The sequence below is a fragment of the Dipteris shenzhenensis genome, chromosome 20, assembly GCF_047967505.1.
Source record: "Dipteris shenzhenensis isolate YYH24624 ecotype China chromosome 20, Dip_SZ_1.0, whole genome shotgun sequence".
Taxonomy (NCBI): Eukaryota; Viridiplantae; Streptophyta; class Polypodiopsida; order Gleicheniales; family Dipteridaceae; genus Dipteris; species Dipteris shenzhenensis.
This window is the reverse complement of record NC_141615.1, coordinates 25,005,265-25,293,622: the sequence shown is the minus strand read 5'-3', so window position 1 is coordinate 25,293,622 and position 288,358 is coordinate 25,005,265. Positions and strand designations below refer to the sequence as shown.

General features: G+C 43.2%; 3 protein-coding genes across 3 annotated transcripts; 1 reads left to right on the top strand and 2 right to left on the bottom strand.

Annotated features, from left to right (window-relative positions):
- Window positions 1–57,165: 57,165 nt before the first annotated feature.
- On the bottom strand, window positions 57,166–192,492 carry PFT1 (phytochrome and flowering time regulatory protein (PFT1)). Its single transcript, XM_087391566.1, has 15 exons — window positions 192,188–192,492; window positions 191,614–191,644; window positions 159,222–159,285; window positions 158,821–158,951; window positions 143,107–143,322; window positions 142,935–143,000; window positions 117,549–117,780; window positions 117,365–117,426; window positions 108,078–108,962; window positions 107,912–107,965; window positions 107,569–107,597; window positions 96,452–96,520; window positions 62,025–62,109; window positions 58,083–58,169; window positions 57,166–57,976 (listed from the first exon to the last, which is right to left on the bottom strand). Exons 1-15 carry the CDS (start codon window positions 192,292–192,294, stop codon window positions 57,791–57,793), a joined length of 2,304 nt encoding a protein of 767 aa, XP_087247692.1. The 5' UTR covers window positions 192,295–192,492; the 3' UTR covers window positions 57,166–57,790.
- LOC147889452 (uncharacterized) lies at window positions 132,446–133,603 on the top strand. Its single transcript, XM_087391972.1, has one exon. It carries the CDS (start codon window positions 132,446–132,448, stop codon window positions 133,601–133,603), a length of 1,158 nt encoding a protein of 385 aa, XP_087248098.1.
- A 39,121-nt stretch (window positions 192,493–231,613) lies between the features above and the next one.
- LOC147889450 (protein neprosin-like) lies at window positions 231,614–234,176 on the bottom strand. Its single transcript, XM_087391256.1, has 7 exons — window positions 233,979–234,176; window positions 233,799–233,885; window positions 233,448–233,675; window positions 233,041–233,208; window positions 232,879–232,932; window positions 232,075–232,221; window positions 231,614–231,988 (listed from the first exon to the last, which is right to left on the bottom strand). The coding sequence occupies exons 1-7, from the start codon at window positions 234,174–234,176 to the stop codon at window positions 231,614–231,616; spliced, it is 1,257 nt and encodes a 418-aa protein (XP_087247382.1).
- Between the last annotated feature and the right edge of the window lie 54,182 nt (window positions 234,177–288,358).

The following is a 288,358-nucleotide window of genomic DNA, read 5'->3' as shown; positions in this document are numbered from 1 at the left end:
CAAGGAACTTTTGACAAATCTCTTTATAGTCAATTGCGCCTACCAAACTAAGAAATTCTAGCATATTTACTAGATAAAAATAACCATTTTTTCCTCTTTTAATTATCTAGAGAATTGTATTTCCTATGTAGCTATCTAGGAAATGTAAGTCTTTATATGGAGACCTAACTCGATTTGGTACTTCTTATCTTGGGAATTTGATTACCTATATAGTGCTATCTAAGAAATGTGAACTTTTATATGGAGAATGAAGTGGATTTCACTTTTGCTATACGGGAATTTTATTTTCTATATAGCCCACATATATTACTATCTAGGAAATGCAAGCTTTTATATAGAGAATGAAGTGGATTCCACATTTGCAAAGTAGGGAATTGTATTTCCTATATAGCCCACTGACATTGCTATCTAGGAAATGTGAGTTTTGATATGGAGAATGAAGTGGGTTCTACAATTCCTGTATAGGAAATGAGGCTTTATCTAGCAAATTAGCAATAATGTATCTTTTTATATGTAGTAATTGTAAGTGTCTACATAGAGAGTGACTTGTTTATCTAAGAAATAAGCAAGTATAGTGAAGGGCATTAGGAAGCGAGAAATAGGTGACAATTCATAGCATAGGCTTGAGACGATTATTAGCATGTAGGAAAACATTAGGGATTTTTTTGTTAAAAAATGAGCATTAAAAGAAAGCAATATATTTAGCATAAATAACAAAATTGTATAAAGAAATAACAAGCAATATATTTAGCATAAATAACAAGCTTGTATATTTATACTATAAGGCAATCATCTTGTGTCTATACATAAAACACTACACTACAAGTGTTTAAGTCATTTTCAATGCTTTTTTTAATGAAAAATACATTGGAATTTTTTGTCCAACCCAGGAAAGTGTCACATGTAGCATGGATATTAGCATCAAAAGCAAAGCGTCGATATTATGGTCGTACAAGATGATGCTATTTTTGTTGATACATGGCATTTTTTATGCTAATAGAAATGGTAATATCGATGGTATTTTTGATGCCTGTTAGTTCCTTCCTAAACCTATTTTTGATGGTAATATCGATGCTATTATCAATAATGGTAAATATTTTTTGATGCAAGAAACTAGTCTACAACGCTACTCCCATCCTCTGATCCATTGCTCTCAGCATCTTCATCAATGCTATTTTCGTCACCATCCGCTCCTTTTCCGGCTCCATTTTCTCCTTCTGCTCGGTGGGCTTCATTTAAATTCTCATCTCCATCCTCCTGTTTAACTGGCCGGCACACGTGTTAGAAGTTAGTATCTTTTAGTTTTTCAATTTGAGCATTTGAAAAAAACATTATAAGAATACATACTAAAAGAGTGCAAAATGACCAAGCATCATGCATGTGTAGGGAAAAAATGACTATGCATCGTGACATATGTGTAGGGCAAAAATGCATTGTTGGCCTTCTAAGCATGCAAATGGGACATGATGGCCATGATACCTTTCATGAGACTTAAAATCACCTAATCTAAGGCTCTTGCAAAGTATCATGCCCATCGGCGGATACCATTTGCATGGTCAAGAGGCCATATTTCCATGTTTTTGACCATGCATCATACATGTGCAGAAAAAAAATGCCTCGGTGGTCCTCTAAGCATGCAAAATCCTTTGATATGCATGTATTACATAAGACACATGCGCTTCTTGCCTTCAAAGAATTTGCCAAGCATGCCAAATGATAGCTATGCTCACATGAAAGTGTGTACCATCTAGTGCTACTATCAAAAGAATCATGGCATATTGGACATATAGGACCATCTGGATCACCAATGCAATTGGTAGAGTTGATGGTCTTCTTACTGCTAGTTTCAAGAGATTGCTCTCAATGGAAGCAGAACGGAAGAGGAAGAGAGAGAAACAAAGAGCCACACAAGTTTTTGGTGGGTGCAGAACACCCTAATCTTCTTTTTCATTCAATTATATATGTGTTTGAGTATTGTACATAACCGGGGTAAAGGCACAGTGACCTTTAACCCCCACAACCTCCCACTTAAAAGACAATGTGCCTTTAAGGGAGAACAACCAATGAGCATACTATCCAATGCCCATCAATACACGACAATACTCAAACCACTGACTAGCTAGGCACTTCGTCAGCATATCTGCAGGGTTATCATCTGTATGAACCTTGACAAGCTTTATCCGCTTGTCCTCAAGTACCTCCCAATATGTCCTACAAGTCCTAAATCCTTCGTATCAAAGGCCTCATGCAACTTGGCCTTTAATGCATCTAGCTCATAAGTATTCTTGCTAGCCAATAGCATATCATCCACATATAGTGCCAGGAGTATCAGGCTATTATCCTTAACTCTTTTAGTGGAGAGGCAGTGATCAATTTCACTCCTTCTAAAACCCTGGGACCGAATGAAAGCATCAAACTTTTGATACCATTCTCTAGGTGCTTGCTTAAGACCATAGAGACTCTTCTTCAGCTTGCACTAAATGCTCTCTACCCTTTTCCTCAAAGCCTTTCGGCTGCACCATGTAAATTTCCTCATGCAGATCCCCATGCAAGAAAGCTGTCTTGACATCCATCTGCATAAGCTCCATATCCTCTGCTACCACTAGTCCAAGCATGCATCTAGGTGTGGTCATATTCACAACCGAAGAGAATATATCATCAAAGTCCACACCCTTCTCTTGCTTGAACCCTTTAGCGACCAAACGAGCCTTGTACCTAGGCACATCATCCCCTGTGACCTTCATCTTTTAGACCCATTTACATGGCAATGCTTTCTTTCGATGTGGCAAAGAAACCAAGTCCCAAGTCTTATTCTTCATAAGTGAACTCATCTCTGATTCCATAGCATACTTCCACTTGCGTTGATCCTCACGCATCATAGCCTCTCTTCTGTAGCAAGAAGGCTCCCCGCAATCAATAAGCATCACATAGTCTACCCCTGGAACAAACCTATCAAGCGGTCTAAACACTCTAGATGATCTTCTCAAGGGCTTTTCAGCTTACTGTCCCACCTGCATATATCAGCCACATTTGGATCATCATTTCCACCAATAGATGATCCATCATCTACCCTTAATTGTATACCTATGGGAGTACTTGGTGGTACCATTTCTTGCACATTTGGTGCATGGACAACTTACTATCTATCAACATATGCAGGTGGATTCACGTCCTGGAAAGTGATTCTCCTCATTTCCACATCCCTCATGGGTGCCTTATGCATCTTCTTCTCATTGAAGGCTACATCATGGTTGTGTATGATCTTCTTTGCTTCTGGATCCCAGAGGCGATAACCCATCTCTCCACTTTCACCATAACCCAGGAAGATGCATTTCCTAAACTTAGGATCTAGCTTCTTTCGAAGCTCTTTCGGCACATGTGCATATGTCTCACACCTAAATATACACAAATAAGAGTAAGAGGGCTTCTTGCAACTCCATGCCTCTTCAGGAATACCACCATCCAAACTCTTACTAGGTGATCTATTAATCACATGCACTACAGTCTTCATTGCCTCAGCCCAAAAACCACCAGAAGACTTGCATTGGAAAGCATGCATTGCAACCTTTCTTGAATGGTACGATTCATCTTTTCTGCAACTAGATTTTGCTCTAGAGTATGAGGGGATGTGATCTCCCTCTTAATCCCATGTGTATCATAGAAATGTTGAAAGTCATGAGAGAGATACTGTCCACCATTGTCAGTCCGTAGGCATTTAAGCGTTCCACATGACCGATCCTCAACCAAGGCAGCCATTTCTGAAATACCTGGAACACATCACTCTTCCGAGCTATAGCATAAGCCCACACTTTTCTAGTTGCATCATCAATGAATGTCACATAGTATTCAGCCCCACCTAATGACCGTGTAGGCATGGGACCACATACGTCTGAATGCACCAAATCAAGCTTTTCAAACTCTTTCTTTCCCCTTCTTTTATGGGCTGATTTAGTCTGCTTCCCATAGAGACAGTGCTCACAAAATTCAAAATCAGAGAAACTTAAATGCGGTACACGAGTTTCATCCCATTTTGACTCATATGGCCCAACCGGCAATGCCATAAAGAAGTGCTTGGCTACTTGGTTATTGCAACAACATGATCAAACACCCTTGATACATGTAAGGGATACAAATTCCCACACTTGGCACCCCTAGCCAAAAGCATAGAGCCCTTTTGAATTTTTCAACTTCCAAAACCAAAGATGGTCCGAAAACCAGCATCATTTAGCTGACCCGTTGAAATGAAACTCTTGGTGAGCTTAGGCACATGTCTCACATTTTTCAAAATAAATGCAGACCCATTTGCAAAAGAAAACTTTATGTCACCTACTCTCACTATGTCACATGCATAGTCATTTCCAAGATGCACACAACCTATCTTTCCACTATCATAAGTGGAGAACCATTCCCTATGGAGAGTAACATGGAATGAAGCACTAGGATCCAAAATCCAATCCTCAGAATATGCATAATCTAAAGTGGTAAGCAACTCTGCAGATAAACTAGACATGAAGAGAATCTCATTGTCACTATCATATGTGACTGCATTGATCTCCTCGATCTGCACTTTTCCTTTACCCTCCCTTGGACTCTCTTCCTTCTTATTTGCACCCCAATTTGCATTCTTTTTCTTATCCTTTTGCTCTCTTTTAAGCTTGTAGCAATCCTTTTTCATGTGGCCCTTCTTACCACAATAGTGACACTCAATGTTTCGTGCCTTGGACTTGCCACGGGACTTCCCTCTTTCTTGAAACTTCCCCCTGGACTATGATCTGCCCCTTTGCACATTTAAGGCTGCATCCTGCTTGTTGCCTTCCATTGACTTCCGTCTAATCTCCTCGGTCAACAAGCTACCAACCACATCATCAAAGTTCAATACTCCACCAGCTGCAAAGTTACTGATAGCAGTATGAAAAGTATCCCATGAGGATGGTAATGAGCATAAGAGAAATATTACCCTCATTTCCGCATCGAAATTCAACTTTTGAGCTTGAAGCTTACTGAAAATGATATTAAATTCATTCAAGTGCAAAGCTATGGATACTCCCTCCTTCATGTGTAGCTCAAACAATCTCTTCATGAGATAGACTTTGTTTGAGGCAGTCTCTTTCTCATATGTAGCACACAGCTTTTTCCATAAAGCTTCCGTAGTCTTTTCAATGATTACTGTGAAATAAACTCTCTCCAAGATGAAGTCTAATGGTAGACTTTGCCAATGCATCCAACTCATTCCATTCATCTGTGGACATAGCTGCAGGCTTAGCTGCAATCCCTTGCAAGGATTTTATCTGCCTCTTTTGAATAAACACATCCCTTATCTGTTCTTTCCACAAAGAAAAGTTTGTCTCATCAAACTTTTTAATGCTGAAAAACTCATTTTCAGACATGGAAGAGGATGCCATGATATAAATCAAGCAAAATCCCAAATGCTAGTGCTTGCAAGAGAGAATCACACCAAATACCAAGTGCACCCAAATGTGTATGCACCAATAGAGTGAAATATCACCAAAACTCAAAGCTCAAAGCATCAAAAGATACAACTGACTCATGTGCATGTACTATGCATCCATATGAGCAAATCTGGCCCAAAAGAAAAAGCCAACTGCAATGGCAATCCAAAATGCCAATATGTGCCAAATGGCTCAAGCATAAACACCGTCCATGGACATATGCATCAACAATATCTCATCCAAACTTAATGCGTACTGCTCACATAAAAATTCATAACTTACAAAGGAAAATAGATATGAGCACCATTCAAAAGCTAATATTTTTTATTGTGTATAAAATTCGTGTGCAAAAAGAACATTTTGCATTAGGTTCCCTTGATTAAGCACACGAGATATGTGTGATGCACATAAAGTTTGATATCACAGTTTGCCCATTATATAGCAACCAAACCGTGCATTCAATCTACATATTTGCATCACATGCGCTAGAAGCACAAGTCCCAAAACACAAGAGACACAATAACATTTCACATGAAAATAACCGAGATACAGACTTGCAAAAGCTGGCATGCCTTAGTGCAAGGCAACCTTGACAAAAAAAAAAACACACACACACAAGTCGAGGAAAAACCACATACTCTACTTGCTCTCTTTAAGCAAAGCCAATTATGGATGTTCTAGTATGTCACAAATCCACACATAGACACAAACAATCAAAGCCAATTATGGACATTCCAAATCACTACCAAAGCTCAAATTGGTGACATATTCATTGCATTGCCACATTCACTGCCAAATCTCAAATCACTACCACAATCGTTGCGCTGCCACACATAATTGCTAGGGAGACATATTCCCTACCAATTACAATTCGCTAACAACAATTGCTCACGTTGCCCAAAAAATCTTAGCAAAGCCAAGCGAGCGACAATCCTGCCCGTCATGGCCCCCCTTCAGCTTTGCATTTTCAAGGCACCCATATGAGATACTAGCTCAAAAGGCATGATTTTTAATTCACATTTCAAGCCGTGTATTGTCAAAGCCATTCGCCAGATACGCATTTTCGTTGCACACCCCCTTCACATATAGTTGACAGATTGTGTACCAATGCTTATCAACAAAACAAAAATGCCTATCTACAAATATATGGGGACTCACTCAATGCCTATCAACCCAACACGTATCAACACAACGGCAACACCTATCAATTGCATACTCACAAGGCCTATCAACTTGTAGCATACAACTCTCTGTTAGAAAAGGTGACCTCTCTTACACAGAGTGTCTCCGCAGTACTGATAGTTAGTGCAACAATCACACGAAAAAGACTGTGTATGTGTAGACTAGCAAATAGACTGTGCTCAGAGACATATAGAAGCAACACTTTATATTTATGTCCGTCCACAAACTGGAGGAGATACAATACCAAAAGGTTCTCCTGCTAAATGCCTAGGACCTCTAGATCTCTGAGCCCGCGTACTACTTTGAGCGTATGTAGACTCTCCATCCAAAGGATCCCTCTATATACCTAGATGAATCCAGGAACATTCCCAAACTCATCTTCTAAAAACACAACATAGTGCAATTTCAATCTCACGATAGTCACTCATAAGATTGAAAACCATAAACTCCATCACGCATAGCAAGGACTAGCTACTATGACATCCCCACTAACGTCATCAGCGCCCAACAGTGGGTGTAGACCATAGTGTAAAAGTATGCTCTCACACATACAAATCCATAGACCCACACATACTTGAGCATCCATTTATACAAAGTCTTCGTACTGAGTTTCTATTGGCACTCCGTAGGTCAAGGGCAAACTCAACCATGACGAAGGCTAGCACTAAAGGAGAAGGCTAATCAAAAAGTAGTCCAAATCTCTTCATTCAAACTACAACTGCTTGTGAAGTCTAAACGATTTCATTTTAGTCTCTCCCAAACGAGCATCTAAATCTAAATCTAGCTGATAGAGCAACGCACCATTTAAGATAGAAAGAATTATCGCAATACCAACAGGCCGCAACTTGGACGAAAACTTCACAAGGTGAAATTTGCATGTCCGCTAATACTGCAGAAGCATATACCTAAATGAATCCAGGAACATTCCCAAACTCATCCTCTAAAAACACAACATAGTGCAGTTTCAATCTCACGATAATCACTCATAAGATTGAAAACCATAAACTCCATCACGCATAAAAAAGACTAGCTACTATGACATCCCCAATGACGTCATCGGCGCCCAACAGTGGGTGTAGACCATAGTATAAAAGTATGCTCTCACATACAAATCCACACACCCACACATACTTGAGCATCCATTTATACAAAGTCTTCGTACTAAGTTTCTGTCGGCACTCCGGAGGTGAAGGGCAAACTTAGCCCTGACGAAGCCTAGCACTAAAGGAGAAGGCGAATCAAAAAGTAGTCCAAATCTCTTCATTCAAGCTACAACTGCTTGTGAAGTCTAAACGATTTCATTTTAGTCTCTCCCAAACGAGCATCTAAATCTAGATCTAGCTGATAGGACAACACACCATTTAAGATAGAAAGAATTATTGCAATACCAGTAGGCCACAACTTGAACGAAAACTTCACAAGGTGAAATTTGCATGTCCGCTAATACGACATAAGCATATACCTAGATGAATCCAAGAACATTCCCAAACTCATCCTCTAAAAACACAACATAGTGCAGTTTCAATCTCACGATAGTCACTCATAAGATTGAAAACCATAAACTCCATCACGCATAGCAGGGACTAGCTACTATGACATCCCCACTGACGTCATCAGCACCCAAAGGATCCCTCTACCTTGCTATCCCGAGGCTCAGCCTAGCTGGGCACCTCCTAGTAAGGTTAGTCCGCAGTTCTCCGACCCTCTTCTCTCCTTCTGGATGAGGCCCAGATGATGCCGATCTGCTGCTCCTTGGAAGGCTGCTCCAGGTGATGTAGAATGAGGCCCAAACCCTCCTCTTATATAGGCCCCAAGGCCCGCCAAAAATACCGACCAGGTAGGGGGATATTGCCCGACCCCCTGCCCCAAAACTGACCCTAGGAGGGCCTGCTTCAGCCAACCTAATGGCCCGACTCTGTTACTCACAAAACTGCCCCCTCTGGGACTCTCAAAACCATGGCCCTTGGCCCACACTTCCATGCTAGGGCCTAGCCCTTTATCTGCCCACATGCTGGCCTGGTTTACTGGCTCCAACCAGACCCACCAGCCCTCTCTAGTGGCCGACTAAGCTCGTGAGCTCCCCCGCCCTGCTGCAGCCCATTGCCAGCACCCTGATCTGCCCGTACATAGGCACCTTAGCTTCGTACTGTCCATAGTAGTGCTGACATCATCGCCTCTTATTCCGAGCCTATCAAGCCTCCACAGCTTGCCTTGTGCTGCCCACATCGCAGCTCATAAGCTACCCATGGGGCAGCCCCATGTTTTCCTTCTCTCTCTGGTCCACCCCCCAAATGCACACCTCATTTGGGGCTCACAGCTGGGAGGTGACCATTTTTCTGAATGCTCACATCTTCTTCTCCTCACCACCATCACCTTTCTCACAGGACACGCCCTTGTCCACGTTTTGGTCTGTGACTTTGTTTGACATCTCCATGGGTGGTCTTCATTCGCATCAGCATCAACAGCTGGCTCTCCATTTGCAGCATCAGCATAAAGGCTGGATCTCCATTTGCAGCATTAGCATCAAGGGCTGGATCTCCACGGCTAGCATCCTCCCCAATGCCTTCGCAAAGATCCATGCTTGGTAAGTCTACAAACCCCAGCCTTTGTCTCACGGACACTCTTCTCTCTTTTGCACACCCTATTCTAGTCTCCCCCTCATCCAGTGTTAGAGGTCAACGTCTCCTGATGTCACCTAAAGAGAGAGGGCCTTGCTTGTGGGTGTGTCTGCCCGGTGAGTGAGGCTAGGGTAGATGAGTCGGGCCAGTGGCCACCCTTTGGGGCAGATAGCCCGACCTGCTGGTCAGCTATCTAGCAGAGGTGGGCTGACCTCTTGGTCGGACACCTAGGCTGGAGTACAGCCCCTTATTGGGCAGGTGGAGACCAGCCCCCAGAGGGCTTGATATAGGGCCAAGAGAAGCAGTCGGCCATGCAGTAGATGGGGGGCTCCCCTAATGCTGGGTCGGTTTCCTAAGGCAGGGGGTCCTACTGGTCGGTTGGTTGAGGCTAGGGCTGACCCTATGTATAGGGCCCCCTCGCCTCATTTGTTTTCATCTTCTCATGTGTTTTTTTGCCCAATAATATAGAAGGCTTTTCCAGGAGATCACTTGTGCCATTTCTCTCCCTCTTTCTCCCTGTGTGCATTTCTTTGTTGTGTGCTCTCTCTCACCCACAGTGTCCATTCCGCTGCGCACTCTCACATGGTATCAAAGCATAGATTGGCTCAGGCTCCTAGAGGGGTGGAGAGGTCGTAGATCCAGCAAGCTGTGCAAAGCTATAGGCTAGGAGTACAAGGCATTTTCAGGGTAGAACCTGCGTGGAGGATTTGCGAGGGAGACACGAGCTGTTTTAGGTTAAAAGGGGGCGGCATACAGAGGCTATTGTTTTCAGCCAGAAACCTCTTCTTTTCCACCCTCCCTCCTTGTATAGATCTATGCACACCAGTAGAGTGTGGTGTTCAAGGCGAGATTGATTGAGCAGTGAACTGTTTGGGAGTGTCAAGAGATTGAAGTGCCTAGTAAATCAGAGGCTCTCAGCCTGAGGAGATCTAGAGGTGGGACAAGAGGGTGGAGTTGCTGCAGATTTCCTTCTCCAATGACCTCGATAGCCCCTTCACTTCTCTTCTTGCCTGTATCTCTTTCTCTCAGTATTCTTCCCATCCACTCTCTGTATTCTCTCTTGTTGGCTACCTTAGAAGGAACAAGATGAGAATTCCAGTGTTGCCCACGTTCCAGGTTGACCAGAAGTTAGATGGGCTCAATTATAATGTTTGGCAAGTGATGATGGAGTCTGTGTTATAGTCATATGATATGGCAGATTTCATCCTGATAGGTGTTGCCCGACCAAATCCCCTTGCAAAGGACCTTGGCATCCTGGAGCAGAAGGAGGCCAAGACCCTGTCTCAGTTCTGGGACCGTGTCAATGCCAAGGTAAGACCATTTATATTTCTTAACTATACTCCTCAGGTGATTAATCACGTGAAGCACATGACAGTGGCCAAAAGTATATGGGAGCATTTGGTGTCCATGTATAATCAAACCTCTCCCATGAAGAGGGTTTCACTGGAGGTCCAGATGAAGTTGTTGGATCCCAAGAAGTCTTCATCGATGCAAGACCACATCAACAACTTACAAGAACTTCAGCAAGAGATCCTCCATGCAGGCAACCAGATTTCATCAAAGGACATGGCCATAACTCTTATGTCCCAAGTATCCTCTCAATACGAGGCCTTCTATTCATCCTTGATCACCAACGCTAGGGTGAATGAGTTGACCTAGGAGGAATTGGTCCCCATGGTGCTTGACCAGGAGGAGCGCTTCATTGATTATACCTATGACATTCATCCTAAGGCTTTGGCACTTGATCGGAAGGTAAAAAATAGTTGACAGCTGGGGAATGAGAAGCTCTCAAGGCATCCCGTACGTGTAACCAATGTGGCCAGAAAGGTCATTATTGGCGACAATGTCCCCAAATGAACATTGAGGGGTCAATTAACCAATTGGCCAGTAGTGTTACTGTTACAACGACGTATACTCCCGCCTTCTAGTAGCACGGGGCAAGCGCTTCCAACAGGCTTTCTAGCTCCAAATGGAGGATTGCTTGCTTGTTTGAACTTTGAGGTTGCATGACCTGCCGAGCAGGTGCAACGGGAGGGGAGTCCTTTATCGAGGCAGGCTTTCAGGTAGGACCTCAAGCCATGTAGAGTTGTTCCCGCTGACTCAGGTGATAGTATGCTATCTGTATGTATTTTGTTTGGACATTGTGACTTGGTAGATCCAGAGGGGTCTCCTAGTGTTCTGATGCAGCTATTGTTTGATGCTGCTAGAGATCCGGATGGATCAGTAGATTACCAGTCCGGGAACCCAGACACAATTGATTGATCCTTGTGATCTATTATATGCCCGTTACCATTGTTATATATCTAAAGGGCTTGATATAGAAGCCAAGAGGAGCAGTCAGCCATGCAGCAGATGGGGGTTAGTCCCCCTACTACTAGGTCGGTTTTCTAGGGTAGGGGGTTGGCTATATGCCCCCCTGCGGGTTGGTTGGTTGAGGCTGGGGCTGACCCTATATATACGGCCCCCTCCCCTCATTTGTTTTCATCTTATCATGTGTGTTTTTACCCAGTGATATAGAGGGCTTTTCTAGGAGATCACTTGTGCAGTTTCTCTCCCTCTTTCTCCCTGTGTGCATTTCTTTGCTGAGTGCTCTCTCACCCATAGTGTGTGTCCATTCCACTGCGCACTCACATCAAGAACCTTGAAGCAAAGTCACGGGACCCTGGCTGCTCCTGCTCCTCCCTTGTGTGCTGACTTTCTGGATGCAAAATTGAGGCTCAATTGCCTCCTTAAATAGGGCCCAAGGCCCCTCAAAATAGCCAACTGACCTGCCTCCTTATGGCCGACTCAGCCTCCATAAAACCCGCTCCCACCAGCCCTTTATGTCACGGGGGCGTGAAATTCTAAGTACTTTAATGTGCTACAAGACCGTGACAACTTTGGTTTTAAAAGTCCAAGCGTGGGCTTAATAATGTGTAATTAAACGCGGCATGGTGCCTAGCACATAAGCATAATTAATCCCTAGGCCCAAAGGCATTCCAAGGAATTAAAAGAGTGGTTGTTGGGAAATGATGATGTGGCATTTTTAATGGACCCCCTGTGGCTGGGCCCTGCAATGATGAAAGGGCCTTGTGCCCTGCTGCATTTTCCTTATGAGCAGCCAGCACAAGACCTTGGTTTGGGTACTTCTCAAAATAATAATGTGCAGTCCATAAATGTGGCTCAGCCACCTCAGCCATATTTGAGGCAGCAACCTGAATATTTTGGTACAGATTCTATCTTTGATGCTATGTTGATTTCACCGCCAACTGGGCATAGAAAGCAAGCCATGTATGACAATGTGGGAATGCAGCCAGGCATGCAAGCCATAGCATATGCTCCCATGCCTAATGTTCAGCCAAGCATGGCTCTCCCTAGTGAAGGGAATGCTGCAAAAATACAGCCATCTTTGGGACAGCCAATATCAAATGTATATAACGAATTTAAGGATGGTGGTTCTCATGTCAAGTTTGAGACATATAATGGAGTACAGGACAAGTACAAAGCCCTCACATTCCTTCAACAGTTTGATGCTGCATTTCTTGGGGGTTTGTTTATAGAAGCATCCAAGATGAGGAAGGTTGCCACATTTTTGAAAGGCAATGCACTTAAGTGGTACACCAATCTTATGCTTCATGGAGATGCACTTGCTACTTGGCTGGAATTTAAGCAAGTGTTCTCTTCTACTTGGCACAAAACCAGGGCACAAGGCCCTTTCATCATTGCAGGGCCCAGCCCCCTTGGTCCTGCCCTGATTCAGACCTGGTAGGCTGGCTCTGACCAGCCCTACCAGTCCACCATCTAGCCAACCATGCTGCAGGCCTCCCCTGCCATAAATGCGCCACAAATAGGCCCTGTTGCAGGCCGCATATCTTCTCACAGATCCTGCCCTGTGCTGCACATCTACCCCCAGGATACCTTGCCATCATTGTGCTCTTGTGAGGTGCTGCCCATGTGGCAACCCCCTCTCTCTCTCTTGGGCATCTTCTACCCTAGGTCTCCCTCCCCCACGCTCTCCTCATTTGGGGGCGGGTACATCTGTTGCCATGAATAGTACAGCCGCCATGCCATCTACCAATGGTAGTCCATTGGAAAAGAATGTAGAAAAGATGATGGCTGAGTTTAATGAATTGAAATTGCATTTAGTGCAGATTCCATTGGCTAGTATGCCCAGAATGGAAACAAGGTTTCCACGTGATCGCAGCAATATCATTTATTTTGAACGCCATGAGAAGGGACATGTGAGACCAGATTGCCCACAATCAAGGGGAAAAGGAAGACAAGTCAGTGGCATTGGCCTGAGTAGAAGACAAGAAGTGTCTGGATGGTTGGAGCATATGGCTTTCCATACAGGTAACTTTGTAAACACACGATCGAAAGAGGACGTGATGTACAGTTAAGGGGATGAATGAAAAGTTTGTTGTTCCTTCTAGATAAGTCTCTCTCTCTCTCTCTCTCTCTCTCTCTCTCTCTCTCTCTCTCTCTCCTTCCTTCACCCCTTCTTGCATCCCGAGCGAAGAGCACGTACAACATACATAAATGATAATTCAGCTATCACTAGCTCTTTCCTTGGCATATCCTACACAGTCCTGTATAGCAGCCATAAAACTAATCCACACACCTTGTGAAGCTCCAGGAAGCACAACCTGAACCTCATGTCCTACATGCTGCTCACAGGTTTGCTTTCTTCTTGAGCTTCTCCACACCTCTAATAGTGGACCATGTGGCAGCCCACATGGCAGCCTGCAATGTTGCTACTCAAAACCACCCAATCCTACAATGGTACCATGTCCCTGTGCTCTCCTGATATGGGGCCTACCGCCCAACCTACAATGGTACCATGTCCCTGTGCTCTCTTGATATGGGGCCTTACATTGCTACTCATCCATTAGAAGGAGTTTGGGACTAATGATATTCCCCCAATTATAATCTACTTGCCTCTTAGCTTCCATGTGCCCCTATCCAAAAAACATTACGACTAATTTAGGGAGCTTGCATTGGCAGACTTTGCTTCTCCTCCATCGACTACATAAGACATTGAGAGAATGCATCACATGTCTCAAAGTTCTTGTGTGGGTGATAGTTCAGTTTGAAATAGGAAATGAGAACCATATGCAGTTGTGTCTCTTGGTAGTGGTTTCCCTATTATATAAGGCTGTACTCTCTTCATTCGTGTCACAAGCTCATGCTCAAAGAGCAACCAGCCTACACACGAGGTGCAACCTGGTTCTATGGTATGCAATCCACTTTCATGCAATGTTGTACTTGGAAGGGGTGGAAGATTTCTTACCTGCCATGATGCCCCTATTCCTAAATTGCATCACTACTAGCCACCTTACATTGAATTGATCAATATTCTTTTATGTAGAGAGAATCACCTTGCTTTGAGGACTACATGGTTTAGTACCAAATCACCAATCTCCCTCCTTCTTGTACCCGTATCTCCAAGAGCTCATGAAGCATCGAATGGGCACAAGAATTCCAAAGATATAAAAGTACAAATGACCCACGCATGAGGTCAAAATTCAACAAGATTTTTGGCTATAAGATTTGGTCCTCGACATATATGAATCTAGACTTATCTCCTGTAAAGCCAACCTCATAGTTGGACTGCACCTTTCCATCTCCAAACTCTACCCAAATGGAATTGTATGCAGTGATCTCAACGCATGGGCCCTTACAACTATTACGGTTGTCCTAAGCTTCATTATTTCTTTCCCCATGACCTAGCTATAGTGGGCACTTATTCAAATGTCCTAAGTCATGGTGGTGTCAACTAGAACCAGCCTCCCAAGCTTAAGAATTGAGGGCTACTAGTTAAAGAGCTCCTTGAGCCACAATGCACATCATTAGCCAAACAAAGAACTTTGCAAGTAGCAATCACTCTAGATAAAAGAGAACATAAGGATTTGTAATTCAAAGACTGAAAGAGGCAAAACCACAAACTAATTCAATTTTTTTGGATTTACCATATCCATGTACATGTGAACCTTTAAAGAAGCAAGCACTTAAGTCATCATAGCCACTGGCCTAAAAATGAATCTTGATTGCTGAAAGGCAGACTGTGGCCCTCTATGTGGTTCTGTAGCTGAATGTTTCTGGTTTAGCAGAATGCACAGGGCATGTACAGCCCCCATGACAATTCCCAAATCCGCATCCCAATGGGCCATCACTAAGGTACACTACCGTTTTCTTTCTCCATCTCCAATGCATTTGTGACTCTGTTTTTCCGGATGTTCCATTGGCATCAAACTCTGAGTTATTGTAGCGCCCAAATAAGAGATGTTCTGCAAGTTAAAGTAGTTGTGAGAAAAACTTTGAAGACATGATTTGATTATGCTTACCAAGTATGGCAGACAAAATGGGATTTCAACAGACCCAGATAGTAGATTTCGGCATGTCCAAGGCACCTGAGCTCTATGTACACGACACAACTTACCGAAACACTTAATTGGAGGGCTCGTGAGGTGTTGAAACTCGAAGAAGGTGTAATCAGTGTGAATATAGCTTTGCTATGGTAAATCGTCACATGAAACATTCCCTGGGATGGTTTCGTCAAGACACGTGAGCTGCAGGGAAAAGTGAAGAAAGGTGTGACTTCAAGTTGCCCGCCAGCTACATTGAGAAGTGTTGGCATGAGACAGCTTCAAGAAGGCTTTCCTTTAAAGAAATCTCAAGGACATCACAACATTCAATGTCCAAGCTCAAGGATATGAGTCTCGATGCCGGAAAGATATCATTGCAATCGATGCAGCAGGGTTGTTTGATGGCTGTTATTTTGGATAAGAATCTCCCGGTGCAAGGTCCTTCCATACGTGCAAGGAATGGGAGAATGAGCATTAGAGGTCTTAGGGAGGGAAAGGGAAGGGATGACAAACTTTTCAGGGGTTTTGGGAGGGAAAGCACCTTCTTCACAGATAATATTTTTTCAAAAGTAAGGTCAATATTTTGCTTAGGCGCAAGACTCCCGAAAACAACGATTGAGGACATACAATAGCTTGGATGCTTACTTAATACATGCTTACAATCCGGACCTCTTCGTTGGTTTGACTAAAGCCTAAACATTCATACTTGCAAGCAAATTCATTATCATCTCTTCTTGTTAGATCTTGTTCTTATGAACACTTGAGCAAGCAATCTAACATATTTATGTGGTGTGCGTATGATTGGCCTACCCATGCTTTGGCCTTGAGAAGATGATTTAGTTTTTTGTACTTTGATGTTGTAATCGTGTTTGTTACTTCATAGCCTGACATTGACGTTGATATTGTAAAATTTTTGAATTTGTTATTGGAGCTAAATTTTAAATTTCAAATATGACATATTGCATACATTAAAGTTTACTCTTTGCACTATACTTCATAAATTTAGGATTTCTTCTCTTTTTATCATCATGGATACCATGAGAGTAGAGATTTACAAGCCATGAAGGTGTATGGTTAGGCTTCTTTTGAAAGGAATTACCTTTGCTCATGAAAAAGGATGTGTTGTAGCAACCAAAGTTAAATTCATTTCTTGTGTCTATCTATGATCCTTCGATTTTCAAAGAAAAAATAGATTTTTGGAGGTGGCTTAGACCTCTATCTTGAAGACCTTGGAAAAAATGGATGGCCTCTGCCTTGAGAAGTCAAGCATAAAGGCCAAGCCATAACATCGCTAAAATATTACATCATCTAAGACAAAGATATTTTAAATACTTGAAGGGATTGAAGCTTAGCCCTGATGCTCTATAACTCATAGCTCAATGTTGAGCCAAAAGTTGAGCATAAAGGCCTAGCCATAATCCTTAGGGAAAACTTGTAGCAAATAGAAGGATTGTAACTTCACCATAATGCCCCACAAATCCTAGCCCATAATCCCTAAGAAAATTACATGTCTCTGGCGATATATGTTGCTTGGTTGCAAGTTTGTAGCTCACAGATAGTATGTTAATCAAAATGACGATGGACTCTTCCTTGCCAATCCTCCACATTTTTGAATGTTGCCTTCCTTGATGCTAGCTTGACCTCCAAGGCTGCAATTGCTAGCATAACTTCCTGCAAACACCCCCGGATAAACATTTGTGCAGTGTCTACCCCTCCACGACCACTAATTCAAACACACAAAAGGGAAAACTTTATAAAAAAATCGATATGCATTACCTTGCAGGTTTGAACCTCAATTATATGTGAAATACCTTGCACATCAGTTTAAGTTGCATGTTTGCATCCCAAACGTCTTCCACCAGGAAGCTTGCAAGGCACAGCAGTAGGGTTGATGAGATCTTCAGGTGAGGGAGATTGATGGGCATGGGAGTAAGGTCGATATACTAAATGGCCCTGAGGATGTAGCAAGATGCTGAGTTTTTGGGGAAATGGGGTCATTTTCAAAGAAATTTCCCCCCAAATTCTATTTTCCCGCCTCTCCCTTCCCTTCCCCCCTAGGTGCAATGTACAATAGATTTATTAACCTCAGCCAAGCTTCACGCTTAGGCACAAAAAGGGGGGCGACTTTAGGGCGGGTCATCTTGATATATTTTATTGCTCAAGTGAAGATTGGTGGATGAAGGTTCCAATGGGGGGGAAAGTTGATTGCCAGCTCGGGGATTTCAAATCATGCCCCTCTAATGTGTTGCAGTCCCTAGATGTTCCATTTAAATTTGTTAATAGTTGGTTATAGAATAAGAAATTTTGCTGGAAGATTAGAGCTGTGTGGAAGGAAAGAACACATAATGTGGTGGACCCATGCATCAGATGTGATGTTGGGATACAAGGCATCCATGGTTTTGCTAAGAGATAAATTTCGTAAGGATAATTTTTTGTTTTTTGTAATTCAAGAAAGTCTAAATATGCCTGTAATGGCCGATCCCAGGGATACATATATTTCTACCCTATTGGTGGAGTGTGAGTTGGCCATTAAGGATTTGGAGTTGGCTAAGGTTGAAAGGTCTAGAATTGTAAGTAGATAGCTTATGGCTGAATGTGGCACACTATCCCTCAAAAATGTTTTTTTAGTCAACTAAAAGAAAGCATATCCGAGAGGAGTCGATTGATAGAGTTCAGAATGGGAATGGAAATTTGGTTATTGGGTTCTAGCAAATTGTTGCTGACAATTGGTGATTGAAGGCCTATCACTATGCTTAATGTCTCCTACAAATTAATTACTAAAGTCTTGGCTATCAAGGTGCACATTGTATGCATGCAATTAATGGATGGAGAGCAAAATGGCTTCATTAAGGGCCATGACATTCTAGAAAATATATGTAATGTGTCTTCAATGCTGGATCTTTCTTTGTCTTCTAGTCACAAATGCATTGGGTTGGGTGTAGACTTTGATAAGGTCTATGATCAAATCTCTCAGGAATTCATCAAGGTGGTTCTTGAGCATTGCCGAGCTGCTTAGAAAAGTGTGTACCCTTTTTGGCAATGCTTCCACCATATTGTGCATCAATAAAGGTGTTGTTAACAATCAAACAAGTCTACAATTTTTACCGATGATTTGATGACCTTCGTGGTGGAGTCAAAATAGAGTGTGGATTGCCTACAGGTGCGTCAATATTTCTTTGTGGCATCAAGGTTGGTTTGTAGTTTGAAGAAGACATATGCCCTGCGGGTGTCTCTTGATCCTATGCCAAACTAGGCTACTTCTCTGTTAGTAAATTGGGTGTCAAAAGGGAAGCGGAATGGCCTTTTTGATAATGGTGCAATAACATAGAGGAACAAGGAGGTGGTGGAAGCGAAAAATGGGGGTTCAGGCCCTAAAGGACAAATATTTGAGCTAAAAAAGAAATTATTGTGAGATGAACAATGAAAAGGTATATGGAGCACATACACTGTTGCTACCTTACAACGGAAGTAGAATACATGAACAATGCATGTAAAAGATAGTAAACACAAAACTTAGCCAAGTAGACACACAACTATTCCATATGGTACAAAGGCATTGGTGTCACCACACCTCGCCTCTTCTCAAAGATCATCTTTTGTTTAGGTCCTAAGAAAGAGGCGTTTCCAATAGCTGACAACAATAGACACACCTTGACATGATTTTTTTGAGCCAGTTTCTCCTTAGAATCCATTGATCCTCCCTCCATGACTTAGTAGGGACTATATTTGAAGGCCATCCCTCAAGCATCCTCTCAAGCACCACGTGCATCATATCCCTTTCCCCAAGGCTAGGCTTCACCTGCCCCTCAATTTGGTCGACAAACAATCAACTAGCCAAAAGATATCCTCCCAGACTCTAATTCCCTTCCTAAACAAATTACAAGCCCTCACTACATCATGCAAGCTGAATGGTTCTTCTTTGAAGGCAGTTACTCCACTAGATGCTCTTCTTAAGACTCACATCACCCCTCAAACCCTGACACCCTTTCCACTCTAGACAACTAGTTCTCTCTTTCTAGTTGAGACTAGACCAGTTGCCAAATCGGAACCATGCACTGAGGCCAAGAATCCTGAGAAGAGGTGACGATGCCATGACATCCCACCTCGCCATCCCTCTACTTATCCCAAGCTTCCTACTCTACCCTAGAAATAGGCAGAATTGCATGGGCTCGCTATCAAATTCACGCTATGAACCATCCTTTTGTGTCACAAGCTAGAATTGTTGACCCACATTTGCCTTTCTGCAGGTAGACATCAAACCCAGATTTCCTATGCTTAAACCACAAGCTCTCATCTTGACCACTTTTTTTATTCTTGGAGGAGTACCACTTGCGGTAGCCTCATCTTGACCACTTTTTTTATTCTTGGAGGTGTACCACTATCGCGGTAGCCTCATCTTGACCACTTTTTTTATTATTGGAGGATTACCACTTACGGGAGCCTCCTCAAGATCACTCTCATGCATGCTTTCTATTTTAGTCTACCACACAACCCCCCTACATTCCAAGAAAGAACATGAATACTTTGACCCCCAACCCCCGACTCAACACCGTTATTACTGGAACAAAACTTGTATGTATCATAGAAAAAGTTGAACCTCTTCTCTCTACTAGACCCTACAATCCTTGTAGCCTCCTTGATCCTTTTAAGAAACCCACTTTGCATGAACTTGTTTGATGTGTTAGTAATTTCCATCTTTGGGCTCTCCTCCGAATTCTTGTCCTCCAGCACACTCTTTCTATGGTTGGCATCCGGGAGCTCCTCTTCCTGTGCTGGCCTTCACCATGTGATATCTTGCTCATCTTCTTGGGGCCTTTTACCTCTTTCTGCCACCTCTGGCACTCTTTGGCCCAAGCTCTTGCTTTTGTTGGAGGCTTTCCTTCAAAGAAATCTCAAGGACATCACAACATTCAATGTCCAAGCTCAAGGATATGGGGAAAGAGGAAAACAAAACATACTAGTCTCGATGCCGGAAAGATATCATTGCAATCGATGCAGTAGGGTTGTTTGATGGCTGTTATTTTGGATAAGAATCTCCCAGTGCAAGGTCCCTCCATGTGTGCAAAGGAATGGGAGAATGAGCATTAGAGGACAAGGTCCTCATATACGTCCAAGACTCCCAAAAACAATGATTGAGGACATACAATAGCTTGGATGCTTACTTAATACATGCTTACAATCCAGACCTCTTCGTTGGTTTGACTAAAGCCTAAACATTCATATTTGCAAGCAAATTCATTATCATCTCTTGTTGTTAGATCTTGTTCTTATGAACACTTCAGCAAGCAATCTAACATATTTATGTGGTGTGTGTATGATTGGCCTACCCATGCTTTGGCCTTGAGAAGATGATTTAGTTTTTTGTACTTTGATGTTGTAATCGTGTTTGTTACTTCATAGCTTGACATTGACGTTGATATTGTAAAAATTTTGAATTTGTTATTGGAGCTAAATTTTAAATTTCAAATATGAATTGCATACATTAAAGTTTACGATTTGCACTATACTTCATAAATTTAGGATTTCTTCCCTTTTTATCATCATGGATACCATGAGAGTAGAGATTAACAAGCCATGAAGGTGTATGGTTAGGCTTCTTTTTAATGTCTACCCCTCCACAACCACTAATTCAAACACACAAAAGGAAAAACTTTATTAAAAAATTGATATGCATTACCTTGCAGGTTTAAACCTCAATTATATGTGAAATACCTTGCATAGCAGCTTAAGTTGCATGTTTGCATCCCAAACATCTTCCACCAGGAAGCTTTCAAGGCACAGTAGTAGGGTTGATGAGATCTTTAGGTGAGGGAGATTGATGGGCATGGGAGTAAGGTCGATATATTGAGTGGCCCTGAGGATGTAGCAAGATGCTGAGTTTTTGGGGAAATGGGGTCATTTTCAAAGAAATTTGGGTTTTTCCCCCAAATTCTATTTTCCCGCCTCTCCCTTCCCTTCCCCCTTAGGCGCAATGTACAATAGATTTATTAACCTCAGCCAAGCTTCCCGCTTAGGCACGAAAATGGGGGCAACTTTAGGGCGGATCATCTTGATAGATTTTACTGCGCTCAAGTGAAGATTGGCGGATGAAGGTTCCAATGGGGGGGAAAGTTGATTGCCAGCTCGGGGATTTCAAATCATGCCCCTCTTATGTGGACCTTTTCCATTCCCTTGCAGGATGTGCCATTTAAATTTGTTAATAGTTGGCTATAGAATAAGAAATTTTGTTGAAATATTAGAGCTGTGTCGAAGGAAAGGACACATAATATGGTGGACCCATGCACCAGATGTGATGTTGGGATACAAGGCATCCATGGTTTTGCTAAGAGATGGGCCAAGCAAGAAAGAGATAAATTTCGTAAGGATAATTTTTTGTTTTCTGTAATTCAAGAAAGTCTAAATACGCCTGAAATGGCTGATCCTAGGGATGTATATATTTCTACCCTGTTGGTGGAGTGTGAGTTAGCCACTAAGGATTTGGAGTTGGCTAAGGTTGAAAGGTCTAGAATTGTAAGTAGATAGCTATGGCTGAATGTGGCACACTATCCCTCAAAAATGTTTTTTTAGGCAACCAAAAGAAAGCATATCCGAGAGGAGTCAATTGATAGAGTTCAGAATGGGAATGGAAATCTAGTTACAAGGTTCTAGCAAATTGTTGCTGAGAATTGGTGATTGAAGGCCTATCACTATGCTTAATGTCTCCTACAAATTAATTGCTAAAGTCTTATCAAGGTGCAAATTGTATGCATGCACTTAATGGATGGAGAGCAAAATGGCTTCATTAAGGGCCCTGACATTCTAGAAAATATATGTAATGTGTCTTCAGTGCTTGATTTTTCTTTGGCTTCTAGTCAGAAATGCATTGTGTTGGGTGTAGATTCGATAAGCTCTATGATCGAATCTCTTGGGAATTCATCAAGGTGGTTCTTGAGCATTGCTGAGCTGCTTAGAAAAGTGTGTACCCTTTTTGGCAATGCTTCCACCATATTGTGCATCAATGGAGGTGTTGTTAACAATCAGACAAGTCTACAATTTTTACCAATGATTTGATGACCTTCATGGTGGAGTCAAAATAGAGTGTGGATTGCCTGCAGGTGCGTCAGTGTTTCTTTGTGGCATCAAGGTTGGTTTGTAGTTTGAAGAAGACATATGCCCTGCAGGTGTCTCTTGATCCTATGCCAAAGTGGGCTACTTCTCTGTCAGTAAATTGGGTGTCAAGAGGGAAGTGGAATGGCCTTTTTGATAATGGTGCAATAACATAGAGGAACAAGGAGGTGTGGGAAGTGGAGAACGCGGGTTCAGGCCCTAGAGGACAAAATTTTGAGCTAAAAAAGAAATTATTGTGAGATGAACAATGAAAAGGTATATGGAGCACATACACTGTTGCTACCTTACAATGGAAGTAGAATACATGAACAATGCAAGTGAAAGATAGTAAACACAAAACATAGCCAAGTAGACACACAGCTATTCCATATGGTACGAAGGCGTTGGTGTCACCACACCTCGCCTCTTCTCAAAGATCATCTTTTGTTCAAGTCCTGAAAAAGAGGCATTTGCAGCAGCAAACAACAATAAACACACCTTGACGTGATTTTTTTGAGCCAGTTTCTACTTAGAATCCATCGATCCTCCCTCCATGACTTAGCAGGGACTGTATTTGAAGGCCACCCCTCAAGCATCCTCTCAAGCACCACATGCATCATATCCCTTTCCCCAAGGCTAGGCTTCACTCGCCCCTCAATTTGGTCAATAGACAACCAGCTAGCCAAAAGATATCCTCCCAGACTCTAATTCCCTTCCTAAACAAATTACAAGCCCTCACTACATCATGCAAGCCGAATGGTGCTTCTTTGAAGGCAGTTACTTCACTAGATGCTCTTCTTAAGACTCGCATCACCCCTTAGACCTTGACACCCTTTCCACTCTAGACAACTAGTTCTCTCTTTCTAGTTGAGACTAGATTAGCTGCCAAATCGGAACCATACACTGAGGCCAAGAATCCTGAGAAGAGGTGATGATGCCATGAATGCCCATCCCACCTCCCCACCCCTCTACTCATCCCAAGCTTCCTTCTCTGCCCCAAAGATAGGCAGAATTGCATGGGCCCGCTATCAAATTCATGCTATGAACCATCCTTCTATGTCATGAGCCAGAATTGCTAACCCACATTTGCCATTCTACAGGCAATTGGCAAAGACATCAAACCCGGATTTCCTATGCTCAAACCACAAGCTCTCATCTTGACCACTTTTTTTATTCTTGGAGGAGTACCACTTGTGGTAGCCTCATCTTGACCACTTTTTTAATTCCTGAAGGAGTACCACTGTTGCAATAGCCTCATCTTGACCACTTTTTTTGTTCTTGGAAAATTACCACTTGTGGGAGCCTCCTCAAGATCACCCTCATGCATGCTTTATATTTTAGTCTACCACACACCCCCCTACATTCCAAGAAAGAACATGAATACTTTAACCCCCACCCCCCGACTCAGCACCATTTCTACTGGAACAAAACTTGTATGTATCATAGAAAAAGTTGAACCTCTTCTCTCTACCCGACCCTACAATCCTTGCAGCCTCCTTGATCCTTTTAAGAAACCTACTTTGCATGAACTTGTTTGACGTGGTACTAATTTCCAGCTTTGGGCTCTCCTCCGAATTCTTGTCCTCTAGCACGCTCTTTCTATGGTTGGCATTCAGGAGCTCCTCTTCCTATGCTGGCCTTCACCATGTGATATGATGATAGGAGCTTGCTCATCTTCTTGGGGCCTTTTACCTCTTTCTACCATCTCTGGCACTCTTTGGCCCAACCTCCTGCTTTTGTTAAAGGTCCTCGAACACGATTCACTATCGGCTTCCACCATCCTAACCTTCCAACACCAAGGAAAAACCTTTTTTGATGAAATTCACTACATAAGCTGACATCGGAACATCGCATTCGAAGACAAAGCATTGCTGCAACTCTTCCATAGAAGGAGTTTAGCCTGTGAAGAAGAAATATATGCTACCCCTAGAAAGTGCTCCAACTCAGGGAGCACATCCTTGATCTGTAAGACACACAGAGCTGCATGCTTTTGGCTAGCCTCAAACCTCATTCTCTAGTTGCACCTCTCTAGCTCTCCTTGCCACCTTCGCTTGTAGAAGTTTGGTCACTTCGTCAATTTCTAGTGGGGTGAACCTTCCCATAGTTTATGGGCTAAGGCCTCAGCATATGATAGTGCATCGGCAATATTGACCTCGAGTTTCTCATCTGCCTCCACTTCATGATTAGTCACCTCCTTCAAGGTTGAAATCTCATCTCGCCTATCTAGGAACTCGTTCCACTTATAATGATATAGTGACAAGTGGTAGCAATTATCTTGGCATTGATTTGTATGATCCATTGGAAGTAAACTTTGTTAAAGAGGTTAACTTAATTTACGTTACTATCATCTTTAGGGGTTTAGGGTTTAGTAGTATCTGATTTTTGTCAAGCATTTGTCTTTATCTCTTGGAATTAAAGAGGTTTAGGTTTTAAAGTTTAACAATAGCTAATTTCTATTTTTTACGGTTAATCATTTTACTTTATTATTGCCATGCTTGATCACATATGATCAATGGCTATCACAAACAATAGATTAAGAAACTATCCCAGATCTAAAACAAATATTTGACATTCAGAGGGAGTGACAAACAATGGAGAGACAAATGACTCGCCACAGTTTGGGGAGAGTTTCGATGACCGCACTAACTATCTAGAAGAGGGGGATAACTTTGCAGTTGTCGCAGCATCTGGTTAGAATGAGAAAGATGACCCATACATTCTATTGCAATGCACAAAACCTAATCACTAGGAAGGTGACCTGGTCTTGTTATACAATGCTAAAGTACACAAGGGAAAACTCAAGTATCTAGGTCAAGGAACCTATCGAGTAAGCAAAATGAATCCCATCGAAGTTGTGCTGCTAGAAACATTGGATGGAGTCCAATTCAACACAACCATAAATGAGAGCCGACTGAAGTGCTACTACTTCAACACGCAAGCCCTGCCTGACAAAAATGAAGATTTGGGAAACCGAAGTCTTCCTTAGTTAGTATTAGATTGTATCACAAGCACTCACTTGCATATGTACATCTTTGCACATATAGGTAGCATCAAGCAATTTCAACCTAGGGCTCAGAAGTGATGCCTGAGTCCTAGCTACCCTATGAAATCCCCTTAAAAAAAAAAAAACATATAGTTAGTCCCTACCTAGCTACTAGGTCACGTGCACTCACACGCTTTTGCTTAGACACATAGTCGATTGCATGAATAATTGTGCCACACACTTTCATTCCTCACTCTCAAAGCATGTGTAAAAATAAGATCTCTCACAATACACACACAAATGTCATACCTACATGCCAACCAATCTAATGATCAATGGTACACCATATGAACATGGAGGAAGGTTCAAAAACAAAGCCACCACCACTAAAGAGGATGCAAAGAAAGAGCCCACCGCCTCAGCCACAACAACCCCTCTAGAGTTCGCAACCATCTACCTCCTCTTAACCATGGCAACCATAGGCATTTGTGATTCAGAGCTAAGTAGAAAATTTTGAATTCATGATTCAAAAAATTCGGATGAATAATTCATTTGGGAAAAAAAACCGAGCAAAAATTTGCTGCTGCATCACGTTTTTTTTCACAATTTGCCACATCATCTATCAATATTCATACAAATAAAAAGTATTCGTGTACGATTAAAAAGTATTCGTACAAATAGGTATTAGTATGAATAACTTATAAGTACAAATAAAGCTAATAGTAGGAATAATTTCTCCTATATAGGCCAACAGTTATTTGTACTTTGCTCATCTTGCGCTTGGTCCTCTAGCTGAGCAATAGAGATGAAAGATGGAAAAGAAAACAAGGAAGGCCTCTTAGATTGCTCAAGCAATCTCTAAGGTCTAAAATAAGATGGAATTTTTATTTTTGTATGTGTGAGTTCTTATGAGCTTTTGTTAAAGCTCTTAAGATCTTTTGTGTGAATTGTTTTTGTGTTTTTGTTTGTTAGAATCTAGTTCATAGGATCTCTTCTATGATATTTTTTTATGTTTTTATTTGTTAGAGTTCTTAGGGTCTCTTTTTTGAGTTCTTAAGATCTCTTGTGTAAATTGTTTTTATGTTTTTGTTTATTAGAGTTCTTAGGATCTCTTGTGTAAATTGTTTTTGTGCTTTTGTTTGTTAGAGTGCTTAGGATCTCTTGTTTTTTATGTCTTAAGGTCTCTTATGTAAATTGCTTTTGTGTTTTTGTTTGTTACAATTTTTAGAACCTATTGTGTAAATTATTTTTGTGTTTTTATTTGTTTGAGATCTTCATCTCTTCTGTAAATTGTAAATTATGTATTTATTTATATTAGTTTCAGTTATTTGTGTGAAATGTGATTGTTTGTGTTCTTTCTTTTGTGAAAAAATATATAAGCAAATTGTTTGGGTTGTAATTGTAATTCTCTTATGTGAATAAATACTTGTTTACTTCTTATGTGAAAAAAGTTTATGTGAATGAATTTTGTGAAATAAAGTTATTCCTTATGTGAGTAAATAAAAATTTATTCTTATGTAAATAATGTTTTTATGAAGAAATTCTATGAAATACTTGGTAGTGCATCATTTGTATAAGTCTATAGTAAATGCCTTAGTAAATATATTACTAAATAAATACCATAGTAATTATAATATAAAATATATTAATATAAATTGAAATATTTTGTTAAAGTTAAATTACTTCATAGAATAGATCATAAAAGGTTACACACTTTTTCCTTTTGCAGCTCCTTGATCCGAGTTGTAGATCACATGTTATGTCCATGGAGATCCCCATGGCCATAACGTGAGATCCGTAGCTCGGATTGAGGAGCTCTAAAAAGGGAAAGTGTGTGGTTTTTTGTTATCTTTTCAATGGCCCAATATATGATTCAAAAAAAAACTTAATGTATTCGTACGAATAAGTTATTTGTAGGAATAAATTAGGAAAAATCATTGGATTTGTTTTAAATCAGGAAATTCGTGATTTTTCATGTTTTTTTTAATCGAAATTTTTTTTCGAGCGAATTAATGCAACTTAGTTCAAAGCGATAGATCTGAGGAGGATTTTGTGCATGACATGGAAACACAAGAAGAAAAAATGCCACCCCAGTCACCATCGACCTACACAACCATTGACGGGGCCCAGTCCTTGGAACTTGTGTGGCCACCTACATCGACTTATGCTATTTCCAATGCAACATCATCTTTCTTAGAGCAAAGGGGTCTGGGAAGTTTGTATGAGAGCCTAAATTCCTTGGACGATAGTCCTACAATGACCACATACATCAGGGACTTTCTCCATTCTTAACACTCCAGTGATGCGCAGGTTGGCAAGTACGGCACCATCACTATACATCAGAGCCCACTCAAATTATTCTCGATAGTACAGTAATTCAAAGGGCCTTCTCACTCCCAAATCAAGGTGCAAAATACCCTACAAAGCCTATCGACGCTACATTTGTCGAAATACAACCTCTCCTCGTGAAGGGCACAAAGTTCCATAGGGATGGGATATTACTTTGCACCATCGTTAACCCTTGCCTCGAGGAAGCAGCACAATTTCTATCCACAATCCGGGGGGGTAAGTGCAATAAGAATCGATCCCTTCCACTCTGCACATTTGTTTTGTTGAGTAGGTATCTAAAGTAAGACCGGATCTAGCACTTAGTCATCAAGCCAAAAAATGTAAAATTCCACATTAATTGGTTGTAATCATCAATAAAGAGCTCTTGGGGCACCAACTCAATATGTATTATGTTACTACCCTCATCCAAAATTTAGGGTATAGGGGGACAAGTTTCATATAAAATATGCATGGATTTCTTACAAAAACTATAAATATGGAAGGGAAAAATATGAAAATATCAAGTGTCCCCTCCCACAGATGATAAGGTATATACCTTGAAAAATATGCAAGATGTTAAGATTTTTAAATATTTTTCATAATTTGTGAGACCCAAGAGGGGGGGATCTTTTGGATGGGGGGGGGGGGGGGAAACAAAAATACACTAAAATATGAAAACCAACCTTCCTTAAAGATCATGTAACTTTTTTATGTGTTACCCAAATTTCAAGGTGTAAAGACATATTTAAAGCTCTTTTAGTGTATAACACAACCATGCTAGTTTTAGTAATTTTTACTCATGGCATATTTTTACATTCATCTCATACTCAAATTTTTTATAGATATTCTTACTAAAGGGAGTTGATGCCCCAGGAAAGAGCTATAGGAACGAGAAATGACTCTGCCCCACCCCACCAGTCACACTAAAACCTATCGAGGAGTTGGACATTCCCTTCTCACCAGCATGGGAGCCGTAACCAATGTCTCCTACTATCACATTGGCAAATGCAGATACCTCAGAAGAAATGCCTATTTTGGAGGTCAGAATTGAGGAATTGCCCCCACGAGATGCTATAACTTAGTGCACAATTGCAACCAATATATCTCCAACAATAGCAGTAGCCAGAGCTTGAGGCTACATCGGCACCAGCACCGCCCATCAACGCCATGCCAGTCAATGAGCCACAAGGAGAGCTAGTGCTAGATCAATGATACGACTACTATACCCAAGTGATTGACTTACCATTGGAACAACCCCCAACAAGTACCACGGACTCATCAATCATCAAGAGGGATACATGGACGCCAATTATATTAGCAGTATCACCAATCCTCATCACCATTTGTCATTCTCCATCACCAAGCTAGCCAAATGCTTCGAATGTCAAAACTATTCACTAGCTTGACCAAGGAGGAACATGCACTAAAATTGGAAAGACATGCTATAGCAGCAATCAAAGACCAATTCCATGGAATCGCCAGAGAGGTCAGGGAACTTCAGGCACAAATAGACCTCCGCACATGCTCAACAAATGGAGGAACTAGCACAACCTCGACTCACTCTAATCCCAAAAGAAGAAAAGCTCTAGGATTGCCAAGAAAAGCTTGAAGACATGCAATAGTCTTTGGCAATACACACATTCAACATTGAAGAGCTTACAAGGGATTGACGAATCTTAAAGGACCAACTTGCTACTGCTAAGAGGCCAGCACTTCTTAAGCATAAGTCCTAGACCAATGGTCCACAACCACTGAAGTCATTCCTCAATAAGTGCAGGTCACCTTGCAAATGAAAAATCTTAAGGAGGCATATACATCCATCTACCATAAGTATAAAGAAAAAATGGATGAGATGCAATCCCAAAAGATAGTCATCCCCAAGCTTGAACTCCAATTGCTAGTGCACACAACAATATGACGCAATGGATGACAACACTAATGAAGTCCCACTACAATGCACAATGGTGGTGTACCAAGAGCTTGTGGCCGCTCTACAAGTGGAAGATCACCTCAAAGCACCAGTGCTTGTCCAATGGAAGCAACTCTAACTCGGGATCATATTCACTCATCCAACAATCAAATGGGAACGTTCCATAGGGGCCAAAACTCTGTGCATAATTTGCCAAGACTTGTTTGAAGATGAAAAAAAAAATCTTATGCATGTCTACACATGCCGGGTTTATAGCACTCAAGATAGATGCCTTCATTGCATATGTATGCCTCATGGGTAGTCCTCCCCTTAGGGTTATTGCTAGTTTTTTGCCATTGCTACAAAGGCCATCACTATTATCTACAAGGCATGACATAACCAACATCCCACCCTTGCAGCTAATGATCCCATCGCACCAACAAAAAGAAGTGTCGAAGGATGAAAGGGCCTATCTCACATCTAGCTTCCCATATCTAACCACCCTCTATACCAACCTCATAACCTCACTTACTCTTGCTACTACCACCCTCTTAACCTTCCTTGAGCTCCAGCCTAACATCTACTCCCTTAATTGTCTCTTTGCCATGCCTCTCACCACTTTCAACTAACGTAACAGTCACAATCTTACGAGCCCCTCACACCTAACTTCTTCCCTTCCCTTGCTAATCCAACCCTCAAGGATTAACAAGCTACTCAATCCATTTGCCCAGTTCTTCCCTCTCTCCCCTCTGATTCCCCTCCCACAATAACACTCTTCCATATTTCTCCCCCATGTCCCCAAATTCTCTCCCTGCCCTACCATCACCTCTAACACTACTTATGCTACCATCAACAAAAAATGACCCAATATTGATTTTGAATATCAGTATCCAGATAATCCAATTCGCACTCCCATGCCAAATTCCAATGGTGGGTATGATTTTGATGTAATACCACTTCCAAGTAACCCCATCAAGGATTTTTGGAGCAAATATCCTGATATGAAAACTCGAGGTAGATGGGGACAGCAGACCCTGGACAACTTCTCTACAAACCTTCATCAACATCAAGTTTGTGAAGCTTGGGTCAGCAAATTGGATCCCCAACCTGATTGCCATAGCCCCAAGCTCTTTGATGTAATCTTCTTGAAAGAGTACCTGTGTGCACCTGTTGGTAAACTGAAAGGAAAGAGTAGAGTGGACACAAATTCAGAATACTTGCATTATGGAATGAAGAAGAGTGAGGTCCTTATGTAGGCAACTCTTACATTCTCACTGACATCACTAATGACTTCATAGCTCCACAATCATCTCCTCAATCTGCTCCTAGATTCTCTCAATCATCCTATGTGGCTTTCCACCACCTAACTGTGCTTATGGGCACCTAACTGTGCCTCTAGCACTCACACATAGAAAGGAAGGTGTGCCTGAGGCATACACCTTGAGATATCCCAACAAACCCCCCCTCAAGGGAATGCCTCAGGCTATGTCAAGGATACAGCTAGCACAAGGTGTCTCATGCCATCTCATGGTGGTCATGGATCTAGTTTGACGTAATACCACTTCCAAGTAACCCCATCAAGGATTTTTGGAGCAAATATCCTGATATGAAAACTCGAGGTAGATGGGGACAGACCCTGGACAACTTCTCTACAAACCTTCATCAACATCAAGTTTGTGAAGCTTGGGTCAGCAAATTGGATCCCCAACCTGATTGGCATAGCCCCAAGCTCTTTGATGTAATCTTCTTGAAAGAGTACCTATGTGAACCTGTTGGTAAACTGAAAGGAAAGAGTAGAGTGGACACAAATTCAGAATACTTGCATTATGGAATGAAGAAGAGTGAGGTCCTTATGTAGGCACCTCTTACATTCTCACTGACATCACTAATGACTTCAGAGCTCCACAATCATCTCCTCAATCTGCTCCTAGATTCTCTCAATCATCCTATGTGGCTTTCCACCACCTAACTGTGCTTATGGGCACCTAACTGTGCCTCTAGTGCTCACACATAGAAAGCAAGGTGTGTCTGAGGCATACACCTTGAGATATCCCAACAAACCCCCACTCAAGGGAATGCCTCAAGCTATGTCAAGGATACAGCTAGCACAAGGTGTCTCATGCCATCTCATGGTGGTCATGGATCTATCAATGGCTAGGATCTCAAGCTAGCAAGGGTTCCCATGTGTGTAAGGTAAACAAAAGGGATACAAAAGACCTTCCAATGGTTATCTCCCCTGCATGTACATGCACACAATGTCTGCAGGAGGTACCATGGAGCAAAACACATACACATGGCCTACATCATCATGTGACCAGAGGTGTTTACAAAACACACAAAACATAATAGTTTATTTCATTCATTTTGGAGGACTATCTAGGCTGAGTACCTTGACTCAACATAAAAAGAGAGATCTGGAGCATACATAGAGATGATTTAAAATGCATAATCTTCAAAGGATGCCTCATCTTGTGGAGGCACATCAACTGAAAGTAGATTGGCATTTTCTGTCTTTGAAGTTGCTTCCTTTTTGGCTCTGCAAAAATTCTCATGATGGTTGTTTTTGCCATAGTGTTTGCATGGATTGATTTTGAAGCAGTCCTTTCAAAGGTGATTTGTCTTCCCACAATGATTGCAAGGTGTAAACTTGCCCTTTTGGATTTTTATTGCATAAGCTGTGTCATTGCCTTTCCTGAGCTCCATGTGCCTTTCTTCTTCTTGGAGAGCATAGATAATACCTTCAAGATTAGGATTAGGAAGATTTTTCAAAGTGGTAACAATATGATCATAATCTTCAGGAATACTCGTAAGCAACACTGCCATAGCATCATCTGTAGTGATAGGAGAGTTGATAGAAGCAAGTTGAGTCATAAGACTCCGCATGTAATTGACATGGGTTGCCAAAAGAGTGCCACTAACCATCTTCAATTCAAAGAAATAGATTTTAAGTGATAATTTAGAGATGTGAGAGCTAGCACCAAAAATCATGTCAAGCTTCTGCTAAGCTTCTGAAGGAGACTCTAAGTCAGAGATGTGATGAATATAATCATCTCCTAAAGCAAGAGCAATGATACCATATGCTTTCTCCTCTCTAGCGGGATCCCTTTCTGGGCATGTCGGAGTTGAGGATTCTCCAGCATTGGAGGTTGTAGAAGAAGAAGTTGAAGTCGGTTTGACAAGTCCCCAGAGGTTTTCCCTCATCAATGCAAATTTCACCTTCATCTGCCATGTGTGGAAGCCCTTTCCATTGAACTTATCTATATTCAATATGGTAGCCATGAGAGGGTCTAACCTAGGTATTGGGCAGTGTCTTCTCTCTTACAAGGCAAGAATAACAACTGAAAGGCTTCCAAATATAAGCATTTAATGTAGCAAAGACTAGTGACCAAAATTCAATCAATGATTCTTTTTCTTACATGCTTCATAGAGGTGGCTAAAATGAAAGCTTTCCAATCAAAACCAGGTAAATCAACTCAAAGCAAAGCTAAAGCCACAGTTGTACTGATGTTATTGAAAACTTCAAAAACTCAAAAATGCTAGAGTAGCATTTTATGTAGCATCATCTTCAAAAACTTGTCAAAACTGTCAAAATCAAAAGACTAAACTTGGAGGGCTTGTATCTCACTCTTCATAGCAAAGGAAAAGGGGGTTTCTGAGGCAAAAGAGAGCTTATATACCACAGAAGGTCCACTAAGGAGAAAGGGTGCAAAAACATGTCAGGGCACCATATCTTGTCTCTCCATTTTTGACTGGTTTTTCTCTATTTTCAGCTTGAATATGCAGCCATTGCTGCTCAGATTCCAGCACAAGATAGCTCTAGGTATGGACAAGCTCCCTTTGAAAGGAATTAGAGAAGCATGGAGCATGCTGAGAGAAAACACAGGAAGAAAGGTCAACAAACTGCGTGAAATGGCGACGAAACAAGGCAGAGATTCTTCAATTCCTTGCAGCCAGGGGTTCGCCCTTAGAGGTGGATCTCCAGCAGGAAGAGCATGGAGAATGGTAGAGAAATGGAGGAGAACAGGCTTAAGCAAATTTTGGGAAGAAGAGGAAGAGATGGTGAAGAAGAAGATGGAGAAGAAGATGATGATGTGGCAGAAATGGATCAAGGGGGATCAAATGGCTCTGATACCATGTTGGTAAACTGAAAGGAAAGAGTAGAGTGGACACAAATTCAGAATACTTGCATTATGGAATAAAGAAGAGTGAGGTCCTTATGTAGGCACCTCTTACATTCTCACTGACATCACTGATGACTTCAGAGCTCCACAATCATCTCCTCAATCTACTCCTAGATTCTCTCAATCATCCTATGTGGCTTTCCACCACCTAACTGTGCTTATGGGCACCTAACTGTGCCTCTAGCACTCACACATAGAAACCAAGGTGTGCTTGAGGCATACACCTTGAGATATCCCAACAGCACCTCCATGTCTCAGAACCCATCTCAAGTTCTATGTAGTTCCATGACATCACAGATGGGAGGCCAACATACATACTTTGGGTAAAGATTGCACCATTAATTGGCCAATGATCGAGCCATACTTTGGTGTAGAATGGAATATCCAGGGCACACTAATCCAAGCACTTTAATAGCATGAGCAAATAATGCACGACAACATTGACCGCATCCTTCACCAAAGGCTATCTTCTACAAAACATTGGAATACATTATGGAGGTCCCTAGCCACATCGACCGCCATTTGCCTCCACTCAGTTTCAATCCCAATGAACGGATCGATGCTCAGATTACAAGACAACTCTATCAAAGAGTCATCTTATTAGAACCACGCCACATATCTCTCTTCGAACAAATGGTGGATACAAGTTACTTGGAAACAGAGCAAAAATTGTATGGTGCCAAGGCTTTACAGCAGAATCGACTGGCACGCTACAAGTTCCACAGCCCCACTAGATTACATGCATGGCATCCCAACTCTGTAATCACAATAAGCCATAACCCGAGGATGGGTAATAAAATGGATCGGGGAGTATGTTGTCTCTGTGCCAACATGGACTTAGGTAGCACAAAATGTGTGTGTAGAGTAGCAGCAAAGCTCCGCTTATACTTGCATAAGTCTAGGAATAATCTCTCTTAGAAATCCTACATGCATGTTCTACATGCAAGTCCTACATGTGATTCCTACATGCATATTCTACATGCAACTCCTACATGCAACACGCAAGTTCTACATGCAACATGCAACTCCTACATGCAACTTGCAACTCCTACATGCAACTTCTATATGCAAGTTCTACATGTAGAGAGATAATGTCTTACAATTCCTACATGTAGAGAGAAGCTCTCTAACTTATATAAATACCCCATAATATAATGAAGCCCACATTCTTTGGGGCATTGTGTTGAGTTCTACTTTGGTATTCCAAGCAATTGTCTCCAAGTGTCAATGCTTCCTTAAACTCCATGTCCAAAAGCATGTCCTAACCTTGCAACTCCTCCTCCCCTCTCCTCCAACCTTGCAACCCATCCTCTCCTCCTCCTCCTCCTCCCCCTCCCTCCTCCCTCCTCCTCCTCCCTCCTCCTCCTCCTGCTCCTCTCTCCTCCCTCCTCCTCCTCCCTTCTCCTCCCTCCTCCTCCCATCTCCTCCCTCCTCCTCCTTCCTTCTCCTCCATTCTCCACCCTCTCCTCCTCCTCCTCCCTCCTCCTTCCCCCTTCTACTCTTACACCTTGTTTTTCTCCCACTCCTATGCTCCTCCTAAACCCTTAGTCCCTCAACACTTGACCTCCATGATCTACAAGGGAGACGAGCTCTCCACCATGTACTCTACCCTGAACCTTGAATCCTCCTTTTGAACCCTAAAACTTTTCTAAACTCTGGAACTCCTTCTAAACCTTGGAATCTCCTTCTAAACCTTGAACCTCCCTCTAACCCTCAAACTCCTCCTAAACCCTTCAACCCCCAATGAAGGCAAAATCCTTAATTACCCCAATCATGATGATGCATGTCCCTTTCACACATGCATGCACTATGTTTTCTTACTACACTTAAGGCCTACATCTCTCATCGGAATACGACCTGAGGTCCTAAGCTACACTTATACTACAAACGACAACACTAAAATATATATAGGTGTTAAAAAGCCTCAGAACCTCGCATATTGAGAATACCCTACTCTTCATATGAAAGCCATGGGAAAGAGCCAACAATTGGGGTATGTGGACCTGAAATCAACTATTGTCCACTAGGTGGTAAAGACTCATTTTTAGTTCATGCCATGCCATGTTAACATGATGCTACTTGGGGAGTTCATTGGCACTTGCAACTCAAATTTGCAAATTTGTGTACTTCGAGATACAACATGGACCCCCCACTTCCACCACCTCAATGTGGATGTAGTGCGCGTTGCCTTCGGCTGACCAATAGTTGCGAAAAAGTATGTGCACAAGAAGAATCTACACAAGTCCCTCGGTAAAATCTACAACTACGATAGAAAGAAAAGTAAGGGCCGCATCCACTTCTCGAAGCTTATAGTGCAAGAACTGGATAACTTGGCAAGAGTGCTCCAGCTATTGACACACGTCAAACATATGGACCACCATCAGTCTATAGTGCCGAACATCCTTGCCAGGTTAGCAAAACCACAAGTCACAAACTGGGATATATATATATATATATCAGATATGAGTTTTGATCAAGGTTGCAAATAAGGAGGTGCAGCCAAGCAGATTGTAGAGGCCGAGGCCATTTTGTCAGAAGGTCTTCGGATTATTGTAGCTGAAACATAAGTTTTGCATCGTATTCCAGGTAGGGAGGAGATGCCTAGGGTTTATGGGCAGCCAGTAGGAGATGAGGTGTTCACTACACCCTCCATGCACCAAGACATTTTATAGCCCGTTCAACCAATTATCTTGACCTACAACAAGGCCATTTGATACTTCAACCATTTTGTGGAAGAGCATGCTAAGCAAAATCACAATATCTTCAAAGTCGAGGGTAGGTTGATTCTCACATAGTTTGGTAGCTACCTAAGCCTACCATGGTCGAGTTACTCATCTACTACTGCAAGTTTTTATGGGAGCTTGAGCACCTAATCAATAACCATGTAATAGAAGCATGGTCCATGCAAGATGACATCCTTGACCTTTGTAAGGAACCGGGATTAAATGGTAGGAATGCGTCAACTAGATGCAGAGGTGTCACACCAATTTTGAAACCCTTGGTATCGACTTCCTGCCTGAGAACCTAATTGTTGTTGCTGAAGCCTGGTTCCTCAATTGGCCAGCTGAACCCAAGCGGCCACTAGAGGACATCTCCAATGTCTATCCTTGGCCACCAAGGGGGTGCCATTGTGAACCAGTGCATTCACATCCTCGACCACCCCCTACAGTTCAAGTCAGGCCTTCTCGACCACCCATCCACCCATGACTGTCCAATCAATGAAGGCATCGCCGAACCCAAGGATTCAATCCATGAGCATCCATATTTGAGCAATGCCTAGGTAGTCCTTGCCACTCCTCAAGGACAAAGGCAAGGATAGACGAGGCAAGATGTTGGCCTTGGGTCGCCAACAACTGATACGTGATCCCTTAGCATCAAGCATGGATAGTAGGAGAAGCAGTTGAGCACCGTTTTACAATAGTGGGTGTCGATGATTCTAGGGTATTGACTTATAGGTAAGTAGCTAAAAGTTCCCAAGCATGTGGTACAATGGAAGGCGATTCTTAGGTAGAAGTTAAGTTGTAACAAGAAGGGAAAGTCCAAGAGAGTAGTGTTCTACGTTTTCTTCCTTCGACCTAAATTGATAGGTTAGGGAGTGTTCATTGCATGCTGAGGTGGCTTGGTTGTTCATGATGATTTTGATTGAATGAATGAGCAATAGTATCTCTTCATAGTTTCCATCTATTTAGCACCCGAGCACCCCTACCTTAGGATTGCAAGAGATCATCTTCATGAGGCACAAAACCAGGTTGGGAACTAACCCAAGCATTTTGAGTTAGCAGGGTGAGTGAACACAAGCATCAGCAGTGTGTTCCCTTGCGAGTAAGAGAGAGAGAGAGAGAGAGAGAGAGAGATAGAGAGAGAGAGAGAGAAAGAGAGCTACTTAAAAGTGAAGAGCAAGATGCACTTGTCAATAAGGCATTTTAAGTTAAATGGGAAGAAATGTACATTTGATTACAAATGAGACAATACATAGATTCATTGATTTTAACAGAATTTTAATTCATTTGCACCTTTAGATACGTGGCTCTCTATGGTCTATGAATGACTTAACAACTTGCTAAATCTTTTTAGTATTGAACTTGTGTGGATGTGAGAGTGTATGTGTTGATGGTCTTTTTCCCTCACCCCTCATTAACCACCAGTGTACCTAGTGCTTAGAAGATAGAGTGCTAGTACTTGGTGAATATTTTCTCTCTTGCACTCATTGGGTTTCCAAGTGTGCATGCCTACTAATCAGTGCAAGGGTCCAATCTCAAGAAGAACTAACATAGGAGGGGGTTTGCTACCGCATCAGTGAAATTATATGAAGATAAGTTAAAGGGAATAACCAAAACAATGACCAAAGCACCATAGAATGAATACAAACCAAGAAAAAATCTTTATTATATTCAGTAAGTGAACTTGGACCGTTACAAAGTAGTAGTAGCTACAAAATAGTGCTTGCCTCAACCTATGATGTAGACCTCTAATAGACCAAAGGACTTAATTTGCAACAACTAAGCAAAAGAGAGAGGAATAGAGTGAGAATATTCCACTTGGACTCATCATTTAAATAATCTAGGACCTCCTATTCAACTCGGTAGTTTGGCGAATTGACCTCCTAAAATCCTGTTGGAATCTATTACCACTACAAGCTTAGATTGGACCACTTGCTAACTTTGCACTATGTGTTTTGGCTACTCAAATATACTCGGCTTGGCCCTCAATGATCTAACCAAAGTGATCGGTCATCAAAGCTCAAGATGTGTACTTGTTGACCCAAAGACAACATTTAGTATTGATCTATCTTCATCTGCATCCATGTGGATGTGGAACCAAAATCATGGGCTTACTTCGACAACTTGCTCTTCAAAACTAGGGGTACCAAATCATTCTCAAATGCCTATGGGATAAAGAAGCTTTGGTAGGCTGAGTGGAAGTTCTCTTTTTTTGATGAATGGGTGGTGGATGAAGTAGAGGAAATGTGGAAGCCCTAGTCTTTGAACCTAGTGAGTATGGAGCCAATGGATCCTTGGCTTAAGATGTGGTACTAGTGGCCAAGATATAAGCCATTGATGCCAACCAATACTCCATCAAGATGTACCTGCCACTCTTATTTTTACTTTTTGATCACCTAAACTACATTGGATAAAAAATACTCGTGTGAAAATTTGTACTTATACCTCTTATGCCACACTTGTGGTTGAGCCCATTTGGTCATTTGGATGTGGCAAACCTCCATGGGGCTAAGCCACATTGTGGTGGCTTCAATGGGTGTGATTGAAAGCAACCATTTGACTGGTTAGAGTGGCTCAAAAAATTGATATGGTAAGGTTAGAGTGGTTGGTTGTGAAAGCTCACAAACTAGTTTCATCCAGGCTCACCGCTTTACCTTGTAGGTTGCCACACTTGTGGTTTGGTCCATTTGGTGATTGGGTTGTGGCATACCTCCATGGGGCTAAGCCACATTGTGGTGGCTTCAGTGGGTGTGATTAAAACAACCATTTGGCTGGTTAGAGTGGCTCAAAAAATTAATATGGTAAGGTCAGAGTGGTTGGTTGTGAAAGCTCACGAACTAGTATCATCAAGGCTCACCGCTTTACCTTGTAGGTTTCTCTTTGGAACACTTCCTTACACTTGATCATGATGTCAAAATTCATGTGCAGCATGGTCCAAGCTCATGTAACTACAAAATATGAGAAAGATTTGAGGGTTGTCAATGACGAGGAGGTAGATAATTGTGAAGAAGAACTCAATGTTGTTGATGGCGAGGAGCTAGAGAGTGACAAAAAAGAACTCACTATTGCCGATGATGAGGATATAGAGAGTGTCAGAATGGACACTGATGGTGTCTCACAGGATGATGATGCATCATAGGGTTACGTAAAAAGACCACACAAATTTCTACAGGTATGAAATTTTAACCTTATCTTTGTTCTTAATAATTTCATAAATTTTATTTAAAGGGAATTAATACCAATATGTAAAGTGTTTTATTTAAAGATAATTAATATAAAAAATGAATTTCATAAGCTTTTCTCTTTGTTTGTAGGTGGAGGAGGAGGAGGGAGTGTCCAAATACATAAGGAGCACTTTCTCATGATGTTTAACGATGAAGCACATGACTCTCGTGCCTCTTAAATAGAGAGTACTAATCGGCATGACTTCCTCTCACTATAATTGTAAGCCTTCTTGTAACCACTAGAAAGTGTTTGTTAAGACCATTACAAAATACTTTAATGTAATGTCATGCTATTCCTAGAGGATAGGAAAGTATTTATAAGATGTTAATGTCTTTAACTTACAAATTTATCTTACTTTTTAGTTTTAATTTGCTTTTTTAAGAGTGGTTTTTTAAAAGAAAATTTATCCAAAAGTACTTATAAAAAAGAATTTGGAGAGTGCACCAGTCCAAAATTAGTGAAATACATTCAACACGACTTTGATAGCTATTAATTCTCTGAAAAATTGGGTGGATACATATGCACATCTTTGTAAATGGACCATTGTATCCTATGAACATAATGGTAGAGTGCACTCTTTGGTCTTGTGGCAACGTGCCCTAGGAAGGAATTATTTCTCTGTGTATTGAGACCTCTTAACATTAAAATATTGAGCTACAGCCATTTGACTGGTGTCATTTAGGCTAGTGAGTTTGGCAACCATTCGACTCATCCATTTGGCAATCATTCAGGCTATGAAACTTGGCAACCATTTGACTCGTCCTAGGCAGGAATTGTTTCTCTATGTATTGAGACCTCTTGACATTACAATATTGAGCTACAACCAAGGTTGCAGCCATTTGATTGGTCTTTAGAATAGCGAACTGTTCAAAATTGCATTCTAGGACCATTCATTTTGAGCTTTGATGAACACACAATGGATGGAAATGTGCAATCAAGTCTATGCCATTAGATATTGGCAACCTTTTTGAGATCTTTCAATGAATTTGTTGCAAGTCTTCATCGGATTTGGTCCCTTTTTTATTATTTAAAGCCTCCAATAACCAATGTCAAGGGTAGACAACTTTGTAGAACTAGTATAAAGGGATGTGACATAGAATGCAGCTAGCCTCGACGAGTCCCAGATATATTTTCTAGCTTCGTCTTTACAACAAATATGTGTTCATGGTTTGGATCAATTACAATGCTTTAAATAAGTTGATTGAATTTTGGATGATGAATAGCATCCTATGGATTCTAGTAACCACCTATTTGGATATGCTAACCAAGTGATTCGGCCTACCTTGTAAGAATCTTGGCTAATACAAGCAAACAACATGGGTAACAACATTGATTTCAATGCATGCATTTCTTTTACCAATCCAAACCTTCATTAATCCCAAGTAGGAGATGATTGCCCGAAGTCCTAAGGAGAGTGCTTTCATAGGCTACTCTTTAGTTTTCCTCTATAATGGAAACTTTTGAACAAGAAGAAGAATGACATACATGACTAGTACAGTACTAGGATGAATGCTTTGCCAATCAATGGAATGGCCAATGTTCAAGATTGCCCTTCGCTTTGAGAATTAATCACTGACATTAAAAATATTCTGTTTGAAAGAAGTCTAAGGAACATTACATAAGAATTCGTTGTTCTACTCAAAGAAGCCTTAAGGAACATTGCATAAGTACATTGAATAGTAATGAGAAGCCAATAAGATGATGGCCCATCATCATGGGCCAATGTTTTGCTTTGCTCTTATAGTGAATGAACTAGATGTCATTTTTCCTTCCATAAGCTCTCTCCCTCTCTCTCTCTTTCTCTCTCTCTCTCACTCTCTCTCTCTCTCTCTCTCTCTCTCTCTCTCTCTCCCCCCCCCCCCCCGTTTGACTTATGTTATGTGGAATTGCCTACTTCACTTTGATAGGTAGCTTCAGCTCACTATTTCTCAATGTTGAGCTTTTTAATTCATCTCTTCAATCAATTGCTGCTTAGGAGATTTTGTATATAGGAAATCCAATCATACATCCAAAGCTTAAGATTGCTTATTCGAGCTGATGATGGATGTTCCTCTTAATGGTCGAGATGGGATGGAAGCTTGATGCATGCAAATGTATGCAGACATTCGTCTAGGTTGTAAGTGGCAAGTCATTAGATACATTGGCATATGAACGATGCCATGTGGCATGTCCACTTGGGCATGTGTGTCTTCATGGTGGCATGTCAAACGTGGCATGCCCACATTGTATCCATGGTGGTTGATGTCATGGCAGGTGATGGAGCATATGTATCCACATAGGCAGTGATGAGACATGTGATTATGCATGTCCACATCGCAATGACACCATGTAAATCATGAGAAATCTCTCTCACTCCAAGATTTTGATGATGACTGCCCATTTTGAAGATCGAGTCCCATGGAAATACGTATGCAACCGAAAAAATCGAGTGATCTAGAACTATCCTGAAACTGAGAGCGAGTTAGGAGAGAAAGGGTATGGGGGAGGGCACTGTGAGAGGCAAGGAGAGGGGGCAGGTTTGAGAAAGGGGGGCAGTGAAGGGAAGGGAAAGTGTACTGAGAGCGGCGAGGTGCAAGGGGAAGAGGGGAAGGGGAGGAGGGAGAAGAGGAGGGGTGGATTGACTTTTATCTTCTTACTATATATAAAGGAGCGTGAGGCACACAGGAGGCTACCACATGGTGACAAATACCAAACCTACGAAGATGGAGGCTCGCGGGAGGACCAAGGTGGAGGTTCAACACCGGTTGGAGGTTTGGGAGTGGATCAGAGGGGATCAAGGGCTACGTGTTATGCGATAAAGGAGATTGTTGTGGGCGGGATGTTCAAATTTGGCCACGTGGTGGTATGCGACTGACCAACAGTCATTACACATAGCAAACAAGCACCAATGTGGCACGCCACTAATTGCACCATGATATTTTTGCATGCCTCTGTTGACACGTGTCAAAGATCTCGAGGTTTAAGTTTCACAAACCAGACAATAGAAGAGTTTCTCTTGATGACGTTGGTTTCATTGAGGGATGCAAACATGTCCATACATGATGCATAGCCCTCTCATGCAGAAGCGTCCACCTCCAAGATAGGTTAGGAGAAAGCTTCCACCTCCCAAATGATCACATAGCACCTGGTTCCATTAACATTGCAAATGGAAAATCACACAGCACCTCGTTCCACCTCCCAAATGGAACATTATACAGCACCTAGTTCCATCAACATTGCAAATGAGTAAGGGATAAAAGCCGACGACATTGTAGTGGTAAGTTTGAACAATATTTTGTACTTTGATGTTCTTTCGATATGATTTGTTTTGTTGGTCTTCTAATGTTTGTTGAAGCCCTCGCCTTTCTTCTATTGTTGGATCCTTAGAGCCGCTTGGGCTCTAATACCATGTTAAATTACACAACAGTGGAACAGAAACTAAACAAAGAATAGAGAGTACACAGCAAACTGGAGAGGAACAAAATTTTCCTTCAATACTAATGTAGTACAGATGATGGCTCCATCCACCCGTGCGCTCCCACAATGGAGCTTAGATGGCAATCTAGACAGATATTAGGTGAAGAGCTACTAGTTGGAAGATCTCTGCTGGAAGATCTGATCTGGTACAATGGACTGGGGAGGTCGCCTCTTTATAGCTATGAGGGCGGTAGTCGAATCAATGTAGTCAGTGGAACCGACTGGTCAACCTAGTCGGTGAAGCCGACCAATCAACCTAGTCGATGGAACCGACTAGTCGTCCCAGGCCCTAGCAAGAATAAGGGGCTCCCACACAATCACCTTTCTACCATCAATCGTCTCATTGATAGACCTCATCTAACATGCAAGTCAGGATCCATCCAGTGTCCCAGGCTCACACATGGCTTCTCCTCATATGGAGGCCTTACAACTTGAGCACCTTGGACCACTGGTGGTTACCAGGAGGGTGGGGCATTGAGCATATCGAACAGAGAGTTCATGCCTGTTCATTCGATTTGTAGTTGCAACATTTCATGGGGTCATCCAATGATCAAATATGGGTTGGACGATTGGGACTTACACTCATATCTCCAAAAAAATCATTGTCGTTACATATTTTGATGTCATCATGGAGTCAAAGCTATGGAGGTGGAGGTGGTTGATGAAGGGGCAACAAAAGAAAAAGATTAAAGAGGAGATGAATTGTAGAGAGCAAGGAATTCCAAGGTGGAGAAATTGTTGCTCCTGAAGAAGAACCCCATTAAGAAAGGTGGTATTGATGTCCATTTGATGCAAAAGAGGACTATGGGTGGCACTGATTGCAATAATGAGTCAAAGAGACTGCATTCAAACAAGTGGTGCATATGCCTTGGTGTAGTCTAGACCATGGATCTATGAAAAAACTTGAGCCACAAGTCGTGCCTTGAATCATGACAAAGGCCTATCAGCATTGAATTTCTTTTCAGGAGGCCACTTGGAGCCGATGATTTTGTGTTGAGGAGGGGCATCAACTAGGACCCAGGCATGATTTTTTTGTAAGGATTCAAACTCCTTATCCATTGCGTCCTCCATTGTGGTGCTTGTTTGGAATGTAAGGCCACTTGCAAGGGGACTTAGTCATCAGTGGGGATGTCTGGACCTTGCTCATGAAATTTTAGACTAGGATGGGGAATTTGCAAGGCTGCAAGGGGGTATTCTGAGTCCTTGAAGTGGGGGCCATACATACCTCAAGTGGCATGATTCAAATGGTGTACCTGTCGTGGCGATGATTGAGGAAAGAAATCATAGACTGGTCCATCGACTACCACGTGTTGGAATTCCACAGCATCACTAAATTAAAAAGTATTTTCCACTGTTGGATCAGTGAATTGAGGTAGATCATGCACGAGCTCAGGTTGAGTAGTAGGGTTAGGAAAAGGGTCAAGGTCAAGATGTTGGTGAATGATGTCTTGGGCTATTGACACCATGGCAAAGTTGGAAGGATTTGGACACCATGTGAATGATGTGGGGAAGACATGGTGTGTGTGGAGGAGCTCGAGGCACGTGGGGATGCTGAGGAGAAATTCACAGTGCTGGAGGACATGGCAAGATTGGCTAAGGTGGAGGACCCATTGAGTCGTCCATGTCAAATGACCAAACCATTTGAGCATCTGAAGATATGTTTATCTCCACGATGTGTTGGGTCCATGGGGCCCTTAGTAGAATACAAAACTCTTGGAGTATATGATTATGTGATGGTGTTCGTCAAAAAGTTGATATGCTTTGGTTCCAAAGGAATAGCCATATCCTATGAGGATGCATTCCTAGGCCTTGTAATCTACTTTTGCACCTATACTTGTCAGGTACATAAGCATAAGCCTTGCACCCAAATGCGTGCAAGTGGGAGAGATCAAGGGTCAAAAACTTGTCAGGTACATGGGGATAAGCCTTGCACCCAAATACGCGCAAGTGGGAGAGATCAAGCCTTTGACCCATCCAAACCTCATGTGGGATAATGAATTTATTACAACTAAAAGTGGAAATATTTTGAAGATAGGTTACTATCATGATTTCTTCACTCTAGAATGTTTTGGAAGGTCTGCATCAGCAAGGAATATATGTCCCCCTTCCATATAGCTGTGCAAACCTTCTTCTCGGCCACACCATTTTGCATTGGAGTGTCAAGTATTGAGGTATGGTGCACAATTCCATTGGATTTCAGAAAGTCTTTAAATTGAGTGGAACTATATGAATGCCTCCACCATTTGTACAAAGAATTTAAATGGGATGGAAGGTTCATGAGCCAAATGCTACACCAATCGGATGTCCTGGGGGAACGGGGAGCAGCGGGGCTTGACACAAAGTTTTTTTATTGGATCCACAACCAAGATGAGGAGAAGATTGGAAATTTCTTCATTGAGGGTGTGTGTTTTTCCTCTAGGTAAAGAGAGCAGTAGTACCTTGCGAAGCTGGGGAGGCATCATTATGCCATTGCATGGTATCCTCTTTAGGATCTTGCCTAATAGAGTAGGCAAAGTGAGATGAGTTAGACTAGCTTGAGTGGTGAAAAACGCCCTCCAAGATGATGGGAGTGTGGAAATGAGCATTTTCACTTATTGAAGAGGTGCAATTGTTGAGGCTGGCATTGACAATCTCATCAAGAGCATTCTACCAACAATCTAGAAACTATAGAAAAGATTTGGACTCAGAGAGTTGGAGATTGAGCTGTCATCAATGAGAATTCACTTGTGTGGCTGTGATCAGAGTGCTTTTTAGCTTGTCCCAGATGGCCTTTGCAAATTTCAAGGAGTACACCAATTGGATTTGCATGTCGCCACAATGCAAGATGATATGGCTTTGAGCTTTGGCATTCGTAAGGGTCCATGCCTGGTGCAATTTCAGGAGGACACTTGAATCCACAAAAGTGCCGCTCACAACATCCCATAATTTGAAGCACACAAGAAGCATATACATTTTAATAAACCAGGGATGATAGTTGGAGGTGGCCATCTTCTCAATCTTGTACACATGGTGATAAGAGCTGCCTAAAGATACCATAATGATGGGAATGCCTCGTGAGGAACGTAGAAGATAGCTATCCGCATTCTAAACCAATACTATGTGGATATGAGAATGAACATGAGAGAATCAGGAGAGAGGAGGAGATGTGTGCACAAGGAAAGTGGAAGAAGATCTGATTGGAGAGATGAGAGACACTGTAGAGCATGGGAAAACAGGATATTGATCGTCCTTTCCTCTTACCCGAGTTTTGATTTTAGCCATGTGCCCAACTCATTCTAGGTAAGTTCTTGACTCAATAGGAAGATTCTACCTCTTGCAATACTAAGCTTCCATACTTCCTACTCTAGATGCCATTAGTAAAGCTAACAGTCTGGGTTTGTGTTGCAGGGCAAACCACATGAAGATAGTGAATAAACACTCTAGTGGAATACAAGTAATGCGTAGAGATAACAATTCAAATATGCAAATACAAACAGCTCATTGCATCCTTTTGTGAAGGCTTCCTGGCTAGGAGGCAAAAATATAAGCTGCCTATATAGTTCGGCACGGTTCAGGAGATAGCTACGACTCTCTACCATCTGGAACTAGTAGATGTGCGATTTTCCATTACGAGTACGTCTATTTTCCTGACTAAACAGATATGTAGTAGCACATTCTAGTTGCTACAACTACACACATTCTAGCTTGCACTCGATCTAACGTTGCCATTGCGCTGTAGCTGCGTTGCCATAGAAGACATTTGGACCTCCAGTCGTCTATATTAGTCATGCCTGTTCATTTCGCCAGAGAAAACATGCAAGATTTACTCACAAGGATTACTGCTGCTTCTGTAGATTGAGCGGATTGCTCTGTTTTTGCTTGCTCTTACGACACTGGCATTGCCAATGAGTGGATCGTTCACTTTGATAGCCCGTCATATGACTCAATCTACAGAGCTTATGGAATAGAGATAAGCTACAACATGGTTGGTCATCTCTGCCTTTTCTCTCTTGCAGCTCGTTCGCTTGCCTGAATTCGCTCATCTCACAAAATCCAAATGATAGAAAAACATATTCAGAGTGTTGCCATGGACGTAGAATCATCTAAACCTCTTCCTGTTACAAGAGAGAACGGTTCTAGACCATATCTTCTATCGCAAGGGATTGCAAAGTTGAGCCGACACTTCTTTTCTACTGCTCCAGGAGCTTAGAGTTTTGATATACAAGAAAAAAGACCATTCGAATACGGGTAGATTAGCAATATTATGGCCTAACAGCTTGATCTCCATTGAGACACTGCCTATATGATGGCAGAATTGGTTTCAAACTTAGCTAGGAGATTTAAAACTTCAAGATTGCCTAGGATGAATTTTTAGATCTCTAATTGTTAAATATTTAATTATGGGGGATTACTTGGAAAAAAAACGACTTGAAGCTTCTAGGATTTGAAATGGAATCTTGAGAAATGGCACCCAAAACGGAGAAATATGGATATATGGCTTTGCTATACAGTTGTCCTAGGTGTTGGCAGCTCACATTTAGTTTTATTTGGGATGTAGAAGGGCCTAGCTTGAGAGCCAGTACATTACTCATGTTCCCTTTTTGAATTAGCTTGTGCCCAACTTGTCTTTACGATGTTACATCCTTGGGGTGCCTTTTAGAGGATATAAGATCTTTTTGGGCACAAACATGGTGCTATTAATAGATGGGAAAATTTTCCCCCTTTGAAGTTGCTTCTTTGACAGATAAGCCCAGCTCTTTAGGGACTCCCCGACAAAAAAGCAAATTGATTTAGTGCATTGGTGAAAATACTTTTTTGGGAGAGAGTAAAAGGGGTTGCTTTGTTAGTTTCATAGACATTTGGAAGAACCTTTTGGAAAAAAGTTAAGGATTGTCCATGATGTCCTTTGAGCATGGTCTTTGGTATATTCCATTTAACACTTTTCGTATGATTATAGCCTATTTTACCATGGAATTTAGGGATTTTTTTGCTATTTACTATTTGAAATTTTATTATTGTATTCTATGATCATTGGATTGGAATAGTCCTTGGCTCGTCCTTGGTCTATTTGAACGTCCCTAAGGCTTGGTTGATTGGTGACTTGATTTTCATTATAGTAGTAGGGTATGGCCCAACCATCTTTATGTACTTAGAGCACCTGGGTAATATTTTACCCTTAGGATAGTATTGGGTTACACTTTACACTTTATACTTTGATATTTTACACTTTATACTTTATACTTTGATAAATGGAAAAGGCCATCATTTGTCATGAGTCGGTAACTTGCAAGCAGTGTTTTTTACATTGTGTTGCATTTCTTGAGAACTCCTCCTAATGTGACTGGGGAGAGAATTACCATCAGAGTCTTGTTTTATCTTATTAGTTATATTATGGAGAGATTTCCTATCTACTGAATTAAGAAATATTCATAGTGTAATTATTAATAGAAGTCAAGAATATAGCATGATTTTAAGTGTGAAATGGTGAAAAGGCCATGTAGCATGGAGTCTGTCCTTCAATTTTGACATTCTCAAGGACCTTATCACACTTTGATGTGTCCATAAATTTAATTGTGATATTGATAATTGGAAAGTGCCAATAGGAGATCGAGGAAAGGTATAAGTATATTGAGGTTATATTTGGATTTTTTGACCTTGGGAATTCCCTTGGACTTGGCTGGAATACCAAAATTAGACTTGACTGGCATACCCAAATTTATGGTTTACTTGAGATTCCCACTTATTACTTGGATTTCACTAACATTTAATATGCATTTCTTCATTTCTTTAATTGCCCACCTCTTATTACTATTGAATAGCAAAATGCCAAGATTTGATTATGCTAATCTAGATCGAGTGACACGGATAACAACTGTGTGCCGGCATTGAAGCCTGGCTTCTGCATCTTCAATGAATTGTTCTAACTTTCATTTGGTTGTGATGCTGCTAGGTGAGTCGGCATACCTCTCCATCAGGTTTGCATTAGAAAATCTAAGGCATGAAGACACGGTGTTGGCAACTTCGAGGAGCACTCTACAACAGATTTTCTCCAAGTACTACTAAATAAAATTGAACTCTCTATTGGAGAATAGTCATCAGTATCGTTGTACTTTCTGCAATGTACTGACATAAATGTGAGTATGATAATTGACTCCCACTTTGACACCTTGTTAAGAGGAATGGTATGATATGGATTATTCTCACTTATTCGGTATTGAGAGGTTGGTTATTAACGGAACTCTCTCACTAGTTGTTTGAAAAGGGCAATAGTCGATTTTTGTAATTGATTTACTTTGACATTGAAAATTGGTCCAGTAGTATAGTAGGATAGATGTTTGATAGGACAAACACATACTAGTATATCCATTGTAAGATAAGAAAAATCTTACGACTGATGGCTATACTTGGATTGACTTGTTTCGGTTGAATGAAGCTTTAGGCCTGATTGTGGCATGAGGACTATGGTACCAACCCCTTTCCTTAGTTGCTACGCCGTGATGCTTGGACCAACATCAAGTTATTGGACACATCCATTGCCCATGATATGGAAGATTTACAAGGAGATGCAATTCCTCATCACATATTCTCCATTGGTAGAGGTAATTTATCTAGAAGCTTGAAGTGTTAGTTATCATTAGAAGCATGCTATTTTGATACTTGGGACTGATACCCTTGACCAACTGGTCGAGTGTCTTTCACTTGATACACTCTATAAATGTCCCCGACCTACTGGTCTAAGGACTATTCCATAACTATGAAAACTTGGTCACCCTCCACTGACTAGTTGGAGAGGATTGATACTTTTATTTACTTTTTACTTATAGATCTAAATCCACTACATAGAGTATTTCATTCTACATCCGGCTTTCTTGTAATTGTACTATTACTTTTTCAGTCATCAAAAGAGACATACATTTCATAGAGTTAATGCTTTACATATTCCTTGCTATTCAAGGCATCTAAAAGATGCAGTTGATATTGTTGTAGGGTCACTGTGATTTTTAGTGCATTGTTCTTGCTTTTTGCTAGAGCCTTTTTTATAAGAATTTATTTGCTGCATTTGTTCTATCATGCTTTTTTTGAGACTTTGAATCTCTATTTGTGCTTCTTGCAATAATGTTTGGAGTCATGGAATCATTTATCTTTCCACTTCACGTTGTTGCTCTTCTGATGCCATACTAGCAAATAATTTTTGACAATGTTGTTGGTAATTCTATGTGAGATGCGACTACCTCTTGTATTTGATCACCAGGGTCAAGCTGTGGTGGCTCTTGGGTTAGTAATTCTGAGTTGAGTTGCATCATTTTTTTGTGTACCTTCTCATTTTCAATCTTAGTAGTTGGTTAGTAATTCTGAGTTGAGTTGCATCATTTTTTTGTGTACCTCCTCATTGTCAATCTTAGTAGTTTGTACCTACTCTGATTGATTACCTTGCTAGTCACTCTAATTGAGAGTGGGTTGGGATTCTGTTTACCATACAAGAGACAATAGAAGAGCATCTAATTCATCTATACCTTGCGACTAATGCAGAGGATTCATTCTATTGAATCTCAAAGTCAATGATGATGGCCAAAAAGTGAAAAAATATAGCTCTTGCCATTGTGGGTGCTGCATGCATGGTTACTTAGCAGCATGGAGATGTGAGTAGCCCAATTCCAATATCTTTTTTTTGCTAAGGAGTGCAAATTTTTTACAAGTATGAATTGTTTTTGTACTCCCTTGTGGTTTAGTATCTCTACAACAAACTTAGCTACTTCTTTGTGTACGAGATCTACAATTGTATCATGTTGCATTCAAAAAATTTGGCCTTTGTGCCAGGTGGGACTCAATGTTAAACTTTAGAGAACCTTGCATTCAAATTTCTCAAAGGATAACTTTTTATCAATCCCTGGTTAACAAGTGACTAGCTCAAATCGAGACCATGCAGGTAATCAATCAAAGTAGGTACAAAATATCAGTCGACTCAGATTGCACTAGCTTAAATTGAGGCCATGCAAGCAAGCGGTGATAGGATTTGACCAATACCAATGGGTAAGTGCTGCAACTCCAAGCTTCACAAAAAGTTTGAAGGTTAGGATCATCAATAGACCAATCAGTAACAAGAGACATTTAGTGGATTTACAGTGGATGAGATTAGAAGGTGTTTAGCTCAACCACCTCAATCCAAGTATATAGGAGTTGAATGCGAGTTGTAACGGGCTCTTCCCTTGGATAGGTATAGTGTTGAATCCACGTGAAGTGTCATCACATGTGCATCTGGTAGTCATGAATAGTTCTCAATAAAATCTCTATTGTAGGAGTCAATCTCCACTTTTACCACCGTGCTCAGTACACAGTAAAAGCTCCAACTCAGGAGAAAACTCGACCAGGGTTCTTGACATCTCGCATGTAACTTGGACCTACAGATGAAGTCGTAGTCTGATAGTGTTCCTGGGGTATGGGACTATGACAATTGTAGGTGATGTGTGGGCAGTAAAGTTTTCTGAGAGATCAAGCGGATCTCTGGAGTGTATATGGTGAAGTTTCTCGGGCTATAACGTAGCAGAGTTTGCATGAATCCGGCGATTACCCTATGATTGTAACATTGTAAATTGGCCAATTGTAAATCTGGTGATTACCCTATGATTGTAACATTGTAAATTGGCCAATTGAATATATAAAATATGCACGTATGCATTAGGTCCTAAGATGGTTAGGAAAGGGTAGCACTGTGCATGGGTATTGCATTAATCAATGGTAGGCATAAAGAGTCATAGGCTAAGCATAGAATAATGGGGTATGCCCAAGGGATGTGATCCCAAGAGGCATGAGGTTTGCACCCTCTCGTGTCATTCATGGTGTGTGAGTATGGGCATTTGCTTGCATATGGATTGTGGATTGTGTGGAGCATGTAGAGAAGAGGATGCAAGGAAAATGGTCATTCTTTCATCGTGAACAGTGGTGGTCAGGATTTTCGTGACTCCGTCTAGTAGATAGGACTATCCACTTGCCAGCATTCGATTGTGGTACCACCTGTCTGTCGCATGAACGCTGGTAACCAGAAGCTACCAAAAAATCTCCCATGCAACATGCTATAGTTACTTTCATCGTGAACAGTGGTGGTCAGGATTTTCGTGACTCCGTCTAGTAGATAGGACTATCCATTGGCCAGCATTCGACTCTGTGCGTGTGTGTGAGAGAGAGTGTGAATAAATGAAAAAAGATTCTTACAAAAAAAATTTTGTATAAATATAATTTTTTTTAATGCTTTTTCTCCCACTCGCTTATTTTATTTTCTATTGGTATTTTAAAGCTAAAATATACAAATTAAAAACCAACTAATTACAAAAATCTACATCAATGCTTGAGTATGTAGGAAATGGTCAGGTTCATGTACTTAGCTAGTTCAAACAACTAAAACGAGTCGATGACATGCATGACTATCTAAAGCATACAAATTTTGAAATGCATGGAGAGTTACAAAGTTACTTAAGATTGACAAGCACAACAATTAAGGCTTTAACTAACATGTACGTAGATTTTTTCCCTATATATTCTGAGTGACTTGAAAGTTTTAAAGAATTGCGTGGAGTATTTGTAAAGTTTGCATTTAAACCATGAGAAATAAGTGTAAAGACTATAGATATATTTATAAACTTGCCTTGAAGGGTGAATCTCAGAGAAATAAGTTTCTTTCGTCTTGTATCAGAGTACGTTTGATTTATTCAGTCAATTAAAGTAGATGCATTGCTAAATGTAATGGGAGCATAGAAGTACTTCTCAAACTATCATTTGAGTAAAAACACACTTGAGTGCCAAATCTCAAGAGAAGAAAGTTAAAAGAAGTTGCATATAAAAACTATATTAGATCTCTCAAGGTCATTGAGTGCAAATGACCTATTGTGTACATGTAACACAACAAGCATAGGTAGAGGAAAATATAAATCAACATCTTGACCCTTAAGAGATCTTAGTAAAAAAATACTTTTGATAGCTCCCACCTTATCCTCAAAGGCTGAAGAAGAGACCAATGGATTCTTTCTAACTTTTTTATCTTTGATACGCACATCTATTCAAACATGAGTTCACAAACAAGAAGGAATTGAAACAATTATTCAATCTCCATCAAAAACTAGAATTATAAAGATTTTAGATAGTAACAGTTAGGTTTTATAAGATGACATGAGAGTTACATTAGAAGCCATGACATTTACAAAACACACAATTTTCTTTTTGGTTTTGAACATGAAAAAAAGATTGAAAGACTAACCAATGTTATTATGCACAAGGCTATTTATTTTGATGTTTAATGAGAAACAAATAGCTTATAATTAGAGTATATACTTGGTGGCCTATAGCCTTCCAAATTATGAAAGAAGATCGCAAGATCCTTGGGTCTCTCTCAAAGTGCAACATATGAATAATTATCAAGGATTGAAACCAAAGAGAAGAATTCTTTATATCCAAAAAATGATAAGACCTATTGAATGGAGCTTTGCATGAGACTTAAAGACTCAAAGTCCAAAATTTGTGGTAGCATGGTCTAAATGCCCAAGAGCAGTGCCCATTTTTCTTGGTTGAGAAGGAGCAGATAGTGTAGACAAATGTTATAGAGGTAAACAACCCTAGACATCTAACAAAGAAAGGATAGGAGCTCCTACTCGTTCCTTTGTTGCTCCTATTTTGTTGAAGGATTATTGGTCATACCGCAGTTTGAAAGGTAAGCAAGATTGGAGTACAATTTTCTTCTACACTCAAAGAGGAGTTTAAAAACCTTATAGCAGGTATAACTCCCACCAAATCATTCAAAATCCAACTTAAATCTACTAGAACATCAACTTCTCTCAATAAGTTTGTCCAAAGTTCATCAACATTTGGTAAAATGGCCCTGAAGCAATAACTCAACCACTTTGAGACATCCGCTAGAGAAGTCTTACATGCAACCATAATGTATCTAAGTTTCTTAGGATTTTTGCTGGAAACTACCGGGCTGTACAAAGATAAGGAAGACTTGGGTTGCAAATGAACCCAAAAAACTCTCAAAATTTTTTATGTTTCAAAATTGAGGTATCAAGCAACTAGAATACGTCTTTGATGCTACCTTTTTCTTAGGAATATGCTTATCAAGAAAGATATAGGGAAGAATGCAACTGGGTATCGGAAATATGGAAGTACTCATTTATTACCACTTGTGCATATCGAGGTTTCATGCTATCTAAAGGAGTTTGTCCTTTCCCTTGTTCTTTCCTTTACGGATCCTTGTTCCTAGACCAATGATACTTGCTATAAAGGCAATTTTCAGTATCTCGATTGCTTATGATTGTGCTATCAAAGTTGTGATTTTTATGTTTGTCATACTCTAGGCAAAATGGACATGTAGGAAGAATTGAGAACAACACAATTATCATATGCATCAAATTTTTAAAAATGAAAGGTACTCAATAGTCCAAGATACCCAAATTGTCAAATATTATAATGTGCCATGCTTTGCTTCAAGAAGATGTACTTATGTCATGGCTCCACATACAGTGGAGTGTCATCACACCCATAATGTTTTGCCTCAACTCTATCCTACGCTAAAGTACCTTTATTCCAATTAGGGGGGTTATAATGTATCCCTCTAAAATGACAATGTAAAACACATCCAGGAAAAAAGTTAGTTTGCTAGAGATGAACTTTGCTTCTTGCAAGAAACAAAACTCCTAACTAAGTAATTCCACAATGATATTGAAAAGCACATTATCCCAAATAATAAAACCAATCTAATCTTAGACAAACAATTGCAAGCCACAATACTCATACCACATACAAGGTGACTCCAAACCCCATCAAGACCACACATTCCCAAGATCTCTACTACGATGAGCCCTTGAATATAATAAGTTTATCCCTACTACATATTGCCTCCAACCTTTGTTGTCCCAAATACCCTACTTTCCTAAGAAATAAAATACCTCCCAAGGAAAATAATATGGACACTCGCACTCCTCTCAACTCCTAGGTTGTTGCCAACTCCTCCATCAATCAACTTGCATCCTAATTCCATTCAACGTCACCCTATCCTACGGTTAAACCACGATGAGTCCCATCGAGGATGTAACTTTATATACCTTCATAAGACTAGAATATATCGAATCGTACAAATTTTTTTTTAAAAATTATACAACCCTAGCTCACAAAACCTCTCATAATCTCACCTCAAGACCTAATTGAGGATTCAAACTATAAGAAGTGGATAAGATATCCCTCACACTCACTACGACCTTGTAGATAACCATCTACATGATTTGTACATGCAATGCATGGAAGAGGACTAGGTCTTGCACCAAATACTTGATGCCGCAAGAGTCTCATCTCCACTCAATAATGAAGTATAATAACATAAATATCACATGTAAGCATAGTAAGACATTTGTGCAATCAAACCGTGAGTGGTGAAGAAATTTTGATAATATATATTTGTACCAAAACAAAAAGGGGAGCTTAGCATTCAACCACCACCTTTTCACCATAACCATCACCATCTTTACCCACAAATGCAATTTACAAGTTGCATCATATAATCTATGTTAAACCCATGCCACCCCTCAACTTCAATCACAACCTGGATATTTATGTGTCAAGTATGCCTCTCCCAACATATAGGCTTCAATAAGCTAAGATAAAAGGTTTCAAAGGTTTAAATAAGATCAATGAGTTAATCTCACATAGTATGTGGCATAAAATGCATGGATTCAAAAAAATTCAAGCCCCAAAGCCAATTTCGCACAGCTTTATTCCACTGAATTTGTTCATTTGGTGTATCATCTCATGGGCCCATGCTCAGGAGCATCCTCATATTTCTATGCATCTCAACACTTCAAGTGAAGCAATTCTAATTATTTAAATCCAAGCTGTCGGCATTTTATATATCATCTTCATCATGGTTTCCCCTTGTACTTCCTTTGAAATGCAACTTTTAAAAACATTTTATATTTGAGGGAACCAAGGCTTTGTAGAATCCGTTAAGTGATGGCCTCGTCATGCTTTCTTATCAAACATAAAAATTTTAATACAAGGGTTTTGACAATAGCTTTTCTTTCAGTTGTAATGGCTTTAAGGCATTGCAATGCCAATTTCAACAAAAACAATTCAGACAATGCTTTTCATGGTTGTAATGTGCACAGTGCAACTATAGTAGTAGCCAAATGCCAAAACACTATCGTGTTCCACATCTCCAAAAAGCATCTAACTGGGTACTCCATAGACAACCTGAACAAGTTGTCCAATCTTTCGCATTCAAAACCTAGCCATACGCCAGCTTAACCTCTATAAACATGAATATGAGTTTGTATTAAGATTTGGTTGCTATCTTCAGGCTCAAGAATGAGACATTTCAGATCATAATGAGCATTGCAACTTCCATTCACGTGGAACATGTCCAAATTAAAGACCTTCAATTTTTGCATGGAACATGTTAATGTTCACTTTCAGAAACCAAGAGAGAGATTCAACTTCACACTGCAGAATTTCAATATTTGCTTGCATCACCACTGATTCTAAAAGGAAGTAGGTGTGCACTCTATTAGCATATGAATGGAATTCCAAAGCAAGGAACACTTTTACTGCAACTTTTACAGTGACAGACAGTAAAGCAATATATGGATGGACCCTAATAGTCCACAACTTCATAATGTTCACATGAATCCACCATGAGAACAGCAATTTAGGTTTTCTAATGTATATAAAAGTCAATTACCAAAGTAAAGCAAGATGGACCAATAACTCACCTTATGCACAATGACTTGAAAAGCACAAGTGTGCATATGGAAAGCTCAGCACTGGCCTCAAATTACAGGATTGTGCTAGAAGGGAACTGGCTTTGATAAATTACAAAATCGTGAATTTCATGTAACAAAATGAAAATCACTAAGCCTGAGCTGTTCTCGAAGGATGTGTCCCATAAACTTTAGGTGGCTGCTACAGAAAAGCCGCTCAAGACTGTCAAATCCTTAAAATAAGCCTCCCTTCACTGATTCCAATACATAACTTTTGCCAGTCCCCCAATAAATTACCTACATAATCATGTCTTGTAGCCAATCTAGTCACATGTGATGTCACTGGGAGCTGATGCAACTCTCCTTATGCAAGAGAATTTCTTTGAACCAGTAATCAAGTACTATAAGAACCTGTAAATCCAAAGGGCTGATTTTTTCTTCCTGTGCAAGCACCCATACACAGGGGTGCTTAAAATGCTGCCTGCTCTGGCCACTCTAAACGCCAAGTGGCTTTCAATTTCTGGAATACCCACTGTAAGCTGGTTTACATATTGTCTTGAGAAGATGACCATAATTGGGCTCTAAAATGCCCACTAGTTTAGAAATCCAGTTCCTGATAAACTTGAAGGACCTTGACCTGCTAGCTGGCCTGACTGTATCAGCTGAGGACGGACTTGACCTGTCAATTGGCCCTGTGAAAATGCCTGTCCAATTCCAGAAGCTCCACTCTGAGCTTGTTGCTGTTGATTTGATACCTGTGGCTTGAACACCACCATGTCCTGTTAATGGGAAAATCCAGATATTATTGTCCAAGGAAACAATGTGTCCCAAACAATGGAGTGTAAAAATATTCTTATTCACAAATGGCAACCAAAGCAACTGTACCCCTGGGAAGAGCATGCCAAGCATCCTTCCTTGTTTATCAGTGCTTGCTAGCAGCAAAGTCTGAGAGGGTAGTTGTATAACCGCACACTGTTTCCAAGAGAATGACAGCAATTTAAGTGTGATGGGACATTATTTCCTGGGTTGAATTTCTTCAAAGACAGCTATTCTTCCTTTACATCTACTGAAATTAAAACAAGATCTCACTCATAATTCAAATACCCATGAACGAAGAACAAAGAAAGGGATAGTAGAAGAGGACATAAGAAAAGTAGCTATGATATGGATGGCAGGATTTCAGATTTTTACTGAAGCCACCAACAACACACCTTACAAAGCAACAGAGAAAAAAGGCGGAGCTCCAGGAAGGTGGGTGTTTACATTACACTTGAGCACTCTTATACAGGATTAATCAAGATGGCCTTCCTGAGTACAAAAGCACAGTGATGATTTAAAAGCCACAGGCATAATCAGAATTTGTCATCTTAATCATTGATGCTCTTCCCTTTGGATAGTACAGTTGAACACAAAGCATTGCAGCAAAACTAGATCCTATAATGCTTGCTAACCTCTTCTTTTTAAACCCCCATCTCATGGTGTCATACACCAAACTTGGAGAGTTGACCGCATGGAATATTCAGAAGACTGGTAAACAATTTAGTAGATCTGACACCCCCCTCCCTTCCCTCCCTCCCTCCCTCTGTCTCTCTCTCTCTCTCTCTCTCTCTCTCTCTCTGCTTTTTACATGGAGAAAACTACAGGTAAGAAGCCAACAATATCAAAGCTGAGCATCCGTCTAGAATCCAGAGAGGCTCCAAATTTCATGTTTAAAATCTTCTACTTAATTGTAAATCATGAGCAGCAGATTCGCTTCTAAATCCTATACTTATAATTGCATGAAGATAGACACGGTATTGTCTGAAGATGCTTCAAAGTAGTGTGACTACCTGACTGTGCTCTTGACCCGGCGTACGTGAGCCACCTGCTGGCTTCTGAGCTTCCAGTACTACTTGGAGGGGATGGACCTCGCACATGCATCGGACACCCTTACCTCAGTGATACCCAATCCTTTCCACGACACGATCTGCACGTGTCCAGATGGGAAGATGCCCCAAAACCCCTGGTTCAATGATGAGTGCAGAGAGATGATAGCCCACCTTACACGTGAGCGAGCACCCGGACAGTTGACTTCACCAGAGGCACAACGGATCTCACGCCGAGTGTCCCGAGCATCACCTAACATCGCCAAGTCAATAATAAATCACCACCCCTGACATTTGCATGGAGGATGGGGTCCTAATGGATCTTGTGTCATGTCTCAGGCCCACATTTTTACTCATTCGTTTTTTTGTTTAAACATTTGATAAACTGCAGCTCAATTCCGAGTTGATACACGGCATAAGAAGCGGGCTTTCCTCTTGCACAAAATGGATGAGGTGATCAGCTCCTTTCGTGGAGGAGACCCTACTATGGGATGGGGGCTCTTGTCGAAGGGGAAGTCGCCCATCCCCATCACAGACCAGCAGTCTGGCATACATATGCATGCTCCCTATATGATGTCCTCCCAAGTCAAGCACCATCTGGTATGTCCTCTATGCCCAGACCCACTACGTGTCATTTGTTTACTGCGCAGAATGTACAAACTGCTCTTCTCCGGCTTCATAACCAGCGATCACTAGATCATGGAGCACTTTGCACATGGGCAAGAGAACTTGACCCCAATCCTAGCATAGTTGTTCAACCATGCCGTATGCCATGGCTTCCCACCTACTTAGAGCACCACCACCATAGTACCAATACACAAGGCAGGTGATCCCAAGGACACTGGGAACTACCGCACTCTTATGATTGGACACTTTGGCTAAGATATATGGGTCGGTTCTAGAGAGGGAGATCAGCAGCCACACAGAGGATCATGGGCAGCGGGCACTTGGGCAGGCAGGCTTTCGAGACAGCACTCCACCCTGGACCACATTTTCACCCGAGGGCTATCATGAAGAGGTGAAGTCCAGGCATCAGAAAGTCTACACTTGTTTCATAGACTTTCGTAAGGCATTCGATACTGTCCCACCCTCTCGCGTTGCAGCCCCCAGAGATCATGATTTGGGAGGTCATGAGTCTGTATGAGTTCGTCAGAGGGAGGGTACGTGTCCCAAGAGGCCTATAAGGCTGCGTTGAGAGCACTATCAGAGTAAAACAAGGTTGCCCCCTATCACCGACTCTTTTTGGGCTCTATCCATGAGATCACTTCTTTTGTCGATTGCCTAGGTGGAGAGGGTTCCCTTCTAGCTGACCTGATGGTGCAGATATTGTTGTACAACGATGTCATAGTCCTCATATCATCCTCAGCAAAGGGACTGCAAAAACAACCAAGGTTATGATCTTCAATACCTCACGAGCACTGTCCCATCGCCAAAGTTTCACATACTGTGACGAGCCTCTGGAGATAGTGCAGTCTTACACATATCTGGGGATAGTGTTCACAGGACTAGGTTTCACGATGATCCATGCAAGTATGGCACGACTCACACTAGGACGGGGTGCTCTAGCTTGACTAGAGAGGCGATGCTTCCAGGCACACTTCCGAAATCCTCCGACGAAGGGTTGGCTTTTTGACACGCTGGTGAGACCAACTGCAATGTATGCAGCACCTTTTTGAGGGAGTGATATTTCAGCAACAGAGTGGCAGAGATTTGAGAGGCTACAGGTGACTATGGGATCCAAGATGATTCGGAGTAAACCCTCAGTCTCCCATCAGATTATATAGGCAGAGTTTGCCATGACTCCTCTCTAGGTTTATGCCATCTTTCAAACAGTGACGTTCCTCCACAGAGTCTATCAAACAGTGACGTTCCTCCACACAGTCTAGACCTTACCCCAGTGGAGATTACCGAGGTTAGCATTAGAGTCCTCCAAGCGCCCAGCAGAGAGCAGTGTTGATACGGCATGGTATGCACGGATATCCACGTGGTTTGGTAGTCACAACATTCAAATGGACAGACTTCCCCCCTTTAAGTACAGTCTAGATGCACCACCCGAGATGATTCCACAAGATGAGATCAACCGTATCATACAGTCGGACCTCCTCCAGCTCCATACATCTAGGGCCTAGGGGGGAGAGGAGTTCCCCAACTCTACCATGACCACTTCCTTAGGGTCTCAAAGCATGGTCTTGTCATCAAACCTCAATATCTCGAGGACAGCAGAGTATCACATGCAATGAGGGTAAAACAGTTCTTGAGGAAACATGGACAATCTTTTCAAGATTTCCCACTAGTAGGTAGGCAAGGTAATGCCTAGAGCCAGCACACCAAAGACAAGCATCAAAGGGAGGTTGAGGGGATGTCTAGCTAAATCCCAGGACCTAATAATCCTTACTTTTGTACTTGTCTAGAAAAGGGTAGATAGAACTAAGTCTATTCCCCTAGGATATCATACATATGGACATTCACAAGCTAAATAAAGGAGCCCATAATTGACATTGCCAATCAAAGAAGAAGAGTATGCTAAGATCACCATATAAGAAAATATTACCAAGCAAAGATTTTTCGCATGAATGTGATCAATTATTAATTCCTAGTTTTTCCTCTGTTCATTACAGTGTACAGCAATCGTAGATGTTTGTGCACAGGTAAATACTTTCTGATAAATCGCGCATAACATCCTCGTGGACAGTTGTCAGAAGCTGACAGATGGCACGAATGACATCACAGAGGCTAAATGAGCAGTAATAAGTTTCCTTGACCATAGAGACACCAATGTGGAACAATAATATAATTATTCTTGAAAGCAGTTACTTGCAGGTCCAACCGTCACATTTACTCTATGCATGTCAAGCAGTTGCAAGTGTATGCATGGAGGACTCTGGATTAGGAAGAGAGACGATTCTGCTTATAGCATAAATTCAAAGGACAGCTTAGTAATGATATGTGTTAAGATCATTACCAACTTTTTCTCAGCAAGCTGTGCCAGAAATCCATGCTGCCCCATTGTTCTAAAAACTAGTACTTCAGACTTCCCTTGATAATTTCTGCAATAGAAACAAAAATAGAAATTATAAAGGTGTATCAATATATTGGATAAAAAAAGATGTTTTACTTCAAAAGACAATAACCATTTATATGCAATAAATCATCCATTTGCTTAGCTTATAATAAATACAAAGAAAAGGCCAAGAGAAGAAACTCAACGCACAGATACATGATGCACGGCATGAAAAACCCATGGTCACTGTTTGTAAAAGGATGCATAACTAGTGAAGGCTTATTATCATACAACAATCCCAAATACGGGGTGGCGTGCCTTCTGTCCCACAAGACTGAATATGAGGTCTAATGAACCTCTTCCGAGATAAGCAGTGAAGGCATGTGCCTGTTTATCTCTTTGATGCGGTTGGATCTGATCCTGCGTGGGAAGAGTCGGAGGCACTGTGGCAGCACTGGTAGGTGATCCAGATGTAGCAACGGTAGCACAAGGCGTATTGCAGTAGGTGCTTGTGCCTGAGAGGCAGGTATGGCCTCTATTTTTGCATCAATGCCTCCCAGATTTCTTGGCAATCAAGTGGCACACCATGTACGACCACATCAATAGTTGGTGCCATCCAGTTTGTCCTCAGCCGAGAGTATTCCAAGAAAATCATTGTTTGTCATTGTAAAAATCCCCAAAAAGAATGTGCTCTGCAAATGTTAAAGCCTCGAGGCTATCCTAGACTGAATATTCATATGCTGTATCCCATACTAAATCGTCAGAATTGTACAATATCTGTCCATATGCTGGCTCAGGTAAGGGCGGGGTGGACCTGGGTGCCATCAATAGCCTCTATGCAGTCCATTGATGCATATGCAAGTTTGTATTGAGAAATGAGGTTGGCAACACTATATATCCTAGTAAGAACCGTGATAGCCCACAAGGTCTTGACTACCATAAAAAATCCTGAGGCTCAATATAAGTGAGAGCCAGTCCCATGAACCCCCACGTAATGAAGAAACTGAAGAACAAATTGATGTAATGGGGTGTACCAAGAGATACAAGGGTTGTGTGTTGGTTAGTGTGACCAGGTTAGGTGGTAGAAGGTTCTATTAGGTGTAATTGAGAGATTCATGGTCTTGATTGAGAGATCAGTGGAGTGATTTGTGGATCTGGAGATGCTCTCCTTTGGGGCACATGCATTGTATCAGTTACCCTTATAAGGGCCTCTCCTCTCTTGAATAAACTACTCTATTTGTTCCATTTGCTGAATCCTTCATGCTGTTCCATCATGTGGCATCAGAGCCATGTTCACCCTCCTTGAGCCCTCTTTGAGTGCCATGTCATCATCTTCCCCAAATGAAGCTTTTTCTTCATTTTCTTCCACGAAATTTGCTTAGGCTTGTTCTCTCCATTCTCTGAGCCATTTCCCACATCCTCTAAGTGCGTTTCTTCGGCGCCTGGAAAATGTGTCGGCACGGGCAGAGGAAGCGACTATTCCCTAATAAGGATTCGCATTCTCCCTGTAGGAGCGACCATTCATCAAATGGCTCTAGCTACTGTTGGGCGACACTACAAGGAGCATGCTGATGAAGTTTGAGTAGCAATGGTCCAGTATACGAGGAGAACACACACAAAAACCAGTCGAGAAAGGCGCTACTCTCACAGATGTTCTGACGTAGCATTGTGCAATTCTTCTCTAGGGGCTCCTCTCTGGTAAAAAAACTTTCATTCCATTGTAAAAGCCCTTCATTGTTTGCTTCTATACCTTCAATTGCACCCTCCAACTTCAGACTATTTAATTTGGGGGTAACAGCGATATTTTCTTCTAATGTGAACCATTGAATATGTTTAAGTTCTAGAAAGTTTCATCATTATCTCAGTTATCTTTGGGCTTTTGGATGTTTAACCATTGGAAGTGATCTGAGGCATTTTTCAATCTGATCTTTGGAGCACTGTCTTGCAGTTTGACAGTTTTGGTAAATGCTCATGATGCATTTATGACATATTTTGAATTGAATGCTATCTTTGTAAGGGACTAGACAAACATATCTGCGATGTTGTCCTCTGTGGGAAGATAGGACAACTCTATGTCGCCTGCTGACAACCGCTCCCGAACATAATGATAGTGAACTTCAATATGCTTGGTACGCGCATGAAACACTGGGCTACGCGCAATGGCCAAAGCACTCTGGCTGTCAGTGTAGACAATAGTGGAGGATGTCTGGCAAATACCAAGATCTGTAAGTAACTGTCGAAGCCAAACACACTCTACTGTAGCGGTGAAGGCTGCCCTGTACTCAGCCTCACAACTAGACGTGGCAACTGTCGGTTGCTTCTTGCTGAGCCAAGAAATACATGAATTGCCAAGCAAAAAACAATTGCCAGTATGTGACACTCTGGTGTCGGAACATCCTGCCCAGTCACTATCCGTGTAAGCATGCATGGTAAGTGAACCCTGATCACCATAGAAGAGGGCTAAATCCTGAGTGCCTCTGAGATATCTGAAGACTCTTTTCACTGCCTGCCAATGCTGTGAACTGGGCATGTGCATGAATCTGCTGAGCTGAGATACTGCATACTGCAAGTCAGGTCTGGTGTGACATAAATAAATAAGGCATCCAACAGCCTGTTGATAAAGAGTGATATCACATGGTGGGCTCCCATCATGAGCTGAGAATTTGAAGCCAAGGTCCACTGGAGTAGAGATTGGCTTGCAATCCTCAAACTGAAAACGATCAAGGAGCTGTCCAATATACTTGGACTGAGACATCATGATACCCCCCTCAACATGAGCAAACTGAATGCCCAAATAATAATGGAGCTGTCCCATGTCTGACATGTCAAAAATCTGCTGCAAATCAGCTTTGAAAGCTGCAATTTGCTGAGTATCGGGGCCCGTGATAAGCATATCATCCACATATAAAATCAGCACTAAAAAATCAGATCCACTCCCACGGAAATAAAGAGTGGGTTCTGTGGGACTATTCTGAAAACTAAGGGATAGTAAGTGTGCATGAATTTTTGCATACCATGCCCTGGGTGCCTGCTTCAAACCATAAAGGGCTTTTCTAAGCCGGCATACCTTATTTTCAGAATTAATAACCTCAAAACCAGGAGGTTGAGTGACATAGACTTCTTCCTGCAGATCCCCATGAAGAAAGGCAGTCTTGATGTCAAGTTGGTGCACTTGCCAATGATGATGGGCTGCAATGGCAATGACACATCGAATGGTAGTAATCCTGGATGTGGGAGCAAATGTCTCCTCAAAGTCAATGCCTTGTTGTTGGGCATACCCTTTTGCAACAAGACGGGCTTTGTATCGATCTATGCTGCCATCAGATTTTCTTTTTAATTTGTAGACCCAACGCGTTCCAATGGCATGCTTGCCAGGTGGAAGATCTACTAATTCCCAAGTGTCATTTTTGGCAATAGATTGTAACTCAGCTTTCATTGCATCCATCCACTCTTGGCTGTCAAAAGCATCTTTATGGCACAAAGGCTCTTCATTGCAAGCTGTAGCAAGGAGTGCAAACTCAAGAAAGTGACCATGCTGTCTATTCCCTGATCTTGTCCGGGCAGCAAAAGGCTGATCTTGTTTGCTGTCCCTCAATGTATCAAGAAGCCATCTGGGAACTTGCCTTTGCTGTCTATTAACAGCTCTTTCTTCAATGACTGCATCATGAGTAATGGGATCATTTTGTGCCGGAAGAGAAGCCTGCAAATCAGCATGAGGTTGAGGCTGATTATTGCTTTGTGGAGGGCTTGCAGGAGGCGCATGTTGCTGCTCAAAATCCTCTTCTGATGATGGTAGAGGTAACCAAGACTCAAAGGCATCAAACATGTCAATATCTGGCTTTGCTTTGCAGTCCACAAGAGGAGAAGCTGAATGTTCAGCAAAGATCACATCTCTACTGACAATAATCTTCCCAGTATTTGGTTGATATAACCGATACCCTCTGCTCTCCTGGCTGTAACCAATGAATATGCATTTGATTGCCTTGTCATCAAGCTTATGTCTCAGCTGAGATGGTACATACATGAACATACGCAAGAGACCCAAAAACTTTCATGTGTGAAAGTGAAGGCTTCCTGCCTTTCCATGCTTCATAAGGTGTCATAGTCTGTAATGCCCGCGTAGGTGATCTATTCAGCACATAGTTGGCACACATTACTGCATCAAGCCAAAATTTATTGGGCAAAGACTTGGCCTTGAGCATGCATCTGGCCATCTCCATTGTGGACCTGTTTTTCCTTTCAGAAACAGGATTCTGCTGAGGAGTGTAAGGAGTAGTGCATGAGTGAATATGCATGAGTGAATAATGCCCCGTGAGGAAAGAAATGCATCAAACTCCTTTGACATATACTCACCCCCCCTATCTGTGTTGAGGGTGACAAGCTTGCAGCCTGATTCATTCTCAACCATATTCAGCCATCTCTGAAAGCATAAGAAAAGTTCAGATTTGGCCTTTAAAGGATATACCCAGCAATACCTTGTGAAATCATCAATGAGAGTCATGAAATACTTGTATCCTCCAATGGCATTTGTCCTCATTGGGCCACAGACATCACTGTGTACTAGCTGCAATTTCCTTTGTGAGAGTTTTGGACAATTCTTTTGAAAAGGAAATCGATGCATCTCACCCAAAAGACAACCCTCACACACATGTTTAGAAACTGTGAGTCTGAGGTACATCATTAGCCATCTGGTGTGAATGCAGCTTTGCAAGAGCTCTATAATTGAGATGGCCCATTCTCTCATGCCACAGATGAGTTTCAGCAAGCTGTGAATCTGAAATAGCCAATGCTTCGGTGTAAAGTGCAGCTGCATGATGATCAAGGTGATAAAGCCCTTTTCGCAAGGTGCCAGTGAGAACTATGGCATTGTCATCACGAAGATCATATACTAGGCATCTGTAGCCATCAAAAATTACTCTGAAACCTGAAGTAGCAATTGCTGAAATTGAAATCAAGTTGACTTCAATTCCAGGCACAAAAAGAACATTTGTCAGAGTGACAGGATGGCTGGAAATGGATGTGAGCTGCACATCTCCAACTCCTTTTACAGCATATGAAGCATTATTGGCACATGTAACAGTCCCCCCTCGAGGTGCATCAGCTAAAGAATGAAACAACTGTCTGCAAGATGTGACATGCTTGGAAGCACCACTATCAAAGTACCAGGACTGAGCATCATTAGAAGTAAAAAGTGCATCAGCTTTGGAGGGATCAAATGAGCAATGGACAGCCCATGCCCAATCATCCTGAAGAGCATGTGCATGTGAAGCATCTGCTGGCTCATGGGATTCAATGGCATGTGAGGCATTAGCTGTCAATCCTGCTTTCTTTTTCTCCGAAGCAATGCGCTTCCTGCATTCTGAAATGTCATGTCCAGGCTTGCGACAATAGTTGCATCTTTTCTTCTTTCCCTTATCTGCTGTATTTTTAGATGCATGAGAGGAATTGCAGCTGCTATGCGTAGAGGAATTGCAGCTGCTGTGTGCAGATTTTGGCTTGCCCATAAGCTTGGGAGCCTTGCCTCTTCCTGTTTGCTGTGAAGCAAATGCATGATCAGGAATAATTGCTTGTCTGTTAGCTCTACTTTGCTCTTCCTGCAAAAGCAAAGTAACAAGCTGATCAAAAGAATAGTGGTCTGGATTACCCATGGCCACTAATCGAAGGGTTGTAGCAAACCCTTGATATGTATCTGGTAGTCCATTCAATGTAGTACTGACAAGCTGTGAATTTGGCACCACTTCATCAATGTTGGCAAGCTGTTCCATGAGGTCTTTGACCTTTGTCAAATATGCATCCATTGACTCACCTTCATTCATATTCACTTCCTGTAATTGCCTTCTCAAATATGCAACACGAGCTTCATTGCGAATCTGATATAGAGAAGCCAATTTATCCCAAGCATCCTTTGCTGTCCTGCAAGAACGGATGTGTGGAATAATGATTCTCTTGCATGATAAAGCAATGCATGAATGTGCATTTGCATCTCTTGCATCCCATCTAGACTGTTCTTGAGTTGGAAGAGCAACAACAGGAGTGCTAGAGGAAGAGGCATCAGGAGAAGTACCACCTGCAGAAGGTGCAGCAGTAGAAATAATAACTGAAGGATTGGCTGGCCTCAGATCAGCCCCAGAAACAATATTCCACAAATGCTTTGCAACAAGAATATGTTTCATGAGATAAGACCACATCGGATAGTTGGTGCCATCCAACTTATCATCTTCACGAAGGACTCCAAATAAATCTTGATTGTTCCCAGCCATAGCAAATGTGATAACTTGTAAAAGACCTGAAAACCCAAAAGCCTCAAGGCTATCACTGCAATAAGCTGGCTGTCCAAAAATGACAGCAAATATCTGCAAATTTCTGACCCAAATCAAAGGGCAAATGCAGATCTGACCCAAATGTGACTGTGACAGGCAATGTTCACTGCAAAAACAGCAAATTTGGCAAAAGCTCCAAATTTATTGAGGGCAAATTCAGAAAAGCCCCAAATCTTGCTGAAATTTCGCAAATGTGACCCAAAGTTTGCAAATCTGACACAATGTTTTGCAAATATAACTGAATGTCCTGCAATCTAACCCAATGTACTGCAATCTAAACAAGAAATTGCAGAACAAATCCCAAAACTCCAATTTCTTGCAAGAAATTGCAATTAAAAGAGGTGAAAGGAAATGAAAACCCCAAATTTTCCAATGTCCTGCAAAAGCCCCAAATCTGCAAATGTCTGTAGATGACTCCAGTGAGACCAAGGACCTGTTTCCAGCCAATGCTAAAAAAGGTACTGTACGGAGTACCCAGATGAAGCTGTACGGAATACCACTAAAGGTACGTAGTACGGGAAGCTGGTACGAACCGCTGACGACTGAAGGTACGGTGAAAGTACCTTGTACTCCTACGCAAGTAGAATCATACAGCGTAGCCCCAAATCTGCAAATGTCTTGTACTCCTACGCAGGTACAATCGTACGGCGTATGTACCTTGTACGACGAAGGTACGAAATGGCGTACGGTACAGAAGTACTATGAATGCACCGTACGTGCAGGTACGGGTGTATGGCGGATGTACGACACAAAGTACGGAGTACAGTACGGCGCCGACGGGTGTACGGCGTCCTTCAACGCAGATGTACGGCGACGATGCAGATCTGCTAACGTAAGGAATGCACGACGCATGAACTGTACGGAAGGTACGACTGTACGACGCCTGATGTACGGAAGGTACGAACTGTACGACGCCTGCTTGTCGACCAGCAAGGCAAAAAAAACTCCAATGAGCAATGGAGGCTCGGGGCTGAGGAGATCTGGAAGGCTAGAGCAAAACCTGCTCTGATACCACTGTAGTAACGATTGAGAGAGAGAGAGAGAGTGTGTGCAGTGCAGGACGAGTCGAAGATGATAGTCACGTAAACTTAGATAGATGGATAAGGTTACTAAACACAAGTACAAAGTACTTGTATCTAGGCCTAGGACTAAGTGTCCTAGGTGTCACATAGGATTATGTGTCCTATGTGGCATAGAAGGCACTAACACAATAAGTGCCTACACTTATGCCTACAAGGCACATACCATGGCCTATAGGGCATCACTAGAACCACCAAAGGATGGCCTACAATTTCCATACATAGTCATTGTCCAATCCTCCAGTTGTAAACCAAAAGTCCTAGGAGTGAGTCACAGGTTGGGGCCATGTGTGTTGCTACATGATGGTGGGCAAGCCATGGAGCATCCCATGTACTACTGTTGGAGATGAGGTCATCAATTTGTGGGAGGGAATGAAGGACAAATTGATGTAATGGGGTGTACCAAGGGGTAAAAAGGTTGTGTTGGTTAGTGTGACCACGTTAGGTGGTAGAAGGTTCTATTAGGTGTGATTGAGAGATTCAAGGGCTTGATTGAGAGATCAGTGGAGTGATTTGTGGATCTGGAGATGCTCTCCTTTGGGGCACATGCATTGTATCAGTTGCCCTTATAAGGACCTCTCCTCTCTTGAATAAACTACTCTATTTGTTCCATTTGCTGAATCCTTCATGCTGTTCCATCAGAAACGGGAGGGAAACCTGCGCAGCATTTCTGCAATCCCAATCCAAATGATCCTTGTATGTCTGCACTCCTAGAGGTAGTGATAAATAGAGTCAATAGCCGATAAGCAAGATGGACAAGAGGGATCAGCTCCCAAAATGTTCCTCCATTGCAGTCCCTCCATTAATATAAAGCCAAAGAAGAGAGTGACTTTTCTATTCATGAGGGAGCTCCAGAGCTGCCTCCAACAAGATGTCTAAAATCTCATCAAAGCTCTCCCAATGATGAGTTCTGGGAAGTCTCCAACCTCTTGCAGTAAACTACAATTTTCTGCTTGCTGTAAACTCAAAAAGGGATGGCCCCTTGCATGGTTGTCTACTACAATCCACTCCCACTCGCCTAGATCCCATGGGAAGAAACTTTATGGTGACACCCCCCATAAACCAAAGCCTCCAAATACCAAGAGGAATGCCTTCCACATGACTCTCTCTCTCTCTCTCTCTCTCTCTCTCTCTCTCTCTCTCTCTCTCTCTCTCTCCCCGCCGCTCAGCCCCCCCTCTCCGCCACGCAGCCCTCCCCCTCCCCGCCGCTCAGCCCCCCCGCCCCCTCCCCGTCGCTCAGCCCCCCCCCCCCCCCCGGTCGCTCTCCCCTCTCCCCTCTCCTCTTGCAGCCGCTCCCCCCTCTCCCCTCTCCTCTCGCAGCCGCTCCCCCCCCCCTCGCAGCCCCCCCTCCCGTAGCGCCGCTCTCCCCCTCCCGTAGCCTCTCGCAGCCCCCCCTCCCGTATCTCCGCTCTCCCTCCCCCTCCCGTATCTCCGAGCCACGAGCTGAGCTACTGGCACGAACTCCCAATCAGATCCAAACCAGCCTGGTGTCCCATACCACCAAGTGGCGCTGTGAAGCCCTGGATCTGCCACTGGGCCTTGGGCTACGCTAAGATGTAGGCGCGCGTCCGCGACTCAATCCAGGAACAGACCTGGCACCTGGGAACGAAACTTGCTCCCAACTGCACACTGAGAACTGAATCCCCTGGGCCCCTTTTATAGACTTGGGCCCCAGCGCCAAAAATAGCGAGGACCTATAAATAGTTCGTACCCTTGCCACTCAACCCGAGAATCAAGCCTGCCTAGCTCTAAGCCTCCCCAGGCTAACCTGAGCTAGTCCTGTGTACCTAGTACACGTCAGATACCAATCCATGCACATGACATACTCCCCCTCCTCTAACAACTCACTCCTGAGTTCGCTAAATAACCCGGAAATGTTCTCTGGAGGTTTTGTAATGTCTCCCATGTGGCATCCTCCTCAACACGATCCTTCCACTTGATCTTGTATTCCGTGATAGTTCTATTTCGAATCTGTCTGTCACGAAATTCAAGAATACACTCAGGTTCGTGTGGAATAAAAGTTAAATCTGTAACTTCTATTATCTCGTGAGGAGAAACAAGTTGATCTTCCGCACCCAAAACTGCTTTCAGTCTACTGACATGAAAGACTGGATGGACTTTAACATCAGGAGGCAATTCTAGTCGATATGCAACTGGTCCAATTCTTTTAATGACCTTGAATGGGCCACAGTATCTGGGGGATAATTTCGGAACCAAACCAATACTTAGGCTCTTGGATTCCTTAGGAATTCGTAAATATACCATCGTTCCTTTAGAGAACTCTCTTGGTGAACGATGTCTATTAGCATAAAATCTGTCCCGATCTTGGGCACTCCTAATAGACTCCTTGGCAAATTGCAACATTTCTTGCATGTCTAGCAAGAAGTTCTTAGCAGCATCATTTTGAATCCCTTTAATCCAACCATAACTGGAGACTTAGGTTGAAACCCGTACATAAGCATAAAAGGACTGTAACCAGTACTAGAATGCTTTGCACTGTTGTAAGCAAATTCAATCATAGGTAGATAATCTTCCCATGAAGACTGTCTCTTAGATACATATGCCCGAAGCATGTCTTCAACCAACTGGTTGACCTTCTCTGTACTGCCATCGGATTGTACATGATCCGAGGAACTCATACTTAGAGTAGTTTCTAACTTCTCAAATACAAGTGTCCAAAAGGTACTTGTAAACTTTGAGTCCCTGTCACTGACTATGTCAGATGGCAAACCATACAGCTTAAACAAGTGGTCCACAAACTCGTGAGCCAACTGAACAGCTGATATAGTTGTTCTAGTAGGTAAGAATCTAGCCATTTTTGTCAAACGGTCGACTATGACCCATATGGAATCATGGCCCTTGCGCGTTCGAGGCAAACCTGTAATAAAATCCATGGAAATACTTTCCCATTTATTACCTGAAATCTGTAATGGCTGTAATAAGCCTGCGCTTCTAAGGCGTTCTGCCTTAGTAACCTGACAAACCCGGCAACCTACTACATAGTTCTCAATAAATGCACGCATCTTTGGCCAATAAAAGGTATGCTTCACAAGAGACAGAGTCCTATGTATACCCGGATGTCCAGCACTAGGAGCATCATGACACTCCCAGAGAATCTTGGATTTAAGGTCCGAAACATCTGGCACACAAATCTTTTCATTCCGGAACAGCAAGCCGTTCCTAATCATCCACTGACCTCCTGCCGCCTGTACCGTAGGTGGCACAATTCCTGAGTCCTGGTCAACTATGGAGCTCCCATCCTGGACTCTCTGCCAATAAGAACTGAAATGACTATCAGTTGCGTATAGCCCTCTCAAGGATTGAAATAGGTCCGAGGATATTTCCGTAAATGACAAAGCATTTACAAACTTAACTCGACTTAAGGCATCCGCCACACTATTTAACGAACCCTTACGATAACGTATTTCAAAATCAAAATCTTGCATTAATTCTGCCCATCTAGCTTTCCTTCCCCTCAATTCTGATCCATCACACACATACTTAATTGACTGATGATCAGTCAATACAAAGAACTTTGAACCATACAAGTAGTGTCTCCAAACCTTAAGAGCATACATTACAGCATAAAGTTCCTTCTCGAGTGTGGGCCAACGATATTGAGTGTCGTCTAGCTTCTTACTCTCGAAAGCTACAGGTCTGCCCTCTTGGAATAGAGCTGCCCCAATCGCATAATCACTCGCATCGGCCTCTAAAACATAAGGCCGGGTAGGATCGGGTAATGCAAGAACGGGTGCTTCCTTAATAGAGAACTTCAAGGTTTCAAAAGCCTTGTTCATTGCATCATTCCAAGGGATCGGCTGAGTAGACCTGCGTCCACGACCTTTCAATATGTTTGTCAAGGGTGCCGTGATATGTGAATAATCACGCACAGATTTCCGAAGAAATACCGTAAATCCTAGGAAAGAACGAAGTTGTTTCACAGTCTGAGGGATAGGCCATTCTAAAACCTTCTGGATACGATCCAGATCAATGCTAATACCTTCAGAAGAAATCTTGTGTCCTAAGTAAATGATCTCCTTCATAAAGAAGTCACGTTTACTCATCTTGGCATAGAGCTTATGCTGTCTCAAAACAACTAAGACAACCCGGAGGTGTCCTATGTGATCCTCAAGCGTTCGACTATATACCAAGATGTCATCTAAGAACACTACAACAAATTTGCCCAGAAAATCCCTGAACAAATCGTTCATCATCTGCTGAAAAGTAGCGGGAGCATTGGTCAAACCAAAAGGTAATACAAGAAACTCGTAATGACCATACCTAGTTCGGAATGCGGTCCTATCTATGTGTTTAGCATAGATACGGATTTGGTGATAACCCGTACGCAAATCAATCTTAGTGAAATACTTCGCTCCGGCCAAACGGTCTATCAAATCATCAGAACGAGGTAGAGGGTAACGATTCTTAATTGTCACTTTATTTAATCGTTTATAATCTATACACATTCTCCAGGAAGAATCTTTCTTCTTTCTTAGGAGGACAGGTGCACCCCAAGGTGATTTACTTGGGCGGATATAGCCCATATTCAGGTAATCCTGTAGCTGGGTAGCTAACTCATCCTCCTCTACCTGGCTCATCCTATAAGGTGGTACACTGATAGGTTGAGCCCCTGGGACTAAGTCTATGCGATGATCTACTGCCCGTTCTGGAGGTAAACCTTCCGGCAATTGAGCAGGGAATACATCCTTAAAACTATCTAGCAACATTCTCAATTCACGGTGTTCAAACACACTTAATTCATTCTTGTTAATTACAGAAACAACAAATGAAGAAAGCGGAATCAAAAGACACTGATAGACATCATAATGAGAAGTGTTTAATATATTCCGAAGCTGCATCGCAGATACAATAGGCCCCTGAGAAGAGGGAATTTTATCACACTGAATACAAAATTGGGTGTCCTTATCTACAAAAGAAAGCGTATGCTCCGTCCATCCGATCTGAATATTGTGGGTTTTAAACCACTCTATTCCGATCAACAAGTCTACATGCTCCAGATGCATAACATAACATGTAAGAGCCCCTGTGTAGGCTTGAATCCGGATAGGAAGCGCTTCAACCTTGCGATCCATAACATAACATGTAAGAGCCCCTGTGTAGGCTTGAATCCGGATAGGAAGCGCTTCAACCTTGCGATCCCAAAACTGCTTCCCAGCTGGAAGCTGCACCTCATAGGTGTGGTCGCTAGGTACTGTGGACAGCCCCATCATCTGCACAAATTTGTAATTAACAAAGTTGTGAGAGCTGCCCGGATCAAAGAGAATGTGAACCTGTTGGTCCATAACTTCTCCATAAACTCGGAAAAGATCATGGGAACCAAACAACGAAGTATTGAAAGTGCAATTACAAGAAAGTGGGCAGGTAATGACATTTACAGAAATACCTGTCATCGAGACTTGGTTCGCTCCCTTGGCTTTGGTACCTGTACCCGCCTGGAGCTTCGGTCCAAGCACCAACTTTTGGTTCTTGCGCTTTGGACATTCATTCTTGGTGTGGCCCCGCTCCTCGCAATAGAAGCAACGTCCTTCTTTCTTGAGCCTCAAAGTACGAAGGAAATGGGCTTTACCATTCTTTGTTGGAGTTAAGTTTTTCTTGGAGGCGTTGTCCGTAGACTTCGTCTCCCCAGTTTAGTCGTATGCTGAAAGAACTTGCGTTTGTTCTTTCCACTCGTGTCGGAAACTGTAGTTGCTTTGGCACCGGCCATGGTATCATCGTATATGCGCGCATAATTCATGGCCTCCTGCAACGTTGTGCATTTGTGCTCTTTATCTGCAACTTGTATGAATCTGGCAAACCATCCACGAAGAAACCTAACAAGGTCACTGGATCCATCTTAGTGGCCTTGGTTTACAGATCCCGAAATCTTTGAAGATAAACTTCAAAGGTCAAGTTTAACTTTGACATATCGAGGGCTTTAAGCTTGCCAACGATATCGTAATCATCCTCCTTCTTCAAGAACTCCTCCCTGAAGACCCCTTCAAAATCTGTCCATGTATCGGGCTTAGGCTGGAGTTCCTTCCACCATAGCAACGCTTTACCTGACATGAAACCCGTTGCAAGTTGAATCTTCTTCTCATTTGGGTATGGGTGGAACTGAAAATGTACCTGCCACTTGTGTAACCAAGTGTCAACTACCTCTTTCGTTCTAGACTTTTGATCTCCTGGGAAAGGGTCTGGAGTTATATTCGGGCCTAGCACTGAAGCCATGGCATCCACATGCGTGAGTGCCTGCACAGTGCTAGCCAGAAGGGTGAGAGTTGCTTGAATCCCCTGGAGTCGCTGTGTCAACCCCGTTTGATTTGCATTAACCTGCTCGAATTTTCCATCTAGAGCAGTCGTAAATTCACTGAAGGCCTTTTTTGTTATCAGGTCATCATAGAGACCCTGATCCTCCTCTCCCACAGGAGTGTAATCCAAATCCTGCTCTCCCATGGTGAACTCGGGATTTGCCGAACCAGACATAACTGAAATCTGATTTGAATACAGACTGAGAGAAATAACTGACTGAACCGAAGCGAAAAGGAGAATGGAGCAGAGGAAAACCGTCCCAAGAGATGCTGACGGAAGGAGATGCTGGAAACTGGCGAACCGGAAGCCCACGAATCCCGAAATCCCGCTACCGGATGCAACGTACGGAATCCTGCAGCATACGGACTGCTGACGTGGCTGTACGGCTGCTCACGCAGGTCGTACGGTCTGCTGACGCGGCTGTACGGCTGCTGACGCAAGCCGTACAGTAGCTGGCGGAGGCCGTACAGCAGCTGACGTGGCTGTACGGCGTCTGTACGGATGGCTGGCGATGCAGGTACAACTGACGCAGGTACCGTACGGAAGGCTGGCGCAACTGTACGGATGTACGGACAGTTGGCGATGCAAGTACGACTGACGCAGGCAGAGTACGGTGGCTGGCGCAGGTGCAAAACTAGCTGATGCAGGGCTGGCACGCAACTCGATGGCGCAGCAAGGCTCTAGCAAGCTATGGCTGGGCTGGTACCCTGCCCCATCTATATAGGGAGCAGGGCAGCCTAATTAGGAAGCCCTGCTTCCAGAAAAGGCCGACCCTCCCAGCTTTGGAGGGGGTGCTTTTTTCGAAAAAAGCATCCCTCAACGCAGGCTGGCCGCACCCTGTTCCTGCGCATCTCGCCTCTCCCTGCCCTGGCCGGATTTCCGTACAGCCTTGGCGTCCCATCTCCGCCTCCCTTGCAGCCCTTGTCAGGTCTTTCGCCTCTCTACTTTCTCCGTTCTACGTTTCCCTCTCTTTCCTTCTTCTCTGCTCTCTCTCCTGCTTCCTACAGCCTTCTCTCTCAGCCCCCTTCAGGAATTTCGAAACTCTCCCTCCTTTCTTCTACCTTTTCCCTGCATCCTCACCACCCCTGCTAACCCGGGAACCCAGCAGAAAACGCAGCAACAAATTTCGAATTTTAGGGCATACCTGGAGGAAAAATTCGTCAAAAATTCCCGCATCAGAAGTTCCTACCTTAGGAGTTGTCTCTGATACCAACTGACACATCCCAGCACTCTTGAAACCCCTGATCTGCAAAACAACCACACACCACGTGAGATCTGAGCAGGCTGCTCACCACCCAACCATGACATCTACGGGATGTGATCCCGAATCAGGAGATGTCCCCTCCGAGCCACAAGCTGAGCTACTGGCACGAACTCCCAATCAGATCCAAACCAGCCTGGTGTCCCATACCACCAGGTGGCGCTGTGAAGCCCTGGATCTGCCACTGGGCCTTGGGCTACGCTAAGATGCAGGCGCGCGTCCGCGACTCAATCAAGGAACAGACCTGGCACCTGGGAACGAAACTTGCTTCCAACTGCACACTGAGAACTAAACCCCCTGGGCCCCTTTTATAGACTTGGGCCCCAGCGCCAAAAATAGCGAAGACCTATAAATAGTTCGTACCCTTGCCACTCAACCCGAGAATCAAACCTACCTAGCTCTAAGCCTCCCCAGGCTAACCTGAGCTAGTCCTGTGTACCTAGTACACGTCAGATACCAATCCGTGCACATGACAACTCTGCCCCCCCTCCCGTAGCTCCACTCTACTCCCCCCCCTCCCGTAGCCTCTGCGCCACCTCCCCCTCCCGTAGCCTCTGCCCCACCCCCTCCCGCAGCCTCTGCGCCACCTCCCCCTCCCGTAGCCTCTGCCCCACCCCCTCCTGTACCCTCTGGGCCACCCCCCCGCTCTCCCTCCCCCTCTCGCAGCCTCTCCCCGCCCCCCCTCTCTCCACTGTGCCCCCCCCTACTGTAGCCTCTCCGCTCTCCCCCCCCCTCCCGTAGCCTTTGCGCCACCCCCCCTCGCTTGCGCTTGGCCTGCTGCCCCATGGTCTGAGGGCCCTTGTCTGCTGCAAGCCTTGGCTTGCCACTGGCCTTGCGCAGGCCTGCGCACCCCTACAGCAATGCTGAACAAGATCTGCCTCTGCAAGAAATCGTGCACTTGAACAAGTCCTACAATGGCCCACAAACCCAAACAATCTCCGAAGCCAAGTGTGGGAGAGATCACAAAGCGCATCTCCAGGAGTGGATTAGCAATTGACAGCCAACCAGCCCTGAAAACATCGGGTGCAATGGGCACCAATGCAGTTCTTTCTCCTGCAGCCATCATCTCTACTCCAACCACTGCCTCCCCCACCACTGTACCACTCAGCCTGCCCCCCACAGGAGAGGGTCACAGTTCCTCACCCCCCACACAGCTCCCTTCTGTCTCCACCACTCTTATGTCCCCCCTTCCCCTCACCCAGCAGCCTTTCTCCACTCCTCTGCCATATACAGCCAGCCTATCGCCCACGCCCCCACAGCCATACGCCATGTCCCAGTTCGCACCCTCCCAGGTCCCACCTGAGACGATAGATTACATCTTTACGGAGCTACATCGACTACAGGATCATACCGTAGCACAAGATCAGCTTATTCAGAGCATGCGCCAGGAGATCACTCACCTCTGTCAAGAGGTTGTCTCTCTCACTGCTACAGTCACAGCGGCCCCGCACACTAACACCAGAGGTGGAGGAGCGGATCGCTACCATCCAGACTGCTATTGCGGAGACTACCATATGGGTGGACGTTGCGAGACGGGCACCCAAAGCAGCAGCCTCAACCACCATCGCCGAGCAGGAACAGAGGGCCAGTAAGGCTCTCAACATCCGAGTACGAGGTATCCCCCGCGCAGATTCACTCACCCCCTTAGCGGACGCGACTCCTTTTGTGACCTCTACCCTCGGCCTCGCCGAGCATGGGATCGAGCATGCATGGCGCACAGGACGGGACCCCACGCGCCCACAGCCACTCATCATCCGATCCAGGGACATTCAGGCTCGACTTGCAGCACTTAGGCAGCGTGCTACACTACGGGACCACCTTACTATCTTCATGGATGAGGATCTCACACCTATGCTGGTGGAAGAGCGGCGCACCCTGCTTCAACAGCGAGATGTAGCCCATCAGGAGGGGAAGTGGGTTGTCGTCCGAGATGGCCGCCTATTAGTTGGCCCCCGCCACCGAGCCCCACCAGGTACTCCAGACACGGTAGCAGACTCCCCCCCCAAATAGGGAGACATGGTCTATGAGATTCAGACTCAGCACACAGTACCCTTGGCATGCACCATATGGAACTGTAATGGTACCCTATGGTCTAACCCTGGGAACTTCTCAGAGTCATACACTGGACGCGACATCGTTTTCTATACAGAGACACATGAGAGCCTTGAGTGCCCTCTCCCCTCGGTCAGTGGCTATACCTGGGAGTCAGTATTCCGTGAGGAGACCAGATATATTGGGGGGGTCCGAGGGTCAGGCGGAGTTGCAGTACTCCTTCGTTCAGCGCTCACGAGCTTGACATCCGTGGTTAGACGGGATGTCCATGCCCGTTACCTATGGCTCCGATTCCGACGCCCCTCCACACGCGACCTCTTTATTGCAGTCTGCTACTTTCCTCCTGAGACGTCACATTTCGCACAGATGCTTCGTGAGGATACAATGGTATCCCCCTATCTAGATCTCTACTCAGACATTGTGGAGTTCTCCAGACGCGGAGAGGTCCTCCTAGTTGGGGATTTTAACGCAAGGACAGGTGCACATCAGACATCACTCCTGGACTTCCACTCAGATCCGGTCCTATTACCTGAGATGGACACAGAGGACTCGGGCTTCCCCCGCTCCTCGGCTGACAGTCGCGCCCCCGTTACTGGGTATGGGCAGGCTCTTTTCGACCTTGGACGTATACATGATCTGGTCATCTACAATGGACTAGACCGGTGGCCTGCCTCCTCTGGTTTCACATGTTTCCCACATGGCGGAGGAGCCAGTGTCGTCGACTACATTCTGGGATCTCCTGCTTTAGCCCCACAGATCACTGACTTCCGCACTGCACCCTTACCTCTAGGAGCTGATCACACTTACCTATTCTTTCATATCCTTGCGTCCCGAGCCCCTCCCAGCCACACCCCACACTACACTACCTATCATGATATACACTTCGATCATAACCTCTCACCTGATTACTCAGCCCACCTAGCCTCCCTCCTCAGACACATAGACACCATACCCTCTCTAGATCACCGAGCCACCCTTATCACCCACTCCCTTCACAATGCAGCCTGCCACATCTTTCCTTCCACTACTCGGTCCACCCGCCCTCCACCCGCTAGCTCCACCCCTTGCAACAGATGGTATGATGATGAGTGCAAAGCATTACGCTGCACACTCCGAGCGAAATGCTAGGGCCAACCCACGTCTCACCAGGGATTATTGTCGACTAGTCCGTCGCAAGAAGCTAGCCTTCCTGCGCCAGAATGAGGATACGCTACTGAACATTCTGTTTAGTAGCAACTCCAAGGATTTCTGGAGGAAATTCCTAGAACGCCGATCCCCCTCCCCCCTCACGGACACTTCCCTCTGGCACACCTACGCACGCACACTCTAAAATATCCCTAATCAGCCTCCTCCCGACCTCTCAACCACCCCCCGCCCCACTTCTTGTATCCTCTTCACAACCCAGGGAGTCACCCATGAGGGCCTATGCACAGAGTTTGTTGCCTATGGCATCAAAACTCTAGCCCCCATCCTGGCAACGCTGTTCAATGAAGTTGTCTGCCACGGGTTCCCCAGAGCCTGGACCCTGAACACTATCACACCCATCCACAAAGCAGGAGATCCCATGGATCCAGGGAATTATTGGACCATCATGGTTGGACATGTTATGTCCAAGATCTATGCATCAGTGTTAGATGGCGAGGTCAGTGCTCGCGCAGAGGTACAAGGGCTCAGGGCATCCGGACAGGCCGGCTTCACGGCGGATCACTCGACCTACGATCACATTTTTACACTTAGAGGAATCATTGAGGAGGCCAGACACAAGAGACAGAGAGTATATTGTTACTTTGTGGATTTCCGCAAGGCATTCGACACCGTTCCCCGCGCCCGACTCATCAGACGTCTGCAGGAGTTAGGCTACGACTCGGTGATTATCTGGGCAGTAGTAGCTCTCTATGAGCGGGTGACGGGGGTAGGTCAGGATTGGCAGCAGCTGGACCCCAGAGATCACGAGCACTATCGGAGTCAAACAAGGATGTCCCTTGTCACCGACTCTATTTGGCCTCTACATCGACGAGCTCGAGACCACCATCAGGACACTCGGAGGTGCAGGCTGCTCTTGCGGAGGCTGTCATCCAGATTCTCCTATACGCAGACGATGTAGTACTACTATCCTCTTCTGCTACTGGTCTTCAGTGACACCTGGATGGACTTCAGGTCTTCTGTGATACACATGACTTGAAGGTCAACCTTGGGAAAACCAAGGTGATGATCTTCAACACTTCCAGACCAGCTATGCACCGAGAGCAGTTCCTCTTCGCCGGCGACCCTGTTGAGATAGTTGACTCTTACACATACTTGGGCGTTGTCTTCTCAGGCCCGATCTTCACGATGCGCCCGGCCATGCAGGCCAGGATCAGCCCGGGATACGCCGCTCTTGCCAGGCTGGAGCGACAGTGCTACCACTCCCACTTCCAGGACCCACGGACCAAGTCTCTCCTTTTTTATTCTTTGGTCCGCCCAGCAGGCATGTACGGTGGCCCTTGGTGGGGAGTCGACCTTTCAGACACAAAGTGGGCTCGAGTCGAGCGCCTATAGATACTGATGTTTGCTCGGATGATCCGCAGCAAACCATCGGTACCACACCAGATCATTCTAGCAGAGTTCGGCGCCTCACCCCTACAGCTTGATGCGGCTTTTCAGGCTATCACCTATCTCCACAGAGTCAGGGATTTCAGCTCCTCCGCCGAGCCTCCGCCTACCTTGGCTAGCCCTATCCTCCTCTATGGCCTTATCCGTTGATGGGGACCAGCGATGCTGGTATAGTCGTCTTTCCAGTTGGTTCACCCGACTGAGCCTCGACTCAGACCGGTTGCCTCCTTTTCAGTACAGCCTCGACGCTCCACCATCTCCCCTCTCCCCCACTGACCAGGAGGTCAACCGGCTCATTCGAGCGGATCTGCTCCAGCTCCACACCTGGCGGACATGGTTTCTTCACTCCGAGCTTCCTATGAAGCTCGACTTCTACCGTTGACACTGCCTCCAGATCTCACAGGAGGGCTTCATCACACCTCCGGGTTACACACAGATTCATCTACCACATGCGCTCCGGATCTCCCTCGGTCAGTTTAGGGTCTCGTCACACCGATTACGGATCGAGAGCGGACGCGCAGAGGGTATCCCACGAGAGGACTGCCTTTGCCCACTTTGCGACTTGCAGGAGATCAAGTCGGAGGAGCACTTTGCTTTCAGATGTCCTATCTATTATGCCATTCGAGGCCAGTACCACTGCCTCTTCCGCGACAGATTCGGCTCCCTTCCACACATGCTACAGTTCCCGGATCAGCGATGCCTAGCCGCTTTCTTACATGAGATGACTCGCCACCGAGATACCTTTCTCCAAGCACGGCAACACGAGCAGCACACACAGCGTGAGGACACCCAGCGGCCTATCACTGACTTCTTTCAGTCACAGGATACCTCTTCTCAGTCTAGCCGACGACGCGGACGTGAGCGAGAGCCAGAGCCACGACAGCTGCGCCAGCGGACAGACTCACACATCCAGGTCCATGACATCTCATCTCTACTCTCTGCCCGCCCCACCGGGGTTACCGTTGCCCTCATCCACAAGGCCACCCGCCGCCCCCGACGACCGAGCTCGACTAGGTCGCGTGACGTCAGAGGCCAATCATCTATCGCAGGGTTTTTTCCGACCTCCCATTTGACGGCCCCTCTATGATTGGTCTCTGACAATCACCACCTGCACATGTATACTGTATCTCCCCCCTCTGCCCCATTTTTGGTGCCCCCCCCTTCTTTTTTGTATCATCTGGAGGTAGACACATATTTTTTGTATCAGGACTAGACACATAGTCCTTCATAACCTCTTTTTTGTAGAAACGGTTGGTTGGCCCACTTTGAGACCGCCACCGTTATGCTCATTGTATCAGTTATCTTTAGTCTCATGAACCTTCACGGTCTCCCGAAGACTTTAATAAACTTTCTTTCTCTCTCTCTCTCTCTCTTTGCTTTGCTTCAGCCTCACTCCTCCTCGCTACCCCTCACTACTCCGCCGCCTACCCCCTGCTCCTCTGCTCGTTGCAGCTCTTCCACCAGCTGCTTCTCCACCTCTGCCTCCGGCTGCCTCTCTAGCAGCCCCATGCCCCCTCCTTGCTCCGCCCGTTGTCCCACGTTCCGCCCTGCTGCTCCTCGACCGGCAGCTCCCCTCAGCTGCCACTCCTCCTCGGCTGCCCCTCCGCCCCTGCAGCCCCGCTCCTACACCTCCCGCCCATCCATCTCTGCACCTCCCGCTTCGCTCCGCCTCTACACCTCCTCCCGCTGCGCCTCTGCTACTCCATCCCACTGCTCCCCACCTGAGCTGCTCGCCTGCAGCTCCCCACCCTGCAGCCCCGCTTCTGCACCTCCCGCCCACTTGTCTCTGCACCTCCCGTTCGCTCCGCCGCTACACCTCCCGCTGCTCCCTCCCACTGCTCCCCACCCGACCTGCTCGCTCCGCCCTTCTGCTCTGCTCGTGGCGCCTCTTGCCCTCTGTGGCCAGCTCGCGTGCATGTGCAGCCCCCTCTACCCCATCCGCTTGACTATGCTTCCACCCGCAGCCCTTCCTACCTGCCTTCGACTCCCCTCTTTGCCTTAGGTGTGCCTCCTGCCATGGGGGGGGAGCCTATGCTCCCGTTCCCGATCATGCACTAAGACCTGCACCAAGGGGACACAAATCAGTCCAAAGAAATGGGAAAAGGCGAAAAAGAGATGGACAAAGCCAAGAAAAACGACGACGACGACAAAAAAAGCAACCGACACAACTGAAACTTGAGGATGTGAACACGCGCTACAACTGAAGTGGACTTGGGGTTGATAGCAAAGCAAAGGCAGGGCCCACCTCAGTCTCAACTCCCTCTATCTCTACTTCGACTTCAGCTCCCGCTTCAGTCTCCATTCCAGTCTCAACTCCCCCACATCCTCACTTTTGGCTTTAGCTTCCACTTCAGCACTAGTTTCAGCTACAGCCTCTACATTCCCAGCTACACCTACAGCCACTATCAGTGACATACTCATACCCATGACGTCAGTTGCTTCCTTCCCTTCCTCTCCTGTTACAACTCTCTCACCACTTATGACACCTACTTCGAAGGCATCATACACTGCTCCGCATTACACCTCGATCTTTCTCTCCCCTCTCCCTCTCAGTCAGCCCACGCTCCCACATCCCATTGGGACTGCCTCATCCATTCCAATGTCATCTCCGTACCTCACCCAGTCACCGCCCAGCTTCCAGACTCATCCCCATACTTTCATGTCAAAGCCATTCCAGTTTCAGCTAGGACACGGGCGGGCTGATACACTAGAGGCCTGGGAGACCTGACGTCCGTTGCTTCCTTCCCTTCCTCTCCTATTACAGCTCTCTCACCGCTTATGACACCTACTTCGGAGGCATCATACACTGCTCCGCATTACGCCTTGACCTTTCTCTCCCCTCTCCCTCTCAATCAGCCCTCGCTCCCACATCCCAGTGGGACTGCCTCATCCATTCCAATACCATCTCCGTACCTCACCCAGCTCACCCAGTCACCGCCCAGCTTCTGGACTCATCCCCATACTTTCATGTCACAGCCATTCCAGTTTCAGCTAGGACACGGGCGGGCTGATACACCAAAGGCCTTGGAGACCTTGCTCATGGAGGTACACAGTATCCGTGAGCGCAAGATGGAGCTAACACGCTTCGCACAGGAGCAAGTCCACTTCAACCAAGAGTAGAGCTACATCATACAGGAACAAGCTCGCGCCATTCGGGAGCAGGTTGGTCTCATTCGAGGACTCAAAAAGGATATCTCGCAGCTCCGGCAGGAGGTCACAACCATACACAGTCCCAAAGAGTACCCCAGTTGTCAAGGCACAGATTGCGAGCATGCAATCTGTTATTGAGACATCCAAATGCGTTAACGTGGCCAAACGAGAACCCGCAAGGGTAACCATTTCGGCTACCCTCATGGAGCAGTAGCACAAGGCTCTCAACATCAAAGTACGTGGGATCCCATGCACTGAGGCTACACCGATGGCAGATGCGATTGCTTTCGTGGCCGCTACCCTAGGTGTGGCTGAGCACAGGATCGACAGGGCATGGCGGGTGGGGAGAGATCCCAATCGAGAGCAACCCCTGATCATAAGGTTCCATGATACTCAAGCAGACTTTCAGCTTTACGACGCAGGTCAATCTTCCGAGATCAACCAACGATCTCCATGGATTAGGACCTCACCCCTCTAAAGGTTGAGGAGAGACGCTCTTTGTTGCAGCAGCGGGATCAGGCCCGGAAGGAGGGGAAGTGGGCAATGGTACCAGAGGGACGACTTCTTATAGGCCCCCATAGGGCACCAGCCCTCTTCCCTACATAGGGAAGCGGGGTCTATGAGACTCGGATACCGAGACCCTATCTTGCACCATTTGAAACTGTATGGTCAAAACCAAGAAACTTCTCGAAATCCTATACAGGTCACAACATAATCTTTTACACAGAGACACATCAAAGTCCAGAGCGCCCACTACCAATAAACAGCGGGTACACATGGGAGTCTACCTATAAAGATGAGACGAAGGACACAAGGGGAGTTCGAGGGTCAGGTGGAGTAGCAGCCCTTTACACATCCACACTTCTCGGGACCATTTCAGTAGAGCAGAGAGACACACATTCCAAGTTTCTTTGGATCCGAATCCGACACCTGGACAGCCGTGATCTGTTTGTTGCAGTTTGCTACTTTCCCTCTGAGACCACCTACTTTGCTAGAGATACTCGAGGTGAGGATGAGACATCTCCATTTGCTGCTCTTCTTTATCAGTCCATTGTTGACTTTTCTAGCCGCGGAGAAGTCCCCCTAGTTGGGGACTTCAACGCGAGGACCAGCGCATGTTAGGTACCACTCCTCGACTTCAGGGATGATTCCACTAGACATCGACAGGATGCATGCTCTCATTATTTATAATGGTCTTGACAGATGGCCCGCCTCATGTGGCTTCATGGGCTTTCCACATGGGGGAGGCTCCAATGTTCTTGATTACATCATGGGATCCCCTGCCTTCACATCTCGCATCACTGATTTTATCGTAGCACCTCTCCCTCCAACGGCTGATTATACCTATCTTTTCTTTAGCATTTCCACTCCCTGTCGCACAACACCCTCCAGCCCACTGAGTTCTTACTCCACTTATCATGATATACGCTGTGACCGCGATCACTTACCTACTTACTCTAGCCGTCTATACATACTTCTCACTTATATTGACTTCATACCACTAGTAGAGGATCATGCTGCCCTGGTCACCCGCTCACTACACGAGGCTTCCCTTCACGCTCTCTCTCACACCACCTGCCCCACCCGCGCACCACCCCTTGGGACCATACCCTATAATAGCTGGTACGATGATGTGTAAGGCTTTGCGCCGTCAGCTTAGATTCGAAACCAAAAACAGTCTTCCGAGTGAACCAAAGACACTATGCGAGTTTCGTCGATTGGTACGTAGAAAGAAACTAGACTTCGTTCGCAAAAACGAGGAGCTACTGAACATTTTGTTTAGTAACAACTCTAAGGACTTTTAGCGAAGATTTCTAGAGAGCCGGTCCCCCTCACCACTCGCTGACACTCAGATCTGATATGATTATGCACGCACACTTTATGACATCCCAAATCAGCCATTCCCTAACCTCTCACATATGCCACTCCCCACATCCTGCACCATCTTCACTAGGAAGGGGTAAAGGATGCCGTAATGAGACTTCATAATGGCCGAGCTAAGGATCATGAGGAGCTATGCACTGAGTTCATTGCATATGGGATTAACCTTCTAGCCCCGATCTTAGCAAAGCTCTTTAATGAAGCTGTTTGTTTGGGGTTTCCACGCACCTGGACCATTAACACTATCTCACCCATCCACAAGGCAGGGGATCCCATGAGCCTAGAGAACTACAAGACCATTATGATTGGACATGTCATGTCCAAGATTTATGCATGACTACTTGATTCCAGGGTAAGCAAATTTGCGGAGTGTCGAGGACTTAGAGCAGCAGGACAGGCCGGATTCCGCGTGATCATGGAACCATGGACCACATTCTCACGCTCAGATATATCTTCGTGAAGGCGAGGGCACGGAAGCAGAGGGTTTATTGTTGCTTTGTGGATTTTCGCAAGGCATTTGACACGGTTCCGAGAACCCGCCTCATACGGCGCCTACAAGATTTGGGTTGAGATCATTTGGGCTGTCATGGCACTTTACGAGAGAGTTAAGGCAGAGTCCAAGCGGGATCTGGGTGGACAGACGAGATCATGAGCACTATTGGAGTCAAACAAGGGTGTCCATCATCACCTACCTTGTTGTCAAACAAGGGTATCCATCATCAGCTACCTTGTTTGGCCTCTACATTGACGAGCTTGAGACAGTGATGCAGAGACAGGGGGGGTTGGTTGCTCTCTTGCGGGCACGCTGATCCGAATATTGCTTTACGCATATGACATGGCTCTTTTGTCTTCTTCAACAGAGGGGCTCCAGAGACACCTTGATGCACTACAATCCTTTTGTGAGTCTCATGATTTGAAGGTCAACCTGGGTAAAACCAAGGTTATGATCTTCAATACATCTCGCGCCGTCATGCGCCAAGAGCAGTTCACATTGGATGGGTCATCTATTGAGATAGTTTCATCATACACTTATCTTGGGGTCGTTTTTTTCGGACCCATCTTCACTATGAGACCCACGATGCATGCACGCATAGGCAGAGGATGTGCTTCATTGGCCAGACTAGAGAGGCAGTGCTTCCACTTGCACTTTCAAGATCCACGAACCAAGGGCTTACTTTTTGACTCCTTGGTCCGTCCAACGGGAATGTACGGCAGCCCATGTTCGGGGCTAGACTTGTCCGATATAGAGTGGGTATGTGTGAAGCGGCTACAAGTTCTCATTTTATCACGGATTAGTCGTGGTAAGCCATCCGTTCCTGATCCCTCTCAGAGAGCTATCACGGAGTTTTTTCAGCTAGATCACATGGACCCCCACGAGACGAGGCCTCGACATGAGCGTGACCCAACAGCTCAGACAGAGGGTTGCACACAGATCACACTTGGGGACATCCCCTCCCTGTTTAGAGTCGGAGCCCGACCGACAGGGGTCACGGTAGCCCTGGTTAGACGTAGAGCTATGACAAAGAGACGTACCAGGGCTGCACCTATGAGTGGCCGACAACACTATCGTCGATTTCATGCCCCCATTGCCTCATCCACCCTAATGTCCTGATGATGATGTGATGATGATGATGATATGAAAAAGAAAGAGAGCAAGAGTGAGCAAGAAAGTGAGTTGAACGTAGGTCACTCAATAGTGGACTGAAATGAAGTGAAGTACAAAAGAGAGATGAGGGGTTTTGTCTAAGTGACAAAACCCTATCTAACCACTAACCGTAGTTAGGGATTAGGCTGTGGTTAGGGAGAAAAACCTCTAAGAGAAAAAAGTGCCCCTAACCCACTTATTACATTACATTGGCCACTGCCTAGAATATAATAATAATTCTAACACCCCCCTACAGTGCCAATGTGGTGTACAAGGTAGTGATCAATCACCAAAAGGAGATAAGTTTAGGGCACTGCGAAATGCCTCAAACTTCTTACGTGGAAGTACTTTGGTGAAGATGTCTGCAACATTGTCATGTGTTGACACATAGATCATACTAATCTCCCCTGCATGCAACTTCTCTCTGACATAATGATAATGAACCTCAATGTGCTTCGTGCGAGCATAAAACACAGGATTCTTTGCCACTGCTATAGCACTCTGACTATCAGTGAGAATTGGAGAAGGACCTTCTAATAAGAGACGAAGATCAGCGAACAAACGTTGCAGCCAAACACATTCAACTGTCACTGTGAAAGCTGCCCTGTACTCAGCTTCACATGAGGAAGTAGCCACTGTACATTCCTTCTTGCTCAGCCAAGAAATGCAAGCTTTGCCCAAAAAGAAACAATTACCACTAGTGGACTGCCTGGTATCATAGTCTCCAGCCCAATCTAAATCACTGTAAGCATGCATCTACACGTCACCCCCCGTGGGAAACAACAAGCCAAAAGACTTTGTGCCTTGCAAATAACAGAAGATGTGTTTTACAGCCTGCAAATGTGTTGTCTTTGGGCTATGCATATATCTGCTCACCTAAGATACTGCATACTGAATATTGGGTCATGTATTGCAAAGTATATGAGACATCCAGCAGCCTGGCTGTGAAGTGTGACAACCACTTATTCACTTGCATCATACATAGTAAGCTTCAGCCCCGGCTCCATGGGAGTGGCTATAGGCTTACAATCATGCATGTTGAACCTATCCAAGAGCTTCTACACATACTTGGATTGAGAAATAACGATGCCACGCTTGTCATGTCAAATTCAGCTTTCAACTCGGCTTGAAAATCTGCAATTATTTCCTCATTTGACCCTGTGAGCAGCATGTCATCTACATAAAGAATGATGACCAAAATATTCCCCCCATCTTTCTTGATGTATAGGGTGCTTTCCGTGGGACTATTATGTAATCCCTTACTTGCCAGGAATGCAACTATCTTGGCATACCATGCACGTGGTGCTTGTTTCAGCCCATATAAAGCTTTGTTAAGCTTGCAAACCTAAAGTGCATTGCCAGAAAGTTCAAATCCGGGAGGTTGTTTGACATAAACCTCTTCTTGCAAGTCCCAATTAAGGAAAGTTGTTTTTATGTCCAGCTGATGGACATTCCAAACAAAATTTGCAAGCATGGCAATAACTGACCGTATGGTGGTCATTCAGGACGTAGGAGCAAAAGTCTTCTCATAATCTATGCCCTTCTTCTGTGCATAGCCTTTGGCAACCAGCCTTGCCTTGTACTTGTCAATGGACACATCTGGCTTTCTTTTCACCTTGAAAACCCACTTGGTACCAATGGCATGCTTACCTGGTGGCAAATCCACAACATCCCAAGTCTGATTTTTCTCAATGGACTGCAATTCATTGTGCATGGCATGCATCCAATGCACATTATCCTTTGCTTCTTCAAAAGAGTCAGGTTCTTCTTCATCAAGAAGAGTACCTGCATAAGCTGTCTCAACTGAAAGAGCCCCCCCTGTGTGCCTTACTGCACTACGAGTCCTGCCAGGCAATGGGGCCTCAAGCCTACTCTCCCTAAGAGTCTGTAGCAACCCATTCGGGACTGCTTTGGCTGCGTGTATCTCCTGAATCTCTTGCCTGACAACTTCATCCACACCCTATGGAGGTACAAAATCAACCTATGGCTGAATCGGGGCATGTGGATTAGGAGGAGGTGGCTGTAAATTCTGATTTTCAGCATGAACCTCAGCTGGGAACCAAATACTATAAGAAGCATCCCCTCAAAAACATCATCTGAAGAAGCTGGAACAGTAAATTCAGCATGTGTATGTGCTGAATTCTCTAAAAATATAACATCTCTACTCACAAAAATCTTGCGAGAAGCAAGATTGTAGAGACGATAGTATTTTCTTTGTGCACTATACCCAACAAAAATGCATTTAAGTGCCTTATCTGACAACTTATGTCGAAACTCCACAAGGCACGTGGAAATGATCCACTGAAGGCTTTCTCCCATGCCACGTCTCATAGGGAGTGATTGTCTTCAAAGCCTTTGTGGGAGCCCGATTCAAAACATAGCTTGCACACATGAGGCCTTCGAGCCAAAACCTGTGACGCAACCTTTTACTGGGAAGCATACATCTATCCATCTCCATAAGAACGCGATTTTTGCGCTCAGCTTTGCCATTTTGCTGAGGTGTAAGCCTCACTGTAAGCTGATGCGTGATGCCTTTCTCCTTCAAGAATGCCTCAAACTCATGAGACATATACTCCCCCCCTGTATCTGTGCGAAGTATCTGCACCTTGAGTCCTGTCTCATTCTCAACCATAGCCACAAAGTGTTTGAAATGCATAAACACTTCTGATTTTGCCTTAAGACCATAGACCAAAGTGTAATTAGTGAAGTCATCTATGAATGTAACATGATAGAGATAACCACCAAAAGCAGGTGTCCTCATGTGACCGCAAACATCACTGTGTATGAGCTGTTATTTACGTGTAGCTCTCACTACACCATCCTTCTTAAAAGGAAATCTATGCATCTTGCCAAGGATGCAACACTCACATGCATGAGAAGGAGGTGACTCCAAAGGAGGCAATGCATCAACCATGGCATGCTTCCGAAGTGTCATTAAGCTGCCATAGCTCATGTGCCCATACCTGGTATGCCATAACTCCGCATTCTGCATCGCAGCAGTGGGAGTGCTCACTGAAAGTGCAAGATCGGATCTTTTCTCATGTATATCAAGCTGAAAAAGACCCCGATACAAAGTGCTAGACAACATCAAAGCATAGTCATTCTCTTTGTCTCTGATTGCACACTTAGCATCATCGAATATAACCTGAAATCCTCCTCTATTGAGAGCGGACACTGAAAGCAAATTCTTCTTTATACCTGGCACATAGAGAACATCTGAAATTCTAAAATATGTGCCATCAGTGGATGTAAGGATGATGTCCCCCACTCCACACACTGAATAAGAAGAATTATTTGCACAAGTCACCTTTTTAGTAGGTGGAGGATACAAAGATGCAAAAAGGCTCTTCTTAGAAGTGGTGTGCTTAGAAGCACCACTATCAAAATCCCAAGTATTCAGTGTCTCATTGACACTGAGAGAGCATGGATCCTTTAAAGGATCATAACTGCAAGTCAAGAAAGCATATGGATCATCCTCAATAGTGGCTGTAGTATCTGAACTATCCACTAAAAAATCTGAAATGCAAGACGTATTCAGTGTCTCATTGACACTGAGAGAGCATGGATCCTTTAAAGGATCATAACTGCAAGTCAAGAAAGCATATGGATCATCCTCAATAGTGGCTGTAGTATCTGAACTATCCACTAAAAAATCTGAAATGCAAGACAAAAAGGCATAGTGCTGTTCCACAAAGTTAGTTGTAACATCTCCCCCATCATGTGCATAGGGAGCTGATGCATCTGACACCAAATGCTCTGATACCAAATGTGAGCACAATGGAGAGCAAGAGTGATGAACAAGAGTGTGAGTGAGCAAATGTAAGTGTACTGAATAATAGAGTGAAAATGAAGTAAGAACAAAGGAGTAAGGGGTTTTGTCTAAGTGACAAAACCCTATCCTATCCACTAGGGGGAAAAACCTCAATGAGGGAAAAGTGCCCCTAACCTACTTATTACAATACATTGGCCACTGCCAAGAATATGATAATAATTCTGACAGGGTTGCCACATGGCATGCCCATGCAATCCTTTTTGGAAAGGAAGGCTTTGAAAGGCCTTGGATAAGAAATGGCACGGGGAATCACGTACGGGACGATGGGATCTCACGAGAGGATGAACGCGGCCAGACAAGGGAAGCCGGGGACCATATGATGGTACAGAGCGTGATTAATGTATGTGTGCAGCTGTACCGATCTCCCGGTCGTTATTGGTACGGAATTGTACGGGTGGTTGTACGGACTGCCGTACAATTTGTTCATTTGCTGCTAGAGATGAAGGTTGTGCATGGATTATTGTACGGACTCCCAAAGGTGGTCGCACATGGTGCTTTTGGCTGCAACTGAAGGTTCTCCTGTGGCTTGCCTGGCAAAGCTGGTCCTTATGCATAAATCTGCTGTACAGTTTTTAGTGCTTGTGAGGGGGCTGGTGTTGGCCTACTACACAGCTCATGTGAGCTATTTGCAGTGGCTTTGGGCTACGTGTACAGGCATTTGGGTTAAGGATGCTTGGGGTAGCTAACCAAGCGGCAATGTGAACAAAAAGCTAGCAAGGAGCTGTGCATTGGCTCGTGGAAGAGCTTGGGATGAACTCCGGGCTGGTAAAGGATTCACACATGCTTTCTAGTGATTGCCCTTATTGCAGCAAGGCACTTGTGGACCTATGCATATGAAGGTAATTTATGTTCCTTCCTTTGCAGGGCTGCCAATTACTAACGAATGGCAATCTCTTGATTAAGGATATCCTGTCTCCTTGTTCTGGCCATGGCATGATTAAAAATACTAATATCAGAAAGAGTTGATACCAAAGCAAGAGGAAATCATAAACCATCTTGCAAGTAGGAATCCCAAGTATGTATAACTACCACTGAAAGATTGTCCTCTACATAAGAAACATTTGGAATCCTAAGCATAAGCGTGAGGCTCAAAAACAAAAATAATAAATGGATAGTGGTCAGATGTAAATACCCTAGGGGCAATGCAAATAGAACCACCCTAGGAGCGATGATGGCAAGGCATAGAAAGCATAATCAACCCAACAATCTCTGTCTCTTACTGAAAAATTAATGCATCCAAGGAATCCCTCTCAAGTGACTTAATGCCACCTTCCCTTCCCCCTCTTTTATCTGTAGGCAACTCCACCATGTTAAGGTCACATCAAATTACCCAAAGAGAGCAGTTTCTTCCAGAAAATTATTTCTCCTCCATTATTGGGAGCATAGAGATTAAGGAAGCTAGTCTTACATCCATCTAATAACAAGGTAATCCACTCAGCCCTAGATGGAACAATGATATCATGGTAAACTACAAGGGGGAGAATGGTGGCTAAAATTGAAATGAAAGTCCCTCCCTTGTACTAAGTGCAACAAACCATAAAGTATAACCCGAAAGCAGCTTACCTGACTTACTGCAATGGAAAAATTCTTGGCAACGTACAAAGAGAAAACGTCTTATTCGATAAATCATAAATCCATGCAAGCTAGCAATCATTCAATGGATACAAAAGGGAAAATGCTACAATGTCTACACCTGGGGGAGGCCACTCAAAATACGTGAGTTGAAGGGGTTTTTTAATTTGTGGAGTTACATACAAACAACAATAGTCCTAACCATGATATAGAAGCTCCTCTTAGCAAGATCCGTCACAAAAAACTATTTGTAGCTCATCCTTTTTTATGCTACCCATATGATTGAATCCATTTTGTACACGAAATGATCTCATGAGTAAAATGTTTAAACTATGGAGCCAAGAAATTATTGATCACCTTATGACCATGATGCTAACTAGTTATGGATCACCTTCATATGATCACACACCTCTGGGATGGAGGGAGGAAACCAAGGACCACAAACTCCAAATGAGATAAATCCATGATCATAAGAAAATATAGAGTTTGATAAGGTCTACCTCTGATGAAACAAAGATAAGTACCAAACTTTCTAAAATCTATAGAGAGCTGACACTCTAACATGATAAATGGCTCCATTCATATTATTCCAATCGTTTTGACTATAAACATGACCATATTCGGAGTCCTATCACCCAAGTTATGGCCAAAATAAATTGGCAGGAGGAGCCTCCCAAGAGGCTGCGATATCGAGGCCTCCTAGGAGGCGGCTCCTAATATTTTTTGCCTTGAAAATGGCAATGGCACAAGAAAATTTTGTCATGCACATACCCTGAGCCCTTTCTTCCATCCCTCCTTTCTTGACCCTTGAAAAGCCATTGCCAAACATTACTTTTTGAAATTGTTGTTTGTATGTAAGACAACCGATTACTCACAATATCATGGGTAGGACAACCACCGTAAAAGTAAACAATGCATGCTACTTTTTGAACATAAACCCTTATACTAGAACTGTCAAAATTTAGGAAAGTCCTTGTTCGAATCACCGCCTTGCTCGAACGCAATCGCTCGAATTCTGGTAACCCTCCATAAAAAGAATATAAATGGATCCCCTTATAGAATGCAATTGATTACGAATTAGCTATCTTTGGCCACGATGAGGAACACCGCCATAAAAAGAATATAAAAGAATTCCCTTATAGAATGCAATTGATTACGAATCAGCTATCTTTGGCCACGATGAGGAACACCGCCAAGAATTCTCATCAGGCGAAGAAGCTTTGAATGCTTCTCAGATCTAGTGATGGAAGCATCTTCCCTCTTTGAACCTCTCCTAGGATAGGTATGGGGTGGGAACTCCACTAGAGAAAAGCATGATACCATGTTGTCTAATGCCAAAATGAGCTAGAGTACCAACAAAATTATAAGTGGAAGGCACAAACTCAAAAAAGTTTCCACAATCAGCCAAAGAAGTAAAAGCATTGCTCTGCATGAATCGAAAGGATATTAAAGTCCTCATATCCCGGCCTATATTGAGGCAGCCAAAGAAGCAAATGTGTCCTCTACTCTGGCAGCATTGCCTGAGGATCTGACTATATGAGCACCAACCAAATCAAGTCCTCCATCACATGGAAGAACCTCCTAAGCTGGAGGAAAGAGAGGTTGATTAGGAGTTTGAGGAGGGATAAGATGGGCAAGAGAAGAAGACTCCTGATCTGAGGAGGCAGGAAAAACAAACCTGCCATCTCTTTGACTACCCTCCAACTCTAATGAGGAGGAGCATGGGCCAAAGAAGGATCTTGTCAAGAGGGAGGACCATTCTCTATTACTATTACTAGTGATCTCAATCCTCTATTGAAAAAGGGAGCCATCTGGTCGCTAAAGCATGATGTGATCATCAGAGATGTTAGGGTTAGAAACAATGACCCTAACATGAGGGACTTCATCAGACTTGAATGCCTTTGTTGCTGAAGAAGGCAAACCAAGAAGAGGAGGAACCTCCGAGACCACTTTGAAAGATGCTCCAATGGTGGCAGTGATAACCTATGAAAAGCCCAAAAACCTGATGAACAAATAGGGGGATCCGCATGTCCTCTACTAGGTCAAAACCCAAGGTATAAGGAGAAAGGAGAGCCATCTGAGGAGACATCTAGAGGGCTAGCCTGAAGCGCCTATGTTGCGATGTCTACCGAATCAAAACCACCTAAGAAGAACCTCCACCCAAGAGTCAAACATGGGATAAGTGCCTATAGAGGCCAGGAGGTAAGGCAAAGAGCAACCAATCCTGACCCTGAGTTCTTGAAGAATGGGATCCATGAATGCAAACAAGAGGGTAGTGGAACTTTTCCTATTCCACATCTTTTTGTAATTGGTACAATTCGTCTTTTGAAAATAAATACTTCTCACGGCCAGTAAGACAGAATAAGGATTGGCTATGTCTAACCATTCACCGATCTTTGAGGTGGACGGCCACCTTGAAACGAAAACTCCACTTCTACAAGAAGACGGAAACTAAAAATCTAAAAGGCTGACGACTTGTGAGGGGAGGAAAGACAAGGGGAGGATGGGGGGAGACAAAGACATGGAGAGGAGAAGATAGGAGGGGAGCAGAAGGGTGGGCGGGGGAGCTGTGTTCAATTGGTTTGAGTTATATGATTCACCAACCTAACAGAATCATGCTAGCAAAGCAAAAAGCTCAAAGATCTACTTTCAAAGGAAAATCTTATGTGATGAAGAATTTTCATCAGAGACTGACTTGCTGTTCATGTAGTCCTGGGGAATCAGTCTGCATATTTGCATTGCAGGAGGCCAATCTGCAGCAAGCCTGCCGGAACAAACAAGAATTATAAAACATTTCCAATATTGACCTCTAGCCCAAGCTATTTGAAACAATATTCTCAAAGATAATCCCTTAACACGGATCCTGACTTGAAACAAACCAGACAGGCACAGAACCCAATTCACTAAGATATCATCAAGGAAAAAAAAAACACAGCTAGAATCCAGTACGTCATAAAAGAAGATAAAATAGAATACAGGAAGGAAAGGGGCCATGCAGGAGGGTGGTGTGGCAAATTTTACATCCTCCTCTAAGCCAGTCTTGGAATGTATTCTGCCAGATCTTGCATGTGTCTCTAGTGATTTTGATTTTGTTTGTTAAAGACCAAATTGCAGTAACTAAACAGGGAATAGCTCTATGAGAAGGTAGGAAATGGTTTTCAGCTCAGTGAGAACTTTTCAGAGTTCTGCATTAAAGATTCCCCTCAGTCTATGGACATAATTTTTACTCTTCAAATAATTAGTTTGCCTTGTCCCTTGAGATGAGTTTAAGAGCTTCTACAATACAGCATGGTTGGTTTCATGGGATGATGTAAATTGAATCATTCACCTTAGCTAGGGATTTATTTAATCTCTCTAACAAAAAGTCTCTTGTCTGCTTGAAAATGACAATCCTCTATTTAAAAACACACAAGAGTTTTCATTTTCAGCAAGCACTCCATTGAATCCCACAACGAAGCAAATTTGTCCTTCATTGCAATACGTGAGCAATCAGTTAAAAGCTAAATCAGTACAGCAAGAGCAATACAAGGAGAGCTTTCCTGGGCAATGTTTTTCCATGAACGGTTTTGTGTCTAAAACTGTCCATGAGGAGCTCGCCACTTTTTCGCAGCTCATGGACCAGCTAATGTATAATTGTCTCATATGTGTGCGTGTGTGTGTGCGTGTGTGTGTGTCTGCGTCTGTGTCTGTGTGTATATATGCTTTGAGTCTAGCAGCCTGAGTGTACTCTGAAGATCTGTCCCACTAGATCGTCAAAGTGTAAATAGTCTTTTAACCAAATAGTGATAAAATCTCTCTGTTATCTACGCAATCGCCTCCGATGACCTGCGTGCAATACACTGACTTGCAGAGTTACTGGTAGAATGATGTACTTTCACACATACTCATAGATGAAATTTTGTTCTCAATAATCTGACCACTTGCAAATACTTCATCCTTGGTTCGCCTAACTAGAACTGGGAATGGCCTCCCATAAACTATCTCCAAAGAAACCTTACCTACCACCATAGCAAGATACATTTCCTAATGTTGTGGAAGATTGTGTACATAGCCGCATAATGATTCCATCAAGACTTTATTTGACCATCACCGTCTGAATTAAAAGACGATGAGAATTCCAACTTTGGTTTTCGATTTGTCAGATACCGCCTCTTAACTCTCATCTACTTTCTATCTAAATTTAATATCCCATGATGTATAAAATTTGCCTATGTGAATAAACATGGTTTCTATTGCTTTCAAAGCCTTCCATAGGGTATAAAATGATCTTGCTTCCAAAAGTCTTAGTCGCTGTCCATAACAAATCATGTCCCTCTAGACACAATTCACAAAATCAACAGCTATATGTTCCCAAGGAACCTCTTGAAATAGTAACAAACATAAAGAACTTTTGAGGCTCTCTTCAGTCATACTTTGACTTTTGGCACACAAGACATGATGATACATACTGATGAACTGTACATCCACACTTTCTACTTCTTCCCTTCCTTCCGCCATCTTCATTCAAATCCCTTGAAAGTTCCATGACTATTCTACCTTTTCTTCTCCTTTATTTTGCTCTTTGTTCTGCCCCCATAGATAGAATTTGGCCTCCCGAGGACGTTAATGGGATGACTATCATCATCTTATTATTTGCTCCTCAAAGACCTAAGAGACTTGACATAAGAGGCATGCAAAGGTGACATGACCCCGCAGGATCTAACCCTATCACTGACCTGGAATCTCGTCCTTGATCCAACCAGAATCATAGAGCAGGTGCCTCGATCCTCCCGACCACCCCCGAGCACGTGGGCTACAGCTCGACTCATCCATAGGCCCGTATCTAACCCAAGCGTCCCATACCACCTGAGCCCGTCCAGAGGACCTTCGATACACCACCTATGATCCACCATGTAGATGGCCAGAGTCCTGGCCTAGGTCCAAGCCCCATCCATCAATTGAGGAGCGCTCAACTGATCTTCGCAATAGCACTGGCCCTCCCTCTATATAGAAGGAAACCCGCTATAGATAGCACAATGCTATGAATAGCTCCCTCCATATAAAGCGAGCACTATATATGAATCAATCTCTATATATAGAAATCTTGGCTAAAAATAGCCATCCAGCTCTATGCTATCCCGTAACCCACGTTAACCTGCTATCCAACCCTAGGTACACCATGCACATGACATACTCCCCTTCCTCTAAGAACTCACTCGTGAGTTCACTAGAAAGCCCGAAAACTCTCTGTGAAGATGAGTCAATGCCAATAACTATACTCTGACTATCAATTTGAGTGTGCTATACTTTCCATGAGATTCAAATCAAAGAAAATCTAAGGCCAAAGCCACAAGCTTTGATAACCAACCCAAGGAAAGTAAATCTCTCAATCTAAACAAGGTTACATATCGTCCAGTAGTCTCCTCGAGAAATCAAATAACGCTTGAATCCACAGAGTTAGTTCCGTTGACATCTCCGTACACCAGCATGGTAAACTCTGTACCTGAAGGTAAATGATTCTATCAACCTTATCTATTGAGTATCCTTGAACTCAAAATCTTAGGTTGAGATCAAGGAATCATTGTTCGAACAACGCCATCAATTGAACCCCTCGAGGCCAATTTTTGGGTTGCAATTTTCTATCAACCCTAACTCTTGAATTACTTAGTATTCAGAAAATCCCTTAACGGAATACCCTTGTAATTCAAACTCTTCGGTTGAAATACATGACAGACTTTCCATCGCATAACAATTAGGTTTCCGTTCATATCTCATGATGGAAGAATCTTCATGGAAGTATCAATGGGCAAAATCCTGACCAAAGATATGGTCCCCTTGATCTATCCTCGAAATGCCCCTACATGAGGATAATCAGTAAAAATTCAGTTGGCTATATCCAGTCAATGGTACTATTCTAGACATGAATATAGTCAACCATCATAGGAATAGCATCCTATGTCATCCAAAGACTACGGAAACATACAATCCGAAATCTCTTAAAACAAGATCCATTACCGAATATCCTGTATAAACTTGTGCACAATAAACCGCTCCGATCACAGGATCATCCAGTTCTTAGGATCTCTTATCTAGGAACATCAAGTTCCAAACAAGGCACTGACAGACCATCATCAAAAGAGATGTGGTAACCCTTCCTAAGATTGAGTCTAGACTATGGAGCTCCAAGGTTGAACCCAAAAAATACATCGCTTCTCTCAGGGTAAAGAATCTTAGTCAGCCCTCGTGGTTGCCCCCAATTCAATTCAGCCTACTTGTACTTCACCCTAGAGGTCCTTGGGTATTAAATCATGTTGGATTATACCACCACATCAGAGAATCTTAAATGTAACATACCATAGTGTCCCATACCACCAAGTATACTGCAAATAAAAAACTCGGTGGACAATATGAGTGAATCAGGTAGCCAATCCCTCTTCAACTCAGATGATCCCAAATTGAGTCACCGTGGTAAATCCGTTCTCAATCCTTTTCTTAATGTGATTATATCACCCCCTTGTGTTACAATACCCCAGCCAATAGGTCAAAGAAGAAAACCAGTAGGTAGCATCCCTAACAACTCTTGAATCCTGACTATCCATGACCTCGGACTAAAAGAGTGAGAATCAAAATGACCCCGCCCTTGGACATGATTCAAAGAAGGTATCCAACAAGATGAATCCTGGTCTAATCAATAAGAACCTTCATATGTCCAAACGGTGACTCAAAGAAATGCCATAACTCACAGTCACATCGAGATCAAAACTTCAAATAGAAACCAAACAGGAATCTACGCACCAAGATTCGAGAAAGGGAAATCCAATTGTCTTAGTTAAGTCCAGTTTAAGATGTAACAAAGTCTCAGGCATCCTCAATATACCATATATCTAAAAAACTTCAAGATATATGGAACAAAAGTACACGTTATATAATTTGAAAAAAACCCTTCAAATTATAGATGCCACTAGTTACAAATCATAACCAAATCAACCAAAACGTGGTCAATTTAAGAACAAGACAGTTTATAATTCATACAAAATTGGGGAGCTTCTTGAACCAAACGTGGTTCAAAAGATCCAGTCGAGCCAAAAATAATTGGGTGCCGGTCAAAACTGAGGATGTCAACCTCTTCATCGCTTCTCAATAGCACGGAAGCGGTATAAAGACTCTAAAACAAGCTGTCTACATTTAGAACAGCATGAGCCTTCTTCAATATATTTCTGGTACTAAGGGGTTTTATAGTAGTGAAGAGCTGCCCAGAGTTCATCCATCAAGGAATCCATCTCTCGTAGCAGGTCATGAGGTCTACGAGGAATAATCTCCGATGTAGCCTCGTCCTCCATCTCAATAAAACAGTAATCCAACGTAGGTGTTTCATTACTTTCATGTCCTTCCACGGCTGGAAAATATCTCGCACGGGAAGAGAGACTAGAAGAAAAGCAGCTGTGTCCAAACGTGTGCTCTTCACACTAACAAAAGGGAATCTGGTGCTGCGTGGAATCAAGGAAGAAGGCGAGTAGAGGACAGCAAGAAAGATGGCGGAATCTGATAGGCTGATCTCAGACGGAAAGAGGGTGAGAAATTCGCCTTCATGTGCTGCAGTGCTGAAGTGAGAAAGAGAGAGAAATCCCGGGTATATAAATAGCCAGGAACGGCCAACAAAAGCTAGGCAAATTTAAGGTGGGTGCTTGATTTAGAGCAAGTGCTTTCCTTGCTAGAGAAAAACAAAAAAGCAACCTGCTTTTTTTTTAAAACCAAAAAACAGTCTCGCTTTTAATTGATCTGGTCCCACTTTTCTCCAGCCAGCCAAAAATAGCCAAAACGCGCTAGATTTAGAGCAAGTGCTTTCCTTGCTAGAGAAAAACAAAAAAACAACCTGCTTTTTAACCAAAAAAACAGTCTTGCTTTTAATAGATCCTGTCCCGCTTTTCTCCAGCCCTCCCTCTATATAGAAGGAAACCCGCTATAGATAGCACAATGCTATGAATAGCTCCCTCCATATAAAGCGAGCACTATATATGAATCAATCTCTATATATAGCAATCTCGGCTAAAAATAGCCATCCAGCCCCATGCTATCCCGTAACCCACATTAACCTGCTATCCAACCCTAGGTACACCATGCACATGACAAAAGGTAAGAGACTCTGAATACTCTTATGAATATCCACGAGAATCTGCTCCAAGATACCTGTGGGGGCTGGGAGCTGCTTTGGCTGGTAGGTGGAGGAATGGAGCGGCGGGCTGGGTGTGAGCGGAGGAGAGCCCAGCAGTGGGTAGGAAGGTCATTAAAGAAGGCTGAGTGAGGAGTAGAGGGGACAAAGGCATGGAGGCGGAAGTGGCAGAAAGCTAGGAGGGAGGAGGAGACATCTGAGAGGAAGCTTACCTGCCCGGTGCTATGCATGAAGGGGGGGGTAGCTGAGGGGAGAGGTGATAGAAGGTAGAATGATGTGGGGGAAAAAGGGGTGTTTGGTAGCAGGGCTTGGACTGGAGGGGCACACCGAGTCTAAGGCCAAGGATCAGACTCAGGCTGTAGCTGAGGGTTCTGCACTTTTACAGAAAACTTTATTGAACATTATGCACATACAGCAACCCCTCTAATGAACGATTCTGGGATGCGATTAAGAGCTTCAGGATTTGAAGCATGCCTTGACTTCAGCCCCAATCCAATGTGTATAGATGTCTCTATTTCTTTTACTGTCATAGCAGATGCATGTGGACGAGGCATTGGAGCAGCTTCATATCAAGATCACAAGGAGATAGCTTATGAGAGTAGAAAGCTTGATGATAAGGAAAGAACTATGCATGTCTATGATCAAGAGATGCTTTTCAGTATCCATGCCATTAAAACAAAGCATCACTACCTCTATGGGAGTCACTTCAAGGTCAGAACTGGTCATAGAGCTCTTAAATACTATGTGCCAACATTTTTATTTTTCATTTTGGACGAAAAATATGTCCTATCATTTATCTTGTAAGCACGGGAGATTGTTGTTAGATATAATTCTGGCTACCTTACAAGGACATGAAATATCTTCCACTACTGGAAAATATAATATAGTGGCTATTTCTCTGGCTTGTACTATATCTTCCATCTCTAAGTTATATAAAGATTGGATTTTGAGTGGGTCTACAAATTGAAGCGGAAAGCTGATGGCAGTGTTGACCGCTACAAAGCCCACCTTGCCGCAAAAAGCTATGCCTGAAAACATGGCATTGACTTTGAGGAGACATTTGCTGCCACTTCACACATTACAACCATTTGGTGTGTTATTGCTCTTGCATCTCACAAGCATTGGGAGGCCCACCAGTTGGACATTATGACCGCTTTCCTTCATGGGGATTTATTGGAAGAGGCCTATATCTCTCAGCCTCCAAGATTTGAGGTTGGTTCTGAAACTCAGATATGCCAGCTGGAAAAGGCCCTCTGGTTTGATGCAAGCACCGCAAGCATGGTATGCCAAGATACATTGTTTTTTGCTATGCCTTGGGTTTCTGAACAACCCTACCTAGGCCACTCTTTATGTCCATAAGAGTGAATCAGAATTTCCGATTTTGATTCTTTATGTGGATGACATGCTTATCACTAGGCTAGACATGCAGAAAATTGCAAATTTTCAAGGCAGATTTACACAAATCATTTGCAATGACAAATATGGGCAGGTTGCACTACTATTTGGGCATCCAGTTTGCTAATGTTGAGGGGGCATAATGATGAGTCAATCCAGATATATTGGACAGCTCTTGCAGTGCTTCCAATTCAAGGATTGTAAGCCGCTTTCTATTAAGCAAGCACATGCACAAGCTCAGCACACAGCATGTGGAGTGGGTCTTCCATTACTTGAAGCCCACGCAGCATTTGGGACTGTTCTAAAGTGATCAGTCTTCATTGGAGCTGCATGCATTCACAGACAATGATTGGGTAGGTTCTTAGGAGGGTGTCTCACTATGGCAACTCTTTCATGCTTGGCTCTTCATACATTTCTTGGTTCAGCAAGAAGAAGCCAATAGTTGCTAGTTCGAATTGAGAAGATGAATACAGGGCAAGCGTCCCCGCCACTATAAAGTGTGAAGATGATATAGGGCAGCCTTCACCGCCACTATAGAGTGTGTTTGGCTTCGTAAAATACTCACAAATCTTGATTGTAGGGGCAAACACGTGCAGTGGCAGCCTTAAGATGGATACAAGGCAGCCTTCACCGCCACTGTTTTCACGTCCCCAGCACTCCTGAAACCTCTGATCTACAAGTAAACACAAGAACACACCAAACGTGAGGAATTTGAGCAAGCTGCTCACCATCCAACCACGACATCTACGGCATGCGATCATGACTCAGAACATGTCCCCTCCAAGCCCAACCTGAGCTACTGGCACGAACTCCCAACCAAATCCTAACCAGCCTGGTGTCCCATACCACCAAGTGGCGCCAAGAGACCTGGGATCTGGTGCTAGGCCTTGGGCTACGCTAAGATGCAGGCACACGTCCGCGACTCAATCCAGGATCAGACCTAGCACTTGGGAACGAGACTTGCTCCCATCGGCTCTCTAAGAAATGAACCTCTGAGGCCCTTTTATAGACTCGGGCCCAATGCGCCAAAAATAGAAAAGAGCTCTAATTGGTTCGTACCCTTCCACTCAACCCGAGAATCTGCCTAGCCGTAAGCCTCCTTAGGCTAACTGAGCTAGTCTTGTGTACCCCAATACCCGTCAAATACCAATCCATGCACATGACATACTTCCCCTCCTCTAAGAACTCACTCCTGAGTTCGCTAAACAACCCAAAAATGTCCTCTGGAGGTTCGGTAATGTCTCCCATGTTGCATCCTCCTCAACACGATCCTTCCACTTGACCTTGTATTCCATGATAGTTTGATTACGAATCTATCTTTCACGAAATTCAAGAATACTCTCAGATTCGTGTGAAACAAAAGTCAAATCTGTAACTTCTACTATTTCTTGAGGAGAAACAAGTTGATCATCTGCACCCAGTAACTCTTTCAGTCTACTTACATGAAACATTGGGATGTACTTTAACATGAGGAAGCAATTCTAGTTTATATCCAACTAGCTCAATTCTAGTTTATATCCAACTAGTTCAATTCTTTTAAAGATCTTGAACGGACCACAGTATCTCAGGGATAACTTTGGAACCAAACCAATACTTAGCCTCTTGGATTCCTTGGATTCCTTGGGAATACGTAAATATACCATCGTCCCTTCAAAGAACTCTCTGGGTGAACGATGTCTATTAACATAAAATCTGTGCTGCCAATCTTAGGCACTTCTAATAGACTCATTGGCAAACTGCAACATTTCTTGCATGTAATGCAAGAATGTCCTTGTAACATCATTTTGAATTCCCTTGAACCCAACCATAACTGTTGACTTAGGTTGAAACCCGTACATAAGCATAAAAGGACTGTAGCTAGTACTTGAATGCTTTGCACTGTTATAAGCAAATTCTATCATTGGGAGATAATTTTCCCATGAAGACTGTCTCTTAGAAACAAATGCCCGAAGCATATCTTCAACCAATTGGTTGACCTTCCCTGTACTACCATCAGATTCTGCATGATCTAAGGAACTCAGAGTAGTTTCCAACTTCTCAAAAACAAGTGTCCAGAAGTTACTTATAAACTTCGAGTCCCTGTTACTTACTATGTCAGAAGGCAAACCAAATAGCTTAAACAAGTGGTCCACAAACTCGTGAGCCAACTGAACAGCTGATATGGTCGATCTAGTAGGTAAGAATCTAGCCATATTTGTCAGACGGTCCACTATGACCCAAATGGAGTCATGAACCTTGCGCGTTCTAGGCAAACCGATAATAAAATCCATGGAAATACTTTCCTATTTATTACTCAGGATTTGCAATGGCTGTAATAAACATGCGCTTCTAAAGTATTCTGCCTTAGTAACCTGACAGACCCGACAACCTACCACATAGTTTTCAATAAATGCACGCATCTTAGGCCAATAAAAGGTATGTTTCACAAGAGATAGAGTCCGATGTATATCTGGACTTTTTGCCAATAAGAACTGAAATGACTATCAGTTGTGCAAAGCCCCCTCGAGGATTGAAATAGGTCTAAGGATATTTCCGTAAATGACATTGCATCTACGAACTTGACTTGACTTAAGGCATCCGCCACACTATTCATCGAACCCTTTCGATAACGTATTTCAAAATCAAAATCTTGCATTAACTCTGCCCATCTAGCCTTTCGTCCCCTCAATTCAAACCCGTCACACACATACTTGATTGACTGATGATTTATCAATACAAGAAACTTCGAACCATACAAGTAGTGCCTCCACACCTTTAAAGAATACACAACTGCATATAGTTCTTTTTCTAGTGTGGGGCAATGATATTGGGTATCGTCTAGCTTTTTACTCTCAAAAGCTATAGGTCTGCCCTCTTGGAATAAAGCTGCCCCAATCACAAAATCACTCGCATTGGCCTCTAAAACACCAGTTCGGGTAGGATTGGGTAAGAACAGGAGCTTCCTTGAGAGTTAGCTTCAAGGATTCAAAAGCCTTGTTCAATGCATCATTCCAAGAGATCGGCTGGGTAGACCTGCATCCACGACCTTTCAATATATTCGTCAAGGGTGCCGAGATGTTCGAATAATCGCACACTCTTCCATAGAAAAATCGTAAATCCTAGGAAAGAACAAAGTTGTTTCACTGTCTGAGGGATGGACCAGTTCAAAACCTTCTAGATGCGATCTAGATCAATGCTAATACCTTCAGAAGAAATCTTGTGCCCTAAGTAAATGATCTCTCTCATAAAGAAGTCACATTTACTCATCTTGGCATAGAACTTATGCTGTCTTAGAATAACTAAGACAATCCGGAGGTGTCCAATGTGATTCTCTAGCGTTCGGCTATATACCAAGATGTCATCTAAGAGCACAGCAATGAATTATGGACCTTCATTTGCACAAGTGGTGGCCTGTCCCCCCTACGTTGTACCAAAAAGAAAACACAATCCCTAAGCCTTAGCAGGTGAAGGACCTCAAACAGGAAAACCAGCAGCTCAAAACACATATGGCAAAGCTCTAGGAACGCCTGTCTACCTTGGAGAATCAAACAAACAAGTAACATAGCTCTTATTCAATCTGGGAAGTGGTACATGAATGTATACATCAATGCATGAATAAACCCCCAGCCCCCAATTGTTCTCTCTAAGACTGGTCCGTTGGGCAAGAGGAATTGGATATCGGACTTCATTTACTCTACGTTCGGGGGCTGACACTCTAATTTCTCATGAGGTCGGAACCAAGCTAGAGAAACAAATCGAATTAGCAATCAAATAAGACAACAAAAGAGACGCTAACGCATTGTAAATTAGGGTACGGGATCTTGGTATCAAGTGCAAGTGACATTTGATGAAAGCTATAAAGAGATAGAGACAGCAACTAGTTACACCAAGCACTGAATGGCCGGAGGACGACTTGATTAGAATCCATTTGAATGGTATTCAAGCAATACTCACTCTTGCAACGAGCTAGCAGAGTTTATATTCTCAGACAATCCGACATACTGAAAGGTACAAAAGTATGTATAATAGAAGAACTCACTAGATCCCAGCTTAAGCAAAAGGCCACTGAATCAGTGAAGGGGGGCAGCTAGAAAGGAGGGTAAATGGGCTGGCTACAATGAAAGCAAGGCTCTCATCAGGGAATTCAAAAGAAACCTAAAGAATCTCAATCTATAACTGATGTAAGTAACCCGCTTCGCACACACATGTACAGAAGTGTGGAGAGACAGAAGACAGAGAGAGGGAGCTCAAGCCCAACAAACTCCTGAGGGGCTAGATAAAGCACTTACGTCTCAGGTGAAGAAGTCTGCCTATAACCCTGCCAAAAATAACATAAAATCAGGACCAGATACAAAGATAAGAAAAATGGCAAATCCAGTAGAGCTTCATATCTCCCCAAAAAATTATTTAAAAATGTGAAATTGTCCACACAAAACTGGTTGCTCTTACAGCCATTTTTTTGAAGTACTCAGAGCAAACATGACAATTTGGAGCAAACTGTTCAAAGGATCCTGTCCTTCATATAGTTCATGTATAGCATCCATAGTTTTATGTATGGTTTATCTGCGTATTTTCAGATCACTCCGTCCATATAAACCACCACAGCAACCTCAATTGTATCAAAGTTCTCACCTCCAATTTGCATATAAGTACCGGCTTTCCTTGACGCTGGCCTGTGAGCATACCCTGTCATGAATACAGAATGAGAAGGACACCTACACTACAAAAAGAAACTTGATAAAACATGCAACAGACTTGCCATTAGGGATTTCAAAGTAAGATTCATGATAGCATATACCTCCCAAAGTCTTGCATATTTTGGAGCTGCTCCTGTTGGCTGTTGAGGAGGTGTAGCAACACTCGTTGGCACCTGGAGAGCATTTGGAACATTGCCATTTACCACTGGAAGAGACTGCAACCCTTGTACAGGCTGAGAAAGCCCAGGAGTGGGAATCATGGTTCCCCCACCTGAGTTCACTCCTACTGGACCAAGGTTCGGTAGCACATTGTGTCCCATAACAAGCCCACTTTGTCCAATCTGTGTGCTCCCAGCAAGATTCCCCTGCCCTAACCCAGTGACTGACTGTCCTAATCCCACAACCTGTACATTGCCACTTGGCACACTTGGCACAGGTCCCAGGTTGGAATTTCCAACCAAGTTACCAGCATTACCAAAACCACCAAGCCCAACCCCTTGTCCCATGCCTAAGCCAACTCCCAATCCCACTTGATTATTTGTAAAGCTAAGTCCATTCTGTGCAGCTGCAAGTAAGTTCTGACTGGTGGCGACAGTGCCCGATCCACTGCTTGAGGACAGCATGCTGGGCATCGCTAAACCTCCAGCAGGACCTGCAGCTCCTGGGATTCCTAGATTACTGGCGCCCGGCAATGCAGTCGTGCTCATGATTGGCCGGGCTTGAGAGGAATTGGTTAGCAAATTGACATTCCCAGCAGTAACACCAATCGGACGAAGTGAGGGTGCACTGCTGTTTACCAGAGGCTTGAAGTCCGGTGCCACAGTAGAATCTGAGACTAAGCTTGGTTGGAGTGCTTCCTGACTTGAGAGGACATTGGAAGGATGTGACACAGACATAGGAACAGGCGTTGGATTTTGAAGGAGTGAAGCTGATGCAACTTGAGACAGTCCAGAAGTTGAAGCCATGGCTGGAACAGAAGAAACTTCCTGAAAATTGACAATTTTCAGAATCAAAAAAAAAAACAAAAAATTCAAATCACAATCAAACTCATCATGCACTTTGCATCCCACTTCCATTTAAAATATAATAAATGAATGATAGATGTGTCTTCAAAAAAATGATTTAATGAGGCAAGCCTATTGTAATGATAGATATAGGCAGGTTGCATCACTATCAGGCATCCAGTTTGCTAGTTTTGAGGGGGGCATAATGACGAGCCAATCCAAGTACATTGGACAGCTCTTATCGCTCTTCCACTTCAAGGATTGCAAGCTGGTCTCTATACCATTGAAGCCTCGCTTTCATTGGAGCCTGGATACACATTCCAGATTTCTTTGGATCCGGATACGACACATGGACAGCCAGGATCTGTTTGTCGCAGTTTGCTACTTCCCCCCAGAGACCTCCCACTTTGCCAGAGATATTCGAGGTGATGATGAGACATCCCCATTTGCTGCCCTTTATCAGTCCAACATTGACTTTTCTAGCCGCAGAGAAGTCCTTCTAGTGGGGGACTTCAACGCGAGGACAAGGGCCCGTCAGGTACCACTTCTTGATTTCAAAGATGATTCCACTCTACTGGCAGATGTTGACCTTGGGGAGGCAGGTATGCTACGGGTTTCGGCTGACAGGCGAGGTCCATTCTCATCCTATGGGCAGGCCCAATTAGACCTAGGCAGGATACATGATCTCATTATCTATAATGGTCTTGACAGATGGCCCACTTCAGGTGGTTTCACATGCTTTCCACATGGGGGGGGCTCCAGTGTTGTTGATTACATCATGAGATCCCCTGTCTTCACATCTCGCATTACTGACTTCACTGTAGCACCTCTCCCCCCAGGGGCTGATCATACATACCTTTTCTTTCGCATCTCCACCTCCCTTCGCACAGCACCTTCCACCCCACTCAATGCTTACTCCACCTACCACGATATACGCTTTGATCGGGATCACTCACCTTCTTACTCTGGCCGTCTGTACATACTTCTCGCTTATATTGACTTCATACCCCTTTTAGAGGATCGTGCTGCCCTTGTCACCCGCTCACTACACGAGGCTGCCATTCACGCTTTTACCCACACCACCCGCTCCACCCACCCACCACCCCTTGGAACTGTACCCCTATAATAGTTGGTACGATGATGAGTGTAAGGCCTTATGCCGTCAACTCAGATTCAAAACCAAAAACAATCTTCCGAGCGCACCAGATATGCAACGTGAATATCGTAGACTGGTACGGAGGAAGAAACTAGACTTCGTTCGTCGAAACGAGGAGAAGCTACTGAACATTTTGTTTAGTAACAACTCTAAGGACTTCTGGCGGAGATTTCTGGAAGGACGCGGTCCCCTCCGCCACTCACTGACACCCACATCTGGTTTGATTATGCACGCACACTTTATGACATCCCAAATCAGCCAATCCCTAGCCTCTCATACATGCCTCGTCCCACATCCTGCACCCTCTTCACTAGAGGAGGGGTAAAGGGTGTTGTAATGAAACTTCACAATGGCCGAGCGAAGGATCATGAGGGACTATGCACTGAGTTCATTGCATATGGGATTAACCTCCTAGCCCCGATCTTAGCAAAGCTTTTTAATGAAGCGGTTTAATTGGGATTTCCACACACTTGGACCATTAACACTATCTCACCCATCCACAAGGCAGGGGATCCCATGAGCCCGGAGAACTACAGGACCATTATGATTGGACATGTCATGTCTAAGATTTATGCATCAGTACTTGACTCCGAGGTTAGCAGACTTGCAGAGTGTCGAGGATTCAGAGCAGCAGGACAGGCCAGATTCCAATGTGATCATGGAACCATGGACCACATTCTGACGCTCAGATGTATCATCGAGGAGGCGAGGTCACGGAAGCAAAGGGTTTATTGTTGCTTTGTGGATTTTCACAAGACATTTGACACGGTCCCGAGAGCCCACCTCATACGGTGCCTACAGGACTTGAATTATGACCTAGAGATCATTTGGGCTGTCATGGCACTTTACGAGAGAGTTTCTGGTAGAGTTCGGGCAGGATCCGGGTGGACAGACGAGATCATGAGTACCATCAGGGTCAAACAAGGGTGTCCTTTGTCGCCTACCTTATTTGGCCTCTACATTGACGAGCTTGAGACAGTGATGCAGACACAAGGGGATGTAGGTTGCTCTCTTGCGGGCACGCTGATCCAGATTTTGCTCTATGCAGATGACGTGGCTCTCTTGTCTTCCTCAACAGAGGGGCTTCAGAGACACCTAGACGCACTACAGTCCTTTTGTGAGTCTCATGATTTGAAGGTCAACCTGGGTAAAACCAAGGTCATGATCTTCAATACATCTCGAGCCATCATGCGTCAAGAGCAGTTCACATTTGCGGGGTCCTCTGTTGAGATAGTTTCATCATACACTTATCTTGGGGTTATCTTCTTCGGACCAAGCTTCACTATGAGACCCGCGATGCAGGCACGCTTGAGTAGAGGGTATGCCTCATTGGCCAGGCTAGAGAGACAGTGCTTCCGCTCACACTTCAGGATCCACGCACCAAGGGGTTGCTTTTTGACTCATTGGCTCGCCCAGTGGGGATGTACAGCAGCCCTTGTTGGGGGCCAGACTTGTCGGATACAGAGTGGGCCCGTGTAGAGCGGCTACAGGTTCTCATGCTATCACGGATGATTCGTGATAAGTCATCCGTTCCTCACCAGATCATTCAGGTTGGGTTTGGGTCACCCCCTTTACAGCTAGATGCTACATTTCAGGTCATCACATATCTGTACCGAGTTAGGGAATATGGGGATTATACCTCGGGGCGTAGCAGGCTACCATGGATAGCTCTATCCTCTTCTATGGCACTTGCAGCAGGAGAAGATCAGAGGTGCTGGTATGCACGTACAGAGAGATGGTTTGAGCAACTGGGGCTCCACATGGATAGACTACCTCCCTTCCAATATAGCATGGATGCTCCGTTCTCTCCCCTCTTATCACACGAGGTCAACAAGGTTATCCATGAGGATCTACTACAGCTACACACTTTTCGGACTTGGTTGGAACCGAGTGAACTCCCAGTGAAGCTTAGCTTCTACAGAGATCACTTCTTACATATCACAGTGGAGGGTTTCATTGACCCACCAGGATACACACAGATTCACCTACCCCACTCGATGAGGATCTCTCTTGGGCAGTTCCGGGTCTCTTCACACAGACTTCGCATCGAGAGCAGCAGAGCAGAGCGACTACCCAGGGAGCGGCGCATATGCACACTATGTGACATACAGGAGGTTGAGAAAGAGGAGCATTTCATCTTCAAGTGTCCTGTGTACTATGAGATCCGAGGACGTTTCCACTGCCTCTTCAGAGATAGTTATGGGATTTTAGCCCATTTCCTCTCCTACCCAGACCAGCGGTGTTTGGCAGGTTTCATTCATGAGGCACTTAGACACCGCGAGAGGATACTCCGAGCACGGAGACAGGAGCAGACTTCTTCCTCGGTTGATCCCTCTTAGAGCTCTATCACGGAGTTCTTTCAGCTAAATCACATGGACCCCAACGAGACGAGGCCTCGACATGACCGTGACCCGGAGCCCGTGACCCAACAGCTCAAACAGAGGGTCGACACACAGATCACACTTGGAGACATCCCCTCCTTGTTTAGAGTCGGAGCCCGACCGACGAGGGTCACAGTAGCCCTGGTTAGACGCAGAGCTACGACCAGGAGACATGCCAGGACCGCACCTCTGAGTGGCCGACAGCACTCTATTGCTGACTTCATGCCTCCACTGCCTCATCCATCCTGATATCTTGATGTTGCTGGGGATGATGATGATATTGATGATGATGCTGAGATTGATATATAGTCGACCATCGACATGACTATGTTGTACTTAGGACTTAGTACTACCATTCTGCATTTTTGCATTTTTTGCATTTTGCATTTTGCATTGGTATGGACGCTCATTTAGTAGCTCCACTACCACAGCTCGTTGTATCAGGATTTTCACAGTCTCATAGATCCATCGGTCTTCCGAAGACTTTAATAAACTTTCTTTCTTTCTTTCTTTCTTTCTCCTTTAAGGATGGGATTGACCCATTTGATGCTACCCTTTACTAGTCGGTTGTAGGCTGCCTTAGCTATTTATGTCACGTCAGGCCTGATCTGCTGTCACCACAATGTAAATATCCTAAGTCAAAGTACAGTTGACCATTTATTTGATCATAATTAAAGAGTTTTATATGTGTTAATGATGGTCAAAGAGTTATTTTAATGGTCAAGGGATTGACTACGGTCAAAGATACTTGACTCCAGTCAAGTAAACCTGACTGCGGTCAGAGAGTGTTGACTTCGGTCAACAAGACTTGGCATGCGCCAAGAGGGTTAACCCCGGTTAACCAAGATATGCCAACTTCGGTTGGAAAGACTTGGCTATAATTAAGGCGCCTTGACCCTTGGTCAAAGCTCTTTAATTATAATCAAGAGTGTTGACCCCGGTCAACCAGAGAAAATATATATATTTTTATTTGTATATATATATTTGTTTAGATGTGCACATGTGTTCAGTGGGGACGCCCACCGTGACTAGGATTAGTCCACAGTGTGTTATTTGCATGCAAAGCGCTAACAATTAATGGGTACCATGGTGGTGCGCTTTAATTAATTGTTGCAGGTACTGGGAAGGATTATTTTTCCTAAGCGAAATGGGAGCCTGACAAGCATCTAGGAGGTGGTTCGTGTGACCGAGAGCTTTGAAGACTCCAGAATGGCCCTTAGTGGCTTGTAATAGGATTTAGTCTAGATTTTAGACAAGTGGCATGTTGCCAATTTGAATGGAGCTTGAAGCTCTTGTAAAAGTGGATTTACGAGATAGCTCTACGCTGAACTTCTGTAATAGATTTTCTCGGATGAATAAAGACCTTCGGGGGGGTCCAGCCCGACGATTTGTCCTGGGCCCTAGTGCATCTTGAGAGAGAGGGAGTGAGGGAGAGCTTTTGAGATTATAAATCCCGTCGTTTAAGAGTGGTGATATGGAAGTCATAGCTGTCTTTCACCGGTCAGTCCGGTTGTATTCGGGTTGTATCTGCAGTATGTTGGCACTCAACATTTGGGACTGTTATATGATGATAAGTCTTCACTAGTTATGCGTGCTTCACGGACAGTCGTTGTTACGGCACCACCCATGTGTCTCACAGTGGCAACTGTTTCATGGTTGGCTCTTCATGCATTTCTTGCTTCAGCAAGAAGCGGCCTACTGTTGCTACTTCGAGTTGTGAAGCTGAGTACAGGGTGGCCTTCGCAGCCACTATAGCGTGTGTTTGGTTTCACAAGTTACAGCAAATGATTTCCACAAATCATCTTTTGAATGCCACAATTTGCTGTGGATCTAGCGCAATAATAAGCATGTCATCCACAAAGAATTTCAATCAAAAAAATCTAATTCACTCTTTTGGACATAAAGAGTGGCCTCTATGGGGCTGCTCTGAAATCCAAGGCATAACAAACCCATTGTAGCAGTCTACGCTGCCATCAGCTTTCCGGCTTCACCTTGTAAACCCATTTACTGCCTTAGTCACATAACTACCATGTGCCACTTTCATGATGGAACAAAGTTCAGCTCTTATGGCATCCATCCATTCCCTGCTATCAAATGCATCCTTATGGCATAAGGGTTCATTGCAAGCGGTGCAATTAATGCAATATCAAGCAAATTGCCATGCATCTGTTTCTGACCACCTCTTTTGCAGGCAGCCAAGGGCTCAGCTTGCTTGCTGTCCCAGAGAGTCTCCAAGATCCACCTTAAGACTGTTTTCTGATGTCCAATCACAGCCCTCTCATCTACAATTACATGTTCAATAGCATGATCAGCAAGTGGCTGCAAATCAGGCTGAACATTGGCATCATGAGGAGGTTGTGAACTACTAGAAGCATTGGGATTTGTACCCTGGAAAATGTCATCTGAATCTCTGTTTTGACTCAATGAGGGGCAGCAAGGAACAAACACATTAGAGGCTTCTACAGTCCAGCCAGGTAAAGCTGCACTCGGCTTGTCCATGCTTCAAAAGGAGTGGTGGCCTTCAATGCCCATGTGGGGGCATAAGAGGCAGTCTTTCCTCACACACAAAATGGATGAGTGATCAGAACTTTTCGAGGGGGAGATCCTACCATTGGGTAGGGGCTTCTATCGTAGGGCAAGCCGCCTATTACCATCACAGATCCAGATGTTTGGCACACATATGCATGCTCTCTTTATGATGTCTTGAGGAGGCACCACCTGATATGTCCTCTATGCCTAGGCCCACCACTTGTTCACTGAACATAATGTACGGGTTGCACTCCGTCAGCTCCATAACCGGAGAGCACAGGATCATGAAGGACTGCACTTTGCACATGGGCAAGATATCCTGGCTCCGGTCCTAGCGCAGTTGTTCAAGGTTCAAGCAATGAACTAGGTCTTCAAAAAGGAAAAATACAATTGTTGTGGGAGAATGGGACATTCATGACATCTCCAATAAATGCAAATCAGCCATGGAGCAATGAACAAAGTAAATTATGCGTTAGAACATCTCTTTACATCAGAGAGACCAAGGTCCGATGGGGAGGCCACCATGTACCCCACAACTAAAAGAAGTAGAAGATCTTCTGTGGCAGGATGTTGGCCAGCAGCCAAGAGCAAAACCTAACAAACACCTCGTGCAACACCTCCCATTCCAACCAGTCTCTCCTGTGAGGGGGCTCAGCCCAAAGGAAAGCAGCTAGCTGCAGATGCCTACCAATGTGGGTGATATACAAGGAGAAAGGCATCCACACTCTCCACACAATTTGCCCTACCTAGGCAGGCCACAACCACTCAACAAGGACTTTTCTACAAAGCCTTTGACAGTTGGGTTAACCACCATAACTCACTTAAACCCCGCAATGTTAAACACCAAAACCCATGCATAATTGGATGTATTTACGACAATGAGCTTACATCAAACCACTCTGTGGCCTCAGTACACTCAAGCTAGGACATAACAAGGATAGGGCGCCACATACAATTGGCTGGTACAGGATGGACTGATTTGAGGTGCCCCTATTAGATTTCTGGTGGCATTTCTAGTAGTTCAGATAGATATTCTAAGGGCATTCCTTAAAGAGGGGGGGACATTAAATACTTTTCTTTAATTCCTAACTCACTAAGCGACCCAATTGGATAGTGGTTAGCAATCAACAGAGTTCTTGCACAGTATCACATGCGCCTGTAGCTGGAGAAGAGCTTGTAAGGCTGCCAGGCTGCCAGCAAGGTCTTCATTGATATTGTGAGTCGTGACTGGTCAATTTTTTGTGCACAGCTGCTTATTGGAGGTCTTGGAAGCATCACATAAGCCTGCAAAAGAAGAGACCTAGTCACTGCTTGTGAGGGTGTCAGGCTACACCAAGGTTTGCAGAGGCATCGCAACACTGTTTCAGTCTTCCACTGGCCAAATCTTGTTTAGGGTGCAGCAGTCTTTTACCTGGATCCACCCCTTCATTTGAAAGAACACCTGATGCCATAAGCCTTCGTCGCTCAAGGAGCAGGAAAAAAAAATCACACTCAAGACAGATCACTTTAGTTTACTGCCCAGGAAACAATATACACTCTTGCAGCATGAAAAATCAAAGGTAAGCTATTGGAGGGGTAAAACTGGGTCCTCATGCTCAGCAGCAGACTGGTCACACATGTTCATGTACATTTAAATGCAAGATGTTATGTGTTCAACAATTGTGGCATCACGTGGACTAATCTCCATTGGCACGCCTTTCTCCACTATGCTCCTTCCTGGGCTTGCAGGATGAATTTTCACCCGGCATGGCTTTTGAACTTGTTCTCTAGGATGTAACCAGCATTGTATTTTGTATCTTCCCTTGAAAAAGAGTCTTTCAAAAGGAAAGATATACACAGGCTTTTATTAAATCCCGAGAGGCCAGAAAAAAGGGTAAACAAGCAGAAACTCGTATGTTTTGCTTATATAATTTCTCGTACCAAAAGCCTTTCAAGTCACCACCATGTTATTTGATTAGTCAATCATGTCTCATATCAATCCACTCTTACCAAGGAAGGGCCTTTCAATACATCAATATGTGATTAAAAAGGGGAAGATATTTTGCACAGAATATATTACCTGGTTCTAAACATATTTAATAACCAAGTACAGAGGAATTAACGAAGAAACTGACTTTCAACCCAGACCTCGTCCAACCATTAGTGACAAATTTCACCTCCTTGCAAACCCAGTTTCATTTTGAAGTTTACCTAGAAATTTAAAAAGTGCTACTGCTCACTGAGAAGAATGTTCAGAATGCATGCCACTTCCTAAATGCTTCCTTCAGGGTTTTAATTGCATTAGCTTTATTGACCAGATATGAAAAACACATGCGCACCGTTTTCACAGTAACTGCAGGAATCACTCCATTAGTTGTGCCCTGACGCCCAGCAACAATCCCTACAGCCAATAAATACTACTCAAATTCGTATCAATTTCTGCAAAATAAAATGAATAAGTCTAAGGTTCAGGAAATACAGCAGAGGTGATGCCAGCATACATGATGCCAGCTCTCCACGTACCTGAAGTAGCAGCTGTAGCTCTGGCATTGACTGCAGCTGCTTGTGCTGCTATAGATGTTGATGTTAGAGATGAAGGTTCGATCTTAGGCAAGGACACTGAAGGCATAGCATTTGATGAACCACCAGTGCGACTTAGTGACAGTCGTGCCTCCATAAAACCTTCTGACAAAAGTACCATGTGGTGAGGATGTTTTGGTACATCTACGGGTGAATCTCGTGCATTTCGCTTAGCCTGTTACAATAAAAGGTCATATCATCTTAAGACTGACGATGAACAAACTCGAAGAGAACACACACAAAATTTCAATCAGAAAACTTTCATGCTCTGTGTGTGTGTGTGTGTGTGTGTGTGTCTAAGAGAGAGAGAGAGAGAGAGTTTATGAAAGTCTTTGGGCAGCCACAGGGTCTTTGAGACTGAAAAAACCAGATACAATGAGCTGAATGGGTGGAGCCTCTAAGCGGGCATCTGCACCCAAGACAAGCACAACATAAGCATAAAAACACTAGTACAAATTGTTTGGAAGCTGTGGTGTAGGCATCATTGTGGGTCCTCTGTGTGCGTGAAAAGAGAGAGAGAGAGAGAGAGAGAGATTAACGTCCACGGGAGACCTCGCGGGCCTATGGGACAAAGTGCACAGAAAAGCGAACTCATACAAGCCTCAGTGGGTTGAAGCAAAAGGTACGCTAGGACCCTTGCTGAGTACTAATCTATCCTATCTAATCTATGCTAACAGAATCATAATCATAATCATAATCATATCAATCAATCTATCCAAGCGCTGGGACGAAACCGAAGCCTAGTACAATGATGGCTCTCTGGTGGGCTGCAAAAATATCTCGTATCTGCGTCTGTCGAGCTGTCTCGCGCTGCGGTGGGGGGCGCAGTCTCCTCGCTCTCTAGACTCTCTGGGCTATGTCTAGAGTGACCCCTCGTCTCTGTCGGTCTCCCCTGAGGAAAGCTGTGATAGGTCGGACCTCAATAGAGTACTCTGGGGGTTCTCTGTTGTGCACATGCGGCCTCTGCGCCCCTATCTCGGCGGTACTGTGCCGGCTGTCATCCAGACTGCTAGCTCCTCTTCCTCCACTCCACTATGTCCGAGGGCTGACTCAAATGTATAGAAGTCTGTGACGTGCAGCTGTGCCCGGTCACCCTCTATGTCCTATAGTGGTCTGACCATCCCCTGCTGCTCTCTGATCTATCGTAGAAGCGCCTCCCTGTCTCGCCGCATCTCCATCAGATAAATCCCGATATAGACCTGGTCATGGAAATGGATTAGTCGTGACGAAGGACTGAAGCCATTCCCCTCTAGGTAGAGAGAGTGGTAGCGCACCCGAATCTCGTAGTAGGCTGAGCAAACACAAAGAAAATGCTCCTCTGTCTCAACCGCCCCCAGCGTACATAGCGTGCAGACCCGCTACTCTCTAGGTATACCCGTTGCTCTCCCAGCCTCAATCCTCAGTTGATGGGATGAAACCCGCATCTGACCAATGGCAATCCTCACTGCATGAGAACTCCTCTATCTCGAGATACTGAGGTTTGATAATGAATCCCTCCTCTGATGCTCTCAGGAAGTGGTCGCAATAAAACTGCGTCTTGGTGAGGAGTTCCTGGTCCTCCCCCAAAGTCCGGGATGTGTGAAGCTGGAGGAGGTCTAACTGTATAATACGGTTGATCTCATCTCATGGGATCAACTCAGGAGGTGCATCCATGCTGTACTGAAAGGGGGGAAGCCTATCCATCTGGATACCGTGTCTAGCAAGCCATGTAGATATGCATGCGTACCATGTGTCTGCCCCGCTCTCTGTGAGTCGTCTGGATGACTCTAGGGCCAACCTCGGAAGTCTCCAATGGGATAAGTCCCACACTCTGTGGATAAAAGTCATTGTCTGAAAGATGGCATCAACCTTGAGAGGTGTCATGGCGAACTCTACCTGTACTATCTCATGTGGAACTGAGGGCTTACATCGGATCATCCTGGATCCCATCGTCACCTATAGCCGCTCGAAGCTCCTCCAATTTGTCCTCGGAAGATCGCACCCCCAGAAAGGTGTTGCATACAAGACAGTCGGCCGCACTAGTGTGTCGAAAAGCCAGCCCTTCGTCGGTGGATCCTGGAAGTGCCCCTAGAAACACTGCCGCTCTAGTCTAGCCAAAGCACTACGCCCTCGTGTGAGTCGTGCGTGGACTGCATGTTTCATCGTGAAGATGGGTCCTGTGAAGACTGCTCCCAAATATGTGTATCACTACACTATCTTCACTATCAAAGAGAGAGAGAGAGAGAGAGAGAGAGAGAGAGAGAGAGAGAGAGAGAGAAAGATATATTAACGTCCGTAGGAGGCCTCGCGGGCCTATGGGACAAAGTACGGAATCAATAACTCATACACACCACTGTGGGCCAGGGCAAAGGGCTCACTAAGGCCCTTGCTAACTACTAAAATGCTATACTAGTACAAAATAGCAAAAAAGTAGCAAAATAGCATGAGGTGGCATGAAAATATCAAGTGCTCAGAGCTAGAGAAGAGGGGGAAGAAAAGGAAGGGAGGGGGGGAGTGCAACGGAAATGAACAGGAATGAAGAGAGAGAAAGAAAGAAAGAAAGAAAGTTTATTAAAGTCTTCGGGAGACCGTGAAGGTCTATGAGACTAAAGATAACTGATACAATGAGCATAACGGTGGTGGTCTCAAAACGGGCCAACCAACCGTTTCTACAAAAAAAGAGGTTATGAAGGACTATGTGTCTAGTCCTGATACAAAAAATATGTGTCTACCTCCAGATGATACAAAGAAGAACGGGGGGGCACAAAAAAGTGGGGAAGAGGGGGGAGATACAGTATACATGTGCAGGTGGTGATCGTCAAAGACCAATCATAGAGGGGCCGTCAAATGGGAAGTTGGAAAAAACCCTGCGATAGATGATTGGCCTCTGACGTCACGCGGCCTAGTCGAGCTCGGTCGTCGGGGGCGGCGGGTGGCCCTGTGGATGAGGGCAACGGTAACCCCAGTGGGGCGGGCCGAGAGCAGAGACGAGATGTCATGGACTTGGATGTGTGAATCTGTCCGCTGACGCAGCTATCGTGACTCTGGCTCTAGCTCACGTCCGCGTCGTCGGCTAGACTGAGAAGAGGTATCGTGTGGCTGAAAGAAGTCAGTGATAGGCCGCTGGATATCCTCACGCTGTGTGTGCTGCTCGTGTCGCCGTGCTCGGAGAGAAGTATCTCGGTGGCAGGTCATCTCATGTAAGAAAGCGGCAAGGCACCGCTGATCCGGGAATTGTAGCATGTGTGAGAGGGAGCCGAATCCGTTGCGGAAGAGGCAGTGGTATCGGCCTCGAATGCCATAATAGATAGGACATCTGAAAGCAAAATGCTCCTCCGACTCGATCTCTTGTAAGTCGCAAAGTGGGCAAAGGCGGTCCTCTCGTGGGATACCCTCTGCGCGTCTACTCTCGATCCGTAATCGGTGTGACGAGACCCTAAACTGACCGAGGGAGATCCGGAGCGCATGTGGTAGATGAAGTTGTGTGTAACCCGGAGGTGTGATGAAGCCCTCCTGTGAGATCTGGAGGCAGTGTCGGCGGTAGAAGTCGAGACCTCCTGGTCAGTGGGGGAGAGAGGAGATGATGGAGCGTCGAGGCTGTACTGAAAAGGAGGCAACCGGTCTAAGTCGAGGCCCAGTCGGGTGAACCAACTGGAAAGACGACTATACCAGCATCGCTGATCCCCATCAACGGATAAGGCCATAGAGGAGGATAGGGCTAACCAAGGTAGGCAGAGGCAACCGTCCGCGGAGGAGCCAAAATCCCTGACTCTGTGGAGGTAGGTGATAGCCTGAAAAGCCGCATCAAGCTGTAGGGGTGAGGCGCCGAACTCTGCTAGAATGATCTGGTGTGGTACCGATGGTTTGCTACGGATCATCCGAGCAAACATCAGTATCTGCAGGCGCTCAACTCGAGCCCACTCTGTGTCTGAAAGATCGACTCCCCACCAAGGGCTACCATACATGCCTGCTGGGCGGACCAAAGAATCAAAAAGGAGAGACTTGGTCCGCGGGTCCTGGAAGTGGGAGTGGTAGCACTGTCGCTCCAGCCTGGCAAGAGCGGCGTATCCCCGGCTGATCCTGGCCTGCATGACCGGGCGCATCGTGAAGATCGGGCCTGAGAAGACAACGCCCAAGTATGTGTAGGAGTCAACTATCTCAACACGGTCGCCGACGAAGAGGAACTGCTCTCGGTGCATAGCGGGCCTGGAAGTGTTGAAGATCATCACCTTGGTTTTCCCAAGGTTGACCTTCAAGTCATGTGTATCACAGAAGGCCTAAAGTCCATCCAAGTGTCGCTGAAGACCAGTAGCAGAAGAGGATAGTAGTACTACATCGTCTGTGTATAGGAGAATCTGGATGGCAGTCCCCGCAAGAGAGCAGCCTGCACCTCCGAGTGTCCTGATGGTGGTCTCGAGCTCGTCGATGTAGAGGCCAAATAGAGTCGGTGACAAGGGACATCCTTGTTTGACTCCGATAGTGCTCGTGATCTCTGGGGTCCAGCTGCTGCCAATCCTGACCTGCCCCATCACCCGCTCATAGAGAGCTACTACTGCCCAGATAATCACCGAGTCGTAGCCTAACTCCTGCAGACGTCTGATGAGTCGGGCGCGGGGAACGGTGTCGAATGCCTTGCGAAAATCCACAAAGCAACAATATACTCTCTGTCTCCTGTGTCTGGCCTCCTCAATGATCCCTCTAAGTGTAAATGTGATCGTAAGTCAAGTGATCCATCCTGAAGCCGGCCTGTCCGGGCGGATGCCCTGAGCCCCTGTATCTCTGCGCGAGCACTGACCTCGCCATCTAACACTGATGCATAGATCTTGGACATAACATGTCCAACCATGATGGTCCTGTAATTCCCTGGATCCATGGGATCTCCTACTTTGTGGATGGGTGTGATAGTGTTCAGGGTCCAGGCTCTGGGGAACCCGTGACAGACAGCTTCATTGAACAGCGTTGCCAGGATGGGGGCTAGAGTTTTGATGCCGTAGGCAACAAACTCTGTGCATAGGCCCTCATGATCCTTAGCTCGACCGTTATGAAGCTTATGTGCTGCGTGGGTGACTCCCTGGGTTGTGAAGAGGATACAAGAAACGGGGCGGGGGGTGGCTGAGAGGTCGGGGGGGGCTGATCAGGGATATCATAGAGTGTGCGTGCGTAGGTGTGCCAGAGGGAAGTGTCCGTGAGGGGGGAGGGGGATCGGCGTTCTAGGAATTTCCTCCAAAAATCCTTGGAGTTGCTACTAAACAGAATGTTCAGTAGCGTATCCTCATTCTGGCGCAGGAAGGCTAGCTTCTTGCGACGGACTAGTCGACGATAATCCCTGGTGAGACGTGGGTTGGCCCTAGCGTTTCGATGGGTTGTGAGTCGGAGTGTGCGGTGTAATGCTTTGCACTCGTCATCATACCATCTGTTGCAAGGGGTAGAGCCAGCGGGTGGAGGGCGGGTGGACCGGGCAGTGGAAGGAAAGATGTGGCGGGCTGCATTGTGAAGGGAGTGGGTGATAAGGGTGGATCGGTGATCTAGAGAGGGTATGGTGCCTATGTGTCTGAGGAGGGAGGCTAGGTGGGCTGAGTAATCAGGTGAGAGGTTATGATCGAAGTGTATATCATGATAGGTAGTATAGTGCGGGGTGTGGCTGGGAGGGGCTCGGGACGCAAGTATATGAAAGAAAAGGTAAGTGTGATCGGCTCCTGGGGGTAAGGGTGCAGTGCGGAAGTCAGTGATCTATGGGGCTAAAGCAGGAGATCCCAGAATATAGTCGACGACACTGGCTCCTCCGCCATGTGGGAAACATGTGAAACCAGAGAAGGCAGGCCACCGATCTAGTCCATTGTAGATGACCAAATCATGTATACGTCCAAGGTCCAAAAGAGCCTACCCATACCCAGTAATAGGAGCGCGACTGTCAGCCGAGGAGCGAGGGAAGCCCGAGTCCTCTGTGTCCATCTCAGGTAATAGGACCGGATCTGAGTGGAAATCCAGGAGTGATGTCTGACGTGCACCTGTCCTTGCGTTGAAATCCCCAACTAGGAGGACCTCTCCGCGTCTGGAGAACTCCACAATGTCTGAGTAGAGATCTAGATAGGGGGATACCCCCGTGCCCTCGCGAAGCATCCGTGCGACATGTGACGTCTCAGGAGGAAAATAGCAGACTGTAATAAAGAGGTCGCGTGTGGAGGGGCGTCGGAATCGGAGCCATAGGTAACGGGCATGGGCATCCCGTCTAACCACAGATGTCAAGCTCGTGAGCGCTGAGCGAAGGAGTACTGCAACTCCGCCTGGCCCTCGGACCCCCCCAGTATATCTGGTCTCCCCACGGAATACTGACTCCCAGGCATAGCCACTGACCAAGGGGAGAGGGCGCTCGGGGCTCTCATGTGTCTCTGTATAGAAAGTGATGTCGCGTCCAGTGTATGACTCTGAGAAGTTCCCAGGGTCAGACCAGAGGGTACCATTACAGTTCCATACGGTGCATGCCAAGGGTACTGTGTGCTGAGTCTGAGTCTCATAGACCATGTCTCCCTATTTGGGGGGGGAGTCTGCTACCATGTCTGGTGTACCTGGTGGGGCTCGGCCGCAGGGGCCAACTAACAGGCGGCCATCTCGGACGACAGCCCACTTCCCCTCCTGACAGGCTACATCTCGCTACTGAAGCAGGGTGCGCCGCTCTTCCACCTGCATAGGTGTGAGATCCTCATCCATGAAGATAGTAGGGTGGTCCCGTAGTGTAGCACGCTGCCTGAGTGCTGCAAGTCGAGCCTGAGTATCCTTGAATCGGATGATGAGTGGCTGTGGGCGCGTGGGATCCCGTCCTGTGCGCCATGCATGCTCGATCCCATGCTCGACGAGGCCGAGGGTAGAGGTCACAAAAGCAGTCGCGTCCGCTAAGGGGGTGAGTGAATCTGCGCGGGGGATACCTCGTACTCGGATGTTGAGAGCCTTACTGGCCCTCTGTTCCTGCTCGGCGATGGTGGCTGAGACTGCTGCTTTGGGTGCCCGTCTCGCAACGTCCACCCATCTGGTAGTCTCCGCAATAGCAGTCTGGATAGTAGCGATCCGCTCCTCTACCTCTGGTGTAGTGCGCGGGGCCGCTGTGACTGTAGCAGTGAGAGAGAATCTCCTGACGGAGGTGAGTGATCTCCTGGCGCATGCTCTGAATAAGCTGGTCTTGTGCTATGGTGTGATCCCGTAGTCCATGTAGCTCCGCAAAGATGTAATCTATCGTCTCAGGTGGGACCCGGGGAGGTGCGAACTTGGACATGGCGTATGGCTGTGGAGGCGTGGGCGATAGGCTAGCTGTATATGGCAGAGGAGTGGAGAAAGGCTACTGGGTGAGGGGAAGGGGGGACATAAGAGTGGTGGAGACAGAAGGAAGCTGTGTGGGGGATGAGGGACTGTGACCCTCTCCTATGGGGGGCAGGCTGAGTGGTACAGTGGTGGGGGGGGCAGTGATTGGAGTAGAGATGATGGTTATGGGAGAAAGAACTGCATTGGTGTCCATTGCACCCGATGTTTTCAGGGCTGGTTGGCTATCAATTGCTAATCCACTCCTCGAGATGCGCTTTGTGATCTCTCCCACAATTGGCTTCGGAGACTATTTGGGTTTGTGGGCCATTGTAGGACTTGTTCAAGTGCACGATTTCCAGGGGAGGAAGATCTTGTGCAGCATTGCTGTAGGGGTGCGCAGGCCTGCGCAAGGCCAGTGGCAAGCCAAGGCTTGCAGCAGACAAGGGCTCTCAGACCACGGGAAGGCTGCGGGAGGGTGTGGGGCAGAGGCTACGGGAGGGGGGGGTGGTGCAGAGGCTCTGGGAGGGGGGGGAGTAGAGTGGAGCTACGGGAGGAGGGGGGCAGAGTGGAGCTACGGGGGGGCAGAGTAGAGCTACACGAGGGGGGGGGGACTGAGCGACGAGGGGGGGGGCGAGCGACGAGGGAGGGGGAGGCGGAGCGACGAGGGGGAGGGGGCTGAGCGATGGGGGAGGGTAGCGGGAGGGAGGGTAGCAGCAGGAGGGAGGGGGCAGCGAGGGGGCGTCGAGGGGGCAGCGAGGGGGCGTCGAGGGAGGGTAGCGGGAGGTGTAGCGGGGGCGTCGAAGGAGGGCAGCGAGGGGGCGTCGAGGGAGGGCAGCGAGGAGGCGTCGAGGGAGGGCAGCGAGGGGGCGGCAAGGGGGCGTCGAGGGGGCAGCGAGGGGGCGTCGAGGGAGGGTAGCGGGAGGTGTAGCGGGGGGCGTCGAGGGAGGGCAGCGAGGGGGCGTCGAGGGAGGGTAGCGAGGGGGCGTCGAGGGGCAGCGAGGGGGCGTCGAGGGGCAGCGGGGGGGCGTCGAGGGCAGCGAGGGGGGGCGTCGAGAGCAGGTGCCGAGGGCAGCGAGGGGGCGTCGAGGGTAGCGGGGGGGCGTCGAGGGCAGCGGGGGGGCTTAGGGAGACTTAGGGAGAGAGAGGCTAGAAGAGGAAGAAGGCTAGAAGAGAGAGAGAGAGAGAGAGAGAGAGAGAGAGAGAGAGAGAGAGAGAGACGACCTCACACACACCAAACAAGAAACAAAGAAAGAAAGAAAGTTTATTAAATTCTGCTAAAGACCGATGGGTCTATGAGACTGATAGAAAACCTGATACAGTGAGCAAAAGGGTGGAGCTACTAAGCAAGCATCCTAAACCCATGCTAGAACATAGTCATCTCTGGCAACATCATCCACATAATAGATGCAATCTGATCCAGTGCAATACAATACAATGCAGCATACACAAGGAAAGCATAAGGCATCAAGGCACATCCGATGATCGACTGGGCAATGTAGGCAAGAAGCCCATGGTAGATCGTTGTTTAGTGTCTAGAGGAGTATCCCGTCGTGCCCTCCTGGCGACTACTCTATGCCTGACAAGTGCCACAGTAACCTCTGTCGAGCGTATCCAATAGATGAAATGTCGGCTACTATAATATGTGTGTTTGTCCTCTATCGAATGTGTCGTGTCTCGACCTCAGGGTCTCTACCACTCCTGCTATCTATCGTCGGGGTGGCAATGTGCTCTGGCAAGAAGAACTATGTGATAATGCTCTGGGCTGGCCAGACAAGACCTCCCGCCCATCTTCGTGACCTAATGAGATGCTCTCTATGTCGGACCGCCTCGTGAACGAAGGCGGCAAGAGGCACCACATTGAGAGACCAAACACAAATGAGGGGAGGGGCCTAAGTCAGTCAACATACAAGGAAGGCTGACCAACCTGCTGCTGCAGCCTTGGCTCTAGGCCCGACCAGGCTGCACCACTTGGCCGACCCTCTCCTACCTCATATTAAGACTGCTGCACAGCCATAGGGGCAGGCTACCATGGCCCAAAGAGATGGCCACGCAAGCCCTACACCTGGCCTGCCCAAAGCGCCTCACAATAGAGCTGATACTTGACAGCAAGAAGGCCTAGATGGACCCCCAAGTGGATCCCTCTCTACCCTACTCTACCCTCACGGGGGCAGGCACACCCACAACAAGGCCCTCTCTCCAAACTGTCCTAACCTCACGAGGGGCGGGCACACCCACTAGCAAAGGCCCTCACTCTCTATAGTGACATCAGGAGATGTTGACCTCCAACACCCCCTCTCAACTCCTAGATGAAACACAGACAGCGAGGAGCTAGGTGTGCCACTGAAACAACTAGAGGAATCCTTCGTGTGATGCTCCATCGATGAAGAGTGCCACAGGTATTATCGAAGAGGTCCCCTCTTGGCATGAACCGCCTTAGCACGATCACTGGGTGCTAGATACACTCCTTTGGTCCGGTATTGGTACAATAAATAATCTAGTACAACAATCCAACTGCTGGTACTAGTACATCAAACATAAGGTACATGAACAATAATCCAACTAATATTGCCCCCGGTGCAAGGTCTGCTTCCCTGCATGGGCGCATGTATCTCACAGTTACATAGCCCCTTCTCGGATCTAAACTGGCGCCAAATTGATGAACCTTAGTGCTCCAATGACAATGGGCATATAACAACTCACAATGAACAATCAACTGTGTCTAGATTCCCGCACCGGCAATCTGTCGACCCATCCGGATCTCCAGCAATAACACAACACTAGAAGACCCCCTTTAGATCTGCCAAGTGTTGTAACATCCAAACAAAAGACATTGGTAACAAACTGCCACCTGAGTCAGCGCGAACAACTCCTCATGGCCCAAGGTCCTGCCTGAAAGCCTACCTCGATCAAAGACTCCCTTCCTACTGCACCTTTCTGGCAGGTACCACTGCCACAAACAAGCAAGCAATCCTCCGCCTATATCCGCAAGCCTGGTGGCAACGCATCCTACCACGTGCTACTAGAAGGTTGGAGAATATGTCCTAGCGGCCATAACGGTGCCTTGTAGGGTACTCGCCCCCTCATCGCTCCTCACTGCTGCCAATAATGATCTTTTTTGCCACATTGGTTATATGTACAATGTACATGACACCTTGAGTGCTTCCCATTCCTCAACTGTCTTAGAGTGCCAACTATCTAACCTAAAGTCCTGAGTCAACTGAATGACACAAGTCCTGCCATCTGCCAAAAAGATCCCTGGGGGAGTCTCTGCCTTGGGGATATCAGGTTGAGTTCTTTTTAGTTTTACACCAACTGCCAGTCAGCGTTGGTCTCGGGCAGTTTGCCCATCTCCTTTTGGCCTCGGGCTCAATTAGCTGGGTTGGCGAGGCTTGTACTTGAAAATGTTGCCACTTGGTTCAGAGAACAACGTTATCCCTTTATCGATTTAAAGTGCTTCCGCCTATGGATGGTAAACTTCCTTTGAATGGCAAACTACCAAGGCCATGCCTAAGTTTGTGACCGCAGGCTTAATGAGTGTGAAGCTCTTTTAGGCCCTTGGGAAATCATGGTATTCCTTCGTTTTGCAAAGCTTGTCCCTTCGATTCCTTGATCATTGATACCTCCCCTCGATGTCGTCACAACTATTTATGCAAGGGTGGGGGTGGTTGCACTACTTCCATCCTTTTTGCTCAAATGCCAAAGCCTCAAGCTGACTCTCATAGGTACGATCTACAAACGTCTCCTCCTGGTCAAGCACCATCGGGACCAGGTCCTCCCAAGCCAACGCATTCATCTTTCCACTTGTTATCAAGGACGAAAAGAAGGCACCATACTGAGAGGATAATTGGGACGGTAGAGTTATGGCCATGCCTCGAACAATATATGCTTCCCCACCTCGAGGATTTCTTGCTGAAATTCATGTTACTTGTTGATGTGCTCCCGCATCGATGAAGACTTCTTGGGATCCAACAATCTCATTTGGACTTCCACGAAAACCCTCTTCATGGGAGAGGTTCCGTTGTAAAGGGACGCGAACTACTCCTAGATACCCTTGGCCACCGTCATGTGCTTCACATGATTAATCACTTGAGGAGTACATACCCTTACATTGACACGGTCCCAAAGCTGAGACACGGTCTCTCCTTATGCTCCAGGATGCCAAGGTTGGACACAATGGGATCGGGCCTGGCAACTCCCACTAAAATGAAGTCTACTGGATCATACGACTGTAACACAAAGATCCATCATGACTAGCCAAACTCCGTAATTGAGTCCATTCAATTGACGGTTGATTGGAAATGTGGCAAAACTGGAATTTTTGTCTTGCTCTCTGCCATCTCGGACAAGGTTACCATGCTGGAGTGAAGAGGGAATGAAATTGAAAAGAGAGGGTGGATGGGATAGAAGGAGAGAAGGGGATGGACGGAAAGAAGGGGAGAAGAGGGCTGGATGTGGTGATGAAGAGACTATGAGCCTACAAGACCTTTACACCTTGCTGTCCCGCCCTTCAGAAAACCTCCCTTCGAATCTAAAAACACCCTTCAAAGTCTGTGTACCTTCCTTGACTCCCAGACAGTCCAGACCTCACACAATCCTCCTCACAAACACCTCGGAACAACAGCCCTAATCCTCCTCTGTGTGTGCTGGCTCAACACTCCCTCAACACCTCGGGTCTCTAGCCAACCGTGGCTGTGATACCATGTGAGAAGTGCAGTGGAAATGAACAGGAGTAAAGAGAGAGACGCAACTCAAACAAAAAAGGAGAGAGAGAGAGATGAGAAAGAAAGGAAAAGAAAGAAAGATGTATTAACGTCCACGGGAGGCCTCGCGGGCCTATGGGACAAAGTGCAAAGTACACCAAAGGAAAAACTCATACAAGCCTCAATGGGCTGGAGCAAAGGGCACGCTAAGACCCTTGCTGAGTACTATGCTGAAATAAAGAGCTCAATAGCTCGAGAAAAATCAAGTACAAAACATATGCTATCCAAAATAGGCTACAAGCTGGGACTCAGAGAAACTGCAAGTGATCTCAGGGAAAACCCCCAAAGTGGTGGGGAAACACCTTTGCTATAGAAGACTGCTCAAGAGCTCACAACACTGCTCAAGTGGCACCACACTGAGATACCAAACACAAATTGGGAGGGAAGGCTATATATAGCCCCAGCCCCCTTAGTCGGTCAGCATACAAAGAGGGCCGACCCCTCCTGCTCTACATAAGGGGCTGCCTAGCAGCCTTAGGTCCCCTGCTCCAAACAGGCCGACTACCCTAGGTAGCTGAGTCCTGACCATCTGCTGCTCCATATGGAGGCTGCCAGACTGCTCAACAAAGGGCTGCAGCCTTGGCTCCAGGCCTGACTAGGCTGCATCGCCTGGCCGATCCTCTCCTGCCAGGCTGCCTCATATGAAGGCTACTACACAGCCATAGGGGCAGACTACCACCCAAAGAGATGGCCACGCAGGCCCTACACCTGACCTGCCCAGTGCACCTCACAATGGGGCTTATTCATGGCAGCAAGCGGGCCCAGATGGACCCCCAAGTGGATCCCTCTCTACCCTAGTCTACCCTCGCGGGGGCAGACACACCCAAAACAAGGCCCTCTCTCCGAGCTGTCCTAGCCTCACGAGGGGCTCGGGCACACCCACAAGCAAAGGCCCTCAGTCTCTACAGCGACATCAGGAGATGTAGACCTCCAACCAAAGAGGCTTATGAAACTACAACAAGATACGTCAAGTGATCTAGACCTCTCATGATCGGGGGAACTAGAGATGCTAGTTGCCTTAGACTACAAAACTCATGAGTGGGAAACAGCAATACACTAAAAGTGTGTCCACTCTCAGATAATCTCACATGAATCATATGTGAGATAAGCATTGTGCACTAGGACGAGACCCACACATTTCATAGAGCTGAAAATTTGAGACTAAAATCTAAAAGAAATAATGCAGAAAGCTGACAAAGTCTCACTTTAACATCGTATGTGGGCACTGAAGTACCATGAATGTTAATTGAGAGACAAGCCAATGTATAAAAGCTTTCATTTGAAGATGACACAAGAAACAAAACAATTATCTAAGTTCACACTAAAGTTATTTGAGAGACACCATTGTGCCCACTCTTTGATACGAGGCCGGCATAGCAAACAATTACCAAGGTGTAGGGAAATTCTGAAGCATAAATTGACTAGTTTCCAACTCCAAAACCATCTCCAAAGATTCAATATACCTTGTAAGACTAAAATATATCCAATCTTACAAATAATTAATTTTTTTGATTAAATGAGCAAAAGAACAAAGGAGAGAAAAAAAAAAGAGACAAGGGAAAAAGGCGGCTTGTAAGAGACATCAAAACCATCTCCAAAGATTCAATATACCTCTTAAGACTAAAATATATCCAATCTTACAAATAATAATTTTTTTGATGATTAAATGAGCAAAAGAAGTTAGAACAAAGGAGAGGGAAATAAAAAGAGACGAGGGAAAAAGGCGGCTTGTAAGAGACATCAAACAACACTACAAGTAAAAGATAAAATTATACATATATATATATATATATAGAGCAATAACTTAATAAGCAAAGTTATGTTTATGTTATCATCCATACTCAAGCATAACCTACCATCTGGGTTTGAAAAGATTCCAAAGGCCCTTGGGTCAATACAATGCTTACTAAGCTACAAAATACAAACCCAAACAACAAAAACTATGACAACGAAAAGGAAGATAACAAAGAAGAAAAACAGAAAGAGAGAGAAAGAAAAGAAAGAAAGAAATTTTATTAAAGTCTTCGGAAGACCGATGCGTCTATGAGATTGTGAAAATCCTGATACAAACGAGCTATGAGGGTGGAGCTACTAAACGAGCATCCACACCAATGCGGAATGCAAAAATTCAGAATGGTAGTACTAAGTACTAAGTACAACATAGTCATGTCACTGGTCAACTACATATCAATCTCATCATCATCATCAACAGGACATCAAGGTGGATGAGGTAAATGAAGCATGGAATCGGCGATAGAGTGATGTCGACCACTCGAGGGTGCGGCCCGATGACATCTCCTGGTCATAGCTCTGCACCAAACCAAGGCTACAGTAACCCCTGTCGGCCGGGCTCCAACGCTAAACATGGAGGGAATATCCCCAAGTGTGATCTGCGCGTCAACCCTCTATTGGAGCTGTCGAGTCACTGGCTCTGGGTCACGATCATGTCGAGGCCTCATCTCGTGGAGGTCCAAGTGATATGGCAGAAAGAACTCCGTGATAGAACTCTGAGAGGAGTCTGCCAAGGAAGAAGAAGTCTGCTCCTGCCTCCGTGATTGGAGTATCCTCTCGCGGTACCTGACTACCTCATGAATGAAGCCTGCCAAGCATCTCTGATCTGGATAGGAGAGAAATCAGGACAAAACCCCATAGCTATCTCTGAAGAGGCAGTAGAAACGCCCTCGGATCTCTAAGAGAGAGAGAAGAGATTATATGTAAAGATATTTATTAAAAACAAAAGAAACACCCACGCTAACACAAGGAAACAAAAGATAAACCAATGCCAACACAAGAAACAACAAAACACCAATGCAAATAGGAGGAAATTATGTTTTAATCTTTAACATTTATTTTTATATATTTATAAAATTGTGTGTGTGTGTGTGTGTGTGTTTTTATGGTCATTGGTCTACTGATCATTGGGTGGTTGTCATTGGCAGATTTGTAGGGAAGATACCTGGCTGTCCTTTCTCTACTGCTCTGATACTTGACTCGAAACAAGTACTTTCTAAGGTCAAATGGGCTCCTGATAATTGCTCGGGAACAAACTCAATGAGAAAAGAAAGTATTCATTGGAGTGCCATCTTTGACATTCCGCTCGCTCTACAGGAACCTGTTCGGGCATACAATCTCGTGAAATTGGGAATTAGATACATACATGATGTGGTAGATGATCAGGGATATGTCTTATCTTTTCCTCAGGCCACTGCTTTCTATGCATTGGGAATGCATCATAGGTCTATATGGAAGAAAATTGCTGATTTATTACATCCTTTTCTACCTGTTCCTCCTGTGGCTGACACAGACAGGCTTACGGATTGGCAATTGCAACCCTCTGCTACATGCACTCATCCTGTTCCTCTTCCTGTCTTAACCTCCATCAAAGCCTATAGGCTTCTTCAGCCCGCTCCATGGATTCAGCAATATGCTAATTCTCTGTGGCATATAAGGAAGCCCCTCTCATGGTGGCGGAAGAATCTCAGGATGTTATGGAAGTGTAAAATGTCATTGAAACAAAGACTTTTTCTTTGGAGATGTGTGACAGGTACATTGTCAGTGGGGGTCACACTTGCTAAACGTCGCATTGCACCATCCACATGTTTAAGATGTCAGGCTCCTTTAGAGACTGTTATTCATTTGCTTTGGCACTGCCCGTGTACTAAGATCCTCCTCAGGAGAATTTCAGATTATCTTCGGATCCGTTTCCCGAGTCACAGATTTGGGAAACATTTCTGGCTCTTTGGCAAATTTATGAAGTCTTTGTCTCAATACTCACTATTTCTCTCTTGGGTGCGATATTGGGCTCTTTGGACAATCTGGAGTGAGCATAATTTGGCATACTTGGGTTGGCAGATTCACAAGTCATATGAATCTTTCCGAGCCTCATTGCGGCAATCCTTATATGATGCCTGCCATGAGGGTGATATGGATGCTTCTTGCATAGAGCTTTTCTTTTTATGTTTTTGATCTTTGGGATACTCTCCATTTCGGAGACCTCCCATCATGTAAATTTATGACCATATAAATATATGCACTGGATATTACCCAAAAAAAAAAGTGTGTGTGTGTTTTTATCTTCGTATGTCACTCAAGCAATCACTCTATGATTGATTGTCTGTTAAGCAGATAGACTATGCTGTCTACTTGTCTTATACTGAGATTTTCTGATTTTGTATTGGCTGATCTCTGCTTTAGAAACAGTCTTTTTGTAATTTAAAGCTACATGGATTTCACTATATAAAAATGTGTGTGTGTGTGTGTGTGTGGTGTGTGTGTGCGGGGGTTTTCATCCACTACAGTGACCGGAGTTTCATCTTTTATTTGTTTGGACTCGCTATTGGGCACTTTGGATGTTATGCTCTAGCCGAGATAGCATGACCTCGGAAAGATCGGTGGGCATTTTCTCTTAGATGACCGACTTCTGTAATATTTAATGTGCGTAAATAAAATGGTCAAGAGAAGTAACTGCCAAGGTCCTAGGTGAGGGTAAAATGGCATTGACTAGGTGGTTCTGTGTGCTAAGGCCTAGGTGCACCTAAATGTGCAATAATGCCAAGGGGCAAATGGTTTTAATGTGCCCAAGAGAGGGGTAAATGGTGTACCAAGAAAAGGGCTAAAATGATGACATGTGGCAGAGGGAACCATCTAGGGAGATGTGGGTCTTGTGGATATGCATGAGGAAAAAGAAAATACGTATCAGGTGAAAACTGCGATCCACGAGAGTAAGGCTGGGTGGAATAACCAATGCCATCGCCCGTGATAGAAAATGCGAGACAAGAGAATCAGCTTAGGTTTGTTTCACTTGGTATCAGAGCGCAAGGGAGGAGATCAAGAGAGATGATCTCGATCGTCGAAGGACCAGAGCGCCAAATTAACGGAGAGTCCATGCGACGTGACGACGACCTTCGTGGTGGGCTGATGACGTACGGCTAGTACCTGACGGGATCGATGCTGATCTAGTTAATGGGTGGTGGTACGTGACGACGAGGAGGCTGATTCCAGGCAGAATAGCGTGGTGGTTGACTTTGTTGCGAGGGAGGCCTTCGACGAGCGGAACAGATGGGCGACGTGCTGCGATAGCATGGCGCACCCTCTACGGACGGGCCTTGCGGGGTAGTGGTTATGCCAGAAACTAAGCCTACAGGGATTCTGTCAATTAATGAATTGCAGGCCTAGACCTCCCTGGTGGATGGACGACGTACAGATGAGCGGGGCGATGACCTGCGTAGTATACCCGTCGTGACGAATTGGAAGGGCCAGAATAAAGCCGCAGTTGCAGGCCATATATTTACAAGTTTAATTCTGAGCGCAGTTGGCAGTAAATGCTTTTGACGTGACAGATTTGCGCACAGAAAAAAAAAATAAGGCACGCGATCTTCTGAAGGAAGCGAGAGGCACAGGAAATATCAATTTTTTTCCTCGAGCTTGCCTCAAGAACGGAACGCGCATACTCAGTCTGCGTGGAGCTTCCAGGGAGCACTTTTTTCTCCTTTATACAAATTTTGAGTTGCAGTCGATTCGTTATGTGCAGCAAAGGCTGTCGTTTATTAATTCTACATAACAAAAGGGAAATCTGGGGAAAAAAAAAAAGTCTATTTTCCCTTGTGAAACTATGGAGGCAGAAGGACAAAATTCTAGAGTGAATCCTAGTGAGTCTAGAGCACGGTCTACACAACAAATGTCCCATCACACAACACCTACTCTGGTCGGTAGGATTTCGGTATTAGAAGATGCTTTACAACAAATTATGAACCAGCAGCTTCAGATGAATGCTGGTCAGAATGAGATTAGGGAGATGGTGCAAGCCTTGTCGGCTAGACCATCTAGAATTGATAAGGGCAAAGCTCCAGCAGAGCCAGAGCCCAGTATACATTCATCAGAGCGTGCGAGGGTCAAGGTGCCCAATATTGCCAACTATAGACCGGAGAAGTACGCTGGTCGGATGACCGAGCGCAGTTCTGATGTGATCGAGGTTTGGTTACACAAGTGGGAAGAAGCCTTCGCCATTTGTGAAATCAGATCTGATCTAAAGAAAATCTGTGAGGTCACTCACCTGTTTATTGAGGCAGCGGATAGATGGTGGATAAAGCAACAGAAAGATCAAGTTGCTCCTACCACCTGGGGAGGGTTTAATCCACCTAATGAAGAGTCCCGAGCTTGGGATGCTTATAGAAACCTTCGTCAGAGGAGTCTGTCGGTGGCAGAGTACACTGACAAATTCAGGGAATGTGTTATGAAAATAACAGACCCTCTCCCTATGTCGGTTCAGTTAAAAGACTATACCTATGGACTGACCGACAAGATTAAAATAGAAGTTCGGGCTAAATATGTGACTACATTAGATGAATCTATTGCAGTATCCCTGAACTATGAGGATGCCATAGGCAGATCTAGCGGATTTGTGCAGGCAGGGACTCAGTATGAGTACCCGAGAAAAGGGGGATTCCAGAGGAAATGGACTTCAAAGGCAAGTGTCTCGCAGCCAAGTGGCCAAACCAAGCAGGTGAAGCCGGTTGAGGGACTAGCAAAAACGAGTACCACCGTTGGGGTGAAAAGGAAAATAACTCCAATGGCAGCCCGGGCTTGGTCAAAGTCCTCGTTGACCCCTGAACAAAAAGAGAAAGCTAGAAAAGAAGGATTGTGCTTCGGCTGCCTTCAACGACATTAGTGGAAAGATTGTCCACTGAATAAAGACCGTCGCACGGCCAATATGATAATATCTGAATGCGATGCGGAAATGCAGGAGAGTCCCAATGCGGAACATATGTAGATGCAATTGACGGGACCCTCTCAGAGGTTAGTACCTGTGTTGTTAAGTGTGTTATGTTACTTAGTAAGCGGTGCACCTGATAACATCCTTTCAAAGCCCGCAGCAACGAGATATACGGTTTTCGATGAGCCCGAGTTGATTAAAATGAAAGGGCAAGTAGCCAGTCAATGATGTGATAGTGTTGTTTGACTCAGCGTCAACACACAATGTAATCAACTCCAAGCTGATTAAGAGGCTCAAGTTGAAAACTAGTCTGTCTGACTATGCTTATACAGTCAGGATGGCGGACAGAAGTTCAACTGAAGTATGGGACCAAAGGGTTACCAAGTTGGAACTTCGAATTCAGGACTATGTTGAGAAGCTGGACTTTGAATTGACCAGACTTGCTCACGCAGATATAGCCCTAGGCATGGCTTGGCATTTTCGAAAAAATCCAGCCATTGATTGGAAGAAGCATATTTACCAGTTCAAGATGAACGGGGTAGAATATGTTTTGCGAGGTGAAAAGGATTTACCTCGAGGACCACTGATTTCAGCCATGGAAATTCGGAGGACTCCGAGAGAGTTTCTGTGTCTGTGTATAGCATCGGTAGAGTCGATTGATGATGCATCGGCTAGCACTGAGGCTACCCAAGATGGGAAAATGGCCGAGTTGGCTAAAGAGATATCAGAGAAGTTCTCTGAATGTTTTAGGGATGAACTACCTTATGGGTTACCTCCAGAGCGGAAAGTTCAGCATAAGATTGAACTGATCCCGGGGGCAGAACCTGTAAATAGACCTCCCTATAGAATGAGTTTTACTGAAGAGGCGGAGGTGCGTAGACAACTGGAAGAATACCTCAAGTTGGGGCAGATTCAACCAAGTTTCTCACCTTTTGCTTCTCCAGTGATATTAAAGAAGAAAAAGGATGATACGTTTCGCCTCTGTATAGATTACAGAGCATTGAATAATATCACTGTTAAGCACAGGTATCCGATGGCTTGGATTGATGACTTGCTAGATGCATTGCATGGAGCCGTGATTTTCAGCAAGATAGATCTTAAGTGTGGCTACCATCAGATCCGGATTAGAGCCGAGGATGTGCATAAAACCGCTTTCAGAAGCAGGTTTGGTCATTATGAGTTTTTGGTAATGCCCTTCGAACTTACCAATGCTCCAGCGACATTCGTCATGCTTATGAACGATTTACTACATCCGTATATCGGAAAGATCGTAGTACATTTTATTGACGATATCCTGATATTCAGTAAAAGTATTACTGAGCATTGTGAACACTTAAGAGTAGTGTTCAGTACTTTGAGGAAAGCCAGTCTTTATGTAAATCAAAAGAAAACTATACTATGTATGGTTAGGCTTGAATATTTAGGGTTCATAATTACTCCACAGGGGGTAGAAATGGATCCGAAGAAAGTGGCTGCGATACTAACTTGGCCAATCTCTCAGAGCCTGACTGCGTTGCGATCATTCTTGGGATTTGTCCAGTTTTATAGAAGGCATATCAAAGGATATTCCAGAATAGTATCGCCATTGACTGATCTGACCTCAGATAAAGTACCTTTTATTTGGGGACAGAATCAACAAGAAAGTTTTAACACCATAAAACAAGCTGTGGTCACAGGACCAGTGTTAAAAATAGTTGATCCCCAGAAACCGTTGTTCCTGGAAACCGATGCAAGTGGCATTGCGGTAGAGGCAGTTCTTCTTCAAGAGGGAAGGCCAGTAGCCTTTGAAAGCAAGAAGCTTTCTCCCTCTCAAAAAATTGGCCAACTCATGAATTAGAGTTGTATGCAGTTATCCATGCTTTGAAAACATGGAGGCATTATTTGTATGGTTCAGAGTTTTATGTGGATGTGGATCATGATACTCTGAAACATTTTAGTAAACAGCCTGACTTGAGGGGCCGCCAAGCTAGGTGGGCAGAGCTCATGCACGAGTTTAATTTAACGATTCGGTACCCAAGAGGAAAAGATAATAAGGTGGCTGATGCGTTGTCTCGCATTATGCACAACCTGAGTTTCACGGTATTAGAGAGTGCTCTAATGACCGAGATTAGAGAAACTCAAAAGGCAGACGAGTTTGTCTAGAGCTTATGGCCTAAGGCTCATGTGTTAAAACCCGGGGAAAATGAGAGGGATGCCCTGGCATCCAGAAAAGGCCAAACTTATGCAAGATATACCATAAGGGATGGTATGCTAGAAAGAAATGGCAAGGTTGTAGTACCTAGTCAGAATGATCTCAGGCAGAGAGTCATTCGACAGTGCCATGATAGCCCGTGTGCGAGACATCCACGAGTCGAGAAGACATATGATCTCGTGAAGCGAGATTTCTTTTGGCCAAAGATCAAAAAGCATATTCATGAATATGTGACACGGTGTTTCTCGTGTCAGGTAAGCAAGGCCGAGCGGGTGAAGCCACCCGGACTTTTACAGCCCTTGGAGATACCACTAAGTGAGTGGGAGAGCATTTCCATGGACTTTATTGTAGGGCTGCCTACGACACAAGGAGGGTATGATTCTATCCTTGTGGTGGTTGATCGTCTAACCAAGATGGCTCACTTCATTCCGACTAGAGAGTCTGATAGTGCCCCGCAAGTAGCGGATTTGTTTATTAGACATATATTTCGTCTGCATGGATTGCCTAGATCCATAGTGTCAGACAGAGATGTCAGATTTACCAGTCATTTTTGGACAGCGGTATTTGAGACACTAAGGACTGAGTTGGGAATGAGTAGTGGGGATCATCCTGAGATGGATGGTCAGACGGAGAGAGTCAACCAGACTTTAGAGGATATGCTGAGGGCATATGTGTCATTGAGGCAACATACATGGGACAAGTGGTTGCCATTGTTGGAGTTTGCCTACAATGATAGAAAACATTCCTCTACAGGGTTCAGTCTGTTTGAGCTGAACTATGGTTATAGACCAGCAAATCCAACTATAGTTGGAGTACCTCAAAAAGTGCCTAGTGCCGCGAACTTTGTGGTTCAGATGCGGGAGATGCTAGCACTTGCGAGGGCTAATATCCGCCAAGCTATGGATAGAGCCAAGGTGTATGCGAATGAAAACCGGTCTATAAGAGTATTTAAGGAAGGAGAAAAAGTTTTTCTCAGAGTTCCTTCGCTATCAAAGTCGTTGACTTCATGAGAGTGTGCTAAGTTATCACCTCGATACTGTGGGCCGTGGTTAATTCTAAAAAGAATAGGCAAGGTAGCCTATAAATTAGAATTACCACCATGGTGTAAGGTGCACCCAGTGTTTCATGTTTCTCATTTAAAGAAATTTTTGCATATTGGTGACTCACTAATCGAAGGTGTGGTTTTGTTTCAGGAGATAGAGGATAATGCAAGACGCAAACCAACAAGAATCCTGGACCGAGGAACAATGCAAATACGAAATCGGAAGATACCCACGGTGTTGGTTGCATGGCATGGTCAGCCTCTATCGGAAGCTACCTGGGAATCCATATACCAGTTACGGAGAGTGTTCCCAGATTTCATCATCGAGGACGCTGATGCTTGAAGAGGGAAGGAATGTTATGCTCTAGCCGAGATAGCATGACCTCGGAAAGATCGGTGGGCATTTTCTCTTAGATGACCGACTTCTGTAATATTTAATGTGCGTAAATAAAATGGTCAAGAGAAAAAACTGCCAAGGTCCTAGGTGAGGGTGAAATGCCATTGACTAGGTGGTTCTGTGTGCTAAGGCCTAGGTGCACCTAAATGTGCAATAATGCCAAGGGGCAAATGGTTTTAATGTGCCCCAAGAGAGGGGTAAATGGTGTACCAAGAAAAGGGCTAAAATGATGACATGTGGCAGAGGGAACCATCTAGGGAGATGTGGGTCTTGTGGATATGCATGAGGAAAAAGAAAATATGTATCAGGTGAAAACTGTGATCCACGAGAGTAAGGCTGGGTGGAATAACCAGTGCCATCGCCCGTGATAGAAAATGCGAGACAAGAGAATTAGCTTAGGTTTGTTTCATTGGACTTTATGGACAGACCGTAATTGTAAAGTCTTCAGTGATCTCAATTTTTCTTTGTTTTCTTTCTTTAAGCGTTCTCTGCAGCAATCTTTTTTTGATTGCTTGCAAACTCGCCAGATAGATCAGGATGTATATTTGGCTTATACTCAGATCTTCAGTTGATGTATTTTCTAGCACCTCTTTTTTGAGGTGACTATTCTTGTAATGTAATCAATCAAAGTTTTCACCCCAAAAAAAAAAAAAGTGTGTGTGAGGGGCTATGGGGGGATACCAAAACATAATAGCGCCTAAGACCACAAAATCAGTATAAATCTAAGAGCTAAAAAGAAAATGGGCTTTGAAGCTCATAATAGCACCTAATGTGTGTGTGTGTGAGAGGGGCTGTGAGGGGATACCAAAACATAATAGCACCTAAGACTACAAACTTAGTCTAAATCTAAGAGCTAAAAAGAAAATGGGCTTTGAAGCTCCCCACTTTGAATTTCGATTCTATATTCAACGATCCTAAACATACCCACAGCTGAAATTCCGCCATATCAGAGATGTCTGATTTAATGGGAGGCATTCATATGATATTCAGCCTGAAACAAAGAGGACGGCAATCTCTGCTCTGATTGGTCAACAACTCCGCTCATATTTGGAAATCCCTGCTCAAAGAGGCAATGGTATCTCCCCCCGATCTCATAATATCGAGGACATCTCATGAGGACATGCTCCTCTATTTCCACCTCCTCCACATCACATATTGTACAATTCTCAGCTCACAATGCTAGTGTAATGCATTCATATCTCGATCAATCTCCCTATGAGACAAGGTCCAACATTGACCCATGGCTATCAGCACCCCATGTGAAAGGTGAAATCTATAGGTACCCACATGGTCTGATGAATCTGTGATCCATCATCAGTCAAACAAAGGAAAAGCTCCCTATAGAACACATTTTTGTATTGTGTGGTTGTGTCAGAGAGAAAACAGAAATGCTAAATGTACACCTGCCACAAACCATTTCTAACGAGACAATGAATCACCTATTGTATCAAGCATAGAATAGGTACATCAAGAGAATACTAGTATGGTGGAACAGGGTCAATGGACATGCCCTGAGAATGGAACCATCGAGTAGCTCGTGAGTACCAGACATGCCCTGAGAATGGAACCATCAAGTAGCTCGTGAGTACCAACGCCTCTCATCTCCATTTCTCACAAGCTGTATCGATGATGAGAGAGCTCACCATGGCAACCTCTATCTGCCAGTGATAATTTGAAACTGAACATTTGTGTGTAGAGGTCATGTGGCAAACACCCATCTCTTCCCATGGATCATACATAAGAGCATAGTGACTTGTAGTCTCTCAAATCCAGCCCAGTCCACACCTATGAGATCCACTCCCTAGAAAGGTCTGGCATATGATGTTGCTAATCTGGCCAAGAAACTAAAAAGAAGCGTAAATGTATGTACAAAAGTTCAGTAGCAGGGGATGTCACAGACCCACCCAATATTACAGCACTCGCAAAAGTAGACTACCATCATGAGACATAGGCTCCACCTCCAATTGTGAGCCTCTAATCATGAGAAATTGGAGGGTGGATTCCATAGACTTGCATGTAGCAGGCATACACCAATGACGCATAGAAGCAGACCTCAGACTGCCACTCTCTCACGCACACACACACAACTTGCATATAGGTCAAGCAGAAACAAGTACTCTCATGAGGGCGCTCTTCCCCATTGGAGGGCCCAATCAGCATTGAAATTCTGCATGCATTGCACCCATTCTGAAATATCTGGTTCTTCACATTTAGCAGTAAGGTTAGTAAGGTAGTATTTCGCTCTAGCCTCTACAATGGATGCCCTCTTTGACGTTCAAGTCACACTTCCAGATTAGTGGGTGATGCATCCGTCAATTCTAGGCACGTTTTAGGGATTACCTTAAAACTTACAGGGATACGACAAGGTGTATGCAGTACCAACCCACCCCGACTGGTTTTTGGGGTTTAATATTCAAACTTCACGACAAGGGTAAAGTTCTTCTCTTGTACTCAATCCTGTAGACCTTCTGAGCAGCACTTTAACAAAGAAATACATCTGACAATCACGTTGAATTCTCACCAAAACCACCTTTTACGTATTTGACATACTCAAACAAACTAAAGGTCCCAAAACCGTGTTCAAGCATCCTAAGTCAGAATATACAATAGAAAAATATACAAGATCATTTAATGAATTATAACCAATGCATTCCCATTAGCAATGGCTGATATGTCTAAAGACTGTGCTGTGTAAATTAGTTAAAAACAAGGCTTCCATTGGCCTTCCACATTTAGCTAAAACAGGACTGACTAGTACTCAATCACAATATTCATATGGGGGTAGCTCAAATGCAGTCCGTATAAGCATTACCAAGAAGGTAAAATGAAGCAATCAACAATTCGGCATTCAGACTTTACAAAACCACACAGTAGTACCAATTACAACATAACTTATAAATCCAGTCATTCCTTGACAGAGATGCAGGAGATCGTGCTTTGTGCAAAGAAGCTTACCCCATTAAAGATTGACTTTAGAGGTGGAAGTTGTCTGGGGGATATCACAGAGAGCGATACAAAACACTGAGAATAACAATGATGTTTCAGAACCAGAAAAAACTTCAATAATACAACGATTCAATTCACAGGAGCTTGAATTCTACACTAGTGACGTCAGATAACAACATACCTGTGAAAAAGCCTTGGCAACCGTCTCAGCATCAGCAAGCCACCAATGCTCAGCAAGCGGATCACCAGATGCACTTGGCTGTATCAAAGTATGCACTGGAGGTCGAGGAATAGGGGTTGGCAGTCGATGTGGGTTGGACGCAGCTACAAGAAGGCAATGTCTTTGTCGCTCTACGCTTTGAGAAACAGAAGCTGCAACTGGATTAGGGCAGCACATCTACACATCAAAATCCTAAGTTAGTATTAAGACAATTATTGGTATCTGACACACAATAAAATGCTTGATAAGGTTAATATTCTAATATTCCAATGTAATACATGACACTACCAGAAGGAAAGTGCCAACAATAGAAGGCAAAAAACAACATTTTTTACTATATAAGCCTGAAGATCCAGGCAAGTGTACCTCACTCAACACTTGCTAACCTCGTCACGAGCTTAATACATCAGAACCAAGAGCCAAATGTACTCAAAGAAAATAGGAAGTCGCAATCTCAAACCTATAGCCCACCTTCTCACTATTGTCTCTGTTAGATAATACAGTATAGTTCAGAGGAGCAATCTCAAACCTACAGCCCACCTTCTCACTATTGTCTCTGACTACAGCCCACCTTCTGACTATCGTCTCTGTTAGATAATGCAGAGCTTGAACTTAACTTTTGTTTAAAAATCTCTAGAAAACTTGTCTTCAAGTACTCTATGTCTCCTTGAAACAAATCTAGAGTCCAATGTGTTAAATAATAATATATTGTGCATGTAGTCGCAGTTTCCCCATGGTTCCTACAACATAAAATATGAAAAGGAATGGAATTTTCATCACACTCACAAGTGCAGGATCTGTTCAGAAACATACATAACGGCATTCTAGATCATGTAGAGAAAACACCAGATGTTTCTTGATCCAAATTGTACTAATCTTAGAACAATTTTCCGTGTCATGCATTCAAACTAGGACCACAATAAGTCCTGCATATATGCATGCACAAATAGGTCATTATACATAGTGACGTAAATACTGACCTTGCGCCTGTTAAGAAAAAAACTTTTAGTGTAAAAAAGTCAGTATTTCCATTGGAAAATGGCCTGTGCCTTGTAGTGTAAAGCACAAAATCAGAAGTACTTGTATTTCCCACATGGCACCCTTGATCGAGGAGCTATAGACCTTATGGAGGGGGATACGTGTTTGATATTGATGTGGACCATGCATGATTGTCTAGGATATGGGGAGTGCGTAGGTATGTGATGCATGCCTATTGATACCTTTACACTATATTGTTGTGTGAACTGCTATTAACGTCGAAAAAGAAATGTCACTATATAAACGTCGCTATATAGCAACTGAGCCGACATACAAAATCATATACATGCCAAAGTATATACAAACTATTACTAATACTACTACTACTACTGCTCATATGAATCATGGTCATCGTCATTATCGTCGTTGTCACCACGCTAGCCTGATCCTTGGCCGTCATGAGATATTCCTGATCCCTTGCCCTTGTCAAATCCATGTAAGCCAAATCCCTCGAAACCTGCCTCCTAGTTATTACCGCTCACCTCCGCTGATGGGATGTTAGAGCTTGCATGATATTACAAGTAGGATAGACTTATACCGTGCGAGCAACCACCTCGGCCCAATCGACTGTTGCTCCCATGGCCTCCATCTCAATAAACCATGTCTTCTCTCCTATGCGAATTGCACATCTCACCTCTTTGTCTGTGGGAAGGCGACCCATCGCAGCTTGCTGTGGACCCAATTTATGAGATTTAGATAAAGTGCATACAATATGTAATAAAACAAAATAGAACAATAAATTAAATGAGAAGAAGTACACTTATCACCCATGCCTCGAACACCAACCATCGGCCTACACTAAAGTGCGAAGCACCTACGGTGTCCAGCCATGTCCTGCCCCCTCCCGCTAGCCTCTCCACCCCCTCCTGTAGCCTCTCCACTCCCTCCCGCTAGCCTCTCCCGTAGGCCTCTCCCGTAGCCTCTCCGCTCCGCCCTGCCCCTCCGCCTCTCCGCCCTGCACCCTCTCCCTCCCGCTAGCCTCTCCCGTAGGCCTCTCCCGTAGCCTCTCCGCTCCGCCCTGCCCCTCCGCCTCTCCGCCCTGCACCCTCTCCCTCCCGCTAGCCTCTCCCGTAGGCCTCTCCCGTAGCCTCTCCGCTCCGCCCTGCCCCTCCGCCTCTCCGCCCTGCACCCTCTCCGGCTAGCCTCTCCCGTAGCCCCTCCACCTCTCCACCCTGCCCCTCCGCCTCTCCGCCCTGCCTATCGCCTCTCCGCCCTCTCCCCCTCCCGCTCTACTACCTCGCTGCCCCTCGCTACCTCTCGCTGCACGCTGCCCCTCCACCCCCTCGCTCTGCCCCTCCGCCCTGCTCCTTTGATGTCCCTCGCTGCCCCTCCGCCCCTGCCCTCTCGCTGTCCCTCCCGTGCTGCTCCTGTTTTGCCCCCTCCGCCTACAGCTCCGCCCTCCTGCAACCCCTCCTTTGCCCGCTGCTGCCTCCCCAATAATGAATGGCAAAGGGGGATGAGGACAGGGGACTAGGCGGGAGACCCTTTGGTCCAAATTTACATACACGAGGAGATGGGGAAGGGGAACAATGACAAGGGGAAAACACAAAAGCAACTCAGCCTGGAGGACTTCAACAAACGCAGCAACCGGAGCGGTTTGGCAGTGGACAGCACCGCGGCCCAAAAGAAAGGGGCCCACCCGAAGCCCATGCCGCTCACCACATCCTTGACCTCTATGGTTACCACCACTATTTCACCACCATCATCTGCCTCATCATCTACGCCACCTCTCTCCTCCCCCTCTCTTGCATCATCATCACAGGTCTCCTCTCCAGTAGCCCCATCACTAGCCCCACCGACCACGGCTCCACAATACTTTTCCCTCGTATCCCCTCTCCCTCTCAATCATGTTAGAATTATAGATATAATTCAGCAGTGACCAATGTAATTTAATAAGCTAGTTAGGGGCACTTTTCCATCTTTAAGAGGTTTTTCCTCCTAACCGTAGTTAGTCCACTAACTATGGTTAGTGACTACTAAGGTTTTGTCACTAGGACAAAACCTTATCTCTCACTCTTTCAGTTGTACTCTTACACTCTTCTATTGCAACTAAGCTTTCAAGCTTTCAGCTCTCAGCTCACTCTCTCTTGCTCTCTCTCTCTCCCCAACACTCAACATTTGGTATCAGAGCAGATCGTGCTCTAGGACCTGCTCTCTGCTCCCGGACTCTAGCTCCCGCAAGCTCTCTTTGCTGCTCATACCTTCGTCAGCTGCAGTCTCGTTGTCCGTACCTGTCGTACCTGCTCACATCTGCCGCACCTGCTGCTTGTACTTGCCGTACCGTACGTACCTACGCATTCCGTACAGCAAGACTGCAACGTCGTACAGTCTACGTTCGCCGTACATCTTCTCTACTGCACACCGTACAGCAGTCATTGTCCGCAGCGCCGTACCAACCTTACCTGCATCAGCGCCGTACCAATCGTACATGCAATCAGTTCGCCGTACATACATACACGTACCTGTCATACCTGCTTCCATACATCGTCATACTTGCTTCCGTACAGGTCATGTTTCCGTACAGGTCGTCATACGTCTCTGCACCGTACATCTGTCTTTGCCGTACAGCCTCGCCAAGTTCAGTTCGTACACCTCGTACACTTGCGCTGAGTTGTCCGTACAGATTCCGTACATCAATACTATCTGCGTGCAGCCCATCCGTACAGGCACTCTTAAAGATTGGTCATTTGGCAGGTACACTTTGCTTGTTTGGCAGAGCAATCCTTGGATAGATTTGAGCACAATCTGTGAATTGGGCAGTTTGTTAGATTTGGGGTTTTTGTCCATTTTTTGGCACACATTGCAAGCATATTGCAAAGATTGGCCAAGAAATTGGGGCTTTTGCAGGAGAATAGCTATTTGGGTGAAATTCGACTCAATTTCAAGCTCGAAATTTGGGGCTTTCAATTCTGCAGTACAATTTCTTGAAGAAATTTGGGGATTTTGTAATTACACTGCAATTTCGTAGTGAAATTTGGGGCTTTTGCAGACAGAGCGCAATTCTTGCAACATTTGGGGCTTTTGATCAATTTGCCCCTTTCTGGTTGCAATTTCGGGCCTATTTTGGGGCTTTTGTGTTGGGAGAGCAATTTTGGAGATTTCAGTTCATACTCCCTTTCTTGAAGTGTTTTGCAGCACTTTTGGCAGATTCTGGAGAGTTTTTTTTTTTGCTTGGACAGATTTCTGACAGTGCAAGTGCAGAAATCTGAGTTGCATTTACAGCCAGTGCTTGGCTGTGTTTTTTGGGAGTTGTGCATTTCATTCCCAGTAAGGGAATTCAGTCTTGTATCTGCTAAAATCTCTTTCTCAAATATGGCCCAGCAAAATCAGAATGATTTCCAGTTCGGTGGTCTTTCACAGGAAGACAAGTTGGATGGTACCAACTACTCCCCCTGGAGTTTTATGGTACGCAATATTCTGATTTCTCGCAATTTATGGGATTATGTGAATGGGGGTGAGATCCGACCAGCAGATATGGCACCTAATACCCCTCCTCAGCAAGGAGGTGGAAGAGGTCGTGCACAGGGTGCAGCTGCAGAACAAGTTGTTGGTGCAGCTATAGCCACTACTCCAGAGCAGAAGGGACGGGATTCACGGGATGCCTTAGCTTTGTCATGCATCTCTCTTTCAGTGAAAAGATTCATCATTCCGCATATCCGGTCGTGTAAGACCTCAAAGGTAGCGTGGGATATCTTAGAAAGCATGTATGCAGCCCGGAATGATGCAAGGGTATCTTTCTTGAAAAGAGAGTTAAGTAATACACATATGGAAGAGGGTGACTCCATGTCAGTCCACCTCACAAAGCTATAGGATCTCAGAGCGCAATTATTGAACATAGATGAGATTATTCCTGATTCAGAGATGATTACCACCACTCTGAATTCTCTTCCTGAGTCTTATCTCAGCTTTCATACCTCGTTGAACTTATCATTGAGGGGGGGTGCAAATCCTCTCACTTTTCATGAGTTGATAGGACTTCTGCTTCATGAAGAGCAGACCAGGAAAAACTTGGCTTCACGTGCAGGTGAACAAGCTATGCTCTCAAAGTTCAAATCAAAAACAAAGGGACAGGCAAAGACATCAGTAAATCAGCCTTCCAGTGGGTCAGGACAGCCTTCACAAAAGGCTAAAAATGATGCAAGTAAGCCCAAGAAGAAGGGTTTTTGTCATTACTGCAAAAAGCCAAGTCATCACATTGCAGAATGCAAGAAAAGGCTTGCAAAAGAGAAGAAAAACAGCTCCGGTATGGCTGTTTCAGATTCAGTTCCTCATGCATCTGACAGTGGGGATGCTGCAACCAACTTTGTTGGACAAGATTATGCCTTTTTATCTTGCATTTCAGATTCTAGGCTGGCTGCTCCAGATGCTCGGGATAGTACAGCCACTTGTAATGATGATACATATGCATTTTTGACTTGCAGTTATGACTCTTCTACGGATGCATCTGCTTTCAGTGTCAATGAAACACTGAATACTTGGTATTTTGATAGCGGTGCATCCAAGCATATCACTTCTAGAAAGTGTCTCTTTACTTCCTTGCATCCACCTCCCGTTGGTAAGAAAGTCACTTGTGCCAATAACTCATCATATTCAGTACGTGGCACAGGAGAAGTTGAGCTTACTCCCATTGATGGCTCAGTTTCAGACTTTCAGATCTGTATATGTGCCTGGTATCACCAAGAATCTTCTTTCAGTGTCCACTCTTAACAGGGCTGGATTTCAGGTCATCTTTGAGGATGACAAATGTGCTGTCCGAGAGCTGTCCGAGACAGGGAAAATGATTATGCCTTGAGATTATCTCGTACTTTGCTACATGGGCTTTTTCAGCTTGATCTTTATGAGAAAAGAGCAGCCCATGCTTTTTCAGCTTGATCTTTATGAGAAAAGAGCAGCCCATGCAGATGCAGAATTATGGCATGCCCGATATGGCCACATGCATTACAACAGCTTGATGACGCTTCAGAAGCACTCTATGATTGATGCATTGCCACCTCTTGAGACACCTCCTCCACATGCCTGTGAAGGGTGCATTTTAGGCAAGATGCATAGATTCCCCTTCAAAAAGGATGGTTCAGTTAAAGCTGTCCGCAAATTACAGCTTATACACAGTGATGTTTGTGGTCCCATGAGGACTCCATCATTGGGTGGTCATCTCTACTTTGTTACTTTTATTGATGATTACTCCAATTTCACTTGGGTCTTTGGGCTGAAGCGCAAATCAGAAGTGTTCATGGTGTTTAAACACTTTTCAGCCATGGTTGAAAATGAAATTGGACTCAAGATACAAACATTGCGCACAGATAGAGGTGGGGAATACTTGTCTGCAGATTTTGATGCTTTTCTGAAAGGCAAGGGTATTGTGCATCAGCTCACAGTGAGGCTGACTCCTCAGCCAAATGGCAAAGCTGAGAGGAAAAATCGAACTCTTATGGAGATGGACAGATGTATGCTGAAAAGCAAACACATGCCTCACAAATTCTGGCTTGAAGGTCTGATGTGTGCCAACTACATTTTAAATCGGGCTCCCACTAAGGATCATTTCCGAGTCTTTGGATGCCTTGCATATGCTCATGTGCCAGTTGAATTTCGGCATAAGTTGTCAGATAAGGCAATTAAGTGCATATTTGTTGGGTACAGTGCAGAAAGCAAGGGGTACCGTCTCTACAATCCTGCTACACGCAAGATCATTGTCAGTAGAGATGTGATATTTGCAGAAAATTCAGCTCACACTCAGGCTGAATTTCATATGCCTTCTTCTTCAGAGGATGTTTTTGAGGGGTTACTACCCATTGCTTTGGGTTCCCCTACTGATATTTCTGATGCAAATCAGAATTTACAGCCACCTCCCGATGCTCCAGTTCAGCCACAAGATGTCTTGCCACCTCCACAGGCAGTGGAACAGGTGGATCAGCTAGAAATTGCAGACATATATGCAGCAAAAACAGTCCCAAACTAGCTGTTACAGACTCTCTGAGAGAGTAAGATTGATGCTCCATTACCTGGCAGGACTCGCAGTGCAGCAAGGCACATGGAAGGTGCTAATTCAGTGGGAATCAGCATATGCAGGTACTCTTCTCGATGAGGAGGAGCCTGCAACATTCGAAGAAGCAAAGGACAATGTGCATTGGATGAGTGCCATGCACGATGAGTTGCAGTCCATTAAGAAGAATCAGACTTGGGATGTTGTAGACTTGCCACCAAGTAAACATGCCATTGGCACACGATGGGTTTTCAAGGTGAAACGGAAGCCAGATGGCTCCATTGACAGATACAAGGCAAGGCTAGTTGCTAAAGGCTATGCTCAGAAAAAGGGCATAGATTATGAGGAGACTTTTGCTCCTACATCCCGGATGACCACCATCCAATCTGTTATTGCAATGGCTGCACATTTTGAGTGGAATGTTCATCAGTTGGACATAAAAACAGCCTACTTAAATGGAGACTTGCTGGAAGAGGTTTATGTCAAACAACCTCCAGGCTTTGAAATTACAGCAAATGCACTTCAGGTATGCAAGCTAAACAAAGCTTTGTATGGGCTGAAACAGGCCCCTGGTGCATGGTATGCCAAGATTCATGCCTTTTTGACCAGCAAGGGGCTGCACAATAGTCCTACTGAGAGCACCCTCTACATCAAGATGGATGGGGGGGAAATTTTAGTCATCCTTCTTTATGTCGATGACTTACTGCTCACAGGGTCCAATGAAGATAATATTGCAGATTTCAAAGCTGATTTGCAGACCACCTTTGACATATCAGATTTGGGGCTGCTTCACTTTTATTTGGGGATCCAGTTCTCTCAAGAGAGACGTGGCACTGTTATGTCTCAGTCCAAGTATGTGCAGAAACTCTTGGCCAGATTTAACATGCATGATTGTAAGCCCATAGCCACTCCCATGGAGCCGGGGCTGAAACTCACAATGCATGATGCAGGAGAATCAGTTGATGCCACATCTTACAGTCAGGCTGTTGGATGCCTCATATATCTCTGCAACACTAGACCTGATATTCAGTTTGCAGTATCTCAGGTGAGCAGGTATATGCACAGCCCAAAAACTATGCATTGGGAGGCAGTTAAGCGCATCTTCCGTTATTTGCAGGGCATGAAGTCTTTTGGCTTGTTATTTCCCAAGGGGGGTGACTTGCAGATGCATGCCTACAATGATTCAGATTGGGCTGGTGATTATGACACTAGGCAGTCCACTAGTGGCAATTGTTTCTTTTTGGGTAAATCTTGCATTTCCTGGCTGAGCAAGAAACAATCTACAGTGGCTACCTCATCATGTGAAGCTGAGTACAGGGCAGCTTTCACAGCAACAGTTGAATGTGTCTGGCTGCAACGTCTATTTGTTGATCTTCATCTGTCATTGGAGGGTCCTTCTCCAATTCTCACTGATAGTCAGAGTGCCATTGCAGTGGCAAAGAATCCAGTGTTTCATGCTCGCACGAAGCACACTGAGGTTCACTATCACTACGTCAAAGAGAAGTTGCATGCAGGAGAGATCAGTATGATCTTTGTGTCCACACATGACAACGTTGCAGATATTTTCACCAAAGCACTACCACGTGAAAAGTTTGAGGCATTTCGCAGTGCCCTGAACTTATATCCGTTTGGTGATTGATCAGCCTTGTACATGACATTGGCACTGCAGGGGGGTGTTGGAATTATAGATATAATTCAGCAGTGACCAATGTAATTTAATAAGCTAGTTAGGGGCACTTTTCCCTCTTTAAGAGGTTTTTCCCCCTAACCGCAGTTAGTCCACTAACTATGGTTAGTGACTACTAAGGTTTTGTCACTAGGACAAAACCTTATCTCTCGCTCTTTCAGTTGTACTCTTACACTCTTCTATTGCAACTAAGCTTTCAAGCTTTCAGCTCTCAACTCACTCTCTTGCTCTCTCTCTCTCCCCAACACTCACAAATCAGCCACCATTCATCACCTCGTTCGGCCTCGCTACTCCTACATACCACTCCCCCGCCCAGATCACACTGTCCCCACCCTCAGTACAACCTCAGCAGCCCACCTTCATTCCAGCCCCTCTCGAGATCCAATTCCCACCTGGACCAGGATACCTTAGGCCCCTACCAGATGCTTGGGACTCCCTATTGGCTGAGATACACAACATCCGGGCCCATCAAGCAGAGCTGACACATTACACTCAGGAGCAGGCCCGATACACCCAGGAGCAGGCCCACATTATACACGAGCAGGGCACCCTTATCCAAGGGCTCAGACACGACATCACACAGCTTCGAGAGGAGCTCGAGACCCTGAGAGCAGCGCTTGCAGGGACCCCAGTCACAGAGATGGAGGCACAGATAGCCACGATACAGTCGGCTATAGCAGAGACGACTAGGTGGGTGGACGTGGCAAAACAGGAGCCCGCAAAGGCAACTGTTTCCGCCGCCATACAGGAGCAGCAGCAGAGGGCTTCGAAAGCCCTCAACATCCGGATACGAGGGATCACGCGAGACAGCACCAGCACCACTACGACGCCCATGGAGGAGGCGATCACCTTTATGACCACCACCATGGGGGTCCCCGACCATGGCATAGAGGGAGCATGGCATAGAGGGAGAGATCCCAACCGAGAGCAGTCCCTAGTCATTTGCTTCACAGATTCACATGCTCGACTTGCGACACTCCGATGTCGAGCCGCTCTACAAGAGCATCCCACCCTGTCCATGGATGAGGATTTGACACCACTACAGATTAAGGAGCGATGAGCTCTCCTCCAACAGCGGGATGTTGCCCACAAGGAGGGAAAATGGGCCGTGGTTCGAGATGGTAGGTTGTTGACCGGCACCCATCGGACTCCCACCTGTACCCCCTAGGGAGACGGGGCCTATGAGACTCAGGTTTCCGAGACCCTAGCCTGCACCATTTGGAACTATAATGGTACCTTATGGTCAGACCCAGGGAACTTCTCGGAATCTTACACAGGACGAGACATAGTCTTTTACACGGAGACACACCAGAGCCCAAAGCGTCCACTACTGATAGTCAGTGGCTACACAAGGGAGTCAGCCTTCAGGGATGAGATGAGGGATACAGGAGGAATTCGAGGGTCAGGCGGGGTCGCAGTATTATACAGGTCTTTCCTCGCTGGAGCCATCTCCATTGAGAGGAAGGACGCACACTCCCAATTCATGTGGATCCGGATCCGACGCACAACCACTCGTGACCTTTTCATAGCAATATGCTACTTCTTGCCAGACACATCCCACTTCGCCAAAGTGGCATGAGAGGAGGGTGAGACATCGCCATATGCACCCTTACATTAGGATATCTCAGACCTTTCAGCCCGTGGGGAAGTTCTCCTTGTTGGGGACTTCAACGCCAGGACGAGCACGCGCTAGACACTACTCCCGAACTTCCGAGACGACTCTATCATGCTAGCAGACATGGACCTAGACAGAGCAGGTATGACCAGGATCTCATCGGACCGACACAAGCCTATTACACCATATGGACACGCGCTCTTGATAGGATGCATGATCTCATCATCTACAACGGGCTTGACCTATGGCCCTCCTTAGGTGGTTTTACTTGCTTCCCACATGGGGGGGGGGGGGGGGGGGGCACTAGTGTAGTAGATTACATCATGGAATCCCCTACCTTCACCTCATGTATCACCGACTTCATCGTAGCACCACTCCCTCCAGGAGCTAATCACACATACCTATTCTTCACTATCGCCACCCCACGCTTAGCCACACCACACACACCACATAGGAAGCACGACACCTACCATGACATACACTTTGATCACAGCCTCTCCCCTGCCTACTCTGGACGCCTAAACAGACTCCTAACCTACATCGATCACATACCACTCATAGAGGACCGTGCTGCCCTGATTAGCCGCACACTCCACGAGGTTGCCCTGCAAATCTTTCCCCACACCATACGGTCCACTAGACCACCACCTCTTGGTTCTGTACCCTGCAACGACTAGTACGATGCAAAGTGCAAGGCTTATCGCCGACAACTCCGACTTGAAACCAAATGTCACCTCCCGAACACACCAGACACGGTACGCAAGTACCGACGTCTCGTACGTCGGAAGAAGCAGGCATTTCTTCGTCGAAATAAGGCGCTGCTGAACATCTTGTACAGCAGCAACTCTAAGGATTTTTGGCAGAGATTCCTTGAGCGTAGGTCTCCATCACCCCTCACCGACACGAGAGTTTGGCACACGTATGCATGCCATCTTTATGATGTCCCACACCAGCCTACTCCAGATCTCATACACACACCTCGCCCCACCACTTATACGTTGTTCACCAAAGGGGGAGTCAAGGACGCGACATTGAAACTGCACAATGGCCGAGCTAAGGATCACGAGGGACTATGCACTGAGTTTATCGCATATGGGATCGACACATTAGCCCCGATCCTAGCAAAGCTATTCAATGACACTGTTTGCCTTGGCTTCCCCCACACTTGGACACTCAACACCATCACCCTCATCCACAAGGCAAGGGATCCCATGGACCCGAGTAACTACAGGACTATCATGATTGGACATGTGATGTCCAAGATCTATGCAGCAGTATTGGATGCGCCGGTCAGCCTGTTCGCAGAGATGAGAGGGCTTAGAGCAGAGGGTCAGGCCGGTTTCAGGCGAGACCATGGGACTATGGATCACATACTCACACTCAGGAGTGTCATTGAGGAGGCCAAATCACGGAAGGAGAGGGTATATTGCTGCTTTGTGGATTTCCGCAAAGCCTTTGACACAGTACCTTGAGCTCATCTCATCACACGCCTACAAACACTGGGATTTGATTAGGAGATCATCTGAGCAGTCATGGCACTTTATGAGAGAGTCTCAGGCCAAGTTCGAACAGGCGCAGGTTGGACAGATGAGATCATGAGTACCATAGGGGTCAAACAAGGTTGTCCCTTATCACCAAACCTGTTTGGCCTCTACATCGATGAGCTTGAGACTTTCATGGGGGCTTTCGAAGGGACCAGTTGCTCACTTGCTGGAATCATCATCAGGATTCTTCTTTATGCAGATGACGTGGCACTCTTGTCGTCCACACCGGAGGGGCTCCAGCGACACCTGGATGCACTGCACGCTTTTTGTTTATCCCATGATTTGGAGGTCAACCTTGGCAAGACCAAGGTCATGATCTTTAACACCTCTCAAGCAAACATGCAACGAAAGCAGTTCACTTTCGGTGGGTCACCAGTTGAGATCGTATCCTCATACACTTACTTGGGGGTCATCTTCCCCAGCCCGATCTTCACAATGAGACCAGCGATGCACGCCAGACTGAGTAGGGGATATGCCTCACTGGCTCGGCTAGAGAGACAGTGCTTCCACTTCCACTTCCAGGACCCTCGGACCAAGGCTCTTCTCTTCGACTCCTTGGTCCGACCAGCCGGTATGTATGGCAACCCTTGTTGGGGACCTGACATGTCAGAGATAGAGTGGGCACGGGTGGAGCGCCTGCAAATCCTCATACTCTCACAGATAATCCGGCGGAAACCATCTGTACCACATCACATCATTCAAGCCAAGTTTGGTGCTTCTCCACTCCAGCTAGATGCAGCCTTTCACACCATCACATATCTACACCGGGTTAGATCATATGAGGACTGCACATCAAGGAGACAAAGGTTGCCATGGTTGGCTCTCGATTCCTCCATGAGATTGGCAGCAGAGGGAGACGAGCGATGCTGGTATGCACGGACTCACAGATGGTTTGTGAGACTAGGGTTTCACATCGATAAGATACCTCCTTTTCAGTACAATTTAGATGCCCCTCCGGTACTCCCACCCACCATCCCGATCGGGCCACACACCAACCAGGTCATTCGAGAGGATCTCTTGTAGCTACACACCTTTAGGACCTAGTTGGAGCCGAGGGAGCTTCCAGTGAAGCTGAGTTTCTACAGAGATTACTATCTTCGTATTTCGGAGAAGGGATTCATCACACCACTGGGGTACACTGAGCTTCATATGCCTCACTCACTACGGATCTCCATCGGATAGTTTCGGGTATCATCACATCGCCTCCGCATAGAGAGCGACAGAGTAGAGAGATCCCTAGGGAGCATCGCATATGCATATTGTGCGACTGTCAAGAGGTTGAGTCGGAAGAGCATTTTATTTTCAGGTGCCCACTGTACTACGAGATTCAAGGTCGCTATCACTGTCTCTTCAGAGATGGCTCCGGGCTCCTTTCCAGATTCCTCGCCTACCCAGATCAGAGATGCCTCGCAGCCTTCATTCACGAGGGAGTCCGACACAGAGAGTGCTTACTCAAGCGACGGGGCTTGGCCACACCATCAGACACCTCTCAGAGAAGGATCACAGAGTTCTTCCCATCGAGTGACATTGATCGTCACTGGCCTCTCGCCGCCTGTACCGTAAGTGGCACAATCCCTGAGTCCTGGTCAACCATGGAGCTCCCATCCTCGACTTTCTGCCAATAAGAACTAAAATGACTATCAGTTGCGCAAAGCCCCCTCAAGGATTGACATTGGTATATAACATTGCATTTACAAACTTGACTCGACTTAAGGCATCCGCCACACTATTCATCGAACCCTTTAGATAACGTATTTCAAAATCAAAATCATGCATTAACTCTGCCCATCTAGCCTTTCTACCCCTCAATTCAGACCCATCACACACATACTTAATTGACTGATGATCTGTCAATACAAGAAACTTCGAACCATACCTTTAGAGCATACACAACTGCATATAGTTCTTTTTCTAGTGTGGGCCAACGATATTGGGTGTCCTCTAGCTTTTTACTCTCAAAAGGTACATGTCTTTCATCTTGGAATAAAGCTGCCCCAATTGCAAAATCACTCGCATCGGCCTCTAAAAAACCAGGCCGGGTAGGATTGGATAAGAACAGGAGCTTCCTTGATAGTTAGCTTTAAGGATTCAAAAGCCTTGTTCAATGCATCATTCCAAGAGATTGGCTGGGTAGACCTACCTCCACGGCTTTTCAATATGTTGGTCAAGGGTGCCGTGATGTTCGAATAATCATGCACAGACTTCCATAGAAAAACCATGAATCCTCGGAAAGAACGAAGTTGTTTCATTGTCTAAGGGATGGGCCATTCCAAAACCTTCTGGATATGATCTAGATCAATGCTAATACCTTCATAAGAAATCTTGTGTCCTAAGTAAATGATCTCCTTCATAAATAAGTCACATTTACTCATCTTGGCATAGAGCCCATGCTGTCTTAGACAATCTAGAAGTGTCCAATGTGATCCTCTAGCGTTCGGCTATATACCAAGATGTCATCTAAGAACATGACAACGAATTTGCCCAGAAAATCTCGGAACAAATCATTCATCATTTGCTGGAAGGTAGCAGGAGCACTGGTCAAACCAAAAAGTAATACGAGAAACTCGTAGTGGCCATACCTAGTTTGGAATGCGGTTCTATCTATGTGTTAAGCATAGATAAGGGCTGAAAGAGAGGGCTGAAGGAGTGGAGGCTGAGCGTTGAAGGAGGGCTGAAGGGGAGTGGATGATGGAGGGCTGAAGCAGTCTGCAGGAGTGAAAGGACTTCAAAGGAGTGTATGGGACTCAAGGAGGACTGGAAAACCCTCAGGAGTGCAAGAGTATAAGGCTGAAGGTGTTTAGGGAGTGCAAGGCTAGAAGTGGAGGCCAAACCACAGGTAAAAACAGCAAAAGGAAGCAGTGGAGGGGGTGGTTGTCTGAAACGGCACGTTTCAGGTTTCAGACCAGGCTGAAACGTTTCAGATGCCATTTCAGAGGTCTGAAACGTTTCAGACCTAAAACGGTGTTTCAGACCTGGATCCTTTCTGAAACGGCGTTTTGGGGCATCCTGGGCCCTGAAACACGTTTCAGCGTGACTATGTCACGTAGTCTAAATTTGCACACTAGGTACTACAGCTTCCCTTACATTAATGACTTTTGTGCATTATGAGTAGACAAATACATATGATATAAAGGGCCAAGGGTCATCCCAGGAGAAAAGAGACATGCTACAAAAGAAGAAAAGGTAGCAGGGCTCAGGCTTAGAAGGCTACACGCACCAGGCAGATTTCACAAAGACTGCTGCTGAGGTATCGGCCAATTAGAGTTGCTTAAGGAAAATTTGCAAGCTAGATTGAAGCAAAAACTGTATGGGCTTCATATGAAAGCATACAGAACATTAAGACATTTCACTGTTGAAAAAGTATGACACATTCAACCTGCACCATCGAGGGGCCCTTGCTGAAGTACAAACACGCCACTATACAATCTATAGATGAAAGAAACCTCTCAAAATTAGAAAGCCAAAAGGTGCTTCAAAATGATTTCGTCTCAGGCGGCTATTACCACCACCCTGAAAATGGTCTGCTAATTCACACTTGCAAGGCCTCGATAAAATAGCCAGTTTCAATAACTATTCAGCACTTGTTAAAACCTGTGGCAACATCCCTCAAATAATCAAATATTCAATGAAGGCTTTAAAAAAATGCTACGAACCATACATCAAGATTATGATGCTGAAAATTTTGAATGCCAACCCCTAGCTTCTCACCCTTACAGCAATTTCATTTCAATTCAGGTGCTTTCATGGCCAGTTTAAACATTTACGGTTGTTGCAGAAACATAAGGATACTTTAGAGAGCTTTTCAACGTACCAGTAAAGCTTCCGCTAGCCCTTCTGCAATGGCAGCTTCTCCAAATCCTCCTCCTGAAAAATTTATGCAGGAAAGCCACTTCCCAAACAACTCTGGATTTGTTGTCCAACCAGTTTGCTGCAGTAAGCATCCTATAATGATAGCCCACACATTAGAAATTTGTGAACTGGTGGGCAATCAGATACTTCAAGAGTGAAAACGTGAGAGAAATACAGACTTCCAGGATCTGATGCATGAGTAGCAGAAAAATAGAAGATCATGTTTGCAGTTCTTTCACAGATCTACTAAGAAAAGACTCCACCCCAAAGAGACTGTGTTCTCATATGATCCTGACAAAAGCTGTGATTAACATTCTAAGAATTCAGATTCCAAACAATGATTCACAGCAACATGTTACAAACCACTGTGAGAACCATGGCTATAGAAAACCACCAGGGCCATCTCTCCCTGTGAACCTCCATTTTTCTGCAAAACAAGAAGACCTAATGTAATAAATAGGCAATCATACTAGTGAAACGACAGCCCAAGCTGACAATCAGCAAAACACTACAGACAGACTAAAAGGTATATACCCTAAGAGAAAATCCAAATTTGAGATCTGTAGCAGTTCAGTTCATAGAAGGTGTACGATGTTACCATGGTGCCCAAGCAACACCTTGCATCACAAATGCAAAAGGTGGCAATAGATATTATTTTCCACTGGCTACATAGATCCAGATTCAAGAACATGCCATAGATCTGGATACTTCCAAGCTTTAGGGTGCGCAAAGTTGCAAACACAATGGATGAACAGAAACATGTCATGGCAGACAGTCGAAGGATCACTGCATTTCCACTTCAAGCTTCTGGCATGTATTTAATAAGCTGAGCAAAAGATTCATATGTCATATGGACTAAAGGATCTGTACATTTCAGGATGACTGCTTTATTGCACTTCTAGCATGTCTTTTTTTTTAAAGCACGAAGCATATCTTCCAAAACTTGGTTTACTACTTTTCAAATTGTGCATCTACAAAGGAACTCAAACTAAGAGTGGTATCTAACTTGTCAAAGACAATTTTCCAAAAATCACTCCTAAACTTGGAATCCCTATCACTGACTATGCTAGCTGGCAGACCATACAGACGAAATAATTGGTCAACAAACTGCTGAGCCAATTGACGTGCTGTAAACGGTTGATCTAGTAGTTAAAAATCTAGCCATCTTTGTTAAGTGATCTACTCTAACCCATATGTCATCATGACCCTTGCACGTTCTTGGCAGCCCTGTGATAAAATCTAGTATTTTATTTATTACTAGGAATTTGCAACAGTTGTAATAAACCCGCGCTCTGTAGGCGTTCAGCCTTGGTGACTTGACAATTTCAGCAATCTACTACATAAGTATGCTTCACAAGAGACAATGTCTTGTTTATTTCTGGATGTCTTGCACTAGGTGCATCATGACATTCCCAGATAATCTTGGATCTAAGATTCGAGACGTCTGGTACACAAATCTTTTCATTTTGGAACAGCTGCCCATTCCAAATCACCCACTGATCTCCTGCCGCTTGTATCCTAGGTGGCACAAGCCTTGAGTCTTGGTCAATCATGGAGCTCCCATCCTGGACCTTTTGCCAATAAGGACAAGAATGACTATTAGTTGCACAAAGAGCTCACAAGGAGTGGAATAGGTCAACGGATATCTTAGTAAATGACATAGCATTTACCATTTAATTGGACTGAGAGCATCTGCTACACTATTTAAGAAACCCTTCCGATATCGGATTTCAAAATCGAAATCTCGCATTAACTGTGCCCATCTAGCCTCATTAACTGTGCCCATCAAGCCTTTCTCCCCCTCAAATTAGTCCCATCACACACATATCTGATGGATTGATGATCAGTCAATACCACAAATTTGGAACCATACAAATAGTGTCTCCAAACCTTAAGAGCATACACCACTGCATAAATTTTCTTTTCTAGTGTTAGCCAATGATATTGGGTGTCATCTAGCTTTTTACTCTCAAAATCAACTGGTCGACCCTCTTGAGAATAATGCAGCCCCAATCGCATAATCACTCGCATCGGCCTCCAAAACATAAGGCTAGGTAGGATCGGGCAGCGCTAGAACGGGTGCTTCCTTGACACGAACTTTCGATGTGTCAAAAGCCTTATTCAAATCTTATTCCAAGTGATAGGTTGATTGGACCAACATCCACAACCTTTCAATACGTTGGTCAAGGGGACTGTGATTTTTGAACAATCACGTACTTATTTTTTTTTAAAGATAGTAAATCCTAGAAAAGAACGAAGTTATTTCACATGTTGAGGTATCGGCCAATCCAAAACCCTTTGAATCAGTGCTAACACCTTCGTGTGAAATCTTGTATCCTAAGTAAATGATATCCCCCATTAAGAAATCACATTTACTAATCTTGGCATACAACTAATTTTGTCTCAGTAAAACTAAGACAATCCGAAGATGACCAATGCGTTCTCTAATGTCTTGTTGTAAACCAAGATATCATCCAAGAACACAACGACAAAGTTGCCCAAATAATCTCAGAACAAGTAATTAGTCATTTGTTGGAATGTTGCTTGAGCATTGATCAACTCAAAAGGTAATACAAGATACTATAAATGCGGATGTGATAGCCAATACGGAAATCAATCTTAGTAAAATACTTTGCTTCTGCCAATCTCTAGATTAAGTCATTAGACCTAGGGAAGGGTACTTATTCTTAATTGTCACTTTATTCAATCATTTGTAATCGACACTGTTGGAGATATCATAGTCAAAGAGTGTGTTAGTGTATAGTACTAGGTGATCCAGTACTAGTTTATGTGTGTGAGTCTTGTGTGAGTGCCACCTGTCATCATGGGACTTATCCGATATGCACTAGGTGCTAGAGTGTGACTGAGTAGCTTACATAAGGCTCGTACTTCACTTGTCTTTTCTTTTTCATCCTGTAGTTGCGAGACCCGCAGATATTATCGGATCAGGAACGGGTTTAAACATACCTAGGGTGCATGGTACTTGACAAGATCTGCTCTGTTCCTAGTTTATGATGGGAATGACTAGTGGGTTTCTCGAAGACTATGGCATGTTAAATGACTTGGATTGGTAGTGCCACCATTGCATGGTACTGTGGTTGTTTCCGGTTGTTCGAGTTTGATGCAGAGGACGACGTAGAGGTATAGGTGTGCGGGATAATAACCTAGCATATCTGGGTTGCACACTACAACCTTGTGATGAATGGGCAGATCTACATCCACCTGCATGAATGTATGGTTGGACATTGTCACACCTTGTGTAATTGTGAGTAGGGATGGGAAGTTCCAGGAGAACCGTCAAGCATCAGTGTGTTTCAACAAGGCATGGCCTACAGGGTCTTTCTTCAGGCTCACTAATCTAGGAACCCACTTGTAAAGTCCTCCATAATGGTTGTTGGTGCCTTGGGGTTGTTGGATATTTGCTTCTATTCAGTGATGCATGTAATATAATCGACAAGCTTTAAGATGAGAGAGAGCCGAGATACAAATTAATACAGCAAATCACACCAAAAGAAGACACTTCGATTCATCAATAGCATGAGCGCATCCCTACTGGGCTTGTTGCTCACTACAATATCTCAATAGACAGCCACAAAGGCTCTCAACTCAACACACCACCGGAAACACTGACCTGTTCAAGACAAATATGCAACTACACACCGATCGACGATAACGCCTCTCCTCATGATCTCCAGCATGTAATCTTGTTGTCCTTGGCTATGTCAAGGAGCCAAGAGCCAAACGACCTTGCTGAAAACATGGAGAGCGACTCTCATCGCTGCCCTAGAGAGTACTAGAATAGAGGCGACCACCTTCTATGTAGGTGATAGCATGCATGAGGTTAGAGAGTAGTTAGGGCATTTCAGTCCACGTGGACCTCTTGCATGCTATCACCTACATAGAAGGTGGTCGCCTCTATTCCAGTACTCTCTAGGGCGGCGATGAGAGTCGCTCTCCATGTTTTCAGCAGGGTCATTTGGCTCTTGGCTCCTTGACATAGCTAGGGACAGCAGGATTACGTCCTAGAGATCACGAGAAGAGGCATAATCGTCGATCGGTGTGTAGTTGCATATTTGTCTTGAACAGGTCACTGTTTTCGGTGGTGTGTTGAGTTGAGAGCCTTTGTGGCAATGCCTTTGTGGCTGTCTATTGAAATATTGTAGTGAGCAACAAGCCCAATAGGGATGCGCTCATGCTATTGATGAATCAAAGTGTCTTCTTTTGGTATGATTTGCTGTATTAATTTGTATCTCGGCTCTCTCATCTTAAAGCTTGTCGATTATATTACATGCATCACTGAATAGAAGCAAATACCCAACAATGGTATCAAAGCCACGTCGTCTGCGAATTTTTTCTTAACAATTCTTGTGGTGCATGCATGTCTAAAGTTTATATGAAGCCCTGGTCAATAAGTGTCGTCGTGAGGAAGCGGAGAAGTAAACGAGGTGGTCGGAAGACTTCGCTTGACGTACTTGCAGAGGCGTGCTTTCGCATCCTTTTGAATCCACGAAGACTGAGCATGGAATCTTTCAAGAAGGATAAACACGAGGCTATTTTGGTTACCTTTAGTGGAAGAAACTTCGCGTCCTGGCAGTTGGCCACCCAACTTCTCTTCATGCAAAAAGGGCTATGGGGCATAGTATCTGGCACCGAGAAGAAGCCTAAAGAAAGATCTTAAGATGCTGATAAGATACCAATGTGGGAACAAAAGGATGAGAAGGCTTTGGGTTATCTGGGTAGAGCATTAGGGCCAGAGTATTTTCATCACTTAGATGTCAAGGCGACGGCAACTGAGAATTGGCAGACGTTGGAGACGCTTTTCGGAGTACAAATGAAGCATTCAAAGTCTAATCTGAAGCAAGATCTTTTTTATTTACAGATGAATGAATCGGAGACATTGGGAGTCTTTCTTAATTGAATGCAAGCAATTCTGAGACAACTACATGATCTAGGAGCACATGTAGAGAACGAAGACAAGAAAGCTATTTTGCTTAGGAGTTTACCAACGGAGCAGTTTGGTGAGATTGTTCGAATTCTCGGACTTGATGATGAAATGGACTTCTTGGATTCTATAGGAATGCTCTTAAGTGAAGAAAAGCGTAATAATTTTACATGGTTGGATAGTGAAGCGTATGTAACAGGAGATCAAAAGAAAAAGTCAGCCAGAGACACACGGAGGTGTAACTATTGTGGCAAAGATGGATACATTGAAATATTTTGCTATACAAAGCAACGTGACGAATTGCTCAAACCAGTCAAGGATAAAGCAAATACCCAACAGGGGTTACCTTAGGTAGTGAGCTAGAACCCTGAGAAGTGTCAAAGTGTAGCGGAATATGCGAATAGAGAATAGAGAGCAGATATGCGAACATAGACAGTAGAAAAAAGTGAATGAAAAGAGGTGGAACTGCATAACAAATGTCGGGAAAACTCTGCCTTGCGACTGAGAAAACCTTCATGGAACTAGTAGAACTCCAGAGCAGAAGTGCGCCACTGATCATTGGAGTAGGCTAAAGATTTCGCCACAAGGGTGCCAAGAAAACTGTGCAAAGGACTGCATGAACAAATCCCAAAACTGTAGAACCAGGGCCCCAAATGATCCTATTTATAGGGGGGGACTAGCAGAGAACTAACCGACCAGGTTTGCAGACCTCGCCAACTGACATGACCAGGTCTGGTCAGGTTAATCCGACTTGGTCAAGTTTGCTGATCCGACTCTAGTCAGGGTCCTAAATTGCCTGAAATTGGCATCCTAGACTAGCCTCAAACTGGCCTAAAGTCGGCCCAACTGCCCTCAAAGCAAGCCCTGCTCACCCATTGCTCTGGCCAAACCCCCAACTAACCTGTAGAAGTACAGTGAGAAAAGATGAATCTACGCCTCTCTCTGGGCAAGCGCACCCATATACAAGCCCTCACTCCTAGTAGACAGACAAGAGATGACTAACTCTTAACACCCCCTCTTAGCTCATGGATGTCGAATCAGACCCATGGAGCTAAAATGAATGCCACCGAGTAGCGGTTGAGGATAGTTCCTTGCCTTGATCAGTGGCTTCTGAGACATCAAAGCATATTTCATTTCCAAGAAATTCCTCTTGTGAGTTTTGTCTTTACCTTGATGCGATTTGGCTGGGTCCTCCGCGAGCCATTCGAGAGGGAAATCTGTCACTCAAGGATCCCAAGTGTCTCTATCAACCACTTAGGAACACCATGAGAACCCTAAGCCTCCTCTTGCTTTGGGGGCTCATCATCAACTTCTAGATCATCTTCTAGTACCTGCTTTGGCTCAAGGGCAAGAACAATAGCTCGGTCCTCAGAATCACCAGGCTCTCCAAGAACCTGTGGCTCCTCAATTGTGGAAACTAGAATCTACTCCTGGAAGATCACACTCTTGTTCACCACAATCTCTCTCATGGGGTCATATAACCTGTACCCTTTGACAGAGAGTTGCATCCTACAAAGACAAGCTTTAGGGATTTTGAGTTCATCTTTCCCCTGTAGGCATCATAGCCAAACATGTGGAAGTAAGACATATGTGGCTTATTACAAAATTAAGCTTTGAGACAACAATAAACAATTAAGGATGCAGACTGCGTCGCCACTACCTTCCCCCAAAGAGAATGGGGAAGGCCGTGATCGTCCTTTCCATCTCCACTACGGTGCTGTTCTTCCCTTCAACCACTCCATTCTCAGATGGAGTTCTTGTGTTTGCAAGCTCCCTCCTGATGCCTTCACCTCCTTTGTCAGCTCGAAGAGTTTCCACGGGCAATTCGGATCCCTTCTCTACCAGAGCACACGAGTCTTGGTACTGTGTAAATGCTAGATCCTTTGGGCTAGGAAATACACCCAAGTAAATGTGCTGAAGTCATCTATAAATGCCATAAACTTTAAAGTAGAGAGCTCCTCCTAGAGTCTGGATCTGCATAGGTCCGCAGAGATCCGTGTGAACCTCTGGAGGTTTCGAAGCCTACCTGTGAGCTTGCTTCAGAAGGGCTTCCCTCTGTTGCTTCCCTCGGATGTAGGAGCTATAGCTTCCTTGCTTGCTGCCCACATCGGGCAAGCCATTTAGCATGTGCTCTTGGAATGCTCACCGCAACACATTCACATTTAGGTGCCGTAGCTGAAATGTCATAAGTTACCAAGAGGGGTAACTTTTTTAATGGAAGAGAGAGCCGAGAGCTTGTAGATACCATTATCCACCGTGCCATCCCATACAACTTGGCTGGTGACTTTGTCCCTAATGGCCACAAAATCTTCCTTCAACTCTACATGTTTCCTAGTTTAAAACACTTCATGAATTGACATCAAATGAAAGCCAAGTGATGGAACATACACTACTTGGGAGGAATGCTTCCTCCCTCTACCATCCGGAACGATCTTGAGCTTTCCTTCTCCTCGAGCTGGAGCTGTGGAATTGTCTTTGATGTATATGGCTTGGCTTCCATCGAAGGTCTTTGAACAGCTCGAGGGATGATGTCATGTGCTTGGAAACGCCGCTTCAAGTATCCATTTTCATGAATCTCCAGCGATCAAAGCAGCCTCGTCTCCTTGTGTAGAAGATGGAGCATCTAGCTCTCTAGACGGAGTAGTTGTAGCTGTAGCAGAGGAATCAGTACCCTTTTCACTACTCCTCTGAGGACATTATGGTGGCCCTTCTAGCCGCAGTTGTTGCACACGTGCTCTACCTTCAAGGCATCTCTCTCTTCATCAAACTTCTTCTCACTGGATGGAGAAGGTTCCACTTACCCTTTCCTTTGTTGTTCCACCCTTTGTCCTATGGGAAGCCAATGCCTCCGCACCTCCGTCTTGTGGAGGGTCTGGGAAAGGCTCCTCTGGATCAAGAACCTTAGACACAATCTGAGATTGTCAGCCTCACATTGGTGATGAGAGAGGAGTACAAGAAGATGAATAGGACAGCAACGTGATGGCCATGTCCTATGAAGGAATCTTCTTGCCTGCCTGAAGTACTTCCTTTTGAAGTGCCTGCACTTTGTTGATGTGCTCCCGTATGGTTGCTGATTTTGCAGGGTTCGACACTCGCATTTGGACTTCTAGGGAGACTCGGTTCATCGAGGAGACCGTGCTTTAGAGGGACGCCTGATGCTCCGAAATCCCCTTTGCTGGCATGATGTGCTTGACGTGGTTGATTACCTCAGGAGTACAATTTAGAAAATTGAAGAGCCAACACTAGTATTTACCCGACCCCACAATTGGGCCAATATCGTTGCCTCATTCAGCTCAAGAATGCCAAGGTGTTTTGCATTCGGATATGACCTGATTATTCCAACAAGGATAAAATCAACCAAATCATATGATTGCGGGATTGATTTCATCATAACTTTCCATACTCCGTAGTTGTTGCTATCCAACTGACGGTCTACAGGAAATGTGGGAAGAACGGGATCTTTCCTTGCTTCCCAGCCATCTCCGTCAGAGTTGCCATCTCAAGGGGCGGGAAAGCTTACTCTTATGAAAGGAAGGGTGGGTACAATTGAAGAGAAGCTAGCTAGGGTGGGGTGGGAAAAAGAGAAGGGAGAGTGGATGGGACAGAAGAAAGAGAGAAGGAGCTGCTACAGCATGGCCTCCTTCAACAATTTTTTTACTCCCTCGGTGTCCACACCTGCAATACACCTTACGTAACCTTTTTTCCGGACTGTCCATGCTTTCAGTTCTCCTTTTGCCCCTCCAGAAATCAGCAGCAACTTTTGTCTGCCCCAGACACTCTCTTGGATCAGACTTTACATGAACTCAACCCGACCTCGTCAGGTCGGTTGACCCGACCCTGGTCAGGGTAGGGTTGTAAACCGGCGTCCCAGACTGGCCTCAAACTGGCCTCAAATCAGGCCTAAACCAGGCCTACTCTCCCAGAAGATGAGCCTGGCAATGTGTAGGCTATCTCATGGGCTATCCATCGATGCCACTTATAACTTGGTATGAGGTTTTGTTATGTTGGCTCTCCCTTGAGCCTCTACACTTCAGTTTTGCAACAATCTATTACAGCATCTCGCTTTTCTCCATTGTGCTTCCATTTTTTAGCTTCCATTGCTTCCAACACCCAACAGTGGTATCAGAGCAGGTCGGGAATCCATTCCCTCAGCCATTGATAGCTTTCCCAAGCTGTTTGGTAGCCTCTGGAGCTCTCATTCCTGCTGGTCCTGCTGGTCTTCACACTCCCACGAGTGTTTGAGGCCTTTCCAAGCACTTCTGTCATGAAAAACCTCATTTTGTCGCGAGAAGACCGCACTTTGGAGCAACTATCGTGAAGGGAATGTGTGGGGGAAGAGAGGAGAGGAAGTAAGCAAGAGAGTGAGAGTGAGAGAGACACACTAGTGCGGGTGTGAAGTAATGAGTGAGCCACACCACAAACTCACTTAAGTTTTATTAGGATTAGGTTTACCCTATGACTGTCTTAAGACAGTCATAGGTGTCCTAACTTTTAATTCTTTAATTAAGGGTAGGCATTGTGCCTTTACCCCAACAACCTCCCACCTAAAGGCCAATGTGCCAAAAGGGGATAAAAGAATAAAAATTACAGCAATATACAGTTACTGTATACTAGACCATAAAGTAAGAATGGTCTCATCCTAATCCCATGATGTGGCGGCAATGTGCAAACCGCTCTGTAGGCAAGCTCTTAGTGAGCAAATCTGCAGGATTATCATCAGTATGTACTTTCACAAGCTCAAGACGCTTGTCTTCCAGTACCTCCCTGATGAAATGATATTTCACTTCTATGTGCTTGGTCTTCTGATGAAAGACCGGATTCTTTGCCAACATGATAGCACTCTGACTATCACAATGCAGAACTGGCATGTCACCTGTAATGCCCAAATCTCCCACCAGCCGAGTAAGCCATATTGCTTCCTTGCAGGCCTCAGTGGCTGCAACATATTCAGCTTCTGTGGTTGACAGAGCAACGCATTTCTGCAACCGAGACACCCATGATATAGCACCTCCTGCAAATGTGAAAATATAACCGGTAGTAGATTTCCGGTTATCTGCATTCCCTGCATAGTCTGAATCTGTAAAACCATGCACCAATGCATCCTTCCTACCATAGCATATGCACAAGTCTTTGGTACCTTTGAGATACCTCAAGACACCTTTCACTGCTTCCCAATGCCGCTTGCCTGGATTTGCCATATACCTGCTGATGACTCCCACCGCAAAAGCAATATCCGGACGAGTGGCAACCATGGCATACATCAAAGATCCAACTGCAGATGCATACGGAACCTTGGCCATTTCAGCCTTATCATCATCTGATCTGGGGCTGTCCTTACTGCTGAGTTTTAAATGTGGAGGCAACAGGGTACTAATGGACTTCCCCCCCTCCATTTTAAACCTCTGCAATACTTTGTCAATATACTCTTTCTGTGACAGAAACAAAAGTTGCTTGGACCTGTCACGAGTAATACGCATGCCAAGAATATGATTTGCATCACCCAAGTCTTTCATTGCAAAAGACTTATGCAGTTGTTTCTTCAAAGCACTAATCTCTTGCTGAGATTTACTGGCAATAAGCATGTCATCCACATATAGAATGAGTAGCATCAAACTGCCATCCTTTGCCCGTTTGGTGTATAAGCAATGATCGGTCTCACACCGATGATACCCTTGGGACTGCATGAATGCATCAAACTTCTTGTACCATTCTCTTGGCGCCTGCTTGAGTCCATACAAGCTCCTTTTGAGCTTACACACAAGCTGCTCTTTCCCTTTAACAGCATATCCCTCTGGCTGACTCATATAGATCTCATCATGGAGATCTCCGTGAAGAAAAGCTGTCTTCACATCCATCTGACATAAATCCATGTCAGCATGAGCAACAAGAGCCAACACTGCTCTCAAAGTAGTCATCTTGACTACAGGGGAAAAGATCTCATCAAAGTCAATGCCCTTCTCCTGCTTAAATCCCTTGGCAACCAATCTGGCCTTATACCTCGGTAAAGCATTTGAATCCACTTTGACTTTGTAAACCCACTTGCATGGCAAAACTTTTCTGCCTGCAGGTAACTGCACCAAGTCCCATGTATCATTCTGAAGTAGAGAGTCCATTTCTGACTGCATGGCTTTTTCCCACTTCTTTTTCTCTGTCCTTCCCATAGCTTCCTTGAAGCTGGAAGGCTCACCACAATCTGTCAGCATGATAAAATCAGCCACATTATTGGCTCCTGGAACAAACCTGGCAGGAGGCCGTTGTGCACGGGTGCTCCTCCTAACAAACTGTTCCGGATTAGGCTGCTGTCCAGCCTGTTCTTCATGCATATCAGGTGGCTGTACCACCGTATCTGGCTGTTCTACAGCCCCATCTGTTGGCACATCCAGTGGTGCATTATTGGCAAAATTATCTGGCTGATTTTCAGCCTGTATACCCTCTTGAACAGGGTGATCTGCAGCAGGCTGCTGCTGCATATAAATGGGCATTCTTTGCTGTCCAACATCATCATAAATAACCCTCCTGTATTCCACAGGTTGCACGGGTTCCTTGTGTACACTATCTTCTTTAAAGATGACATCATTGCTGCGTATAATCTTCCGTTTAACGGGATCCCATAACCTGTACCCCATTTCACCTTCGTCACCATATCCCATAAAGATGCATCTGATAGACTTTGGATCCAGTTTGGTGCGTAGATCTTTGCGTACATGAGCAAAGCACTCGCAGCCAAATACCCGTAAGTGCTTATATGAAGGTGGCTTGCCAGACCACACTTCCTCTGGCACTTTCAACTCCAAAGCCTTGTTTGGCGACCTGTTAATAATGTGAACTGCTGTTTGCACGGCTTCTGCCCAAAAGCCATGGGGTAATGCAGCATAAGACAACATACATCGAACCTTCTCCTGAATAGTTCGATTCATCCGCTCACTTGCACCATTTTGAGATGCATTATGAGGGGCTGTGAGTTCCTGTTTGATGCCCTTAGCTTGGCAAAACTGCACAAAAGCATGTGACACATACTCACCCCCATTATCGGATCTGAGGCATTTCAGCCTACGACCTGTCCAATTTTCAACCTGAGCGACAAACCTCTTGAAAGCATTTAGGGCATCTCCCTTATGCTTCAAGAAATAGACCCACACCTTACGTGAGGCATCATCAATGAAAGTAATAAAATATTTTGGCACCCCCTAGTGATAACTGTGGCATCTCACACAAATCAGTGTGCACTAGATCAAGTGGTGCTCTATTCTGGGGAGTTCTCCTCTTATGAGGAGTCACAGAATGCTTGCCAAAAATACAATGATCACAAGTAGGCAAATCTGAAAAAGAGAGAGACGGCAGATAACCCAAACGTGACAGTTCTTGCATTCCTTTAACAGACATGTGTCCCAACCGGCTATGCCACAATGAAACCTTTGGCAGCTCGGTTATGGCAACAACATGATTACCCACACTGGAAACATAAAGAGGGTACAAGGTATCACTCTTAAAACCCTCAGCCACTACTGTCTGGCCATCAGTAATCACCCATTTGGAATCCCCAAATGTGGTGTGGTAACCACTGTCATCTAATAAGCCAGTGCTAATCAGATTTTTCTTGATTTGCGGCACATGGCGAACACCATCAAGCAGAAATGACTGTCCATCAGGAAATACTATCTGTATACTGCCAATCCCTGCAATCTGACATGCATAGTTGTTCCCAAGATGAACAACTCCATGAGTACCTGTGTAGGAAGTAAACCACTCCCTGTGAGGTGTAACATGAAAAGAGGCACCTGAATCCAAGAGCCAGGTGTGCATGTCATGGCCATCAATAACCAAAGCATGTGCTATTACAGCAGAAGAGCATAAAACATCATGTATGTCACTGTCACTGTCCTCTACTGCAACATTCACTGCATCCAATTCAACTATCTTGGCCTTGCCTTTGCCTTTGCTTGCATTTCCTGCATCCTGTGATTCAGCCTTCTTGGCTTTCTGATCCCGTATGAACTTGAAGCACTTCGACTTCACATGTCCCTTCTTGCCACAATAAAAACATTCAATGTCCTTTTTGCCGCGGGACTGACTGCGGGATTTGGACTTACTAGCAGATCTCCCCTTCTGCTGAGTCCTGCCTCTATCCTGTACCTGCAAAGCATTTGAAGACTTGCTGCCCGCATTATTCTTCCTGCTCATCTCCTCCATAAGGAGAGAGCTCTCTACATCAGCATACATAAGAGTGACATTTGAATTAGACAGGGTGGTCTTGAAAGTGTCCCAACTCTCAGGGAGGGTACACAACAAGAAAGTGGCCTTGAACTCCTCATCAAGATTCAACCCCTGTGCAATCAGCTGTGTAAAGATGGCATTGAACTCACTCAAGTGTGAGGTCATAGCTGTACCTTCCTTCATGCGAAGATCGACCAGCTTCTTCAGCCAATAAACCTTACTGGCTGAGCTCTTTTGGGCATACAATTCCTCTAGTCTTTGCCATAGACCATAAGAGGTCTTTTCAGCCTGTACATTGAACACAAGAGTGTCTGAAATAGTGAGCATAATAGCTGCCCTCGCAGACAAATCAAGCTCTTCCCAATCATCAGCTGCCATGTCAGATGGCTTGACACCCTTTACCCTTATGGGCTTAGCAATCTTCTTTAACAGAAGTACATTTAAGCACTGTTCTGCCCATAATGCATAGTTGTGTGCTCCTTCCAGTTTCTTTATGTTCAGAATTGAAGAATCACTTCCCCCTGATGCCATATCAGATGAGGAAAGTACCCGACTCCCTGGAAGTAAAAAAGACTGAATAAAAGTTCTGATTTCTCAGAAAAAACCTGCTCTATTCAAGAGCCAGAAGCACTCTCAAAGGTGCTGTTTTTACTGTCAGTAAAATCTGCAGCAAAACAGTAAATGCCCCTGCAAATACTGTACCTTCTGACAAACTGTTCTGAGCTCAAAAAAGGCATAAAAAACAGTAATTTCAGACTGCTGCTGCTGCTCAACAAGAGCTTAACAGTGCATAATTATCTGACAAAACCACCAACACTGCTGTAAACACTGCTGTACTGACTGTACTGATCACTTCTCCCACCTCAGATGAGGTATGTCACTGACTCAAATTGCAGAAACCACTCGACAAACACCCCAAAAACAGTAAATGACCCTTCAGCCTGTCACAAAACCTGCAACAGTAAAGGCACAATGCCTACCCTTAATTAAAGAATTAAAAGTTAGGACACCTATGACTGTCTTAAGACAGTCATAGGGTAAACCTAATCCTAATAAAACTTAAGTGAGTTTGTGGTGTGGCTCACTCATTACTTCACACCCGCACTAGTGTGTCTCTCTCACTCTCACTCTCTTGCTTACTTCCTCTCCTCTCTTCCCCCACAGGGAAGTGTGTTTCGGTGCATTTTCCAGCCTGCTACAGCAAAAACGACCACGTGTGTGCATTCACAGCAACTGTACGAAACCTCATTTTGTCGCGAGAAGACCGCACTTTGGAGCAACTATCGTGAAGGGAAATGTGTTTCGGTGCATTTTCCAGCCTGCTACAGCAAAAACGACCACGTGTGTGCATTCACAGCAACTGTACGAAATCCATACAACAGTAAGGAACCTGTACGGCCATCCGTACACACTGTACGGACAGCAAATGCCTGCATTTATTGCATTCCATAAACTGTACAAACCAGATTTGTCCACACATGTGGTTGTACGGATCTCCTGCAGCCTGTACGGACCTGTTTCGCAGCTGTACGGACCTGCTGACAGACATTTAATGCAGTACGGACCTGCAGCATTCACATTTAGGGCTGTACGGACTGCCGCGGGGTGCATGCCAGCATTTTGAAGCTGTTTCAAGGTGCGAATCAGCATTTCGGAGCTGCCTCAAGCTGCATGCCGGCGTTTGGAGCCATTTGGAGCTGCTGAATTGATCCGGAGACTTCTCTTTGAGCCCTTCCCTCCTCATTTGGCATCCCTTTGCCTCGGGCTGCAAGTGTCTCTCCATTGGATCTCTTTCTCTCCATTTCTACATGCTCTCCTCCTCGTGGGAGCACTTCTTTTGCTGTAATTCTCATTTCCAATCCTCATTTGCTCACTTTCAGAGCCTATCACTGCTGTACATCATTGGGTAAGCCGTTGTTGCATTGGCTTTTTCCAATTTCTGCTTCATTTGCATTTTGGAAAGGCCTCGTGTTGCCTTTGGGGATTTTTCTTGCAACAGGTACACCTTGGGACAACAAAGTCTTTTGCAGGCATAAGCTTTGAAGCTTGGGCAGATTTTTGGCACTTGATTCTGAGAAGTTTCCTTTCTCTCATTTGCTTTGCCAGTTGGTGCATTTGCCTTGTATTTCAGCACCGTGTCTGGTGGCAAAGATGATTTGTTTGGGCTATTGGGGCCGATGACAAGCTTGATGGCACCAATTACCCCATGTGGTCATAGATGATGGGACAGGTTTTGATTGCCAAGAATCTATGGCATATTGTTTCAAGTTCTGAGGCCAGGCCTACACGCACTGTTACTGGTGCTACACCTACACGCTCTGCTTCTTCAGGTGATGGGTGTTCAAGTGATGGCTCTAATGCTATAGCTAGGACTCCTGCACCTCCTGCTCCAAGTGTTTTGCCTCCTTCACAGCTTCACAGGAGCAAATTCAGTGGAATGGTCGTGATGCCAAAGCACATGCCTTGATTGCTCTTTTAGTGAAACGGGTTATTATCCCTCATATTCGGTCTTGCAAGACAGCTAAGCAAGCATGGGATCAGCTTGCATCTTTGTATCAGGTGCGGAATGAGGCAAGGGTTGCCTATCTCTGTAGGCAGTTGAAAAATTTAAAGCTTGATGAGGGTGGTAACATGGATGCCTATCTCACTAATGTGAAGGATTTGAAAGAGCAGTTGGCCAACATTGATGTGATTATGCCTGATTCTCAGCTGGTATCTAATACCCTTGATGGGTTGCCTAATTCATATCAAGGCTTTGCTACTACATTGAGGTTGGTTGCAAGGGGTGATGCCAATCATTTCTCATTTGACCAGCTTGTTGCCAGCTTGTTGCTCTTCTTTTTCAGAAGGAGCAAAGTCGTGTGAATTGCAATGCTACTATGGCTAGTGATCAAGCATTTGCTGCCCATCACAAACAAAAAGGTAAAGGCAAGGTTTCAACTAGAAAGCCCTCTCATTCCCATGCTGATCATTCACATATGGTGCCTCTTCTTCAGGGGATAACAAAAAGAAGAAGAGATGTAATTCTTCTAGTACAAAAGATCGACATGAATCCGCTAATTTCGCACAAGACCACCATTGGGCTTTCTTGGTTACATGTCAGTATAATCCTGATGTTGATGATGCTTGTATGGCAGTTTCCGGTGTTCGTGATGCCTGGTTCTTTGATAGTGGTGCTAGCAAGCACATCACTTCCTGCAGGAAGTTATTCAGCTCATTGGAGCTTACATCTAAGAAGGGCAATGTCACATGTGCCAATAATGCATCATATACCGTGAAAGGTATTGGGTAAGTTGCTCTTACTTCTGTCTCTGGTGGTATTGTCACTCTAGAGCATGTGCTTTATGTTCCAAGCATTCGTAAGAACCTCATTTCTATTTTAGCCATTGCTACATGTGGCTTTCATGTTATTTTTGATGGTGTGAGGTGTGCAGTCTATGATGTTACACATGCCTTTACCCTCGTTTTAACTGGCACATTGTCTAGCGGTCTTTATAGACTTGATGCTTATGACAGATGTTCAGATGATGATGCTGCACTTGCCGATGCACATGCCTTTGCTATTAATTCTACCATGGCAGTGTCATCCTGCTTCAACATGTATCCACTTGCTTGGTACTATTTCTTTTTGTTTTTCAATAGTATGCTTATTAAGAAATGAAATGTTTTCCTTCTGTTCAGTTACGGACAATGGGGACTAGGTCTAGCATTTGAGGGTGGACCCCCTTGCTTGGGGTTATGGGCATTAGTGACCCACAAGAGTGATGGCCTCTCTTTGAGAGGAACATCTAGGAACCACACCCCACCTGAGTACCCAAACATGGGACCAATCAAATGCACAGATTGCATATCGACCTAGGAACCATTCAAGAGAATGTTCCCTGAGCTTTGGGTGTGGGCCTGGCAGCATGCCAAGAGTAATGGAGATACAAGATAAGACGACAAACAAATGAGCTCAGTATGGCTCAGTTATGACTTTAGAGTGCGTCAATAGATAGTCTAAGCTGTTAGGAACCCGTGGGTGCGATCAGAATTAAATTCTGACAACTTTGAAATTTTAGGGTTTTTGGGAGTGACGTGGCAGCTGACACGTGGCAGACTGCCACATGGAATCTGAGCTGGCAGGTCAGTCCACCTGTCCCACACATGTGGCAGGGCATGCAGGCCAAGTGTTTGGCCCCAAATCTGGTAGATTTGGGGCAGGTTGTGGGCTGTCCTCTTTGGGACTGCAGCCCACCAAAAATCTGGGACAAGTGTCCACCTTCCACTCTAGGCCTAAGGGGGGGGCTGAGCATATAAAAGAAGGCCTCTCCCCTTCATTCCACACATGAAAATTTCGTCACTTTTCTTCTCCCTCCTTTTGGATGATGCAGCAGAACCTCTCCAGCTCCTTGGGTGCAGCCAGCTTCTCCTCAGGCCATTCTCTCACCTCAGCAGCACTTTCTCTCTCTACAACAGCACATTCTCTCTCTACAGTTCCAGCCCCTCCTCTCCAGAAATCTGCCCCCTCTCAGCTCTTCTGGAACAGCAGCAGCAGCATCCTCTCTCCTTCACCTAGCCTGGAGCGGCCACAGCCCCTTTTTCTCTCCTGCTGCAGTCTTTCTCTCTCTACTGCAGAATTTCTCTCTCTACTGTTCCAGCCCATTTCCCTTGCAGAAATCTGCTTTTCTGTGCACCTCTGGAACAGCAGCAGCTCCTCTCTTACATCTCCTCCCTTGGGATCAGCATTGGCACTCTCTCTACAGCTATCACTCCATAAAAGCTTTCTCTCTCTAGCCTACAGGCTGTTTTTCTAAGCTGTTCTCATTCCAGCCCCATTTCCACACTCTCCTCACCCAAGGTAGCTTCAGAGGCATCAAGGACTTCATCTACAAAAGGGCCAAGTCACGAAGGGAGCCTGTATTGTCAAGTTTATCTCATTTACAGCACTATTTCATGTTGTTTCTACTATCTTTCTAGAAACTAGTGTTTGTCTCTAATGTTGGATGTAAGTGGTGATTGTTGCAGGCTTCTTCCTTGTGGATTGGGCAAGCCAAGAGCTGAAACCTGAGCTTGGAGTCCTCCTTTTTGTTGTCTACCTTGTACATATGCTCTTGAGTCTTGTATCTAGGTCCAAGGTTTTCACTGAGTTCATCAGTTTGGAAGGTGCATTGCACCTTGGTCTTGTATCTCCATTTTCAAGAATAAAGTGAGCCTGGATAAGGGGGGGGGCCCGTCTTGGTCCCTCAATCATATTGCATTCTCCAATGATGTCACTTTGTGTTTAAGCTGTATAAGTCTTAATTCCAGCTTAATTACAAACTCTTAAGTTCAAGTATATGTGTTTGGCAACTCGCAATCATCTCATTCAAATGCCTCTGCAAAATCCGTTGTTTGAATTGATAGAAAGCACCGAGTAGTTTACAGGCAGATACTCATTTGTGGCATGAGAGGTTTGGACACCTCAATTTTGAAGCCCTGGTGAAGTTATATAAGGAAGATATGGTTGTGGATCTTCCCAAAATGCATATGCCTACCAAACATGTTTGTGAACCATGCTTACTTGGTAAGATGCACCGTGCTACATTTCCCAAGGATGTGAGAGTTGGTGCTTCACGCAAGCTTTATCTGGTTCATAGTGATGTTTGTGGACCCATGAGGGTTGCAGCTCTTGGGAGATTATACTATTTTGTTACTTTTATTGATGATTTCACTGGGTACACTTGGATTTTCGCATTGAAATCCAAATCTGATGTTTCTTCATGCTTCAACACTTTATTGCCTTGGCTGAGAATGAGAGTGGGCTGCACATTGCTCACATTAATACAGACAGGGGGGGTGAATACATGTCGAAGGAATTTGCTGTTTTTTGGCTTCCCGTGGCATCCATCATCGATGCACGGTGCCTTATACTCCTCAACAGAATCCCGTGGCTGAGCGAAAGAATAGATCAGTGATGGAAATGGCCAGATGCATGTTGAAAGGAAAACATTTGCCTAATAAGTTGTGGTTGGATGCGGTAATGTGTGCAAATTACATCTTGAATAGATGTCCTACAAAGGCATTGCAAACTATCACACATTATGAGGCTTGGACGGGTCGTAAGCCTCGCATTTCCCACATGAGGACTTTTGGATGCTTAGCTTATGCTCATGTGCCTTCACAGAGACGCACTAAGTTGGATGATAAAGCTGTTAAATGCCTTTTTCTTGGGTATAGTTCAGAGAGCAGGGGCTATAAGCTATATCAGCCCCGCACAGGAAAGTGTTTTGTCAGTCGGGATGTTGTGTTTGATGAATCTTCCACTATGCCTTTACTGGACTGTCAAAAACAGCCCGTTGTTGATGCCCCAGACATATTTGACAGCTTAATGCCTTTGTTTCCATCCGATGCTCGGGATGATGTTCCATCTGAGGTTGTACCTCCTCCCTCTGTGGGCCATTTGCAGCCACATGTGCAGCCAGAAATTCAGCCTGATATGCCTATCATTGATCAGGATCATTTGCACAGGGCTCTTGACCAAGAAAGAGCAGAAATTCAGGAGCCTAAAAAGGTACCCCGTTGGCTCCTTGACACATTAAAAGACAGCAAACAAGACACTCCTCTGCCAGCCCGTACGAGAGCAGCTGTCCGGAAAGAGCATGCTAGTTTTGTTGCTTATGCTTTGGTTGCTACCGCATGCAATGAAGAGCCCTTATGTCATCAAGATGCCTTTCAAAATGATTGTTGGATGAAGGCCATGCAAGCTGAATTGGATTCTATCCATCAGAATGACACTTGGGAGTTGTGTGATCTACCTCATGGCAAGAATGCCATTGGAACTAAGTGGGTTTACAAGATCAAACGGAAAGCTGATGGATCAGTGGACCGTTACAAAGCCCGTCTTGTTGCTAAGGGCTATGCTCAGCAGCATGGCATTGACTTTGAGAGGACTTTTGCTCCCACTTCCAGAATCACTACCATTCGCATTGTTATTGCCTTTGCTGCCCACTTTCATTGGCAGATACATCAGCTTGATATTAAGACAGCTTTCCTTCATGGGCATTTGCAGGAAGAGGTCTATGTTTCCCAACCTCCTGGCTTTGAGGTTGAAGGTTCTGAAAGCAAGGTATGTCGTGACACATCCCCGCACTCCTGAAACCCCTGATCTGCAAGCAAACCACACACAACGTCAGATCTGAGCAGGCTGCTCACCACCCAACCGTGACATCTACGAGATGTGATCCCGAATCAGAAGATGTCCCCTCCGAGCCACGAGCTAAGCTACTGGCACGAACTCCCAATCAGATCCAAACCAGCCTGGTGTCCCATACCACCAGGTGGCGCTGTGAAGCCCTGGATCTGCCACTGGGCCTTGGGCTACGCTAAGATGCAGGCGCGCGTCCGCGACTCAATCCAGGATCAGACCTGGCACCTGGGAACGAAACTTGCTCCCAACTGCACACTGAGAAGACTCGGGCCCCGGCGCCAAAAATAGCGAACACCTATAAATAGTTCGTACCCTTGCCACTCAACCCGAGAATCAAGCCTGCCTAGCTCTAAGCCTCCCCAGGCTAACCTGAGCTAGTTCTGTGTACCTAGTACACGTCAAATACCAATCCGTGCACATGACATACTCCCCCTCCTCTAAGAACTCACTCCTGAGTTCGCTAAGAAATCTGGAAATGTTCTTTGGAGGTTTTGTAATGTCTCTCATGTTGCATCCTCCTCAACACGATCCTTCCACTTAATCTTGTATTCCGTGATAGTACGATTACGAATCTGTCTTTCACGAAATTCAAGAATACACTCAGGTTCGTGAGGAATAAAAGTCAAATCTGTAACTTCTATAATCTCATGAGGAGAAACAAGTTGATCATCTGCACCCAAGACTTCTTTCAGTCTACTTACATGAAAGACTGGATGTACTTTAACATCAGGAGGCAATTCTAGTCGATATGCAACTGGTCCAATTCTTTTAATGACCTTGAAAGGACCACAGTATCTGGGGGATAATTTCAGAACCAAACCAGTGCTTAGGCTCTTGGATTCCTTAGGAATTCGCAAATATACCATCGTTCCTTCAGAGAAGTCTCTGGGTGAACGATGTCTATTAGCATAAAATCTGTCCCGATCTTGGGCACTTCTAATAGACTCCTTAGCAAACTGCAACATTTCCTGCATATCGAGCAAGAAGTTCTTAGCATCATCATTTTGAATCCCTTTTAATCCAACCATAACTGGTGACTTAGGTTGAAACCCGTACATAAGCATAAAAGGACTGTAACCAGTACTAGAATGCTTTGCACTGTTGTAAGCAAATTCAATCATAGGTAGATAATCTTCCCATGAAGACTGTCTCTTAGATACATATGCCCGAAGCATGTCTTCAACCAACTGGTTGACCTTCTCTCTACTGCCATCAGATTGTGCATGATCCGAGGAACTCATACTTAGAGTAGTTTCCAACTTCTCAAATACAAGTGTCCAAAAGTTACTTGTAAACTTTGAGTCCCTGTCACTGACTATGTCAGATGGCAAACCATACAGCTTGAACAAGTGGTCCACAAACTCGTGAGCCAGCTGAACAGCTGGAATAGTTGTTCTAGTAGGTAAGAATCTAGCCATTTTTGTCAAACGGTCGACTATGACCCAATTGGAGTCATGACCCTTGCGCATTCGAGGCAAACCAGTAATAAAATCCATGGAAATACTTTTCCATTTATTACCTGGAATCTGTAATGGCTGTAATAAGCCCGCGCTTCTAAGGCGTTCTGCCTTAGTAACCTGACAAACCCGGCAACCTACTACATAGTTCTCAATAAATGCACGCATCTTAGGCCAATAAAAGGTATGCTTCACAAGAGACAGAGTCCTATGTATACCTGGATGTCCCGCACTAGGAGCATCATGACACTCCCAGAGAATCTTGGATTTAAGGTCCAGAACATCAGGCACACAAATCTTTTCATTTCGGAACAGCAAGCCGTTCCTAATCATCCACTGACCTCCCGCCGCTTGTACCGTAGGTGGCACAATCCCTGAGTCCTGGTCAACCATGGAGCTCCCATCCTGGACTCTCTGCCAATAAGAACTGAAATGACTATCAGTTGCGTATAGCCCTCTCAAGGATTGAAATAGGTCTGAGGATATTTCCGTAAATGACAAAGCATTTACAAACTTAACTCGACTTAAGGCATCCGCCACACTATTCAACGAACCCTTACGATAACGTATTTCGAAATCAAAATCTTGCATTAATTCTACCCATCTAGCTTTCCTTCCCCTCAATTCTGATCCATCACACACATACTTAATTGACTGATGATCAGTCAATACAAGGAACTTTGAACCATACAAGTAGTGTCTCCAAACCTTAAGAGCATACACTACAGCATAAAGTTCCTTCTCGAGTGTGGGCCAACGATATTGAGTGTCGTCTAGCTTCTTACTCTCGAAAGCTACAGGTCTGCCCTCTTGGAATAGAGCTGCCCCAATCGCATAATCACTCGCATCGGCCTCTAAAACATAAGGCCGGGTAGGATCGGGTAATGCAAGAACGGGTGCTTCCTTAATAGAGAACTTCAAGGTTTCAAAAGCCTTGTTCATTGCATCATTCCAAGGGATCGGCTGAGTAGACCTGCGTCCACGACCTTTCAATATGTTTGTCAAGGGTGCCGTGATATGTGAATAATCACGCACAGATTTCCGAAGAAATACCGTAAATCCTAGGAAAGAACGAAGTTGTTTCACAGTCTGAGGGATAGGCCATTCTAAAACCTTCTGGATACGATCCAGATCAATGCTAATACCTTCAGAAGAAATCTTGTGTCCTAAGTAAATTATCTCCTTCATAAAGAAGTCACATTTACTCATCTTGGCATAAAGCTTATGCTGTCTTAGAACAACTAAGACAACCCGGAGATGTCCTATGTGATCCTCAAGTCTTTTACTATATACCAAGATGTCATCTAAGAACACTACAACAAATTTGCCTAGAAAATCCCTGAACAAATCGTTCATCATCTGCTGAAAAGTAGCAGGAGCATTGGTCAAACCAAAAGGTAATACAAGGAACTTGTAATGACCATACCTAGTCCGGAATGCGGTCCTATCTATGTGTTTAGCATAGATACGGATTTGATGATAACCCGTACGCAAATCAATCTTAGTGAAATACTTCGCTCCGGCCAAACGGTCTATCAAATCATCGGAACGAGGTAAAGGATAGTAGTTCTTAATTGTGACTTTATTTAATCGTTTATAATCTATACACATTCTCCAGGAAGAATCTTTCTTCTTTCTTAAGAGGACAGGTGCACCCCAAGGTGATTTACTTGGGCAGATATAGCCCATATTCAGGTAATCCTGAAGCTGGGTAGCTAACTCATCCTCCTCTACCTGACTCATCCTATAAGGTGGTACACTGATAGGTTGAGCCCCTGGGACTAAGTCTATGCGATGATCTACTGCCCGTTCTGGAGGTAAACCTTCCGGCAGTTGAGCTGGGAATACGTCCTTAAAATTATCTAACAACATTCTCAATTCACGGTGTTCAAACACACTTAATTCATTCTTGTTAATTACCGAAACAATAAAGGAAGAAAGTGGAATCAAAACACACTGATAGACATCATAATGAGAATTGTTTAATATATTCCGAAGCTGCATCGCAGATACAATAGGCCCCTGAGAAGAGGGAATTTTATCACACTGAATACAAAATTGGGTGTCCTTATCTACAAAAGAAAGCGTATGCTCCGTCCATCCGATCTAAATATTGTGGGTTTTAAACCACTCTATCCCGATCAACAAGTCTACATGCTCCAGATGCATAACATAACATGTAAGAGCTCCCGTGTAGGCCTGAATCCGGATAGGAAGCGCTTCAACCTTGCGATCCCAAAACTGCTTCCCAGCTGGAAGCTGCACCTCATAGGTGTGGTCGCTAGGTACTGTGGACAGCCCCATCTTCTGCACAAATTTATAATTAACAAAATTGTGAGAGCTGCCCGGATCAAAGAGAATGTGAACCTGTTGGTCCATAACTTCTCCATAAACTCGGAAAAGATCATGGGAACCAAACAACCAAGCATTGAAAGTACAATTACAAGAGAGTGGGCAGGTAATACCTGTCATCGCGACTTGGTTCGCTCCCTTGGCTGCGGTACGTGGACCCACCTGGAGCTTCGGTCCAAGCACCAACTTTTGGTTCTTACGCTTGGGACACTCATTCTTTGTGTGGCCCCGCTCCTCGCAATAGAAGCATCGTCCTTCCTTCTTGAGCCTCAGAGTGCGAAGGAAACAGGCTTTACCATTCTTTGCTGGAGTCAAGTTTTTCTTGGAGGCATTGTCCGTAGACTTCGTCTCCCCAATACCAGTCGTATGCTGAAAGAACTTGCGTTTGTTCTTTCCACTCATGTCGGTAACTGTGGTTGCTTTGGTACCGGCCATGGTATCATCGTATATGCGTGCATAAGTCATGGCCTCCTGCAACGTTGTGCATTTGTTGTTCTTTATCTGCAACTTGTAGGAGTCTGGCAAACCATCCACGAAGAAACCTAACAAGGTCACTGGATCCATCTTAGTGGCCCTGGTTTGCAGATCCCGAAATCTTTGAAGATAAACTTCAAAGGTCAAGTTTAATTTTGACATATCGAGGGCTTTGAGCTTGCCAACAATATCGTAATCATCCTCCTTCTTCAGGAACTCCTTCCTGAAGATCCCCTCAAAATCTGTCCATGTATCAGGCTTAGGCTGGAGTTCCTTCCACCATAGCAAGGCTTTACCTGACATGAACCCTGCTGCAAGCTGGATCTTTTTCTCATCTGAATATGGGTGGAATTGGAAGTGTACCTGCCACTTGTGTAACCAAGTGTCAACTACCTCCTTTGTTCTCGACTTTTGGTCGCCCAGAAAAGGATCTGGAGTTATATTCGGGCCTAGCACTGAAGCCATGGCATCCACATGCGTGAGTGCCTGCACAGTGCTAGCCAGAAGGGTGAGAGTTGCTTGAATCCCCTGGAGTTGCTGTGTCAACCCCGATTGATTTGCATTGACCTGCTCAAATTTTCCATCTAGAGCAGTCGTAAATTCACTGAAGGCCTTTTTGGTTATCAGGTCATCATAGAGACCCTGATCCTCCTCTCCCACAGGAGTATAATCCAAATCCTGCTCTCCCATGGTGAACTCGGGATTTGCAGCATCAGACATGACTGAAATCTGATTTGAATACGAACTGAGAGAAATAACTGACTGAAACGAAGCACAGAGGAGAATGGAGCAGAAGAAAACCGTCCCAAAAGATGCCGACGGAAAGAGATGCTGGAACCTGGCGAATCTGAAGCCCACGAATCCCGAGACCTCTCTGAACCCGCCACCGGAAGCACGTGCGAAATCCTGCAGCAACCGTGCTGCTGATGTGGCTGTACGGTCTACTAACGCAAGCCGTACAGATGCTGACGTGGACTGTACGGCTGACGTACAGTCTGCGGGTTACCGTCTCGGAGCAGGGGGTGCTGACGCGGGGTTCGCTGCTGCAGGAACCGCACAGACGGCGCTGGCTGACGCAACAGTGTACGGCTGATGGCGTAGGCTGGCGCAAGTTGTACCGTACAGATCCGTACGGTGCTGATGCAAAGCCGTACGATGGCTGACGTAGGCTGGCACTGGCAGTGTACGGCTGCTGCAGGCTGTACGGTGCAGAAGTAGAGCTGGCGCAGGCAAGTACGGCTGACGCAGGCTGGCGCAGGCTGGCTCGCAATTCGAGGAGCTGCTTCGAAGCTCTAGGCTAGGCTTGTGGGTAGGCTGGTACCCTGCCCCCATCTATATAGGGAGCAGGGCAGCCTTATTTGGAAGCTCTGCTTCCAAAAAAGGCCAAGCTCCCCTAGCTTTGGAGGGGGTGCTTTTTCGAAAAAAGCACCCTCTGCGCAGGCTGCACGCAGCCCTCTGCGCAGGCTGTACACAGCCTGTTCGCTGCCCTACGAGCCTCTCTTTGCACCCGCCTGTTACCGTACTGCCCTAGGCGTCACTTCTACACCTCCCTTGCAGCTTTTTTCGCCTCTCTCTCCTACCTTTCTGCTCTCTCTCCACTTCCTACAGCCTTCTCTCACAGGCCCTTTCAGGGATCTCGAATTCTCTCCCTCCTTTTCTTCTTCCTTTTCCCTGATATCTCTCCACCCCTCCTATCCCAGGTACCCAGCAAAAAACGCAGCAACAGATTTCGAAATTTAGGGCATACCTGGAGGAAAAACTCGTCAAAAGTTCTCGCATCAGAAGTTCCTACCTCAGGAGCTGGCTCTGATACCAACTGACACATCCCCGCACTCCTGAAACCCCTGATCTGCAAGCAAACCACACACAACGTCAGATCTGAGCAAGCTGCTCACCACCCAACCGTGACATCTACGGGATGTGATCCCGAATCAGAAGATGTCCCCTCCGAGCCACGAGCTGAGCTACTGGCACGAACTCCCAATCAGATCCAAACCAGCCTGGTGTCCCATACCACCAGGTGGCGCTGTGAAGCCCTGGATCTGCCACTGGGCCTTGGGCTACGCTAAGATGCAGGCGCGCGTCCGTGACTCAATCCAGGATCAGACCTGGCACCTGGGAACGAAACTTGCTCCCAACTGCACACTGAGAAGACTCGGGCCCCGGCGCCAAAAATAGCGAAGACCTATAAATAGTTCGTACCCTTGCCACTCAACCCGAGAATCAAGCCTGCCTAGCTCTAAGCCTCCCCAGGCTAACCTGAGCTAGTTCTGTGTACCTAGTACACGTCAGATACCAATCCGTGCACATGACATGTCGCTTGAAAAAGGCCCTCTATGGATTAAAGCAGGCACCTCGGGCTTGGTATTCGAGAAATCATTCTCATTTGCTCACACTTGGCTTTCAGAACAGCCCTATAGATGCTACCCTGTACATCCGCAAGCGTGGGACAGATTTGCTGATTTTAGTCCTTTATGTGGATGACATGCTTGTGACTGGGACACATGCTCAGCAAATTGCAGGATTTTAAAATTGATTTGCAGCAAACATTTGCTATGTCTGATCTTGGTCTTTTGCACTACTATCTGGGCATTCGGTGAGGGGGGGCATTTTGATGTCACAATCCAAGTACATTGGACAGCTTTTGCAGCGTTTTCAGTTCGAGGATTGCAAGCCAGTATCCACACCATTAGAGACTGGTTTTCACTTCTCTTCTGAGGATGGCAATGGTACATGTAATGTCACTCTCTATCAGCAGGCAGTTGGTTGTTTGATTTACCTATGCCATACGAGACTTGATCTACAGTATGCTGTCTCACAGTTGAGCAGATATATGCACAACCCCTCTATGCACCATTGGCATGCCGTGAAGCGTGTTTTCAGATATCTTAAAGGCACTCAGCATTTAGGCCTTCTTTACGGGGCTGATACTTCACTTGTCATGCATGGGTTCACTAATAGTGATTGGGCTGGTTGTTCTGACACTCGTGTGCCACATAGTGGCAACTGTTTTATGCTTGGTACTTCAGGTGTTTCTTGGCTCAACAAGAAGCAAAGTACAGTTGCTACTTCTAGCTGTGAAGCTGAGTACAGAGCGGCTTTTATAGCTACAATGGAGTGTGTTTGGCTTCGGAAGCTAATTGTAGATCTTTGTGCATGTCAAATTGCTCCTACCGTCATCTTCACTGATAGTCACATTGCTTTGGCTGTTGCACGGAATCCGGTTTTCCATGCTCGCACAAAGCACATTGAGGTTCACTCTCACTATGTCAGAGCGATTATCAGCAGGTGATACTGAGTTGTCTTATGTTCCCACTGAAGACAACTTGGCAGATCTTTTTATGAAGGCTCTATCTCGACCTAAGTTTGAGGCTTTTCGGCAAGCTTTAAACTTAATACCTTTTGTAACTTGATCTGTTGTACTCTGTACAATCATAGGTTGCTATATCCCTACAGGACGAACATGTGCAACCATGACACTAGATATTTAGGTATCCTGAGCCATGTCCAAGATATGTCAACCCATACCATGGAGAGGGGTTTGTAGGCTATCTCATGGGCTATCCATAGATGCCACTTATACCTTGGTATGAGCCTTGTAGGCAGTTATAGTCAGCTAGGACTATTGGTACAGTTAGTTTATGTACCATCTAGGTCAGTTAGGACACTTACTCCAGTTAGGGCAATTAGCCCTAGGGTTTTGTTATGTTGGCTCTCCCTTGAGCCTCTACACTTCAGTTTTGCAGCAATCTATTACAGCATCTTGTTTTTCTCCATTGTGCTTCCATTTTTGAGCTTCCATTGCTTCCAACACCCAACACAATGTGCCCTGGCCAAACCCAGGCACACCCACATAGAAGACCTCATTCCCTAGCATATAGACAGGAGATGACTAACTCTAACAAGAAGCAGGCTGCAAATGACCGATCCCTTCCTATTGTCAATGCCCTTGCGGATATTTGATAGTTTAATAGAAATAGGAATTTTTACGTATATACATAAATAGATGGCTGTTAATGGGTCATGCATGCCTGGAGCTTTTCAAACAAAAGCTGAAAGAAAATTTGTGAATACGATCAATGACCTATCGTCAATTCCCATAAGCTTCTAATTACGTGTACAAGACAGTTGCTGATGAGGAGGAGGAAGCACTGAAAGTGCTTGTGAATTACTGGAATGCTATTCATGGGAATAATATTTACCCATAACTGAATTTGCTTATAATGGTGCAAAGCATTCAAGTACAGGTTTTAGTCCTTCTATGCATATGTATAGCTTTCAACCTAAGTCACCAATAATGGTCGGATTCAAGGGAATCAAGAACGGTACTACAATATCATTTTTGCAAGATATGCAAGAAATGTTGCAATTTGCCAAGGAGTCTATTAGAAGTGCCCAAGATCGTGACAGATTTTACTCTGATAGACTTCGTTCCCCGAGAGAGTTTTCTGAAGGAAGGATGGCATTTTTACGAGTTTCCAAGGAATCCAAGAGTCGAAATAATGTTAAGAAGCTATCCAACAAATGCTATGTTCCATTTTGGAGTAGAAGCAGAATTGGACAGGTTGCATATGAATTAGAATTGCCTCCTAATATAAGAGTTCATCTAATTTTCATGTTAGTAGACTAAAGGAATTATTGGGTGCTAACAATCAGTTGGTAACTCCTCAAGAACTATAGAGGTTGAAGATTTAAGCTTTGTACCGCATGAGCATGAAAGTATTCTTGGACTTCATGAACATCAAGTCAAAAATAGAACAATAATAGAATACAAGTTTAAGTGGAAGGATTGTGTTAAGGAGGATTCTACATGGGAGACATTGACTAGCCTTCAAAGAGAGCTTCTGAACTTTCTTATGAACTCCGGATTGAGTTCTTAGAGGAGCGGGCATATATCTGACGTGTGCTTTAGGCGCACAAGACTAGCTCATGAAGCCTGGGAGGCTTGGGACTATGCAACCGATTCTCGGGTTGAGTTGCAAGAGCACAGATGGATTAGGATTTGAATTAGGATTTATATGAGTGATGGTTTATTAGAGTTACTTCTAGACTCACAAATTTGGAAGGAAAAGAGATTATGCCAAGTCATACAGCTTGGAGCATCTTGTCCCAATTGTGAGATTTCAAGCCGTATAATTGCTCTACACCTCTTTTCTTTCTCTTTGTGAAGGCCCCCTTCAAACACCTCATGCATCCAATGGGAGTACAAATTGTAGTGATAGCCCACTTCAAACACCTCATGCATCCAATGGGAGTACCAATTGTAGTGATAGCCTGCTTCACCACCACCATCTCCTTCTTTGATATTGTCTTAGTGCATGAGGTAAAAAGACATGCCCATTCGGTCTCTTTTGTGGCCAAGCTTCATGCATCCTCCCTATGGTGTGTAGGTCCTCCCTTATGCTCAAGGAATCTTGTGTTCCAATCAAATGATCCCAAATGGTAGATGCCACATTCTTGAAGATATGCATGGAATCAAGCACGTGATTGATCTTGAGGTGGGACCAATATGGTAGCCGCGATAAAAGATGGAGTATCTAAACAAAATATGGTGTTAGCATGCAATATCTATTTCCATTCAATATAGCACACAATAGTTACAAACCCTTACCGACTCATTCCATGTGGAGTAGGAGTGGTGGAAAGGTCCCAAAGTTGCTTCCAATCTCTTGTAGTAAGGGACTATGGAGAGACTTCATTCCAAGGGGTGACATATCTAGGATGATCAGGTGGGAGAAATCGATGGTGATTCTTGTAGATGACCTTTCAAGTCCTATAGATGTTGTTGCTCTAAGTTGAAATTCTTACATCAACATTATTATTTAGAAGTATTATAGACAAACTCTAAAATCAAAAGATACTCTTCCCGATTTGTTTGCTATATGCACGTGGCATATGCCTCAAAGTTTGTTGACTCTTTCTTAAAGTGACTATCAAACTTGCTGTCCTAGTCAGTAACAATTCCGGATGGTTTCCCCATATAACTTGAAAACCCCCTCGACAAACTATCTTTCCATATTGAAGTGTTCATATTTTCCCTAGCTGGAATAAAATGAAGAGCTACCTTTCTAAGTCTTCTCAATCCCTAGATGTCCCACACTAGGACTATCAATCCTATAAAAGTTCATGCCTCATGCGAACTCCACCTTGGTACAGTAAATAGCCATCTTCTATGGTATACTTTCCTCACTTTAGTCCTTGCTCAGCACCAACTATAGGTACTACTCGTTGGAAAGAATTAATATTTGACCAACTTCTCGTGTTTGTACATCAATGTCAATCATAGATGTTGAAACTCTAGGATGATTATCAATAATAGGCGTAACTCCATAAAGCCCCTTTCTTTAATTACTTTCCGAATCTTTAAGTAAACGTGTTCATGATCAAATTTACTCTACAAGGCCACAAGGAGCTAATTCTAAAAGTAATTAAAACTCCATTTTACAATCATAGGCATTTAGCTCAAAGCACGGCCACCACAAACTCCCTTTTAGGTATCTCCACTAAGTGACTAGCCCATATTGCATTAGCATAACTCCCACTACTCTATTTCTTGCATAGGATTCAAGAATAAAAGGTTCATTTTGATCAACTACTGTCAACATTAAAACTACAAAGCTATTAACTATTTGATAACTATTTAAGCCTCCTCTATTTAATAAAGATACTTCATTTTCCCTTAAACTAATCCATTGATAACTACTGCAGATTTTGCATAATCTTTGATAAGTGTCTAGTAAAAGCCCATTGACCAATAAAAATTTCCAACTCTTCTAGAGGAGTTGGACTAGGCCACTCTACATTATCTTTAATTTTCTCTGGATCTATACATATTGCTTCCTCAAAGAGCATATGACCCCGACATTTGCCTCCTTACAATAAAAGTCACACTTACACTTTTTGGCATACAACTTCTGTTGTTTGAGGATGCTCCAAATGCTCTTGCTTAAGATATCATCCAAAAGACTACTACAAATTTACCTAGATAAGGTTTAAGTGCACTCTTCATCAAATTGATGAGTGTAGTAGGAGCATTTGTCAATGTAGTTGATTTAAACTAATAAAGACCCTCTCAAGTTCTCAACCCAATTTAAGGAGCATTATAAGATATATCCTAGCCTATGATTTTAGTGAAGTACTTTGCTCCTTGCAACTGGTCAAAGAGTTCATCAATCGGTGGCTTTACTGAAACCTTATTTAGGTTCAAAATAGTCTATACAAAACTGCATGAATCACATTTATTTCCTCGTCTCAGTTCCAATACTCTAAATCTAAGCTACCTATGGAAATAGCCTATGACAAGTCACACATTATGAAGATTTTCCTTAGCAACATCCAAAACATAATGCAAACCATGGCAAGGATCAAAAGAAAACTATGCTTCAATTACATGTTTCTTTAAATAAGCAAAAATTGCACAAAAAAAGCCACGAGTACACGAAAGCTTGCAAGCATAGCAAGGGACACACTTGCCTTCAATGAAAAGGCACACCTACAAGGTACACAAGAGTCATAAGAAGGTAAACATATCTATATCTTATACAAGTAGCATTTCCAATGCCTCGTTACATGGGTCAACCCATCATGGAAACGCTTCTACTATCTAGATAAGTCACATGCAGTGTGAATATTCATGCATGGTATAATCAGTATTTGTCATTACACAAGAGTCATAAGAAGGTAAACATATCTATATCTTATGCAAGTAACATTTCAATGCCTTGTTACACATGGACACGCTTCTAATATCTAGATAGGTCACATGTGGTGTGAATATTCATGCATGACTCTTTAAAGGGTATAATCAATATCTATAACAAATTCTTCACAAAATCTTTAAAAAGTATTCATTCACAAATATTCACATCTCCTTCACCATTCTTCAATTGAAGAGCACCCTGAGAGATTTAGGACAAGGGACCATGGGGCACATTGGGGGGTATCAAGAGGAATTCCTGGGGGTACTTCAAGTGACTTTAGGGGTACAATGAGCGATCTAGGAAGGGCTGTCGTGCGGTACATTGGGAGGTACCATAAGGTACTTGGGGTGGTATGTTGAGGGATCTAGGACCGTAAATTCTATAAAGATGAAACCCAAATTGAATACTCAAATCAATGAATATCCTCGTATGTAAAAAAAAAAGTTACCTGGCTCATGTTGTCAAAGCCATTGAAAGATCTGCCACCATAAATAAAAATGTGTGAACGCAATATTAAATAGTTTTGACTCCCAAAAATATTTTATAAAGCATCATACTCAAGATAAATGAAGCAAAGCATTTAGATTGCTTTACTTTTGATTGACCAGCAAATTGCAAACTTCGAAGCAGCGGACTGATCCCTTGTATCTAGCTAACCCTGCTCGCTTCTCTCAGAGTTGCTGAGCAAAAATTCTTGAATGCCATCTGGCAAACCCTCTTCCACCCCCGCCCCCTTTCCCCCGAAGACCCTTTATAAATTCAGAGAGAATTGTAATCATCTAAAACGAGTTCTGAGCCACTTTTGATAGCTTAAGATCAATTATCGATTAAGCCGTCAGAAAAGTGCTATAAGAAAATCCTAGAAAAAACACAAACTGTAACCTTGAAGTGCAAAACTGGTTACTTGGTCCACTGTACACAAGAAGTGCTGAGCAAAATGTGCCTTGAAGGCAAGGCCTCCCTCAATTCTCCCAACGCCCAAAAGAAAAGCAACCAAGGCATAGTAAAAAAATAAACCAAACCTGATAATTTTGTCGAGGTACTCAGAGCGAAGCAAGTTCCAAGATTGACCGAGTGCGGCAGTGCCCTCCACTACGAGTATCAACTGGCGCTGGTGAGAAGTGGCCATAGATGGATTGATTCAGAAGAGCCCAACGCATGATCTGAAGGATATTCACGTGTTCATTGACGCTGATGGGCAGTGAGCACTTGTTCTTTATTGTTGATGTATGCACGAAAGCGCTTTAAGAAGAAAGAGGCTCTGACTTTTAAGTAGAGGAAGACAATTCCTTTATAGGGGTCGGTGGTGGGTGTGTGTATGTGTGTCGCTTGGCATTCCTCCCAAGACGCCGCGGCCGGCTTGCCTGCCCGTCAGCCAAAAGCGCTCGGGCATTTAGCCACACGCAGCTTGGGCAGTTGCCCAAGGGGTTGGGCGGGGGGTTTCTTCTTCAAAACATTAACTTCACGTTGAGTTGGGTGGGGCGGTTCTTCTTCAAAACTTTAAATGCACCTTGAGTTGGTGGGGCTTGAACCCACAACCTTTCACCACATGCCCCAGATTCACTAAGGGTCTTTACACACTTGCCCGCCGCCCACGGGCATGCCCAAGGCTCATGGACGGGCAAGATTGCTCGCCCACGGTGGAGATTCAATAAATGCATGGGCGGCGGCCATAGTGTGTAAACTCCCTAAGCACCCCTGCCAGGAGCCATATTATTCAGGCTTGGGCAAGTAGGGATTTGGGGTCAGGAGGGATACACACCATTGAGGTCTACTCAAACCTCGTTGAGCGCATGGACAACCACAAATTTCAGCACCCGAGCACAAGCTTTACACACCGCCAAGGCATTGTACTCTCCTCGTATTCAACGCTTCATCATGGTGTCGAAGGTAGAAAGAATGCCATTGGCTGGAGCTTGAGTGCCCAAACTTGGGTAGCCAAGTTGGCAGGACATGGAGTCCCAAGATGGCGATTCTCGAAATATGAGGTTCGGGGTGTGTAACACAAATTTCGTTTTATGGAGTTTGGTTGGTCCAGCTCAGCAACAAGCAGCCTTCGATGTGTAAAGGACCTCAATACCACATCCAAGAACTAGGATCTCTCCCAACTCTTCTTAGGGTGGTTACATACTGCCCAACACCCGCCGTCCATGCCAGAGAAGGTGTGGCAAGATCGCTTACACACCAAGTAGACTCAAGAGAAGTTGCACTCACAAAAAAATACATTTTTCTATTAGCAGCTCGGCCCAGTGTCACAATCGCCATGGAATGGGTGGGGGTGGGTGAGGGGCGTTGGGCACCCCCTTAAATGCACCCGCAACCCCACTACAGGGCACAACCCTGCTACTGCAAGTCACACAAAACTGCTATCGGCTAGTGTGGAGGCCTCTTTTTTGTAGTGGGCACTAAAGATGGGCATAAAGTCCATGATGCCTTTGGTGCACCACCACACAAACACAATTGTGGTGATGAAAATTTTAGGATCTAAGGAGAATCTTAGGTAGGTCACACATTGGCAGCTAAACTACTGCACCACCAGCTAGTGTGGAGAGAGCACTAAGGGTAGGCAATAGATCCTACCATGCCTTTGGCGCATCACCACACAAACACAAATTGTTTGTTGTCAAGCTTCAACCAAAATCACGGAAGTCCATGGTTGTTACACACACTTCCATGTATAGGAAGGCCTTATTTGCCACTACCCCCTACCCCTTGTGTTGGACCGTGGTGAGTTGGAACATGCACAACCTTTATGTCAATAGCCTCAGCAGCAAGCTGATTCTTTGCAAAAAGTTGGAGGGCTATGGTGGGATGATTGGTAGATATCCTCTTCTTTCAGGAGCACATGTTCTTAGTTGCCATGGATAGTGGGTCGTGGCACCATCTCGTCCAAAGGAGACAACCTAAGGTTTGTTCCCTACTAGTGGGTAGAAGCAGGGTGTTTGTATTTCAATAGCCCAATGGCCTCGGGGGTGTTTTATCAAGGAGACCTTATAGGATGCAAGTGGTTGGATGAGCTTGTGGATGGGAGACTCTAAGATCGAGATCTTGCATATTTATGCCTATGCTTGTTGGTAGCAGCATACCTCTTTTAGAAGGTGGCTTACAACAAGCCTTTCAAATGTCATCTCTTGGATGGTTGGAGGAGATAGCAACAACCTAGAATTTGAGGAGGACAATATGAGTGGATATGAGCCTTTCGAATGTCAACTCTTGGATCGTTGGAGGAGATATCAACAATCTAGAGTTTGAGGAGGACAATATGAGTGGAGCCTCCTTCTTGGTGATGCCTTCTATCCAGCATTATACTTGGGAGCAGTTCGTCTTCACAATAAGTGCTTGTGACCCTTGGAGGGAGGCAAAGTTCTCCAGACTCTCAAGTAGTCTTCACTTCTCGTTTGGACAACAATGGCCTAAGACCTGATAGATTCTATCCAATGCACAAAGGGGGAGCCCATGGGTATTTTGGTAGGGACAATGATATCAAATCACTAGGGATGGAGGTGTAGTAGGACATAGTAATGATTCGATAGCTGCAAGATAAGTAGGAGATGCAATCCAGAGGAGTAGTGAGGAGCTCCAAACATGGGCACTATAGCAATGGCACTCTCTTTAGGATCAAGAGAGAGCATTCAGATGGGATTTGGCTTCCATAGAGCATCTTAAGGAGCATGATCTCACCTCACAATGGCTACAGATGATATGAGAGAGCATGGCATGACCTCTAGGCCACTGAGATTTGCAAGGATGAGCTCTCCTATCACCCCTCTAGGGTGCACTGGGTCCAACAAGGGGACAAAATGTCTAGGCATTTCGTATAGGCCAGTGGCCTTCATTTAGAAGATAAGAGATATGACCACTGCATTCTATCAACAATTGTTCCAATCTAAGGAGGAGTCCCCACAGATCCCAGTCAATCTAGACATACACTTCGGCAGTGCTTTCTCCAAGCATGAGGAGGTAGGTGGAGGCCCTGTTGATCGATGAGAATTTCTTGAAGTCCCTCAAGGCCCTGTGTCCGCATAAGCTCCCTGGCAAAGATGGATAGACATCAACTTTCTTTAGATGCTTCTAGGAATGCATACATGCACTACTGCATCATTTGTCCTTCCAGAATATCTTTGCATTTAGCTCGCATCCCCATTCATTAAATCAAGGGTGGATTTGTTTGACCTCAAAAGGGGGAGATCACTAAGCATTCGATAGTGGTGCTCCATCACCCTGTTAGATTCCACCTACAATATCTTAGCCAAGATTTTGAGTTTGTGGCTATGGCCTCATCTTGTCAACATTAGCCATGAGACTCAAATAGGTTCTATTTAGCAATGTAGTATCCTAGACATCTTTAACTTTTGAGAGGTGATGTATTAGGCTCGAGAGGAGTCCTAGCCTCTCGCATCCCTCTTGGACAAATGGATTTCAGGAGTTTCTACCTTGATTTCCTACCAAATGCTTATTGGGGGTCATATGGGAAAGACTTTCTCCCTTTCTTGCTCTTTAGAATAGGGATTCCCTGTCACTCCATTCCTTTTTCCTTTTGTGACAAAGGCTCTCGGCTATTTTTTTCCACTGCCAGGCTATGGGCCTCCCTGGGATGCGGCTCTTGATCCATCAGATGACACAAAACTTTTGGCAAAGGGCATGGCAATGAGCTGAGAAGTAGTCTGGGAAGTCCTTGAGTTGTATCGTATGGCATCCAAGGCTAGGATAGCATGCCAGTGACCATACAAAGCTTTGTCTCTAGTACTTGTTTCACAAGTTCTGGATCTCAAGTATGTGAGAGCACCTAAAGTTTTTTCATATTAGAACATGATCCTACAAATTCAAAGCGTAAATTTTTGTGATCTTTTAATGCTAAAGCATGCAAAACTTTGATTTTTAACAAAAAGGTTGCAAACTTCTAGTTTTTAAAGAAATCTTTCAAAGACACAAAATGTTGCCATTTCAAGTGTCACCTAAATTTTTGCCTTTTCCTCTAGAGATGAATGCTTGATCATGACCTTAGTACTAGTGTTTGCACCTCTTCTTATCTAGTCTTACATAAGCATGTTTGAAATGATATCAAAGGATGGTGGTGCATCTTTGGTGACCATTGTTGTCTTAAACTAATCATAGCCTCTGCCTAAACCATATAATGGATTTTGTACTAACCTTTTAGTTCCAATCTCTTGACCAATCAATGTCGATCGATCTCCTATGTCCTTCATTTTGATCAAGTAATTTGGACTTGTCTCTATCTACAACTTAAGCTGCATTTTTCAACTAAGTTTCAAGCATAATGATTTTAGACATATTCTTTGCATTGACTAGATTACCATGCATTAATAGCTATCATTTTGTCTTTGATAATAGTAATCATGGCATGGTTGATACTTTCTCACCCATTCATTTTGGTTTTAGTAAGTTCCTCAAGTAGATCTACTCTTAACAATAATGTTGAAGTTGATGCTAGAGCTTTTAGCTAATTATCATACTGTATAATAATATTCCACCACCGTTTCATTTGGAATATGTTCACAAGGTTGAACTTCCAAATTCCTTAATTGTTATGTTAGAGTTGTCTCAAATGTCCACCTCTCATGTAAGTTACCTGTCAATCTTATGCGTGCCCCCATATTGAGAGAAGCCATGATGGGCACTAAATAGTGGGAGGGTCTCTAGTTTAAACATTGGAAAGGGTCTTAGTTTGTAGATCAAATGGTTATAAGATGGTTATATTGGGAGGGTCTCTAGTTTAAACATTGGAAAGGGTCTTAGTTTGTAGATAAGATGATCTATGTGAGAGTGCTCTCAACGGAAGCAAGAACGGAAGAGGGAGAGAGAGAAACAGAGAGTCACACAAGTTTTGTGGGTGCAGAACACCCTAATCTTCTTTTTCATTCATTTATATATGTGTTTGAGTATTGTACATAACCGAGGTAAAGGCACACTGACCTTTAACCCCCACAACCTCCCACTTAAAGGACAATGTGCCTTTAAGGGAGAACAACCAGTGAGCATACTATCCAATGCCCATCAATACACAACAATACTCAAACTGCAGACTAGGTAGACTCTTCATCAGCATATCTGCAGGCTTATCGTCTGTATGAACCTTGACAAGCTCTATGCGCTTATCCTCAAGTACCTCCCTGATGAAATGGTACCTGACCTCAATGTGTTTGGTCTTTGCATGAAAGACCGGATTCCGTGCTGGCTGAATAGCACTCATGGAATCACTATGCAATGTCGGTACACCTGTATGAATCCCCAAATCTCCCACTAGCCAATCAAGCCGTATAGCCTCCTTGCAACCCTCTGTGGCTGCAACATACTCAGCCTTTGTGGTAGACAAAGCAACGCACTTCTGTGTGCGAGACATCCATGACACTGCACCACCTCCAAAGGTGAACACATAACCAGAAGTGGATCTCCTACTATCCACATGCCCTACATAGTCTGAATCTGTGTACCCAAGTACACGCATGTCTTCTCTACCAAAGCAGATGCACATCTCCTTGGTACCCTTCATGTACCTCATGATGCACTTAACTGCCTCCCAATGCCTCTTTCCTGGATTAGCCATATACCGGCTAACAACTCCCACTGCAAATGCAATGTCTGGTCTAGTAGCTATCATAGCATACATATAACTCCCAACTGCTGATGCATAAGGAACCTTGGCCATCATGGCCCTTTCCTCATCTAATTTGGGACTATCTAGTATGACTCAGTTTCACATATGGAGGCAATGGAGTACTCACTGCCTTCCCCCCCTCCATATTGAAACGCTGCAATACTTTTGTAACATACTCTTTTTGTGAAAGCCAAAGGAGTTTCCTACTCCGATCACGCGTGATGCGCATACCAAGAATATGACTTGCAAATCCCAAATCCTTCATATCAAAGGCCTCATGCAACCTGGCCTTTAATGCATCTAGCTCATAATTATTATTGCTAGCCAATAGCATATCATCCACATATAGTGCCAAGATTATCAGGCTATTATCCTTAGCTCTTTTAGTGTAGAGGCAGTGATCAATTTCACTCCTTCTAAAACCCTGGGACCGAATGAAAGCATCAAACTTCTGATACCATTCTCTAGGCACTTGCTTAAGACCATAAAGACTCTTCTTTAACTTGCAAACTAAATGCTCTTTGCCCTTTTCTTCAAAGCCTTCCGGCTGCACCATGTAAATTTCCTCATGCAAATCCCCATGCAAGAAAGCTGTCTTGACATCCATCTGCATAAGCTCCATATCCTCTGATGCCACTAGTCCAAGCATGCATCTAAGTGTGGTCATCTTCACAACCGGAGAGAATATCTCATCAAAGTCCACACCCTTCTCTTGCTTGAATCCTTTAGCGACTAAACGGGCCTTGTACCTAGGCATATCATCAGTTGTGACCTTCATTTTGTAGACCCATTTACATGGCAATGCTTTCTTTCCATGTGGCAAAGAAACCAAATCCCAAGTCTTATTTTTCATAAGTGAACTCATCTCTGATTGCATAGCATACTCCCACTTGCGTTGATCCTCGCGCATCATAGCCTCTCTGTAGCAAGAAGGCTCCCCGCAATCAGTAAGCATCACATAGTCTACCCCTGGAACAAACCTATCAGGCGGTCTAGATACTCTAGATGATCTTCTCAAGGGCATTTCAGCTTGCTGTCCCACCTGCATATCAGCCACATTTGGCTCATCATTGCCACCAATAGATGATCCATCATCTACCCTTGATTGTATACCTGTGGGAGTATTTGGTGGTACCATTTCTTGCACATTTGGTGCATGGACAGCTTGCTGTCTATCAACATATGTGGGTGCATTCACATCCTGGAAAGTGATTTTCCTTATTTCCACATCCCTCATGGGTGCGTTATGCATCTTCTTCTCATTGAAGACTACATCATGGCTGCGTATGATCTTCTTTGCTTTTGGATCCCAGAGATGATAGCCCATCTCTCCACTTTCACCATAACCCAAAAAGATGCATTTCCTAGACTTAGGATCTAGCTTTCTTCGAAGCTCTTTTGGCACATGTGCATATGCCTCACACCCAAATATACGCAAATGAGAGTAAGAGGGCTTCTTCCCACTCCATGCCTCTTCAGGAATACCACCATCCAAATTCTTTCTAGGTGATCTATAAATCACATGCACTGCAGTCTTCATTGCCTCAGCCCAAAAACCACCAGAAAGACTTGCATTGGAAAGCATGCATTGCAACCTTTCTTGAATGGTACGGTTCATCTTATCTGCAACTGGATTTTGCTCTGGAGTACGAGGGGATGTGAGCTCCCTCTTAATCCCACGTGTATCACAAAAATGGTGAAAGTCGTGAGAGAGATACTCTCCACCATTAACAGTCCGTAGGCATTTAAGCGTTCTACCTGACTGATTCTCAACCAAGGCCAGCCATTTCTGAAATACCTGGAACACATCACTCTTCCGAGCTATAGCATAAGCCCACACTTTCCTAGTTGCATCATCAATGAATGTCACATAGTATTCAGCCCTGCCTAATGATCGTGTAGGCATGGGACCACATACGTCTGAATGCACCAAATCAAGCTTTTCAAACTCTTTCTTTCCCCTTCTTTTATGGGCTGATTCAGTATGCTTCCCATAGAGACAGTGCTCACAAAATTCAAAATCAGAGAAACTCAAATGCGGTACATAACCCAAACGGCATAAGAGTTTCATTCCATTCTGGCTCATGTGCCCCAACCTGCAATGCCACAAAGAAGTGCTTGGCTGCTTGGTTATTGCAACAACATGATCAAATACCCCTGATACATGTAAGGGATACAAAGTCCCACACTTGGCACCCTTGGCCAAAAGCATGGAGCCCTTTTGAATTTTCCAACTCTGAAAGCCAAAAGTGGTGTGAAAACCAGCATCATCTAGTTGACCCACTGAAATAAGACTCTTGGTCAACTGAGGCACATGTCTCACATGTTTCAAAATAAATGTAGACCCATTTGCAAAAGAAAACTTTATGTCACCTACTCCCACTATGTCACATGCATAGTCATTTCCAACATGCACACAACCTGTCTTTCCACTGTCATAAGTGGAGAACCATTCCCTATGGGGAGTAACATGGAATGAAGCACCAGAATCCAAAATCCAATCCTGGGAATATGCATCATCTGAAGTGGTAAGCAACTCTGCAGATAAACTAGACATGAAGAGAATATCATTGTCACTATCATGTGTGACTGCATTGATCTCCTCGATCTTCACTTTTCCTATAAGGGAAGGTGCCCACCCTAAGGTATGTGGATCTTATCAAACAAAATCCAAAATATGGCACCATGGTTTATGAGACGAACTGGAAAAACTCTTAGATGCCGGATTCATCTATGAGATCGAGCATAGTGATTGAGTTTCACCCATCATCATCATGCCTAAATGCAACAAGAAGCTAAGAATATGCATTAACTTAAAGAATGTGGATGCCGCCACAATCAGGGATCACTATCCCCTACCCTTAACAGGTGGTAGGATCTGAGATATATAGCTTCTTGCATGGCTTCAATGGCTATAACCAAGTACAAATTGCTCCTGCTGAGACCGATCAAAAATAGCATTTGCTATAGAATGGGGTATATTTGCCTATAGAGTCATGCCATTTGGCCTTTGTAATGCCCCGACCACATTCTAGTGAGTCATGTTCACAACTTTCAAGTCATTTCTGAATAAGTTTCTATAGGTGTTCTTGGATGATTTGTGCATCCACTCAAACAAAAAAGACCACTTCAAATGTCTTGAAGTAGTTCTAATCAAGTGCAGGGAGTATGGTATCTCCCTAAATCCAACAAAATGCCAATTCATGGTTACCCACAGAGTTGTTTTGGGACACATCGTTTCTCAACATGGGATTGCAACTGACATGGACAAAATCAAAATTATCATGGAATTGCCTCCTCCTACAAACTCCAAAGGTGTACATGTCTTACAATATGCTTCCATGTTAGTACTTAAATGTTTGTGGTTGAAATCTGACGGTTGACGATAACCAGTCTGAAGGGCACTACTTTAGTATAGCACTGTGCAACAAACTTTAGGATAGCACAAAAGTAGTGTAGGGATAGCATGGTAGTAGTGCATGATAAGTTATCGCTAGCATGGTGGTGGTTGGTTGCACTAGGATATTAACAGCCCCACCAGCACGGTGGTTTGCTTCTATTATTACAAGATGAATGGGTTTGTAGGTTGTGTGCATTCATTATGGGAAACTAGTGCGGTGGTTGTTGGGATATACTAAAAACAAGCATGGGATGAAATATGACGGTTAACAAAATGATAAACTCTAAAGGACACTATTTTAGTATAGCACGGTGCAATAAATTTTAGGATAGCACAGCAGTAGTTTAGGAATAGCACAGTAGTAGTGTAGGATAAATTATCGTCAATGCAGTGGTTGGTTGCACTAGGATATTAACAGCCACTAGCGTAGTGGTTTGCTTCTATTACTACAAGATGAATGGATTTGTAGGATGTGTGGATTCGTCATGGGAAACCAATGCGGTGGTTGTTAAGATGACCAAAAACAAGCATGGGATTTACTTTTTGGGATTTACAAAAACAATTTAATAAAACCAGCATGGTGGTGGTTTCGGATATACTAAAGAGAAGCACAGTCTCAAAATCATGCAAATTCCATTTTCTAGGACAAGTGAACATATTGTTTCCTTGCAATGAGAACCATGAGAAAGTCCACAAGTCCAAGAAATGTTTGTAAGATTTTTATTTTTTCAAAATACAATGACATTTTGTGGCTCAAGGAAATTCTAGACTCCCAACTATCTTATCAACCTCTCTATAGCAAGCATCTCCCAGCTCTTTAGGCCAGTCTGATGCACAATGGCAGACCTCTTCACACACTTGGATTACACACTGCTTGCTTGACTCTACCAACTTTTACACCCATAGTAACTCCTCCTTTCATTGGGGGTCCTCTTTATCCTAGTTTTTGTGCTCTATACATCTTCGTGCCTCGATCAAGTGCTGCCAAAAGAAACCTACATCATGAGCTTGACAAGTACCTTAAAGGAGCAGGAAAAAAAATAGCCATGGAAATTAATATTCACCATCTTTGCCGACTCCAAGTAATACACCCACCACCAAAGCATGTCCTCCTCGTAGCTATTTTTCTCCTTCTTTGGGTCTGTTTCTACAAGGATGTCATCCAACATCATTTTAAGATAGAAAAAAAGCATTCCAAAGTTATTTGGGTATGCCATAAATTCACTGTAGGTCGGCAGTAGGTGAATCGGTGTTGTATAGAGTTAAACAGCTGAGAGGGATAGAAGACAAAATGATTAAGGGAATGGGATAGTGGTTTGTAGCCCGAATACACTGTCAAGGTGAGAGCCACCACAGTGGTTGTAGCCAGACTACATTGTCAAGGTGAGAGCCACCCTAGTGGTTGGCCCAAATTTTAATTAATTATGCTGACGTGCATGGTAATGAGTGATTAGAGGTGGCGGCATCTAAGATTCCCAGCCATGTTTGTGGTGGTGGCTAAGACCCACCGATCTGGTAGTTAATTGCGAGCCACCGCAGTGGCCCACAATTACTTAGCTTCTAGCTACCACCACTGGGCTTGCATGCATGATTACTATGAGTGCAGTGAATTACTAGCCACCGGGCTTGCATGCTGAAAAGAGTACTAGAGTGCATGGTAATGAGGGATTAGAGGTGATTAGGCTTCATGATTTATTTTTGTGGGAATTACTGCCCGGTGGTACCAACCACTCACCCACGCTTAAGCATGCATGATCACTACAAGTGAAGTAAAAATAACAAGTCACCGGGCTCGCATGCTCAGTAGAGTACTAGAGTGCATGGATGAGTAATTACAACCACGTCTGCCATGGCTAGGATTCCATCAGGCTGGTAGTTAAAATTATCAGCCACCACTGCTCACCCACCATCCGGCTTAAGCATGCATGATCACTATGAGTGCAATAAACATAACTAGTCACCGTGTTCTCATGCTCAGTAGAGAACTAGAGTGCGTGGTAATGAGTGATTAGAGCTTCATGATCTGCCTTTATGGAAAAAACTGCCTGGTGGTGGTGGCTCTCATAAGCCACATCTGTCGTGGCTAAGATTCCATACGGCTGGCAGTTAATTACCAGCCACTAGAGTGGCCTGCTCACTCACCACATGGCGTCTGCTTCATGATTACCAGCCCATCTGAGGTGGAACCCAAGATTCCACTGCGGTGGCCTGAAATTAATATGGATGGAACATCGAGCTCCAGCCACCACGGTGGCTCGAACTTTATAATATATATATATAACATCTGTGGCATTTGGCATTTTACTACATTTCTCTCATCTACCCCTACTCTGCTACTTTGCTCCACATGCTCTGCTACTTTGATCCACACCCCTCCTCCATCTCTTTGCCTCCCCTGTTCTACTTTGCTCCATGCTCCCTCCTCCATCTCTCATCACTCATCTGCTCCCCTACTCATCTGCTGCTCACCCACTCATCTTCACCATGCCTACTACCACCCCCCCTCGACTGTGATCCCAATGTTATCTTCCTTCACATATAAGGTGAATGTGTTGCACTCACCTGGAGTAAAAATGCTAGCACTAGGGGAGAACCTTTGTTCCCATAATCGATTCCCCACAAACATGCATATCACCACCTTAGATGATATGCTCATAGAGGGCCTCTTTACTGTGCTGTATGGGTCCCCCCTAGATGTCAATGAAGGCCTCAACATTTTTAGAGTAGAGTACTCTCGACTTGTTGGGGGGGCCATAATCTGAGTCTTGGTAATGTGCATGGTCTTCGGCCTCTCCATCGTATCCTCCTTTGGATTCCTTAATTTTTTTAATGCAACAAGCTAGACTGGTGGAAAACTGAGTTGTACAAATTTCCTCTTGCTCAAATGAGGCTCTCAACAATGGCTGGATGTAATCTTTTGGCCTCTAAGGCTCTCAATGATCTTTTGGCTCAGTGGATGTAATGTTTTGGTATCTAAGGCTCGTAGCAAGAGTTTTTATTACATTTATGCAATCTCTTTTTGTTCAATTTGAGGCTCTCAGTATGCACTATTGTTAGCTTTTATATTTGAATGGTTATGGTTGCTAGCTGTAATCTTTTGGCCTTTAAGGCTCTCAGCAATTACTGAGTTTTTATAAATGTAAGATCCTCTATTCAATTTTTATAAATGTAAGATCCTTTGTTCAATTTTTGCTCGGTATAAGTTGTTAATTTTTATATAACCTGTTATTGGATGTAGATATACATTGTAAACTCTTTTGCTCAATTGTCACTCGATAAATTATACTTTTTCCCTCATTTATATTTATGAGGACTAAAATGCCAGGAAAGGACTACAATTTCCTTGGTTTATGACCAAAATAGCGCTAAAATAACTCCAATGACCCACTGTTGTGGTTGCATGGAGATACATCTAGAAAAATACAATTAAATTTTTAGAGAATGCAATTGATGATACGGCCCTTGAGGGGTCCCTCTAGGGGCAAAGGCCATATTAACATGCATTATACAATATCCAGGATGCCACAGGATAGAAATGGCATGTTGATATGGCCCTTGACCCTAAAGGGGAATCCTCAAGGGCCATATTGTCAATTGCATTTTGCTTGGTTGCACAACGGAATATATTTTCCTTGGTACACAGATAGATAACTCCAAGAACCATCATGGTGGTTGTCATAGATCTCCTTCTATTTGTCAGCGAGTGCAATAAAAATTACCAGTCGAGTTCCAGTCACCGGGCTCGCATGCTCTCAATAGAGAACTAGAGTGCATGGTAATGAGTGATTAGAGCTTCATGATTTACCTTTGTGGGAATTACTGCATGGTGGTGGTGGCTCTCATCAGCCACATCTGTCATGGCTAAGATTCTACCCAGATGGCAGTTAGTTTCTAGCCATCAGAGGAGCACCACATGGCATCTTCTTCATGATTACTAGCCCGTCCAAGGTGGTGCCTAAGATTCCACCGTGGTGGCCTACAATTCATATGGATGGAACCCCGGTGTCCAACCACCACAGTGGCTCGAACTTTATAATATATGTAAGATCTATGGCATTTGGAATTTTACTACATTGCTCTCATCCGCCTCTGCTCTACTACTTTGCTCCACATGCTCTGCTACTTTGCTCCACACCCCTCCTCTAGCTCTTTTCCGCCCTTGCTCTACTTTGCTCCATGCTCCCTCCTCCAACTCTCGTCACTCATCTGCTCCCCTGATCATCTGCTAATCACCCACTCATCTTCACCATGCCTACTACCACCCCCCCTTGATGCTCTATGATCCCAATGTTATCTGCCTTCTCATATAAGGTGATTGCATTGCAATCACCTGGAGTAAAAATGCTAGCACTAGTGGAGACCCTTCGTTCCCATAGTCGATTCCAAAACATTCGCATGTCACCACCTTAGATGGCATGCTCACAGAGGGTCTCTTTATGGCTGTCTTGTATGGGTTCCCCCTAGATGATGAAGGCCTCGGTATTTTTAGAGCAGAGTACTCTCAACTTGTTGGGGGGTCGTAATCTGAGTCCTGGCAATGTGCATGGTCTTTGGCCTCTCCATTGTATCCTCCTTTGGCTCCCTTAAAATTTTTAATGCAACAAGAAAGATTGGCGAAAAACTGAGTTGTACAAATTCCCTCTTGCTCAGACGAGGCTCTCAGCAATGGCTGGATGTAATCTTTTGGCCTCTAAGGCTCTCAACAATCTTTTGGCTCACTGGATGTAATGTTTTGGTCTCTAAAGCTCTCAGCAATTGCTGAGTTTTTATTACATTTATGTAATCTCTTTTTGTTCAATTTGAGGCTCTTAGTATGCACTATTGTTAACTTTTATATTTGAATGGTTATGGCCACTAGCTGTAATCTTTTGGCCTTTAAGGCTCTCAACAATTGTCGAGTTTTTATAAATGTAAGATTCTCTGTTTAATTTTTGCTCGGTATAACTTGATAATTTTTATATAACCTAATATTGGACATAGATGTACATTTAATCTCTTTTGCTCAATTTTCACTTGATAAATTGTACTTTTGCCCTCATTTATATTTACAGCAACTAGGACTAAAATACTAAGAAAGAAAGCCTACAATTTCCTTGGTTTATGACCAAAATAGCACTAAAATAATTCGAATGACCCACCATTGTGGTTGCATGGAGATACATCTAAAAAAATACAATTAAACTTTTAGAAAATGCAATTGATGATATGACCCTTGAGGGGTCTCCTCTAGGTATAAGGGCCATATTGATGTGCATTATACATATCCAGGATGCCATTGGATAGAAATGGCATGTCGATATGGCCCTTGCCCCTAAAGGGCACCCCTCAAGGGCCATATCGTCAATTGCATTTTGCTTGGTTGCACAACGGAATACATTTTCCTTGGTGCACAAATATATAACTCCAAAAACTAGCATGGTGGCTTTCATAGATCTCTTTCTGTTTTCTAGTGCACTAGTCGTCATAGACCTCCTCCTGTAATACCTAAAAATAAGTAATGGAACTATAACTCCAAGAACTAGTGCAGTGGTCTATCCAAGACAACCTTGAATTCTGGGTGATGACAAGTCATCAAGCTAGAGACTACACTGAGGCGATGCTCAAAATGATAGATTATGTCTCATTCTTATGCCAAAAATGAGCACAGTGGTCTCTCCAAGCCAACCTATGATTTGCATGGGTTGCGGGCAAAGATGCAGCAAAAGGCTGCATGATGACAGGTGGTTAGGCTAGATAATGCACTGCGGCAGTGTTTAGAATGATAGATTGCATCTAATTATCACGCCAAGAATTAGCATGGTGGTCTCTTCAAGCCAACCTTCAATTTTAATGATCTGCATGGGTGCGGTGCCCAGTGACAGGTGGCAAAGCTACGTCAAAAGGTTGCGCGATGATAAGTGATCAGGCGACGTAGGCCATAGACTGTGCTACACAAAGCAGTGTAGAGATACTATGTGTCACGCTATGCGGTGCTCAGAACAAATAGATTACGTCTCATTATTACGCCACTGTGCCTTCATGACATCGAGAAAATTTGCGACGAGAGTGCGGGTCTGTGCAAAATTCAAATATTCACCCAGAATCGCATTGCATTGCGGCCCCAAAATGGCCCCGGAAATAGTTTTACGATTGGCTACACCCAAGCAAACATTGACCCTTAAGTAATTGGTATTTTCATTAAACTTTCATTTTTAAAGGTAGCTATAAAAACTGCATTAGGAGTCTATTCAAGATTTTTGGAATTTTCTTTAGTCCAATTTTGAAATTGGACTTCATACAAGTCCAAAATTTTTGAATACAGTGTTCTATGAAGCCAAAGTGCTTCAATGAGCAAGTGAGATGTAGCCTCAATTATAGAAAATACCATAGCTACTTGCTAGATCAAGATACACAATTCATCATGAAATAGTACCTTGGAGTAAGCTTACACTTGGGAATAAATTTGCACCAATCAGTGTTTTAGGGCATTCACCTAGGAATATGCAAGTATACCATGTGTGTCAACATGGAGGGGTCTTTTATTCAAAAGATTATTAAGGTAAGTTTACAAAAATGTCTTTACATATGGGGATTTTAAACTTAATTTTTAAAACAAACATAAGTTTGTAGAAAAAAAGGTGTCTTTTTAAAAATTCATGCAGAATTTACACAGATAAGGGGTTTATATTTTAGAATACCCTTGAATGCACATTGTGTCTAGGGTTTCTTGATAGTGCACCCTTCATGTCATTGTTAGAAACCCTTCCAGTTGTGGTTCTACATATTGGATCTTTTTTAGATATGTCATCTTATGATTGGATAGCCACCACTAAGGTATCACAAAATTCACTTCACACCATTCCAATGATGAACATATGGATTTGCCATGAACTGGCTAATAAATCCTACCACATATGAAATATCTAGCTATCTTGATGTCTTGATAAATAGATGAGTTTACCAATTTCTTGTCGATACAATGTCTAATCTAAAAAGGGGGCACTTCCTAGCTTTTGCATATTGTTCCCAATCATAATATATGTACTTAGAGATATGGCATCTAGCATTTTAAACTACATCAACATGCATATGTTTCTTGTTTGACTTAAAAATATGACTCTTATGTAAAGTCTCAAAACTTAGAATGCAATTCAACAATCCTAGATCATGCATTTTAAAATTCCTACAAACATTGACCTTGACCTCCTTGAATGCTGTTGTTGCTACTTATCATGATGAGCTCGTACAAGTTATATAGGTGCTCAAAATAGTTGCACTAGGACTATGCTTGTTGGACGTACAAAGTAATCATGAGCCCATAGTCCACTCCCTCACTACTAACCACTCAGGACGTTGAGTCCTCAAGCACTTATTGCAACCTCTCTTATAGCTTGTGGGATCTAGCTCCAAGAATTGAGCCTCTATTCATGCACTCACACAATTAGAGAATATCAAATGTCTTCCTCCATGTTTAGATCAACCTGACCCCCACTCCTCCATGAACATTGTGTTCTTTGTGGTGTAGTACACTTGGAGAGTGGATGGTCTCCTCAACCTCTAGGAGATGGGCACATGGATCTCAATGAAAATGTGGGCACGTGGCCTTATTTGGTGCACGACTCCAACATGTGTAAGAGAAAATTGTGGGTTAAATCTTTCTAAATCATGCATGCATATCCTAGTAGACACTCAATCAGATTCAAAAAAAGAGAGAGCCTCCAAAACCATGTGTAGGTATCCCACCATAAAACCGTTTGCCATCCTGGGCAAATCTGGCATGGTGTGTGAACCAAGAAATAAACTACAATTACTAAACTAAAAATAAAGAAATATGTGGAGATTCTCAAATTAAAAATTGTTAATGTATTGAGATACCAAAATAAAAATGCATTGATGAGGCTACATGGCCCCATGAGCTACTCTTCTTCGTTTGATCCATTTGAACCATCCATTGGACCTCATGATCCTCCTCCCTTGGGAGCCCTTGTAACTATCACTAGTCATCTCAATACTCATTCTCCTTGATCTCCACAACCTCCTCATATTTGGGCCATAGTGGTCATGGGAGGAGAGTGAGGTAGAATGCGAAATGTAGGGAGGGTCATAAGGAGTTGGTGCTTGATGACCATCAAAGGGTGAGGGTGGTGGTAGGAGAACATCCTCTTGTATGATTGTTGTGATGGACTCCTTAGGATGCATTACTCAATCCCCTGCATAGTAAAGCTAACTTTGTAGTTTAAATTTCTTCGTATGGTGATGGAGTGTTTCTCACTTCATAGGAAGAGCTCAACTCCACAATGTGTTGATCTCATTAGTCTTCTAAGTGGAGTGTCCCAAATTTGTGTCTCAAGGGTTTGCACCTATTTCTCACACAAGTGTAGCAATCTCTACACATGCCTTAGCCCATATTTGGAAGTATGTTGAGTGTAACTTCCATATTTCCTACACACTTGTAAAAGTTGTCTATGAGTATGGTGCAAGATGCATGTAGAAAGGGTATTTTTCCTAGAAATACCATAGATGCTTGAAAAACATTGGCTTCCTACCCAAAAAGGTGAAATGTACTATTTCAACAATATGCTTGATCCATCCATCCTAAGATTAGAGACTCTAAAGCTCAAATCAAAGTACCATATTAGGTTGTGGTGATGCTACAAGATCCATTTATACACATCAAACCATCGAGTTTCTCAATGTAAAAATGCCTTTGCATCCTTTGGAACAAGAAATGTGACATCAACATCAGGTCTTGTGTTGAAGTCTCATACTTTCTATGTGTAAAGATGCCATCAATGCCAAATCAAATTATTTTTATGATTGTGTTGATGAACCAACACACAATTCATATCCCATAGAAGAGCATGGTATTCAATTTCTTGCTCTTGGGGATGGCTCACGTGGAGGGGGAAGGCTCTCCCAATTCGAGAGTAGTATTGTAGTATCACTAGTCGGACCAATGGCCAATGCATAGATGCTATAAGTTGTACTTGGTAGATCTAGATAAGACTTACATGCTTGTGTAGCGCGTATCTTGGGCCATATTTTGTAAGGCCCTTTTTCATATGTGACTAGTGCAAATTCTTTGACTCCCATGTTTCATCTAAGTCGATGGGGTTGCCATGCCAGCCCCACCATCTTATCTCCCACTACTCCAATTTCACATGTGTGCTACTCGTGCCCACATGCATTTCCAACCAATTATGATGGTAAAGTACCATAAGTCACTCTATTGATGCTATTGATTCCCATGTCATGTGTTTATTTGAGAGTGCTTGGAAGGCCAATGTTTTGGTGGTGTAGAGAATTGAAGCATTGAAGATGGCCACGTTCCTTTTGATGATCCAAAAATAGAATCACTCTAGGTTTCTCGACTATTCCATTGTCCCTTTTAAAGATTTTGTAGCCCTCAACACTGCATTCTTGGTCTGCCACCATGAAGAGAAGCTGCGATCCATGTTCCTAACAAGCTTGGTTAGATGGACCAAAAGGACATGACAATGTGATGGCTATGTGGTCAAGTTCCAAATGCTCCTCAACCAGCTTCCGAATGTGAATCATCCAATGCATGAGTATTGAACTCCTATTTTATTCATGGTCTTAATTCTAAATTAAAACAAGCTATGGATTCTACAAATATTGATGCCCTCATGTCACACTATCATTGAAGGCATGTGCCACATGAAGAACATGTTGGCTCATTAGAGCTGTCTTCCTTGAAAATCGTTGTCCAACTAAATGTATTCCTTGGATGAGTCCTCTACTTTTGTAATATTAGAAGTGCCATGAGCAATGATGTTTGAGCAAGAAGACCAATATGGTGACTCTCATGGATTCAATTGCCTCCTCAAAGATGGCATAAGTTCTACTTTGCATCTTTGACTAGTGTTTGGTGTAGCAAGTGGCACACCAATGGACATGAACCTAAAGAGTGTGGCCCCAACCACCTAAGGTGTGCTATATGCCAAACCACCATGCACATGATGGAAACATGCCGAATTAATTCTTGTTAATCACTCCAACCTAGCAGAGCCACCATTCGAACCCTTTTTGTCACACTAGTTCTACCCATGGCCTCTATTGGAGGTCGTCCCTATTGCCCTCAATAATAAACCTCCAATAGTGGCCCACCTAAGTAGATTGTTTGTTACTGCTATAGTGTGTGTTGTTAAAACAACATCAAGAAGAGTAGGAGATCTTTCATGACCAAACAACTACAACTCCTCCTATTATCCATCGTGTAAACATCTTGCATATTGTAGCCTTGAACGAGGTGGGTGAATGGTACACTTATGATCTGCCCTAATTAATGCCATGATAAGGGTGATGAAGACTCCTTTGGATCTTCCATTCTAATAACAATCCAATTGGTTGGCAATCATAAGAAGAAGTTCATGCCGGAGTAACAAAGTGGGTTAAAGATATGCAACCTTTAATTGGTGCACTTCTTGAATACAAACAAGATATATAAAAGTAGCTACCCAATGATATAGAGGTGCTCTCCTAGGGTGTGGTGAGTGTGCCCAGGATGGGGAAATACACCCTAAGGTATGGGTGGTGACATAATTTTTGGTATGGCAGTGAGTAGAGTAAACATTTCCTAGTTTGAATGTCTAGCATCACCACATATGTGGATGACTATTAGCCAGAAGTAAAAATAAAAGACATATCGCGTAGTTGTAAAGAGGTTGTTGACACCATACTTTTGTAGTTCAAATCATTATTCTCCATTGGTCCCAAAATTGACTTGTTACACTCTACTGTGATATGAGAATGGCATTCTTTAATAAGCTTCTAGCATTTTATCTAGTTTTTGTTTTCTAGGCTGCGTTTTTTTTTCAAGTTTTTACATTTTGGATCTCAATTACAACCCGGCCCAAAAGCTTTTGTTCTAACCCCAACTCATTTCTTGGTTTTTTGACTTGTGGTGGCTATGTGTGTTACAAACTCTATATCGATACATTGGTTAACAAATAAACCTCCTATTAACAAAGAGCTCACCTCTACCCTACGTTCATGGAAAGAAATCCAATGCATAATGGTCAATGCTCATTAGGAATTTCTCAAAAGGATGTAGGTTCATAGATGTCCACAAGATATTAGAAGAGAAGAGGAGAGGAGTACAGAGTAGAGGGTAGGATAATAATGGTCAAGGGGAATCAACATACATAGAAAATCAAGAAGAAAGTAACAAAGTAAGAATAACATATGTCCTAATGGAGATGATGAAGCTTGAAATTTTCAAATTTGCATTGCAAAATGAGGACCAAAATTCCAAAGAGTGTCTTTTACACATGCACCATTTGAAGCGAGGGCTAATCCTAATCTTGACCTTATCTTTCCCTTCCCACTCTTTTACATTATTTGTAAGCCATTCCCATCCTCAAGGCATCTCCCTAGCTCTTCCTAGTGGGAGGGAACAACGTAGTGGCTTTCTAGATAGAGAAACACAAAATTATTGCCATATATCCCTAATGAATAACATGCTATTAAAGACAAAAAAAGGAATAGGAGCAATAAATTGAATATAATGAAGAGGACACTATAATGCAAGATGATATAAGAATTTATGTTGATTCTCCTTCACACGAACCAAATGAAATAGTACATGAACCAAATGAGGATGTGAACCACATGATCATGAGGAGAAGAGGCTACAAGTTGAAGAAAAGACCATGTTAAATGAATGTGCAAGTCACATCTTGATTTGCAACCATTCTTTGATTCTCAATACACAATTGAGCTATTTGCCTACTATCCCAAAATATTGGGATAATAGGCAAGATCAATGGTGGAAAAAAAGCTCAGTTGTGACCATTATTGCAATGCCATGCGATATTCTATCCTTACATCATGAAGATGGTATCTTCAATGTAATATGTATCATGCATGTTAGGCTTCAAAAATTTGCATTTATGTCCATGATACTACCACCCCCACTTGCTCAACACCTTGCACTATGGACGTTGCATCCAAGGGAGACATAAGGTCCATCATTGCATAGTTTTGAGATTGCTTGGATCTCATGTGAGTTGTGTCCATGGCTACTATAGTCCTGCACCACCTTAGACTAGCATTTGTGCAAACATTACATTGCAACCACACCAATCACTACCTTCTTTGCCCTCATTATCCTATGGTTGAGAAATTGTGTTGCTCCTACACCATTCCATATAGTTTGTGCCACCTTGCGTGTATCACTCTATAAGTGCCCACAAATCCACATGGTAGCACCATGACACAATGAATCCAAATGGTAGCTTACAACCATGAACAATGAATTTAATGCACATACATGGGCAAACAGTGGATCTTGGTTTATATATATCATTCAATGGACATAATAAATCATAGATCATGAGTCATTTTATAAGCATGCAATCATAAGATAAAAAATATAGTGCTAGGATTTCTTTATGCATCATCACATGGAGTAGGAATGGCACAATCCCCTCCAAAATATATAGCGCTAGGATTTCTTTATGCATCATCACATGGAGTAGGAATGGCACAAACCCCTCCAAAAGACAAATAATGGAGAGGGAAAAAAGGAAACCATGTAGGCATGTATTAATGCATCCCTTCCACATTATGAGTAGTCAAAACTCATTTAATGCCATGCCTTTTTTCTCTAATATTAAGGATTTGATAGACTTCATAATACTCCCCTCATGAGGCCCTTTTAGTCCAAATTGGAGCCCCTAATTCCTTATACATGTTTCACAATTTGCACCCAACATTAGTTCACGAGGGTGATTATGCCATGCATGTCCTTGCATAATTTTGCGAACTAATTCATCTCACTAACTTTAAAAAAATGGAATCAACAAAAAAGTGGAAACAATCACAATCACAACGCACTCCCAATACGTTTTTTATACTGTGTCATTGTCATCAATTGGAGGTAGAGGTTTTAAGAAAATTTAAAATATATTATGTGTCATTATAATGGTTTGTGGAAATTTTTTTGCACCTTTGCAACATGTATAATCACACATTTGGTAGCTATTCATGTAAATACCCTTTCCATTTAGGAGATACCTTGAGAACTTGAAGACATCTACACAAAATCATAAGTTCATGTTAGTATTTTAAAAAACAAATTGACACCTTGCATTCAAATGTAACATTTAACACCTAAGAATGCTTCGAGGTAGCTAAAACATAAGAAATTTTGTATGTCAAAATAAAGTGTCAATACAATCATCAAAAGGTTTTAAAAACCATCAATATAAAGCTAAAATAATTAACAAACCCTCTCTATACACTAATCTCATTGATACACTTTGAGGATATAGCAATTACATTGATAACAGTGTCAATTTATGCATCAACATAGTTGCTAATATTACCATCAAAAGACGCATTGCAACAAAACACATTGAAAATGTTCTTTCCCTTTATTGATAATCATGGTAATATTGATGGTTTAAAAATAAAATTTCCATGAGAATTTGCAAACAAAAGTATTATTAAACTATTTAAAATGTGATTTTAAAAAATAGTTTAATTTTTCAATGGCATGTTAGAGTAGGGTCAAAATTATGGTAGCAATTATCCATATGTGGTGTGGCATGTATCTAATATAAAATGTCCATGATTGCTTGCAAGCATCTATGATCGTGACTTTTATCCTAGCTATTTCAGATTTCATATACAACTTGCATTACTTTAAGTACGAGTTGAAATAAAGTAGGGAATGCTTGACTTTTATTGTTGATTAGGTTTTAATATACCTTTCTATACACCTAATTAGGGAATGCTTATCTTTTGTTGTTGATTAGATTTAGATAGAGCACTGAGATCAAAAAATCGAAGCACATAACATATGCTCCATCTCTATCGCATCTCTACCTTTGCACACACATTTTGTTTTAACATCCACTTATTTTTAAAATATTCTTCACCTAGTTATATATGATGAAAGCTGAATGGTAGACAAAATCAATGATCATAAATAAAGAGGATAAGATATCTCAAAGGTGAAGTTTGGCTTCAGAAACTTAGTAAGGCATCATTTGTTAGCTTAAAAAATCTATAGCATCTATAAATCTTTTTTTTGAACTCAAAACAAATTTGGAACAAGGTTTGAAAATTTAGTTCAACGTTGAAAAATACACCCAAGAACATGGACATGATAAAAAAACCATTTTTTAATCCTATATAATACATACTTACAAAACATTAGTAGCATTACTTTGGAGCATGAACATTAGTTTGATGCTAGTGTTTGAAAAACAAGGTTTATTTTTACTACATCAACTTGCTTAGTTGTTGAACATGATAAGATTTACAGTGTAACTTTAATAAAGGTATATGAAAAGAATAAGGTGATGAGAAGCTTGAGACAATTGGAAGGATATGCAATAATAAGATACTCTTATTAAAAATGGCGATGATGATTACAACTATGAGTGTTGCACGTAGTAATCCTTATTAGAGCATTATTAAAATGTTGATTAATCTAATATAATGTTTGAGTTAGATTACTACAATGTCCTCCCTTGACTCCAACTCATGGACTCGGGGGGGTTAATGTCACACAACTTTTGTGTACCATGTGCATTCAAAAGGAGAGGCATTTTAATTCCATTTTTAGAAAAACTTTAATAGAATTACAATGAGAAAATGGATTTCCTAATTCGACTTCAAAAAGAAATTTATTATTACATAAGTAAAGAGGGGTGGTTATATTAGGGTGAAATTTTTAGTTGAGGGATTTCTAAAATACCCCTTGAATGCACATGATACATAGGGTTTCTTCGTAGTGCACCCCCCAAGCTTATGGAAACTATGAATCATGAATGAGGTCGAGCAATCCCAAGAGTGTCATAGGGAAGAAGGCTCAGTGAATTGAAATTGAAGGCTATTTTGTGAGTGTGTATGCAGGGTATATGCAAATCACTTTAGAGGGTAAATACACACTTGGATGTCTCATTTTATGAACTCTTGATTTATGAAATGATACTTCATGTTGATGTGCTTGAGGCATTCAAGAATCCCAATTCTTCTAGTAGATTAGTACTATTTTTTGCATCACCTAGTTCTTGTGTCACATGTACATATTTACCTTCTACTATAAAATAGAGCCAATGCATATAGTTTTTTACTATAATAAAACTTGTAACATTAGCAATCATGAAGGCATAACTAGTGGTATAGCAAGGCATATCTAAGTCAATCACCTAGTCATAATCACACTAAACAATAAGTGTGACGTGGTTGATCAAGATTGATAGAGTATGTTGACATCAATTGTTGCAAAAAGGTAGCATAAATTGTCAAATGATTTCTTGCTAATGGGAAGTCTTGGATCTTGCATGTGTGAGCTATGACAATGAGCTTTAGGGGAGTGCATGTCACAATGTACTACAAAGCTCCCATTTCTTGGTGATATGAAATATGAAGCATTTGTTGAGGAGCATGATACATGGTTTGAGAAATATTTTTTCTAATACTAGGGATGAATTCTATTGGTAATGGAGCATCTATTCATTCTAGGTGGGTAGATGATCAAGTCATCCAAATGTGGTATCCTAGGTAGAGCACTATTAGTGGCTAGTACCATAGATCTTTAGGGTGGCTACAACATAATTTGACACACTCATTTTGCATTTAATTAACTTTGATTTGAAATCATTTAAACACCAATGAGATCCTTGAGGAAGTGTTTTCCATCCTATTTATGTGTGCTGGATCTATCCATATGACTTCATTTGGCATTTAAGTAGCTTTGAGGTTGAATAATTTATAATACAATATGGTGATAGTTTTTTAAACATTAAAAAATTGGAATTCATGTTTCATGGGCAAAAATTGGATAGTGCTCTGTGGAGGTGGCAATGGTGGATTAAGAGAGGGCCATAGGTGTGTGGAGCCATCAACAATAAGGCCATTAGGTGGGAAGTAGCATGGTAGCATTGACTAGAGGGATATGGACAAAGGAAGTGGAGGCAAGGCCTGCAAGGTAGGCCGGCTACCATAGTAGAAAAAGCTAGCTCAAGGGAGGGGTAAAAAAGGTAGAGGACATACAAGGGTTGCCAGAGGGAGGTTGGTCAAGGACAGGTGGAAAGGAGTGATGGGGGGGGGGGTAAAAGGCACTAGGATAAGGGTTGATTGAGGAAAGAAGGGTGAAATTATGCAGAGGAGGAGGTGGAGGGAAGAACTATCAATTATGCTCGAGGAGCAAGGAGGTAGCTAAAAATATACAAGGTAGAGAAGTGGGAAAGCTTGAGGAGTAGTCCACAATGGTGGCAAAGGCATAAGTTGGTAGTGTGGGGGTGAAATGCATAGGTGGGGTTAGGAAGGCTAGCTGAAAGGGAAGTAAGGGCCGGTTCCCACTACCAACTAAGAATATTTAAATGGAACTATGCATTCGCATGATTCAAGGGAGCCTAGTTATGTTAAATCACTTCATGGCTTGTTAAAGATTCTTGGAAATTCAACCCCCTCAAAATAGGTCCTTTAAGGACCTTTTGTGAAGGGAAACATGTTGAGATATATAAAATAATGGTTTAAGTTAAAGGCAAATAGTAGAAATGCTACCTTCAATATCTCTATAATTTTTAGTGGTCAAGAATAAATAGAAACTATACAAGATGAGTACTACTAGCCCTTGAATAGACAAAGCCATTGTTATTGTCAACTTTGAGGATGGACGTCACAACATAAAGACATTCCATTTTATGAAAAAAAATGAAGTTTTGTTTTTAAGAAAACCTTATGCAAAATGCAACTAAAGAAAAAGGCCTAAGTTGGTAGGGGAGAGAGAGAGAGAGAGAGAGAGAGAGAGAGAGAGAGAGAGAGATGAGAGTGCTCTCAACGGAAGCAAGAACGGAAGAGGGAGAGAGAGAAACAGAGAGCCACACAAGTTTGGTGGGTGCAGAACCACCCTAATCTTCTTTTTCATTCATTTATATATGTGTTTGAGTATTGTACATAACCGGGGTAAAGGCACAGTGACCTTTAACCCCCACAACCTCCCACTTAAAGGACAGTGTGTCTTTAAGGGAGAACAACCAGTGAGCATACTATCCAATGCCCATCAATACATGACAATACTCAAACCGCTGACTAGGTAGACTCTTCGTCAGCATATCTGCAGGGTTATCATCTGTATGAATCTTGACAAGCTCTATGCGCTTGTCCTCAAGTACCTCCCTGATGAAATGGTACCTGACCTCAATGTGTTTGGTCTTTGCATGAAAGACCAGATTCTGTGCTAGCTGAATAGCATTCATGGAATCACTATGCAATGTCGGTACACCTGTATGAATCCCCAAATCTCCCACTAGCCGATCAAGCCATATAGCCTCCTTGCAACACTATGTGGCTGCAACATACTCAGCCTCTGTGGTAGACAAAGCAACACACTTCTGTGCACGAGACATCCACGACACTGCACCACCTGCAAAGGTGAACACAAAACCAGAAGTGGATCTCCTACTATCCACATGCTCTGCATAGTCTGAATCTGTGTACCCAAGTACACGCATGTCTCCTTTACCAAAGCAGATGCACATCTCATTGGTACCCTTCATGTACCTCATGATGCACTTAACTGCCTCCCAATGCTTCTTTCCTGGATTAGCCATATACCGGCTAACAACTCCCACTGCAAATGCAATGTCTGGTCTAGTAGCTATCATAACATACATAAGACTCCCAACCGCTGATGCATAAGGAACCTTGGCCATCATGGCCCTCTCCTCATCTGATTTGGGACTATCTGTATGACTCAGTTTCACATATGGAGGCAATGGAGTACTCATTGCCTTCCCCCCTTCCATATTGAAACGCTGCAATACTTTTGTAACATACTCTTTTTGTGGAAGCCAAAGGAGTTTCCTACTCCGATCACGCGTGATGCGCATACCAAGAATATGACCTGCAAGTCCCAAATCCTTCATATCAAAGGCCTCATGCAACTTGGCCTTTAATGCATCTAGCTCATAAGTATTCTTGCTAGCCAATAGCATATCATCCACATATAGTGCTAGGATTATCAGGCTATTATCCTTAGCCCTTTTAGTGTAGAGGCAGTGATCAATTTCACTCCTTCTAAAACCCTGGGACCGAATGAAAGCATCAAACTTCTGATACCATTCTCTAGGCGCTTGCTTAAGACCATAGAGACTCTTCTTCAGCTTGCAAACTAAATGCTCTTTGCCCTTTTCTTCAAAGCCTTCCGGCTGCACCATGTAAATTTCCTCATGCAAATCCCCATGCAAGAAAGCTGTCTTGACATCCATCTGCATAAGCTCCATATCCTCTGATGCCACTAGTCCAAGCATGCATCTAAGTGTGGCCATCTTCACAACTGGAGAGAATATCTCATCAAAGTCCACACCCTTCTCTTGCTTGAACCTTTAGTGACCAAACGGGCCTTGTACCTAGGCACATCATCACCTATGACCATTTTGTAGACCCATTTACATGACAATGCTTTCTTTCCATGTGGCAAAGAAACCAAGTCCCAAGTTTTATTCTTCATAAGTGAACCTATCTCTGGTTGCATAGCATACTCCCACTTGCATTGATCCTCACTCATCATAGCCTCTCTGTAGCAAGAAGGCTCCCCGCAATCAGTAAGCATCACATAGTCTACCCCTGGAACAAACTTATCAGGCGGTCTAGACACTCTAGAAGATCTTCTCAAGGGCATTTCAGCTTGCTGTCCCATTTGCATATCAGCCATATTTGGCTCATCATTTCCACCAATAGATGATCCATCATCTACCCTTGATTGTATACCTGTGGGAGTACTTGGTGGTACCATTTCTTGCACATTTGGTGCATGGACAACTTGTTGTCTATCAACATATGCACGTGGATTCACATCCTGGAAAGTAATTCTCCTCATTTCCACATCCCTCATGGGTGCCTTATGCATCTTCTTGTCATTGAAGACCACATCATGGCTGCGTATGATCTTCTTTGCTTCTGAATCCCAGAGACGATAGCCCATCTCTCCACTTTCACCATAACCCAGAAAGATGCATTTCCTAGACTTAGGATCTAGCTTCTTTCGAAGCTCTTTTGGCACATGTGCATATGCCTCACACCCAAATATACGCAAATGAGAGTAAGAGGGCTTCTTGCCACTCCATGCCTCTTCAGGAATACCACCAGCCACACTCTTACTAGGTGATCTATTGATCACATGCACTGCAGTCTTCATTGCCTCAGCCCAAAAACCACCAGAAAGACTTGCATTGGAAAGCATGCATTGCAACCTTTCTTGAATGGTACGGTTCATCTTTTCTGCAACTGGATTTTGCTCTCAAGTACGAGGGGATGTGAGCTCCCTCTTAATCCCACGTGTATCACGAAATGCTGAAAGTCATGAGAGAGATACTCTCCACCATTATCAGTCCGTAGGCATTTAAGCGTTCTACCTGACTGATTCTCAACCAAGGCCAGCCATTTCTGAAATACCTGGAACACATCACTCTTCCGAGCTATAGCATAAGCCCACACTTTCCTAGTTGCATCATCAATGAATGTCACATAGTATTCAGCCCCGCCTAATGACCGTGTAGGCATGGGACCACATACGTCTGAATGCACCAAATCAAGCATTTCAAACTCTTTCTTTCCCCTTCTTTTATGGGATGATTTAGTTTGCTTCCCATAGAGACAATGCTCACAAAATTCAAAATCAGAGAAACTCAAATGCGGTACATAACCCAAATGGCATAAGAGTTTCATTCCATTCTGGCTCATGTGCCCCAACCTGCAATGCCACAAAGAAGTGCTTGGCTGCTCGGTTATTGCAACAACATGATCAAATACCCCTGATACATGTAAGGGATACAAAGTCCCACACTTGGCACCCCTGGCCAAAAGCATAGAGCCCTTCTGAATTTTCCAACTCTGAAAGCCAAAAGTGGTGTGAAAACCAGCATCATCTAGCTGACCCACTGAAATAAGACTCTTGGTCAGCTTAGGCACATGTCGCACATGTTATAAAACAAATGCAGACCCATTTGCAAAAGAAAACTTTATGTCACCTACTCCCACTATGTCACATGCATAGTCATTTCCAAGATGCACACAACTTGTCTTTCCACTGTCATAAGTGGAGAACCATTCCCTATGGGAAGTAACATGGAACGAAGCACCAGAATCCAAAATCCAATCCTGGGGATATGCATCATCTGAAGTGGTAAGCAACTCTGTAGATAAACTAGACATGAAGAGAACATCATTGTCACTATCATGTGTGACTGCATTGATCTCCTCGATCTTCACTTTTCCTTTGTCCTCCCTTGGACTCTCTTCCTTTTGATTTGCACCCCAATTTGCATTCTTTTTCTTATCCTTTTGCTCTCTTTTCAGCTTGTAGCAATCCTTTTTCATATGGCCCTTCTTGCCACAATGGTAACACTCAATGTTCCATGCCTTGGATTAGCTACGAGACTTCCCTCTTTCTTGGGACTTCCCCCTGAACTGTGATCTGCCCCTTTGCACATTTAAGGCTGCATCCTGCTTGTTGCCATCCATAGACTTCCGTCTAATCTCCTCGGCCAACAAGCTACCCACAACATTATCAAATTTTAGTACTCCACTAGGTGCAGAGTTATTGACAGCTGTACGAAAGGTATCCCATGAGGATGGCAATGAACATAAGAGAAATATTGCCTTAGTCTCCACATCAAAATTCATCTTCTGAGCCTGAAGCTAGCTGAAAATAATATTGAATTCATTCAAGTGAGAAGCAATGGAGACCCCTTCCTTCATCTGCAGCTCAAACAACCTCTTCATGAGGTAAACTTTATTAGAGGCAGTTTCCTTCTCATAAGTGGCACACAGTTTCTTTCACAAAATCTTCCGTAGTCTGCTCATTTACTACTGTGAAATAAACTGACTCTGCAAGATGAAGTCTAATAGTAGACTTTGCTAATGCGCATCCAACTCATTCCAATCATCCTCAGACATATTTGCAGGCTTAGCTTCAATCCCTGCCAAGGGTTTAATCTGCTTCTTTTGAATAAGCAGATCCCTTATTTGTTCTTTCCACAAAGAAAAGTTTGTCCCATCAAACTTTTTAATGCTAAAAAACTCCTTTTCAGACATGGAAGAGGATGCCATGATGCAAATGAAACAAAATCCCAAATGCTAGTGCCTGCAAGAGAGAATCACACCAAATACTAGGTGCACCCAAATGTGTATGCCACAATAGACTGAAATATCACCAAAAACTCAAAGCTCAAAGCATCAAAAGATGCATCTGACTCATGTGCATATACTATGCATCCATATGAGCAAATCTGGCCCAAAAGAAAATGCCAATAAGTGCCAAATGACTCAAGCATAAACACTGTCCACTGGCATATGCATCAATAATATCTCATCCAAGAGAGCATAGCACTATCAGTGCATCACCTGCAATGTGTCAAAGCTGTCCCTCAGCATAAAATAGCATCCATGTGCAAAGCGTCCATAAAAATAGCATCCCATAAGGCAATTTAGCCTATCAGCGCATCCAATAAGGACCGCAATGCATCCAAATGGCCTATAAATCATCCATTGCAACCAAATGCACACCACAAATGAGAGCACACTGCTCAAACTGCAACCAGAGTGATCTGCATAAGGTATGCTCAAGAAATCATAGTCCTACGGTAATGACCGCTACTGAAAAATAGAACCTGAGATGCCTCAAAACATGGGTGCCATTGCATAATCGGACTCAGCATGAAAATCTGCAAATATCTCTCTTCTGCCAGAACTCCAAAATCGCAACTGATGAGTGAGAAATGGGAGTCAATACTTATCCACTGCCATGTGGCATAAATCTAAGGTTTCAAAACCTTAGAATGAAAAATGCATAACAGAGAGACGAAATCGAATACACAGAGATCTATAACTATGAAAATCCTCCACCGAATCATGCAAGAACTGATAGGTAGGGGTTTTTGGGCGTTCGGAACGCAATGGGACAGACGGTTTTGGAAACCGTGGTTTCAATCACTGGGTCCAACACATGGACTGAAAAACGTTTTTGAAAACAGAGCTGTTTGTAAACTCCTTCAGAGTGCGAATGATGGGCAACATAGAAGTTTTAGGACCTCCTGAGTCCATCGGAACTGACAGATCTGCAAATGGTTGCTCCAAACTTGAGTTCCAACAGAGTTCCAACACCCGGGCAAAAAACGCAGGAACTGACACAGTGAGTCAGAAATCCAATGAAATGACCCCAGATTCAAGAATGAAGGTGTTTCCAAGCTCTGAAGTGAAGTGGACACCAAAAGCAAGCAATAGTTGCCTCTACAAGTCAATACAAAGTCTCTGTCATCGAACGGAACAGGGAAAAGCTCAAAAAACGACTTTTTCTTTGAAACCATTTAACAGGCTCTCAAAACCACTTCGCAAAGCCAAAGTAAATTTTCCAAAGGTTCCTCCAAGGTCTCTGCACACTCGGATGCAAGTAAAGTCACCCACAAAGCTTCCCACAGAGCTTCTCCTTCCTCCCACAGAGCTGCTGAGCTTCAAGCATTCATGCACGCTCAGCTAGATCACCCGAGCTCTGATACCAGTTGAGAGTGCTCTCAACAGAAGCAAGAACGGAAGAGGGAGAGAGAGAAACAGAGAGCCACACAAGTTTGGTGGGTGCAGAACCACCCTAATCTTCTTTTTCATTCATTTATATATGTGTTTGAGTATTGTACATAACCGGGGTAAAGGCATAGTGACCTTTAACCCCCACAAGAGAGAGAGAGAGAGAGAGAGAGAGAGAGAGAGAGAGACTCTAAGGGTCACTATATGTAAACCCTCTATATTGCATGTACTCAAGGATTATTTATCAAAACCCTTTTTTTTAATTTTTCATTAATAACATGAGCCTTTTCCTATTCAACTAGCAACTGTCTCCCAAATTCCTTTTTACAAACCTTTTGGTATGCAAAAATGTGAGGAAAAGTGAAATTAAGTATGTCCTTCTATTGAACTCATGTGATAGCCAAGGAGAGTGAAGAGAGAGTGGGGGAGGGAGGAGAGAGACAAAGTGAGGAAAGGAACCAAGAGAGAGGAGTGACAATGAAAGAGGGATGAGAATGTAAAAGAAATAAGTAAATAAATAAATAAAGGGATTTGGGATTTAGAGAGTAAGAAAGAAATTGTGAGGTTGGAGTTTGTTTTTCTCTCTCAAAAGAGGGAAAAAAATAATACATCATCAATCCATCATCCCATCAGGATATTTGTCAAAATGGCTAATCTAAAAGAATTTGAAAAGATCTGTGCTTATCATACAAAATTGTAAGACTATTTTCTTTCCACCCTCTCACAATAGCTAACCTGAAAAGGAACCCAAAAAGATCAATGCTTACCATAAAAAAATTGTAAGACTATTTTCTTTCCTGCCACTCACAATTGATACTATGCCAGTATTCAAATGAAGCACCTTCCATAGCATGCTCTCTTTGAATTGATGCGTTCCATGCAAAAATGTCGTCCATATGACCATAATGCACTGTCCTTTTTGTATTGCAAAAGAGCATCATTAAAACAATGAGGATGCATCTATTTTATAGTGTATATTGCCACAAATAATTACTTAATTACATCAAGAGGTAAGAAACTTACATGCATTATACATCCAAATAATAACTCTCACTCGCACTCGTTTATTGTCTCTCCATCACATTTAGCTTTACATAGAGCCAGTTATAGCCAATCAAGTGACATGTGAGTGGGGAGAAAGGGGAGATCCCGTGGATATGGTTGCGCTCGCCTGTGCATTACTCTGAATCTCATCCTTGCATTTATTCTTTCTGCTTTGGCCGCTTCATATCTCTCAATCCACTTCTGCATCTCCTTCCTATTGAGGATACAAAACTTAATGACTTTCTTCATTTGCTCTTCGCTCATCTTTCTTTAAATTCCTTTTCCTTCGGGAACCTCGCCAATGATGTGATCATCATACTTGTTATGCCAAGCCTGTGGCCTATTGGGATCTATGGATGCAAGAAACTCCGTGATATATACTAATGACTCTTGCACAAGCCATCCCTCTACCATGTTTGCTTTCAGTCTTGATCTCTACCTTACAAATCCCTTCAAAGTTTTTATAAACCGCTCGAGAAAAAACATCCATCGACTATGAATGGTACCTACAATGGCCACCTCATCAACTATGTGCACAAGCAAGTGCACTTGAGTTGTCATAATGCTTGAGGGAAAGTGCTTCTTACGAAAGCATACGGCTTTGATGGAGTCCACCCTAGCCTTCTCGATGCTTGATATGGAGATCTCTTTTTGAGATATCCACCTATTGCAAATGCCCATGTAAGATATATTCATAATTAGTCTACAGATTACTCAACTTAAATTGAAGAAAATGCAATCAATGTGAGTTGATAGTAAGCATACCTCACAATATCACTGATCTTGAATATAGCATTTCTAACATCTTCTTGTAAGCACCCTTTCACTGTAATTGGGAGGATGAACTATCCAAGCAACAAAGAATTCATGTCAATAAGATAACACGATCATAACTACAGTAACGCATCACGATTATTGGTACACTAATCCTACAACTTAAAATACCTGTAAGACCTTGTGCTAATCATGGGACTTGAGCCCACTAAGCTTATTGTCCTTTGAAAATGTTCCTTTCAAGTAATGCATGTACCCTGTCAATGTTCGAAAGAGGCAACGTTTGCCTTGACTGCTGCCTTTGACTGCTGCCTCCTCTCTCTTGGATAGGATCCATGTTGCTTTCAGGAGGATAGCTTTACGAACACGCACTTGGGGCCACAAATGAGGCATCCTATTCATAGCACGCAAGTCTTCTCGCACTCCTCTCGATTATTTCCTCTCTCTCATCCTCTTTTCTCTCTTTTCATAAGCATATGCATTTGCTTTCCCTCTTTTTCCACTCTTTTCTTCTTTTCCTCTCTCTTTTTTATTCTCTCTTCCTCTCTTTCAATCTCTTCCTTCTCTTCTTTTTCCCTCTCTTTCGTCCTTTTTTCTCTCTTTTCATAAGCATATGCATTTGTGTATGCTTATGCTCATATGCTTATGCTTATGCATGAGCATATGCTAATATGCTCATGCATAAGCATAATTATATGCTTTCTCTCTTTTTCTATTTTTCCCCTCTTTTTTCCTCTCTTTCTTCTTTTCCCCTCTCTTTTTTCCTTCTCTTTTCCCCTCTTCCTTCTCTTCTTTTTCTCTCTCTTTTCCCCTCTCTTTCATCCTCTTTTCTCTCTTTTCATAAGCATATGCTAAAGTAGATGCTTATGCTCATATGCTTCTACTTATGCATAAGCATAAGCATATGCTTTCTCTCTGTTTCTCTTTTTCCCGTCTCATTTTTCCTCTCTTTTCTTCTTTTCCCCTCTCTTTTTTCCTTCTCTTTTCCCCTCTTCCTTCTCTTCTTTTCCCCTCTCTTTCATCCTCTTTTCTCTCTTTTCATAAGCATATGCATTTGCGTATGTTTATGCTCATATGCTTATGCTTATGCATGAGCATATGCTCATATGCTCATGCATAAGCATAAGCATATCCTATCTCTCTTTTTCTCTTTTTCCCCTCTTTTTTCCTCTCTTTTCTTCTTTTCCCCTCTCTCTTTTCCTTCTCTTTTCCCCTCTTCCTTCTCTTCTTTTTCCCTCTCTTTCCCCCTCTCTTTCATCCTCTTTTCTATCTTTTTTCATCCTCTCTTTCCTTCTCTTTTTCTCTCCTTTCTCCTCTCTTTTTCTCTCTTTTTTCTCCTCTTTTTTCCTCTCTTTTCCTCTCTTTCCCCCTCTCTTTTCCTCTCTTTTCCCCTCTCTTTTCCTCTCTTTCTTTCTCTCTTTTCCACCCACATGAAGCTTCAATAGCCAGACATTGAGCAAGCATATACAAACTTCTGTCACTCTAATTCAAAGAATGTAGGAGTTTGTAAATGCTTGCTCAATGTCAAGCTATCTTTTTCTCTCTTAATTTTTCCTATTTTTTCTTTTGCTCCTTAGCCGTATTTGGTTCTTTTTTTCTTCAAAAAAATTCTAAATGGAACAACCACGCCCTCACCCATGGTTGTCCTCCCAAAATCCCAACCCGGTTCCCCACGTTGGAGTGATTCGAGACATCTCTTCTCTGCTATTACATGTAGCAGAGAAGATTGTACACGATACAGACTCAGTGAAGTATAATGTCCAAGTTTTTGGAGAGACCGCCATGACCATTGGAGCATCAAAGATGATTGTATAAAGGACATAATGGGTTGTGTAGAGGCCTTCATGGACTGCAAGTACGTAATCCATGAAGAGTATGACCTCATATTAAAAGAAGTGGAAGATGAGGTCCCGAGTGACCCATGTAGTGGCTCGAAGGAGGAAAGTACCTCGGACAGTAATGTAGAGCAGTATACCTCCTCCACTATTTTGGCACTTTTGGAGAATGTCTCTTTTGGAGGCAAATTTTGCTTAAGCATACTTTTGGAGACAGATTTTGTGCTCTCTTTTTGTATATGAGAATTCTTGTTTAACAATAGTGTTTTTTGCGATATTTTTTATATATGAAAACCTTCTTGGATTCCACTTGTCTTTCATAAATATTTGTCTTCAAAATTGGCTTTTCATAATTTTCTTAAGTAAATAATTGTCCTTTCTACGTTGATGTCCTTTCATAATCTTCTTAAGTAATTAATCATCTTTTCATAGTTTTATTAAATTGAATTTGAGTTTGAATTTCATAATTATCTTAAATAATTAATTGTCTTTCGGCTTCTTACCCGCTCTTGTGTTTGTTTTTGTTTTTGTCTTTGTGTCTACATTTTTCCAATCCTCCCAAATTATACATGGCATCACGTCACACGTCCAATGAGTACAGAACCCCTCGTAGGAGGAGAAATTATGATCTGTACTCTCCAGAGGGCTTTGATTCCCCTCAGCCCACTCCTCATGGGCCTATCCCTGTGACTACCCTTGGCCCGACTCCTCTTGTACATAGCACTGCAACTACCCCTCAGGGAACTCCTTTGCTAGTAGCCCATGGCTTTGCCGGGAGTCTCAACGAGTTTGTCGCATAGATGAGAGATGCGGAGGCAACAAGATTCTTCTCTCTGCTATCCTAGAGGACCTCATCTATTCCCTCTCCTACACCAACAGCTGGACCTACTCGACAGCCATCCCCTCTAGCCCCTTCGACTGAGGGATCATCACCTGGGCATACCCATCATAAGGGAAAGAAGAGTAGGAAGGGTCAATGCTACTATGGTGACTTCGGGGATATAGGCGAGTCAGCACACTTACATTCCTACACTTCTCCACTTGGTCATGAGACCCAGTACCAGTCAGGTCCCTTGCCCTCTCCCACTCCCACTCCCTTTGCTACTCCTCACTTTGTAAGCACTTGCAGTACCACCCCTCGCTCCAGCTCTGGTACCACCACTCCCATGACTCCTTTCCCACTCAAGGACCTGTACTATGAAGTCACTAGGGGTGGAGAGATAATAGAATAATAAAAAGTGCTCAGAAGTGCTGGCCACCATGAGGCAGTTGATGGGCCACCACTTCAAGAGCGGCATAGCTACTAGACTGGCAGTACCAGGATGATGAAAAGAAGAAGGCAATCATCGAGGAATTGAAAAGACAATACCTTAACCCCCCAAATTAGGAGTTCAATGAGGATTACATGCGAGAGCGCATGTGTGCTATCTTGAAGCATCATAAGTCAACCTTGCGAACTTCCATTGCAAAGGGGAAGACTAAACCTAACTAGGCAGACAAAGCTGACTGGAAGTTTTTGAAGGAGTGCAGGGACCAACCCCAAAAGTTTGACAATCAGAGGAGGGTTGCAAGGAGATAGCTGGACATCGTAGGTGCTTCGCACTTCGGCAATGGCGAACAATTGGCATTCGAGGCATGGGTGGTAAGTCTACTTCTTCTTATTTAATTTATTATTCTATTTGTTTTATTACATATTGCATGCACTTTATCTAACTCTTGTAATTTGGGCCCACAGCAAGCTGTGATGAGTTGCCTTCCCATAGATAAAGAGACGAGACGTGCATTCCACATAGGAGCGAAGATGTGGTTTATTGAGATGGGGACGCAGGGAGTGACAGTTGATTGGGCTGTGGCGGCTGCTCGCTTGAAATAAGTCTACTCCTACTTGTAATATCACTTTTTAAATTGTTTTATTCTTTAAGTTCCAATCTAATTTCCAATTAATATGGTTTCACTCTTAGGATGCAAGCTCAAACGTCCCATCAGTGGAGGTGAGCGGTGATGAGACGAGGAGGCAGGTCTCAAGGGATTTGGCTTACACAGCTTCGATGAGGGCCAGGGATCAGGCATAGCTCACAAGGGCTAGGGATCAGGCTAGCGTGACCACAACCACAACCACGACGACGATTCAGATTAGCAGTAGTAGTTTGTATATACTTCGGCATGTATATGCTTTTGTATGTCAGCTCGTTTGAGCGATTTTGTTTCACCCTTTTCGAAAGGGAAATTTTGTAACAAACAAGGTTGTATATATTTCGGCATGTATATGCTTCTGTCTCTCGGCTCATTTGAGCGCTTTTCTATCACACCCTTTCACAAGGGAAATTTTGTAACAAACAAGGTTTTAGAGTTTTACCTCGTCTATGTGCTTGTAAACATTCTTTTGTAATGAAAAAAAAAACATTAGTGGGGTAAAACAGGGCTTGCTGTAGCCCTGTTTAGCCCCACTAATGTTTTTTTAAGTTCTGTTAAGAGTTGCTATATAGCGACGCTTTACCAGTGTCGCTATATAGCAACTTTTACTAGAGTCGCTATATAGCGATGCTTATATAGAGACGTATATAGTGACTTTTGGGCCTGTTAAAAAAACTTTTTAGTGTAAAAAGGGTCGGTATTTCCATTGAAAAATGGCTTGTGCCTTGTAGTGGATGTGAGGGTGTGTGTGCTATTTTGAACTAAAAGTTTTTAGAGGATTGACTAGTCAATTAAGGAGATGTGTTGTGTGTCTTGATAGTCATTTAGCTAAAAGATGTTTAATCTAGGATGGCCTACCTCAATAGTCATTCATAATATTTAATTGAGGGTTGATTAATTAAGAATATATGGGCTACCATGGATTGTAACTAGCCTAGCTACTATTTTAAGTAATAGTTACTCTATTTTGGCTTTTCTTAAAAGCATCCAAAATAAGAAAAAGAGTGAAATTTTTGCTTCTTTTTCAATATGTTATCTTGGAGCATGACCTGATACAAGTGATTAAACATAGGTGAACTATGTAATAGTACTCCAATAATATATATTTAATCTTATTTTGGCTTTATTTAGCACCCATGATAGGTATACACAATCAAAAATCCTCCCACGCCACCACATAGTGCCTCTTTGGTCATAAAAGCCAAAATCTTTTTTTAAATCCCTTACTTATCCAACAAATTGATGTAGATCCCAAAAATTCAATTTTAGGTATGGAAGATGCTAGGATATCAAACACCATCAATGCTAGTGGAGGTTTTTATAATGCTACTAGGCAACCCCTTATTACCATAATGGTATCTTATGGACATTTTTATACTTGGTATCCATCTTCTATGAGTGTGGGACTTGGTGGGATCACACCCTTTTCCACATGATAGCATGGGCATTTTGTTTAAACAAAGGCATGATAATGCCACGTACATGCTACATTTCATTGGATGCTTGGAAATTTTGAGTCTCTCTCTTGAAATTGCATATGCATGCTCAAGTTCCAAGTGTGAAATATTGAGCTATTAAATGACACAATAGTTGATTTCAATCAAACTTGAGTTGATTCCATCTCTAATGTTCTATTCTAATGCCAAATGTAGTAGAGTTAAATTATGTAAACGAGAGAGGTATAGAGAGATCTAAGAAAGACTAGATTTTGATAGAATGTACCAGTTTGCCATACTATTTTATTATGTGTGCAAAGCCATGTTTTCATTGAAATAAGACTTAGAAGTCATGTTTTTCCTATGAAAATAACTGTGCAAATGTTAGAGAGATAATGCTCGATTGCAATATGTGCTTTTACAATGACAGTCTTTGACTTTCCTCTCTTTGACTATATCCTTAGTAAAAAAAGAGGAAAGGCAATCAAAGGAATCAATACCCATAAGTAAGAACCAAGTTTGATACTAGGTATCCTACATATACTAAGGAATTGGGATCTGATCATAGATGTAGAACACGGGAGTTAAATTTGACATTCATGTGGGAATGTTGGATAGTCAATGACATGGGATGCCATTCTACAAGTTGGGGTCCATAACTTCGTCTTTTACAGAACAAAGAATTTTGATTGCTAGGAAATATTTGAAAAAAATGAAGCTATGTGCAATTTTGTAACATTGATGTGATTTCACATTTAAGAATTCAAATGATTACATGAAGAAGAAGACATTATTATGGACAATAATTGCACCATCACCAACCAAAAATATAGATTATTTGAGTAATAGATTACACATCAAACGGACTAAAATTAAAATCTTCGAACATTTTAAGGGCAATTGTAGTTTCGACCTGGCCCACCAAAGAAGAAATATGTACCCCAACTATTGTCACTCCTAGGAAGAATATTGTAGCATGTGGCATTCTCCACTATTGTCTGTAGATTTGATACATTCTGAAGATTGTTTTGCACATCCACCCATTGTAAGTTTCTAATATAAGCAGATTCGTTGAGACCTGCTTGGGCAAAATTTCCACTTCCCATTTGTGTGGTCGTGTGTTGGCCATTTTTTCCACTGTTTATTATCTCTCCACCCCAATCCAAATAAGTTGCATAGTTTGTGGTAAGATAGGATAGGTTTCCAGGCCAATAGCCTACATGCTCACCATTGATGTCCAACCACCAGTTTTCTGTTGCAGAGTCCTGCAGAGAAACAAGGAGATGACATAAATAGTCTACAGTATGTCCACAAGAGAGATGCAAGGTCATTAACACGACTAGAATCTTACTTTGAATACGTGAAGTGTAATCTCATGTTGGGAACCATTCACGGTAGATACTGGAGAGAGTGTGCCTCCTACAAGTACATTACTACTTGTTTGTACAAATCCAGGACATAGAAGGTTGTAGCACCCTGTCAAGTTGTAACCATCGCTCTGCAAATTTCATGAAATAGGATTATATCCTAGCTAAAAAGGCGTTGTGCATATAGACATTTAAGATCCCAATGATGTGCATGCACTTGATCGGTGAGAATCCAACAATGAAGATTACAACTTTGAGTATGTGGTTATATTCGTAGATATAACATCAAACCACGTGATCACAAAGTACATGTTCTCATTCTTGAGGATTCTAAATCTTCTGAGGAGTTCCTAACCTCTTGATCTTAAAGCTGGTGATGCATGTATTCTTTTTTAATTATAAATAAACATCTACATATACATACATATATACATATTATGTACGTACGTACGTATGTATTCCTTTTTTTATCATAATATATATCTTTGGTTTCTCACAACGAAAAACACCAAATCCGTCTTAATTCTCTCGTAAACCCATAAAACTTTTGATAGCTACTAGCACATGAAACGCACTCAAAGCTAGAACATATGCATCTTTCTGGTAGAATGCGCTGATGCAACCCCGAAAATGTGAACGATCTCAGTGTAAAAAGGTTGCCTAGATAATCACGAAATTGTCTCGTTCTCCTCCTAAGAAGCGAGCTAGCTCCGGAGCTTTGATTTTTTAGGTCAATAAGAACGCGACTCAACGTTCAAATATTAAGAATGTCAGGTTCACGCAATTACCGTCCAATACACAAAAAGGCGAGTATTGTTGTCACCATATAGCCCTGGGAAAACCTGCAGCATGCAAGCACTCACCATTAAGAGTGCTTAGGCATCAAGGCAATGGGTTGAGCAAGTAAAATAAGCTAACCCTGAAAATTTTATGAAAAAATATGAACGTACTTGCCAGCCCGCCTCTAGGGTGTTCACAACGTTATCAGGAGAGTACGCTATCACCCATAGTTGGCCAAGGCTAAACTCCATATCCAGCTCCACATGTGGATTCCATAAGCTCAATGTTGCTTGTGTGCCATAGTAGGCTTCTCCTGTCTCAAAAATGCCAGCAGAATGCTAGCAGCCAATATACCCACACAATATTACGAACTTTAGTATTTATGATACAGCTGATGTTGCGGAATCTAACTGATTGAAAATGAGACGTATCATTAATGTATTTGCAACTGACTAATTTCTGCATTGCTGCAGCAGCCAGGAGAGACCAAAATCTGCTCAAACAGCCCATGGACTAGTAATAAGGAATTCGTGGCACTCTGATCATTAGAGTCTGATGATCATCAGGCCGAACTAACCTCGTGTTCAACTCCGTTCACAATTTGAGGATCTCCGTAGAACTTTCTCCCGTAGTGTTGTGGTAAAGCGCCCGTCCTTGAAATATCTTGGGCGGTAATGCGCCGAACAGGAATCGTGCCGTCTGGACATCTATCATTTTGGTGCCATACTTGCGACACTTTGTAAACTTGTTTCGAGGTGTGTACGCTGTCAGATGCCGATCGATGAGAGACGGTGCTAGGGGCTTCCTACAAAAGGAAATTGAAAAAATCATCTAATCGTGAAACCATAGATAATGTTTTTGGAAACGCTCTCCACCGGAGACCAGAAAGCAACAAATGGATGTCGGAAATGAAGACCCTTAAGCTTACTTGAAGCTTGTGGTCCTTCAATAGAGGGTGTTGAAAGGCCAGTTGTTTTGAAGGTGGTATGCAGTCAATTGTGTCCCCATCAGAACTCTGAAACAGTTCAGCAGGTATTATCATCATAAACAAGATTCAGATGCTGCATTACGCGTCATTCGGTCTACCCTGCTTATGCATGATCATTACCCGGATACTTTTCAATGGAGGCGTATTCAGGCTCCGACGATGCTCTTCAATGCTGGAAACGTCGACTGCCTTGTCACCAAAGAGTCTGCCACCCGCAGTGAAGTGCATGCCACTAGGAGAGATTCTTACAGCAGAAATGCACAGCGCCGGCCAGAGAATACTATGGAACACAAGGCTTATAATAACAGATATTCCCATGGTTTACACGTGATCTGATGAAGAATCGTTGTGGAATTAGGAAAACGTCTGCAATCGTAGCTTAATTTCTAATGTGTTTTGCTCATGCAATTGCAGAACGCCCGCTTCTATATTCTCAGACCTGCTTTCTCAAACGTTCACGTATAGCAGATGGAAAACTTGTGGCGGGGTTACCGCGTTGTTCCTGGTTCCATGTGGGACGACAGCTACGAAAGACGGCAAGACAAGAACTAAAGACAGGCCATTTGAAATGGTCCTCCCATTTAAAATACGCCATCCCATGAGACAAGATCCAAAGGTCGGCCATGTTCCTCTTAGACGACAGCCCACCAGATCAAAGCGTAATTAGTTCCTCGTTATATGTCATTTATATGTCAACTCATTTATATGTATAAGAGCATCTATTTATCCATCCATGTATTTATATATCTACGTTCATATGGACGAGCGTATCATGCTTTTGGTCTTTTAAAAAAACTCGAATAAAAAATACCAAATTAATTACTTAGTTTCCCAACGAATCATTCCATTAAGATATGAGCTACATGCCATGGGGAGTCGAAGGTCCTCGGGGACTATCACAGAGGCTAAGGCAAATGGAGTTTCCTTTTGCCATCTCAGCATCTTGGTTTTTCGTGCAATCTTCTCTACCTTGATGGCGACCTCACTGTCTTGGAAACGTGAGAGCAATCTCTCCCACATTTGGATGCGACTTCCAAAGAAGGAGGTACATTGATAAGATGGCTAGGATTCTCTTCTAACGAGGACCTTGATGATAAGTTAAAAGCCCCCCTCCCCCACGAAAACTTAAAGTAAGTTAAACAAGTAACCTGACCTGTCTACGACGGGCTAGCGACCCGCTCCATCAAGTCTCAAGGTTGGGATCCTAGGCTCCCTTTCATTTCAAGGAATACAATTTAAGATTTCATTTATAAATTGCATGCTTCTTAGGAATTTTAAAGTTGGATCTATGTTAAGCCTTGTCATTGCTTTCAATTGGGAAAGAAGTTTTAGAAGGGGATTAAGGGTTGGAAGGGACTTCAGCCACTTCGCTTACCATAACCTAACTCTAGTAATCTTTGAATATAGTTGTTTGAAGTCTTTAGGGAAGACCCATCCTCTTCAATACACATCCCCTTGGAAGCCTTTTGTGATATCAAACACTACATGATCAAGGCTTGTACTCACATGCTGAAAAAGTTGTCCTTATTGAGGTGCTCGAGACTAATGTCCTTAGGCAACAATTCTTATTGAAGAAGTGGATCAACACTTATTTTCTATTTCTAAGAGTTTACACTTAGAGACTAACACATCTATATATATATTTATAGATATATATGTAAGTGTTTACACACACACACACACACATAAGATGGAGGGGAAATGTCTGATTTATTTATTTCTATATTTATATTTCTATATATATACACCTCTCTCTCTCTTTCCACATGCCAGCATATTTTATATATATATATATATATATATATATATATATATATACATACACATATATATATATATATATACACATGTATATATATATATATATATACATGTATACATGTATATGTATATATGTATAACAAACCTTGTAGCCCAGACTCTCCTCTTTCTAGCACCACCAGTGGATGCCAATGCATCCGTGTTATGTAAGTACCTTATTTTCCTATCCTTCAATCCCAAAGGTGTTTCTTTCATCTTTTGCACTCGTTCTTTTGCCTTCTCTTGTTCCTTCTCTACGGCTCGTCGAAATTGATTGTATATAGATCTTTCCAAGCCTTTTTTGGACTCAGCTAGCTTACAAGTGGCTCTTCTAATTTATGTTGCTCCAAGTCCAATGCTTTGGCTTTATCATGAAGATCATGGTTCTTCCTTTGAATCAAGTTATGCATTGCAACAATGGTGCTATTTCCTATATGTGCTAGCATCTCTGCTTGGGCTCTATGCATCTTGCTTTCTTGCATAGCCATTGACTGAACATTTTTTAACCGATTGCAATAACCAAGCAACCCCGCATGTCCATTTCCAACAAACCGAACTAGCTCATGCATTGTATGGAAAGGAGCGCTCTTTTGGTTGGCAAGATCTAAAGGATACAAGGATCCTTCTACCCAAAGGTCGGAAGCTCCTCTCAATCCCAGACTACGTGTGCTTGCATATTCAGCCTCCAACTCTAAGTGAACCTGGTACTTGTTGGAGACATCCTCGAATGGTGCCATGAAGGAGAAAGTGTGGAGAAGCAGGCTTGAAGGAGCAACATGCAGGAAGAGGGAGGGCGAGGAGGAGAAGGATGGGGGAGGGAGGATCAGCAATTGAAGAGGAGGGAAGGGGGCCGGACCAGCAAGTGTGGAGGGTGAGGAGGAGTAGGCGTGGAGGAGGAGGGAGGGAGGAGGGAGGAGCAGGAGGGAGGGGGGAGGAGGAGCATGCATGGAGGAGGAGGGAGGGGGAGGGGAGGAGGAGCAGGCATGGAGGAGGGAGGGAGGCAAGCATGGAGGAGGGAGGGAGGGGGAGGGGAGGAGGAGCAAGCATGGAGGAGGGAGGGAGGGAGGGAAAGGAGGAGGAAGGGGGAGGAGGGAGTGAGGAGGGGGAGGGGGAGGAGGGGGGAGGGGGAGGAGGGAGGGAGGGAGGGAGGGGGGGGCAGGGAGGGGGAGGGAGGGAGGGAGGAGAGAGAAGGAGGGAGGGCATTCAAAATTTGAATTTATTGGTTCCCACCTAGGAGTAAGAGTTGTGTAAGAGGTATAAGAGGTGGGGTCACTTTTGGGCTTAACCCACCTAGGTGAGGGGGGGTTAGGACTTTTTGGGACCTACCTTGGCCCTTTCATTAGGACTAATCCATTTTTAAATCCATTCCTTATGAGGCCCTTTTGAGACCCCATTTCTCCCCTAATGGCTTTACATAACACTTGCAAGGTCCCTAGCAAGAGTCACCAAACGTGTGGTATGGACCGAGCACTCAACGCAACCAAATTCCTATTAATTCATCTCAGCTATATTAGTGTCTCCATCTCAATAAAAGTAATTGATTAAGGTAGCTGATTTAATGATCGATCATAAATTAAGAACCATTCTAATGACAGAAGATAGATCCAAAATCTTGTTTGAATGCAGTTTGATCACCCTATATCATAGATCGAAGGATGCCCTTGTGGAGATAATCCTCTCTTCAGATGCAGCACGAAACTTCAATTACAGCCTCTGTGTACAAAACCGCCCTGTATGAAGAAAAGAATGGAAATAAACAGATGTAGGAAATGCCCAAGGGAGCACACAAATACCCGAATGTACAAAAAGATTCAAAAGCATTCGATTCACAACCAATGGGGATGTGACGCTTATAAATGCTAGCAAGCTACTTGCAAATCGAATTGCTAGCAATCCTATGGATGAAAATACATTTGATAGAGTCATGTGTAATGCAGACTCTACAGGATGAAACAATGTTTGATTTAAATTGTAGCTTCAAATGGATTTTTTTGTGAAGATGATTCTAGAATGTGCCATTGCCCAATCCAAGAGTAAGTTGTAACTCTTGCCAGCAACCTTGCAAGTAGTTATATGCAAAGCTCGGTAGTTACCACATGTTTGGTGAATATTTCTAGCAACCTTGCAAGTGTTATGCCAAGCTTGGTTCATCAAACTGCTCATGGCACAGACTGAAATGAACTTGCTCCCAAGTTGAGGTTTGTTATGCCTAGGGTTAAGGGGCGAAATGGTTATTTACGGGTGGACATTAAAGCAAAGAACTGGCACATTGTGGGTTTGTGGGTATCTAATTTTTCTCTCATCATCTATAGCATTTGTGCAACATCATCCACTATAAAACAAAAGGAAGGAGGAGGAGGACTGAGGAGGAGCATCATCTTTAACCCAAACACTATTGAGATGAGTAGCAAGCCTATATATCAACTTTGGTATGGTAGGGCCAAATGTCTCTTAACAACATTTTCAATTTGGTCTACTCATTAGTAGTTGAGTTTCCCCTCGAGATATTCAAAGACCATTTCATCCATGATTTGCCTTGATTTGTATAGGAGCGCAGAGTCAACTCATGGCTGGTGATGTGCCAAAGATCACATTCTCATGAGCACAATTTCTCCAATATTCACTTATTTTGAGTTCTTCCATAGGGATAATTCCCATTCATGTTTTCCCCACGTTTCTTTATTATCAAGCATTTGTTCAATATATTAACAGATAATTCCAAAGATGATGTACCATGTGCATCCTACTCACCACCACAGGCATCATCTCCACCTCATCTCCACTCCTATTGAGGCCAATGAGTAGCTTCATTGCTTTGCTCATGTTGAGAAACATTTATGATTAAAAAGCAATAAAAATATATAAACCCTAGTGGAAAGTCTTGATTATAGGGTGTGTTGAGTAGTGGATGACCCAAACCTATAACGCAGGTGTGAGACGTTGCAAGGATGGGGCACCACATGGCATTTCCCTCTGAATGTCACCTGGCATCTCACAAAAAAGTAAATTTAGAAGTTCACCATTTGTCCTTCGTTTATAAAAGCAGTTGATACATAACAAAGTAGAACTGAGAAATGGTAAAATGTTATCAACAAATTGGAGACTAAAGAAATGGTCTTCATGGGATAGATGCATCCAAAAAATTGATGTGCTTCAATATCTCAATGCACAATAATAACATAAGTAAGCCATATAAGATCTCACTTGACCACCACGTAAGGATTCACATTCCACAATAAAATAAGCTGAAAATTTGTAAAGCACGAAGGAGAACTAATATGATAAAGTCCAAATGAGGTGATAACCTCATTTGGACTCAGGTAATGAGGTGATAACCTCAGGTATAATCAACCAAGAACTGGAATCCCTCTGACTTGCCTTTAACCTTAAACCATCACCCTTGTTTCTAAAAGAATGTTGCTATTTGTAACTAAGGAAAGCATGTAGTCCAAATTTAAACTACGAATAAGAACAAATCTGTGTGTACACAAAATACATTTTTGTGTAATGTCAACTCATAAGAACAAAAGGTAACAAATATATATTCAACATCCCCCCGAAACACATACACTACAAGGTATAGCCCCTTTTCCGATGAAAATACCGACGTTTTTTACATTAATTTTTTTTTTAAAACGGGCACAAACATCGTTATTAATGTCGTTAAAAGAGTCGAAAAAGAACGGTCGCTATAAAGCCTCGCTATATAGCGACGCTGATAAACGTCGTTATATAGCGACACTGATAATCGTTGCTATATAGCGACACTGGTAAATGTCACTATATAGCGACGATTAACAGAACTTAAAAAAAAGCATTAGTGGGGCTAAACGGGGCCATACCAAGCCTTGTTTTGCCCCACTAATGTTTTTTTTTTTTGTAATTACAAAAAAAAGTTTTTTATTACAAAATTTCCCTTGCAAAAAGGGTGATACAAAATCGCTCAAATGAAGTGATCGAGCAACAAAAGCATATACATGTCGAACATATACAACATTGTTTGTTACAAAATTACCCTTTCGAAAAGGGTGATACAAAATCACTCAAACGAGCCGATATACAAAATGACATACATGGCGAAGTATATGCAAACTACTACTACTACTACTACTACTAATTTGAATCGTCCTCATCGTCCTCGTCCTCGTCTTGTTGGCCTGATCCTTGGTCCTCGTGAGCTGCGCCTGCTCCCTGACCCTCGTCATGTGTGTCTGATCCCTGGCCCTGGTGATCGCTCGCCTCTGGTGATGGGACGCTCGAGCTTTGACCCTAAGAGTGGACCATATAAATTGAAAATTAGATTGGAACTTAAAGAATAAAATAATTTAAAAAGTGAGATTACAAGTAGGAAGAGACTTATACCGTGCGAGCAACCACCTCAGCCCAATCGACCGTCGCTCCCATTGCCTCTTGCTCAATAAACCATGGCTTTGTTCCTATGCGAAACGCGCGTCATGTCTCTGCATCTGTAGGAAGATGACCCATCGCAGCTTGCTATGGATCTAATTTACGAGAGTTAGATAAAGTGCATGTAATATGTAATAAAACAAAATAGAACAATACATTAAATGAGAAGAAGTAGACTTACCATGCTTGCCTCGAACGCCAACCGTCCACCTGCACCAAAGTGCAAAGTACCTACAGTGTCCAGCTGTCTCCTCGCAGCCCTCCTCTAACCCTCGAACATTTCGGGATGGTCCCTATTCTACTTCTTGAAGAACTTCCAATCAGCTTTGTTTGCCCAGTTGGGTTTAGCCATCCCCTTTGCGATGGAAGTATGCAAGGTTGATCTACAATGCTTCAAGACCAAACCCATGCACTCTCGCATATAATTCTCATTAAACTCCCAATTTGGCAGGTTAGGGTATTTTTGTTTTAATTCATCGATGACCGCTTGCTTCTTTTGGTCATCTTGATACTGCCAATCGGTAGCAATGCCGCTCTTGAAGTGATGGATCATCAACCGCCTCATGGTGGCCATCACTGCTTTGCCCTTTCTATCTTCTATTATCTCTCCGACAGCCGTGATTTGATAGGAGAGGTCCTTGATCGGGTAAGGAGGACTGATGGTAGTGGCAGAGTCAGAAGGAGTGGAAGCTGTACGAGCACTTCCAGAGCAAGGAGTAGCAGTGGGAGTAGGAGAGGGCAAGGGACCTGACTGATACTGTGTCTCGGGACCAAGTGGAGACCTGTAGGGATGTGAGTGTGATGACTCGTCTACATCTCCCAAGTCAGCACAACATAAGCGGCCCCTCCTACTCTTCCTTCCCTTACGATAGGCACGTGCAAGTGATGACCCCTCGGTCGAAGGGGCACGAGGGGATGGCTGGGCAGTAGGTCCAGCCGTTGGTGTAGGAGAGGGTATTGCTGAGGTCCTCTGAGATAGCAGAGAGAAGAATCTCGCTGCCTCCTCATCGGTCATCTGTGCTACAAACTCATCGGGACTCCTGACAAAGCCATGTGCTTCTAGCAAAGGAGTTCCCTGAGGGGTAGTCGCAGTGTTACATCTGAGAGGAGTCGTACCAGTCGCCGTGCTAGGTCCGAGAGGAGTCGGACCAGGGGTAGTCACAGTGCTACGTTCGAGAGGAGTCGAACCAGGGGTAGTCGCAGGGGTAGTCCCCTCAGGTGTCACCTGAGAGGAATCAAAGTCCTCTGGAGCATAGAGATCGTGATGTCTTCTCCTACGAGGCTGTCCGTACTCGTCGGACGTGTGACGTGATCCCATGTCTAACATAGACAAACACGAAAACAAAAAACAAAAAACAAACATAAGCATAGGCATAGGCATAGGCATAGGCAAATACATATGCTTATGATCGAAAGAGGAAAATGAGACATGCTCATGAGAGAAGGAAAAGAGGGAAAAGAGGGGGGGAAAGAGAGAGGAAAGGAGGAAAAGAGGAGATTAGAAGAGGGGAAAGAGGGGGGGAAAGAGAGAAGAAGAGGGAAAGGAAAAGAGATTGGAAGAGGGGGAAAGAGATTGAAAGATTAAGGTAGAAGGAGAAGGAAAGGAGGGAAAAAGAGATTGAAAGAGGGGAAAAAAAGAAGAGGGGAAAAGAGATTGAAAGAGGAAAAAAAGAAGAGAAGGAAAGGAGGGAAAAAGAGATTGAAAGAGGGGGAAAAAGAAGAGGGGAAAAGAGATTGAAAGAGGGGAAAAAGAAGAGGGAAAAAGAAGAGAAGGAAGAGGAGAAAAGAGGGAAAGAAGAGGGAAGAGAGGGGAAGAGAGGGTTCCTATGCCCATCACTGCAGCTAGGCGCTAGCTGCAGGCCAATGCAAATAACAAAAGGAAAAAAGAGGAAGCACTTTCTTACCTGGAATAGTCCCGCTCGGTGTTTTGTGGACTGGCCCTACAAAAGAGAGGAAACATACCATTTTTCAAATAACTAGTTAGAGGAAGGAGGAGTTTAAAGAAGCAACTTCTCAAAGGGATTGGATTGAGGAGACAAGGAGAAAGAGAAGGAAGAGAAATACAAAAAAGACTAGAAGAGGTGATCTTCTTTCTTTCACAAAATCTCGTTTTTTGTCTTCAATCCTTGAAAATCATGCATGAAAAGTAGCACATAGCCTTAGCAATACAAGGAGAAACATGCTTCAACACTCACAAAACGAATTCTCACAAAAAACGAACCTACATTGTTCAAAGAGACTCACTTTCTTGAAAAACTTCTAGTTGATGAGGTGGCTATTGCAAGTACCATTCATAGTCAATGGATGTTTTTTCTTGAGCGCTTTATGAAAACTTTGAAGGGATTTGTAAGACAAAGAGCAAGACCCGAAGCAAGCATGGTAGAGGGATGGCTTATGCAAGAGTCATTAGTATATATCACGGAGTTTCTTGCATCCACGGATCCCGATATGCCGCAAGCTTGGCATAACAAGGATGATGATCACATCGTTGGCGAGGTTCCCCAAGGAAAAAGAATTGAAAGAAAGATGAGCGAAGAGCAAATGGAGAAATTCAATAAGTTTTGTATCCTCAATAGCCCTGAGATGCAGAAGTGGATTGAGAGATATGAAGTGGCCAAAGCAGAAAGAATAAATGCAAGGATGAGATTCAGAGTAACGTACAGGCGATCGCAACCATATCCATGGGATCTGGCTCTTCTCCCCACTCACATGTCACTTGATTGGCTACAACTGGCTCTATGTAAAGCCGAACGCGATGGAGAGATAATAAACGAGCGAGAGTTATCATCTGGATGTATGATGCATGTAAGTTTCTTACCTCTTAACGTAATGAAGTAATTATTTGTGGCAACATACGCTATAAAATAGATGCATCTTCATTGTTTTAATGATGCTCTTTTACAGTACAAAAAGTACAATGCATTATGGTCATATGGATGACATTTTTGCGTGGAACGCATTGATTCAAAGAGAGTCACGTATGATTGTGGAGTCATGGCTAACTTCACACAAGATAGCCGAGCAAGTGCTTCGGATACTAATCTTCTCTCCTTACAGTTGGATTATTGTGGAATCATATGCAAAATCTATGAAGTTGATTTCAGACGATTTAGTATTTTCATTCTTGATGTAAAATGGTTTAGAAATATTTAAAACGGTCCCCATGCGACAGTGAGAAAAGATAGTAGCGGTTTCTTTGCAATAGACTCCACCAAACATTGGACCGATGAAAGTGATACTTTTGTTCTTCCCGAGCACTGTGAGCAGGTGGATACTAATGATTTAATTAATTGAAGATTTCGTTTTTAAAGATCCATTGATACATGTACTTAAGCATAATTTCATATATATAATTGACGACATTTGGCACCCATCTTCAATATAGGTGGTTTTTCATCCGGATCATTCTGATCCAAGATGGTGGTACGTGATCCAAGTTGCACCACGAAGTAAGCAAATTTTTGAAGATAGAGATGTGGATATGGAGATGCCACTACCAATGCCGGATCCAATTGATCCCGATGAATCTAGCGAAGAAGATGAAGATCACAATATGAGCCAAGAGGAAGATGCGCATAATGACATCGCACGGGAGGAAGATGGAGATCACGATATTGAGGAAGAAGACAACGATCATCAAGAATCACCACACTTTATTGAAGAAGATGATCAAGTACTTTTAGGTGAACATACGATGCTAGAGTACGATGATGTTATAGGAGATCAACTCGGTATAGAGTTAGAGATAGACTTGTTTGGCACGTTAGACTTGGCTCAAGATGAAACAGTTGATGTAAATGCTCTTCATTGATTTTTTTCATCTCAAACTTGGACATGAATATATGAGCTTCAAAGGCTTGATGTACATGCTCTCATACTTTTATTCTCTCAAAAGATCAAACATGTATGAAAAATTAAAAAAATTTATCATTGGAAAAAACTAACTTTTAAGGCCTATATGAGTAAAAAAGCTCTCTGTAAAACGTCGCTATAAAAAAGTATCTCAGTGTCGCTATATAGCGACACTTATAATTCTAATAAACATCGCCATATAGTGACTTTAGAAATCATCGCTATATAGCGACGTTTGCCTAAAGTCGCTATATAGCAACGCTTTACAGGATGCACTTCCCATACCGACGATTAGTACCCCGCGTGCACTAAATGTTGGTACTTAAACATCGCAATAGCATCCGTGTGTAGTAGTGATAGTCAATGCACACAATCTGTTTCAAGATTTCATTGCTAGTAATTAGGGACCAACAAAAAAAAGTCAACAAATCATTTTGTTCATGACTTTTTCACTAATCATGCACCAAGAAGAGGGCATATATTTCAAGTATCAAGCACATGCCCAAGAAGAAAGTCTAGCAAAGATAGTGAGGCCTAGATCTACATCAGCCTCGACTAAAATCTATCTAAATCCTTGAATATCTCTTCTTCACCTTGTCAAGTCAAAATGATGCAATCATCCACTGATCAAGACACCATGTTCAATGCCCATGCCCAACTCTCCATGCATCATTTAGGACTCAAGATTTGTTCCAAGACCTTGAAGGAATTTATGACAATCAACTGACAAGAAGTGTGAATGAATGGGTGAAATTTATTTGAAGGCCTTGCATTGCACAGGGCAGAGGAGGCAAGTCAAGTTGGAGAAGAAGCTCGAAGCCTGCATCCAAGTCCCATTAGGAAGCTTCCATGAGAGAATGTTTTCCTATCTCTCTTAGAATTGAGTTTCCCTAGTAAGATCATTGGATGAAGGAGACTTGTAGAAAAGAGAGATGGGAAGATTGTTGGGAGAAGTCAAACTGGAAGAAATACGGGAATGCTAAATGAAAAAGGGTACACAAACAATGGGAAGGTTCAGAGGCATGTTTCTCTTTAACAAAGAATTGCATATTGCATATTGAGGAGTGGTGTTTCATATAGGTGCAACCTCAGAGGCTTGCGAGACAACAAATCCAAGGAAGTCAGCGTCCAAGAAGAGACATCCTCGCTAGGATGGACTTGAAACTTGTAATGCTATATTGCCATTAGGATAAAATCATTGTAACACTTGCACGCATCAGCTCGAAATGGATCATTGGCCTTTCAGGAGCACAAAACTTGTCATCAATAAGTGCACAAAATTCATCAGACTCTTTCAAGAGCAAAAATCCATCAAACTCTTCGTGCCCTTCAAGAGCATAAAACTTGGCAGATTCGTTAAGAAATATCATCAACAATTACACAAAATCCATCACTCTCCTAGCTTTGTTGCAGATCTTTTGTTTTCACCTTATGGATCTTTTGTTTTGAATTGATGTAGCTTGCCTCGTCGGCTATGGCTTCCTCTTTGACTTAGCAACCCCCACCCCTCCTCTTCCGAGTCAACGTTTGGGCAGATCTGGCGACCAAAAGTTCCTCTACCGATGGCACCCCAAAACTTGAGCTCGACACTGTTGTCTTTCTATGCCAACTTCATGAGCTCAAAGCACAAGGCAATCGTCGCTTCTACTGTAGAGAACATGCCCTCGAGCTCACCCCTCATAACCACCCCAACTACGCCATCTTCCACAGTAATCACGTTGCTTGCCTTGTGAAGATGAAGGCTATTTTCTAAAGGGAGTTCTCTTTGGTCCTTTCTAGCACCAGGAGCAGCAAAACAGATGACCTTTGTCATCGCAGGATGTTGATGAGAACCCAATCTAGAGTGTATTTGCTAGATGCAGTGAAATCTAGAGCAACACCTACACACCATGAATCCATCTCTCTCTCTCTCTCTCTCTCTCTCTCACACACACACACACACACACACACACACACACACACACACACACACACATAGATGTTCACACAATTTATTCCTTTCTTTCAGAGGAGTTCCCTTCTGTTTGGGTCCTCTATATATTGCAAAAGCATTGTGCAACTCCATTACACTTAGAAGCCCTAGAGTGTTGCTGAAAACAAAAGGGTTCATATCTCATGCTGACTTATGGCCTATGCAAATTTTATTCTCTTCATGTTATGAGTTGTAGTACCTTACTACTTCTCCTCCCCAGCTATGAGGACCACGCCTCCTTGCTAGTCCGTTGCCCCCCAGGAAGAAGGGAGTTAAGCCCGAGTAGGCTCTCATCAAATTTGCATCGTCAAATTCCAGACATAATAAAAAATGCAGGTTTGACTACCATGGAGCCACAATGATTCATGTTTCTACATAGAAAAGGCATTGTTTGTCCTATGAAACTTCAACAAATCCTTAAAAACATTGTTGCTCTTATTATAGTTGCAAAATGCAAAGACGGAAGAGAGGATTCCCAGAACTCGAGGGTGGAGGTGGGAGCTATTGCGCGAAGAGCTAGTGGGCATGAAAGTTGAAGACGGGACTGCCTTCCTCACTCTCACTCTCAATCTCGATGTCCACTGCGACCCATCTCACATCCAAAAAAACTCACTAAACCTGCTAAGGCTTGCTCCATTGTGTTGGATATTGCTTGTAGCTGAGCATCTAATATGAGCTCTCCGAGTACCTCCAATCCTCCTCAAAGAAATGATAGAGCCTTGATCAACCGACACATACTCATGCCAAAATTCTTTCAAATGCCCTCGATACAACATTACTTAAATGGAGGAGGTGTGTTAGGAAAGGAACTCTCTCTTGGTTCTCCAGCTTTCTCCCTCCAACATATGGTACACCTTTGCCTCCCTCTCTCCTTAATATATAGTAAGATGATACTAGTGTGAAACCCACCGGGTATATTAATGAGATAATTTTAGAATTGCACTCTAGAGAAAGACAATGCTTATAATGTTTTACATCTATTACTTAATAATATGTAATTTTAATTTTAAAATAAAAATTTCCCATATGATTTTTTTGAAATGTTTACAATATGTATCTAGATCATGACTTATTGTTTCAATTTGAAAACATTGGATGAATGCATAATTGAGCAAGTACATATTAAATAATGTTATAGGTATGAGCTAGTGGCCACCTCTTCCATTGTTGGTCTTTTTGTTCCAATTATATGGGTACATAATTGTGGCACTAATTTGAGGTTCTACATTTTGAAGGATAAGTGAAAGGAACAATTTTGATGGATGTTCATTTATGGTCAACTTATATGGCACAAATTTTTAACCATGTCTTAGGCAAGCAATTCAAAGTTGAGACCAGTCCTAGAATCACAAGTCCTGTTAAGTTTAAGGGAAAGAGCACATGGCAAGGCCACTTGTCGAAGACACTTATACACAAATTTAATCGTAAAGTCAAGCTATCCTCTGTTCCCAAATTTATCTGTATTGATGAGATTGAGTATCAATCAAGATAGTGATTCCACAAAACCACATAAATACATTCTCGTTCTGGAAGCCAGGATCACTCACCTCTGTTGTAGCTATTTGTATGATCATGGCAACTTCGGCTCGGGCATTTACAAAGCGCTATTGCAACCATTGATTATGAAGCAACTACAGATTTGGTCTTCATCTTGCTAGCTAAGGTCTTTTTTATTCTTCTTTACATCCAACTTATAATCAAGAGCCTTGCCACATTGCCTACATGCCCATTAAGGGGAAGGTAAGGCAATATGGGTTGTGCTACCCTAGTACTGGTGGGACTGACCCAGCCTTGAGACTCGAGAAATAGTTTAGATATGGGAGGAGGGAGAAAGGAGAGATTGGGGAGTCAAGGGTCCAGATTGGGTAGCACAACTAGACATGTTTGACTTTACAGAATTGGAGGTTGATGATCTTGTGATAACTTTCAATCTTCTATTCAACTGTGCTCCTCCCTCAAGCACCAACTTGTTGGTTGTGTCTTGCCAAAAGTGAGGAGGGACTGAGGTACCTCTTGCTCCTCCTCTTTCACTTCCTCTTGATCCTACAAGAGCACCCCCAGATGGCGTACTCCATGTATCAAATCCATTGTCATCCAAAGAATACGCATTTGCACTTCTTGTTTTTTAATCTTCCCGAATATCCCATGTGCTCATGTTTTCTTCTAGTTCAGAGTCTCTCAGATCCCCATAAATGCAACGGACCACCTTTTGATTGGTGCCTTCATCCATTGATCAAGACAAGTCTTTATTGGCACCTAAATGTGGTGCTAGGCCATTTGTGCTGATCGATCCTGGAACTCAAATTCTCACTAGAACTTTCCACCTGATCTAATCCTTTATGACAACACAAGGGGTTCTCCTTCTTTCCCATGTTTTCTTTGCTCTAGGCCATTTGTTGGCAGTTGATTCCTGCCTGAATCCATTTGAGCGAGCTTGATAGCCTTGGTTTGGTGCTCTAGTTTGCCTTCGTAGGCCCATTTGAGGACGAATTCAATGTGTTTGATTGCGCTGTGACGGCCAAGGGCCTTTGATGCCACACCCAGCCAACCTTTTGGAAGAGAGAGGCTTCAAGGATTGTTTTTCACCATTGGGAGTCTTGTTCTCAGAAGTAGAAGATGGCCATGGTCTGCGCCGTTTGACCAAAATTTGACTTTTATTTGCCGAAACAGCTCTCTTGGGAGTGGGTACACAAGAGTAGATAAGCACCGTGAAACAAACTAAAGGGAATCAATCTGTTCTCAAGGAAACCACAAACTTTCTATGAGCGACAAAATGAGATACCGTACTTTTCATGAACTCAATAAGTGACACTGTATAGTACATGAAAGATTCATGAACTCTACTTGAGAGTTTGATGCTACCCTATGGTTTTATCTTTCAAAAAATCACGAACTTTGCTCTACTTTTTCCTGTATAAATCCACCCATGAATCCAATTAGACACACAAATATAAGCGGATTCTTACTTTGAAGAACAACAAATTGGAATAGCATTGTACCTAGACATGGGACTTGATGCTGCACTCATGCTTCAATGAGGGAGGACTATGCGTTCTAGAAATTTAGAAGAATGAGTTCTATATAGCGAAGGAGTTTGAAAGGAAGAATGACGTCTGAGAGAAGAGATTTGGAGTAAATGAATGAGCTTCAAAATGCAGATTGTTGGGAAGGGTCTTGAAGCAATGACATCGTGAGCTGCAAATGGGAGAATTGGCAACTACCATCTTGAACTACCATTCTCAACCACCACCAAATCAACGCTCCATATTTTATCTCCCAATTCTTTTGATCCAATGATTCATATTGTTCCAATATTCTTAAAGGGTACCTCATTAAAACAAACGACCAAGTGGGCATGTGTCATTGATCCAACCGCTTTCAGTCTGAGGATCACGATTGATCCCTATAGATTTAGTGGTCTAGATCTTTTCAATGGTCCTAACCGATTATTAGTGTCATTAATATATTATAGATAGATATCTTCCTAATCTTTCAACCTTCAACCTTCTCTACGTATGTTTGGAAATGAACATCTAAAGTCACATGTACGATACCCCCTTCCTTTGGCAAACTCAAACACCTCACGCATCTTAATCATAGTGGGCTTCCTTTCTTATCTCCTAACATTAGATATGTCTTTTACCAAGATCTGTGGTCATTTGTCAAGTCTCTAGAAAATGCTTATCATTCACTGATTGTGCCTCATGTTGATCGATTCACCAAATTGCAATTGTTGCAACTTAACAATGACTTCAGCAATTTACTACCAGCATCTCATGGCTTGACGAAGCTCGTCCTTTCTAGCAATGCTCGGCGTATGGGTCCAATCCCCATGTCATTTTGGTAGCATCTCCAAATTACAAAATTTTGACGTCTGAGATTTCAGCACCACAAGTCCTCTCCCACATCCATAGGAGGGAATGTCTTATAGTCTCTAATATTTCCATGGTGCATTCAATTTGATGTCAAGGTCCATTCCCGAATAGCTATCCAGTCTCAACAATACTGGCATGGATAATAACTTTTTCTCACTTAATTTTTTTGGCATGCCCTCGGCGTAGCCTTAGCACCCCTTGGGTTTCTACAAAGCAAAATTTTAGGTTTTTGGCATGCTAATAATTCTTTGATTTTTGGCCTACCCTTACAGGGTAGCCTTAGCAATGGTTCCACTTTGGCAAAGCTAAAATAGGGGAGTTTTTAAATTTCATAAATTCGAGATTTTTCTCATTGGCCTTTGCTAAAGCTGACAATAAATGGGGCAATTATGCACAACTAACGATTTTGGGTTTCTCTCTCTCTCTCTCTCTCTCTCTCTCTCTCTCTCTCTCTCTCAGGTTCTCTCACTCCACCACTCGTCCCTAGCCCACCCACCCTTCGCCTCCCTATTCTCTCTCTTAGCTTCCCTCACTCCACCACTAGTCTCTCTCTTAGCTTCCCTCACTCCAGCACTCGTCCCTAAGCCCCCCCTTTTGCCTCCCCATTTATTTTGGGTAGGCCTATTGAATGACATGTGTCATTCATCTTTTTTCACTCATTTCCTATTGCATGTTTGATACATAGCAGATGATGATTGGGTGCAAGTTTGTAGTTGGTTGCGCCTAATTACTTGGATTAAATTGTTGGTTGGGCCATGTGTGAAGTCAAGCCCCAGGCCTTTAAATCCACACCACTACATTCAAAAACCTTTCCCACAAGAGGACAACTTGCCTAGGGGGATTCGCCCTCGCATCAGAGACTCAATGTGGAATATCCATCATTCTGCACAAGTAATTGTCAAAGGCCTCATCTGTTCTATCAAGTCTATCTCTATCTCGAGACTGGTTGGCTTGCCCTAGTTTTATTGCAGCATGGAGCTCATTGAGATGCCTTCTTCTTCGGCGAGCGCCAGTCTGCATGCTATGCAGTTCTCTAGGCTCCATGCATGGTTGGAGAAGTTTTCTGGCAAGGTCATCTGCACGTCAATCGATTCTCCTAATGCTCATGTTATTGCTTACTGCATGCATCGACTCTAGCTTCTCTATGCATTGATTTTGGCTGAATTGTCTGCAGATTCACAATTAAAGTGGAAAACTCCCTGAAAAATACAACCGCTTAGGCCAGTAATTTGACTTTGCATGTGACATGCATGACTTGGCTTTTCAAATGTTCTTAAGTGATGTGCATGTCTCGTGCCGCCTTAATCATAGGCAAGGTGAGGAGCTTGTCGTATCTTCTTTCACGGCTTGTTTTTTGCTTCTATTAGAATTGGAGCATAGTCTAACCTGTGCGAAGCTATCTTGTACAAAAGTATCTTTGCTATATTATCGAATGTTATCTTCTCCGACGGTTATTTGTCCTTTGTGTATGATAATTCTAAATTTTTAGAGATGCAACTCAGTGTGAGGAATGTCATATTGTTCGACGGATATTTGTCTTATATGAATGATAATGATTCCTTCTTTAATCATCAAATCGCTTTGTAAATACAATACATGTGCCTAATTTTGTATGCGTATTGCTCTTTCCCGGTCTCTTCTTTTGCCTCTAAAATAACACTGGTTTGGAGGAGTAACGTATTCGCAATCTCGTGTTTCATTAAGTATTGACATGGAACCAATAATGGTGCCTTTGTTAAAGGTATTCGATTAGACCATTCTTCCTCTCTTGGCTTCGAACGTATTTCTTTACTTATTGACTTGTTTGACTTTCTCTAATCTCTTCGTTTTGGCAGGCCTTTCCAAAGTGTGTCCTTCGATTGTGACTCCACCTTCGAATAAAGTTGCTATCGAAGAAATGGAAAACGATGTGAAATAAAATAGTGTTGTTAATGGTAAGATAAGAGGTTGTAGTTGTTCTCGCCATCTATTGTTTTGTGTTCGAAGTTGTTTTAACAAACGACTATGACGGGCGATTCAAAATTATAGTTCGCTACATTTTTCTACATCAGCTTGGGTAATATCATCCACGTTCTTGGATATTACTCCTGCGAACTTGATAGCATGGTATTTTAGCCATCAGCTTGGGTAATTGTGTCCATGTACTTTGATACTGCTCCTGCAAACTCGATAGCGTGGTATTTTGTGCAAGAGTGTACAACAACGCTTGAGGGATTTGGCCATGTCGCTACATGAGCGTTTGATATGACGCTGCAGCTGAAGTTGGGGTGATTCATCAACTTAGATGCATAATTTAGCAGTCCGTCTTCTTCTAAATACTGGAAGATTTCCTCCCTCCTCTGTGTTAGTGTTTGACGCCTTCCTCCCTCTACAGATTTGGTTTCTACCAGCAAATTCAATGGCTTGATAATCCACCCCATTATATCTGCGTTTTGCTCTACTACAATACGTCTTGCATCCCCCCTTTCCCATTCTGCAATGCCCCCCCTTTCTCATTGTGCGTACCCTTTGTCGTCGAAAACCTGCATTATTGTCTTTAATTACCGTATAGTTTGGTGATTGTATTTGCATGCAAGTCTATTCTGCTCATATGCAACGTTTATTGAATTGTGTTGATGAGATGTGTGATTTGCTGAAGCATTGAGTACGTTATTCAGCTAGCAGATGACTCGTTACCGTAGAAGCGTCTTGGTTGTATTTTGTATGTTGATTTTTGGGTTAACTTTGGAGAAGTAATCATGTTCTCTTATTAAGATAGGTCTTCGGACCGATTTTCTTTGTTATTAGGTTAGAATGTACATGGTCTTTTGTAGGGGTTTCTCCTATTTCAGCTTGTTCTTATGTTGAGAAAACTGCATCTCCACCTTCACGAGAGGCTTTCTTCTCCAAATAGACCTCCTAAAGAGAACCTCTTGAAAATTTCTCCAATCAAAAAGAGTTCGTGCCGATCATTGAAGAATTCATTTCAAGAAGTTGCCCAAGAGGCATACATCGAAGGTAAAGATTCACTTTTACTTTGTTTACCTTTCTACTTTGTCAGTAAATGTTAATTAGGTTTCATTCTATTCTTTGAAATCAGTGAAAAGGCTCATACGCAAAAATCCGGAGTACATTAGTTTCAAATCAACAATTACTTCTCATATTCAAGGTTCGTTTAAAACTATGCATGTGTCATCATTGGAGCAAATGAATTCCCTGCCAAGAAGAGGCACAAGTGAAATTATCAATATTGATTATGATTGAGTTGGATAATGGGGTCAAATGCCAATGTTTGTTTGAATTTTGAAAGCTTTTGTTGTTATTAAAAGAATGCATTTGCAAACTACTTCTCTTAATATTTGATTTATTAATGTTGTTTTGTTGGACTTTGGCAATGAAAACTTCTTCTTTGGAAAAGGAAATTCTAGTGCTTCTAATTATTGTGAAGAGTTGTGAGAACAAGTAAAAATTGAAAGTTGGTGTATGTAATTTTGTTAGCACCAAATAATGTTCCACTTATTTCCAATATTCATGTGCATTACAACAATGGTGCAACTTACTATTCTTAAATTGGCAATTCATAAATGAAATGTGTTGGGGTTTAAGATAAAAGAATTCATTTATTAATTGGAATATTTTGCTTGGAATTGTCTTCATTTCGTAAAATGTTACTTTTATTTCACATTTTTATTTGCATCAAGGAAGCAACTTCAATCCAAAGAAGAGAATGATGAAGTAAATTCATACAATGGGCTTAATGAATCTGTTAACAGGATGCGACCCTCACCACATAATTTCCCATCCACTGCCAAAGCTATTGTTCCATCAAAAGAGAACTTCATAGGGGGGGGAAACTCTTTGGTATCTCTAGGGATAGGCCAACTATCTGATCGTGCACCATATAGATTTATTTTTTATGGGAAATTACTTTGTAAAATATGGTACATATAAAGTCACAAACCCAAAATATCCTACATTCTTGAAGGGGGACACTACAGGTACATGCCATTTTCTTACTCAAATATCGACCTTTTTTACACTAAAAGGTTTTTTTTTGAAGGGCGCAAAGGTCGATATTTACATCGCTATTAACGTCGAAAAACATGTGTTGCTATATAAGCATCGGTATATAATGACATTGGTAAAGGTCGATATATACCAATAGTGGTAAAGCATCGATATATACCGTCCCTTAACATATCTTTTAAAAAAATTAGTGGGGCAAAACAGGGCTTGTTGTGGCCTCCATCTCAATAAACCACGGCTTTGCTCCTATGCAGAATGCGCATCTTGTCTCTTCATTGTGGGAAGGCGACCAATCGCAGAATGATGTAGATCCAAATTATGCGAGTTAGATAAAGTGCATGCAATATGTAATAAAACAAATAGAACAATAAATTAAATGATAAGAAATAGACTTACCACCCATGCCTCAAACACGTCCGTTTTGCCACTTCCAAGGTGCAAAGTACCTACAGTGTTCAGCCATCTCCTCATAGCCCTCCTCTGATTGTCAAACTTTTGGATGTTGTCCCTGTACTCCTTCAAAATCTTCCAGTTTGCTTTATCCACCCAGCTGGGTTTATGCTTCTTCGTTGCGATGGCAATTCGCAAGATTGACCTACGATGCTTTAAGACAGCACACATGCACTCTCACATGTAATTGTCTTTGAGCTTGAGGGGTTAAGGTATTGTCTTTTCAATTCCTTGATGACTCCCTCCTTCTTTTTGTGATCCTAGTGCCGCTAGTCAATTGTTATGCTGCTCTTGAAATGGTGGCTCATCAACCGCCTCACAGTGGCTAGCTCTTCTTTGCCCTTTTTATTATCTATGATCTCTCCACCTTTAGTGAAGTCATAGTACAGGTCCTCGGGAGGGGGCGAGGGCGAGGGCAGGGGAGGAGTGGTGGGAGTGGGAGTGGTAGTAGTAGTAGAGCTAGAGCAAGGGGTGGTACTGTGAGTTTTTAATACAATGGTATAAAATGAAATAACAATACAATGAGCTACTCCTTCAGATTTGCTCTCATGGCAATAGTCGCAAGTATGCTCTCATGCTCCTCTATAGCAAGGCACCAACATGGAGTGCACAAAGCCTTGCAAGAGATGACACAATGTAGTGGAAGCTTGATCACAATAACAAGATGTGAATACATGTAGGCCTCGTGATTAGCTATGTATTGCTAAAACACCTAGTGGAGGTAGTAGCCACTGACCACCATGATGTGAGCATTGTAAGGATCCCATGTCCATCGACCGCATCCTCGTTAAGCACACTCTTTATCAAAGAGCATCTTAACAAGTAGTAATCCACACCCTCGTCATTGTCCTCAAGAGAAATGACAACAAAACCATCATCAATGGCTAACAAATCCATCAAATGATCATAATCCCTACTAGATGTGAACCCAACATCCTAACCATCATGTGTTGCCTCCCAAGGCTGGTAGGGAGTAAGCATATGTTGTGTCCATAGATCAGCCCATTGTGTCATGGAACATTCTCCCCAATCGCCATCAATGCATGCCAAGCAAAAGCATGCAAACCGTCCAGAGAATATTGTGGGGTCCAAGATGCATGTATCATTAGACATTGAATCTCTCTCTCTCTCTCTCTCTCTCTCTCTCTCTCTCTCTCTCTCTCTCTCTCTCTCTCTCTCTCTCTCTCTCTCCCTCTCTCCCTCCCTCTCTCTCTCTCTCTCTCTCCCTCTCTCTCTCCCTCTCTCTCTCTCTCTCTCTCTCTCTCTCTCTCTCTCTCTCTCTCTCTCTCTCTCTCTCTCTCTCTCTCTCTCTCTCTCTCTCTCTCTCTCTCTCCCCCCCCCTCTCTCTCTCTCCCTCTCCCCCTCCCCCCCCCCCCCTCTCTCTCTCTCTCTCTCTCGTGTGTTTTCATGCATGCTTGCGTGCATACACACACACATGATATTTTTTTATTTATACAAAAAAAAATAAAACTAAATGCAAAATAAAGTATAAAATTAAAGGAGAGTTTAAAAAGCCACGTCACAATGTTATTTTAATTGCATACAAGATATTTGAAGTCAATATCATGTTGTTGAAATGTGTTTAAGGTAGGCCGCCTTCCAAATCAAAATTTAAGTACCTTACGATACCCCAAAAAGTCCCTTATGGTATTCCAAAAAGTCCCTCGGGGGACCCTAAAAAGTCTATTATGGTATCCCGAAAAGTCCCTTGTGGGATCCCAAAATTTTCTTATGGCCCCAAAAATTCCCTTGTGGTACCCCCAAAAGTCCCCCATGGTACCTAAAAAATTTCCTTGTGGTATCCTAAAATATCCATTATGCTACTCCAAAAAGTCCCTTGTGGTACCCCAAAAATTCTCTTATAGTACCAAAAAGTCCATGTGTCAACCTACAAATTACCCCTTCAATGTACCTAATTGTATCTTTCAAAGTATCTCATAGAGTCTAAGTGCCCCAACATACCATCCAAAGTACATTGTAGAAGTCACAGTACTCCAAGATACATTGAATTGAACGTGCAAGTCTTTGATGGACATGATACTCTCACTCATGTCATTTGAATCCACCTTAAGGCCCATGAAAAGTATCACACCCATTCGATATGGTCTGCATGGTTAGGGATGCATTATACCATGTTTTTCACAGGCCATCATGCACAAGAGTAAAAAAACATGCTTTGATGTCGCTTATTTAAATGTGTGAGTCTCCGCTCGATATGCTACTATGCACGTGCCTCCATGTCACTTACCCTAATGCATGTACAAAGTATCATGTCCATCATATATGGTTTGCATGGTAGGGGACATTACCATGTTTTATATGAAGTATCATGCATAAGGGTCAACTTTGAGGTCGCTTATTCGAAGATGCAAGTCTTCGAAGGTCATGATACTTCACACATGACTCTATTTCATCTACCATAAGCATTATGCATAATATTATGTGCATCATATATGGGTTGCATGGTCCGAGATGCATTATACCATGATTTTAGCACCCATCTACACAACGGTCAAAAAACATGAGTCAGGGTGTCTTATTAAGCATGCAAGTCACTGATGGGCACAATACTATGAAAATGTCTCAATTGAACCCACATTAAGACTTTAAAAGTATTGTTCTCACTGGATATGGTTTGCACGATCGAGGATGCATTATACCATGTTTTTTCACCACCTATCATGCACAAGGGTCAAATAAACATGCTTTAGGGTGTCTTATCCAAACATGCAAGTCTTCGATGGGAACGTTACTTTGCATGCACCTCCATATCATTGAACTTAATTCTTGTACAAAAGTTCAATGCTTTTACAAAACTTCATGCCCATCGTATATGGTTTACATGGTTGAGGGACACATTATACCATGTTTTCCACCACCCATCCTGCACAAGGATTAAAAAACACACTTCGGGGTGCAATATTAAAAAATGCATGTCTTGGATGGACATGATGATTTTTACATGCCACAAAATTTCATCCACTTTGACTCTAATGGAAAATATAGTGACCATTGAATATCATTTGCATGGTCAAGGACATTAAACCATGTTTTTCCCACTCGTCATGCACAAGAGTAAAAGAACATGCTTTGGAGTGCCTTATTCGAATGTGAAAATATGTGATAAGCATGATAATTTGCACTTGCCTCCATGTCAAGGCCCATGAAAAGTATCATGTCCATCAAATATGGTTTACATAGCAAGGGACATATTATACCATGGTTTTCACCACTCATCATGCACAACGGTATAAAAACATGGTTCAAGGTTGCTTATTTTAACGTGAAAGTATTTGATGAGAAATATATTTTTCACATGTCTCCCTGTCATCTATCCGAAGACTCATGAAAAGCATGGTGACCGTCAGATATGGTTTCCATGGTCAGTAACACATTATACCATGTTTTTCACCCCCCATTATACACAAGGGAAAAAGGCAAGCTTTTGGGTGCATTATTCAAACGTGTGAGTCTTTGATGGGAATGATACTTTTCACTCACCTCCATGTAAACTACCTTAATGTGTGTGCAAATTATTATGTCCATTGGATATGGTTTGCATGGGCATGGATGCACTATACTATGTTTTTCACCACCCATCATGCACAAGGGTCAAAAAACACACTTTGGGGTGTCTTGCTAAGATGTGGTTGGGGTTTTTGAGAAACCTACAGAGAAGTGGGCTGGGCTAAAGCTAGGAGGCAGGTAGGAGTAAGAAATCTTGCTCTAATACCATTGTTGGGTGTGAGAAGTAATGGAACAATGCTAAAATGCAAGAGAGCAAACAACAAGCTACGGGCATAAAGTCTACTCAAAGTTGGTTGTGAAATTGCTATTATGTTAAAGCAGCACTTCTTATTGTCCAATGTCTCTAACTTTTTGCTAAGTTTGTATATAGTACAATTTCAACAATGCACAAAAGAAAAGGGAGCGATATAAGAGTCCCTTTACTTTTCGAGTGGACCTTGAACGACCGAGTCTCCGATGGACATGATCTTTGCTATAACCTTATGGTATCGAAAAATATATATTGTGGGACCCTAAAATATCTCTTATGGTATCTCAAAATGCTCCTTATGGGATACTAAAAGTCTCTTACAAAAGTCCCTTGTGGTACCCCAAACATTCCTCATGGTACCTCAATAAATCCTTATGGTATCTAAAAAATGCCCTCGTGTTTCCCTAGAGACTCCCTTACGGTACCCCCAAAAGTCCCTTGTGGTACCGCCAAAGTTCCCGTGTGGTATCACAAAAAGTACCCTGTGGTAATCTACAAGTAACCTCTTGGTACCTCTTCAAAGTACTAGATTGTACCTTTTGAAGTACCTTATAGATTCAAAGTACCCCAAAATACCATCTAAAGTACATTGCAAAAGTCAAAGTACCCCAATTTATATTGACTGAAAGTACCATATTGTACCTTTTGCAGTATCTTATGAAACTCAAAGTACCCCAAGGTACTATCTAAACTACTGTGCGGTATGGCATTAGCTAGTCAATCGGTCATCCAAATTAAATTCCCAAATTTTATAGAGAATTTTATTTTTGGAAAAACTTTAAATAGTTTTAAATTTCCAAATTCATTTCCATCAATTTAATTCCCTAGCCAATCCCTGCAAGACACATAAGGAGAAGATTCGAAGAAAGGTACTACGAGACATGCCGATCCTACATGCATCGCGCACTTGTTTTATTGTGGATCGTTAGCTGGACTTATGGATTGGCATTCTCACAACCACTTGCAGGATGGAATATTCAGGATCCCTACGGATGGAAAGGCTTAGAGACACATAGAGAAGAGGTGGCCATATTTTAGGCTTCAGTATCATCATTTGCATCTTTGACTCACTATGGACAGTGTCAATCCCTTTGGATATCAGTCCACATCAAGGTCCACGTGGCCAATAGTAGTCAAAATATACAATATTCCTCCTTGGATGACCATAAAGAAGGGGCATTTGATGTTGCTACTCATTGTGCCAGGCAAGCACAAGGTGAAAAACATGGATGTGTATCTAGCCCCTTTAGTGAATGAGTTGCAGATTTTATGGAATGGCATGCAAGTTTATGACATTTCAAGCTTTTGGGTCAACATCCATTTTGAGTGAAAGTAATTCTGATGTGAACCATGCATGGTTATCTTGGGTTGCATGATTTCTTAAGTACTAAATTTCTATTCCTCTCAATTCTCCTCTGCCTATTAAAATTGAAGATGTAACTTCAGTCGATACTCTTTCCCTCGTTGGTCTTTCCCTTCTACAAGATGTAACTTGTGTCCTTGCATTTTCTTAGGTCTCCAAGTTCCAAATACTTTTTGTGTCCAAAATTTGGAGACATTTTGTGCAGTCGGCATTCAAAAGATCTAAGCAAGGGGGTATATGAGAAGCATAGGCGGTTTCTTACTATCGATCATCCGTATCATGTGGATCCATCTTTTGGGGGGCCCAAATTAGCTCATATTCCTACAGTCATGAGGTCTAGAGATTGGGAGAGACTTTGGCATGATTCAAAAGCACAAACGCCTCCATCTGGCATGCAACGTCTCTCCATATTTTATACTCTTCCTTACCAAAGACAACACAAAGTCACATATCTGTTGGAACCCAATGCATATATTCAAAATGTGTCTAAAACTTTATGGAAACATATGATTGGGGATAGAGGCACCCCAAAGTCACGAGCAAAATTGAAAATGATGAAAAAAAAAAGATCCTTCTAGCCAAGAGACAATCGTGCCAGCAAGGTGATTTTACCAAAGGCTCCCTGGGTTTTAACAAAAGTAGAGGAGACCTGGGTGAAGAGCATTATCACGGGTATCATGAAAACCCCAACCGGGTACATGCATACCTTAAAGGTTCCTTCTTTTCTTATTCTGGAAAATTAATTGGTCTAAAGTTGCATGATTGGCATAAGATGATTTAGGTAACATTTATTCCACTTCAATTCGATCAATTTTTGACCTCTTGTTTGAATTTGACTGATACAACATTGTTTCTATAGTATGAGTATGATTTTTTCCCGAGTTCAAACCCACGAGCTTATAGTTCCGAGCTTGATTCCAATGACCTTTCATGATATACCCTTTCCTAGAGAAATGGTGTTGTGCACGCTTTTGATGCTTCTACACCACATCCTCTAGGTTTGTCTCCACGGTCCACATAGATACTTACCAACCACATAGCACCAAAATTACAATACCAACATAAAATGTCACCCAAACCACAAACCACAAAACAATATAGAGATGGTGTTATTCTTGTCATACCACAAGTTCATTCCTTCAAGCATATACCAAAGATGTAAAGCTACCTATTGTAGTCATGATCATATCCATGCTTCAAAAACAAGCAAACATATCATAGTCAAAGTGTTTTCGACAACATGAAATCTAACCACTACATTGGTCAATTGAAAATAGCAAAAAACCATAACATTAAAGATGTACCCTAGGGTATGGAGTCCCCACACACCTTATGGACTACTACACCAAAAGAGACTCTTCCTCTAGAGGAATAGGAAGAGGAAGAGGAAATACTACATTCTCTAATAAGAGTGGAGGCAAGAGGATCACTTCAACTAGCCAAGATATTGGAGTCGAGAGATTTAGTGGGACACATGAAGAGCTTCTCCATGATATTGAGTGGGAAGAACAACCTCATTATGAGAAGGAGGAGAGGAAGCCTCAAGTATGTAGATGATAGTGAGAGAGGTGGGGATCACATTCGTTTGGAGGCCAATGATGCCAATTGGCAAGTGGGGGAGATATCATTAGCAAATGGATGGTTTTTACTTCAAATTAATATCCTTGAATACCCTTACGCACACCAATCATTCGTTCAAGGGTTAGGTGGTATGCACTGCATCATGTTTATACTCATGTTTGGCATGGTAATCCTCTCTTCCTCTCTCTCTGTCTCTCTCTCTCTCTCATAATGTGTGGAGGACCAAATTTTTTTATAAAATTATATTGATCATTTGGATGGATAGAGTTTTATAATTACATCATTTGTCCTTTTTATAGTTCATCAATCTGAGCTATAGTTTGACAGTTATGGCCATCATCACGTCTCCATGAACCCTTTTGCTAGTGAAAGGGTCCTATAAAGATGCCAAAATTTCTTTTTAGTACACAATCAGATACAACACAAAAATTGCATCACATTTTGTTTTTACATCTCTTCAATCCAAGCTACAGTTAGAGAGTTATGAGCACTTTTGTTAACCATCATCATGATAACTTTCCATGGTTTTTGAAAGGTCGCCTCCATTTATCATACCTCCCCTTAATGGAGGGGAGATTATGAGGTGAAGGTCAAAAGGGGGGGTGAAGTGGATGCTTCAAAAGAGAAGCTATGCAAGTTGCAATGGAGAAGGGCTAGTAATACATAGAGAGTTGATCTTAAATTAAGGTCTTAAAAATACCCATAGGACCCTTTTGTTGGCCAAAGGGTCTCCTGGACTTTTTCTTTGTTGTATTGAGCCTTAAGAAATTAAATCAAGTTTGGTTTGAAAAAAGATCATAGGACCATTTGGTCGAAAAAAGGTCCTTTATCCTTTTTTTGTTGCATTATGTTTCAAATTATTAAAAAGGAATTGTTCATAGGACCCTTTCATCCAATGTCATGGGATTTTTAAAGACCAAAATTCATTTATTTATTTTTAATTTGAATGCACCCAAAAAAAAGCTCAAATGACCCCTATGAACTTATTTTGTACTAAAGAGCCTAAAAAACTTATGACATTTTGGTTTATTCACTCTTTGGGCAACACAAAATTTTGAAAGGATCTGATGATACATTTGTTCTTAGCCAAGATGTAGTCAAAAGTAGTATTTTGCATCCTTCTAGGACCCTTTTGCCAGTGAAAGGGTCCAATGGAAACGTGATGAGCCTCAAACCGTAGAACGGATTTGGTGAGATATAAAAAGAAAAGTGATGTAATTTTTGTGATCCATTTAATAATGCAATCAAATATATCTCTTCGAGACCACCACGAGACCACCAACGTGAAAGGGTCCATGGAGACATGATGGCGGTGAAAATTTGGTCATAACTTTGAAACCATAGCTCAAAATGTTGAGATGTAAAAAGGAAAAGTGATTTAATTTTTTTTTTCTATCTAACCGTGCAATAAAAAGTAAGTTTTTGCATCCTTCTAGGACCCTTTCGCTGGCAAAAGGGTCCATAGAGATGTGATGAACGTAAAAAATGGGTCATAACTCTCAAACCGTAGCTCGGATTGCTAAGTTGTAAAAAGAAAAAGTGATGTACTTTTTGTGCTCCACCTAACCATGCAATTAAAAACAATATTTTTCATCCTTATAAAAACTTTTCTCCAGATAAATTGTCCATGGAGATGTGATGATGGTGAAAGAATGGTCATAACTCTCAAACCATAGCTCAGATTGACGAGCTATAAAAAGAAAACAAGATGGAAATTTTGAGGTCTATCTAACCATGCAATCAAAAGTACTTTTTTGAATAAACAAAACTTATGTTTTTTTTTCTATCTAGCCACGAAATCAAAATTAAATCTTTGCATCCTTCTAGTATCCTTTTGCCAATGAAAGGGTTAGTGGAGATGTGATGAGAATTAAACATGGTCATAACTCTCAAACTGTAGCTCGGATTGATGAGATGTAAAAACATATATTATAAAAATATATCCAACAAAATGGTGAAAATAATCTTATAGGAAAAAAATTCCCTCCCAACACAAAAAAAGAGCTAGAGAAGGCTACATTCCAATTATGAGTATATGCATGGTGCACTAAGTATATGCATGGTGCGCTAAGTATAGACATAATGAAAAAGATAATATATACATGGTGCATTGCAACCTTTTGTTAGTGTGAAAGGGGTAATGGTGGCATCCATCTGAGAGCTCCTATACAACCACTAGATTCCAAGAAACTCATGTGCATTACAATTATTTCCCTTGATGTTATGCTACCACGGATTTCATGGTGAAACATATATAATATCCTCCCATTAGTACATTCCAGTAGGCTCATAAAGTCCCCTTGCCACTACAAGCTTAATGAAGTGTTCAACATCCCTTTTATTGGAAAAAGTGGTGACAAAGGGTTAATCCACCCAACCAATACATGTCATGATGATGAAGCCCAACAAGAGGGGTTCCAAGGGTTAATAAACCCCTTTGCTAGCAAAACGGGTGCTAAGGGTTGCATGTCTCAAAGGACTCTTTCTGAAACCATGGAAAATTCACACGATGTTGTTATCCCTTATGACCGAAGAGTACTAATCTAAAGTCCTCTCTCTCTCTCTCTCTCTCTCTCTCTCTCTCTCTCTCTCTCTCTCTCTCTCTCTCTCTCTCTCCCCCCCCTCCCTCTCGCTCTCTCTTGCTCTCGCTCTCTCTCTCTCTCTCGTGTGTGTGTTCCTTTTATCATAAGTTATCCGTACTATACAAAAGTATGATGCATGTGTAAAATAGTATCCCTTCACCCAAAGATGTAGGCGGTATGCAAAACTTGTGTGTGTGTGTGTGCCTGTGTGTGTGTGTGCGTGTGTGTGTGTGCGCACGTGTGTGCGCATGCACGTGTGTGTGTGTATGTGTGCGTGCGCGCGTGCGTGCGCATGCGCATGCATATGTGTCTGTGACACATGCACATAAATTTGAGTACATGATTTGATTTTAGGACTCATATTGTTCCACATGATAATTACAATAGTAAAGGGTGACTCTTGGACTTGGGTAAGACTCCAGGACTTCAAGACTCACATTGGAGATGGTTGAGTACTTTCTTCAAAGGACATGTATTTCACCCTTTTTCCAAAGAAAGATTAGTTTGGGTGTCTGCTTTTTGAAGCTATCTGGGCAATGCAAGCTCAAAGCTTGAGGTTTAGGCTCGGAAAGGGAAGCCCCCTATTGTATGTCCTTCTAAGCGCTTTGTGGGGATGTAGTACCAAAGATGCATCAGAGGCCATCAGCAAGCTCGGTGTATTTGTAAGGTATGTTAGAGGCTATACAAATGCATGCCTAATTTTCATGCTCATTGCAAAAGGAAGTTCCATTGCTTACCGACATGGAAATGCAGGTGGCTATCAAAAAAAAATCAAGAAATCATCCATTCTACAAATGAGACTTAGACTCACAGTCAAAGCCGTATGTTTGATAGAAAAAGGAATTTCCAATGAGTGTCATGGACATCCAATTTCATTTGCTCATGCACTTGGTAGATGAAGTGGCATATGCAAGCACTTTGCATAACTGATGGTTGTTTTTCTTGGAACGGTTTATGCAGGTGTTGAAAGGGTATGTAAGACAAAAAGCAAGACTAGAGGGAAGCATGGCAAAAGGCTGACTAGTGCAAGAGTCAATTATTTGCATTACGGAGTTTCTTGTACAACTCATGCCAGACATGCCTCAACTTTGGGATCACAGTGATGACCCACGTGTTGTAGGAGAGATCAAACAAAGAGAAGGGAAGGCATAAGAAAATGAGTATCTCCTTGCAACAAAAAGTGAACACCTTTTGTCTTTACAATTGTGAAGAAATGGAGAAAATGGATCAAACAATATGAAGAAGAAAGAGCCAAGCAAAATAAAAAAGCTTGGCGAAGGGCCAATAGAGGTAACACGTATCCCGGAGTTATTAGACATGCCAACTAAATGCACCATTGATTGGTTGGAAGATGCTCTTGAAGCTACTAGTCAAAGAGGGGAGACTGTGACAAACAGGGAGGAGAGTTTTGCACGAGGTGCTGATCTAAAGGTATGTAATCGTTTTGCTTTTATTTACATTCTTCTGCAACCTTTTTGTATAAGCTAACAAGAATCCATTACCTTTGCAGTACCATTGTTCAATGCAATGTGGGCATATGGTAATCATTATCGAGTAGAGAAAATTGATGTAAGGTACAACACATTTGATCGAGGAGTCATGGCCAATTTTTCACAAGAGAGTAGAGCTAGTGTGAGGGATACAAATCTCACCATAGGCGAAATGGATTATGTTGGAACCATACAAGATATTTTGCAAGTGAACTTTAGGAAATTGCAAGTATTTATATTTGATGTGAAATGGTTCAAAGTCATCTATAGAGGTTCTCAAGCTACTGTCAGCAAGGATCCAATTGGATTTTTTTCCATTGACTAAACAAAAATATGGGATGACCTTAGTGACACATTTGTGCTACCCACGCACTACGAGCAAGTAAGCATTTCTTGCATGGATATCATTTGTCATTCAAATTCATCAAAGATTGTACGAAGATATCATGGGTTTTTGTTTTAGTTGGTCTTTCAACCGAATCGAGTGGACAACCCAATGGTGGTTTGCAATTCAAGTTGCACCTGGAAATTGACATGTATTTCAAGATGTGGAAGTAGAGAATGAAATGGAAGAGGAAGAAATAGATGGGTTCGAAGCCAACACTTCCAAAACCCCTTCTACTAGAGTTTTGGAAAGACATGATAGTTTGAGCTCCTCAAAGGGTTTCTTAGATACTAATTTGCGAGACCTCAATTTGCATGTTGAAGATGTGTGAGACTTGGCCATGGATGATCAAGAGGATGAGCATCAATCTCACAATGATGATTTCAATGATGCTTCAATTGATTAAGAAATGGAGAACAAAATTGATCAAATATATGTTGCAATGTGAAAACATTTCAATTTGATTTGAATTTTGCAAGGTTTAGCAAGGATGAATATCAATGCTTTTTACTACACTATGTGTTTTTCTAGAGGCTTTTGTGATGACTTAAGTATCGGTGCTAATATCGATGCTACTTGTGGGGGTTAAAGGTCATTGTGCCTTTACCCCGGTTATGTACAATACTCAAACACATATATAAATGAATGAAAAAGAAGATTAGGGTATTCTGCACCCACCAAAAACTTGTGTGGCTCTTTGTTCTCTCTCTCCCTCTTCCATTCTTGCTTCCGTTGAGAGCACTCTCAACTGGTATCAGAACCCGAGGGATCTAGCTAAGCGTGCATGAATGCCTGGAAGCTCAGCAGCTCTGTGGGAGGAAGGAGAAGCTCTATGGGAAGCTTTGTGGGTGATTTTACTTGCATCTGAGTGCGCAAAGATTTTGAAGGAATCTTTGGAAAGTCACTTTGGTTTTGCGAAGTGGTTTTGAGAGCTTGTTAAGTGTTTTCAAAGAAAAAGTCGTTTTTTAAGCTTTTCCCTGTTCCGTTTGACGACAGAGACTCCGTATTAACTTGTAGAGGCAACTATTGCTTGCTTTTGGTGTCCATTTCACTTCACGAGCTTGGAAACACGTTTATTCTTGAATTTGGGATCATTTCATTGGATTTTTGACTCATTGTGTCAGTTTTTACGTTTTTCTACCCGGGTGTTGGAACTCAAGTTTGGAGCAACCATTTGCAGATCTGTCAGTTCCGGTGGACTCAGGAGGTCCTAAAACTTCGATGCTAAAACTTCTATGTTGCTCATCATTCGCACTCCGGTGGGGTTTACAAATAGTTTAGTTTCCAATTTTTCAGTCCATGTGTTGGACCCACACTACAAGGCATAGGCCCTTTTCCAATGAAAATACCGACGCTTTTTACATTAAATTTTTTTTTAAACGAGCGCAAACGTCGTTATTAAAGTCGTTAAAAGCGTCAGAAAAGAACCATCGCTATATAGTGACGCTCATAATCGTTGCTATATAGCGACACTCATAATCGTCGCTATATAGCGACACTGGTAAACGTCGCTATATAGTGACGATTAACAGAACTTAAAAAAAAGCATTAGTGGGACTAAACAGGGCCATAGCAAGCCCTGTTTTGCCCCACTAATGCTTTTTTTTTTCTAATTACAAAAAAAAGTTTTTTATTAAAAAATTTTCCTTGCGAAAAGGGTGATACAAAATCGCTCAAATGAAATGATCGAGCAACAAAAGCATATGCATGTCGAACATATACAACATTGTTTGTTACAAAATTACCCTTTCGAAAAGGGTGATACAAAATTGCTCAAACGAGTAGATTACAAAATGACATACATGGCGAAGTATATGCAAACTGCTACTACTACTACTACTACTACTACTACTCATTTGAATCATCCTCATCGTCCTCGTCCTCGCCCTCGTCTTGTTGGCCTAATCCTTGGTCCTCTTGAGCTGCGCCTTCTCCTTGATCCTCGTCACGTGTCTCTAATCCCTGGCCCTGGTGATCGCTCGCCTCCGGTGATGGGACGCTCGAGCTTTGACCCTAAGAGTGGACCATATAAATTGAAAATTAGATTGGAACTTAAAGAATAAAACAATTTAAAAAGAGAGATTACAAGTAGGAGTAGACTTATACCATGCGAGTAGCCACCTCAGCCCAATTGACCATCGCTCCCATTGCCTCTTGCTCAATAAACCACGGCTTTGTTCCTATGCGAAATGTGCATCGCGTCTCTGCATCTGTAGGAAGATGATCCATCGTAGCTTGCTATGGATCCAATTTACGAGAGTTAGAGTTAGATAAAGTGCATGTAATATGTAGTAAAACAAATACAACAATACATTAAATGAGAAGAAGTAGACTTACCACGGTTGCCTCGAACACCAACCGTCCGCCTACACCAAAGTGCGAAGTACCTACGATGTCCAGCCGTCTCTTTGCACCCTCCTTTGTCCCTCGAACATTTCGAGATGGTCCCTATTCTGCTTCTTGAAGAACTTCCAATCAGCTTTGCCTACCCAACTGGGTTTCGCCAACCCCTTTGTGATGGAAGTATGCAAGTTTGATCTACGATCCTTCAAGACCAAACCCATGCGCTCTCGCATATAATTCCCATTAACCTCCCGATTTGGTGGGTTAGGGTATTTTTGTTTTAATTCATCGATGACCGCCTGCTTCTTTTGATCATCTTGATACCGCCAATCGGTAGCAATGCCACTCTTGAAGTGATGGCTCATCAACTGCCTCATGGTGGCCATCACTGCTTTGCCCTTTCTATCTTCTATTATCTCTCCGACAGCCGTGATTTGATAGGACAGATCCTCTGATGAATAAGGAGGACTGATGGTAGCAGAGTCAGAAGGAGTGGAAGCTGTGCGAGCGCTTCTGGAGCGAGGAGTAGCACTGGGAGTAGGAGAGGGCAAGGGCCCTGACTGATACTATGTCTCTGGACCAAGTGGAGACCTGTAGGAATGTGAGTGTGCTGACTCGTCTACATCTCCCGAGTCAGCACAACATAAGCGGACCCTCCTACTCTTCCTTCCCTTACGAGAGGCATGCGTAGGTGATGACCCCTCGATCGAAGGGACACAAGGGGATGGCTGGACAGTAGGTCCGACTGTCGGTGTAGGGGAGGGAATTGTTGAGGTCCTCTGAGATAGCAGAGAGAAGAATCTCGATGCCTCCTCATCGCTCATCTGTGCTACAAACTCATCGGGACTCCCAACAAAGCCATGCGTAGCTAGCAAAGGAGTTCCCCGAGGGGTAGTCACAGTGCTATGTCCGAGAGGAGTCAGACCAGGGGTAGTCGTAGTGCTAGGTCCGAGAGGAGTCAGACCAGGGGTAGTCCCCTCATGTGTCGCCTGAGAGGAATCAAAGTCCTCTGGAGCATATAGATCGTGATGTCTTCTCCTGCGAGGCTGTCCATACTCATCGGACGTGCGACATGATCCCATGTCTAACATAGACACAAACATGAAAACAAAAAACAAAAAACAAACATAAGCATAGGCATAGGCATAGGCATAGGCAAAGGAAAAGAGGAAGAAGAGGGAAAGGAAAAGAGATTAGAAGAGGGGAAGGAGAGAAGAAGAGGGAAAGGAAAGAAGGAAAGAAGAGAGAAGAAGAGGGAAAGAAAAGGGAAAGAAGAGGAGAGAAGAGGGAAAAGAGAAAGAAGAGGAGAAGAGGAAGAAGAGGGAAAGGAAAGAGGGAAAGAAGAGGGAAAGAAGAGGAAGAAGAGGAAAAGAGGAGGGAAAAGAGGAGAAGAGGAGGGAAAAGAGGAGGGAATTAAAAGACGAGAAGAGGAGGGAAAGAGGAGGGAAAGAAGAGGGAAAGAAGAGGAGAGAAGAGGGAAAAGAGAAAGAAGAGGAGAAGAGGAAGAAGAGGGAAAGGAAAGAGGGAAAGAAGAGGGAAAGAAGAGGAAGAAGAGGGAAAGAAGAGGAAGAAGAAAAGAGGAAGAAGAAGAAAAGAGGAGGGAAAAGAGGAGAAGAGGAGGGAAAAGAGGAGAGAATTAAAAGAGGAGAAGAGGAGGAGAAGAGAAGGGAAAAGAGGAGAAGAGAGAAGAAGAGGGAAAGGAAAGAGAGATTGGAAAAGGGGAAAGAGGGAAAGAAAGAGAGAAGAAGAGGGAAAAAGAGACATATGCTCATGCTTATGCATGAGCATATGTCTACTTCTCTTATGCTCATGCATAAGCATAAGCATGAGCATATGTCTCCTTCTCTTATGCTCATGCTTATGCTTATGCATAAGAACTCCTCTTATGCATAAGCATAAGCATGAGCATAAGAGAAGGAGACATATGCTCATGCTTATGCTTATGCATGAGCATAAGAACATGAGCATGAAAGAGGGAAAAGAGGGGGGAAAAGAGGAGAAGAGAGAAGAAGAGGGAAAGGAAAGAGAGATTGGAAAAGGGGAAAGAGGGAAAGAAAGAGAGAAGAAGAGGGAAAAAGAGACATATGCTCATGCTTATGTCTACTTCTCTTATGCTCATATGTCTACTTCTCTTATGCTCATGCATAAGCATAAGCATGAGCATATGTCTCCTTCTCTTATGCTCATGCTTATGCTTATGCATAAGATGCTCATGCTTATGCATAAGCATAAGCATGAGCATCTTATGCATAAGCATAAGCATGAGCATAAGAGAAGGAGACATATGCTCATGCTTATGCTTATGCATGAGCATAAGAACATGAGCATGAAAGAGGGAAAAGAGGGGGGAAAAGAGGAGAAGAGAGAAGGAGAGGGAAAGGAAAGAGAGATTGGAAAAGGGGAAAGAGGGAAAGAAAGAGAGAAGAAGAGGGAAAGTAAAGAGGGAAAAAGAGACATATGCTCATGCTTATGCATGAGCATATGTCTACTTCTCTTATGCTCATGCATAAGCATAAGCATGAGCATATGTCTCCTTCTCTTATGCTCATGCATAAGCATAAGCATGAGCATATGTCTCCTTCTCTTATGCTCATGCTTATGCTTATGCATAAGAGGAATCTTATGCATAAGCATAAGAGAATGAGACATATGCTCATGCTTATGCTTATGCATAAGAGGAGTCTTATGCATAAGCATAAGCATAAGCATAAGAGAATGAGACATAAGAGATTGGAAAAGGGGAAAGAGGGAAATAAAGAGAGAAGAAGAGGGAAAGAGAGAAGAAGAGGAGGAAAGAGATTGAAAGAGGGAAGGAGAAGGAGAAGGAGAAGGAAAGGAGGGAAAGAAGAGGGGAAAGAGAGAAGAAGAGAGAAAGGAAAGAGAGATTGGAAAGGGGAAAAGAGGGAAAGAAAGAGAGAAGAAGAGGGAAAGTAAAGAGGGAAAAAGAGACAAATGCTCATGCTTATGCATGAGCATATGTCTACTTCTCTTATGCTCATGCATAAGCATAAGCATGAGCATATGTCTCATTCTCTTATGCTTATGCTTATGCATAAGAGGGGGAAAGAGAGAAGAAGAGGGAAAGAAAAGAGGGAAAAAGAGGGAGAAAAAGATTGAAAGATTGAAGGAGAAGAAGAAGGAAAGGAGGGAAAGAAGAGGAGAGAAGAGGGAAAGAAGAGGAAAGAGAGGGGAAGAGAGGGTTCCTACGCCCATCACTGTAGCTAGCGCTTAAGGCGCTAGCTGTAGGCCAATGCAAATAACAAAAATAATAAATGGAAAAAAGAGGAAGCACTTACCTGGAATAGTACGTCCCACTTGTGGACTGGGCCTACAAAAGAGAGGAAACATACCATTTTTCAAATAAGATGTTAGAGAAAGGAGGAGATTACAAAAGTAACTTCTCAAAAAGATTGGATTGAGGAGACAAGGAGAAAGAGAAGGAAGAGAAATACAAAAAAGAGTAGAAGAGGTGAGTCTTCTTTCTTTCTTGAAATCTCGTTTTTTGTTTCAATCCTTTGAAATCAAGCATGAAAACTAGTACACAGGTTTAGCAATACAAGGAGAAGCACTCACAAAATGAAATCTATAAAAAAACCTACCTACATTGTTGAAAGAGACTCACCTCTTGAAAAACTTCCTTTCAAGAAACCAAAGAGGGAGAAGGGTGGAGAGAGAGCACAAGAGCTAGGAGAGGGGTGAGTAGTGGTGAGGAGTGGAGAATAGAGTGGGAGGTCGTCGAAAATAGGTGGGAGGAGAGATTGCCTTGCTTACAATAGAGATTAGAGCTAGTGCTAAAGAAAGCGCCGCACGTCGCGTTGGGTTTCGGTTTTAATCCACAACGTCGCTATATAGCGACGCTTTTCCGTCGCTATATAGCAACGCTTTTAATTAAAAGCGTCGCTATATAGCGACGGAATAGAGCAAAACGTTGCTATATAGCGACGCTTTAAGACACTTTATGTTCTAAGTTAAAAAAGAAGCTCATAGATGCTATTTTATAACTGTTAATATATTTTCTTGCAACTTATGTTGTGATTTTTTAAGTGTAGATGGAAGGGACGAGTGGAAGCTCGTCCAATGATGCGCCAATGCTCCGGAGCATAAAGTGGCTTACGGAGAGGTTATACTGTCATTACACTCATTACAAGCGAGAAGTACGACATCAACGTCGTATTATCATGCGCCACTTGCGGATGTATGGGGAGGAGCCCGAACCAGTACCCACCGTTGGTGTTGTACGTGTTGATGGATTATCGGTAAGTCAATGCTATTTAAGTTCATGGTTAATATTGGATACCAAGAAATACAAGATCTTATATTTACACGAAATCTTAAAACAGGATGAGGAAAAGGGATTGAAAGAAAGATGAGCGAAGAGTAAATGGAGAAATTCAATAAGTTTTGTATCCTCAATAGCCCTGAGATGCAGAAGTGGATTGAGAGATATGAAGTGGCCAAAGCAGAAAGAATAAATGCAAGGACGAGATTCAAAGTAATGTACAGGCGATCGCAACCATATCCACGGGATCTGGCTCTTCTCCCCACTCACATGTCACTTGATTGGCTACAACTGGCTCTACGTAAAGCCGAACGCGATGGGGAGACAATAAACGAGCGCGAGCGAGAGTTATCATCTGGATGTATGATGCATATAACTTTCTTACCTCTTGACGTAATTAAGTAATTATTTGTGGCAATATACGCTATAAAATAGATGCATCTTCATTGTTTTAATGATGCTCTTTTACAGTACAAAAAGTACAGTGCATTATGGTCATATGGATGACATTTTTGCGTGGAACGCATCGATTCAAAGAGAGTCACGTATGATTGTGGAGTCATGGCTAACTTCACACAAGATAGCCGAGCAAGTGCTTCGGATACCAATCTTCTCTCCTCACAGTTGGATTATTGTGGAACCATACGCGAAATCTATGAAGTTTATTTCAGACAATTTAGTATTTTCATTCTTGATGTAAAATGGTTTAGAACTATTTACAACGGTCCCCATGCGACAGTGAGAAAAGATAGTAGCGGTTTCTTTGCAATAGACTCCACCAAACATTGGACCGATGAAAGTGATACTTTTGTTCTTCCCGAGCACTATGAGCAGGTGCATACTAATGATTTAATTAATCCAAGCTTTCGTTTTTAAAGATTCATTGATACATGTACTTGAGCATAATTTCATATATATAATTGACGACATCTGGCACCCATCTTCAATATAGGTGGTTTTTCATCCGGATCGTTCTAATCCAAAATGGTGGTACGTGATCCAAGTTGCACCACGAAGTAAGCAAATTTTTGAAGATAGAGATGTGGATATGGAGATGCCACTACCAATGCCAGATCCAATTGATCCCGATGAATCTAGCGAAGAAGATGAAGATCACAATATGAGCCAAGAGGAAGATGCCCATAATGACATCACACGAGAGGAAGATGGAGATCATGATATTGAGAAAGAAGACAACGATCATCAAGAATCACCACACTTTATTGAAGAAGATGATCAAGTACTTTTAGGTGAACGTACGATGCTAGAGTACGATGATGATGTACGATGATGATATAGGAGATCAACTCGGTATAGAGTTGGAGATAGACTTGTTTGGCACCTTAGACTTGGCTCAAGATGAAACAGTTGATGTAAATGCTCTTCATTGATTTTTTTCATCTCAAACTTGGACATGAATATATGAGCTTCAAAGGCTTGATGTACATGCTATCATATTTTTATTCTCTCAAAAGATCAAACATGTATGAAAATTTAAAAAAATTTGGTTTGAAAAAAAAAATTGGTAAAAAACCTCTCTGGAAAACGTCGCTATAAAATAGTATATCAGTGTCACTATATAGCGACGCTTAAAAGTCTCTATATAGCGACTTTTGTAATCGTCGCTATATAGCGACGTTTGCCTAAAGTTGCTATATAGCGACGTTTTACGGGATGCGCTTTTCATACCGATGATTAGCACCCCGCGCGCGCTAAACATCGGTACATAAACATCGCAATAGGATCCGTGTGTAGTAGTGCTAGTGATTGAGACCACGGTTTCCAAAACCGTCTATCCCATTGCGTTTCGAACACCTAAAGACCCCTACCTGTCAGTTCTAGCAGGATTCAGTGGAGTATTTTTAGAGTTATAGATCTCTGTGTATTGGATTTCGTCTCTCTATTATGCATTTTTCATTTTAAGGTTTTGAAACCTTAGATTTATGCCACATGGTAGTGGATAAGTGTTGACTCCCATTTCTCACTCATCGACTGGGATTTTGGAGTTCCAGCAGAAGAGAGATATTTGCAAATTTTCTTGCTGAGTCCGATTATGCAATGGCGCCCATATTTTGAGGCATCTCAGGTTCTATTTTCAATAGCGGTCATTGCTGTGGGATCATGATTTCTTGAGCATAACTTATCCAAATCACTCTGGTTGTAGTTCGAGCCATGTGCGCTCATTTGTGGTGTGCATTGGGTTGCAGTGGATGATTTATAGGCCATTTGGATGCATTGCGATCCTTATTAGATGCGCTGATAGGCCCAGATTGCCTTGTGGGATGCTATATTTAATGGACGCTTTGCACATGGATGCTATTTTATGATGAGGGACAGCTTTGACACATTGCAAGTGATGCACTGATAGTGTTATGCTCTCTTGGATGAGATATTGTTGATGCATATGCCCGTGGATGGTGTTTATGCTTGAGCCATTTGGCACTTATTGGCATTTTGGATTTCCATTGCAGTTGGCATTTTCTTTTGGGCCAGATTTGCTCATATGGATGCATAGTACATGCACATGAGTGAGCTGCATCTTTTGATGCTTTGAGCTTTGAGTTTTGGTGATATTTCACTCTATTGTGGCATACACATTTGGGTGCACCTGGTATTTAGTGTGATTCTCTCTTGCAGGCACTAGCATTTGGGATTTTGCTTCATTTGCATCATGGCATCCTCTTCCATGTCAGAAAATGAGTTTTTCAACATTAAAAAGTTTGATGGGACAAACTTTTCTTTGTGGAAAAAACAGATAAGGGATGTGCTTATTCAAAAGAAGCAGATTAAACCCTTGGCAGGGATTGAAGCTAAGCCTGCAGATATGTCTGAGGATGATTGGAATGAGTTGGATGCATTCGCAAAGTCTACTATTAGACTTCATCTTGCAGAGTCAGTTTATTTCAAAGTAGTAAATGAGCAGACTATGGAAGATTTGTGGAAGAAACTGTGTGCCACTTATGAGAAGGAAACTGCCTCTAATAAAGTTTACCTCATGAAGAGGTTGTTTGAGCTACAGATGAAGGAAGGGGTCTCCATTGCTTCTCACTTGAATGAATTCAATATTATTTTCAGCCAGCAGCTTCAGGCTCAAAAGATGAATTTTGATGTGGAGACTAAGGCAATATTTCTCTTATGTTCATTGCCATCCTCATGGGATACCTTCTGTACAGCTATCAGTAACTTTGCACCTGGTGGAGTACTGAAGTTTGATGATGTTGTGGGTATCTTGTTGGCCGAGGAGATTAAACGAAAGTCTATGGATGGCAACAAGCAGGATGCAACCTTAAATGTGCAAAGGGGCAGATCACAGTTCAGGGGGAAGTCCCAAGAAAGAGGGAAGTCTCGTAGCAAATCTAGGGCATGGAACATTGAGTGTTACCACTGTGGCAAGAAGGGCCATATGAAAAATGATTGCTACAAGCTGAAAAGAGAGCAAAAGGATAAGAAAAAGAATGCAAATTGGGGTGCAAATCAGAAGGAAGAGAGTCCAAGGGAGGACAAAGGAAAAGTGAAGATCGAGGAGATCAATGCAGTCACACATGATAGTGATAATGACATTCTCTTCATGTTTAGTTTATCTGCAGAGTTGCTTACCACTTCAGATGATGCATATTCCCAGGATTGGATTTTGGATTCTGGTGCTTCATTCCATGTTACTCCCCATAGGGAATGGTTCTCCACTTATGACAGTGGAAAGACAGGTTATGTGCATCTTGGAAATGACTATGCATGTGACATAGTGGGAGTAGGTGACGTAAAGTTTTCTTTTGCAAATGCGTCTGTATTTATTTTAAAAAATGTGAGACATGTGCCTAAGCTGACCAAGAGTCTCATTTCAACAGGTCAGCTAGATGATGCTGGTTTTCACACCACTTTTGGCTTTTAGAGTTGGAAAATTTAAAAGGGCTCTATGCTTTTGGCCAGGGGTGCCAAGTGTGGGACTTTGTATCCCTTACATGAATCAGGGGTGTTTGATCATGTTGTTGGAATAATCGAGAAGCCAAACACTTCTTTATGGCATTGCTGGTTGGGCCATATGAGCCAAAATGGGATGAAACTCTTATGCCGTTTGGGTTATGTACCGCATTTGAGTTTCTCTAATTTTGAATTTTGTGAGCACTGTCTCTATGGGAAGCAAACTAAATCAGCCCATAAAAGAAGGGGAAAGAAAGAGTTTGAAAAGCTTGATTTGGTGCATTCAAACATATGTGATCCCATGCCTACACGGTCATTAGGCAGGGCTGAATATTATGTGACATTCATTGATGATGCAACTAGGAAAGTGGGGGCTTATGCTATAGCTCGGAAGAGTGATGTGTTCCAGGTATTTCAGAAATGGATGGCCTTGGTTGAGAATCAGTCAGGTAGAACGCTTAAATGCTTACGGACTGACAATGGTGGAGAGTATCTCTCTCATGACTTTCAGCATTTCTGTGATACACGTGGGATTAAGAGTCCGGAGCTCACATCCCCTCATACTCCAAAGCAAAATCCAGTTGCAAAAAAGATGAACTGTACCATTCAAGAAAGGTTACGATGCATGCTTTCCAGTGCAAGTCTTTCTAGTGGTTTTTGGGCTGAGGCAATGAAGACTGCAGTGCATGTGATCAACAGATCACCTAGTAAGAGTTTGGATGGTGGTATTCCTGAAGAGGCATGGAGTGGCAAGAAGCCCTCTTACTCTCATTTGCATATATTTGGGTGTGAGGCATATGCACATGTGCCAAAAGAGCTTCGAAAGCTAGATTCTAACTCTAGGAAATGCATCTTTCTGGGTTATGGTGAAAGTGGAGAGATGGGCTATCGTCTCTAGGATCCAGAAGCAAAGAAGATCATACACAGCCACAATGTAGTCTTCAATGAGAAAAAGATGCATAAGGAACCCATGAGGGATGTGGAAATGAGAAGAATCACTTTCCAGGATGTGAATCCACCTGCATATGTTGATAGACAGCAGCTGTCCATGCACCAAATGTGCAAGAAATGGTACCACCAAGTACTCCCACAAGTATACAATCAAGGGTAGATGATGGATCATCTATTGGTGGAAATGATGAGCCAAATGTGGCTGATATGCAGGTGGGGCAGCAAGCTGAAATGCCCTTGAGAAGATCATCAGAGTGTCTAGACCGCCTGATAGGTTTGTTCCAGGAGTAGACTATGTGATGCTTACTGATTGCGGGGAGCCTTCTTGCTATAGAGAGGCTATGATGCACGAGGATCAATGCAAGTGGGAGTATGCTATGCAATCAGAGATGAGTTCACTTATAAAGAATAAGACTTGGGACTTGGTTTCTTTGCCACATGGAAAGAAAGCATTGCCATGTAAATGGGTCTATAAGATGAAGGTCACAGGTGATGATGTGCCTAGGTACAGGTGTGGACTTTGATGAGATATTCTCTCCGGTTGTGAAGATGACCATACTTAGATGCATGCTTGGACTAGTGGAAGCAGAAGATATGGAGCTTATGCAAATGGATGTCAAGACAGCTTTCTTGCATGGGGATCTGCATCAGCAAATTTACATGGTGCAACCGCTCTGCAACGGGAAGGCTTTGAAGAAAAGGGCAAAGAGCATTTGGTTTGCAAGCTCAAGAGGAGTCTCTATGGTCTTAAGCAAGCGCCTAGAGAATGGTATCAGAAGTTTGATGCTTTCATTCGGTCCTAGGGTTTTAGAAGGAGTGAAATTGATCACTACCTCTACACTAAAAGGGCTAAGGATAATAGCCTGATAATCTTGGCACTATATGTGGATGATATCCTATTTGTTAGCAAGAATACTTATGAGCTAGATGCATTAAAGGCCAAGTTGCATGAGGCCTTTGATATGAAGGATTTGGAACTTGCAGGTCATATTCTTGGTATGCGCATCACGCGTGATCGGAGTAGGAAACTCCTTTGGCTTTCACAGAAGGAGTATGTTACAAAAGTATTGCAGCGTTTCAATATGGAGGGGGGGAAGGCAATGAGTACTCCATTACCTCCATATGTGAAACTGAGTCATACAAATAGTCCCAAATCAGATGAGGAGAGGGCCATGATGGCCAAGGTTCCTTATGCATCAGCGGTTGGGAGTCTTATGTACGCTATGATAGCTACTAGACCAGACATTGCATTTGCAGTGGGAGTTGTTAGCCGGTATATGGCTAATCTAGGAAAGAGGCATTGGGAGGCAGTTAAGTGCATCATGAGGTACATGAAGGGTACCAAGGAGATGTGCATCTGCTTTGGTAGAGGAGACATGCATGTACTTGGGTACATAGATTCAGACTATGCAGGGCATGTGGATAGTAGGAGATCCACTTCTAGTTATGTGTTCACCTTTGCAGGTGGTGCAGTGTCATGGATGTCTCATGCACAAAAGTGCGTTGCTTTGTTTACCAGAGGCTGAGTATGTTGCAGCCACAGAGGATTGCAAGGAGGCTATATGTCTTGATCGGCTAGTGGGAGATTTGGGGATTCATACAGGTGTACCGACATTGCATAGTGATTCTATGAGTGCTATTTAGCTAGCATGGAATCCGGTCTTTCATGCAAAGACCAAACACATTGAGGTTAGGTACCATTTCATCAGGGAGGTACTTGAGGACAAGCACATAGAGCTTGTCAAGGTTCATATAGATGATAACCCTACAGATATGCTGACGAAGAGTCTACCTAGTTAGTGGTTTGAATATTGTCGTGTATTGATGGGCATTGGATAGTATGCTCCCTGGTTGTTCTCCCTTAAAGGCACATTGTCATTTAAGTGGGAGGTTGTGGGGGTTAAAGGTCATTGTGCCTGTACCCCGGTTATGTACAATACTCAAACACATATATAAATGAATGAAAAAGAAGATTAGGGTGTTTTGCACCCACCAAACACTTGTGTGGCTCTCTGTTCTCTCTCTCCCTCTTCCGTTCTTGCTTCCATTGAGAGCACTCTCACTACTTGCAATAGACAATGCTAATATGGACAAAAATATAGATGTTATAACTTTTTGGTTGTAATATCGACGAAAATCTTCTTGGCTAAGAAATTGAGTTATATGGGTTTAAAAAAAAGCATCGTAAAAGGAGCTAATGGTAGTTGTGAATCCAGTAGTGTCCTTTCACTTTTGAGGAAGAGGTAGGGGTCTAGGTCATCAATATGGTGGATACAGTGGCTAGTGGGCTTCTTGCCTTTCCTCTTGGGGCCATGATGGCATCGTTATTGAACGAGGCCGGCCCCACCTTGGTATTGATAGGGGCGGATGAGGAACCTTTCACCATGCTTAATGGACTTATGGTTCTCTTGGTGGCTGAGGGCAGCGGGTGCATTGTTGGACTTGTAGGGCTTGGGGATCACTAATCCAAGGCCCCCAAACCGATCAACATCATCAAGGTATGAGCATCATTTGTCAATGTTGTTGTGATTTCTCAACAATGAATTTGGCAAATCACTGCCTATCACCACGTGGCACCTACAGGCATTACATAGCATCTACTTGCCACCTTATGGTTATTTATAATATTGGTTTTTGCATGTAACCCATGGCTGGCGTGATCTGATCGTTTACTAGTGCTCATATCATGATAGAAGTAGGCTGAAGTGATACCTCATATGTCAAGAGTTTGTTGCACACCTCTGAAGATATCAGGTTGGGACTCGCCCCTGGTGTGTCCAAGCTTTCCACTTGCCCATTCACTCTAGTGTATTAACGGGTAGATTTTCTATGGACAATCAGGAACTCACTCATTAGAATGTGAATTGTGTCATTGATAAATTGATTCCCTTGATTACTCATAATTTCAAGTGGGAGGTTGAAGCTGGATGTGATATTCTCAAACCAGAAGTTAGCATTGTTCTTGTATGGGACTTCTTAGTGGCCCTGACTTCTTTCCACTTTGTGAAATACTCGGTAACCATGATAATGTATTGGGCTTGGGTCCCTTTGTCTATTGGATGGATTGGAGCTATAAAATCAATGCCCCATTTTTCAAAGGGTTGCAGATTTCTTAGAACTCCTGTTAGAGGCATATAACCTTAATTAAGAGGTATGGAAGTTTGATGGCAAGGCTCATCATGCTTAATGAATTTGGCTACATCTGCAAAGAGAGTGGGCCATCGTAAACTTGGTTGTAGTTGCTTGCGGGTAGTGACATTTCTAGTAAAATGCCCTCCTGCGATGCCCAGATGGGCTTCATCCAATACCTCTACAAACATATTTTTGTAAATGTAACTGCGCATTATACCATCCTAAACCATTTGGTATACTTTTTTGGCTACTAATTTGTATGGTGTTGCATCATTAATGAAATTTTAGGCCCTATCCTTATTGAGGGCCTTGTCTTGTGGGAGCCCATTGGCCAAAATGTATCCAATCTCCTGAGTGCATTTTGCTCGCATTTTGGTATTAAATCTACAAGGAATAACAGGGCATCTGGAAGATGGTCGTCCACTCCCATTTTGCAAGTTCTCCATTTGGAATTCAAGATATATGGTTGGCCACAAAATGGGTGTGTCCCTTTCATACAACTATGGTGAAATTGAACTCTAGAAGAATAAGCATTCACCGCCTGATGTGTTCAATCATATAGGAATTATTCACTAAATATAGGAGGACTTACAAAGAACACAAACTTGTTTGCTAGCAAGTAGTGTCCATGGATGTTTTTATTAAAGCTAAGCCAATATATTAATATAAAATATTGGCGAAAGTTTATGAAGCCCATTTTTTTAGTTTCACAATATTGATAGGATGCAGTCCTTTTTTATATTTTTTCTTTTGAATTTTGAAGTAAAAGATGTAAATCCTAGCGAAACTTTAAATTTGTTTCAAATCCTGGCGAATCTTTCAACTGTCTATTTTTATTAGGGCCTACAAACTTTCAACACCAATATAAAAGTTTAGCTTCTTAACGAAACTAAGTTGAAAAAATCATCCATGGTAGTGTCAAAACTTCTTTATAGCATAAAACCATCGCAAGGCCTTGACTCTCCATTGTTGTTTAATTCACTTTTGCATCAATAAGTTGACGACTTGCAAAAAATATTGGATAGTCTACTCTCTCTTTTTTTTTGGGCAATTTTTTTTTTACATTAAACTCGCCTAGTTGTGCGACCACGAGGCCACCACACACCCTATCGTGAATTTGGAGGCATCTATATGAACATGGAATATTAAATCCCAATTTGGTGCTTGCAAGATTGGGGCGGAAGATAGAATGAGTTTAAGGGTTTTGTAGCAAGTTTGGCAAGCCTTCGTCTAGTGGAATATGATCAATAGCTTATACAAGGGGTGAGAAATCTTGGCATATTTATAAATAAATTTGTGATAATATCCTCTATGCCCCATAAATATCTGCAAACCCTTTCAATTAGGAGGGTTTAGCAGCTTTAGGACCTCTCCACTATGAGGTTGAGCTTGTTGTAATCTATGCAAATTCCATTATGGCCTAATATGACACAGTGTTTGACCCAAATTTGGCAGTTGAGAGGGTTGAGGGAGATCCTATAGAGACAATACCTTTTTGAAATAAGTTAAATATATTTAAGGTGATCATCCCATGTGGAATGTACATACTAGTCGTCTAAAAATAGCTCTAGGAAATCTCTCACGTACTATTTAAAGGCTATGATTATTAATCATTGGAATCTAGTAGGATCATTAGTGAGCCCAAAGAGTGTCACCTTGGAAGCGTATACTCCCCATTCCATGGTGGTAAATGTTGTCTTGAGCTGATCCATTGGTGCTATGGATACTTGATTATACCCATAGAATCTACCTAGGAAGCTATAGATAAAGGGCAACAGATAATCTAAGATCGTGTAGGCTTTAAAATGCTTGGGGTCCTCTTAGCCTCTTCTTCTTCATCATCCTCCAAGTCTTTGGGGGCAATTGCTTCTCATTAAGCGACGTCTTTATGTTTTTGGCCTTTGGGGCGTTACCTCCTTGCCAAGATTTAGTTTCCAATGGGACCTTGGCTGTGGTTAGAGGGGTTTCCTTTGGCTTTAGAGAACCTAGGGGGGCCTTAATTCTATCTAATCTAGCTTCCCAATTACAAGAGAATTTGTCGTGTGCCGTAATAGCACCAACATATCTCAACCAAAGGTTAACCTTAGCTTTTTGTATCCCCTTTCCATCCTAAACTGCCCTCAAGACATTAATTATATTTAAGGGGAATATAGGCCCAACAACTATGGATATGGAATCGTACACTACCATTTGTGTCCTGGTTTTCTTGACTGTGTCTATGGCCGTGAGGACATGCATCCAATTCTGTGAGAATTGAATGGATTCTAGCAGTGGAGCATACCAGTGAGCATCTTGGCCCTCTTCTACATCCCTCTCATTATAGGCTCAAAACATGTTTACATAGGCGGTCCGTTGTGTGGTATCAAACTCAGTTGCTGTGAATAGATTACCAATTATAGGGTGTGCCTTCTAGGTCTGAAGGTTGACCCTCACAATTTGTTCATCCTTGCACAAATAGATTCTATTGGAGGACCTGCCATGGACTAGACCTGCGGGGCGCATTTAAAGGCTCTTCCTAGAATGTTGTCATATTCATCCAGTTGTCCATGGAAATTCATCATGATAAACCAAACGTGGTAGGTGAGGCCAAAACTTTTGAGCTTGATATACCACAAGACTCCTCCCGGTTGGGTTGTCTTCCCATCTCTAGCTTGGCACTAGATTGGTACTTTCAACTTCGGGCCTTCCCCACTTGACCTAGCACTATTTGGTGAGAATGTAAACACCCTCTCCTCCATCCAAGATTGTTGTAGGATCTTTGTTTTGAGGTTCATTTGGAACCTGCAAAAGTATTCTAGACTAGCAAAAAAATCAGAGTGCAACGCTACATCATATGTGAAATGTAGGAGTAACATTACGAATTGTGTAGAGAAACATCATTGCAATTCAGAGACTCACAATCACTATAAAAATTGCAAAGAGTAGATAAACAGATACAAAAAAATGAATAGTCATTCAAAAATGTAAAGTGCTTATACTACTAGAGCAAAATCCATCATACAAAACTCATAATCCTAGAACATCACATTTTGGCTCTCATACATTTCCAAGCGTGATATTGAAGAGTTATATCCGATAGGTGGTGACCCTTCATATCTATAAGCACTAAGTATGCACAAATACTCCTAAAATACTATCTAGATATTATCCACCTATCACTTGCACACCCAGCGGATAGGAATTTGAAACAAATCATGGACCTAAACCCACTGAGATGTTTACTCATAAAATCTAAATGCTTTCCAAATAAGCTCTCTTTATGAGGCAAGATCTCCTCAATCCAAGACCATGCTGGACATAGAGTGAAGAGCTTGGTGCAATACCAAGATTCAAACTAATCCCACACATAGCTACTTATATGGATTTTGAAAAAAAATCTAAATACAATATTATTCTATCTTATAATAAAATTGAAACATGCACAAAATGTAAGCATATCCTAGTTGTATGTTTCTGTGTTTTAAAACACCGTTGATGGGTGTTTGATAATGATAAGATGTGTAAAAAAACACGGTTTTGGTGATTGATTTTAAAGAAGAAAGATATACTTATCTAAAAGATTATTTGGGTGGAATATGGGTGCTCAACAAATGTCTACAGCCTTAGCTACTGGCTTCTTCAACTCTATCTACAAAGAAACTGGCCCAGTATTTTCTTGTCCTTCCAAAACACGGTTTTGGTGATTGATTTTAAAGAAGAAAGATATACTTATCTAAAAGATTATTTGGGTGGAATATGGGTGCTCAACAAATGTCTACAGCCTTAGCTACTGGCTTCTTCAACTCTATCTACAAAGAAACTGGCCCAGTATTTTCTTGTCCTTCCAGCCTTTCGATGAATCCACTTTACCTACCTTTTCTTTTGCTCTGAAAAATCACAAATTTTATCAAAAATAATTTTGATATAGCTTGTGCTGCAAATGCTTGTAAGTCAAAGTCCTCTTGTTCATCACTCAACTGTGTGCATATAGCTACTTCTGTCTGTGCATCCCCTTCCTCTTCCTTTTCAACTAAATCTACTATCTCGGTTCTCATTTTAGGAGCATTTTAGCAACAAGGGCACTGATGACCTCTTACTTCTTGGATATTATGAATCCATCTTCTATAAATTGAGACTCCCCTAGCTTTGACATGGATGCTGCCAGTATAATATGTTTAGATTTCTTTTTTCACATAAGTCTTTTTGCAACTCTTCTAATTGATCCTGCAACTTTGTTACTCTATTTGATTCTATAGTTTTGATATGCTCTCCAAATGGTTGCTCCAGTGTGATCATCTTTTCCTTCATATTCAGCCACATCTTGGTCATGCAATCATAGAGCCTCATCTGAATTTCTTCCACACTTTTACTACTCATGAACATTCCCTCAATTTGTAGTGTGTCATCATCATTCATCACTTTAATCTGAGCCTCCACTTCTGACAATGCATCCAACCTAGCCTACAATATTGTATTCTTAGTAGAAAACTTTGCATTTCCCTCCATCAATATATTCAATTGTTTTGTGAGAGTATATGACTTGTGCCAAGGACCTCTGGACATCCTCCACAATGTTTGTTTTTGCAATCAAGAAATTATGCAGTTTCTTTGTTTTCTCCACAATTTGTGCATTCTCTTGTTGGAGCTCTCCCGCAATTATCATACTGGCTGCTTCTCTGCCCTAGGATTCCTTCTACTATTGTAACAATTGGATCCTTTCTTGAGTGCCTATGGTTTTCTCATCTATCAGTTGCCTGACTTCAGTCTGTAGTCTAGTAATCTTATTATGCATGTGCTTTTTGAACTTCTCATGGCTTTCCCTAAAAGATTTATTCATTTGACGTTTTGTTTTGAGCTTTTCCATCAGTATCTACACATTTTGAGACTTTAGTAAAATGTAGAAAGAATATTGAACAAAGAAACTATTTGTCTTACTGCCAAATAAGCCCAGTGCTCAGAGATTTCTATGGTTTACCCTAATCTTGAGGGTATTACTGGAAGATCTAAAATTTGTATCTTAGGCTATTAAGCTCCCCCTTTATTTGGTGAAGGGATAAAAATAAAATCCTGACGCTTTACTAATAACTGATATTTCTCCACTGTTCTAATAGGGTTCTCTTGTACTGGATTAACATTTTCCTTCTCATTTTGCTGATCTGTAATCAGTGCATCCTTAGGTGGTGACTCTGGGATTTCCTCAAGATTTCCATCCCTTTCTCCCCCTTGGACTCTCGGTTCCTCCCTACTTGAACCCGAGCTTCATGAGATTACTTGTGGGGTTAGTAGGATGGGGTGGAGATGGAGGTATGTCCTCTATGATTTTGATTCTTTTATAAGATTGATCTATATCTTGGTTTGTATACCCAATCTCTTTCATTGTTACTCTTTGCTCTTCTTTCAATGGCACTCTCAGTGGGTTGCCTGCATCTTCTCCTCCTCTCCAGGGTCTCTCTAGCTAGGAGATTGTGCTAGCATACTCAAAGAGACCTGCCAGGATGTGCCTTAGCTTGGACTATGTAACACTCCTTTTCTATTTGCCAATAACTTCCCCCATAGTCCTTACATGTACTATACCGGCCCAATTATATTTACATCCGTTCTTTGCTGATAGCATGAGCGAATAATTTGACTCCAACATGTAATCGTACTTTGTAAGAAACATAATTTTTTGTGAAAAACACAAGAACTGTTTCTACCTAACTGTTCTCCTACAATTCTTGATTATATAATAGAATTGGGTTGTTTGCAGCATCCCAAACTCTACTACCATCTATTGTGGATAGCCTTTCACTTGAGATTTCGTGGATCCATTAGGATACCATGGTAAATTAAAAACTTGGGAAACACCCTGCTCTGTTGCTTTAACACCTAGTGCTAAAATTCCACTGGACTCTTGCAAGTGAGAAAACTGCTCGTCGGCCTGCATGTTTTTGTGCTACTTCCACCAGTGATAGTTGTGGTATCCCTCCAATTCCATTTTCTTCAACCACACCATATTCTTGGATACATCGTCGTCCAGATGGGGTCCAGATAGAACTTAAAATCCGCAAACGGAGATGAATCAGCCAAAGCATATTGACTCACTCTTTTTTCACACTTCAAGTCAGACTCCACTACCTGATCTTCTAGCTCCTCCAGCTTCTAGGCCTTGGAGGACAACGCCTGGGATGGTCCAAAAAAAACCTTTCTCTTCCCCATCTCGAGGGGTTCACCTAAAATAATTTAGTGTACCATGTGCATTCAAAAGGAGGGGTATTTTAATCCAACTTTTTGGAAAATTTTAGCAAAATTACAATAACAAGAGGGGAGTTTTAATTGAATTTTTGAAGAAAATCACTTAGTTTCAAAAGAAAAGAGGAGTGTTTTTATTGTGGGAGAAATTCTAGCTGAGTTACCGTTTTTTTAATACCCTTTGAACACACATGATACACAAGGTTTCTTAGTAGTGCACCCCCCGAGTTCCCCATATTTTTTGGCTAGGTTTGCAAATCGAAATCAGCAGAATGTGCTTGAGAGGTGACGCTCGCAGTACTTGATGTCGAAAATGGTTGGCTAGTGCATAGAAGGCCTCGCATATTGAGATTTGAATCGATGAAATCGATATTACATGTCCTCCAAGTGATTTGAAGGAATGAGATGAGCAAACTCAGCACAGGAATCAATCCGAGTCATGCTTAAAACCCCTCTTAAACCATCTCTTCGATGTGACCCACATGTGTAAATCTATCAGTCCACTATGCCACAATCCTCATATTATACCTAGATGCTGCCTCGACTAGTGTTTTGATTCTAGATCCTCCAACTAAGCCATTAGTTCACTGCCCCTATGAATGGCTTCATGCGGGATCCATTGATTGGTGTTGGGAATATGTTGCCATGTAGGTCCACAATCTGGAAAGTTCCCTCTTCCAAGTCCTCCATGTATGGACCCTGATAAATCGATTTAAGTTCTACTTGGAATCTTCCCAGTCTGGGATTATATACTAGTACCAGATCTCCCACTCTAAAGAGCTTGAACTTAATATTCTAGTGCACCCATGCTTTATGCCGTTCTTGAATGACTTGGACCATATACTGGCTCTAAATCTAGTCATCCTCTAGTCAAAGTAGCTGCTCCTGCTGAAATTGCACAGAATCCTTTGGGCTCTTTTCCACCAAAATCCACAAACTTGATGATGTGAACTTCATTGGGACATCAGCCTCCAAACCGTATACCAACCTGAATGGTGTCATGCCAGTGCTCACCTTAAAATCTATTATGTATGCCCACAGTGCTAAGTCAAGTTTTGTACTCTTTCCTTTTGATTTTCTGATATGGTCATCTTCAAAATTTACCTCATTGTCTTGTTATTTCTCTTTGCCTCTCCGTTTCCTTGTGGATGGTATGATGTGGCCATTTTATGCACTACCATATGTACATCTGACAGTTGTTTGATTGTGGCATTAAGAAAATGAGTTCCTTGATCTGAGACTAATTCAATTGGACAAAAAAACCTTGTGATGATGTTCCTGTATATAAAATTTGATGTGTTGGTTGCCGTATTGTCCCTTAGTGCATGTGATTCAACCCATTTGGTCAAGTATTCTATGGGGCCATCACCATATATTTGTTGCCTGTGTACTACTCTATTGGTTTAAACGGCTCCATGAAATCTAGGCCCCACTTTTGGAAAGGCTCCAATGGAAATATCAAGTTCAAAGGCATCCTATTCGCATTCATTGGATGGCCATCTCTATAGCATTACCAACACTACTTTGCGAATTCATGTGCATCTTTGATGATTGTTGGCCACGGTCCACCACAACCCTACTTTGAAGACTTTCTTTGCCATAACTCTCCTGCAAAAAGACCACCAAATATACCCTGATGTGCCTATGTTAATACCGCATTTTGTTCATTCTCCAAAATACATCATCGTAATACCTAAACTGCTCCACGGTGATACAACATACCATCAATTACTATAAAATGTCGGCTCTTCAATGCCATCCTCTTCCTCTGATCGAGGGACATCTCTTTTGGGAAGACCCTATCTCTCAAAAACTGTATCATGTTATCATACCAATACACGCCCTGAATAGGTTCCACTTCAAATAGATCTACATCTAGTAAATCATCCGAAAATTCCTCTAAAGGTACTTCTGTTGAGTTCAACCTACCCAGGTAATCTGCCACCAAATGTTGGCTTCCCAATGTATGTGTGTATAGTCGAACTCTTGCAAGAGAAGGATCCATTGATCTAGTCTCCCCATTGGCTGTACCTTGTTTACCAAGTACAGCAGTGCTTGATGATCTACATAGAATACATTATACAATCTTCTTTCCCAATAACTAATGATGGAATTTTCCCAAGGAGT

Coding starts and splice junctions, on each gene's coding strand:
- LOC147889450 (XM_087391256.1), bottom strand. CDS start 234,176: ATGGGAATATCTGTTATTATAAGCCTTGTGTTCCATAGTATTCTCTGG. Junction 232,933..233,040: donor CCCTAGAGGCGGGCTGGCAA/GTACGTTCATAT, acceptor TGCATGCTGCAG/GTTTTCCCAGGGCTATATGG. Junction 231,989..232,074: donor TTACACTTCACGTATTCAAA/GTAAGATTCTAG, acceptor GTTTCTCTGCAG/GACTCTGCAACAGAAAACTG.
- PFT1 (XM_087391566.1), bottom strand. CDS start 192,294: ATGGCCACTTCTCACCAGCGCCAGTTGATACTCGTAGTGGAGGGCACT. Junction 117,781..142,934: donor TAAAGTCAATCTTTAATGGG/GTAAGCTTCTTT, acceptor TTATTGTAACAG/GCTAAGCGAAATGCACGAGA. Junction 108,963..117,364: donor CTGCAGTTACTGTGAAAACG/GTGCGCATGTGT, acceptor GTCAATTTTCAG/GAAGTTTCTTCTGTTCCAGC.
- LOC147889452 (XM_087391972.1), top strand. CDS start 132,446: ATGCAAATAGGAGGAAATTATGTTTTAATCTTTAACATTTATTTTTAT.